The sequence below is a fragment of the Mya arenaria genome, chromosome 14 (assembly GCF_026914265.1).
Source record: "Mya arenaria isolate MELC-2E11 chromosome 14, ASM2691426v1".
Taxonomy (NCBI): Eukaryota; Metazoa; Mollusca; class Bivalvia; order Myida; family Myidae; genus Mya; species Mya arenaria.
In genome coordinates this window covers 34,977,243-35,210,256 of record NC_069135.1, presented here as the reverse complement: position 1 = coordinate 35,210,256, position 233,014 = coordinate 34,977,243, and the positions used below count along the sequence as shown (strand labels likewise).

Sequence of the window (233,014 nt, the reverse complement as noted above, 5' to 3'; positions counted from 1 at the left end):
GAAATCAGAAATACAAATCAACGGCCAGTAGAGTTAAATATAATATAACGTAATTTCACTGAGCTTAGGCGTTCAGAATGCTTAAGGAACGGTTCCTTTATATCTGTATTTTATATTTTTCTAAACTTCCCTTCGAGAGGGGACACTCCTGTCGCTACCAGCCGATATTTCATGTTGAAAAAAAAATAATGAAATACCTCTCATTGAAATCGTCCGAGTATACTTTTATATCAATATGGGAGAAAGTAATAGAATACGCTCACTATGAGCTATCTCCGACTTCAAATTGTTAAAATGTTCTTGAGGAAGTAACTCCAGATCAACATGCAAACAGTTTATGCCAAATATGTTCGGTCCTGGGGAGGGGCGCATGTCAAAAGGCTGCGACCATAATTTAAGCCCCCCTCTAACGTCAATTCCTGGATTTGCCCCTGGCAAGAAACACAGCGAACGGGGAAGATCTTTCATATATCTTACGACATCAAACCAACCGACAAGACGAGTCCCGGTTGTAAACAGCCCTAAGCCGATTGTACCCTGCAAAACATGGGGATTATGAAAAATCAAGTTAAAAGTAAACAGTGATATACGAGATGAGCAAACTTTTAAACAAACACGGTCCTGGTCAGGTCCTTATCTGAAGTACCCTGACACCGCGACCTCCTTGTCAACGCTGAGAGTCATCGCGCTGTTAGCCATCCTCGCGCATTTTACGAAGGACAGAGCTTGACGTAATTGACCTAACAGAGATCTTTGGGCGATTACGCAAAACTTTGTTAAAGTTGACAATGTTGTTTGCGGCATTGTTGTTGAATTTTAAACGTGAACTATTTAATGATGTGCTTATATGTTTGAATAAAGCAAGTACAGCTGAACCATTGTGTCAAATCCAGTCAGGGGTTCTGCAGATCACAAGTGTATCTTATAACAGACAGACAACATTAACCTCATTGTACACTTTGTTTTCATATTTGTATTTACTATGTGCCTGCATAAAGCCTCGTTATACTTAGCACTTATAATATCCGCATGTTTGTAAACTCTGTTTGCATTGAGTGTATGAATAAACTTTGAACTTTGAAAACTTATAAACTTCCAGAGCAGTAACGATTTGAAAGTTAACAACGACGACGTTAACAACGTTGTTAACTTCACCAAAGTTCTGAACAATCGGCCCAATAAGTAAAAGGTAAAAAATCGCGTCACATATTTGGGCTTGCAAGCGGGCTTCTATAGACACTCACAGAATAATATGAATGTATCAAATAAATATTAAAATATGATTGTTTCACTAATTTCCATTGTCAAGGTCATGTTCTAAAATCCCAACCATACTTATACGCCTAACTCGTGTTCATGATTTCCAAGAGTCAAAATTGCCGTGGCCCACGCCTATGATGAAGGGTATTATGTCCTAGATCTGTACAAACAAATACAGAGGGAGAGATTAAAATACCTCTTTTAAACTTTAACATCCATATACTTAGACAACGATAAACGTGGTCATGACAAAATTTTAAGTTTAAAACTGCCGTAAACATTGATTATTAGGGCCGATTGTAAGAAACTTGACAAATTGTTAAAGTTAACAACGTTGAAAACGTAATCGTTGTTAACTTTGAAATCGTTACTGCTCGGAAAGTTTACAATAGTGATATGCAGTATTTCTAACAGTATTTGAGACAATTGACTGTTTAGTTATACATTTTATCATCTATGAGCACATCGTAAAAATAGTTCACGTCTAGAAGTTAACAACGATGTCATTAATCATGTTGTTAACTTAGACTAAGTTCTGAACAATCGGCGCGTGTCTCATAATTATGTAATTTATGTAATTTTGTCATGGCATTAAGAAATAATTCTTGTAATTTTCGCAATGCACATTACTTGTGTTTGTCATAACTATAACAAACATCGAGACCGACATCACAGCATCCATGCAATGTATGGGAACTCCAATGACTATAAACAATGCAGCATGCAACATTGCGGGAACTCTTGAAAAAACCCTTATCATCGTGTTTGCAGAAACGTTCACTGTTTATTCCTAAGATTCCAAAACGAAGCTTTTAAAATCCTGGGTAATTGGCAAGTTTACTTTTTGGGAGCCCAGATAAAAAGACGAGAGTTTTTCGACGACAGAGTAATGCTTCTGTAATGGATGTCAAGAGGCCTTGATGACCCTGAGACGCCAGGATCCAACTTCTTTACCCGATCGCATACGTCCGTCGCCAGGGAAGTCATGGCAACACAAAGGCTTGTTTATACATATTGTAACCTGCTCAGTCTCTCCATGTTTCTCCATGTTACAGGTTGAAAATATAATGTTTTGCAAGTGTTTACAACGCGCGTAGATTCTGTAAAACACATAAAATATTATATACAGTCGAACCCCGTTGGCTCGAATTCCTCGTTGGCTCGAACTAGATGTAAAGGACCGATATCTTTATAATGAAGGTAAACAAACCCGCTTGAGTCGAATTTTCCGAGGCTCGAAATATTTTCGTGGGTCCCTGGGAGTTCGACCCAACGGGGTTCGACTGTATACATGTTTTGTCACTAAGTATACGTATTTTAAGATACTAGTATTCAAAACTCTAGTGTAATTTCGAATTCAATTTCCGTCGAATTCCGATAGCTCGTACTTTTAGGGACCGGCGAAAGTACCTCAAGCCTTGGAATAAGCGGGATTATTAACCTTCAGTATAAAGAAATCGGCCCTTTAAAACAAGCTCGAGCCAATAAGGAATTCGAGCCAAGCAAGTTCGAGCCAACGGACTTCGACTGAAATAAATTATGTAAGTTGGGCACAATTATTTTTTTTCATTTGAGCATGGTTCTCGAACAATATTTTTAGTGTGAAAATAATAATATATTGTTTTAGGAAATACTTCAACTGATGTACCAGCATACATCCGAGGTTGTTTTCCGTAAAAATGGCCGTGGAGTTCCGAATATCGATAAAAAAAATGGCTGAGGAATATCGAATGTCGATCAAAATGGCCGAGGAGATCCGAATGGCTTTACGAGGCCTTATGGGCTGATTCCAATCAATTTATATGTGAAACGCCAATATTGAAATCGAGTAGCCTGTATAATGTTACTTCTCAGCACTTGAGATTGGAAAATCAAATGCATTAAATTGAGAAAAAAAACTCTTCAAGTATATTTCCGAATCAATTATGGAAGCCGTTTTTTTTTATCTAGCACATATTTTTTAATTCCGGATCCCGCGCTGAGGGTCGGGGAACTGTGTCCCGGGCACATTCAAGTGGTCGGTAAATATTTAGAGAAAGTCGCTCATACGCTTTATACTTCCAACCGTCTGTTTTCTACCATGAATAAACAATGCCGGCTCATTTTTGTTCTAACTTGCGTGTTTTATTTCCTAGTTCAAGAACTATATCCTCTCAGAAATGTCATTAGTTAATTAGCAGCGGTTGCTGGTATTTGACATGCACTATGTCAAGTTTCTTTCGGGTACTTACAGGCTACCTTGGAAATGAAAATATTTGTTTAATCGCAAGTAATTTTACTCTAATAAATGCTTTTCTAAAGAAAAGCTGGCCGTCCCCAATAGTTCTGATGTTATCATATTCCTATCAAATCTTTTTTCTCGCTGTTCAATGTTAATCCTATCTCAGCACAAGCTATTGTGCGATTTATGCAAGTCAGAGAGGCGACAAGCAGATAACGATATATTACAGATATATGACTTTCTTTACAATGGAACCACCGAGCTGGAGGGGTGATCACATTTCAAAATAGCGAAGGTTTCGGACGTCCAGCAGCGAAAATAGGTCCAAATTATCAAACACTGTCTGTGGGCTGAATGGTCGGCACATACCGTGAAATAAATACTTCAACATTAGATCGGATAATCGTATACAATTTCTTTAATATTATGTTTCCATAAATCAAAACTGATCTTTGTAAATTAGAGAACTCTTTGATTGCTTTACAAACGGTTTAAAAATTTTGAAAGTACACACGACAATTATGTTATTCAATTCAAATAGTTCGTCCTTGTTACCATGCGTTTAAAGTGCACTCTCACAGATTTACAGTTTTGACTTTCTTTTCTTTTTGTCTCAGAATCAGATTATTTTGGCATCAATCCCTTTCAATTCAGTCATATAAGATAGCTCACAAAAGAACAGATCTCAATTGTTTGAAAAAAAACAAAACGAAATACTATTTATTTCTTAAAGCTTTAGTAACGCTTTTAGCCTCAACGCATCAATGTTCGAGCGTAAATATAAAAAAATGCGATCTGTCACCAGTCATATCACTGGTTTTCAGACATTTACGCAAAAATTGGCTATTTTCAAAACAAAACTAAAAAGTAAAATGTTGTCAAAATAGTCAATCTCTGAGAGTGCAGCTTTAAAACGACTACTTCACGTTTTACTGGGTCAGACATGGAAGTGTGTTTTTTTCGTGTGAAATGTAATCCAAACGATTGTCGCAATTATTGTGTTACATCATCAAAAGTTCTAATTTATTTTGTTGATATGTTTTTAAAGATGTGACAGAAAACGTTCTAGTCTGAAGTAAAACGTTAGTAATTCACCAGTCAATTGTAACCACGGCCCCCAGACACGGGGGTATACCGGGGGTAGCGGGAAAAATGGGCTGTATTTTTACCTTCTAGGTGGCTCCTCAGTGCCGAGTGAATGCGGTGGTTTTGTATTTGCGCTGAAAAGAGCGGGAATGGGCCTTACATAGGTATCCCGGGGTGCGGGGGCATTTGGATGGGATTTTACCAGCAGTGTGTCCGCGCAGGGCGGGGATTTTACCCGGGATTGGCTGGACCGAACGTCAAAGTCCCCGCTATTCCCCGAACCTGGGGACCGTGGTTACAATTTACTGGTACGCAAAACTATTGGGAATTCAATGATTTTTCATTTGGATTTACAAAATTCTGTTTCATTGATTATCACTCAATTTAGTATCCAACCTACATTTTCAGCCAATGAAATCGCAGATATAACTCATTAAGTACTAGACTTCATCATTAAGAATTTTAACTTACGCGCCCGTTGTTAAAAGGTCCGATTTCTGCTACCCATCCGATACACAACCCCTGCGTCTGATTTTGCGTCAGCTAATGAGGTTGTATTCTAAGTCAGTTAGATGACATGAATTAAAATCTTAATGATTAAGACGGGCTCGTTCACTACGCTCACTCCGCCGATTCATAATTATTGAAATTTTATTTCATGTCATCTAACAATTACTTAAACCAGGCAAAAACATCGTCGCCAACATAAGATATGTGAGTGAGTCCATTTAACGAGATCATGTCGTCTTTCATTAATGTCAAACTTAAATAAAATATTGGTATGTTAAAACTCTATCACAATAGACCTTAAGTGTCCTTGAATGCACGTTTACCAATCAACTTTTAATACTCATTTATAACTTCCACCATTTATTTGCACTATGTGTACAATACTGGTTAATTGTTGTCGTGTATTTTTTAGAAAAGATAAATAAACTATATATACTAATAATGTTCAGCAGCCTAGCTACAGGTGAAGGAATGCACCAGTGGATCTAAGGGACTGGCATACCCGGCGCCCAACCCACCCCCTAAAATCATCGAAGTTTACTGGTTATTTCAATATAGGAGAAAATGATTAATAAAGTTTGTCCAAAATGCACCATGTCGGACTATTTTTTTAATGGGACTATTCCGAAAGCCACTTGCCTACACTCAAAACCAAATAGATTTCGGTTTTGAGGGAGGGGTGTCAGTCGAAAGGATACGCCCCTGGAATGGACTAAAATGCTATATACAGGGCTCGTCCATAGTGTTTTTCGGGAGCATTCCATAATTATCAGAAAATAGTCATAAGAAAATCTTTGTTTCATGATTTGTTATATGACTACGTTTCTTGTGTTCGCTCGTCGTCAAACATTGGAGGACGGAGGTGAAAGGCAATTATCAGAAATGGTCATGTTAGAGTAGATTCGTGTTTCTGGAACCATTTTTCTCGTTTTAATGTTGCGATGGTCAATTAAAACAGCCGTCGTTTATTTGCAAAAGAAATTAAGAAAACGACCCGACCAAATTAACACACGATTGCTGTCATAAAATTTACTCATATAGCTGCAATTTCTAGCAATGTCCTGGAAATTGGCTAAATTACACATGTCACAAAATAAGCCAATAAACGGATCTCAGAAACTACATTCAGAACTGGGTTGCCAGCATTGAAAAGAAGAGAAAGAAGGAGAGGAAGAAACACCGCCATGGTCCATGTTACAAGTGTGGTAACGTCGCTCATCTGGTCACTTGCAGTGGTGTCGGTCACCTGTTTACATATAAGGATTTCGGTCACTTGTTTACATATAGTGGTGTCGGTCACCTGTTTACATATGATGGTTTCGGTCACTTGTTTACATATAGTGGTGTCGGTCGCCTGTTTACATACAGTGGTGTCGGTCGCCTGTTTACATACAGTGGTGTCGGTCGCCTGTTTACATATAGTGGTGTTGGTCATCTGTTTACATGAAGGGGTGTCGGCCACCTGTTAACATACAATTGTTTTGGTCACCTGTTTACATACAGTTATGTCAGTAACCTGTGAACATGTATTGTGGAGTAACTACCATATATACAAATATAGTGTCGTCAATCACATGTATACATATTATATAATGGCGTTGTTCACCTGTTTACATATAGTGGTGTCGGTCGCCTGTTTACATATCATGATGTCGGTCACCTGTTTACATATAGTGGTGTCGGTCACTTGTTAACATATAGTGGTGTCGGTCACCTGTTTACATATAATAGTGTCGGTCACCTGTTTACATATAATGGTGTTGGTCACTTGTTTACATATATTGGTGTCGGTCATCTATTTACGTATAGTGGTGTCGGTCATCTGTTTACATATATTGGTGTCGGTCACCTGTTTACATATAGTGGCGTTGGTCGCCTGTTTACATATCATGATGTTGGTCAACTATTTACATAAAGTGACGTCGGTTGCCTGTTTACCTATAATGGTGTTGGTCACCTGTTGGTCCACAGTTTATATATAATGGTGCCCAGCACCTGTTTGCATGTATAATGGCGTAGGTAACCTGTTTACAAACAGTTGTGTCGGTCACCTGTTGGTAACCTGTTAACATATAGTGGCGTCAGACAACTGTATACGTATACACTGGTGTCACTCACAGTCTACATATATAATGGCATCGCTCATCTGTACACATATAAAGTGGCACCAATGACGTGGCTCACTTGTAAACACAAATAGTGGCATCGCTCACCAGCATTCATACAGTGTGTCAGACACCTGTATACATATATAGTTGCGACACTCATATACTTACATATATAATGACGTCGCTCACATGTATTCGTAAAGTGTTGTCGGACACGAGTACACATAATTATATAGTGGCGTCACTCACATGTTCACACATATAATGGCGTCACTGACATGTATACATATATTGTGTCGTCGCTCACCTGCACGTATATACGTCGATGCCTGAAATTGTATAGTTTTGTTTGCAGAACATGTTAGCACGCAAGTAAATGAAGTATTTTCTGTCGGAATGTGGTCAACACATAGAAAAGCGGCTATCGGTTAATGGCTCCAATGTTTCAAACGGTAGCAAAAAGTCCAATGGAGAGAACAAATAACGAGCAATGATATGGCTGCAAATACAGGGTGTAATTCGCTGGCGTAAAATAGGAAAGGACGTCGTTATCTCGGGTATGCTTGGAGAAAACGGTGAAACCCTCAATGCTTGTAAAGAATCAAATACATCACCGATAAGGCATAGCAATGGTGAACGATAAAAAAGAATGGAATGGAGATGATTGATACACTTTTCTACAGTCAACGATTTTTGTAATCAAGCTCGCATGGGCGGCGCATGTGTACAAGTACTTGGCGGAGCCCATCATGCTGGCCTTTTGAACGACGATACAATGCTATTGACACTATAAATTAAAACAATATATATATTTAAAAATTTAAATAACGTTTGTTGGTAACATATGTTTGTTGGTTTGTATTTGTTTGTTGGTCTACATGTGTTTTAGTTGTTTAAACCTTTATATTTGTGTGTTGGTTTATATGTGTTTTTGTTGGTTTATTCGTTTTTGTTGGTTTATGCGTGTTTGTTTGTTTGAATGTGTATGTTTGTTTACATCGTTTTTGTTGGTTAATGTGTGTTTTAGTTTTTTTGATGTTGGTTTATGTGTTTTTGTTGGTTTATATAAGTTTGTAGGTTAATATGTGATTGTTGGTTGATATGTGTTTTTGTTGGTTGATATGTGTTTGTTGTTTTTATGTGTTTTTGTTTGAATATATGTGTCTGTTGATTTATATCTGTGTGTTGATTTATATCTGTTTGTCGGTTAATGTGTGTTTTTGTTGGTTTATATGTGTTTAATATTTTATATGTGTTTGTTGTTGTTTTTATATATGTGTGTGTTGTTTTATATTTGTGTGCTGGTTTATATATGTGTGTGTTGGTTTATATGTGTGTTGGTTCATTTGTGTTTGTTAGCTCATATATGTGTTTTTTTGGTTTATATATGTGTTTGTTGGTTTATATGTGTTCGTTATTTTATGTTTTTGATGTTGTTGTTTTTTGTTTTCGTTGGTTTATATTTGATTGTCGGTTTATATGTGTTTGTTGGTGAATATGTGTTTGTTGGTTTATGTTGTTTTGTTGGTTTATGTGTTTTTTGTTGGTTTATGCGTTTTTGTTGGTTTATAATTATGTGTTTGTTGGTTCATATGTGTGTGTTGGTGTATATGAAATAAAGTGAAACCATTGCATTGCTGAAAAACATGATGTAAACTAAATCAACAGTAACTTCTAAAAGGAAACACTTAGTTGAATCATAACTAACGTCCCTCTTTGATGTTCCACTTAGTTATTAATATGCTCGTGTTAATGACGTTAATGTTAACAAGCTCCTCAGCCATCCGACCATCGCCGCCCCTGCCTCGCATTATTCACTTCCGGCGCGCAGGTGGGGCGCGATGAAACACGTTCTAGACGCTCGTGCGTGACATGCCCGATTTGTCACACACGTCGAGATAACTTGCAGATACCTATCGCAAAAATCATCACATAACAAGCCAAGGGGCGAGAGGAAAATATCCGTGGTTCACCAATTAAAAAAAACACAATTTATACAAGCACGTCTGCATGTAAATTGAATTGCACGCGGGCGTTTTTGAAACTTCCAAAGATGAAATGGTTTATGCTCCAGGCATGTTTTGTAATAATACTAAACCTAGCATATTTCCGGGAGCTTTGCGAGACAGATATCTTCAGTTTTAATGAAGTGTTGTAAAACATTGAACAAGAGACAGACATCATGGTTTCGCCGAACAGCACCGACTTCACGTGCATTCCCCGCGTTCCTTACACTTAAAGTTACCAGGTTGAACATATCACCGCGGCTCCGGGCTTCCTTGGTCAGGAGCATTCTAAACAAACATGGCGCGTGCATATGTCAGCACTTGCGTTCCTTGCGCGCGGGAACCAGCGAGGGACGGGCGTCTGTGTTCTCTCAAGGCTAAACCGGGCTCAGTGTGGGTAATTTTGCTGTTTCGGGTAACAGAACAACATTATATTTAATAACTTATGGCAGGTTACTGTGCTGTTACTGTAAGCGACATGATGCCATCTCTCTGTGAAGTTATCCAGGAAATGCTTTCAAATTAAATACATTCCAGTCTTATTATGAGTCAAGCATGATCGAAAATGAACAAAAACTTGTTTCAATATTTGTATGAAAAACTACAGAAACAAGCTCAGTAGCCAAAAGTTTAAACATAAACCCCGCTTAATGGCACAGGGTAAACGCCAAAAACACAGAACACAAAAACAAAACATCACAAGCAAGAATCAGACTGGAAACAGCAGCTAGACATTTACATTTATTTTGTCTCTTTCGCGGTGTGTGTGCTCGCGTGCGTGCGCGCGGGCGTGCATGTGTCTGTGTGCGCGCGTGCGTGTGTTTTCGTGCGTGCGTACGTGCATGCGTGAGTGTGCGTGTGTGTTTTCTATGTTCTATGTTTTAATCCTGTTTTATGTGCATTACGTTTATTATGAGGGGGGGGGGGGGGGAGAGAGAGAGACAAACTCAGCTTGCTTGAAGGAAATCCGAGTAAGAATTCCTTGTGATTTTTAACAGACTTTAATGGAATCATAGTGATCAAAAGTTCATTTAATTTTATGGCGGATCATAAAAGACCAAGAGTTAATCAACCTAGGAAAATGCAAAGAAATAAGCCGTAAGGAAGAAACTAAAAGTTGGAATCTTAACGCACTCGCTTCTAAAGGCGATTTCGTTTAATCGTATTTCATTGCAAAACAAAACAGAACATAAAAGGCTTATAACTGCATCTCATCAAGCAGACCTATTCACGTTTGTTTCATAATCTGTTTCAATGTTTACAAGTTCTGATCACATCCAGAAAATGTTCTAATCAGATATGAATCAAACTGGCAAACAGGGGGATGATTTATTTCGTATTTTATCCCTGAAACTCTCATAAAATGGGCACTAATTCCTCAGAATGTATCTGAGCAATAAATCTTTAAAGCATAGTACATAGTTTTCATGGGATAAACGAGCTACAACGCCTATTCCTTTAAATCCAGTGCATTGATGGATAATCTGAAGAAAATAGGAAATGTTAATTTATTTAGTTCAAAAATTGCTAAAATTAACATAACTCCGATAAAAATCTTCATCGGAGTAAATATTTGTACCGAAGAGAATCAGATATACAATTTCTTTTTTTGATAATTCTCAATTCTGTGTAGTATCTAGAACTGTAATGTATTGCTCTTTATCATATTTGAATAAACGATATCTGTTTCCTTGTTAACCTGATTATTTGCTTATGTTTCATGCACAGTCAACCCCCATTGGCTCGAATTCGTTTGGCTCGAATTTCTCATTGGCTCGAACTAGATGTTAAGGACTAATTTCTTTAAACTGAAGGCACAATTTTTCGGTTGGCTCGAATTTTCCAAGGCTCGAGATATTTTCGCCGGTACCTGGGTGTTCGAGCCAGCGAGGTTCGACTGTACTTCGATCTGAAATAAGGACTGGCTAAACCAATGGTTTGTACTTAAATTTACATATAGAATAAATCACTGCCTTCATTTTGAAATAAATCATCGGCATAACTCCGTTTTCCCTTAAAACACAAGCCCAAACTCTCGCGTTAAATCGTGCCAACGCGAGTGATTAATATAATGTTGTAATACTTCTTTCACAAACGTTGTAAAATAAATAAGTTTAACTTAATCTGGACCTTAATTTTAACATTCCGAGAATGAATTTCAGGACACAAACATGCAAAGCTAGTTTGCATTATAAGATTGTTGCATCTGAGGCAATGATTGTGGAAAGTGCTATGAATGTTACATGTAAAAGAATTAATTTTATCATCTAAACTTTTTATGCATTTTAAATGATTAATTGTTCAATAGTCAATACTATAAATAATTCATAATGAGAGTCTCTAAAGTAAATTTAGTCCGTTGAACAGACGTCAGTAAATGAGGGGCCTTGATTAAACATCAGTAAATATGGCACCTGATCAACGTCAGTCAATAAGGGGCCTTGGTAAGACGTCAGTAAATATAGGCCGTTGGTCAGATGTCAGTAACTTTAGGCCCTTGGTCAGACATCAGTAAATCTGGCTCATGGAGAGATGTTATTAAATAAATTGGCTCATGGACAGATATCAGTAAATATGGGTCCTTGCTCAGACGTCAGTATATGGTCCTTTGATCAGATATCAGTAAATATGGGTCCTTGCTCAGACGTCAGTATATGGTCCTTTGATCAGATATCAGTAAATATGGGTTCTTGCTCAGACGTCAGTATATGGTCCTTCGATCAGATATCAGTAAATATGGGTCCTTGCTTAGATGTCAGTATATGGTCCTTTGATCAGACATCAGTAGATATGGGTGATTGCTCAGACGTCAGTACATGTATATGGTCCTTTGATCAGACATCAGTAATTATGGGTCCTTGCTCAGACGTCAGTATATGGTCCTTTGATCAGACATCAGTAAATATGGGTCCTTGCTCAGAAGTCAGTATATGGTCCTTTGATCAGATATCAGTAAATATGGGTCATTGGTCAGACGTCAGTATATATGGGCCCTTGGTCAGACGTCAGTAAATATAGGCCCTTGGTCAGATGTCAGTAAATTTAGGCCCTTGGTCAGACATCAGTAAATCTGGATCATGGAGAGATGTTATTAAATATTTGCCCATGGTCAGATATCAGTAAATATGGGCCCTTGCTCAGACGTCAGTATATGGTCCTTTGATCAGATATCAGTAGATATGGGTGATTGGTCAGACGTCAGTAAATATGGATCATGGTGGGATGTTATTAAATACTTTAAATGCTTTTGGACAGATTAAGTAAATACTGGTCCTTGGTCAGACATCAGTAATATGGGCCCTTGATAAGACATTTATGATTGGTTAACACAGTGAAAGCTATAAACGTCACCTACCATTGTTGGGATGAATGAATTTGTTTCAAAGATAAATGTGTAATAAAATGCTGATGTAAGACACATAAAAGCAAGAGCTGTAGCCTTCAGTAAATTGCTTTCATACAAAACATCACAGAACTTGCTTCAATATACAAATTATACATTCCCAGAAGCTTCAATTTGTAAAAAAAATATAATGATTATTATAATTTTATATAATTATTCCTATAGAAGTGGGGTCCACGAATAACCAAAGTACTAATCTTTCTCTTTAATAAATAATTTATTCTGCATTAGTATGGATCATACAGCAGACTTAAGCACTTCAATGCAGCCATTTTATATCTGGAACTACGTCTAGGGAGTCAACAATCAGTCGAGAAAGGGTTTTTTATCCAGTAGCATAAAAAATATACATGTACATCAAATTATAAACACTCTGAAAAAAAATCTATGCTGTACTAAATAATTTCAATTTAGTATTTTTTAAAAAAGAAAGAATTATAAGGCAACAACTAAACATTTAAAGCATATTAGCATGAAAGTTTGGACAGACATAGAGTCAGGAGTCAGAGAGCTTAAAGCACAATTGCTTTATGTAAGTAAACTCAATGCCCTTATATTGAGCATTTTTGTTTGAGCGTTTTTTAAAGAATAAATAATTCAAATTTTTAACAATCCTTTTTTATGTGACAAGCTGTCATATAGAGTACAAAACAATCATTCATATAAAAAAACAAAAAAAAACTTTTCTTCTTTCAAACTGCACTGAAAGTTTAGAATGAACAATAGCACTGTGTTCATATTTTTAAAAAGAGATGAACAATGGTTTATTAGAACTGTGTTTACTATTTTCTACATAAAATGTCTTTTCTCTCTCCAATTTTTAATGATTAAGTTGAGTCCTTATTTTTTTAAATAAATCAGAATTATCTCCCATTCTCTGCTGATTGTCTCCCTTCCTCAGATGATTGTCCCCCTTGTTAGTTCTTGTCCTTGTCTTCCTTCAGAGTGACTGTGCGGTTAAACACAACCTGAAAAGAGAAACATAATAACATCAGTTAAATCTGAAATTGCTGACATAGTGTTCTTTGTAGTATGTAAATTTTGAAATATACTAGATTTATGTTGCAGAAAAATGATCACTTCAAACTATGAGACATAAATTTTTCATTTTTTTTCAGAAACTTGTTTATTTGACATCTCTTTAACATAATGTTGATGTACAATAAGAAATTACATGTTTTAAGAGCGAGTGAAAAAAATGAATGATGACAAAACACTAAACAAGACTACTCAAGCAGTCATAAAAAATCAGGTGAATCTCTCAAACCACTGCAAATAAAACTTTTTTCGAGGACAACCTTACTTGAACATAAGATGGTTTTTGGCAAACATTGAATAATAAATGAGCGGTAAAACAGTATCACTTTTAAAAATCAGAACAAAATAATCCTTTTTCTCTTTACAAGATTACTTCCATGCTATTTTCAAAGCTACATAGTTTGGATGAATAAAATGGTACAGAAGTAAATGGTGCATTGTGCAATTGTTTGGTAGTTATGTTTAAAGCTGCACTCTCACATTTGCCGTTTTGACAACTTATTTTATTTTTTGTCTTGGATTGAGCCACTTTTTGCGTAAATATCAGTAAACCAGTGATATAAGACTGCTGACAAAAGATCAGATCGCAGATTTTCATATTTCCATTCAAAAATTAATGTTTTATGGCTAAAAGCGTTACTAACGGTTTAAGAAAAATGCATAAAATATAAAAAATTAACATAAATATGAAAATCTGCTATATGATTTTTTTGTCAGCAGTCTTATATCATTTGTTTCCATGGAATTTCGCATAATTTGGTTTGTTCAAAGACAAAAAATAAAAAAAAGTTGTCAAAAGGTTTATCTGTGAGAGTGCAGCTTTAAACATAACAGAATCAAGAGAAATTAATGATCTGCCTACATGAAAAATAGCAAACAGTTCACATAAATGACACAGTTTCCATATATAGTTACTACAGTAATCTATCATGCTAGTGAACTTTCAAAAAACACTCTGTGTCAAAATGACACATTGTATGTTAATTAGTTAAATTGCTGAAAATGTTTAAAATATAATGCAAAGTACATTAAACTATAAAACTACTAAGACATGACAGATTCTTTCACTCAATGCACAAAACCCTGTTATTATGCTGAACTTTCCCCTCAAGTGAAGGTTTTGACAAATTCAAACATCATTTCTGTGACAAATGCCCTTTTTCAGTGACAATTAACTGCTTTTGTTTTATACATGCAACCACTATAGCGTATGAGTCAAAAATGTTTTGTTTTGTTTTATAAAAATGCATCTCACATGACAAGTTTTTTTCGTGATGTTGACAAATGTTTCTTGGCAGTTTCTGCTCTTACATATTTTATTTTTGCCTCATGAATTATGAAAATGTCAGCCAAAAAGTAGCCAAAAAAATGTTGACATCTAATCTTGTAAGTACTTTCTATGACCCAGAAATGTACTAAAGGATTGCAATTAATGCAAAAACAACAACACCAAAAGCATACAATGTCAATGCCATAAGTTTGTTATGGCTGATATTGAAATTAGTGTCAAGTTTAAGACATATCAAGATAATTTCATCCACAAGATCATTGACCTAAAAGGGAAACAAATGACAGTATTATCACCAAGTGTTGACCATCATCCCCGCTATATGTCAGAGGGAGGTAGATAAGGGCTCCCAGCATGCCAGGGGAGGGGGCAGGGAGTATGGCGAGGAGGAATGTAAGTGGACAGTGTCAGAGGGCTGTATCACCCCACACAGGGGTGCACTGATCCCCACATCCTAGCAGCTTGAGAGATTGACCAGTATGTGGTCAATTGGTGACAGAATTGGCGATATTGGTAGCAGCTCTTTAGCAGAAAATTAAAAACATCAGTCAACATCTTTAATTTCCTTTAGTAAACAGCACAAAAAAATCATAATAGGTTTTATTAGTTCAGTATTAAAAGAGCTTTCTGACAGTAAGCTTATTGATTAATTCAGGTATTAAACATTTAAATAGTCCAGCATGAGAAAAATCTTCAAATCAAAATTCAAGCAGCGACATAAATTGTAACTGATTTGAATAAACCAGTCTTATCAAGTACGTGCATACTTTCATTATCTGTGGTAATAAATTATAAATATCATAAGTCTGAGACAAATCTAATTTCCATTGACAAAAATAAAAAACTATGTGCTACAAAATGAAAATATGTTTTTATCAGATCACTGACTGTGAAAAAATCTGATGCACGGGGCTTATCAGTCACAACCCTATTACAGATTACTCTATCATTATAATGAGTTTTAAATTGTGCACCAGACAGCATGAAATTATCAGATATGTTTACAGTATGACAATCATTTATTACAGATGTATTTTATTCTTGCCTCGTGCTTAGAGCTTATGTATAAAATTATGCTGTTTTCAGAGGCATCAATGTATCTTAGGAAAATCCAAAACAAACATTTGTAGAAAGGTATATAATTATGAAATGTTTTAAAACAAATAAAGTTGATGATTTTCTTGCTCGTTCAATGTAATTTTTACAAGCTTAAAAATAAATAAATTACAATGCAATATATCTAAGAAGTTTAACCATTAAGTTTAAGTAAGGTAGACATATACCTAAGCTTCAAGCAGCTGTAAATCTTTTTTTAATGGAACAAGAAATGTTAAATAATTTCTCCAATTATGTTGTTTATTATTTGAATTGGAACATACTTGAGAAAAATTAAAATAATTTGAGGTCGGAAATGTATTACAAGACACAAGAACACTGAGTAATGGGTCTTGTTCCACACACCCATACTGCCATTTAAGGAATGAATTGTGGGATGGATGTCATGATCAGGGTATGAATGCAGTTGGGCTGGTTAAAGTGTGTGGAGTAAGAAGGACCAATAGTTAATTATTTTGTTCAAGAATTGTTAAAAAAGTACTTCATTTCATTTAAGAAAAACCTTGCAGTAATTCATTTACACTCATTTTGAATAGAACAACACGACCATAACCGGAGACATTTAATAATATTTTGTCATAAATAATGCGGGAAAAAATAATCACTTCAAAAACTTTTAAACTTAAATTTGAAACACTAATGCCAAAAAAACATTTAACATACCATAAATTTATCCTTTCTAACATATTGATTTAAGTTTTTAGTGGCCTGTTGGAACAAACTGAACAATAACAAGATAAACGCTTTTCAATTTAAACCTATTTTAATATGTCATGATTTGCCATCCGAAGATGATGCGTTCATCGGAAAATATTCGCAATTGCCTAAGGCAGTACATTTAAATAATGGAAGTTGAGATGTAAAAATTTTAGGCTTGAATATGTACCAAGTTTCATGTGGATTTTTTGAACAGCGTATGTTTAAAGTTTAACATTAAAGTTTTACTGGCAAAGCAAACTTTACCAGGGCTATCACAATAGCTTTAAAAAAATAAACAGTAAACAAAAAACCAGTTACATTCTTTGGTTAATATATTGAGTTTATGAGCCAATAAAATTATATGTTGTTTTGATTGCTGACAAGAAAATAATTACACAAGACATTCTAATTATGCCAATCAGAGTTACAATGCTTGAGCATTCTGGATATTGCTTCCAGGTTTTAAACACAGTTCTGTTTATGAGTGGCACGAATTACACGAGCAGCAGTAAAGAGGAGGCATGTAATTAGAAGTTGATTTAGAATTATTAGCCAGTGGAACAAGACAAAATTGGCTCTGACATGTTTATGCACATCGTTAGGCTTGAGGAACATAGGGGAAGTTTGGTAGTTCACAGTAGTCACAGTAAGTCTGCAAACGTAGAGGTCTGCAGAGTTTCAAACGCTGTAATTACTGCTTTGAATTTTTAGGTGATAAATAACTGAAGGAATTTTCACTAGTTTGCTGCTGTTTGGATGGAAGATGGTATGGCTTTACCAAAAGGATGGTTCCAAGGGGCTATGCCATCTAGTCTTTGTTACATCTGGGAGAAATATTTCTAGGTTATAGTCCTGCGTTAATATTTAAAGATGGACTCTTTCTCCCAAATAAGCAGTACCACAATTGGTACAACAATTATTTTTATTTACTGAAAAGGATAAAATAAATCGAAATCAATGGTTCTTATGAAGGATACGGTGTTTATGGTAATTTGAAAGAAAGGTGCAGAAAACATGGTTTGGTCTCTCTCACATCCAGCAAGTCTGCAAGTAGTATCTTAAAAAATTGCATTTTTAAAAATCACATGTTATTAAATGATCAACTTTGAGTGACAGAAGGCTTTAACCCCCCCCCCCCAGCCACTAAAACTACGACATTTGATGACATAAATAAACATATGTAATTAAAACCCCATTAAACCCCCTTGATATTAAAGAAAGCTTTTGTAACTTAAAAAACCAATGCATAAACATTTTAAGCCCGATTTTATCACTGAGACAGATGGGTCCATTTTTACTGTCCTTAAGTTCGGAGCAATTACATCAATGTTCTACAAATTATACATAAAAGTAAAACAAACAATTTACTCCTCACGGCAATTACGAATATTTAAGAGGTTCTTAGCTCTCGTTGGAAACTCATCATAACGTAATTACGAAGATAATGGTAAATCCTTAACTGACGGCTTAAGGGCAAAACTACTCAACGATTATAAACAAAATATTAAAATCGGGGAAAAAAACATCCGGATGAGAATTTCCAGACACTTGTCCAAAGTATTGTAGATATATATTACAAGGCCGATGGAAGCGCTTTCAGCAAAGTTAGGAAATGTAGCACATTTAATCAAGTGTTATGAGTTTCGGAACATTTATACAAGCAGATATCAAAGTGAATATGCAACATTATTTCCCCATTAAAACAGGCTATAACCATGACATAACAATTTATGAACATTTATCTTGATCATTTGTTTCTATGAAAAGTCTAGGGTAGTATTTTTGCAGGAAACGAGAACTACCTGGTCATTTCAGTAAATGATTATTCAACATTTCATTCCAAAATAAATGTATAATGAATTAAGAGCAAAATCACATTAATGCAATAACTCAATATCTGCTCCTATTTCTATATGCAGTTATTGAGTTATTGCACTAAGAAAATGAAATATCAAACACCATTCTATTAAGCAGAATATTGGTGTCCGCTTTATTTAAACTTTCACAGGTGCACAAGTACACTATCAGAATCAAGCATCGTAATTTATCACATGAGAAAAAGAATCATTCCTTTAATGGCTATTTCAATATTTTTTACACTTTGATAATGTGATTCATAGAACGACCCCTTCAATGTAGCAATCTAAAATCCATTAAAAAGGAGCCTGGAAAAAATGAATCTGCCAATAGTATAAGACCAGGTAATTAAAGAATACATTCTGCACATATAAGAAAATTAAATCTTAGGATGAAATTATTATACCGGTATTTGAAAACACAATAATAGCATTAAGAAGCAAAAAAATTGTGAATAAAATCTCATTTTTTTATCATAACTTTTCCTCACTGAGTTTAATGGTTTAACTTCCTGTAGGACTTCCTTCATTAATATGCGAGAATCTGATTTTGTATTAACGCAGACACAGGTGTCAAGATATTGCTTGGTAAATTACTAAATAATATAGAATGTGTTTTATTTTCATTTCCGCGAATTCACGATAATGTTTTATCAGTTTTGATACTGTAATTCATCTCTTTAAGTTAGCCTTTTAACACATTTCCCTTGTTTTTCCCTGATTGATGACAGATTGATTCTATTTTTACAGTTCTAAGATTACTGTAATGGACATATCTGGAATTTTTAATGTATGTCAATCAGAAAAAGCGAATGTTAATGTTCTTGGTTATACATCATTGATATGTAAATCGTGCCATATTCTCCATGTAGAAAATCTGGTGCCATACTGATGTAACTCATAATCTAAAAGATACACCTACTGCATTAAGCCAAAGATGTTAGGTTTTCGCCAATCATTTATTGAACAATTATCAAGTCTCTGCAATGTTTCAGCCTTCCTTCAATATGACAAGGGTTTACATGCTCAGGTAAATATTATCATGTTTTATTCTGGTATGATGCAACAATGCAGGAGGGAAGATACTTGATGAAAGCCAGATATTGTGCATTCAGTTTACATTAATAGTTGCAATAAGGGTAATTACGTCTTAAATTATATGGCGAACTGGCAAATGAATAAACCTATTAAGTGAGTATGCAAGAGGCATTGCATAATAATGGTGATATTTGCCGGACAACTGCCAATCATATAATGTTGAAACAAAGTTAGTATTTTACATGATATGAAAGATGAAGGGGCAGCACGGCACATTTTCAGCAGTCAAAGGGGCAGCATGGTGTTGGCAGTTGCTCAAAACACCTAGCAGAAACACTACTACCATGACTATTGCACAATATTTCTCAATTATGACAGTGCATTACGGGGACGTTGATCTTTGGTGATGATTCTGATGATAAAAAGGGCACTAATGGGATAAAAGGTGTTAATAGAGCAAATGTGATAAAAGCACTACTTGAAAAGGGGGAAAAAGACAAACTTGAATATCATCTTTACTTTAAACTGATTTATTTTACCATTTGACACTCTTGAACTTGTCTGGTACACTGAAATTGTCTCTCTGAGAGGCCTAGAAAATGTGCCCCTGGTTGACCTCAAACTTATAAGCCTCAAATTTGTGGGCCTCAAACTCATATTCTCTTTGTGAATGTCCCCCTGGTAGGACTTGAACTCACTTCCTCTGTGTGAGAAGAAAGCCTAGAAAATGTGCCCCTGGAGGGCCTTAAACTCACATCCTCATTTTGAGATGAAAGCCTAGAAATGTGCCCAGGAGGGCTTTAAACTCACATCCTCATTCTGAGAAGAAAGCCTAGAAAATGTGCCCCTGGAGGGCCTTAAACTCACATCCTCTTTCTGAAAAGAAAACCTAGAAAATGTGCCCCTGGAGGGCCTTAAACTCACATCCTCTTTCTGAAAAGAAAACCTAGAAAATGTGCCCCTGGAAGGCCTTAAACTCACATCCTCTTTCTGAAAAGAAAACCTAGAAAATGTGCCCCTGGAAGGCATTAAACTCACATCCTCTTACTGAGAAAGCCTAGAAAATGTGCCCCTGGAAGGCATTTAACTCACATCCTCTTTCTGAGAAGAAGGCCTAGCAAATGTGCCCCTGGAGGGCCTTAACTCACATCCTCATTCTGAGAAGAAAGCCTAGAAAATGTGCCCCTGGAGGGCCTTAAACTCACATCCTCTTACTGAGAAAGCCTAGAAAATGTGTCCCTTGAGGGCCTTAAACTCACATCCTCTCTCTGAGAAAAAAGCCTAGAAAATGTGCCCCTTGAGAGCCTTAAACTTGCAGGCCACGAACTATTAGGTGCTAGGTGGACACATATACCATTAGACCACTCTCCTATGTACCTGTGTATGTAGGGATTTGTTTAAAGTACATGCTCCTAACATAATAACATATAAAAGTTATAATAGTTGTATGAATATAAATACATACATAATTATACAATGGAGTCATTACCTTTCCCGGCGTGGTGTCCTTGTCCACAGTGAAGAATCCTATCCTCTCAAATTGAAACCTGTCCAGACTCTTAGCGTTCTTCACTGACTGATCGGCATATGCGTTAGGTATCACTTGCAGTGAGTCCTGTGGAGTAATGTATTGTCACCTTATGTTCAGTATGCAAAACTTTGCTTGGTTTATTTTTGTTTTGAAGTAAAATGAGAACAGGGCTTATTGGCAAATAATAATAAGACTTACTCATTACAGAAATGATTTTAAGCTTTGTATATATAATGAATTTCTCTTCATATGAGTGGACATGATGCATACTATATTTTTATATGACAGGCTTTGATTATTAACCTACTTTGTTCAACGAAAGACAATGTTGATTTTTTTTTATTAAACCTCAACTTCATTCACTGTTAAAAGTTATCTCACCCTTTTGACATCATTCAGGAAACCTCCAGGTACTTCGTTGGAATCCTCTGGGTTTTTATGGTAGAAACTGGAAGTATAAAACATTACAACCTGGTACATAGAATCCGTAAATCATAGACAGGAGTGTACTTTACATAAAGTATAAGTGACAGCTGGCTGAAAGCCACATTGACAACAAAGAAATGGTAAATATCCCATCTACAGTGACAAATAGTCCTGTTAGCACCCTCACTTTTCACCAAAGTGTTCCTGACTCGATGCCAGGCCCCATTTTCTCGTAACTTCTTAAGCTTAAAAGGCTGAAGCTGCTTATTTCAATAAGCCAAAATACATAGTTATAGTGATTTTTTTTTAATGAAAATGGTTTATTGTGATAATCATAGCGATAATTTCTATCTCAAGTATTAAAACTTTTAAAGAAGTATATAAAGCGCAAAATATTGAAAGACAAAAATAGTGGGTTTAGCTTAATCCTGTTATAAGAGACTTAAGAAGTTTCGAGAAATTGGGGCCTGGCCCCAATTTCTCGAAACTTCTTAAGCTTAACAGGTTTAAGTCGCTTATTTCAATTAGACAAAATTTATACTAAAAATAGATTTTGATAAATGAAAAATGGTTTATTCTGATAATCATACAGATTATTCCTACATAATTTCTAAAAATTCTTGAAGAAGTTAATATAACACATATTATAGAACATCACAAATAGTGAGATTAGCTTAATTCTGTTATAAGGGACTTAAGAAGTTTCGAGAAATTGGGGCCAGGGTGTATATGACTTTGGTTTGTGATCACCAAATCAGACAAATGGGTTTTCTCCAATCCCCCCTCAACACCTTACAAAAGCACTTAATATTGTGCCATGGATAGTATGATGATATAATGTTTTAATTAAAAATTTCACTACCATTAGTATAAATAAGTCTAAACTAAATCTACAATAAGAAGGGTAAGCTGCTGTCAGTATAAAACTCATCCTTTCATCCTTTTTGCGACGATGAATAATAATAATGAAACCATAAAACCTGTCAGTGTTTTTCATGTGCACTGGCATTGTCAGCATTCACCAAGATTACCAGACCGTAGATATTGAATATACAACATAAGAATAGAGACTAGCAGCTTGAAATACCATTGTTATGGCACCAAGTATCGCTTTTACGATGTGAATGGGACCAGACCGTAAATTGTGAGTATACAATGTAAGAATAGAGACTAGCAGCTTAAATAAAACTGTAAAGGCACCAATTCTGCATTCACAATATAATTATTTATTTCCAGGTCCTGAGGGTATATGAAACAGCTCAACTTAGCGACTACAGCTAAATCTGGTGTGAGAGGGCAGTGCAGCATTGCGCCTTACATTACTGCCAATGTCTCAATTAAACAGGCTACACACCCATTGTATGAATCTCTTTGTTTCACAGTCAGACAATTTTAACCATGTAGTTACAAATTAGTACAAGATAGGGAATACGTCGTACTTCATCTTTTTCATAGAGTCTGACCTCACACACAAGGGGGTTACATGCCCACTTCATGAAGTTTTCAACAATCAGACAACTTTCTACATGTAGTTACAGCAAGGTAAGGATGTACTTACAGCTTGTCATAGAGTCTGACCTCACACACAAGTGGGTTACACGCCCCCTTTATGAAGTTTCCCACAATCAACCAACTTTCTACTTGTATTTACAAATAAGTACAAGGGAATATGTACTTACAGCTTGTCGTGGAGTCTGACCTCACACACGAGGGGGTTACACACCCACTGAATGAAGTTTCCTATAGTCAGACAACTTTCTACATGTACTAACAAATAAGCGAGGTAGGGAACATGTACTTACAGCTTGTCGTAGAGTCTGACCTCGCACACGATGGGGCTACACACCCACTGAATGAAGTTTCCTACAGTCAGACAACTTTCTACATGTACTTACAGCTTGTCGTAGAGTCTGACCTCACACACGAGGGGGTTACACACCCACTGAATGAAGCCCTTGGGTTTCTCACAATCAGAGGAGGGCTTACATGTGGCAAGGATCTCTGTGACATTTCCACTCCCATCCTAGAATGTAGTAAGTATTGAGATGAAAAAAAAATAATTGGCTTGACATTTTAGACAGAAACGATTATAAGTATAAGCCTTGTTATACAACTGAGGCAACATCTAATGTAATAGGGTAATATAAGTAATATAATATGTAAGGAAAGGTATTGTTTTCAAATGTATAGCAGATTTAAAATTGTTTTTCGAAATAATAGTATGAAGTGAGACAATATCTGCCAATGTGATTTCTTGTCCTCTTGTTTATAACACAGTTTTCTGCCACAGGAGAAAAATACACCATCTAAATCTAACCTTTTTAACAGACTCCACTGCAATGACATATCCAGCATGTCGTAAACCTACAGGCTGATCACAGGAAAACCTTTTGTAATTCTTATCAGCATTCTGAAACAAACAGTTATAATTTTACAATACAAAACATAACCTCAGTCTAGTAGAATTAATTTCTTCTTTTAAAACTTGTACATAGGCAAGCTGATATGGATCATTTGGAGTGTAACCTAGGTGCAAAACAGTACATGGGTCCAGAAATGAGATGCGACCCTATCATGGGTTGAATTTGAAACATCTTAGGTGGACACTGACAAGTGTACCATTAAGGTACCTTACATACCCATTTAAATTGATAAACAAGAGTGAAACCTGTAACATCTCAAATTTGACACCAACCCTTGTACTATAAAGCCACCTTACAAATCCTTTTCTTAATTAAATATCCAGGGTTGAATCTGTAACATCTTTGGTTAGAGACCAATGCCCGTACAGACGTACTATTAAGCCACATTAGAAATCCTTTTTTTAATTAACTATGCAGGGTTAAATATGAAACATCTATGGTTAGAGACCAATGCTTGTACTATGAAGGCGCCTTAAAAACTATTTTTTTAATCCAGGGATGAATCTGTAACATCTACAGTAGACGAAAATAGCACAAGCATGCAAGCCCTGTATTGGTAGATTTCTTTCTGGGCTTGCTAAAATTCTTGATATTATATAGCAGGGCTTGTTGAAGTTTGTTGACGGCAAGCATAAGGATTCCCACTTGATCATACAAAAGTCTGCTTAAGATTACTGCATCTTGGGTTAGAGACCAATGCTTTTACTATAACGCCAACTTACAGACCATTATTATATTATCTAATTAAAAACACATGTATACTTACTTCTCTAAAATCAGATCTCTCTATGTAGACGGTTTTGGTGAAGGGTATTTTATGTGATCCACGAGCCTCATCCGCAGGAAAGTCAGGCACAGTTATCTCCCCTGAGTGATCACCAGGGAAGTTTGATATGGTCACCTTCAGCGGGTCTAATACTGCCATACACCTGTATCAATTGTAATGGTTATTATCATAATGATGAGAAAAACACTTCATATACATGTATGTTGAGTGCTTTTTGAATGGAAAATATATAATCAGTAAATGATAGTGAAATAAATAGAAGATAATTCAGGGGATGTTAACCTTCTTTAGCAGAGGCCAAAATTCAGCTAATTTTTTTTTAAATTCCCCAAATCTATTGACACTTAAACAATTTTTATTTTGGTGTTGGTTTTTGATAATCATGGAATGGTTGTTTGAGCTGTTTATATTATAATAGTACGTGCAGTCTCCACGGATACATGTTTACACACAGAAATGGACATTGTATAGGTCACCAGAAAATCATAATATCCCCTATTTACAGAAGAGCTATCACCGTAAAAGCTATCAAAGAGCCTATATATTTAAAAAACCTTTCTTCAATCCGCATACATGCTCATGTTAATTTCCAATCACTTATTCACTAGCCGGACCACACAGTTCTTACCTAGGAGCCTTAATATTGAGCACATCCCTGACACAAGCCTCTAGCATACTTGGGTCTAGAACTGTCTGGGCCATTGTGACGCCAACCTTGGCACAGAACAGGTTGATTGCCTCTGGGGGAAATCCTCGTCGACGAAGGGCTGTCAGTGTGAACAGTCTAGGGTCATCCCAGTCTCTGTAAAAAGTTTGTAAATGAATTTCAAAGCCTTGCACAATGTGTTTATTGTTTTACATTCTACCGGTAAATTGTAGATTTTTCAATAGTCAATTTCCATCAGAAAAACATGTTACCGTTATATCACAAAAGTACAGTTTGAGTATACCACATGATAAATTAAATCATATATTTTGCTTAAAAATGAAGACTTCAAACAAAGACATTTTTCTTTTTCTACACTTTGACAAACCTGTTTCCAAATTATTTTTTTTTGTCAGAGCTCCCTCAGGCAGCGGTTTTGCAAAAAGGTTTGTCAAAGTCTTTTAAGGAACTTAACTCTCAATCAAACTCTGGGAAAAGGCCGAAGGCAGGCTCTATAAGTGGCGTAGACTGTGCTATGTTTCATTTAAAATGGTGAAAAAATAGTAAAGTTTTCTAATTTAAAAAGTAGTATACATACACTGACCTACAACTCTTCAGTGTAAAACATTCCAATACCAGCAATCTTTCATTACAAAGCTATTTTAGAATTATTTGTTTTCATCGCATTCAACTTTAAGGTTACACTTTTTTTTAGTGAAGAGACTTTTTAGACATTATAAAACTGGTTTGCAACATGGCACATATGTATGCATACCGAACACATCCATCAGTTATAAGCTTGCCAATCTTGCGCTTGGAGACGACAGTATAGCTGAGATTAAGGCGGCCATATTCCCACTGGACAGGGCAGTAAAGGTCAAGGACATTACACAGCCAGTAGTACGAGGATCGGCGCGACTGAAACTCCTTTGTGCACAGGGAGTGGGAGATGTTCTCTATAGAATCACACAGACAATGGGTGAAGTCGTAGGTTGGGTAGATACACCTGAAATGGTATAATAATGAAGGGTTCAATTAATGATGTATTGTTACTATCATGATAGAAATATGAGGACCATTTTCGACAAAATAAGTCACAATAATAGATAAAATAACAACTTGCCAAATCTTAAAGGGGCTAGACACCAGCTGAAAAAAAGTGGCAAATACAGTATTTCCTCAAAACAAGCATAATATTGCCAATAAGACCTAGTAGGAAGCCAATAATACATCACTTTACAAGGTTAAAATAATAAATTCAACAATGGTGTTGCTGTCTCATCTGTGTTTCCCTGTATAAAATAGTGCATAATGGTTTCCTAGTTCAGATCATATCTGTTTATGAGTGCAGATAAATATAACAACGCTCTTTTTAAACTTACTGGGATTTATGTGGTTAACAACTCTAGTAAAATTTGAATTGGAAAAATATGCAAAAAATGCATGTGTTGTAAGTAATGCATACATCAGTAAGTAGGATTCAATGCCTTGTACACAACGGTGTCAATTATATGCAAGTTTTTGACAAGTTTTTTCTTGCAGTTGTTTTATCTGGTGTCTAGTTCCTTTAACAAGAAGGAAGTGTCTGATTTTGTCCTTTTTGTTCTTTTGAGAGTGCTCAACTACCATCCTATATCTGATATAATGTTGTCATTCTTCTCCAGAAACTCACCACATATATTGTTTGGTGTTGAGAGGCAAACTTAAACTAGTAAACCTCAGGATGGTTCTCAACATAAACATGCATTATAATGATTCTACAATCCTTAATATTAAACATCATACTGGTTCTACAATTGTTAATATTAAACATTATATTCTAAGTATGTGTCAACCACACATCCTATAACTCAGTATAGTGTTGTTAAGCAAACTTTATTCAGATAGCCACAGGATTCTTATTGCTTTCCTCAACATTCACATGCACACGCACATACGCACACTACTTAATTCATTTGACATGTACATGAGAAACAAAAATCCACCATTTGTCACCAGTGCGATGGTGTGGAGCAAACTTTATCCGGTAGGCGACGGGATCCTTCTTGCCTTCCTCCAGCGTGGTCTTCATCCGGAGAGTTGCATCCCCTTCTTGGATCTTGCCGTTCTTCATGTCCTGTGGAAGGAATGAAAATATACATTGTGTTGCACATATGTCTTTGAGTTCTTCAATGAAATGGATTGCAAAGAGCAAAGAATATACATGGTATACTATAGAACAGGTGTGTTTTTTCCAGTAAATTATCAGTTATGAAAAGCATTAAAAGTGTTATGAACATTGCTTGCCTTGACTTTTTTAACCAATGGTTAGTAATTTTGTCCAATGGTTTTGCTTTTCAAACTTTAAAATATGAGACAATTTTGAAGTGATTTGGGGCGATTTTGTCATTAAATGCAACTTCTATATTTTTTCCAAAGTCAAGGTCAAAATTCTTGCAGAACACAAATGTACTACAGGGTTGGACACAAACCCATGTCCTAACAACATTGCCTATCATACAATGTCCAGGTTTCCAAAATATTATGACACTTTTAAAAGCCTGCTTAAATAAGAGTTTTTATCTGACAAAGAAATCACAGAGAGCTAAAAGTCAAGGAGAAGAAAGGGTCAAGAAGAATCAAAAGAAAAATAAAGTTTACCTCGTTGGTGTATCTGCTTCATTTACAATATTAGCCATCAGATTCACAAAATAGTCCTATTAAAGGCATAATTGGTCTTTTAAGAAGTTGGTCTAGTTGATATTTGGTCAGGTCTAGTAAATTCTAAGGCTAACTGGTCCACTGGTCTAGTGATCATGAAAGCTGGTGTCAAACCCTGTACTTGTTATAATATTTACTACAACAAACCTCAAACAGTTGTAGAGATTCCTCAATAGGCCTGTCCTTCCACGGGGAATCTGGAGGATTGAACCCCTTGATGTCCTCTGACCTCATGTGACACACATACGCATGACCTCGTCGAATCAACTCCACAGCATAGCCGTACAGCTTGTCAAAGTTGTCTGAGGCATGAGTTATCTTCCATGGCTTGTAGCCTGAAATTAAATAAACATTTAAAACAACAGCCAACTAAAAATAATTGATTTTTTTATTATGTAAATGTTTTAATAGCTAAAATTTAATAGACACCTGTGTAAGTCATTCAAGGCATACGTTACCTTTAACAGCTTTAAGCTTTGGAGAAATGAAGTGAAAGTATATAATTCTATATACGCCATCCAATTTCCAAGGGTGTAAAGAACAAATGTTGTCTATATTTCATACAAAACTTTGTGTATTAAAAAATGAATAGTTGATAAATTATAATACAACAAAAAAATGGCAGAAGGTGTGAGTAGCGTCCCTTTGAAGTGAAATGAAAACAAACATATTTCAGCATGAAATTGACTTTGGAAAAAACAACATCGAAAGCCTAATACTATATATAAGACACAGGCATTATATTTATAATAGGGATGGCAACGAGTACCCGAGTACTCAATCGAACGTCCGAGTACTCGAGTACCAAATCACTACTCCAGTACTCGGAAAAAAATAAAAAAATCTATAATAATCACACAATTTACAGACAAAATATCAGATCTGGTTAGTTGCCAAGAGGACAATTTACAGTCCCTCTAATCCCCACTGTGTACACAATTGACCTCAATCAATAAGTTGACAGTTGTTGTGATAGTTGCAAACTGTCAACAAAGGACCCCTATTTCAAATTAGCACTGATGTCAATTAGCGAAGTTTTGATAGCGGTACTTTCACCTACACAATTCTATTGTATACCAATTAGAGACCTTTCACCAAACAATGGACGCTAACAAACGAAAGAGTATCGACCGTTACGAGAATTGATTTCTTAATGGGCGGATTTTAACTATTTTTGAAATGATTATCACAATTGATTGGTTGATATTTTAAATCAAGGATTATGAATTTAATGTGGTAAACAACAATTACACAGTACGAAAAACTATCATTTAAAAAAAAAATGTAGAGTAAACAACTGAACAACTGAACTTCGTATTGAATAATGTTCACTATTTTTATGTATGCTATCAATTTTCGTTCATTGTAATTCTGATTGTTGTTCATTTCTGCAGTGCATACTTGTATAAAATGAAACGAATAAGACAAATTAAAAGCCTAAAACAACATTTGTTTTCTTTTTATATCATTTTTTGGTTAAAATACGTAATGAAAGTTTACTTAATAGGTGAAAATGACCAATAATACGACCAACGCACAATATACGTCATTAACGATACATGTATACACAATCTTGTCTTTGCGAACACTTTTTCAATTTTTCGGAGTGATCGAGTACCCGAGTACTCGATCGAACACTCGAGTATTAATTTTACTACTCGTTGCCATCCCTAATTTACAAGAATTCTAGGGGAAAAAGTGTGTCCTATAAACAATGACTTAAAGTATTTCATCCACTAAAGTGTATCATGGGGTTAAAACAACCTGATATATGACAGAGATTGACCATTGACAAAGGTGCACCATTCCCTACCTAGCCATTCCACCATGTCTTTGATTCCAGTGAAGAATTTCTCCTCCTCTTTCTCTGGGTTGGTGTCATCATACCTCAAGTAACAATTGCCGTTGTTAGCCTGCATGTAATGAGAAAAGTTATCAAAAGAATACTAACTTCAAGAATATGCAGTGTTTTTCAGAAAATTCAAACCTAGCGATACAATATGTATTACCGGTATGAAATGATGGGCAAAAAATGAAAAAAATAATTTGTGAAAAACTCAACTTTTTTATTTTTTGTCTTAGAATGAGCTAATATTTAATAAATATCTGGAAGCCAGCAATATAAGACTCCTGTAAAAAGATCAGATCGCAGTTTCACAAATAGGTTCGAAAATTGATGTTTTATAGCTAAAAGCTTTACTAACGCTATAAGGCAAATGAAGGTTTCTTAACAATTGTGATCTGTTCTATTGCGAGTTATCTTGTTTATCTGAATTGAAGGCATTAATACCAATATTAACTGATTCCGAGACAAAAACTAAAAAAATGTCAAAACAGCAAATCTGCTGCTTTATGTGTGGTAATAAAGTTATAGAGTACCTTAGCGTATCCAAAGTTGAAGTTGATGGCCTTAGCATGACCAATGTGGAGGATTCCATTTGGTTCTGGGGGAAATCTGCTGTACACCTGTAACAGGACAATGAACAATTTGTTACCTTATAGGTCTAATAATAATAATAATAATATCAGACTGAAATTCCAGATCTTACAACAAATCTTCATACGTTTGTTGAAATGACGTCCCAGAGGACCCAGATAATGTATTTGCAAAGACAAAATGATGCCAATGCATAATGGATGACAATATTTTGACAAGAACCCTTAAATTATAATTTCACAGATAGTTTTACTACCTTGCCCCCAGTTTCCTTCAGGTGTTGTTTTAGAATGTCCATGGTTTTAGGCGTGATAACATAGCCTGAGGTCTTGTAGTTTTCCCCGGGCTTGTGGAACTTGACCGCCTCACCCATCAGCTCCATGAAACTCATTACCTCACCATCTTTACCCAGGACTGGAGAAGTAGGGTAAGATTTGGTTAGATTTATTTCTGTGGCGCTAGTGAACAAGACATTTAACTTAAGAAGAGCTTTTCTTCCCATAGACTTTCACTGCATCAGTTTTAGCCAAGAACAGAGGCATTGGTAAGAAGAAACATGGGTAACATAACCTTTCTATGGACCAAAAATTTCATGGTATTCTAGAACATTCAAATTTTGAAATAAATTAAGGCACAGAAATTTTGCCTTGAGACTCAAAATAAATCCAAATAAGTTAGTGATTGTTTACAGTTTTCCACTGATGGCGCCTCTTTGATGGCATCTTTCTTTTTGGCATTTTCTGCATCTTTCGGTCCCTTTCCTCCCTAAAAAACACAGAGAGTTGGGAGTTTTATGAGTTGTTCATTAAGTTTAGTGAGATATAAAACTGCAAAAGCAAACAGATATATTCAGAAGCCTAAAACTTTTTTTTATAAAATGGAAATTGATATACAACTGATATCATTCAGTAATGGTACTGCAATAGCTCTTCACATTCATGTCTTACAATGTAAATAATGTCTTTAAATTTCGAAGTTTACCTTTTGCTTGGTGGGTTTTTCCAAGTCTGCAGCAGTCTTTGGTCCCAAGAGATCTAGAACCTACAAACACAAGACAAAAATACAGAAAAAATGGGGAGGGGTCTTTGGTATTAAAATCTAACAGAGATATTTAAAAATATCCATCTTTACACAACATAGCAAATAAAAACAATTTAATGCATAAATCCAGTGAAGTTGCATAAAAAAGAATTAAAATTAAAAACAACCTGTAAGATCCAATTTCAGTTACATTTTCCAATAAATGTTTTTACGACAACCAATAACCCTTGTTTACCTGCATATCAACCTCACTCTTCACTGCCTTTCCATCCGCCCATTTCAACTTGGCTCTCGCTTCAGCTGTCCAAATACAAAAAGCCCTTAAAAACACTCAACAACAGCACACATTTTTAGGAGAATAAATTTTGTAATAGATATGACCTTATTGCTTTGAAATCAGTCATCATCTTGTATTAAGAAACATTTACAGAACCAGTTATAACTTACATCATTTAATTTAGTAAACATTGTTATCTTTGTTATCTAACATACATGTATGTGGTTAAATGTTGTTACTATCTAAACTCTGATGCAATGTCAGGAAATGTACCCACGAACACTCTTTTTATCTTATATGATAAATATTTAAAGTAACTCTGAATTCATGTATTCATGTTCAAACAAAATGAAATCAACAGAACAAGACATACACATGATGAGTCCTATATTGTACTTGTATCTCTGGGTGGTGAGGCCATCGCGGTGTTTAGCGATCACCTCCTCCACAGCAGCCTCCACCATATCTGGCGTGATGACCACACCCACACCACACTCCCCCTCAAATTTTCCATAGTCCACTGGATCCAGGGGATTGTGCTTGAAGTAGTCCAGGGCAGCTGTAAAAGGGTTTAATTATACTGTACGGTGCAATGCTAGAAACGATAGTGAAAGGAAATGAAAAAATAAACTACTTTAATCATGAAATTATATGAGTGTTTCTTCTTAAAATAAGTTAATTTTGAAACCTCAATACATATGAAAATGTATCGAATGCAAATGAGTCATTCAGGAATTCCTTACTAAATTATGATCAACCAAACAACACAACAAGGTCAAAGTATTGGTACATGTACAGTATCTTAGGGTTTTAGCTTGAGTTATGGAAGGGGCTGCACCTTAGAATATTTTAGATAATCTAATTTTGTTTAAAAGCTTAGTACAGTCATGATGATTATAAATACATGCAAACTGAACATATCTGCCACCTGATTCCTTAAACAGAAAACATTTCTAACATTCTTTGTGAAACAAATAATCATTTTAATTCTTCACAGCCGGATACATGCTATTTTCACCGATAGCACATTGTTTTTTTCTGCAGTACCCTGTCCCTTTTCTGCAGCACCCTGCCCTTTTCAAAACCTAGTTAAAACCCTATGTGTCCATATAATTACCATTTAATTGAGCCTCTGATGTCAGTTTTTTCTTTGCCACATAGTCAACAATGATGCTCTGAAATTTTCTGGCCTTGAGCTTTGTTGCAGTGTGATAGAGAAGCTTGCCTATATCCTTGTCCTTCTGTAGACCAGGAGATAACTTTCCAACCTGAAAGATATCACCTGCTGTAAAAGATTTTTTGGTTATCAAACAAAATGTTGATTTTGAAAATTCTTAAAAGAGCGAAATTCTGTCTGTCAACAAAATTCCACAAAATTTGTTAAGATAGGTAGTAGAATATTAGACATGCTTTTCCCAATTTGGGATAAAAAAGTTCTATAATAAATTATATAAATGATGTGTTAATTAACTCACCATTTATCATTATGTTTCAAATGATGTGTAAACTGCACTTTTGGGGGCTATTACCATAATACTATATACACTAAATCTTGCTAAAAGTGTTATTAAATACAAAATAAAGTGTATGTTTTCATAACAAACATGTAAAATTCTGTATAAACAATGCACCAGTCAATTGTAACCACGCCCCCCCCCCCCCCAGGTCCGGGGAATAACGGGGACTTTGACTTTCGGTCCAGCCAACCCCGGCTAAAATCCCCGCCGTGTTGGAACGAACAGATGGTAAAATCCCAGCCAAATGCCCCCGCACCCCTGGGACCCTGGTAAGGCCAATTTCCCGCTATATTTAAAGCGAAGACAAAACCACCGCATTCAGCCAGCACTGCGGGGCTACCTGAAAGGTTAGTCCACCTAAACTGCCGTCAACCAGTCTTTTGACAATTTTTAGACTATGGCAGACTGGTGACATCCACCATCCCAGCAAAAAGTAGCAAACGGGCCTTGCGCAGAGGATCCTCGCGGCCACAATTTTTAAATTATCTTTGTTATAAATTCAAATTTCTACGAAAATATCATTGCCTACTATCAAACACACATTTATTTATGTCATTATGCCAAAAAAAACATGTTCAGATACCATAATGCACTTACATGCATCGATTGTATCCATTAATCTGTAAATCTAGGACAAATCTGACAGGTTGTGTACATGTATGAAACGGGGTAGAGGATTTCGAATATTTTGGTCGTTAATAGGCTCGGTTAAATAACACTATTAAAATGCAACCATTTCAATGCGCTGAACGCTAACGTGTTTGATGGGTCAAGTTGGGAGAAGTTGATGATGATGATGTTCGTGATGATGATGATGATGATGATGATGATGATGATTAGGTATCACCATTTTTGAACACTGTTGCGTTGCTCTGCATAATACATAGAAAAGGGAGGATAACTGTGACTGCGCACAGGGTTAACCATCATTGACGGATGGGTACAAATTTATTCGATAAAAATCAACATGTATAAAAAATGGTGGACTGCTACGCTCATTTCGTGACCCAGAGTATATTTATGTGAAAATAACGACTCTAACGACATCCAACCCAGTTAAGATCACTGTTAGGTACATTTGTAACAATTATATCATTATTAATCAACATCGATGCATAATATTACTATATATTCTTTCGCCCAGTGTTAAATAGTAGAGAGTTGTAGCGTTACTGAGATACACATGAAATGTCAAAATAATAAAAAAGTATCCCTGATCGCTCATTATTGTAGCTACCTGAAAGGTAAAAACACGGCCCATTTCCCCGGCTATCTCTGGTATACCCCCGAACCTGGGGGGCCATGGTTACAATTGACTGGTGCACAATAGTTAAAAAAACATCATTGTATTATTAACAAAACCTGCATGCAAGAACAGTTCGAGGGGGTGAAAGCGAAAAGGTTCTATCTGCTTCTTTATTTAATGCCACTTAGAACCTTTTCGCTTTCACCCCTTGAGTTAAACATTAAAAAACTTCAGATAAAAACATCAAAATACATGTAAAGAGAAAATTTCAGAAAGGTACACTGTCCATGATTAAGTAATAGCCCTTTCAGAATAAATAACACTTTGTACCAGAACGACACAAATCAACCATGTAGTTATTTTGTTAATATGTTGACAGCTGAGTTTTAAACTGGGTTGCATCAGCTGTCAAACTCAAAATAAGAGACTGATGCAGAAATAATGCATCATACGCTACTTTTGGAGGTGTATCTATTACAAAACAAACCTGGTCAAGAGCAGATTTTAGACTTTGCGATACAACTTCATTTTTCAAAGTTTCCTTTGCTTTCTGTTCACTCAAACCACTTCCAACAAACAACAACACGAGTTCATCCGCCATGTTGAAATGGTACGATTGATGAACGCCTGCCGGTGTAAACTAAACCGGCTCGAACAGATTAATCGAATAGATACGGCTACACACTACCAGAAATGCTAATGTTTGTTTCTTAAAGTTAATCATACCCGCACATTATGTTTACTATTTTATAAAAAAAACTTTTCAAATTAATAGTTAACTGTTGTTGTTGGTTTTTAAATAAATAAACTTCTTGTGAAATTGATATGGCTTATAAATTTTGAATGCAAACTGGCGATTTTTATGCAATCAATTAATTTAGAACATGTACTGTACAACGGGTACATCATGGTGATACAGGATCCAGTGGATTTCCACTCAAAACGTGAAATCCACGCACAACTTATTCATTTTGATTAATAAATAAAATGTATTGTATGCTTAATGGAATATGCCTCATAAATTTTTAATATTTTAAATTTTATTGAAATTGGTAAAAAAATAAAGAAATTAGAGGAATTTTTCGAAAATTTATCGGAAATCGAAGTGAAAACCAGTTTTCGAGAAGTGAAATCCACTCATAAATTATTCATTTTGATTAATAATTAAAATCTGTTGTAACCATATTGTTACTTGATTTCACTGGATTCCTGTATCACCCGCACCGGTTTCAGACGGTGGCATTTATAAACCAGACACGAGCCTCCTCAAAAAGTGTTCAAGTTTACTCTTTAAAGCTGCACTCTCACAGATATACCATGTTTACAACTTTTTCATCTACGAAAGAGCATTTTTTTGCGTAAATATCTGCAAACCAATGATATAAGATTGCTGGAAAAAAATCAGACCGTAGATTTTCATATTTCCGTTCAAAATGTGTCTGTTTTATTGCTAAAAGCGTTACTAACGGCTTAAGAAAAATGCATGATACATATCGTTAATTTTTTTATGACACTCGTGAAAAATCAGATTATAACGTGTTCGCTCGTCAAGAGGTGCCAATGTAATAAAATAATCAGTGTGGACATACCACGTGATTTTTTTTTATATAGTTTGTGCCTCATTTGTATGTATGAATACACCCTGACTGAGGATAGAATATGCATTCCGAGACCTCCGTTTAAAGGCAAATATGGTGAATATATATGTATAAACAATTTTTTGGACCAGAAACGTTTTGCTTTTCGTTATACGAACAATATTTTGTACATTCCAAGCATTTGCCACGATTTTTGAAAAAAATATAAATTGCTCAACATATCGCCCAGTAACCGAGTATAGTGTACATTTCCGCTTTGACTCCGCTATGTTTTATAAAAATTGATATGAAAATAACAAACTTACAGAGATAGTCCTTTCCGAATCGAGTTATCTTTTTTTAGTATTTTTCTATATTTGCTTGTTGGATATTCGAAATTGCCAGTTGGCTATTCGCGAATATCCTACTTCCGACAAGTCGGGAGTTGGGGATTCAGATGATGTCTACCACCTGCAATTATCAAAAATTCAACTGGTGAAAGTAGAAAACCACTCAATAAAACAGTGTTTCACACGAATATATCTCTGTGTAAATGCAATAAATACATTTGACTTGTGATTTCTTCTCATGTGAACCGTTCAACAATAAATAAGACAAAAAACTGAATTCCAAACTTCCAAATTATTGGTAGTTTGATATTCACAAAAAAAAACACATCTGAATATCATTATGTACCTACTTTGTAATTGATTATTCAAATCCCCAACTGCCAACTAGCAGGTAGTTGAATATTCGAATAATCAACTACAAACTAGTAGGTATAGTTGCATATTCGAATACCCAACTTACTACTAACTTACTCCGAACCTTTCCGCCATGTTTTTTCCCTTTATACCAGACTTAAAATAATATACTTTATCTAGTATCTAAAACAGTCCAGGTTCCAGGCATCTCAACTGCTTTCCTCCATAGCAAATGTTTTCGGCTCATTGAAACACAACCTAGATTGTATCAAATAAAAACCTGAAAACTGAAAGGACCCACTTGTTGTTATGCCTTTTTTGTATCGAAACGTCATTGTTTTGCTCCAGACATAGCCATACTCCACTAGTGGGTCAATTCGGCCTAGCCCATTTATGTATTATGGAGGGTAATACATGTTGATGGAAGGAATGACTTTGAGCTGAAATAATCTTTAATGGTGGCAATTGGCGATACATAATCTCCTGTTATAATAATAATAATAATAATAATAATAATAATAATAATAATAATAATAATATTAACACTTTCATTTCAACATCTATATATATATTTCATAACAAGCATATATATTGAAAAATTGTACCTAACTAAAATAATGAATTAGCACATGGTTAAGACATTAATACAGGCGTCATATACAGTATACACATTTAAAAACTGGGATGGTGGCGCTAATCTTGACTGTAGTCTAAAAACATGAACTTAATTAAAAAAAAACTGAAAGGAAAAGTAGCACAAGCGTGCATTTTTTAAAAGGATACTAAAACAACATATCAGCTCGATACAGATTTAAGATGACCTGATTAACACCAGCCTCTCAGTAAACATTTATGCAGTGAACATGCAAGCACATACACATGATGTAAAGCATATATGTAAAGGCAAGGGATACCTATAACACATGCAATGATTAAAAATAGATATGATTGATAGTTTGATACAATATAGGCTAGGGAAGCACTAAGCATAACTTAACTAAAAAGCAAAGGATGGCAGAATGACCACAAACCGCCAGGGATGAAACAAAAAAGGGAAGGTTTAACTATAAGAAGCGCAACAAGAACACCTACAACTCTGTCCGTTCCATGCGTTGACCAAACTCCGAAACTGACTCGTCACGAAAGTGCTGAGGTAGTGAGTTCAAGAGTTTGGGCGCCGCCGACCGAAATGAGTTGAGGCCATACTTTGTGGTCCTTACCTGGGGTACCTCTGTAGTGTTACTATACCTAAAAGAATAAAAAAAATATTTTAACTAAATCGTGAAGATAAACTGGTGTTTGTTTGTTTATGATCTTAAAGTTTTCTAAGGCAATAGTTCTTCTAACTTTTAGTGTTGGAAGATGTGACTTAATTAATAAAGAGCAATAGTTTGATGTATGGTCATTGTAGATAAATCGTAATGCTCTTTCTTGTTTCTTTTCCATCTTATTAGTATTTAGGTCTCAACAAAAATGCCAGGTCAATGGAGATAAATTAAAGTTTGACATAATAAAAGAGTATTAGATATTAAGTGTACCTAATTTGCAGAGATTTTTCCCAATGCGTTTTAATACATTTAATTGCCTTGATGCTTTCTTACAAGTGTTTGAGACATGGGTATTAAAACTTAATCAAAAATCTATTGTAACACCTAATAATTTTACTCTTCTTCACATGATATGATACTCTTATCTAGCTGGATGGTTAAATTACATTTTGTTTAAGTTTAAGACCTATAGCTATGGCCTGAAATTTATCTGGGTTTGCCTGTATTTTGTTATCTGAAAACTAGTTGATCAAAGAGAGCCTGTCCTGTTCTATAGTGTTTTTGACTTCATTTATAATGTAATCAGAATGTGACAGCGTGTTATCATCAGCATAATAATATAATTTACTTTTGTTGACAAAATGGAAAATATCATTTATGAAAATATTAACCAAGACAGGCCCCAGGATAGAGCCCTAAGGCACTCCCTTATAAATATGTTTAAAGTCACTTGTAATTTCACCTAGTTTAACGTATTGATTCCTATTGCTTAAATTACATTCGATTAAGTTAATTACATTTTCACTTACACCATAGTATTTCAATTTGAGGATAAACAAGTCTTGAGGAAGGCAGTCAAATGCTTTAGAAAGGTCCATCAATACTGATGCTCCATATTTGTTTTCATCAAGTGCCTGCTTCCAGTCTTCAATTATTTTTAAGAGTGTTGTTTGGCATCCAAATTTTGGTCTAATAGCAGACAAGAATATATTAAAATGTTGTTAAAAAAATCAACTATTTGAGTGTTCGTGGCGCGTTCATTTTTTTTTGACTGGACGATAGTTGCCCTTTTCGAGAGTACTGTTCTTTTTATGTAAAGGGGTAACTTTTAAACTATCAGTAAAGGTTAATGTTGAAAACGACTTGTTTACAATGTAAGTGATGTGATTGGCGATGAAAGGTTTAGCTAATTTTACAAGATTAGATGAAATACCGTCAGAGCCTGTTGCTTTTATTATGCATATTTTATCAATTTGTTCATCAATAAAGTTAGAATCTACATGTTTAAAATGAAGTTCGGTTTGTGTTGGGTTGGTTTTCAATGATACAATACTTGGATGTTTTTCATTTACATCGAGATAATGATTTTTTTTTATACTTTTGACAAAGCAATCATTAAAGACATACGATACTTCTTGTTGATATGTTACTAGTTTTGTGTTTTCAAGTACGATGGTATCTTTGTTCTTGATGTTCCCCTTATTTGTCAGAAAATATTTATCAGTTGGACAAAAAAAGTCAGCTTAAATATTTATTTAAGGATTTTCTACTTAAACTAGTAACTTGAAGTCTTTGTTTCCTGATATTTTAGTTTTGGGTTGATTTGTTCATATTAAATTTATTAAAAAAAAATGTTAATAAATATTTTTTTAAAGCTTATTCTTAAATGGGGCCGGTCTCTTGAGAATCTTCTTTTTAAGGGGGCATATGTTTGCAGTTTCAGTGAAAGTTTTGCTAAATTCCTTATCATGCCATTTGTTTACATCTGTTTGACAACTATCTACAGTTAAAATGTTTTTAGATAAATCATGGTTAAAATTTTCAATGTTAACATGCTTAAAACTTCTATAAGTGAAGAACCTGTTGTCCATCGTATTTATTTCCTGTTTAAATTGTACACCAATAAATTTGTGACAATCACTAAGTCCACAATCAAAATTAACTATGTTGCCGAGTAGGTTATTGCTTGTGGTTAAAAGAACATCTCATAATGTAGGGCTACTGTTCACAGGTAAACAAGTAGGGTCTACAGCTATATTTTCAAGGTCAAAAATATCACAGCAATTTCTAAGTCGTATACATTTATCACCAATAAGAATGTCAAAATTAAGGTCTCTAATGAAGTTGCCATATTTGTTTCAAGACTTTTCTAGGGTTGTGTCAGAGTTTTCTTCGAAAATATCATTGTTCAAAGATAGTGGTTTATAAGGTCCATAGATGATCCATTTAGAATTATTTAATTTTACCTCTACACATAAAGATTCTATGTCTTTAAACTCTAGTTCTGGTTTCCTTTCAACGGCAATGTCTGAGCGCAAGTATGCTATGATGTCTCCTCCATTCGAGCCTGTCCTGTCGGCTCGCCACATATGATAGTTGTCCACTGCAAATTGGGATTAGGGAAAGAATGATCAAGTTTAGTTTCTAGAATAAACAATAAATCAACTGTATTTTCTAATAAAATGTCCGGGGTACTATAAAATTTATTTCTTAAACTGTTTATATTTAAGCATGCGCAGATGAATATTCTAGGATGTTGTTGCCGTAGTTTGGTGAGAGATTCGAATTGTTGATTTTTCTCTGAAGATGTTGAACATAGGGAATCGTTTATAGAGTGATATGACTGATCAAAAAAGCTGTCTGTAAAATGAAAGTTTGAGCACTGGAAACACAGCCATGGGTCTTCACTGGTTGCAAGTTAATTATATATTCATCTGGAGTTACACGGGCACATTTTTATGTGCCACCAGAAATAGCAACTATCACAGTATATGGCTCGGTGCTTTTTAGCCACTGGCTTGGAGCAGTTTTCACATGGATACCGGACTGATCCGGGGTTTGTAGCAACATCACCTGATAGCAGGATCAAAAATAATTTGACACAGTATTTAAAATTAACTGGCCGAGATCTAACGCGCCTGGAATGGTTGTTGTTGTTGTTGATGATGATGATGATGATGATGATGATGATGATGATGATGATCCAGCAGAACCAAACTATTTCATCATGACGATCGTAACAAGACGACCATATGACGATCGATCGGATGGACAAGTCGATTCGGTAATTAAAATCTAGATCTGTTTGTAAACAAACCAGAAAATAACAACAACAACAACAACAACAACAACGTTTCAGTCAAACAGTTAAATCAAGTATCTACTTAAAGGTAAAACTATTAATTGTAAACTGATGAAATGTTTTATTGCTACAATAAAGATACACCTCTATTTACCTTCGTCTGATTGATTTTAAAGTTTAAAACGAAATTCCCGTGCATTCTAAGAAAATAGGTAGCCAGAAGCACAGGCGGCAGTTACTTTGATATGACACACCCTGTTTGCCACGCCCCCCCCCACCCCGGCAAAAAAAAATATATAAAAAAATTCAAGACCAAAAATGATTGGAAGATGATCAAATTCACAACACCTTAAAGGGACTGTACACCAGATTGCCACCAAAATAAGTTTGTTTTTTTTGTAACGAATCTCAGGACAATTAACTTATAGAATGTGTTACGCTTTGATATCATAATTGTAAAAAACAAGAGGCCCAAAAGGGCCTATGCTCTACTGGCACGGCTTTTGTGGTCATATCAATCCAGAGCATGTATGTATGGGTAAAAGGCAACCGACATATAGTTTATGTTTTGTGTTTGGGTTACCTGAAAACGTAGCACGTTCAACATCTGAGCCCAGAAAGTATTGTAAGCAGATTACCAGTAGTTGCATGAACTATTTTAATATGTGCCAAGTAAAAGTCATCTGACAAAAAAAAAAAATTGCTTTCAAAACTGTACTCATAGTAAAAAATTCTGTAGTTTTAAAAGTTAAAAAAAGTTGGTCAAAAGGTCAAAGTCAAGGGCATCCAAGGACAACATTGATCAATTTGAACAAACATTCACAATCAATTGTACTGAGATAGATGCAGGAACACACAAACAGATTTTCAAACCTTTCCAGATTTATGTTTACCAAACCTGTGAACCCTGGGTGTGGCCAGTAATGACACCAGGTGCATGACTTAAACATTCACAACCAATTTTGTTAAGATGAATGCGCAAACTACAGAACTTAAAGCTAAAAAATGGCCTTTGGGCTTTCAACAAGAACAAGGCAGAGTAATTCACAAAATCAGCTGCAGAAGCAAAAAGCAAATTGTCTCTCAAAATCCTAGACTTGCAAATTGTCTCCCTTAACTCTAGACTTGAATTTACATGTACATGTAAACTTGGCTAAAAATAGAATTCGCTCATGCAGACCTGGCTAAAAATAGAGAGCATTTCTTTAAAACTTTCATGACCCATAATCTAGGCATTCATGGGCGGATCTGGCTGGTTTTCGAAAGGAACCAAGCTCTAATGGATATCTAGATACTGTACAAGTTTCATTGAGATACAATAAAAACTGAAGACCGTATCGTGTTCACAACCAATTGTTTACACAATAGCATTTTTTTTTATACTATCAAGGGTCATAATATAGGCATGCATGGGCGGATCTGGCTGGTTTTCGAAAGGAACCCAGCTCTAATGGATATCTAGATACTGTACAAGTTTCATCAAGATACAATCAAAACTGAAGACTGTATCGTGTTCACAAGCAATTGTTTACAGACGCACGAACGCACGACCGCACGGATGCACATACTACGTACACATTACCATCGCATAAGCTCTTCTGGCCTTTGGCCAGTAAAGCTAAAAAGTACCAAAATGTTAAAAAAATAAATTGTGTCGGAGACCGGGTTCAAACCCGTGTCAATAAAATTGCAGTCCAGCCGACCGCAAGTTTCCCATCGCCTGCAGGGTTTGTTATTATAACCTTGTGGGACCCTGAAGCACGCTTATTTGTAATGGTGTATTTTTTTATATTACTTTTATGAAATAAGAAACAAAAATGATTGTCTGAAAGTCAAAATAGTTGTATCTCAGTTTTACACCCGGTAGAAAGGGGTTGGGAAGTAGTGAGTAACAAACTACTATATCCAGTTACAACTGAAACAGCACCAGTTCAGGCTCATATTATGAAAGTTCTACAGTGCGCTTGTAAAACTAAAACTGTCTGCCCTAATACAGTAACATGCACCTGCAAGAAGGTTGGATTTGATTGTGTAAGGCCTGCTCTGCATGCAAATGCTATAGGAATGCCATCAGCGTTTAAGGTTGTGAATATCTAATGCTACTACATTAAGGCACTGACATTGCTGCTCTAATCAACTAAAAACAGAGTTTAAAAATAACCAATTATACATATGTTACAAAATATCTACAAATTCACTTTAAGTATAAAACATGAAATATAAAAAGTGACATATTAATTCTTTGGGGCTGGTATTCATTGTTTGTGATCAAATTCAAGAAATCAACATTCTCGTTTTATGATTTCAGAACTTTGTATCTCAAAACCACGTCTTGTTCGATCTGATAGCATAAAGTTTTTCAATGTTATTTTCCACGAAATGTAGCTCATGTCAGTTCTGCTAAATAGTCTCTTTTTTGTGTGAAATAATTGTTATGTCGTTGATCAACATACAGGCAAATACCAGAAATTCGCAAATACATTTCTTTCTTTTTTTCCTTTATTTTTTGGTTAATATTTTACATCATATTCAGCCATTTAAGCTGTTTCTATACTTTAAAGTAAATTATTTTTCAATATATGGCAACATGTAAGTGATTGATTCCAAATAGTCCATGTTCTGTAATGTTTTACCCTAAAAATCGTACTGCTTACAACACGATGTTTCCATACTTGAATATAATAACTATTAAATACAGTAATTCTGTCAGATAATTTTGTTGCAAATTTGAGCAAGTTATTGACAAAATCCAGAAATTTTCCTTTTTATCTCATGTTTCAAACTTTTAACTGCAAAAATCACCTTTCACACAATACAATATTTCTATACTTAAGATTTGCTATACTGTAATATGATACCTATTAAATAATTAATTCTGGCAGTATTCTAACAAAATTTGGCTAAATCATTGGCAAATTCCAGTAATTCTCACTTTTATTTAATTTTTCAAACATTTTACCCCATAAATCTCCTTTCTCACTCTACAGTGTTTCTATACTTAAGGTTTGTTGTACTGTACTATAATATCTATTAGTTACAGTAATTATGGAAAACTGTTTTGCCACAATTGACACAATTCTTGGCAACTTCCAGAAAATCTCATTTTTATTGGATTTTTCAAACATTTTACACCAAAACTCACACTTCACACTAAACGTAGTTTTTAAACCTTAGGTATGTAATACTGTAGTATAATATCTATTAATTACAATAATTCTGATTATTTTATTGCAAAATTTGACAAAGAAATCGGCAAATTCCAGAATTTCTCATTTTCATTTAATTTTCCAAACATTTTACCCAAAAAATCCCATTTCACAAATTTACGTAGCTTCTATACTTAGGTATATTATAATATAATACGATATCTATTATATACAATAATTCTGGTGATTTTATTGCAAAATTTGACAAAGTTATTGGCAAATTCCAGAAATTCTCATTTTCATTTAATTTTTCAAACAATTTACCTAGAAAACCTATTTCACCAAATACTGTTGTTGTTTTTTTAATTTTCGGTAAATTAAACTGTATTTAAATATCTATTACATATATAGTAATGCTGGTTATTTCAATGCAAAATTGAATACAGTTATAAGCAAATTCAAGAAATTCCCATTTTCATTTAATTTTCCAAACATTTTACCCACTTATCACTTTTCTCAAAATTACGTAGTTTCTATACTCTAAGTATGTTTTACAGTAGTATAATCTCTATTTAATACAGTACTTCTGGTAATTTTATTGCGAAAATTGACAAAATTATTGGCAAATACCAGAAATCCTCCTTTTCGTTTAATTTTTCAAACATTTTACCCGAAAAATCATCTTTCTCAAAATACGGTATTTCTTAACTTTTGATATATTAAACTGTATAATAATATATATCTGATACAGTAATTCTGGTTATTTTGTTGCAAAATTGTACACAGTTATTGGCAAATCCCAGAAATTCTCACTTTTATTTAATTTTTCCAACATTTTACTCCAAAAATCACATTTTGCACAATGAGATTGTTCTATACTTTTAGTATGTTAAATGTGATGCCTGATTTGTTTGTTTCCTCACCCAGTGTAGGCACAAGCGTTCTTGGCCCTCGGCACACTTTTCACTTTTATCTATGTGCCCTTCACCCATTCCCATAGTTCAAATAAAATTTGCAACTCTCACATATTTGCCCGCAGATAGTCTTTCAGCGCCTCGCGCTTTGATTGTTATTACTTATAGTGTTTTTTATGCGTAACTTTATAAGTATACGCTACACATTGTGTTTTGTGTTTTCCGAATTTTAAGTGAGGGAAATGATTGTGTGATGCGGAATGAAATGGCGGTGTTCGAAGGGATTTTGGTGAAGGGATTCGGGAGGAAATTTTCACCTGGTATGCGAGTTATATAAATTCGCAATATAAATACGCCTACCCGGAGGCCACACGTGTAAGCTTTTCAGTTCTTTAACCTATGTTAACCAAGTGGGTTATAAAGTTATAAGTATGTATTCTTAAACAAAGGTGTATTGCAGAAAAACAATTAACAGCAGCTGGATTTTTCTTAACAAATGTGATTTTGCAGAAGGATGTATATTTATAGAGGAAAGCATTCATGATACTGATCCATATTTTGTACTGGTCTGACCTAGATTTTGACACGTGATGACCCATATTCACACTGATTCTAAATATGCATGTAATGTTGAAAATATTTTGACTTGAGTTTCTTGAATACAACATTTTCAATAAAAAAATCAAGCACTGAACTTTAAAATAAATGCCTTAAACGGTGTATCCATTCATCAGCATTCAGCTGGTATTTTTACTCCTACTGACTGAAGACAATGTAAACCTGATTTTTTTCATCGTTATAGGCATTTAAGTGTTTCGGTCTCATGCATTCCATCTATGTTTTTGGAAATGCATGTTGTTTGTATTGTTTCCAGTTAAAAGTTATCCAAAATCCGAAGTTCTATATGTTTATGTATAAATGAGGAAATAAATAAATTGATAACAAACCAGATGAATTTTTGGCATTTATTGCCATTAGTTCAGACCAATCTCCAATGTGATAGCTTTCACATATTACATGAACAAAAATCATTACAGTTGTTGAATTTCACACTGATAGTAAAAAATAGTCTACTGAACTCTTTAACCAAAACAGTCTAGCTCACTTTAATAAGCCATTTTGTATTCCATGCAAGGAAAACATGCACAAAAGTTTACTGTCAATACCAAAAAGTATAACAAGGATGTATTCCAATTATCATATACAATTTCTTAACAACGGTTACGACTATTTTTCTGTCATGGACTGCATTCATATACTGCATCAATACAACACTATCATGTAGGTCGACACAGCAGCATCTACTTCCAAATCATTTGTATTCGTTCAACATTTTCTCCATTATCTATTCAAATAGGAAGAATTATTTTAATATTAGAGTACACAGCAGCAAACGGCAGCTAGACATCTACCCTCTTTATTTAAGAGATTTCTGCAAACTTAAACAGCAAAGTGAATTATAACATATACATATATATATATATGAGCCAAGTCAAGCAAAAATGGGTCTTAAAGTCATGAGTTTTCAGTTTTGAAATCATATGAAATATATTTTACACAAAAAAGAAACCAAATTATAAGAAAAGCCTGACCTTAGGAACACATAACACTCTGTAAAGATGTATGTCATAATTATTTCTTGCTGATGTCATAGTTACAATAAGAACCATTTCTGTTTGTATCAGCTCACATATACTCTGAATTTTTCAGAAAAACCGACATTATACGGCCATATTCATTATCGTCTTGAGACCGAAATTCAGACCCATAATTCTTCTTCAAAGTGTTGAAAATTTGTTTAATTATAGATATTTTGAATCATCCAGAAATTCAGTTTTCTTAGCCCGAGTCCCAAAATTGGACACAAGAAATTAGCGAATGGAGACCATGCTGTACTTATATGAAATATCCATTTATTTCATTATGCTTAATTTTCAATTATAAATGTTAGCATGTCAACCCCATAACCAATAAATTAGTTTGAGTACATAAAAAAAACAGTGATGAAAAAAATACTGATTTTAAAGGCTTTTAAATGATTGACTAGTTCTAACATTAACCAGCATTTTAAAGCATAAATGAAATAGAAGCCAGTCATGAACTAAAGTGTGTTATTACCCAGAACCTTTGTATGATGGAAATGGATTTGACTGTAAAAGCATTGATGTTTCACAAGATTTAATACTACCACTAAATCTGACAGCTTAACATGCTTTTCAATTAGTAGAGATAATTGAATAAATATGTATTTTCAGGAGAAAACATTGATTTTAGCGAATACCACAAAGTTTATGCATATTTAATACAGCAGATTTTTTCAACAGAGTTTATATAATGGTTTAAGGTTATTTGTATAACATTTATTGTGGTAAATGCAGACCAATAACTTTAGCCAGTTTAGTGGTTGATATTATATTTTGTCTACCAGCTCGTCCTCTCTTTCAATCTACCGATACACCTGATTAAGATCAATAATGGTCGACTGCTAATTTAACATAATGATGTATGGCAGATATTAAAAATAATGCTTTTCAGTTGGAAAATATATTATTTTGACCAAATATAAGAGAGATTTGGTGAATATAGATGAAATATCTAACTTACACTGAACACAACTCAAACGAAAAACACTTTGGTTTTTACATCATAAATGAAAAAATAATAATATGGCTTTTTAAAATAATACTATGGCATTAAAAAAAGTTCAGTTAAAATACCAAAACTATATCAAAATTAAAATACCATAACTATATCAAAATTTACATTCCTTGTAACTTTAATCCAAACAAAATACATGTAACTCAATCTCAATGTTAGAGTGCCTTCCACTCAAAACTAATTTCAACTGTAACGTAAAAATTATCCAAGGTACCCTGTTTTAGAACTCTTTAACAAGTGAAACTGAAACCTTGTAATGCTATGTTATGTAAACAGCAATTAATAAGATAACAAGAGTTTGTAACACAATGCTGATTCATCACTCATCTTAAAGCTGCACTCTCTCAGATGGACCATTTTGACAACTGTTATATTTTTTGTCTTAGAATGGGCCAGTTTAAGCATAAAGGTCTGGAAATCAGTCATATAAGACTGCTGACAAAAATTCAGATCAGATTGTTTCATACTTACGTCCGCAAAATTGATGTTTGATGCCGAAAAACTAATTTTTCTTAAAGTGCTATTAACACTTTTAGGCATAATACTTCAATTTTCGAACATCTATGTTACAAACTTCGATCTGATAATACGTTAAATAAACTTGCAAAATTGATATATCTTGACTTACATAATAATTAAGTTGTAAATATGTACATAGTAACAAGTTATTGTTTTCAAATGAACTAGAACAGCCAAGTATTACCATTTAAATAGATAATCCATCAATATATAAATCCAAACCAAAATTTGAAACTCACATGTATAGACACTGAAGTCTCATTCTGTTAAGCTAACACAGTGGGTGATTTGTCAGACAAAAAAACCCTCAAATACGTTCTTATCAATTCGATATTCATTTATCAAGTATGCCTCACTTGTATGTAACTGTTCCATTAGTTAAATCTGTTCTTATATATAACAATATTCAAACCAGATATTTTCATCATGCATGTTATCTACAAACTAAAATTATTATTGTGTACATGGGTAACTTAAATTGATCTAGTTCATTTTGCAAATATTTAACAACATACTTTTGACTCATTATTAATAGCTACATTTGTGTTTGTAAATATTAATGACTTGTTCATTCTGTATTTTTATTGTATTCTGTATAAAAGCAATAACATTTTTATGTTTATGCTGATAAAACTTTGACTTGATATTACGCCACCAGTAACATATCACTGGTTTCCAGATATCTACTCCAAAATTAGTTCATTTCAAGACAAAAAATAAAAAGTTGTCAAAACAGACATTCTGTGAAATTGCAGCTTTATCATCTCCAAATAATCCCATAGGACAATGATATTAGCCAATGATATGTCATTTTCCATTTATCACTATCTGGTATCTTCAGTAACAGGGTTGTGTGATGCTGTTGCCGTGGTAATCAAGTGATAGTGTAGCCATGGTAACCAGATGTTTTACCACAGTGACTAGATGCGGGAGAGCTGCTGAAACAGGTTTGAGGGCAGAATGGCCTCCAGTTTCTCGAGAATGTAGCTCACTGGCATGTAGATCCACGTGAGAGCCTGAAACGGGAAAACAAACTTAACATTTTAAACATTTTTAAAAGGTTTGAAAACTGGGTAGTGGCCGAATCTAATCAACAATGGTACTGTACAATTGCTTTTTAGAATATATCTGTGTCGTTATAATACCTGTTCTGACATTTCTTTTATTTCGCAAAAAAATGTTAAATTTAAAAATGCTAAATCAATATCTGACCAAATGTTTATGTAATGGCCCCAGTTTGTATAACAAATTCATGGAAATAAATAAAAAGATCTCACTGAAATGTATACCTAACAATTTTGCATAAGTAACCAATCCTTTTTGCAAACAGTTTCTCAAACAATTTCTCATCATATCATATAACATTAAATTGGGCTATCAGTTAAATTCTGGTTCCCTGACCAATTGAACCAATTTTAATTTAAATTTTGTTTTAATCCTACATAGCTTGGATCATAAAAGGCTTCCCCACTGATAAAACAAGCCCCCCCCCCCCCCCATACTTGTGCCGTAATATCTTCAATGTAAGGTACCGTTTTAGCGATGATGCCCATGGGCTCTGGGTATTGATGTGTGAGGAGTGCGAGGAGCGCTGTGAAGGAGCACAAGCCCGCTGTGAAGAGGATGAAAAAAGGCAGCTCCTTCTTCGGGTAGACTGAAACCTCGTGAAACGCTAAAATAAAAGACACATTTTTAACTTGGTGTTGTTTTTTTAATTGACCATGAAATTCATAGCAGTTCATCATACAAGAGGTTTTTTACATGTCCAATAAACAAAAAAAGGGCACTAACTTTGGGTATAAAATATTGTTTTATTCATGTCATCCTTTGTTGTCGGTGTTTTTGGACTAGTTACATGGTCAATTTATCAGTCCTCTGAAATGGGCTCGCTTAAATATTAGTCAATGCCATGGCTATGCTTTTGGATAAAGCAACTATGTGCTGTCAAACTCCAATTGTTCATAAGCTAATTTTGTTATAGACAGCTTGCGACAGTTCAAATCAATTCTTTAAAATTAATTTTTCATATCAACTTTTGTAGAAATATTGTAATCAAGTTGGTAGTGCATATAATAATGTATATCTTACATTTTTCTCTTTATCTTTTGAATCATTGTACAATTTTTTTTTAATGTTAAATGATCAATGATTCAAAGTTTCTGTAAAAACATCACAAAATTCCTTCCAGTCATGCCAGTATCAAAAGAGGTCTATTTTCTCACTCCTAGATTACATTTAAAATAATCATTTTGCCAACTAACCTGGGAGTAGCTCTCTGTCAGCGTTCTCTGTACATGTGGGGTAGGGGTAGAACAAGTGACCCTTCTCCAAGGGGTATGGTATCATTCTGAAAGCTGCAAACACATCACACATTGTCATAAATGAACAAATCGTGTGATGAACTAACATAAAATATTTGAGTTTTTTAGCAAATATTACAAATTTCTTTATTCCATTTTCAATGACAAATTATGTTTGGTCAGAGATGTAATGTTCACAAAAAACAGCTAGAAATCAATTCATTTGTCAAACAAGAATTGAAAATGCTGATCAGCTTTCCTCCATTGTATATTCATGACACTTAAATTGTAAACTTAAGACTGATGGCTTTAATCTGTAAAGCCTCTGAGGTCATCTATGAACGATTGTACGACAAAATATTATGAGATCAAGAATTTCAGTTTAATATTAAATAAGATTCTCAATTTATATTGACAGGTATACTTGTGTAACACAATGTACACTTAGCACAGAATGACCAATAAAGCTTTATTTGTTTTACATAGATAGTATAATTTCTCACATATATTAATTTAAAAGTGATCTTACAATATGTGTGTTAATGAGATTTTTCCAGAATCATATGAAATTTGCTTAAATACTGCTATATAAATGCAGGCCTTACTTCCTTGTAGCCAAAAAGGTCAAGAATGCCATCCGACCAATTTTAGGTACTAGCGGCAAGGCAAGCATAAACCTATTGAGCATTGTTATTGATACAAGGCAAGGAATTAGGTACATTGCCTCTCCAATCACAGTCCAATACAGTTTACTTATTTCCTTTCCAAGTGCAGTGTAGGAGATCGGCCTATTTTCAGTACTAGCAGCAAGGCAAAGTATAAACCTATTGTGTATTGTCAATGGTAGTCAGCAAGGTATAAGAATACCAGTGAACTTACTTCCTTCCCAAGTGCAGTGTAGGAGATTGAGTGCGCCGTCCACTCGTTTCCAGTGCTGAAGGTGGAAGAACGCGTAGGCTAGCGCCTCACTGTCACCGCGCTTCAGAATGTGCTCCGGCGGCAACACCAAGCTCTTCATCTCTAACAAATACTGAAACACAGACAGACGAAAATACATGGTAACCATCCAAATTGGCATAATAGGCAAATAATCGTAGCTACTCGGAACAGGAGTATCGACTTTAAACAACAGTGTATGTAAACCACTAATAAATTACGTCACAAATTCTCCGTGGAAGACAACATTTTGCTTTAAATGATGACTTAAAACAAAGGTAACTTTTCTTTCTACTCACAATTTCAAATGAAACAAAGGGCAGTCTATGCTGCTTAAAGAGCCCCACCTTCATTTTATTCCCAGAGTTTGATTTGGTGATAAGTTTCCTCAAACACTTCGACAAACATCTTTCCTAAATAATGTTTTGACAGTGCTACATCAGGCGGCAGTTTTGTGAAAAGGTTTGTCGAAGTGTTTTAAGAAACTCAACTCTCAATCAAACTCTAGTAAAAGACCAAAGGCAGGGCTATGTAAACAGCTTAGACTGTGCGATGTTTCATTTAATATGATTAATAAATAGTTCAGTTATCTTTGTTTAAAGTCTTAATTTGGTATCACGTGGTATACACAGACTGAACAAGCTCTCAATGGTACATTATCACTCAGCTTTAAAAGTTGTAAGCCCTAAACCATTTATTCACAAGTTTGGCCTCAAAGGCTTGCTAAAATTTCTACAAATGTACCAATTTGTACATGGTCATAAAAGGAAATTTACATCATAGCTAATGCAACCTGAAAAGAGGTTTCTATGGATAGAGTTAAATGGAACCATGAAGAATACAATAGACCTTATATAGTTTTGCAGGAACCGTCCACAAATAAAAGAGGGTAATGGATGTACTGCCATAAAATTTGTTTGTGCCTTGAGGTAAAACCTCAAAATGTATTCAGGAATGGCAAGGGCAATAATGTATTTTTTTATATTTACAGACAAGAAATACTAAGACACAAATGCAGGAGTGGTGCTTTTAAGAAAAAAAATATGTAACTATGTGGATTATGTTTCTGTCTTAAAAAAATAACTAAAGTATCATGCCATTCCCCTATTCTATAGAGTTAGAGACTTATTGCATAAAGCAATTAGTCATAAATGTCATCTGTCAAAGTTGATCTAGCAAACAAATTCCTGAATTCAAATCAAATCGACTAGAAAAATGAATAAATCTTTATTTCAGACAGATTTCGTCTGCGATGTCTTCTTATCCCTGTTAGAGTCAGTAAAAAACAAATAATCCATAAAATATCTGCTGTAAAATAGCTGTTTTAGGTTCAATAATTGCGCTAGTCTTGATGTCTTAACTCTAGGTATCTCTTACGTGATTTGAGAAATATACAGAATGTCTTTCAGTTCAAAATGAAATCCTATGAGAAAACTGAAGATGTTATACATATTTCGTAATTTTTTATTTGTGAAATTCTGTACAGATGAGAAGAAACTTTGCTTTCTAACAATAAACAACTTATTATCTGTCTAGTGCTTATCATTTTAGAGAATTACAAGGGCCTTCGATATATAATGCCACTGGCTTTCACCATTCCATATCGAGAAGTTGACATGAGTTTAAAGAGTTCCCACAGCAAGTCTGTTAATATTTATCGTGTGTTTCCGGTTCAGATAGAAAAATCCGACCCGAGGGCACCTGTGTTGCCAGGTAACGAGATTGACCAAGTTACTCTCGTAAAGTTAATGTTTATAGAAATTATCCTTTGAAATATCATAATTACGCTTACATATTAAAAGGGTATAATAAAAGAAATGAAAAGTATTGCAATACAGCATGGGACTTATCTAGCATGGGGGTGCCACATAGAAGAAATGCCTATCTGGTGTTCTAGAATGGCTTTTGTTTCGCCTGTCCTGGAAATTCCATGTACCTATTAATAATTGACAGTTTTATGGATCTCGAATAAAAAATACCCAGAACAAAATGCATTAAATGATCTGTTAAACAGTGTCTCATGTTTGATCGCAAATTAAAGATACTGTGAAATCATTAATGTTCGTGGGGCATTAATGTTCGTGGTTTTCGTGGGTTGGGTGATCCACGAATTCAAGATCCCACGAAATATAAACCCTTTATTCACTTTTTCAATTGCCTTGTTACGTACATACTCTAGTATATTATTTACAGAGGTCGCAGTATACAGTGTTAAAACCTGTCTCACTGTATAACTTACGATCATTATTCTGTTAATATATTATAACTGCCTTTAACAAATAATGAACCAAATCAATCAAATGTGTTTTATGCAGCAAATGACAGTTATAAGCACGTGTTTAAACGTGTGCTGTTAATGAAAATCTCCAAGTTTACAAGATGTGCGTGATGAGTGTCTGTACTCGATTTTTTTATTTAATGAAATAATTAATCGATTACTAGTACATTGAAGGTTACTAAGCACCGAACGTGACAATATACGCACCTTTTCGGTGTTTTCACAGTTTGCAAAATTCTGAATTGGCATTCAATGGCTTCCCCTATCTGTATTTATGATCAGGGTACATCTTCTTTTATTACCTTTATTCCCAATTAAATCAATAAGTGACATGGGTATATGCACTAATTGGCATGTCGTACCACATTAGCGAGTGTCATAAACCCAGTGACGTAGAAGACGGAAATCACGGGCCAGCGCGTGGATATTATGCAGACGATCTAGGACGATCGCATCTTCGATTTTTTTTTCAAAAATGAAAATCCACGAATTCAAGTACCCACGAAATTGTTTTTTTTTTGGCAAACCACGAAATTTCATGCCCACGAACATTAATGATTTCACAGTAAGTTAAAACCAACGATCATTTATTTGAAATATATTGTATGATAAGCAAGTTCATTCTGTTCATCTTATCACAAAATTATTCTAATCTGCCATGTTATCTTACAACGAGAATTTCTTAAACATGGCAGACAAGTTGTATTAATTCAACATGACAGAATTTCATAAGAGCACCTAAAAGTCCATTTTACAGATAAAATATTTTACAGAAATTTCGATTGTGAATTTTGATATTGTCAACCTCCATTAAATGTTATATATATTTAAATTATTTATTGAGAGATATTTTTCATTTTGGCTGGCTTCAGCACCAATTTAAAGTTTTAAAAATGACAGTTTTTATAGTTGACAAATGTCAATTTTATAAAGAGTAAGGGAAACTTCGATTTATATAAAATAATAATTATGGAAAAAAAAATAGATACGGGATATCGAGGCCTATTGCCTGGAAATTTCGCAGCATAATTTTTCATACCCTTAAAAGGGGCATCATACCAAAATTATATAAAGGAATTATTGATGTATCAAAATGATTTTATATAGCTAAACATCAATATATATTTTGTGAATTGTAACCGAAGTGGAAATATGTACTGAACTCCCCTTGTATTTCAATTATTTTCTTTCAGTATTGAGAACATTTCCACATTAGAGCACAACAAGTGAATGCCAGCTAAGCTCATGTATTTTTGTCTCTGGAAAAATATATACTAGTACGTTCAATGTAAATATATTAAACTTATTGCTGTACCCTTCTGCCACTGAACCAAGGTTATGACTACCTAAATAAAACCTTTTGCAGAAGAAAAGCAAAGATCCAGCAACTATTCTGTTCTCATTCATCATTTTGCTTATGTATTTATTCTTTGAATATTCTGTTTAAATTCCCCTTAGGAGCAAGTTGGTTATGATCCAATGCTCCGAGTACATGCAGGTTTAGTTGATTTTCTTGGAAACATTTTTGTTAAATAATGCTTAGGTTGCATTGCTTAGGTTGGAAACATTTTGATTGAACATTGCTCTGTGTACTTGTAGGTTGAGTTACCTACCTTGGGAACATATTTGTTCAACTCCACTGCTCTGTGTACATGAAGATTGAGGCACTTACCTTGGGAACATGTGGGTTAAACTCCACTGCTCTGTGTACATGTAGATTGAGTTACTTACCTTGGGAACATGTGGGTTAAACTCCACTGCTCTGTGTATTGCCTCCACTGCCGACATCTCCGCAGTGCTAAGCCCTCGCTTGCTGGCAATGTCTGGTGAAAACCTAAAACAAAGAGGGACATGACTTGGTTATCTTCCCAGATAAGTGTTTCAAAAACTTATATGTAAAGCGATATATGTAAAGCGATATACCTAACCAGTGACTCCCATTACTGGGAGACATTTATTGGTGATGTCAGTAACATGCCTGGATGTAATCGAAAGTGTTCCAGCCACAATATTAGTCAAAAGAAATTACTGACTTATGATACTCATTTGCTGACAACACTATAACTTGACAAAAACAGACTTTTTTGGAGAAAATGTGCAATTGACATATAATAAGACTTCCAGTTCAATTCAGTTCATGACATTTTATAAAGCTCAATTAAGTCATTGATATGTCATATAATTTATGTTCAATTTTTTATTCAAGGTGCAACAGGGTATATTTTTTTTCAAAATGGATGCCAACACATCTAAGCTCATAATTTAATCCTCAAGTTTGTTCCAGTTGTTGATAGTTGTTAGAAAGAAATTTAAACTATGATAGCGATATAGGGAAACAGGTAGCACTTGATTGTTCTCGGCTAAACATCAAATAACATACTGTTTTGAAAAACAAGAGGCACATCAGTGCCTGTGCTCCACTGGCCAAAAGGTTCAAGCAAAGACCACCTAACGAACATTTTCGTCAAGTTTCAAAGAAATACAATCATCAATTTTTGAGGAGAAGTTATTTAAGAAATTTTTTTACTTTAATAGCTCTGGCTGCCATGTTGTGCAGTGGACCGAAATGATTTGGGCAATTTGAGTAAAGGAGCACCAAACAATCATTTCTGTCAAGTTTTATCGAAAAAAGGTCATCGGTTTCGACGACAAGTCGTATAAAGTTTTTTTTATTTTTTAGCTCTGGCAGCCATGGTGTGCAGTGGACTGGAACCATTTAACAAATTTTGGTTAATGACCATCCAAGGAACATTTCTGTTAAGTTTCATCAAAATCTGATCATCGGTGTCTGAGAAGATGTTCTTTAAAGGTTTTTCTATTTTTTTGCCCTGGCAGCCATGTTGTGCAGCGGACCGGAACCATTTGAGCAATTTTGGTTAAGGACCACCCAAGGAACAATTCTGTCAAGTTTCATCAAAATCTGCCTATCCGTTTCAGAGGAGATGTCGTTTAAAGATTTTGCTATTTTTAGCTGTGGCGGCCATATTGTGCAATGGACCAGAACCATTTGAGCAATTTTAATAAAGGACCACCCAAGGAACATTACTGTCAAGTTTCACCAAAATCTGCCGAACCGTTTCAGAGGAGATGTCGTTTAAAGATTTTGCTATTTTTAGCTCTGGCGGCCATATTGTGCAATGGACCGGAACCATTTGAGCAATTTTGGTAAAGGACCATCCAAGGAACATTTCTTTTAAGTTTCATCAAAATCTGATCATCGGTTTCTGAGAAGATGTTCTTTAAAGGTTTTTCTATTTTTTTGCCCTGGCAGCCATGTTGTGCAGCGGACCGGAACCATTTGAGCAATTTTGGTTAAGGACCACCCAAGGAACAATTCTGTCAAGTTTCATCAAAATCTGCCTATCCGTTTCAGAGGAGATGTCGTTTAAAGATTTTGCTATTTTTAGCTGTGGCGGCCATATTGTGCAATGGACCAGAACCATTTGAGCAATTTTAATAAAGGACCACCCAAGGAACATTACTGTCAAGTTTTATCAAAATCTGCCGAACCGTTTCAGAGGAGATGTCGTTTAAAGATTTTGCTATTTTTAGCTCTGGCGGCCATATTGTGCAATGGACCGGAACCATTTGAGCACTTTTGGTAAAGGACCACCAAAGGAACATTACTGTGAAGTTTTGTCAAAATCCGCTTATCAGTTTCAGAGGAGATGTCGTTTAAAGTAAAAGTTTACGCACGCACGCACGCACTCACGACGGACAATCTGTGACGACATAAGCTCCATGGCCTTCGGCCAGTGGAGCTAAAAACACCAAAATCAACGCCAAAGATCCTGAAGATAAAACTTTAAAATCTTGTTTGTAATAAAGCCATGAAATAAAAACCCTGAATGCAATGTTTTTAATGTTGACAAATTCTGAAGACTAGCCCATGTACATTCCCAGAAAACGAAGCATGTGTGTGTGCGTGCATGTGTTCACCTGTACAGATTTTTACAGAACAGACGTTGACCACTGAAGACAAAAAATCCCCGTCAATCTGACGAAAACAAAACCAAAGATATTTCACATTTTACCATGCCTTATCCTTGACTTAAGAAATTCTTACTTGTCTCTAACCTCAATACTCAGGGGACATCTATTACACAGCTGTGACCTTTTGTCACTGATTGTAAAAAAAATAAAATAACAATTCTGGATTTTTTCATCAGCCGAACTCCTGTTTATGCTTTTCAAGAATTCATGAAGCAGGTGTTGTGAAAGAAACATTCTATGCAGCTGTAAACAAACAATTAATACTAACAGCTGCGGTTATCTTCAAAGCATTCCTAACAGTGTTAATTATATATATATAGATATATATGTGACGTCGTCCCCGTAAATAAGTCTGGTGTTGAGACATGAAAATCAGGATTCTAATTTGTTTTGGTTCAGAAGAAAACACTGTATTTTTATCTTCATTTATTTATTGCAGATTCTTGATATATGAAGTACAGAAATCTTTTATTTCGGATACTTTTAAAATGAGAGCTTTCAGTCTTTATATGTGCAAAGCCTGTTATACCAAATACAATACCATTGTGTGGTATGACTTTCCTATACCTCACCAATGAAATGTGTGAAACACTGTTTGTGTGCGAGGAAATGTGTACAATTTGAACTCAGAGATTTATTCCATAGAAGGTGAGGTGACTTCATAATTAAAATACAATACATTGTGTGGAGTGAAAGTGAAGATGTTTCTAAAGGCATTTGATGGAAAAACATATTGAATAGTTTTGCCTCCACCCTTCATCATGAACAGTATGTGTATAACATGTGATAAAGTCAGAAGGCAACATGTTGCTTCGATAATTCAATATTTTACACTTCCGCTGAAATAGTTATAAAGCTGAACACTCACAGATTGAAGTTTTGAAAACTTCTTTATTTTTTTTGTCTTGGAACAAGCCAATTTTTGCGAAAATGCATGGAAACCTTATATAAGACGGCTGACAAAAAAATCAGATCCAATCATATCATATTTATTAATGTTTTATACATTTTTCTTAAAGTGTTAGAAAAAGCTTTTAGCAATAAAATATTAATTTTCATATGTAAATATGAAAAACTGCAATCTGATCTTTAGTTAGCAAAAAGGTAAATCTATGAGAGTGCAGCTTTAAATGTTCTTGAAAAGCTTTTGTATTACAGCCAAAATAGTAGTTTTCAACCCAGGAAAGGGACTTAAGTTGGACAGCACATTTTAAGGTAGCGTACCATTTAGCATAGACTGATGAACTTACTTGTCAGCGACAGCTCTTGCTTTGAGAAGTGCAGCAGTGTAGCATATAGCGGCTGACTTGGGTAAACTGATATCTGAAATGTAATACAATTAAATGGAAAACTGTAATGTTTTTAGCAAATGGAGGAACTGCAGCCACATTATTGATAGCCCCCCCCCCCCCCCTTTCCCCCTTAATTCTATGGTATTCCACATGTGACACAAAATGCAAAAAATGCAAATGTCACTTGCTCCTCAAAATGACTCATTTTTGCTGACAACATCTCATATAACTAAGGGTGGCATTAACAAATAATTTAGTCAGCACCTCAAGCATACATGTATACAGTTATTAATTTATTTCGGCAACAGTCAAAACTGTCCCAATGTCTAGCGGATGACATCTGAACTGTTGCCTGAGACCGAAAGGCTGAGGGCAACAGTCAAAACTGTCCCAATGTCGAGCAGATGACATCTGAACTGTTGCCCGAGACCGAAAGGCTGACGGCAACAGTCAAAACTGTCCCAATGTCTAGCGGATGACATCTGAACTGTTGCCTGACACCAGAAAGCTGAGAGCAACAGTTCAGAATGTCATCCCCCACGTGACATGGCTGTCTACTGCTTCAGGTTTCTCTTAAGCTTATATGAAATTGCAATGACGTCATAGTGTGAGAGGAACCTGGTAATAGTTCAATCCAAGACAAATTGATAGCTTTCAACGACAAAGAAGACATGCTTCCATAGACAAGCTTCAATAAAATAAACTTTGTGCACAATGGATACAACTTGTTTCTTAGTAGGAAAATGCTACGTCAAATGTGCACTATGATATTAAATCAATGTTACCATCGTATTTGGCTAGGACGACCTGGACATCTGCATACAACTGCAGTTCCAGTAAGGCCTCTATGAGATTTTCATGGATGTTAAACATTGTCAGGATGGGAAACTCCTTCATAATCTGAAAAACACAAATACTCAATGTAACTATGTTCAATTGCAAAAGCTAGATCGAATGTGATTACATAGGTCTTTTTTTTACTTGATTACATAAACTTTGTCTTAATAACTGACCTAATGACCTGGTTTATTGACAGACTCATTTTCAAACTGTTTTATATATCATGGAGACAAATTTTTTGACTGAGCTTCATCAACATTCTTCTTTTTATGAATGCAATGATTTTTTTTTACTTGAAATGACCTACATTCTTCTTTTTATGAATGCAATGATTTTTTTTACTTGAAATGACCTAACATCCTAGTTTTTGTCCAGAGATTACCCATATTCCAACTGATCCTAAATATCATGCCCATAAATATTCTAACAGAATTTCTTGAAAATTGGATGAACACTGATGCATTTGGGAAGGGAATAAGAGTCCCTTACACAATATTTTGTCTTAATAGTTGACCTAGTGACCTAGTTTTGGACAAGATAAATACAACTTTTCAACCAATCTTTGTCAGAAAATTTGTCAGCAGGCTTTTCAAACCAGTGTGAATATTGGTAATCCCTGGTCCACAACTAGGTCAAATATGGAGACATTGATATTAAAACTGTAGACAAACAGTGATTAAAGCGTACCTCTCTCATGAGTTTGACGGCCTCTCGTACCCTTCCCAGCTTCCTGGCACACATGGCCAGTCGGCGCTTTATATATACTACCACATTCGTGTCCCTTCCTGCAAACATGCAAAACACAGTGTGAGCATGGTTTGGGGGTAGTTAGCTCTTGATCTGCACCAGATGCACATAGCAGTGAGTGCAGTATATTACATACACAGTCACACATTTGTGTCGAGTCAAACCAACACTGAATATTAAGATGTAACAACAACAACACGAAAACCTTTGATATAGTACTGTTTGTATAAGCAATGTTTGCCTGCCTGCCTGTCCTTCCAGAAAACACATCCAGATAATAATGTGTAGTGGGTGGTTTAGTGGTAAAGTTTTACCTTGGTCTTGAGATTGTGCAATGCATGTGGTATTGTTTTTTCTCTTTGGAACTGCAATTACTCACAGTCCGTTTATTTCTTTAGAAGAATACAGACCTCTAATGAATATTGAGTAGAGAAGTGTTAAGTGGTTGGTCTGTCACATACAATTTCCAGGTTTGTTACATAAATGATTTTTATAGCCTTTGAAAATAAATGCCCCTACATTACGAATACGTAGGATTACGTATCTATGAAGCTATGGATAAAACGTTAAGATCCGTATCTATGAAGCTATGGATAGATAAGTAAAATTGCGTATCTATGAAGTAAAGGGTTAAGAGTAGGCAAAACTGGCTTCTAACAAGGAAAATGACTTTTTTTTATGCAATCAACTACTACAGTCAAACCCATTTGGCTTGACTGAGGCTCAAAGTATTTTCACCAGTCACTCAGAGTTGCAGCCAATGCGTTTCAACTGTTTAACTAAAAAAAATGAGGGCCCAATGTTGATCAAATTATCAAAACTCATAATGTCTGAAAATGGAAATAAGATTTATTTAAGGCACAGACTAATGATTTCACTTCAGGTTTCATTTTTTTTTTTTAATGGGCGCTCTTGAATCCATTTCCATGTCAATAAATAAATGCGAACATACTGTGTATTGATTCCTGAGTTTGTCCAAGATGCATTGTCTGTTGAGATTTCTTGTACAGAACTTCTGCATATTTGTACGCTTGTTTAAATAATTTCTCTGCGTCGAGAATTGACGACGCATCTTCTTCTGCCAACAGGATCAAAGCAGTAGCACATCTGGAATGTGAAAATGTTGTCATTTAATCATGCAATTCGTTTTTTGTGCTGGAAAACTCTTGAAATGATTGACATTAGAAACTGTGTCAGTTCATTTCTTAAAGTTACAAATACCCCTTTAAGGCCTTTATAAGTTTATAATTATGGTAATAACTTTCCGATTTGAATTAAACATGTGCATTTCAACATTCTAAGACTGGAATAATTGAAAAGCAATTCCTACAATAACTTGAAACCAAAGACTGGACTAAATGCATATCCAACATAAATGCATATCCAACATTAATTTGAAACAATGCTAGAATATTTCATAACATGTCGAACATTTAAATCTAACATAGGGCTGAGCTTAACAACTATTGTTGTTGTTTTCCCCTATGAAATGTAACATGTTACTTCTTTAAATGTCTAGACTCTATGGTTGTATCTTGTCATAAACAACTCTTCTCCTGGTAAGGAAACACTATATTAAAGGGACATAACACCGGATGGTCCCCTAATCGGCAAATAATATAGTATTTCCTCAAAACAAGCCTACAATTATCAAAATGAGCTAGAATGAAGCTTATAATACATCATAATTATGATTGAAAGAATATTCTGTTGCTGTCTCAGCTAAGTTGCATTTAATGATAGTGCATAATGGTTTCCCAGTTTAATATGTATATTTAGCATGTGAAAGTAAGGTGATAAGTACAGAATCAAATACCGATGCCATGTTTAAATTAACTCGGATTTACATGTTAGACAAACTCAGTAAATTTTGATTTGGAAAATAAACAAAAACTGAGAAAAGACGCATGTGTCTTTAGCCATGTGATACATCAGTAAGTAAGATTTAACTCAAAAGTTTACAACGATATAAATTGTATGTAAGTTTTTGACAATTTTCTATTTTCCATGCAATGGTATCATCTGGTGTCTAGTCCCTTTAAGTTAGCCATGAAATCAGCACCATATGCCTAGTAACAAAAACATTGCTGCACTTCAATATTGCTTTCCAATCTCAAAATGTTCTTCACCGAACAAATCAGTTTCTATTTCAAGGAATCAAATTGCATTCTCTTTCTATCCATCACATTTTTTCAGTTAATCCGTTTCAAGTGATTCCGTGAAAATGAAGCACATGACATTTTTTGTCATTATTCATTCTAGCAGAATTCATTTCTCTGCCGAGCTGCAATTGTGAGCGAGCTGCATTTAAAAGCCGTTAAATCTCCAGCATGATTCATGAAGCTCAAGGAAAGTCCTTGCGTATATTTAAATTATACTGACGTCGTCAGAAAGAATATGAAACTTTATCACAAATTTAAATTTTGTCTTAATATTTGACCCAGTGACCTGGTTTTGACCAAAATGACACATCGTCAACTTAGTGCAAGAACTCAAAATCTGGTTCTATTTCTATATGCAGTTATTGAGTTATTGCACTAAAGTAACGACATATTCACAGCGGTTTTAAAAGTCATGGTGACAAAAATTCCGACTGAGCGTTGCAAACACTATTGAATTCATGAATGATGTTGTTTTTTTAAAACGACTTAAGATCAGAGATTAAGTCTTCAGATTACCCATATTCAGACTGGTCCTAAAAATCATGCTGAGAAATATTCTGACTGAATTTCTTGAAGATTGGATAAACACTGATGAATAATGTGAAACAAATAAGAGAATTTAACACAACATAAATTGACCTAGTGACCTAGTTTTTGACCAGATAAATATAACTTTTGTCCTTTTGTCAGAAATTTGTTAGCATGATTATCAAGACAGTCCTTGAGTATATTTAAATTTATAGTGACATTGTCACCTAAAATGAGTCCTGTTAAGTAAAAAGTGACATTTAAAAAAAAAAAAATTTATCCTATGATTGATTAATTTTCCTTTTATGTCAATGAGGTGATTACCATCACAGGACCATTGTTTGCTGATGTTGTAATTGTTAAATATTACGATTTTATGAAAGTGAAAATAAAATGAGACCATGGTTTAAAATAGCACAAGCCCACATGCCCTGCACTAGTGAATTGCTCTCGGGGCTTGCTCAAGTTTTTGACTATATAAAGCAGGGCTTTTTCTCAGTCTGAAGATGACAACCATGCACTAAGGATTCAGACTTGTTCATCCAAGTCTAATTTTCGTTGACTGATGATACTCAAAACACATTTAAAAAATTGACCAGCTGCAGACATTCCAATCAAATGTTCTATTCTGACACAAATATAAAGCCCTTAAAAGTATTTTTTTTATAAAAGTTAATGTATCAAACCAAGATTCAAGTGCAGAAACAATGCGATTGTCTACCTCTTTGGCACTAAATGTTTCCCCACAAATATGTCTGTTACATTTGTAGAACTTCATAACACTTCTAGAAGGATTAGGGCAATATTTGTATAACATTCTAGACAGTGATAAACCAGGCCATAAAAGCCATCGACATCCCCGTAATGGAAGTGCCATGCACTTGTAAAATATGGCTGAGCGGATTCGTATTTGAATATCGTTTTCCTGATAGCATTGATACCTCTTAGCTAAAGAGCAACCTTAACAATGGAAAAGGAAATGTTAATTCTTTCTGCAGGCTTTGACATCATCTACCCAACTCTGTTTATCTATCCATGTGCTCCACAAAATGTTAATTCTTTCTGCAGGCTGTGACATCATCTACCCAACTCTGTTTATCTATCCATGTGCTCCACAAAATGTTAATTCTTTCTGCAGGCTGTGACATCATCTACCCAACTCTGTTTATCTATCCATGTGCTCCACAAAATGTTAATTCTTACGGCAGACTGTGACATAGTCTACCCAACTCTGTTTATCTATCCATGTGCTCCACAAAATGTTAATTCTTACGGCAGACTGTGACATAGTCTAACCCAGATGTGTTTATCAACCATGTGCTCCACCATCACTATTTGTGATTTAATTTTGTTGGCCAAGACTTCATGTAGATTTTTGCATTGATAGTAATGTTTTTGCTTCTACACAAAAAAATCAATAAAATGAATCAAGGTAACTGTGACGCTGACCTTAGACCTTAAACTATTTAAGGGTCATTTACTGACCATGACCTACTTGCATACCAAATTAAAAGACTACATCAAGTTGTTCAAAGGCTTCTGATCAACAAGGAAAGTGCCCATAATTGTTCTAGCACATGTCACGATGGCCTTTGACTAATTCAAAATAAAAACAGTCATCTATTGACCATAACCAAAGTGCATACCAAGCTTGAATACTCAAAACCAATGTTTAAAGTGATTATCACTCCGAAACAAAAGCTCCTGCATGGACACCATGACACTGACCTTTGAAATATCTCTACTACATATTCTTTGCAGACATTTTATTGATCTCATGTAAGAGGGCAGAAAATGAAAAAATTCTTCAATGTCTTTATTCAATGTCACTTAGAATTTTTTTCCATTCCCCCCCCCCCCAAAAAAAACAAATAAAGGTTTCACAATACAGGTCTCAATATATCAAAAACAATTAACTAAATACCCTTTCTTGTTAGAATAATAACTTACTCTGGGTTTTTCTCGAGGGCATCGTTTGCAGCCTTAATTCGTGCCTGGGGTTTTCTTTCACGCCATGCTGTCTGCATAACTGTAAATAAAGGCATCTCACATCATTACTGCATCAGCAAATGTAAGTGCTATATTTTAATTTCAAAGTTCTATTACTGCCATGTTACACCAAGCAGTCTTGTGGTAAAATTGTCTGCCTCTCACAATATATTTGTAGGGTTGAGCTATACATAAGGTGCACGCTATCCGAATGGACACCAGAATGGTTATCTTTGTGACAAATGGACTTCGGAATGATTTACTCTAGCAGGGATGTTATTGACCTGGCAGCTCAGAAGGGCTCAAACGTATTTGGCGCTTAGTTCTTAGAGCCCTTGCAGCCCCAAATAAGAGACAAGTAACCTACCGCACAAGCGAAACTGGCTTTTTAGAAGCCCTTTTAAGGCTCTCCTGACTTTCACATTTGAAACAAACTGGAGCGTCAATGCTAAAAACAACAGAGTAACAATCAAAACCAACCAAATAATAATTAAAAAACAACACATCTCTGACTAGCTTTCCACTGGCTTCCTTGTCTCAGTGATCAAACTTAGTAGAAGCCCTGCTATGGTCAATTCCTATACCCGCTTGCTAAAATTCTGAATTTTAATTAGCACAGCATTGTGATCTTTTTTATGCAGGATTTGGCCTTGTACAATGAAGATTCTAACTTTGATGACTGCAATCAAGCTTAATTTTCATTGGTGTTTGAGCTCATGCCTTGGCCAATGGGATAGCTGCATAGATTCACATTCTATCATTTAGAAATGCAAGGACAACCAAAAAGTGTTTAAGCAGATATTACAACTGATAATTTTCTGTTTTGTAATAAAAACAACTTCCAAATTCCCATTAAGCTATTAATTGGTCTTATTAAATGAGTTATTTAGGAGCTTGTGCACTGGGTTGTATAGAGGAATTTGACGCATTTTTCTATGGCATTTTCAACTTCATTCATAGTTGTGACTTTTCCATCAAGTTTAATGAAAATTGTCTGTATCTTTCATGTTCAATGTATAAGTATTTTGAAATTTTGACTGATAATTATCAATCATGGTTTTGTTTTAAAAAGGTCAGTTTTGGGCAAATTTATACAGTCAGTATTGGGCAGATATGTATGGTCAGTTTTGGGCAGATATGTATGGTCAGTCTTGGGCAGATATGTATGGTCAGTCTTGGGCAGATATATATGGTCAATCTGGGACAGATATATATTGTCAGTTTTGGGCATATATATACGGTCAATCTTGGGCAGATATATGTGGTCAGTCTTGGGCAGTCATTTATGGTCAGACTTGGGCAGATATATATGGTCAGTCTAGAGCAGATATAAATGGTCAGTCTTGGGCAGATATATATGGGCAGTCTTGGGCAGATATACATGGGCAGTCTTAGGCAGATATACATGTTCAGTCTAGAGCAGATATATATGGTCAGTCTAGAGCAGATTTACATGGGAAGTCTTGGGTACATGGCCAGTCTTGGGCAAATATACATGGTCAGTCTAGGGCAAATATACATGGTCAGTCTTGGGCAGATATACATGGTCAGTCTTGGGCAGATAAACATGGTCAGTCTTGGGCAGATATACATGGTCAGTCTTGGGCAGATACACATGGTCAGTCTTGGGCAGATACACATGGGCAGTCTTGGGCAGATATACATGGGCAGTCTTGAGCAGATATACATGGTCAGTCTAGAGCAGATATACATGGGCAGTTTTGGACAGATATATGTGGTCAGTCTTGGACAGATATATATGGTCATTCTAGAGCAGATATACATGGTCAGTCTAAAGCAGATATACATGGTCAGTCTTGGGCAGATATACATGGTCAGTCTTGGGCAGAAATACATGGTCAGTCTTGGGCAGATATACATGCGCAGTCTTGGGCAGATATACATGGGCAGTCTTGGGCAGATATACATGGACAGTCTTGGGCAGATATACATGGTCAGTCTTGCCCAGACATATATGGTCAGTCTTGGGCAGAAAAATTCAATGAGTAGAGTTAAACATCTTTATCATGTTCAATGACTCATCAGAGAACACTTCACGAATCTCACCAGCACTTTAAAGGAACTGAAAGGATTAACTCAGAGCACCAAGTAACAGCCAGGCAAAATGGCACATATTTCAAGCAAATTACAGTAATTTAACCAAATTTTTGAGGAAATCACACACTTTAAATTGCGAAACATTTTCAGCCAAGCGTTTTTTATAATGATCATTTATTCCCCACAGCAGGCTCCAGTATTGATTGAAACATTGCATCTTGACATTCTATTCCCAGGCAATGCAGATACAGATGTGTTTTTGGCCACTTGCGAAGACTTTAATATGTTTTATCTGCTAAAATCAATTTCCTTTATAATTTGTCATATTTTCTTTGCAGGCAGTGTATCAAAGTAGGAATTTAAATAAACAAGATTTCCCTGAATCGGATGTGTCATCTGACAGGAGCACTCATTATTTTCTAGTAAAGGTCACTGTGATGTTGACATTTGACCCCAAAATATAGATTAGGGTCATCTACAAAGTATGACCAATATGCATTCCAAGTTTGAAGACCACACCAAGTTGTTCAAAACTTATTGGTATGAAATGAAAGCACCCATAATTGTTCTACTACATGTCACCTTGACCTTTGGCCTTTTGTCCCCAAGGGTTCACCTACAGACCATGACCAATATGCAGACCAAGTTTGAAGAATACACAGTCTTTAAAACATAATTAATGTAAACCAACAAATGCCCATCATATTTCTAAAAAGACCTGACCTTGACTTTTGACCTTTTAATGCCAAAATCAATAGTGGTCTTTTGACTATGACCACTATGCATACCAAATTTGAAGACTATACATAAGAAGTTTAGAAAGTGTGATTGCCAACATGGACCAACAAAGCATTGCCACCAGGTGGCACAATTTTCATCCCAAATACTTACTTTCATATTCTGGTTTTCCTGCATCTGCGTCACAAGTGAAAAATGTCTGATGATCCTGAGCAGATAAATTCATGTCGTAATATGTGAGGGGATCTTTGTTGATTTTCCATGTGAATCGCAGGTACTCGGCCCCACGGAACAAGTTGAGAGGGTTTCGCCATACTTTGCATTCTAAAATTGAAGTTATTATATATACATCTATATATACATATAATTAAATATGGTCAGTTAATGTTCCCCTCATACAGAGATGCCAACAGGTTCAAAAAATTATTGTTAGGCCTAAAAAAAAAATACATTTGGTTCGGGTTACCCGACCCTACCTACGGAATAGGCGCCGACCCTACCGTTTTTATAGTCAGTTTGAAAAAAAAAAAAATTTTTTTTTTTTTTTAATTGCTTTTCAATATGTAGTTTAAACCTTAAATGCTAATTCAGAAGATAGCTTTAACACCATTTTCCAATGATGAAAATGATATTCTTATATAAAGCCTAATAAGAAAAAAAAATAAAAAGCCTACCTACCCTACCTATTTTTGAAAAGGATGTAACCCTAACCAAACAATTTTTTTTAAGGCCTTATGATCTCAAAATTAACATTACAACTTGTATACACAAGTATAAGCAATATGAGGTTGTCCAGTTAGTGCAGTGGTCAGCGCACTGGCTTCTCACCAAGGCGACCGGGGTTTGATTCCCAGCCAGGGCACATGTGAGTTTGGTTAGTGGTCACTAAGCCGGACAAGTGGGTTTTCTCCCAGTACACCGGTTTCCCCCACAACACAAGACCACACTCTTGCGCAACATTGTGCCAATTAGAATGACATAGTATAAGTTAGCATAACTTTCTTCACAATGTCAAATATATATAACGTTTAAACTAGGCAATATGAGTTTAAAGTTTGCTTTTTTTTCGAAATATTTCATGGAAAAAAAGCAATCATTCACAAAAAGATGAAAACAAAACCAAATGAAATTCAAGTACTTTTCAAAGGACGGAAAATGAAACACCAAATCATGCTTTGAAACAACTTCAAACATTTTGAAAAACCACACTGTATATCTTAATTGCTTTGAAAACAGATTAAATAGCTTGATTCATTATATACAAACTGTTGTTCATCACATGATACATATAAAGAAAAAAGAAGATTTATCAAAACAAATGTTCGAGACACGTGTTATTTAGTTACCTGTTCAATGTATGTTTACAGTGTGCTTTCTAACAGACTGGCAAAGGGCAAACTGAACTAATCTCATGCACAAACAGCTACATTAATAAACAGTATGAAATAAACATGTCAAATAATTATTAGCTCATAAGGTTTTCAAGTCTAATTATTGCAGCTGCAGATAAATAACTGGTCATATTTGGCCTCTTTTTGATTATTTTCCTGGGCCACATTGTCTTCTTTTATGAGAACTTTAAATTAATGACAAAACTATTCTGTTTTATTGACATAGTTAGCTCTTAGAAAATTGTTTTCATGACAATAGTGGTGATACACTGGGACCTTGAATGACCTGGTCCAGTGACGTTTTTGGAAATGCTTTAACTGCCTGTTCTGACTTTGGGAAAATACCAACTCTTGTTAAAATACATAATATAATGGAAAATATAAACATGTTTTGGCTTTTAAATGCATACATTATACTGTTTAAGAGCTTGTCTTACAAATATCTTGTTTATTTTTCAAAAGAAATGCATTGCTTTTTTATTCATTCACATAAACTGTGTTCACTGAATTGCGAAAATATTAGGTATTTTGAGGAAAAATGGACAATTTTTTCGCAAGGAGAAACAGCCTTTTGAAGGCAGTAAAATGTACCAAGAAAAGTCAGTATGGTTAGTAAAAAAAAGGTCAATTTCTTTATATGGACAAAGAACAATACGAAGTACAGAAAATGAGATTTTGGTCTGGCAAAAACTGTGTATCTTTTTGCGATTCCTGCTAGTAATGGTCAAAGCTTTATCATAATTGGTTATCAAAATTTATAGCTCGACTGGACCCTGTATACTTCCTATATGGATGAAAGTGAACGATGAACAATATTACAATAAAAGCATGCCCACACAACATTCAACTGCTAGCAATACCTCTAAATTCAAACAAAACATACATGGCACATACAAATTTTGCAATATTTTACAAAAGGAAAAGTCATTTATAATTTAGTAAAATAAAAGTTCCTTTTATGGTTAATGTGAAACAGTTATTACGCTTATAAAGTTCTATCGTCGAAGACTTCTTCATTTTTTTCCCCCGTCTCTGTCATTTGAATTTTTTACAGTTTATTCATCTTTTACATGAGGAGTTTCCTCAACAGTACCATTCAATTTGCCCATTTACCGGCCTCCCCATTCTACCTGGCATACTTTGTTGTCCATGGTTATTACTGCTGTTGTTGTTGCTGTTGCCATTTGTCGTGGTGCCATTAGTGATGGTGGTGTTGCCATTGTCGTTGTTGGCGACCGGTTCGCCCCCTAGGAGAGGAGAGATGTGGTTCAGCGACACCTGCTCGATGAACGACGTCCCATACTTTTTAAAGTACCACCACTCAAATATCTGAATAGAGAAAATAGTGATTCCATTTCAAAGATGCGCCAAAGAAGATTTACTACAAATATTATACAGTTGTATTGATATACCAAAAAGAATGAATAAATGTCGAAAAACAATCGTTCTTATGAAGGATGGCAAGTTAAATTTAAAAGAAAGGTGCAAAATACATGGTATTTCTACCTATGAGACTATAAAAGATCACAGTAAATCTTTTAGCACTCACCAATCATTTAATATTTTTGCATTTTCAGCTATTAAATACACAGTTACCATCTTGTTATCAGCAATTAATATTTTCCATAAATGCATTATTAACTTAGTAGTTAAAGGTGTATCACTCAAAATGTATGTTTGTTATACATGCGTATGTATTGATTTTGAATAAAAGTGTCACTTTCAAGCTTTTCTCCAACAGGAGTAAATAAGTGGAAAGAGGGTGCATATAACAGACTTAATTGGACAGTGAGTTATTACCCCTTCCCTGGAAACAGGATTTTAAAGACGCTTTGATACCACCCACTGGACCGAAGGCTTGGTCAAATTTAAAATCTGTAAAGGTCAAAACATAACAAAATGTAAGAAAGGTGCAAAATGGAATGCTGATAAATCCCAATGCTTGGCATTTTTTAGCCAACAGTCCTATGATTAGGTGCAGTCCCTATGAGCAGTAAAAAGGCAAGCTTAGATTAATAGCCAATCATTAATGGAACAGGGGGCAAGAAGCAAGCCAGTAATAAGTAATGATATATTAATGAAATAATTATACTGTAATTATTGCCAGACATTTGGCCAAAATATAGCAGGGCTTGTGGACTGACTTTTACCTTCATGTCATAGTTTTGACAAAAATGAATAGTAAAGCAACACTGTGGTAGTAATAGTTACAGCATCCACAAACTGAGTTATGTGAAATATCCACCAGCACTTAGCAATTAAATGACAATTACTTGTATGCAGTATAGAAGGGAATAGTGTTGTAATTTAACCCTACACTAGTTATTGAACAGTTAATGCCCACCTACTTGTTAAAGTGCTGACATGAGAGGTAATGTATAGACAAGAAACAATGGAAAGGTACACACAATATAACCAAATTAATTTCTTATCTATTTTCCTTTTAAATGTATACAACATTTTTTAATGAGAGGGATATAAGATCCATCTTACAGTCATCAAAATTAGACTTTTGGATGAACAAGCCTGAAATCTTATACAATTAAAACTAGCCACATCAAAGTCGTGGGACCTCGGGGAAATACTTTGAGAGCACAAACAAGCCCTGCTATATTTAATGCAGAGTTTGAAAAAGCACAGAAGACATTTTACCAGTGCAGGTCTTGCGGGCATGTGTTAATTTTGACCATTGATATTATGCTTCTTCTTACTGTCAAGAATTATATTCTGCAGCATGCAAATAACAAATAATGTTTTACTATTTGTAACCCCATATTCAATCCATACAGTACATGTACAGAGATTGACCAAGCAAGATTTAGCTGCATGCTGTGAGAGAGAATCCATCATGGCTGGATCAGTCCCAAGGCACTACTTTATAACAGACAGCTCAGTTATTGATTAGAATGGACCAAATTTCCACCACCTCTGTAGAAATCAGCCATCTGATGACAACAGTGTCATCGTAAAGAGAGATAGCTGCCACTATTTCAATTAATTATATTGAAAAGTGAACTTTGTATTTTTTTCCCAGCGAAACAGACACATTAAAGAAACAAGAGTTGGAACATGTCAGAGCATATTTTTTAATGCCACCTCTGAAAATATCAGTTAATGAAATCTCTGAAAATGTCAGAACTCAATTACCGGGGTATAACTGCCATCTTTTATATTCACATTCAATACGAACAATGCTTAAAGTAACCACAATATAATAACAAAAGAAACCACATTGCTCATATTTGTTTTTACATATTGAATGACAGATATTGAAATTCAGGGTTCATTTTGCGAGACTGGCAAAAAAAAAATCAATGAGATTCCAGGGACCTATATTCAATGTTCAAGGACTTTATGTGTACCTATGTGTACCTATATTCGATGGTCAAGGACTTCATGTAACCTATATTCAATGTTCAAGGACTTTGAGGACCTATATTCAATGTTCATGTACTTCAAGTAACCTATATTCGATGTCCAAGGACTTCAAGTAACCTATATTCAATGTTCAAGGACTTCAATGACATATATTTGATGTTCAAGGACTTCAATGACCTATATTTGATGTTCAAGAACTCTCTTTAATAACAAACTATGAAAATAACACATATTTTCTATAAGACTTAATTAATACCAAACTATGGAAGTAAGACATATCTGACATAGTAACTCTTCAAACATTTAATTGTGCTTTAAGGTTTTCAATGTATCGTCTTATTCCTCTGAAAGATTATTTAACCACAGCTCTTTTTTATTCCATCCTCCTCCTATAACAGTTTGAATGAAATTGTAAACATGCCTAAGAATAACTGATGATATTGGTAGGCAGATTGCATGGAATTTCAGGGCAGAATCGCCCATGGAACTGATGGCAATAACTTTTATACAATGTTTACACAAAGGTTTGTGTTTATTTTCGTGATCAACCAGAAAAGGATTATTAAAGCAGTGCCACTTTTTGTTGAAAACACAAGAAATTACAGCAAAATGAAATTGGAATTGGAAATAGACTGAACCAGCGCTCATGTTAATTGGTACCACTCAGGAGTCTTAAACCTTGAGTGTCTTGAGTGACACCAAAGCTATAACAATACCTATATTATATTTTTTTAACAATGACGAGTCAGTGATTTTTTTTCGTGAAATTTACCGCCGAATAACGGCTGTTTCCCCTAGCCGAAAATCGTCCAATTTTCCCAAAAAATAGTCATATTTTCCCAAAAAAAGGTAATCAATTCCCCCCAGAAATGAATAAAAAATACAAATATGAATTGTGCTTTTTGTTTTTATTTCGTAAAACAATGCATTTTAAACACGATGCGAACGCGCAACAATAGCAGGAACCGGTTCGATCCGGGATAAGGCCCGTGAAATACACCGTTTCTGATCATCATCACCGAGACGCAAGTAATTCATCTAATGACACTGATCAATTTGTTTACAATTTATGACGTTTTGACTTCAAATTTCCGGCAAATAATAACATATAATAAGTGATAGCATTACCTTATAGCAAAATGTAACATTCAACTTAAAAGTTTAATCATAAATATGTCACATAATAGCAAATACTATGTTAAAAGACTCAACAAAAATGTTTTTTGTTACTTATGTATGATTTCAGTGTAACTTTGTTTATTGTGTTTTTTTAAGATATTGCATTTAATTAACATATCACAAAACCAGAAAGCTGAAATTGCAATTTGTTTGGTGAGAAAGTGATAATGCTTCATATGGATCATTTGGCACAAAAATAATGTTTTACATGTTTTGATGATAGTAACTGTCATTAAAGAGAGTTGAAACAGTTTTAACAGGTGTCTTTGTTACTGCATGGTTATTTTAAATGACCATTTTAATGTTCATTGTATTTTCCCAATTTTGGGAATTAACGCGCTTATTTTCCCAATTGTAAAGCCACAGCTGGTTTTGAAAATTTAAATAAAAACTGCGAGTAAATAAAACAACATATTTGTTTTTGTTTTCAAAGTAACACTGGTTTGGCTATTGAATACACTCATTAAAATGACACTTTAGTTTGGTTTTTAAATTAAACTTTGTGTTGCTATTCTTGAAGCCATAAAAACCATACAAAACCCCACATTAACAGCCTGAAATCTTTTTTGCTTTCTATAAACATGAGCAATAAATCAAACAAAAGTATATATAGTTCAATAATACAGTCTCGGAAGTACCATACAAAATAATCTTAATGGAAGGACATCATACAGAAATGCATGGAAGCTGGTCAATAAGTAAACGGCTGTCAGTGACCAGGAGTAAATATGGTCATTAATGAGGAAGGCGGGAACAACAGGGAAATCAATAACCAGCAACTTACTTCAGGCCCAAATAAGTGCAAATAAATACTGAAGCTGTCACCAACAAATAGCTTAACATTCTTCTAGATTACATGATCTTCGTAAAAGCATAATTGAAAGTGTGTTATTTAAGGAGGTATTTTGCTAAACATGTATTTTTTTGCGTTGTTTTTTTATACACTCTATCAGAATGTCTTAGGTCAAAAATACTGTTTCTGTTTCATAAAAGCAAAGGAAACAAGAGCTGTCACAGTATGTGACGAATGCCCCCAAATGTGACATTGACCTACGAACAAGGTCAGTACATGAAAAGTTGATCTTGCCTTTACGTGTCAAATACATATGGCAAGTTATTTTAAATTGCCTCTGAACATAAAAAAATACCACCCATACTTGACAACCTACACTGTTATGTCCTTATATTCAGAATTCCCTTGTGAATAAACACTTGGTGTATCTTTCACCTTAGAGGTAGGGACATGGGTCTTGCACACGACACGTCGTCTTGGTATGTGGAACACATGTAGCAAGTGATTTTAAAATCTGTCCATACAAGGGAAAGTTACAGCCCAGACACGACAACCTATACTCTATGTCCTTATATGCAGCACTCCATTGTGAATAAACACTAAGTGTGACCTTGACCTTTGAGGCAGGGACACGGGTCTTGCACGCGACACATCGTCTTGGTATGTGGAACACATGTGGCAAGTTATTTTAAAATCTGTCCATACAAGGGAAAGTTACAGCCCGGACACGACAACCTATACTCTATGTCCTTATATGCAGCACTCCATTGTGAATAAACACTATGTGTGACCTTGACCTTTGAGGCAGGGACACGGGTCTTGCACACGACACGTCGCCTTGGTATGTGGAACACATGTGGCAAGTTATTTTAAAATCTGTCCATACAAGAGAAAGTTACAGCCTGGACACGACAACCTATACTCTATGTCCTTATATGCAGCACTCCATTGTGAATAACCACTAAGTGTGACCTTGACCTTTGAGGTAGGGACACGGGTCTTGCACGCGACACGTCGTCTTGGTATGTGGAACAAATGTGGCAAGTTATTTTAAAATCTTTCCATATAAGAGAAAGTTACAGCCCGGACACGACAACCTATACTCTATGTCCTTATATGCAGCACTCCATTGTGAATAAACACTAAGTGTGACCTTGACCTTTGAGGTAGGGACACGGGTTTTGCACGCCACACGTTGCCTTGGTATGTGGAACACGTTTGGCAAGTTATTTTAAAATCTGTCCATACAAGGGAAAGTTACAGCCCGGACACGACAACCTATACTCTATGTCCTTATATGCAGCACTCCAATGTCAATAAACACTAAGTGTGACCTTGACCTTTGAGGTAGGGACACGGGTTTTGCACGCGACACGTTGTCTTGGTATGTGGAACACATTTGGCAAGTTATTTTAAAATCTGTCCATACAAGGGAAAGTTACAGCCCGGACACGACAACCTATACTCTATGTCCTTATATGCAGCACTCCATTGTGAATAAACACTAAGTGTGACCTTGACCTTTGAGGTAGGGACACATGTCTTGAAGGCGACACGTCTTCTTGGTATGTGGAACACATGTGGCAAGTTATTTTAAAATCTGTCTATACAAGAGAAAGTTACAGCCCGGACACGACAACCTATACTCTATGTCCTTATATGCAGCACTCCATTGTGAATAAACACTAAGTGTGACCTTGACCTTTGAGGTAGGGACAAGGGTCTTGCACGCGACACGTCGTCTTGGTATGTGGAACACATGTGGCAAGTTATTTTAAAATCTGTCCATACAAGGGAAAGTTACAGAGCCGGACGGACGGACAGACGGTGCGATTTTAATATGCCCACCTTCGGGGGCATAAAAAATAAACATCACCTTGCTGTCAAATTTACTCGGACCTTTTAAAATAGAATTGTTATCATGTACAGTTTCTTTTTTCCACCAGCATATATATATATATATATTTTTAAAAGACTTCACCCAGAATTTGTACTCGTATATTATTATACCATAGGAGGTTTTCCGGAATATCTCAGACTTATCAATCTTTGAGAGTGTAGCTTTAAAATGATGCAAGTACTAATGGTATTATTTTATCTTCCACCTTTCCTTAAGATACATACACTACTAGAGGGACTCGGAGTCTCATTCCTTTAATGCATCTTTCATTTGTCAAATGTCTTTCCTCACAGACAATGCATTCATTTTCCGGACTTAAAATAGAAACACGACCATTCTTTTTCTTCCGTTTACATCCTTTGGGTTTCTTTTTTTCCATTTCCTTATTCAGCCGCACAGCAGCTGTAGAAGACTTTAGAAAGGATAACTAGATTACAGGACCCAAAACAGCTAGGTAATATCTCAGACAGGATCGATACACATAGACTTTAAAGAAATTTACATGTCTGATTCTAGAAGACGTCATAGCCATAAACATACTTTCACGAAGCCTTGATTATTACATTCATGAATATTCTTTGCAAAATTTAGTTTTCTTGAAATAAATGAAGTTCAATGCTTGACATCTGTCAAAACAAAAGAAAATGGTTATTACAACTTTTATAGGACAAAGGAATAATTGTAACTTCCAAACATTGCATAATTATGAAGAAAACAGCTAATCATATCATGTTTCTTGCTAAAATATTTCATTTTTATAAAAAAAATATAGAACCAAAAAAATTTAACCATACTATGAGATAGTGAACCCCATCCATTACATACAAGAGGTTTCACTGTTAATGGAAAGTGATAACCTACAAACGTATAACAAGGGACATGAGCTCATAAAGTCACCCTTTGGGCGAGAGACTATACTTTACAGCGAGCAGATGTTGATGGGTTGGGAAATCTATAATGGAAAATTAATGGCAATTTTACATTTCTTTACAATATGAATTAAACACTGTTGTCACCACACTTTATAGCAATTAATAAATTTTAGAAATACATAACACACTTAAAACAATTCATAGAATAATGTATATTACAGACTACACGACTCTTTTAAAGAGATGACAGTCCCTGAGGGATATATATTACACATATTTCCAGTGGGGTGCTGAAGAGATGTGGCAAGTTATAATGATGTCTGGATGGGCAATTAATTTCACATCTTAATTCTTCCTTAACGTGTAAAATACCATTTCAATGGACTCAATCTGGACAAACCCAGAGAAGGTTATGATTTTTTATGCAGCCCTCCATAGATGCTGACCTAAAAGCTATTGCCAATCTTTTAGTATACAAAAAAATATTGTCCTCGGTCAGATTTGGCCCAGCACTCTGCAGATGTTCTAATAGCTATTGCCAATCAAAGCATACAAAAAAATATTTCCTCGGTCAGATTTGGCCCAGCACTCTGCAGATGCTTTAATAGCTATTGGCAATCAAAAGGTGAAAATCCAAGGTGAGAAGGAGATTCTGCACAACAGAGCCTTCCAGGTGGATAAAGCTGAGCACCAGCTGAAGTGCCAATGACTGAAATTAGCACATTAGCCCGCAAGACATATGCAATGGTAAAATGCCTGCTTTCCAAATCCGGAATTTATTACAGCTGGGTTTGTTGAACAAAATCCAATAAAGCACTAGTGTAGGCAGTCATGGAAATTAAAGCAACTGTGCACCAGATGATCAATTTGCAAGAAAAAAATCAAAAAAATCGAAAACTGTCATAAACTTGGTATTAACATGTACAATGCATTGAAACTTACTGACTGAAGTACCACAAAGTTTACAATTTATTTAAGTTTAGCAGTTATTTCATATTTTTCCATTAAAAAAGATTACTGGGTATGTCTACCTAGTAGAATTCATTGCTTATGCATGATTGGCTAGTCGGTGTTACGTGATATTACCGAGTTAGGTGTTTAGCTTAATTATGCCACCGGAGTATAGTAAGCCGTCTTAGCTCAGTGGATACGACGCTGGACTGCAATTTTGGTGACACAGGTACGAACTCGGTCTCCGACATAATTATTTTTTACATTTTGGTACTTTTTTTTACAATTATGATATCAAAGCTAAAATAATTGTCCGGAGATTCGTTACAGAAAAAAAAACTTTTTTGGTGCCAATCTGGTGTACAGTCCCTTTTAAGACTTTTGGATAAACAAGCCCAAAAACTTATACTATTGCTTGGCATCAAATTTTTGAACAAGTCCTGCTATATAAAATTGCATAAGAATAAGGATATGGACTGGCAAGTTGTTCAACCTTAACAATAATTTCCATGACGGAAGTGCACTGTTAACATTTGTACTTTTCATAATGTAATATATTTCCTACCATACTTGTAAATGACCAGAAAATGAACTATACAACTTTTCCGTTGCCACCTTCAGCAGAAACTGTGGAAACAATCACCATTTTACAGTCAACTGTCATTGAAAAACATCTGACCAATAACTATTGATCTTCTTATGTAACAAGGTTGCACCTGGCTTCTGAATAATTGCAAATGATTGTGCAATGTACAATAGATATATCTGACTTGTGCAATTACGGCAAATCAATAGGATTCTTATTACTGTGCTGCTAAAGTACCGATTCTATGTGCAAACTGTTACAATGAGAAATGAAATTGCCGACTTTTGGAAATCAGAAAAGAACTGAATAGAAGTAATTGACCATGTGACTTTCACAATTATTGACAAAGAAGACATAGAAATATGGTGAAATTCATAAGGATCTTTCTATTTTAATGGTCAAAATGAGAAATCAATAATATGCAAAAATGCAATTCAAGGTAAAATATATTAACAGTTCCGCTCAACTAGTACTATAAAGGTTTTCACATTAACAAGTATTTAAGGCAGTTTTAGGAGTGTTTCAATTAACAGAACTGAGAGGTCAAATTGGATGCCTCTAAGTTTAACTTAAGTGTTACGCTGTGATGCCTTCAGCAATGAGATTGCCAGCAAGATTAAAATTTAATAATTTAGAAGGGCTCAAACAACCAACAATTCATTTAGCATATTAAGTGATACTAATATTTTTTATCAATATAATAAACATGAAATTTAAGTGATGAACGTTTAACTACTTCCTTCAAATAATGCATTTATGGAAAATATTAATTACTGATTACATGATTGTAACTGTGTAATTTAATAGCTGAAACCCACAAATATTAAATGACTGGTGAGTCCTTAAAGATTTACGGAGATCAACGATTGTCTCCTAAGGTGGAAATACTGCACCTTTCTTTCAAATTTGACACAGTATCCTTCATAAGAACCATTGTTTTTGATATTTATTCATCCTTTTCAGTAAATTAAAACAATTGCTTTAATTGTGGTACTGCTTATTTCGGAGTAAGAGTGCATCTTTAACAAATTTCTATAAAAAATCATTAATTGGTTTTATTATGACAAATTAGTAGTTATTTAGACACTTAGGCATGCACACTGGCTAAAAAAAAAGGCATTCGAATGCCATTTCTCACTGAACATTAAGTTAGTACTTAAAACATTTATTTTTGGCACAGCCCGGCCAACTTAACATTTAAAAGCCAAAAAGAATAAAAAAACACTTTTAACTTGGTTAGGGATAATTAAACCAATTTAAACAAAAAAATCTCCAGCTTTACCTTGAAAAGTCAATTTTATCAATTTTCCTGATTCAAATTCTTACCAAAATAAGGCCCGATATGAGGGATGACGTCCCCGTTAGTGCCACATAGAACTTGGGCGTCAGCGTGTTCAGGAACATGGTTGCTGAAAAGAGAAAATCCAGTCTTTATTTTATGTTTATACAAATGAACAACTAACATGAAACAGAGAAGTAAAAGTTCGTGTTTATTTTGGGTATTCTGAACAATTATGTCAGCAGTCCGGTGCTGACTTCAATGTTTCAAAGACCAAAACTAAAACCTTGGTGTTAAGCGCCAAATGCCTCTATACAGCCAGCACGCAAATGCAAACTTCTAAATAACCCACCTTATAAAACCAAATAATGTAAGCTTGGAAGTTGATTTCGTCAGAAGCTTTCTTTATGATTTATAACGAATCCTAATGTTGGTCCCATTGGCTGAGGCATGCGCGTAACACTTTATATACCCTTCTAAAAAAGTGTGTTAAATGCAGATTTTATCTGCATTAAAGGCAACAGTATTTGCACCATATCTTTATGCGTATTTTTCTGACAGAGTGAATCAAAAACTGGAAATTGGCATTTATTCTGAACTAAAATTATTCTTATTTCGGACTAGATGCGCATTAATGCACTTAAGCGCATTTTTTCAACCTTACAAGCACATTTTCTATGTTAAAAGAGCATTTATGCATTAAAGCAAATTTTTATGCGTAAAAAGATTATTTTTTCTGAATTTTAAGCACATTTTTTTTCTGAATTTTAAGCACATTTTTTTCTGAATTTTAAGCACATTTTTTTCTGAAATTTATGCACATTTTGGTTAAAATCATATATTTTTGAGGAAGTATATTGTATGCAATATAATGGTCATTATTATGTGAAAGGTCATGAACATCATAAACACTGTAATTCAAACATTTGTCACAATGTAATTTAATTGGGGTGCAATTCCGTCATAAATCATACTTTGTATGGAGATTGTATATGTGTGGCCATTGTTTTTCGGCTGTTTTGTTCGTGTAATTATTTATTACTTTCAGCCCTTCATAGCACAAAATAAATAAATATCCAATTTTGTTGTGGACTAAAATTGTCGCACAGAAGATAATTATTCATTGTGCATCAAATACCAGTGGAACGCATTGTCAGATTGCAATATAAGGCACAATTACAATTATTTATTCATGAATTATGGATGATTCAAATTGTTATATTGGTCAGACATTCTTTGATACAAATTGTTAAGCTAAATTATCTTTACAATATAGAAGCATGTTTCCAAACTCACCTGAAACAAAACATAATTTTTAATTTTAAAAAAACAAGAGATGTTTGTCAAACATTATGCCCCCTGAGCGCCAAGTTGCCAGAAATATTTGGACAATTGAATGAAATATGCATGGACTGAAATGACAGCTGATTTGTCATTGGATGCATATGAGGCAGGTCATCTACTGGTCATACCTAATCTTCATGTCAAGTTTGATGACCATAGGTCCGGGAATTGTTGAGTTATGACTCGGACAAGCTTTGGTCTTCCAACAGACCGACCGACATGTGCAAAGCAATTATATAACCCCTCTGCTTCGAAGGGGGGCATAATTAAACTAGATGTTCACTGAAAACTGATACTTCAACTCATGCATTTAGTGACATATAAACTTCTACTGTCTACTATATAAGAAAATAAAATATGGACAATCAGAAAACCTTTTTTCAGCTTACAGTCACACTGACCTTGACCTTTGACCCACTGACCTCAAAATCAATAGGGTTCATCTGCTGGTCATGACCAATAAGCCTACCTAGTATGAGGTCCCTGGGTCAAAGCGTTCTCAAGTTATTGATCGGAAACCGTTTTTCATGTTAAGGTCACACTGACCTTGACCTTTGACCCACTGACCTCAAAATCAATAGGGTTCATCTGCTGGTCATGACCAATACACCTACCAAGTATGAGGTTCCTGGGTCAAAGCGTTCTCAAGTTATTGATCGGAAACCGTTTTTCATGTAAAGGTCACACTGACCTTGACCTTTGACCCACTGACCTCAAAATCAATAGGGTTCATCTGCTGGTGATGACCAATACACATACCAAGTATGAGGTCCCTCGGTCAAAGCGTTCTCAAGTTATTGATCGGAAACCATTTGGTATTCCGACCGACCGACCGACAGACAGACAGACCGACCGACCGACCGACCGACCGACCGACATGTGCAAAACAATATACCCCACTTTTTTCAAAAGGGGGCATAATAAAAAATAATTTCTTTTGTGCGTGTTAAACATACTACAGAAACTATTTACTGTCAAAGGTTACATGTAACTTACAAAGAAACAAATTCAACATTTTGGTACTTCTGATGCTTTATCAATCGATGAAGACTTCCGAAGAATTTCACAATAATTCCAAATATCTTGTGAAATAAAATGTGTTCTTCCAACCACAGAAAGTTCACACAGCCATTCTGTAACTGCACATTCCCTAAATTTCTCCAGCACTTCAGTAGAATAACCACATCCAAAAAGATCCACAGCAATGTATACAAGGAGTGAGGAAACTGGAATAACTGTACACAATATGGGAACAGATTTCTAAGCACACTACATAAAGTGTACACTTAAGTATCTTCAGATGCGAACACGTGGACTGCTGTTTCCTCTGAAGAAATGTCTTTCCTAAGCTTAAGGTCTGCAAGTGAGAGAAAATTCCATTATTGATGAAATAGTGGTCTTCTAGGATCCTACCCCTCTTTGTTTGGGATTTCTAGCGTCTGCTCTCAGAAGCATTATTGACGTATTGACTAACACTCATGACCATACAGGAAGGTAATACTGGCTAAGTTTAATGCTTGTGCCCCTCACAGGGAGGTAATACTGGCTTGATTCAATGCTTGTGACTCTACGGGCAGGTAATACTTGGCTTGTGACCATACAGGGAGGTAATACTGGCTTGATTCAATGCTTGTGACTCTACAGGCAGGTAATACTTGGCTTGTGACCATACAGGGGGGTAACACTGGCTTGATACAATGCTTGTGCCCCTACAGGGAGGTAACACTGACTTGATTCAAGGCTTGTGACCATACAAAGAGGTAACACTGGCTTGATACAATGCTTGTGTCCATACAGGGAGGTAACACTGGCTTGATTCAAGGCTTGTGACCATACAGGGAGGTAACACTGGCTTGATTCAATGCTTGTGACCATACAGGGAGGTAACACTGGCTTGATTCAATGCTTGTGACTCTACAGGCAGGTAATACTTGGCTTGTGACCATACAGGGAGGTAACACTGGCTTGATACAATGCTTGTGCCCCTACAGGGAGGTAACACTGGCTTGATTCAAGGCTTGTGACCATACAAAGAGGTAACACTGGCTTGATACAATGCTTGTGTCCATACAGGGAGGTAACACTGGCTTGATTCAAGGCTTGTGACCATACAAAGAGGTAATACTGGCTTGATACAATGCTTGTGTCCATACAGGGAGGTAACACTGGCTTGATTCAATGCTTGTGACCATACAGGGAGGTAACACTGGCTTGATTCAAGGCTTGTGACCATACAGGGAGGTAACACTGGCTTGATTCAAGGCTTGTGACCATACAGGGAGGTAACACTGGCTTGATTCAAGGCTTGTGACCATACAGGGAGGTAACACTGGCTTGATTCAATGCTTGTGAACATACAGGGAGGTAATACTGGCTTGATTCAAGGCTTGTGACCATACAGGGAGGTAACACTGGCTTGATTCAATGCTTGTGACCATACAGGGAGGTAATACTGGCTTGATTCAAGGCTTGTGACCATACAGGGAGGTAACACTGGCTTGATTCAAGGCTTGTGACCATACAGGGAGGTAACACTGGCTTGATTCAATGCTTGTGTCCATACAGGGAGGTAACACTGGCTTGATTCAATGCTTGGGTCATAAATCATTCTTTACTAAATATGGAAAATATGATAATGTTATGGTTGAAATGATTTTTAAACCAATTGGACGGCACAATATTTTAAAAAATATTAGACTTTTAAATTCTTATTGATAGCTGGTTTATGTGCCATACTTATTTGATAAATCGCTATATTGGCCATATATATATTAGCTATTCATAATGAATTCGAAATGAAACTTCTAATATAGTGTTGTAAACATGATGTAGGTATTTGGTATATTGCAATTCTTGCATATAGATAACACAATATTTTAATATGCAAAAATAGTTTTAAACAGACTAAATTCTATGAATGAATTACCAAAAAACGAGCGTTGCATATAGGTGGCAATTCCCTTTCATACGTTAACATCTATTTAAGCTTAACAACTTATACGAAATAATGAAAATGATATTGTAAGTCTTGCTTGAAAGTCTTTTGTAATCAGTCATTCACTGTTTTTAATTAATATTCAACATCTTAACATGACAACACCACATCAAAGTTGCTGTCAAGCATGAAAGAGAAGCCATTGGAAAATTTTCTTGAAAAGAACAACAAACTATGACAACTCAATGTAAACGCAGTGAAGAAAATTTCAATTTCATAACCTTATTTCAAAGACAACTTTGTTCAGCTTAATAAACAAAGAATAAAACATGTCAACAATAGACTAATGCCAACTATCACAATATACATACGCCCTTATTATAGGGTAACAAGTTTGGTGATAAGTGGTTGTATGTTTAGCAACATTTAGAGAGCGGACACTGTTTACACATTTTTTGCCAATGCAAGGGTATTAACTCTGGATTGACTTATGGTGGTGATTTTTCCAATTTCATTTTTATTTCAATGAAATAAATACATTCATTAAACTTAATGTAAAATGTTTGGTATGTAACATATCCTGTGTTTAACATGTATGAAACATGTTCTGTTCAGTAGGTAACATATTCATAAATAATATTTTCTGTATGTCACATTTTCTGTATGTCAGATGTTATGTATGTCACATGTTCTGTATGTAACATGTTCTGTATGTAACATGTTCTGTATGTAACATGTTCTGTATGTAACATGTTCTGTATGTAACCTGTTCATATACAACATGTTCTGTATGTTACATGTTCATATACAACATGTTCTGTATATATCATATTTATGTATAACATATTCTGTATGCAACATGTTCATATACAACATGTTCTGTGTGTAACATGTTCTGTATGTAACATGTTCTGTATGTAACATGTTCTGTATGTAACATGTTCTGTATGTTACATGTTCTGTATGTTACATGTTCTGTATGTTACATGTTCTGTACGTAACATGTTCTGTATGTTACATGTTCTGTACGTAACATGTTCTGTATATAACCTGTTCATATACAACATGTTCTGTATATATCATATTTATGTAAAACATATTCTGTATGCCACATGTTCATATTCAACATGTTCTGTATGTAACATGTTCTGTGAGGCAACATGTTCATATATAAAAAAGCTCTGCAGTAACTTGCATGTTTCCCACATTTGTTGCATCTATCAGTTTAACTTCTCAAATGTTTAAGTATCAGTATACATGGTCATTAAACTTTAATCACTTGGCTCATGCTGTGAAATTATGCACAGGTAAAGCATATAAATGTGTTTGATGAAGTAATTCTTGCTTCTTCTCAACAAGTTGATCAACAGATATACACTCAAGTATTCACAAATCCATATTCCGATGAACATTAAAAACCACTATTATGCATATCCAATACAGAAAACTGCAAAAACAGCACTATCCGTTAGGTAAACGAGAAACACATACAGGCAGTGGCCGAATAAAACATCAACAGGTAAAATACATCGATAAACATGATGGCGACTCTTAATATATTAATTACGACGCTGTCTGTTGTATTTTGCCACATCAGCTAATTAGGCCTAAAATAAATGTTTGTTTCCAGTAAATAAAAAAAATCACAACTGATAAAAACGTCAGATTTAGTGATCTCTAGCCCCCCCACCCCAACCCTCCAAAAAATGGTTTGGTTAGCCGGGTTACATTCTTTTCAAAAACAGGTAGGGCAGAAAACACAAACTTCTTTTTTTCTTTTTTTGTAACAACTGACTATAAAAAAGTAGGGTGCCTTATTCATACTAAGGTAGGGTTAGGTTACCTGAACCAAATTATTTATTTAGGCCTAGCCTGTTCTGACAATGATACAGGAAACAGACACATTTATTTTTTAGGCCTTACAATGTACAGTACGTGTGTGTGATGAATGCTTAATTACCAACGTAATCACCACAATCACTTGTAGGTATATGAACAGCGTATGTAACCATATAAGCTGTATCTCTTGCCTAGAAATAAAAAAAATATATGCATCTTCAAGAACATTTCTTCATCAAGACCTAACTTTTCTTGATATTATAAATGAAAAATGCACATAGAACGTATATTTACGATGCTAGTCAGATTGATTTATCGTGCCACAATGTATTAACATACTTGTTGTTACGATAGTAAAATCACACCAAGGTCGGTTGATCACCTGACATATGTCACGTACAAGCCATTTAATTAGCATATATTCTGACAATATTCCTAATTAGACAACAACCGACCATCTCATATGGCGATATTGATATTAAATCAAGTGATTTTTTTGTCCAATTTACTGCCTTCTAAAGGCTATTTCCCTTTGCGTTAAAAATGTTCATTTTTTCCGAAATATTTCATGATATTTTCCCAATTAATTAATTACAGATTCTGTGAAAGAATAAAACAGCAATGAATTTCTTAAAAAATAAACAAAATCTTGATAAGACTAGTTCTTTTACAGCATAATGTATGCATAAAAAAGTAAAAACATGTATATTTGCTATTATATTTGCTATTTCAGCAAGACTGTTTTCTTCCCATAGTCGAAAAAAAACATCCCATTTTGGAAGGAACAGATGGTGAAAATAATTCCCCAAAAAATCATCACTGGAATCATTGGAACCATTTTGATCTCTAGTAGCTATATGATATATCACATTTTGTTTTAAATATCTGTTTATTAATATTGATGAATTCTTAACAACATTGTCTGTCTTTATCAGGGGCAGCTCCAGTATTCAGAGGGGGCCTAACTTAGCGGCGTAACCTTTTGACTTGCACCCCCCCTTCTAATAAGTGGTTTAAAGCATTGGCAAGGGGGTTTGGAGGTACTGCCTAAAAAAAAATTATAACAATATCTAGTCCGAAATGGGACGTTTTGGGCATATTTTATTACTCTTTTTTTTCCTATATTGAAATTAAACACTAAAAACTTAGATCCGGTAGATGTTATTTACTACCTGGTTTCTTTGGTCCAACATTTGCAGAGCACTTTTAGAGTCTGTGGAATTCTTTTGACTTTTATCATGAACCAACTATCAAAATTGTTGAAATCTTTATTCAAGCCTGCAGAGCCTGGGAACAATTACTGCAGCACCATGTACTCTTTATGCCCACAGATATATCTTCTATTTTAACAGATCTTTTACGCCAAGGCCAGGTGCAATTCATCATCAACAAACATTTTAATTAGTATAAAAAATCACTTGGATTATCTTGCAAATCGAATACATTTACTGTGGTATTTTCCATTCACTTGTTTTAAACGATGCACTTACCAGTTTGCACAAAATAATATATTGATTCATGCACATTTAGCAAATACGGCATTCTGTTTAGGTATAAGACACAGCCCAATATCTTTATAACTCATCAAATGTTATCATGGAAAAGGAAAGCAAAATGTTGTATAGATTTCTTAACAGATGCAGATAAAAAATATTTCAAAATCCATCCATTGAGGAAAATTATGGAGCAGACACATAGGCTAAATGACATTTGATCCCAAAATGTGCCCTTGACCTTAAAGGCATGAGGCTAGGACTCTGCTTGTTGAACTTGTGTGGTACATTTATATATCTGTGCCATTGAGATATTCTGAACCCTCAATTAGTTGGAGAATTATTGTGCAGACATGAAAAATAGCCCTTGACCGGTAAGTGTGGCCTTGTCCTTGAAGGCATGAGGCTAGGACATATGCTCTGGGAGTTGAGTGTGTGTGGTATATATCTGTGTCACTTGAGATATTCTGAAACCCTCAATTAGTTGGGGAATTATTGTGCAGAGATGAAAAAGGTACATGTGGCCTTGACATTGACAGTATCTTGACACATCTTCCAAATGTGGTTAACAAAAGTGTAGTTTAGTGTGGCCTTGACATTGAAACTATCTTTACACATCAGCCAATGTTGTGAACAAAAGTGAAAGATATATCAAAATCAAATTAAGGAGTAATGGACTGGAAAACACAACCGAGATGGATAGTTGGATGAAATGACGGCAGGACGAACCAAGGTTCATCTTTAATAACGTCACGAGACTAAAACTCAAGATGGCATATTTTAGTTTTGTTGTAACTAGAAATGTGTCCATAGGACACGGATGCCCCCACTTCGATTTTTTGTCACAGAAAATAAGCCATAATGATTATTCAGGATAATCTGCACATATAGGATAAGTTGAGTTGAGTTGGGTTTTACGGCATCGCAAGACTGTATAGGTTATATGGCGCCATTCAGGCAGGAAAAAACTTGTTGGATCCACATCTCATTTACATCGAGATGATATTTTTTAAGTATTGTTGGGAAATAAAGGGCCCTAACTCCTAAATGATTAAAGCGATTTCCATGGCTATCGAACTTGATCAAGATATTATGGTCACAATCATGTATGTAAAGTTTGGTGAGGATTGGACACATACTTTTCAAGAATTAGATTGGAAACATATATTTTTGAAGTATTTTTGGCAAAAAAGGGCTGTAACTCCTAAATGACTAAAGCGATTTCCAAGACTATCGAACTTGATCAAGATATTATGGTCACAAACATGTGTTTAAAGTTTGGTGAGGATTGGACAAACAGTTTTCAAGAATTAGATCGGAAACAATCTTCGGGACGTATTTTTCAAGTCTTTTTTTGCAAATAAAGGGCCGTAACTCCTAAATGACAAAAGCGATTTCCATGGCTAAGGAACTTGATCAAGATATTATGGTCACAAACATGTGTTTAAAGTTTGGTGAGGATTGGACAAACGGTTTTCAAGAATTAGATCGGAAACAATCTTCGGGACGTACGTACGTACAGACAGACAGACGTACGTACGGACAAGGGCAACCCTATATGCCGCCACTTTGTGGGGGCATAAAAAGCTCTCACAGGAGAATATAAGTATCTATCATGTGTCTCCGGTACGGATCGAAAAATCTGACCCGAGGGCACGTGCGTAAGCCGGTAACGAGGCTTGCCAAGTTACCGGCCACGCAGCTTGCCCGAGGGTCGGAATTTTCGATCTGGACTGGAAACACATGATTGATATTTTTTCTTGCATATCTAAATTTATCAATTTGTGGAAAAAATGACGTTGAAAACGAACTTTTGTACAATTACACCAAAAAGCGTGTGCGGCGTTGTTTACTGACATCATAGAGCGCAGTAGTTTTGAAAAACTAAAAATAGCGTTTTTTACAATTATGTGTTTTCAATTTTAATTAAAAGTCTTGCAAACATAAATATTTGATTGCGCTTTATTGAAATGACATAATATATTTTTCATAAACCATACAATAAATGAAACAAGAGCCGTCGTAAGACAGTGCGCTCGACTTTGCCGCTTTGACTTAGAAGTGAATACAATAACAATGTTATATTACCAAGTTTGGTCTATTTATGTCAAACCTAACTAAAATTATTCAATACATAAGGTGACTTTAATGCTGCCCTCCCACCACCTGAAAAATGACGCAAGTCATTAAATAACTTGATTTCAAATTATGAAAATGTGGTAAAGAATATACAAATATGCCTTTCAAAAGAAATTAAAATAAAATTTAAAAAAAATAATAATAAAAAAAATTCAATGGCCAAATAGAATAGCCCTCCTTGTTTTCCTTTGGTAAAAAACTGGTTAAGAATGTAAAAATGTGCCTGTCAAAAGAAATTTAAAAAAAAAATTATTCAATGGACATAATTTACATTTAGGGTTTAAATGGAGTTATGTTTCTTGTTGTAAGATGGTCGTAAATAATTTTGAATTTTATTAAGTGCATTAAATGAAAGGTATAGAAGTTTTTTTTATTAAATTCCCAACTTGCCCTTAACTTTTACTTGTCTAAAACTTTAACCTAAGTCAATCAGGGGCCATAACTTGTATTAAGGATATGGAGTTATGTAACCTCATTGGGTGATGGTCCTGAACAATTGTGTGAAGTATTAAGTCAATTGAATGAAGGGTATAGAAGTTATTAATAAATATCCCAACCTGCCCTAAAACTTTAACCTGAGTTTCATAGTCAATCAGGGGCCATAATCTGTGTAAAGAATAATATGGAGTTATCTAACCTCATTATGTGATGGCTCTGAACAACTGTGTGAAGTATTAAGTCAATTGAATGGATGGTATTGGAGTTTTAAGTGAAAATCCCAACCTACCCTAAAACTTTAACCTATGTCAATCAGGGGCCATAACTTGTATTAAGGATAATATGGAGTAATGTAACCTCATTGTGTGATGGTCCTGAACAACTGTGTGAAGTATTAAATCAATTGAACAAAGGGTATAGAAGTTATTTATAAATATCCCAACCTGCCCTAAAACTTTAACCTGAGTTTCATAGTCATTCAGGGGCCATAGTCTGTGTAAAGAATAATATGGAGTTATCTAACCTCATCACGTGATGACCCTGAACAACTGTGTGAAGTATTTACTCAATTGAATGAAAGGTATTGGAGTTTTAAGTGAAAATCCCAACTTGACCTAAAACTTTAACCTGCCCGAAAACTTTAACCTAAGACAATCAGGGGCCATAACTTGTATTAAGGATAATATGGAGTTATGTAACCTCATTGTGTGATGGTCCTGAACAACTGTGTGAAGTATTAAGTTAATTAAACAAAGGGTATAGAAGTTATTTATAAATATCCCAACCTGCCCTAAAACTTTAACCTGAGTTTCATAGTCAATCAGGGGGCCATAATCTGTGTAAAGAATAATAAGGAGTTATCTAACCTCATCATGTGATGGCCCTGAACAACTGTGTGAAGTATTAACTCAATTGAATGAAAGGTACTGGACTTATAAGTGAAAATCCCAACTTGCCCTAAAACTTTAACCGGACCCGACGCCGACGCTGGGGCGAGTAGTATAGCCCACCTATTCTTCGAATAGTCGAGCTAATAAAAAGTGGCACATTATTGCGCATGACTCATCTTACATGGGGTATGTAAGATGGGTTTATCCAGCACTGGTCACATGACCGGTAACACACATGCGGTATGCAAGAAATAATGGTAAAAGTTGCTGTTACAGTAACTATGATCTACAACCACGTACAAATCTTTTATAAAAAAGTCTTATTAAAAATATTCTTTTTTAAAGATTAAAATTCTTATTTCTCGACCCTGCAACTATATGCTTTGCAGACTTCACAATGAGCACACAAAAATTATCTAACCCCAAAAAGATAAATAAGTTGAAACCTAAAACATTGTTTGACATATTATACCAAGTCACAGGGTAAAGGCATTCAGATTTACGGTATAACTGAATTAAGGGCTGCAAAATGAAAGGGAAACAACTAATAGAATGAGTCTTTTTAGACATCAACAGTATACCATTATTCAACTGCACAGGATAACAATAAATACAATAAAAGGACAAATGATAATAAAGCATGTTATGGTTACTATGGAGAAAGGTATCAGGGTGTAATTTAAAATTGTGACAATAAGACAGGGGAAGTTATTGATGTGTAAAGATTGTTCCTTTATAGGAAAAACACTTATTTCAAGCAACATCTTTTTACCAGTACAAAATGCCATTGACATAATTATCCGTATCTTTTCAATAATAAAAAGGTCGCCTTGGTGAGAAGCGAGTGTGCTAACAGGGCTTTTTCTGCCCATTTTGGGAAAAAGACCCTAGACATTTTGGGAATTTTTTTTTTTTTTTTTTTTTTGATTGGGATTTTTTTCTGAAGATTGGGAAAAATATCTTATATTTTGCTTTGGGAATGGGTCCGATAGTCGGACCCGTGGGTACTATAGAAAAAGCCCTGTAACCACTGCCTTATCCAGACAACCAACAGGACAAGGTTCTTGGAATGCTTTACAACCATCCCAGATGATTTAAATCCCTCATACAGCTACATGTATATGGTAAGTGACCAAGCATTCCATAAGCACATTTCTGTTTTAATACCTTGGGTCACTTAAATGGCAACCAAGCAACTAAATGAGGACATAAAACAGACGTTCGGGACTCAATCACTTTACTAAATGACATATGATATTCCTATCATATTTTTGTATATCATATACTAGAACATCAATCATGGGCTATTTCAACCAGAAATGGGTCTTTTTAATAACAAGGTAATAACATTTAGATTGATCCCATTATTTTTTTACCTATAGTTTAAATGAAATTATTAAAGTAATGGTACAATTCAATCTTCGAACTGCATTTGCTGATGAAATCAAATCATTTGATATTTTATCATTGACACCATTTATTAGATTATTTAATTATCTGTATAAAATATATTCATATAAAAAGGTTTGGCCATTATTAATGTGAGTAATATCAGTCATCAAAATTCAACTTTTTGATGAACAAGCCAGAATTCATATACTTTTGCTTGGCAATACATTTTTGAACAAGCTCTGCTGTATAAAACCCTTAATTTGAGCAAGCCCAAAGGCATTTCACCAGAGCAGGGCTTGCAGGCTTGTGCAAGTTTCGACCACTGTAATATAATCTGAAGGTCATACATGTATAGAATTTGCACTGTTCCAACATCCTTAGTAAGAGCATATACAAATTAGGAGTCTTAGGACTGCTCATCAAGAAGTTGGCTATTTCCTGGGATGTCTCATCTGGCCTCTAGGGTTCATATATATATACCAAATGTTGCTGATCAGATGATATGAAAAGAAAGAAACACAGGACATGGCATCAATATTGGTATCAATAAAAATACCATATCGTTCCGCTGGTAACAGTATCAGATTGGTTCTTCCTGAACCATATCCAACCCCACGGTTTCATAGTCTTGTTTAAAATCTTAAAACCTTATGCATCTAAACACTAATTTGTTATTTAATTGCAAAAAGAGCAGGTAGTCAAGGAGCTTAGACTATGTTGTCAGCTTGAAATATAAATTGTTATACACTTAATGTCATTATACATTCATTTGCATTCCAAACTCCAAAGTTGACAATGATTTTATTCAGAAAAAATATGTGGCAAAATCAACTGGTACTGGATGTTTCATCACTTTTCAGTTCGTCTACCTTATCTTATAGTACAAAATGGGTAGTTGTTTCATCAACCTATTTTTACAGTGTGTTAACCTTATCATTATAATAAGCAATAAATGCAACTACTATGTCCAATCATGTATTAGGTGAAAGCAAACACAAATTTAAAAAGAAAGTAGATTATTTTATTAGTTAGTTTACCTGGTGCAGGGTATTTTGACCAGATGAGTGTGTGAAGTTGTTAATTACTCAAAACATTAGTGTTTCTGCATATCATTATTTACCATACCTTAGTAACACATGACTGTGCATAAATTATCAATGTAAATAAATGAAGTTATCTTCAATGGTCTTTAAAACTATTTAATAAGTATATTGTATACATTACTTACACAAAAAAAATATTATTTCAGTCAAAATACTTTTATTTACTTATGTGACATATATGATTGTGCACAACTTTTTCGGATCACATTCAAATTATAAAACTCATAGGACAAAGTCAATAAATAATGAATGTGCATGAGTAAGTTTCTGAGTTGATATTTCTTTGTAACATTTTTATATAGCAATAATTTTGTATCATGCGAGGCCAAAGACGCAACAGATCCCTTCAGAGAAAACCCCAACCCTGAGGTGGTCTTATACAGGGTTTCCGCGAGGAATTTCATAAAGCATGTCGGGAGGGGAGTGTGCAGGAGCGGTATCCTGTTGGAATTCTTATACAGAATGATTTCTTTTTTCATATAAACATAGTAAAAAATCAAGTTGACATGACATGTTTTGATAGGTATTATAGGTATTATCTTTTCTTCGACCATGCTTCTCAGTTACAATTTAATAATTGGTAAACAAAAGGACAATTAACAAACGGACTCGGGATCAATAAACAAAATAAAACTACACATAATTTATGTTACCGAAATCAATTAACACTTATTGTTTACTTTGCAATCATAGGTGATTATAGGGATGAAGGTCACAATCACGACAGTGGTGTTTTTCACACATTCCCATTTTGATAACGAATAGAAGGAGTTTGGTTAATAGCACTGTCGATCCTCACCGACATGCCTTCATGCTGTCGTTGATCCTGAATGGCTGATACAAATGCCGTAATAGTCCCGACACGCCTTCTGGCTGTCAGTCAACCGTTGCAACCGTTGCAATCGAAGCAAAACTGTGTATTGTCAAAACTGATCATTGTTTTGATAAGGCTAGTCGCTGCACGGTCGGCATAATCTGTGTGTTGGTCATAAGCCTTGCCAGCGGAAGGCACGTCGGGCCCGACAAGCCATAAAGCCCTGGCGGAAACACTGTTATATAAAGGCCATAAACCTCCACACGGAGAACTAGATATATGCCATATTACCAATTACATCAACTGCTATAAACATATTTCCACCTACATCAGAACATTACACTATAAACACACTTCCGCCTACAGCGGAACGTTACAATATGTTACATATATGGCAAGATTATTTAATTTGTCATCGTCATGTAGCTTGTGGGTCCCAGTTCGGCAATGTTGCTGGTCATCCAAAGTAGTTGTGTGTGGTAAACTCATCCTCCATGTAGTGGGTCCCGGCATTTAGGAGTCGTCAATGGGATGAAGCATACTTCTTACATTGGATGCGGGTGAGTAGATCCTAGCTGATTAATTGTCTCAATTCATTGCAGAGGAGGGGGACCAAGATGTCTACAGTCTAAAGTTGGCTCTACCATTATTGATGTTGATGTGACAATGCCATCCCATGAGTGGTTGATGTCATTGTTTGTTTTGATTTGTTCTCACTGATCCGCTTGCTTTACTGGACGACCTGATAGACAGGACCGCCTACTTCTTCTTCTGTCAGCTTCAATAGTTAACGCAGTGACAATGTGCTCGAACAGCAGGTACGGCAGGGACATCACCCAGCCAAGGAACTCAACTTGTCCACTTTCTGGATGTAAGTAGTCAGATTTTGCTGTATAACCATATACAAGCCAATGTCTCATTATCTTTACCACATTAACGCCTACACACATGCTGTCATGTGCAGTCAAAAGGGTAAGAGGTGAAGAAACAGCAGTCTTCCCGAAATGTGCCGAGACAGGCAAATATTTTTACAATTTCAGGAAGACTGAAAAAGCTAATAGGTGTGACGAAATATCTTGGTAATACACTATAAACAACTAGTGTCTCAAACTGGAGAGGCAACTAAACATCCATAATGCATAAAAACCGATCAGATAGTATCTCTCACGAAAAAGGGCTGTTAGTCAAAGAAGCTTGGACTATGTTGTCAACTTGAAATACAAATTGGTATATACTTAATGTCATTTCCATTCCAAACACAAGTCAACAATGAAAGTGTCGTGACAAAGCTATGTGGCAACAGAATTGTGTGTGGGTGGGGAAGGAATGCAAGGAAATTGGGAAGTATTTTGCAAGGAAACGCTTACCGTATGACATGTTTTCACTTAATTTCAGAGGTCCGCGGAGTATGTAGACTACAAACACAACAAGCATAAACCAAACAGCCCACAGATATGTCCAAGACCATTGAATCCAGCCCTTGATTTGGCCGCAAAATCTTGACAGGAAACCGGCCATTACGGCGGTGCGGAATAATTTGATATTGTAAAATTTGCTCACAAATGTAATAGCCGCGGGAACATAAAAATATACAAAACGAGTAATCACTTTTCATAGCGGTTATTTCCCTTTTTTGAATATTATGGCCAGTGATTATATCGTTACCATATAGATAATATTTATGTTACATATTCATGTAATACAACTATAAATGGTCATTGTTTTAATAATAACATAAGTGTTGTTTACACGTTAGCTTTGTCAGTCATACGGTAATATAACTTCAAATATAATAATAAAATACACGGGTCTATTAACCGTGTAGATCCGTTTAATTAATATATGAACTTAGTAAATTTGTCAATATGTAAACATGAAAATTCAAAAACCCGACCAGCAGTTATGAGTTGCAGTATCAGTGAGTCAACAATAAAACTGAACTCTCACAGATTGACCGTTTTCTTTTTTGTCCTGGAATGAACCATTTTTGCGTAAATGTCTGGAAACCAGTGATATAAGACTGCTGACAAAAGATCAGATCGCAGTTTTCATACTTTCGTTCGAAAATTGATATTTTGTGGTTTTAAGCATAAATTTAAAAACAATGTGTCGATGTGTGTTCGGGGGTAGTTATCACTTATGTGACTATTGTTTTCTATAAATCAAAATAGTCGCAGGTGGACATCGTAAGAATGTAAAGATCAGTGATAGACTGTTATTGGGAGGTGATAAACTTTCCCGTCTCTGAACGAATTAATAGAACTCTTATGTACGGACTGATGTAAACAACCATTGAATCTTACAATTTAAATCTCTTAAAAGTGTCGCTTATGTTTAGAATGGGTCCAAATGTGTTGAAATTTGATAAATGCGGTGTGATAAATGCTGATTAAAGTCATCTACAATGGCCTACTAATGGCTATAGTTAAAAGCTGCACTCTCACAGATTGAACGTTTTGACATTTTTTTTGTCTTGAAACGAGCCGAAAATTCATGGAAACCAGTTATATAAGACTGCTGACAAAAATTTAGTTCGCAGATTTTTTATCATGATTTAAGTTCAAAAATTATGTTTTATGCATTTTCCCTAAACCGTTCATAAAACATTCATTTTCGAACGGAAGTATGAAAAACTACGATTTTGTCAGCAATCTTATATCATTGGTTTAAATATGTTTACGCAAACATTTGCTCTTTCAAAAACAAAAAATAAAATAAAATAAAGTTGTAAAAATGGTAGATCTGTGAGAGAGCAGCTTTAAAGACACAACCATTTATTTCAGCCATGGTAGAATCGTCAGGATAGCCTTTCGTATTGCACATGCCGGATAGAAAGGACAAGAACAACGAAGGCATCAATTCAACATACAGCCTCTCTATTTTTACTGCACCCATAATCAGTGGCGTAGCTACATATAGGCCTTATAGGCCTACATTTTTTTGAAAAATGACTAAAAACTATATATTCAAAGACTTTAAACAACACAAAATCTGGTTTTATTTTGACCAAAGCAAGTTTGTTGTTTATTTAAACTACGCGCAGGGTATATTGCTTGATTTTATTGTAACCATTGCAAATATAATTGAGCGTGCGTTACGTGCATATAAAAGTCCCCAGACTCACATGAAATGATCGGGCCTACAAGTTTTTAGGCATTAGCTACGCCCCAGAATCCTTGATCAATATATCTACGACCATTGGTTGTCATAGTTGCCATCACTGCGGTCGACGTTCTCAAATTCATATTCATCATCAGTTTCTTCAATGTATTCTCTGTCAATATATTCATTTATCATTTAATTGCAAAAAGATATAGTTGGAGACAAGGTTTTTTGGACATGAATACCAGTCCGACGATAATTTTTGTGTCCTCCAATATCTAACACAATATAATCACTATATAGATATACACCGCATACAGTATAATATATTATTTTCAATGAAAACTCAAAACTGGGGATTGTTTTTGTATCTGTCCCACATTGTACAGCTGTTTCACCTTATAACCCTTTTCATCGGCTTAATACAATCATACCAACGTAGTAATCTACTTATTGGTTATTACATATTCAAAAAGCTGGCCTCAACAATGGTGAATATCAATTATGTATATAGACGCGTCAGAAAGCCGAGCCAATATTACATAAAGGTCCTGTTTATGATATATTCAAAGCTCTATTCATTTTTACGTAATTTAGATAATTTTGAAACATTTCAGGTTGTTATTGTTATTGCATAAAAGGAACAAAAGCTTTCATGTTTTGTTGTTCCTTAATCTAAAGATAATAGTCTGGTAAGAACAATGTATGCCTGAAGATATATCCAAAAAAATTCTAAAAATGGTACATATTGTCCCAGGCCTGGGAATGTAAAGTAAAACAGAGCGCACCAAGTGTCATTAGTCTAGCTTTTGTTTGTTGATACATTGATACTGGTTGGCATTCATTCCATGATTTATGCATATTGTGAATTATTAAAACATTCCCAAACGTCGGGCGTACGTTTTATGCACGGTGGTATAAGAAACGGTGGAACTTTATGGAACAACTTTATTTTGATCACATATAGACGGACACACAAACAAACAAATACAGAAGTTCTACCGCTTGCTTTTAAACTTATATCATTCCCTTTTGTGCACTATTTTACTGGCTTTAATTTAAAAAAAGAAACGGCGTAAAAGAAACATACACTGCTTGGACAACATACACTTAACGGCGAAGTGAATTATACCCGTGCACATTACGAAGATTTTCAGAGTATTAAACCCCACTGGGTTTATCCATCGGACTTAAGCGCCTATAAGATATAGTTAGCCAACAGACCTGGTCTGGCTACCGTGTGTTGTATTCTGGATATTATTTTTACAGTTGGATCGATTTGAAAGTTCGATAAGGCCTCAGAAATCCTGTGCTTAATTTGTACAAACATTGTGCTTAATGTGACATGCATTATAAGTAGGGGATAAAGAGTTTGTCTCCTTTCTGTTAATTTGTCAATAAACTTCTGGTTAGTTTGGCACTTTTATAAATTATAACAAGGAAATAACGCAAACATGACGGACTCCTACTTGGTACCAAGACCCAGGACTACAGAGTAAGTGGATATTGTTTCATTACAGTTGAGATATATCTATATACCATTTTATACCAAAAGTTTATGCAACTAATATTTGATTATTATATAAAAAGTTTTGGGTATTAAGAAAGAAAATACGAGTTTTACACCTGAATTGAATCTTGTTTGGCCACAGCTCAGATATTATTATATACCATTTATACCAACAGTTTATGCAACTATAATTTGATTATTATATATGAAAGTTTTGGATATCAAGAAAGAAAATACGATTTTTAAAAACTTTAATCGAATCTGTTTTATCACAGTTCAAATATATATATATTAAAGTTTTTAAAAATCGTATTTTCTTTCTTGATATATTTATATATACCAACAGATTATGCAACAATAATTTGATTATTAAAAGTTTTGGGTATTAAGAAAGTAAATGCGATTTTAACACCTGAATTTTAACCCACATTCTTGTATTTGTGATAAGGAAAGAGAAAGATATTTTTTGTTCATATTGTTGATTAAATGATTTTAAAAAGAAGGGCATGGGAGAGTTGTAACAGGGAAAGATCTGGTTGGCCATTTTTGCACTGAGCTTGGGATGAAGTTCAACGGCTACAACATGTGCATTTTTTACGTTGTGCAGGGTAATTGGATAATTGATTTTCGATTAGGAACATGGAATCTTATCGTTTCAAATACTGACATGTATTCCTCTAATTTCATTAGTTTCAAATTACTTTAAATTATGTTACGAACTACTTTCCATTTTAATCTAATAAAAAATCGACACTCGCAGAATGAAAAAAAAATATATTGCAGTTTGAATGATGTGTGCATTTTCTTGTTCTATTTTCCATTCGAATGCTATCAGATATCCTTACCTCCCGTAGATTGCAGTGCAAATATAGACTCTGGAACAAAAAGAAACTCTACCGAAGAATTACAGAGCACTTTTGAATTGTCGCGTAATCAAAAACCTGTAAGAGGAAAATCAACAAAACCTCCAATAACGCTTACTGTATAAGAGGCAACGTAAATACAAGTTATCATTGTTAAAGTTTTATTTAATCCCCTGTGGATCGAACATACAATCGTATATTGCCAAGATAAGTAGTGGAGATCTGTCAATAGAAATGAAATATTTAACCTCTGATCGTATTTATATGTCTGTACGAATGTTTTCATAGGATTAACGTTGACAACTGGACGACATACGACGACACGAAAACAAAACAATGATTGAAGTCTCTGATTCGGTATTATTGCGGGGTAATCACATATGCATGTCATATGAAATAAAATAAACACAAAGAAAATTAACCATGACTGTATATAATAGTGGTCAGGAATGGGTACTGTTCAGGATTAGATTTGTCTAGTGGTATAAGTGTCCTCACACCCTTTCTTCTCACGGTTTCTCCCCAGGAAGAGGACCCGAGAAAGATTTAAACCAGTATTCAACTATCTTCCCAAACGAGCTAAAACAAACTAGTATATACCATTTTGTTCATTTATTTTTGTTCATATATATATCTGCAGCTGCACTCTCACAGACTGACGATTTTGACACTTTTTTAGTTTTTGTCTCAGAAACAGCTAATTTTAGCATCATTTGTCATTTTAGACAACTCGTAATATAACAGATAACTCATACTTTAACAGATCTGAATTGTTTTGAAAACTTCGAAAAATGCACTTTTTTTAAACAGCTAGTAACGCTTTTAGCTATAAAGCATATTTTTTCTAAGACAAATATGAAGCACTGCGATCTAAACTTTTGTCAGCAGTCTTGTACCATTGGTTTCGAGGCAAATATGCAAAATTTGGCTCATTCCAAGACAAATAAATTAAAGAAAAATGTCAAAACGGGCAATCTTAGTGAGCGCAGCTTTAACAGTTTAGCGTTATTGCTGGTGAGAAAAATCAAAGTAATCTAACTTTTATATCACATATTTGCTCTGGAAATGAGTATGTATCTTTCCATTTATTAATTCATATAATACTTTAACGATGTTTGCTAAAATATTCTAAAGTTAAGCCATTTCTTAGATGCGATTGTATGTTAACTACTTAATGGGCGTCAAAAGGGTATTTTTCAATTTGTCTAACCATTTAACTCTCATATTATCACAGCAAAAGCATATAGGCATTTTACAGGATGTAATTATAAAAAGATACAAATGCTTTTAATCGTCATTGTGGGAAACGTTAATATGAAATTGCACACTATTATAGCTTTCATTGGTAGTTGTTAACCCCATGTAAATATTTTATCATCGAACATAAGCACATCTAATTTGGTGGTACATAAGTAAATAGGAATCATTACCAGGGGCGCATCCAAGAATTGACGTTAGAGATCGAAAGTATATGTCATAAACTGTTTTCATGGGGGATTCGGGTTTTCACTCTCAAAATTTAAGAAAATTTTAACAATAACATTATCTAGTCGGAAATTGTGCATTTTGAGTGTATATTTTTTTCTCCCATATTGAAATATAAAGTAAACTTGGACGGTTTTAGGGGGAGGGGGGAGGGTGGCTGGCCCTCTCTCCACATCCGCTTGTGATTACGTTGTAATGTGTAATAACATCAATGGCAAGCATAATCGTTATTTTAAGTATATTCCTAAATGCACTTTTTACAATGTTTGCTGTATACACTGGTGCACGTTAAAGGACCAGGCCTTTTTTTCTCGAAACTTCTTAAGTTTAACAGACTTAAGTAGCTTATTTCAATTACTCAAAATACATACTTGAATGGAATTTTGATAAATGAAAAATGGTTTAATTTAACTAACATATAGATAATTCCTATCTAAAGTATAAAAACTCTTAAAGAAGTAAATTTTATCCAAATTATTGAAAACCAAAAATAGTGAGTTTAGCTTAATCCTGTTATAAGGGACTTAAGAAGTTTCGAGAAATTGAGGCCAGGGTAGCTCTAAACACGGTTATATTATGTCTGTGCACAATGCTTCAAAAACATAAAATGACTAAGTTAACAACCTTATCGGAGCACTCGCAGAATGCATGGAATGGGCCAGACCCGAGCGCGGGTATAAATAAGTGTTCACACCACTAGGTCAAAGAAGTTCTCTATTTCCACTTACACCGCCAAAATAAATGAATAAATAATAATATAAATAAAGAGTAGGTAGGCAGCATAACTTTTTTATTTTTTAAACCGGGATTCTGTACCAAACCGCCCTATATCAGCGTATATTACTATTGTTGAAACTATTGCGTTCGCTCGAATTCGCTTAGCTCGAACTGGATATCAAGGACCGATTTCTCTATACTGAATGTAAGCATTCCCGCTTTGCTCGAACTTTTTGAGGCTCGATGTATTTTCGCTTGTCCCCAAGAGTTCGAGCCAACGGGGTTCGACTGTAAATATAAAATGGTCAAATTTTAACATGTTCACTCAGACAATGCACACATTATGTACAGTGGTTACAAAAAAATAACGGCTCAAAAAGTGTAGGGACGGGAGGAATAAATAGGGTCGGCAACAGGCAATTTTCTAACGATGAAAAAGTTGTTGATGTTTTTGCTATTATACTGATTTGATTGAAGAAAAGAAATAACGCATTTTTACCTCAAGTGTATATTTGAGGATCTGAAATGTCTTAAACATATTGCTTTATAGCATTACCACAGCAAGTCTTGCTTTGGCCGGATAATTTCAAATACACATTAATTATAATAGCAGCATGTATGTTTGATCAAAGCTCTACTATAATTACAATCTAATCGTAAACTCGGTTATTATAGTTTAAAACATGAGCACTTTCATCGCAGACTAAACAAACATCGCGAACAATGGATTAAGGACACTAGATTAAAGATTATTTCAGCAAGTTATGGCCGATATCCATTCTAACATACAGATATTTAAATCCCAAACATAAAGGTGACATTAATCTCCGGTGACATATAATAGATATATTGAATTTATTGAATTTAATTGATACCGGGTTACGACTTCTACAACTCTCACTATTCCTTTTTATTTATCAAAAAAACTTCTCTTTGATAGCTTGCCAAATGTTATAAGCGCAGCGATTGTGGAATTTATCCTATAGGGGTAACCTTTCAAAATGTATGTATTGTCCTATTTCATATATACAAATTGAAACTAAAGACCCAGTCTTATTATTCATTTAATACAACCGACGAAGATCTTATTTAAAGTTTGCTTAACAAGCAGATATCTGACTACCCCCATAATATCAATTATCTTAAATCAAAAGGTGTTAAAATGTTAAGGTTTAATTAGTCCTTCTATGAAACATGGCGCTTATAGTTTAATGAAGCTTTAAGCTAAGTTACATCAATTTATTATTTTGTAAATTAAGTGCAATATTTACGTAAAATTTCTTGGCTTATTTAGTTTGGAGTTATATAAGCATTGAAAGACAAAATGACTCTTACATACGAGGACATGAAAAGGCAAGTTATGTGTGTTGCTATGTATAAGTTATCTGATAAAGTGCTTGGCATCTGTACTGCCTGGTATAATTGTTGGACATGCCATTTTTTAAGAATTTGAGTGTATACTAATTTATTTTATAGAATCACTTATAGTCCAAATAGTCCTGGCCAGAACCGAGTACTGGTGCGCTTTTTGAGAGGTAATGAGAAAGTACCCCTAGTGGGGATCGAACCCACGACCTCTTTGGGTGAGAGGCGGGCACCAATACCACTTGGCCACTCTCATCCGTTACCCCCCCCCCCCAAAAAAAAAAAAAAAAAAAAAAAAAAAAAACACACACACACACAAAAAAACAAAAAACAAAAAACTAGTCGATTAAAAAAAAGCTAATGCACTTCGCAATCTGAAACCTTTTTTTAACAAAAAACCTTTTTTATAAGTAAATTAAAATTAAAACTATTCTTCAAGATTCATATTTTATTTACAAAGTTGGCTTTCAAAATAACCGTTTTGTTTTTGCTTCGAATTGACGTCAAGTAATCAATGACGTTATATATTCAGTGACGTCACCATTGTTATTGTCAAGGCAACTTCTTCTAAGTCTGTTCAGTTATTATTATTGACCTACATTTTGACTGCCAGTTCTCTGCTGTATATAAGACTCTTTAAGTTGCAAGTCAAGTTCTTTTAAGGTGGGTATTTAATCTTTCATTTCAGAAAAATCGTTTACAAATACTTCTAAACGTTATTAAAAAAACAGCAGTTTATAAATCATATCGATATTATATGGTATATGATATAAATAAGAGAAAAAAAATGTTTATTTTTATAGTTTTATCCGAAAAAAGAACTTCATATTTTAATTATATTTCAATTATTGCAAAATAAGTACATAAGATACAAATAAGTACTTTTTTTCAGAATGAGGATACATGTATCATCCATGTAGTTATACTAGTAGAAAATACCCATAATGAACACCTTATTTTATACCTATTATATTCATGATACGAACACTTAGCATTGTCTCTATAACTGGCAGATAACACTATCGCGTCGATCGAATTGATCAAACCAGTTCTTTAATGCGCATGTAGATCCGATATATGCTCTCCAAAAACGTATTTGTATATAGAGAAATTATTCTCCAGGTTTTAAATAAATTTGCTGTCATTGCCGGTAATTGAAATCAATTTCCATTCACATAGTTCAATAAAAATTGTGTTCTATCTTTATGCACATTTTTTTTTCTTTCATTCTATAATTATTTTTCCATGGTGCATATTGCAAATTGCTTGTGCGAAATCTGGTTGGATTTTGTGCCCAGGATGAAAGTCTCCATTTATGAACAAGTTTGATCTTCCTCAAACCACTTTCAAGAGAAGTAATTACACAATGTAATGCGGAATTTGAATCTATTTTCTGTTTGCAGAATGACCTTCTGGTCCCGCTATGACCCTGTCGCCCAGCCTCGGCGAAGCACTGACCACTGGACTAAGATGAAACAGAGGGTATATACTGCTAGTTCTTGCATATGAGTTTCCTTAAATAACCATTTTATCACTATCATTGAGAAAAAAACAAACTTGTTTTATAAACTAACACACAGCATATTACTGTACAACACTTTTTATTAAGTTAAAAGAAATACAAGTCAGGCCTACTTTTACTGGAATCTGCAGATAACCATTGGCTTTATAAAAGCCAACGCAAACTCTACCATAAATACTTGCCGCGGTGTCCGTTTTTCCAAAATGATCAGGCGCTGGTCGAACAACGGGATGAACAACGTGGCCTTCCAAAGTGGACAACTTTACACCAAAGCAAATAACACAAGCGACCAATTCCAAGGTGAACACCGTAAACAAGTGACCAATTCCAAGGTGAACACCGTACACAAGCGACCAATTCTAAGATAGATACCATGACATCGGGACAACGCGGTCAATTCACCGATGGACTACGGAATCACACAAAGAATTCAAAGATTGGCACCGGGACAAGGCGATCAGTTCTAAGGTGGACACGGGGACAACAAGTCCAATTCCAAGATGGACTCAGTGACATCGCTAACTATTCCAAAGTGGACAAAGCGACCAATTGAAAGGCGGGCGCCGTGAAATCGCTGCCATTTCCAAGGTGGACACCGTAGATTCGACGACCAATTCTAACAACGGGGCCACTTACATTGTAGTCACCGTGACGACGCGGCCAATTCAAAGGTGGTCAGCGTATCAATTCCAAAGTTGACACCGCAACACTGCTAACAATTCCAATTTGGCCACAGTGACAGCGTGGACAATTTCAAGATGGACACCGGGACAATGCTAACAATTCCAAGGTTGTGCCCGTGACAACACTCCCAAGGTGTGGACTCCGTGACAACAAGGGACCAATTCCAAGTTTGACACCGTGACAAAGCGGCAAGTTCGCAGGGTTCAACCACTTAAAAACGAATCTTCATTATTTCTATAACAATGTTACATAATAATTGTACTGCAGTATGTATTAAGGTGTTTAACGAAGCGTTTATTTTCAGGCTATCCAGTACCGATCCCTGGACAACCCGGACGGCATTGGAGCTCCTATGTCCATGGGTAACAATACAGTCGATGGTTACGATGGTTTCTTCACATTAATCTAAACCATATTTTGCGTTACTCGTGCTTGTGCAAATGTATAACCTTTTACGAAAAAGTTACTTTAAAAATCGAAATACAATCATCACACAAATGTCTATCATTCACTCACCAGCTCAACGTTTTGTGCTTAATTAACTATTTGCTTTACTGTTCACGAAAACGTTTCACTGATTAAGGAACTGCCACATTGTAAAAGTAAGTTTGAACCAACACACACACACACACACACACACACACACACACACACACACACACACACGTTTGAAGGTTCAGTCTTGAGCAAGCATGATGTACATGTATATGCATCCGTTCAGCTTAGCAAGTTTTACGATTCAAGCCTTTAAAGTATTTAGTTAAAAAAGCCTTTGTATTCCAACGCGAAAGTTCTAAGAACAGAAATGGTTTCAGGGGGCAACAATCAACAATGCTCGCCACTACCCACAAATCAACATCTTGTGACTTTGTTGTCATTAATTCCGTTTTTAGAAGTCTATTTACAATTTTATAACCATAAAGTGAATTAATGTCACCATTCATTCATTTTTCCCAATTTTTTTTCATGACAATATATCATAACGACAACGCAATACATTGTTAATTGAATAGTCAGGAAATTTTGTACAAACACATTTTCATATTCAAAAAGCATTTCAACTTAACTCTTGAATAGTCCAACGCATATGGCAAATGACATATATGTATTACCCTTGCACAAAACTAAATGAAAACTGAAATTTGGAAACTGTCGAATGTTTGCCTTCCACAGCCAGTTTACAAGCATTGCACGTTTTGGATACTTGGTTAACTATAAATGGCGTGCAAAAACTTGAAACACAGTCATAACTTAAAGCATTTATGATATTTAAATGAAACTTCGTATACAAATCACAATTACAATACACGCATGTGCAGAAAAGTCAATAACTCTGTCTTTGATAGTGATTGAGTTATGCCCCCTTTCAGATGAGCATTGGGTTCCGCTTGTGATGCTCTCATATACGTTTAAAGTGTTTTTGTTGCATTAATAAGTTCCATTATTTGCTTGTGTGTCAATATCATGATAAATACCTTTATATCGTTTAGAAACAATTTTATTACGTATCTATTTGGACAGTTGCACTTTCATCGATTTTGAATCGCCATCTACTAATGTGCTCGCATCAATGATGTCTTTCTTCGCTTGTCTTCCGTCCGTTCGTTCTTCCGTCCGTATCATCAGTGTGCAGTGTGAAAGTGTTGTTTTCGGTATAGCTGGTTGCAATGGTGGAGGTCCTTATTGGTTGACCAAATCTTCACCGCGGATGACCCGGTCATTGCAGATCGCCAAAATTATGCACGAGGCGGATACGGACGGACGAGCGAACTGAGCGACAAAACATTCGATGATCTGATTGCAGACGCGCTTCAGGGAGCCATGCCTGGCAGTTACATGTACACACGTCCCCGGAACTCGGTGAGTAGGGAGTCGACCAGAAGCGCTTTCAACCAGAGGGCGAGGGATGGATTCAGATACTGGCTTATTGAAAGACCCAAACCTACCAGCTGTAAGTATCTCTTTTTTTAATTATTTTCTTGTGATCATATTGTGTTTGTTTTAAGCACTGTTCTCGAATCCATGGATTCAAATAAACTGTTTCACGTTTTATATTAAGATTAGATTCAGTTAAAAGGTTGGTGTGAATGGCAACAAAACAAAATTTAAAAAAGCAAAATATTGTGCCTCAAAACTAGATGGAAAAAAATCAACCACTTGTGCGTTGTGGAAGAAAACGTGATATGGTGACATAAAAATTCTAAGGCTGCTTTAAAGTCCATCTTTCATTCAACCTATTTTTTTCAAAAAATGCAAAAAAAACACACATAAGAACATTTATGTAAGCGACAGCTAGGACTATTTTTTACCATGTGTTTAAAGAACATTTTCAATGTATCTTAATCGCTCAAATATTTTGGTGTGGCCTTAAGATTCAGCGATTTCTTCAAGTAAATGCACACTTTCTAGTTTTACCGCGAGTCAAATCTTTGATAATGTGACTGATGTTTGTGGTTTGCTAGCTTCATAAAACACACAACTGTTTCATAATAGTGTGTTTTCTTTGGCTTTTAGATTAAACACACACCTGACCCCAGTTTCTTGGAATATCTTAAGTGCCTTATAACAGGATCAAACTCAGCACGCTTGATTGTGTAATTTTCTCTTTTTAAAGAGTTTTAAGGCTTTAAAAGGAAATAATATTTGAGATAAAAAAGATTAAATACTTTTTGTTTTATGAAATCGTGTTAAAGTAAGTAATTATGCTAAATGAAATAAGATACTTAAGTGAGTTACGCTTAAGAATTGCTGAGAAATTCGGGCCCGGTCTCGATTTCTCGAAACTTCTTAAGTCTCTTATATCATGATTAAGCAAAGCTCACTAGTTTTCATTTTCAATATTTTGCGTAATATTTACTTCTTTAAGAGTTTTTATACTTTAGATGGGAATTAGCTTTATGATAATCACAATAAACCATTTTTCATTTATCAAAATTCAATTTAAGTATGTACTTTGGCTAATTGAAATAAGATACTTAAGCCTGTTAAGCTTAAGAAGTTTCCGAGAAATTGGGGCCCGCTTTTAAAGTTTCCACCCTTTCCTTCCTGTACACGTTTGAATGTGCAATGTTTTCAGTTTGGAAATATTCTTTTGCCGACCCACGCCTAATGCCCCGGGCCCGAAGATTTATGCCGAAATAGGTAGCTTTATATGTGCAAAATGAGCCAGCGTAGAAAGGGTGCCTTTTGTCTAGATGTTGTTTTACGTACCAGAAAGTTACATGCTGTTTGATTTGTCGGACAGATTTTTGAGTCAGCTTTATATACTTAAACATTAACCGGAAGTAGATATATTTTATTCCTCCAAATAGGAGAGCAAAAATTCTAAATCGTCCGACTTTTCAAAACAAAGTGAGTCATTGTAGATCTTTTCAGTAGATGCCTGTCTTTAATGCAAAGAGCCATGTTTTAATTTTTTCATGTTGCAGTAACTAACATGCGGCCAACGGATTTCAAACGTTAAATGTTGTTGTTTGTTTATTCGATTCGCAAAAATGCATTTATAACCATTAAATCAAGGGTATCGATGCTAACAGTTCTGTTTCTATTGGACAATGGTTAATACATTCAATGAAAAGTTTGACACAGGAAAGTGTTTTTTTCAGTGGCTTGGCGTACGTCCACGGATGTCTTTTGTGTCAAAGCTATATTTCATTTCAATAACATTGCGTTTTCGTTTTTGTTTTAAACAGATTTGCTTTTGTAGTTTTGGTATCGTTTTCTAACATTTTATATCGTAATACGTCTATAGCATAAACCGCTTCACATGCATGTGAAAAAAGAAATATATTTAGCTATCATATAACCATGCTCTTTCAGTTTAGATATTAGAAGTACTTATATATAAATAAGTAACGCGTTGGTAACTTTTTATAGGAAGCTATGCTCAGTATACTTATGATTCTATAAAATCATAAAATTAAACTTTGATATATAAAAAATATTCGCACGAATATCTATTGAGTATTGTTAGTATGGGTTTGTCTTCCAAATCAATTTATAAGTCACTATTCCTATCATCACTTTCTTAAAAAATATAAAGATATATTTGATGCACGTGTATCTATTTTCAGTCGGGAAATACGGCATCGGGTCGTACAAGACAGTCCTTGGCGTGGGCAACGCACCCAGAAGTTAAGCGTCAACGCAACACAGACAATCGTTTTAGCAGTATTATAGATTTAAATATCATGACTCTTATTCTACAAAAAACTATGTTATAAATTGATTTTTTGATTTTAATGCCAAAGCATATATGTTTTGTTGTTGTTGTTGTTGTTGTTTAGTCTTCTGTTCTAATGTGTATGTAAATAAAACGTGTTTTTTTTTTTAAATTAAATTAAATTCATGGTTTTAAAGGAAGGGTAACGGGACTTTCAGAAAAGCTCCTTGGCCAAATGTAATCAGTATTTGTTTTTTAATAAACGACAACTATTAACATGTTTTATTTTGATATCTTTGTGTCTGGTCCAAAAAGCTTATTACTGATAGCATTCCTCATAAAGATAAGAAGTATAGACATTTACTATTTTCGACTGCAATAAAAAAGGTGTATTTGACATAACAAACCCTGAATAAAATTGCAAAATTAAAAATGAAATGGTTCCAAAGAACTCAGAAAGTCGATTTGACGATTCCACAACTTCCTTTATGAAGGACAACATCTGAGACCAGTTGCCGTCTGCTTTTGTGGTGTTGTTAGTAGTACCCCATTCCCCGCACTCGCATTGTTGCTGTTGTTTTAATTTGGAGGTATTTGTGTGAAGAAGAGGTGGCAAAGTGGTAAACAACGACTAAGCTGCTTGCAGGATGAAAAACCATTACTCGTGTTTCGAATGGTTCCCATGTTTTAACGTGTCCGATGTGAAGCATATATAGACGGGAGAGAAAAGTAGTACTGGATTTTCAAAGTTTCCGGTATTGCTCTCTGAAAGTTAAGGGACCACTAATTCACGTTTATATTGCCTCATGTGCTAAAAAAATAATTTCGGCAGGCTATTTCCAGGCCGACAGAGCGAGTATTGACCATTTTAAGCCATACATAGTCTTAAAATAAAGCCGTTAACACTTAAGAAATGTAAAAGTCTAGGTATGATCACATTGAAAGTTAGAAACCCCTGAACTTTTGAACTTCACATTAGGAATCGTTGCTGTATAAATACCATTACCCCTTTTGGGAACACAGGGGTCATAATTGCTTTGCCAATAAGGGGGTTAACCGCTGCGTATAATTTTGAAGCGTTTGTGAAATGTCCGGATTGATGGGTCCCTAGACTTACCGAAATACGATTATTTACCGAAAGACGGATAAAATTACCGAACTACGCATGAAAGTTACCGAAAGACGCCTTCTAATGCATTTATTTTTAAATACTCTTGTATATATAATGATTATACGCATTGTAGCCAAAATTATAAAAAAAATATTCAAAAATAATGACTTTATTGACAAAAGAATTTCCCTTTTTTAGTCAAATAGAGTTATCTCCCGTCATCAACCGAAATACGATTTATGGATATGGTTAAACTGGAGTAAACATGATAGAAATTTACCGAAAGACGCTTGCTATTGTATTTATTTTTAATATTCATATATATTTGATGATTTTACACATTATTGCCAAAAACTATAAATTATATCTAGAAATAATGAGTTTTTTGACAAAAGAATTTCCTTTAAATATTTAGCCAATAAGAGTATTCTCCTGTTCTCAACCGAAATACGATTTATTGATATGTTTAAGGTGAAGTAAGAACATGACAAATATGTACAGTTAACTTAATACTATATTTTTATTTTATTTTTCATCATTTCTCTACATACATGACATATACATTTGATTAACATCGAACATGGAAGGCTGCACAAAACATAAGTCATACACATAATAAAAATACATGAAATATTGAACGCTGCAAATACAAAATAAAATGATTACAACTTACAATATGTATTTGAATCATTGACAAAGACATATACATGTTAATGACAAAAGCTATGGTAAATGTACATTGAAAATTCACCTTGTGTTACAAACAAATGTGTCAGACATACAAACAATAAAATTGAGATTGAGTTATAAGAATATACTAATAATTACCTTCGAATGCACCATGCGTATATATGACCATGAAGAAAAGAAAGTTGTTGTTTCCTAAGTTCATATGTGCATGGCAAAAATGTTGCCCGAATTGAATTATGTTTCATTATTATGTGCAATATTTATTATTAACTATGTAGATATCTTCATCGTTGAAATCAAACAGTTAAAGTTAAAATACTTTATTTTTTATGGTTTTGCATGGTGCATTAGAAATAATAGCCTGCATTTCCAGTGTCTGCAATGTGTTTGGACTAGTCTGAGTCTTCTGACGTACGTGGGCGCTTAATGCTGGTTGTGCGGACATTAACCGGGCGTTTGCGTTGTCCCGGTTTTCGGCCGTTGGTCCTTGGTAAAACCACAGAGGACAGACCGTCAGTGGATGTTACTACGGACCGATCTGTCTACTCCTTCAATATAACAGGTACTTACCTTGCAAGTGCAGCTCCGGCATCATATGATAATCCACTATATGCACACTATTTACAAACAAATTTGAGGTTTTTGGCATTCCATGACTTAAGGTCTTGCTCGGACAATTCAGAACATTTAGCATGAACCCAATTCCTACAATTAGAGCAATGTATGCATTGATCACTACTACAGTCAACAGCACATATAGCACAAGGAAACTCACCCATCATTAATGATATCAGAGTGTAAAGTTCTATTAATTTGGACTTCTTTAATACTTACAGCAATAACTTACCTTTTTACTCGCGATTGTTATTTATGAATCTTCAAATGAAGCCGTCAATTTGAGTGTCTATCAAAAGCCCCCCCTATCAAAAGCCCCCCGTTCAAAAGCCCCCCCTATCAAAAGCCCCCCCGTTCAAAAGCCCCCCCTATCAAAAGCCCCCCCGTTCAAAAGCCCCCCCTCAATATAATTTTGTTCCATAAGTTTAAACCAATTGAAGAATGTTGTCATATTTTATTGAGTAGATCCAGATCAGACATTTTAACCCTATTTTACGTTAATTTCCTGCACTAATTCGATAAATTAGGCTACTTTAGTGCTTTAGTGCTTTCGGGTCAATTTTTTGTTGGAAATCTTATTCCTGACGAAACACCAAGTAGCTTGGAGTTTCATTTGGATAGAATATTAGCATATTGATAGAATATTAGCATATTGACTTGGTAATCAGCAAGTGAACGGTGTGTTTGATCTGGCTCAACTCAAACTAAAAAAAGTGACCATTGAAAAAAACATATATATATATTAATGGTTATATTAAATTTCATCATAATATTTAAAAAAAATGTTATAAAAATATATATATATGTATTTATTTTTTTAGTGGGGGGGCTTTTGAACCACTTGCCCATTTTGAGGGGGGGCTTTTGAACGGGGGGCTTTTGATAGGGGGGGCTTTTGAACGGGGGGCTTTTGATAGGGGGGGCTTTTGAGTGTACCCCGTCAATTTGTCTGAAAATCACCACTCAACACGCATCACAGAGCCGAAAAGGGTTTACCCAAATTAACACACTTTCAATAATACCAAACTGTCCCCCAAAAAACGTGCCGCTACTTTGTGGGGTGTCATATACCGGGTGATAATTATGTTGTTTTAAACATCGCCTGATTTTGTGTATTTGGTGTGGTCTGGTTATTATTGTCCATAAGTAAGCTAATTTATCTGAAGATGAAAACTTCGCTGTTTAAAAACTTCTTTTTTTCAATTTTCATATAAACAAAAAATAAAATTTGAAAGCCCTGAACTATACTGTAGATCTAAGTTAGTTTAAAAGAAAATGATTTTAGCGACATTTTGTGAATGCCGTTATAACTAACTATGCTTGGTGGCCACTTCCGGTGTAAACAGTAAAGTATTTCGGACACAATTTAATTTTCTAATATGGGAGGTTCTCAGAGTAGTGCAAACACAAGGACAGTTGAGGTTGATGAAAGTGGAAACCCAATTGTATTTGTAAGTATTTGGAATAGTTTTATCTGTCTTAATTTGTCTTAATTTACTTGAAAAAATGAAGGTCACTTAGAAATATTTGCGGGTGGGGCAAGTAAAAATACCGGTAAGACAGAAGTGGTACCACAATGGATCCAATTAAATGATACAAGTGACGAAGAAATGTGTTGTGACCATACTCAAATTCCTTTTTTCACCATTTCAACAACATTTATAATAATAATTAATGATGCAATATCAACTTCAGAAAATTTCCGATACTGCAGCACATTCAAGACTGCTTGTTAAACTTCGATCCTATAGTATAAATTGACATTTACTTAGTAGGATTGTAGTGCAAGTACACTATTTGACCAGTTTACAAATAATCTGTGAGCAGATCTCTTGAGAGTTTGAGACCAGCTGTTGGCGAAGCAAGACGCGCTAATTAACTGCTTAATAAAAGATCACACATGTTTATTCCTAAGACTAAATGGTAAGCTAGGTTTGGTCTGTATAAATAATGGGGAATACTTTACCGTTGGCAGTGGTAAATGGCAGGAGTGCCTCCGTCGGCCTAAAAGGTTAATTGGGAGAGGCATGTAGTGTGTGTGGGCTGGAACCAGCCCCCAGTTAGCTCAGTTGGTTAGAGCTTCGTGCGAGTGTTCCGACAGTCGTGGGTTCGAGCCCCACACCAGGCACACTTTTCCTCCAAGGTTTACTTTAGGATTAAAGCCTTCTTTATCGATCATAAATAGTTTATATTGGTCAACTCAAGGTCGGTGATTCTTTGAAGAATCTATACTGAGCATAATATGTCTCTTTCCTGATCATCAGAATTGACCATTCCATAAAGCTTAGTATCATCAGCTGATGATACTAAGCTTTATGGAATGGTCAACTCTGAATCAGAGATTAGTCAAACACAAGCTGGCACAAACATTTTATCAATATGCCAAAAAAGAATGAGATCTTGGAATGACTTTAAATTTTTTAACAACTAAAAAATCCTTTCACAAGCTTTGCAAGACAGTTCTACAATCACATCTAGAATATGGAATTATTTTATGGCACCCAATATTCATAAAAGACATTGAAAAAAAACATTGAAGCAATAGAAAGAGTTCAGAAAAGGGCAATCAAGCTGGTGTATTTTAAAAGAAACATATCATATACTGAAAGATTAAAAGCTTTGAAACTTCCACCGCTTTCATGCAGAAGAGGTTTGATCGTTCCTGTACATATTTTTTGACTACTGAATTTGGCACAAAATACTTATATACAAACAAGAATTAGATACCCATATCTCGTAATCCAAAAATTATTTATTCTCACGATGGCACAACAATTATTAATGTCCGTTCATCTAATCATTCAATATGTAAATAAATGTTTTCACAATGCTTGCAAAAACATATGTAGAAATGACTTCCATAAATCTTTTCGACCATTTACACTGCGTCACCTGATGGACACCTGCATTCAATATTTTTCTCAGCACATGCCAGGATCCAAGTTAAGTACACAAACCACTGAGTAAAAAAGCGAATGCGCGGGTCCATCACGTAACTTAATGTAAACATTCGAAAAAGGGTCTGTTTTGGGTTGAAATTTGGCCTTTACTGGCTTATAATTACATTCATCATGAAGCATGTATTATCTCCAAAAAGTTGAAGAAAACAATCCTCACTTTTTTAAGAAGAAAGATTTTAACACAATCTTGATTTCAAACTCTTTTTTCCAGTTGACAGGGAATGTACACAGGAGATTGCAAGGGTTACCTGAATCACAAGAAAAGGATGTTCAGCAAGGTTAGATGACATTTGCCCATTTATATTATTATTTTCAGGAGCAATAGACATTATTTTGAGCTTCAAATTATTTGGTTTTCCATTCATCATTTATGCACAAAAGTCCATTCAGTGAGGCTGTAGGAAGTAATACAGTTTTGTTGTCAAAGAATATTTAAACAAATTTCTTACAGACATTGCCTTAAGAGTTAAACTTACATGAATGAAGGATATGTTAATAAATAAAGAAGTAATAACATAAAGCCTGCAAATAAATGACCACATATATCTTGCATAGACTTATAAATTTACATAATTATATAATAAAGAATACTTATAAATAAGTTAAAAGTAATACGTAATAAAACAATACATAAATAATAATATAATTAAAAATACCAGCAGCAAAATATTCTCTTGTGAGAATATTGAAGTGTATTTTTGAAAATACTTTATTTGTCTGCTGGTAGAGAAGTCGGAACGAGAGTGAAATGCCAGGAAAGTTAGCATGGGTATATTGATGGTTAGTAAAAGTGCCCTCTGTAAAACTATAACACGCTCACATAGGTGGTCAGACAACTTATATATGTTACACATAAAAACAAAAAATAAAAGTACAGTAAACAGAACAGACAATACATTAACTATGATGTGTTTTAATTGATGAAAATGACAGACCGTTACACAAATTATGTGTCAGTGATTTTTTTTGGTGCAATTTACTACTGCCATCTAAAGGCTGTTTTCCCTTGAGAAAAACTGTCCATTTTTCCAAATATTTTATAATTTTCCCCAATTTGATAAATGCAGATTACGTTAATGAATAAAAAAGCAATGATTTTCTTGAAATATAAACAAAATCTTGACAAGAATTACTCTTTCACAGCATAATGAATGCATAAAAAGTTAAAACATGTAATTTGCCATTGTATTAGCTGTTTTGGCCTGATTTTGTATTTTTCCCAAAGTCAACTTTTTTTCTCAATTTGCAAAGCACAGGCAGTAAAAATTCCAAAAAAGTCACTGTGGGTATTCCTGGTTACATCTATTGATTGCATAAGTTGCTTGTAGAGCTACTTGACTGACTTTCTTGACCCTTTTTCAGGTGTCCCAGAAGGTATGGCATTATCAAGGGAGCAGGTTGAAGCTATGAGGAGACAGATAGAGAATGAGTACCGACAGAGGATCATAGACACTGTGAGTGGTAACTGGTTTAGATATGAGCATAGCCCCACAAGCCCTGCACTGGTAAAATATTTTGTGGCTTGCTTAACATCTGGGTTCTATAAAGCAGGTCTCAAAATTTGATGCCAAAAACGAAAATCCTGTTTTCGATGTCTGAAACTAGGGTCGGGAATAGGGAAGCACCAACTGCAATGTTATGTCATCTTACAAATCATCAAAATACGACTTATTAAAATAAGACTAAAGAATGAACAAGCTTATATGTTTACACTAGTGCTCGGCATCAAAATTGTTCACAAAACCCTGCTGTATTAAATCCTGTACTGAGCAAGTATGGAAAGCATTTCACAAGTGCAGGCCGTGATGGCATGTGCTTATTTCAACCACTTCAAGACTTACATTAACTGTACAGTTAACTGTATTAAAGAGAAATTTTCATTGTTAGAAATTTTGCCTGAACTATTGAATCCAATCATAAACTGTTTTAAGACAGTCCTAAATTAAATGGCAAACAGATTTTACTGGAGTTCTGTCTGAATAAGAGATTTCTTTGGCATGCATACCTATGGCATTGCAAGTTTTATTTATGATTATTGTAAGATTTGAAATACTAGGTATAAGTGTATTCCAGCACTCTGAGAACCACAAAATCAAGGCTGAAGAATTTGCAAGAGCTGTGGAGGAAGTAGAAGCAAAATTTATGTGAGTTGTTTCCCTTAGAACATTTGATCTCTCAAATACAGATGTAGTGATACATTTACTGTGGGAATGTTTAACAATACTTCTTGTAGATGTTCTTTTTGGGTGTGTAAATGTATCTTTTTATTCCATTAACAGTGTTACTATAGTTGAACTTATGGTTTTGGAATATTGTCTGTGTTAGTGGAACTGAATACTCATTACTTAAACAGACAAAACTGGCTGTGTCGAAGTTGTTGGTACGTTGAAAAATACTTTGAGAAAAAGAACATTTGATATAACTGAAAAACAAAATATATCTAACTAAATCCAAAATTTTCGAAAAGAAGTTAGCATTACCTGAACATCAAAGTAACAGAGGTCACCATAGCTAGTTTCTACTGTATGTAAAATAAATGAACATATATACATAACTGATTAAAATTTTACTGCAGATGCAGTTCTTATTTAAAATGAAATTGAAGATGAATGTTTATAGGTCAAAATGCAATACCGGTATTTGTATTGGTATAATATTCTTATATTATATGATACCTATATAATATGGTATCATGAGGCATCAGAGGTGCACATTATTGTACATCGACAGTCAATTGTATAAAACTTATTTATTTGGATTGGTTTAAGTTAGATTATATATTTATTGATTGGTCAATATTAATCAAATACCAAATGATGACCAATCACAAAAAATATTTTGTGCAAACTAGACCTTTGAATAACAGTTTAATACAATTCGCTGCAAATTCTCTGAGTTGTCTATTTGGAACTCATTGGCCATTTTTTTTCGAAAACAACCTCAGATATGTATTAACAGTTTACAGTATCAGAAATCTTTACATTTTAACTGCAAGTAGATCGTGTAGTAATTTGAATTTGAATTTAGCAGATAAACTTAATGTCTTTAGTCTTTGGAATCTTTATTAATTATGCAATAATACACTTCACTGGCAATCAATTTAGATATAATAAATACACATTTAAAAAATACAATTAATTAATACTATTATTATTTTATTTATGAACTGCTACTCCTAATATACCGGCATACATCTGGGGTTGATTTCGATGGAAAATGGCTGAGGGGTATTGAATGTGATTTGTTTAGATATGTTTTGTATGAATGATGCGCCTATGATGTTCTGGTGTGCAAAAATGTAAGACCAGTGGCCATGAGTATGAATAGTTTCAAGAAAGAGTTCAGACTCAAGTGGCAAAATAAATCTTCATTTCATTGTAACTTAGGGCTATTCCAGTATAAAACATATAACCCAAGGGGGGGGGGGGGTGAAGGTAATTATTTAAGTAGTATATAGGTGGGTGCTGTTTTTCGCTAATTTGGACCCAAATTTACTTCTGTAGGGTGTGGCATAATTTAAAAGGGGGTTATATGTTTAAATGGAATTGCCCTTACCTTTTAGTCGAGTTTTGTTGATGAACATTTCTGAAATTTATTACTGTCAAAATTGTACAATTATTCACATTTATTTTGTAAAACAAATGGAATAAAGATGATTCTTAGTAATTTAATAAAAGTGCTTTTCTAAAACTAGGTTTGAGCTTGAACCCTGGCATTTCCCATCCTGACAAACAAACAAAAAGCCATTATATCTTGAACATTAAATTACTTTTGTCATTTTGTCAATAATGAAAGGATAGGAAAACAATCAAAAAATATTTACGCATTATATTACCTAAAGCATAAAGATATCTTTTCTAACTGCAGGCAATTTCATGCATTGTGGTGCATGACAACATGTTGCAGATTTAGATATGCAGTTCTGTAATCATTGTTACGCAATGAGGCATTGTCACTATCATCTGTGCTGTATTGTCGTTAAGATTAATGAGATATACAATATGCGACCATCACTGCTGTCGCCACTTCCCAGGTTCAATTTAATAAACTTTTACAGTATGAGAAAAATAAATGGATCTGATGAAACATTGTTTCAAGAAAGTTTTAAACATAATATATCGTAAAAGATAATGTCCAGATTATGGCTGATTGGAAATTTCCTCTATCAATTAAAATGGGTGAAAATGCCTTCGTCTGGTTGGAGGGCATAGCTTATTCGATATCTGACAAATATTCTTGGCGTCTAATGAATTTGTCACTTAACTTACTTTTGTCAAAATTTCATGCTCTTACAGTATCTTACAAATCAATTTACCAGTGGTCGAAATTAACATGAGCCCACAAGCCCTGCACTGGTAAAATGTCTTCCAGGTTTGATAACATTCTGCATTTTATAATATTTAGCAGGACTTTTTCAATTTTTTTATGCCAAGCAAAAGTATAAGAATTGAGGCTTGTTCAGCCCCTGAAACCTTTGGGCCCTGCCTTTTCAGCCACTAATAAATATTAAATGGAGTCATTTCGGCCCCTTACTGATTTTCAACAGTGACATTTTTACATCTTATTGGGGCTGATATGTCAAACTGTGTTATCTGTTTCAGTAAGCAGCCTTGTTCCCCTGTGTCTCAGGAACTATCTGTACAGCTATTATCAAGAGCACTTCATGTTGCAATTGTTGTGATATAACTATTTAGAATTTGTTGTCTGTTTCAGTAAGCAGACTGGTTCCCCTGTGTGTCAGGACCTACAACAGGAAGTGTACAACTGTTACCAGGAGCACTACAAGGAGTCACTACGGTGCTCCACCCAGGTCAAGGCCTTTACTCAAGCCGTTGAGAGAGAAAGAAGGGTAGGTCAAAATTTAACTACTGAATTCCATTTATTTATTTATTTATTTATTTATTTAGGTTGTACAGTAAGCGTGGTGGTTAGCGCACTTGGTTCGTGATCACCAAGCCAGACAAGTGGATTTTCTCTGGGTTCTCCAGTTTCCTCTACAGCACAAAACCACACTCTGGTGCAACACCGTACCAACAAGAGTGACTTAATATAAGTTGTCATAACTGCTTAATAATCGTTGCAAAATAAATGATGTTTAAACTCAGTCTTTTCTCCCTTAACCAGTTTATGACTGTGTCCCACCCACTAACCAATTATCTTGATCGAAGGTCTTGGTTGTAATTTGTGTAAGCAAATGTCTACTTATTTCTGTGTCCTGACCTATTTGTGTATGCACAAAGTATGTCTCGACTAGAATATATTATCCTTGAAGTATTTCTTCATTACTAGACACAACTTGATTATATTGAGACAAAGTGCTATTGCAGAACAAAGGCTCCTATCTTAGGTCATGGCTGAAAACTTGAGCGAATAAGCCCACAAAAATTGTATGGTTTACATGTATGTCTGCCTCTTATTTGGAAGATCTCAAGCTCATATATTCATCACAAATAGACAATGCACCAGCATGATGGAAAACCATCTAGCCCTTACTTTACGTGAAACGTAGAAACCAATTTAAATTATTCAGGTGGTCATGCATTATCATATTTTCAAGACATATTTCTGATATTGTGAAGTAATTCATGTAAATATTTACAGCAAGAGAGACATGCGTTTGATTTTCTCTTTTCAGAATGCCTTCATCTCGTCAAAACAATCGTGATGGATGACCCTGGCTTCTGTATTTGAACCATAGGACGTTTTATATTTGGTGCATCAAAGACTTATTATCTTAGAAAACTTACTTTGATGTCATTGTATTTCAAGTATGTGTAGGAATGAAAAAAGTGTCTACATGTATTTTACAAGTTCTCTTTTTTTCTATCATAATGTTATGTTATATTTGAAATGTCAGAGAATTATCAGAATATAAATGATTATGACTCAAGACCACATAGTGGTCACTTTTTAAAAAATATGTCAATGGGTTTTGTGTGCTTGTGACATGAACATTGCAAATAAGGATTATTTACTTTAGTCATGGCAGCTGTATCTGCCAAAGTACTTATATATAATATAGGATTCTCTTTATTTGTTAATGTGGAGGGATTAAAAGAGGCAGAAAATGATTGAATGTTTTGTGGATTCTTTTTTCTTCTGGTTTCTTCATTGAGAAATGAGAGCTTAAACATAGGAATGCCAATCTTCTCTAAACAATACACTTAAACTGGTGTTAAAGTTAAAATTGCAAGCTGTGTTGTAATTTCCATGGTAATTCACCAGTCAAATTACGTGAACTTTATGGAATGTCATTTATGAATAATTTATCAAAAGTTAAGATCATGGCTATGTTTTAAAGTGATTTCTATATAACATGGGTCCCCTAAAACATTTTATCTGTACTATAGTCCGCTAAAACATCTATTGACTCGGGTCCACTTAAACCTCTCATCTGTTCGCGGGTCCCCTAAAATATCTCATCTTTACTCAAGTTCTCCTCTGTACTAGGGTCCTCTAAAACTTCTCATCTGCACCCAGGTCCCCTCATCTGAGGTCAGGTCCCCTAAAACATCTCCTCTGTACACAGGTCCCCTAAAACATCTCATCTTCACCCAGGTCCCCTAAAACATCTCACCTGCACCCAGGTCCCCTAAAACATCTCATCTTTACTCAAGTTTTCCTCTGAACTAGGGTCCCCTAAAACTTCTCATCTGCACCTAGGTCCCCTCATCTGAGGTCAGGTCCCCTAAAACATCTCTGTACACAGGTCCCCTAAAACATCTCATTTGCATCCAGGTCCCTTAAAACATCTCACCTGCACCCAGGTCCCCTAAAACATCTCATCTGCACCAAGGTCCCCTAAAACATCTCATCTGCACCCAGGTCCCCTAAAACATCTCATCTGCACCCAGGTCCCGTAAAACATCTCATCTGTACTCAGGTCCCCTAAAACATCTCATCTGCACCCAGGTCCCCTAAAACATCTCATCTGCACTCAGGTCCCCTAAAACATCTCATCTGTACTCTGGTCCCCTAAAACATCTCATCTGTACTCAAGTCCCCTAAAACATCTCATCTGCACCCAGGTCCCCTAAAACATCTCACCTGCACTCAGGTCCCCTAAAACATCTCATCTGTACTCGGGTCCCCTAAAACATCTCACCTGCATTCAGGTCCCCTAAATCATCTCATCAGTACTGGGGTCCTCTAAAACATCTCATCTGTACTCGGGTCCCCTAAAACATCTCACCTGCATTCAGGTCCCCTAAATCATCTCATCTCTACTGGTGTCCCCTAAAACATCTCATCTCTACTTGTGTCCCCTTAAACATCTCATCTCTACTTGTGTCCCCTAAATTATAATATCTGTACTCTGGTCCCCTATAACATCTCATCTCTACTTGTGTCCCCTAAAACATCTCATCTGTTCTCGGATCCCCTAAAACATCTTATCTCTACTGGTGTCCCCTAAAACATCTCATCTCTACTTGTGTCCCCTTAAACATCTCATCTCTACTTGTGTCCCCTAAATTATAATATCTGTACTCTGGTCCCCTATAACATCTCATCTCTACTTGTGTCCCCTAAAACATCTCATCTGTTCTCGGATCCCCTAAAACATCTAATCTGTACTCGGGTCCCCTAAAACATCTCATCAGCACCCAGGTCCCCTAAAACATCTCATCTGCACACAGGTCCCCTATAACATCTCATCAGCACCCAGGTCCCCTAAAACATCTCATCAGCACCCAGGTCCCATAAATTATCTCATCAGCACCTAGGTCCCCTAAAACATCTCATCTGTACTCAGGTCCCCTAAAACATCTCATCAGCACCCAGGTCCCCTAAAACATCTCATCAGCACCCAGGTCCCCTAAAACATCTCATCAGCACCCAGGTCCCCTAAAACATCTCATCAGCACCCAGGTCCCCTAAAACATCTCATCAGCCCCTAGGTCCCCTAAAACATCTCATCTGTACTGGGGTCCCCTAAAACATCTCATTAGCACTCGGGTCCCCTAAAACATCTCATCTGCACCCAGGTCCCCTAAAACATCTCATCAGCACCTAGGTCCCCTAAAACATCTCATCTGTACTGGGGTCCCCTAAAACATCTCATCTGCGCCCAGGTCCTCTAAAACATCTCATCTGCACCCAGGTCCCCTAAAACATCTCATCTGCACCCAGGTCTTATGTATGATTTAAACAATGTGTAAATATCTTTTGAAACAAAAAAAAATGATAATTGATGACTATGAGTACTATATATAAACTGTACATATATAATAAGTGGGTTTTAATAAGTATTTAATTGGTGTACAGTGCGACTGGGATTGAAGACATTGACATGTGTAATATAAGTGAACATGCTGTTACCAGGTGAATATTTAGCTACCATATGGATCAATTAACATGTGTGGTCTTGTGAAAGTACATGTGAATCAATAGCTTTTTTATTATTTTATTTCCAGTGATTTACAGAGATTTATAACAATTTGATATTCATCACTGTTTTGAAATTTTAGCCCTCGCTAACCTTTAATTTAAATGTTCGTGCACACAGGGATTGACACAATTTCAACAACGTCATTTCCAAAATAGAATTAAACTGGCATTCAATTTACTGTTATTATCTGTTTTAGGTATATAATAAACAGAAAATTTGTTTGTTTCAGTGTAAGTTCGGAATACATTACACCTCATGAACACCAAAAGTAAATATTTTTACTTGTGGGTACAATTATCCTCTTTAAATATTTTTTATGTCCCCAATTAGAGGCATATGGTAATTGGACTGTCCATCCCTACATCTGTCCTCACAGTTTCCGCTCAATATCTAAAAAAAAGGCTTAGGCCCAGGAACCTCAAACTTGGTAGGCAGCTTGGTTCATGACCAGCAAATAAACCCTTTTGATTTTGAACTCAGTGGGTCAAGGTCAATGTCGTGGTGACCAGTTCTGGTCAATAACTTATTAACACTTAATTACGCCCAGAGACTCCAAACTTGGTAGGTGGGTTTGTCAGGACAAGCAGATGAACTCTATTGGTTTTGTGGTCAGTTGGTCTAAAGAAAGCTTAGAGATAAGGACCTCAAACTTGGTAGGCAGGTTTGTCAGACCAGCAGATGAAGCTGAAAATCAGTTTCCGATTAATAACTGAATTAACTTAGGCCCAGGGACCTTTGTCATGACCAGAAGGTGAACCCTGTTGATTTTAAAGTCAGTAAAAAGTGAGTCAAAAGTCAAGCTCATGTTGAAGCTTCAACTTGAAATCTGCAGTTTCAGATTATTTATGATTAGTTATTGGTTTGTTACTTGTACTGAGTAATTTGCAGTATTTCAATTAAGATATTGAATCATATTGTCAGCATTTTTTTGCATAATTTCAAATATTGATTATTGAATATTGAATCAATGTTTATTATTTGATTGATAAAACTGACTAAGACTATGTATTTTTATTCAATAAAGATTCCAGTTGGGGGAGGTTTGAATGATACAAACAAAGACAAACTTATTCGGAAGTCCTCGGCCATTTTATGGAAAACAACCTCGGATGTATTTGGACGGTTTACATACTCAAAAAGTGGTACGTTTAAGTCCGCTGCAAATAGATCGCGTAGTAATCTTAATTAGTTGTTAAACTTTAGGACTTATCTCTTGGGAATCTTAATTTTATTTGTAATAATACACTTCACTGGCAATCAATTTAAAGTGAGAGCAATAAATACAACTCTTAAACACTACATTTAATTAATGATATTATTCAAAAATTTACGGACTACTTCAACTGATGTAACGGCATACATCCGAGGTTGTTTTTTGGGAAAAAATGGCCGAGGAGCTCCGAATGAGACAACCAATTACACATGCATATTGAATTTCGCTTTAAGTTTTAGTTGAGTAGGGATTTTTACTCATAATGTTTATATGATCTTAGGTACAAATTATGACCCTTGATTGAGTTATAAATATTTACAAACGTCATGGGAAGGTAGGATAGGTCACCATGAAAATATATGTTAGATACTGAAGGCTACCGTATCTGTACAGACTGGTCAAAATACTATTTGCTATCTGTCCAACAAGGCCATCCGAGGGCATTTGCCACGTTTCTTGTTTATTTAAAAAAAAAAAAAATATTAAAATGTTCAGAAGACATTAAAATAATGTTAAAAATATATTGCTTCATAAATATGAATGCAAGCAAATCACCGACCTTCATTAATATTCACACAAGAAATTTAATAACCAACATGCTCAGCCAAGTATAATGACAACGCACTGCAGTATATAATATGCGTAAATTTGAGTGCCTGTAAAAGGTTAATGTCAAGTCTCAGGAGACGTCATATAAATTTGCACACAAGAAATTTAATTTGGAACATGCTCAGCCAAGAATAACGACAACACACTGCAGTATATATGCCAACATAAATATGCCAACGTAAATTCAAGTGCCTGCAATATGTTAACGTCAAGCCTAAGGTGGCATTGATTGTCGTCAAGTCCCAATAATACAGAAAATAAGATGCCCGTGTTGAAATGTTCCTGGATTTATTTGTTAAATTATGCTAATTTGTACAATATAGTCGACAGTAGCTATGTCGAAGTCGTTGGGACGCCAGTAAATACTTCTATGTAACCAAAATACAAATCATGTCTAACTTAATCCAACATAGCTGAAAAAATCGACATACCGGTAACCAGAACACCGAGATAACCGAGTTTGACCTAGCCAGTTTCGACTATATAACAAAGTCAACCCTGAGTTGTATGTTAAAGTTTCATGTTCAAAGTAAATCTTAAATACAGGCCCGAATTTCTTGACAATTCTTAAGTATCACTCACCTAAGTAATTTTATCTTTTTTCATTTAGCAATTTTACTTACATAATATAGTTTTATGAAACTACAAGTATTTTTACTTATTTATCTTAAATATTTTTTCCTTTTTAAAAAAACCTTCAAACTCTTTAAAAAGAGAATATTTTATACATTTATACAATTTATACCAAATCCTAAATGGCGTGCTAAGCTTGATCCTGTTTGAAGGGATTAGGGTTGTTGTTTCGAGAAATTGAGGCTAGTTCCGAGACTTCTTAGTCTGGGTTTGATAATACATCTTTGGCATTAGGCTTATGGATATTATTATTATTTTTCTATGAAAGTATGAGTTCGATGATTCATTGTCAGAGAGAAGATTATTTCCAGTCCTTTGGGCCCATTGCTTGTACATGGGTTAGACATATGTTTAAGCTTAACCCCATGTAATCCCTTCTTCAGCCTAATTATGTGGCCTTTGTGAACCAAGAAGCTTGATACACTAAGGCCTTCCTTAAAAAATATGTCTGTTTGCAATAACAACAGGGGCGTTTTTTCTACAAAGGGGCATAAGTAACCAAAAGTGCTTACTTCAGGGCCCATTTTTAATAAGCTATCTTAGTCGTAAAGCTTATGCCACTTATGAGTGCTCAGCGACATCCTTAAAGTAATGGGCAAAATCTATGTGTAACGGACCGCTGTAGACAGCGGATGTGCGTCTTATAGCATAAATGATAATGCCTCGTTAAGCGTATATGACAATGCATCTTAGAGCATAAATGACAATGCCTCGTTAAGCATATTTGACAATGCATCTTAGAGCATAAATGACAATGCCTTGTTAAGCATATATGACAATGCATCTTAGAGCATAAATGACAATGCATCTTAGAGCATAAATGACAATGCCTCGTTAAGCATATATGACAATGCATCTTAGAGCATAAATGAGAATGCCTCGTTAAGCATATATGACAATGTAACATTCCGTTATAGACGGAAGTACATTCATAGTATGTATGTTTACTTTGTTGGTAATATGCAAATTAGCAAAGCCCGGGCTCTGTGTGGATTGAGAATTTACTGTATCAACCCAGTCGACCCCTTTAGAGTTGAGCATGCTTTTCTATGAACGCACATCCACCATATGTTTTTATTAAAAGCAGTTAACGGCAAAGACAGGAATATGCTTAGGTTTGGATTCTTAAGCTTTTCACTTTTTATTGGAATTGGGCTCAGGAAATAATGATTATAAAGAAAATTCTACGTACATACCAACTCTCAAAACACTCATTAAATTGTAGCCAAAGTACAGGAACTCATTTTTGACCAACTGTAACCAAATAGTCTAGGCAAAATGTCGTTTTCTGTTGCTCAGAATCATTGTGACCAAGAAATGGGTAATAGGTGAATGGTAGAACATTCCTAGAAGCTTGCCATTTAGCAAGCAAACATCAATATGTTTAGTATATTTTAGGATAATAATAATTTCATTTGCCCATGGACTGTAACCACTTAAACCATAAACTAGAGTGCTGTCTGTCGCGGCAATACAAGGTGTTACTGTAGTTCTTGTAAAAAACAGCTGTTTGGAATACTTCTAGTGACAATAACACGAGTGATTTGTAAATAGAGACACATGTCACATTATTTGTAAACAAATCATGTTAAAGCCATAAAGTTACAGTCATGCCATTCCCCGGCCTATTTGGACAGCAACAGGTCTGTTTTGAACTTGATAGTCTTCGAACAAAAGCTCTTTTCATACATTTTAATTTCAAATATGTCCATCCTGTTTAAGATACATGTCACACCTCCAAAGGGAGAGGGAATACTTAATTTAAATAAAACAAAACATTGTTTAAAGTGCAAATGTACTTTCATCTGCACATGCAAGTACAGATGAAAATTTTTTCATACATTTTTATAAGAATAATTGTCCTGTAAATTTGATAACTTTGATTTCAGAAATATTTTTTTTAAATTCATGCATTATTATATTATGTTTTTTGGCTGAAAATCTATTAATATTTTACATTAGCACTTTGCTGTGAAAATCCCTGACCAAAAAAAAAAATCTCATTCCTATTCCCAAAACACCGCAGAAATGTTTCCATTTACCAATAACCACTGTCATTATAAATACATTTATTACAGCTTGGAATCTGACGACTTTCTCTGCTTGTACAGTCCAAGTTTCATACCAGCCTTGAACCTGTTTTCGTTCCAATGCTGGACCGGAAAAGGGTTCATTATTTTATGTGTATTGTCATCTATATATGCACTTAGTCCTAGGTCCGCACTGAGATGGCGTTTCTTTGTGTAAAAGTGATGGTAAATATTTGCTTTAATTTCTGGATTTACTTTCAGGCCAGTTTTTCTAAGTGTTGATTCCAAATTGGCGGACATAGATCTCTGCAGTCTTTTCGGCAATGGAAATTTACCATTGTATAAAAGTCTGCCGCTTGGTTTCTGTTTGCACATAGAACCATCATTTATAGCTTCAATACCACTGAAAACTGAGCTGGTCGTGTTCTTAGTTTCATCCTGCTCTGTATTCACCCTCCCATCAGGTTTCTGTTCTGCCATTACATGTTTTTCAATTGAATCATTTGCATTACACACATTGTCAACTTCAGTGTTTATATTAGAAGGATTTCCATTTATTTCCTCTGTCTTTGCACTTATGTTTTCTGACTTTATTGTATGTTCTTCAGCGGCTTTATCTTTACTGCTAGGTATATCAGACAAGGACAAAGATTTGAGTGTTAATTGGCAAGTCTTTCCATATGTTACACCACTTGAATTATCCACACTGGTTTTCCTCTCATCAGAAACCTTGGCATCCTCACTGTATTCATTTTCTTCTTTTATTGCAGACGGTACAGAGAGCGACCTTCCTCTTACCTTCCTTGATGAAGCCATTTCCAGTTTTAGATTCCTCAACAAACCTTCATAATCTGTGTGAGTCGGTTCTGTTGTGTTCCCGCCATGTGTTTCATGATGTTTGTGCTTCTTACGGTCCTTGTGTTTGGCTTGTTGGACCAATATGCATTTGGTGTCTCCTACAACCTGCAATTGGTGTTATTTTAACCTTCAAATATATCAATAATGCACTTAATACTAACTACAGAGTCAGGGGCGTAGCTAGGCCTCTATTTATGTGGATTCATAATTGTGCTAGGGGGGTTGGAATTTTTTAAAACCATGGAGCAATCTTGTGCTTTATTTAGTACTGGAAAATGGACAGTTTAAGGATCATGTAGCATACTGCAACTTTGGCTGATTTTTAAAAAGAATATTTTTTTGTCAAAATCATGTGGATTCAGCCGTGTACTGGCATATAAGCAGCTGCGCGCCTGAGAGTGAAAGCCCCGTAGCTCAAAGCTACCATGCATGATCGTGTTTCATGGCATGAAAGGGTAAACAAGTCCCATGATAAATATCATATTCAGTAGATCATTGATCTATAAGTGTTAGGTTTATGGCCATAGCATTGTGCCTTTAGACAGGGTTTATTTATGGACTTGTCCCTGTAGCTCCCATTTTATTATTGAAAGGGCCAGCCAAAACATGGTGGAAATTGCTGTGAGTTACAATGGACAGAAGTTGTTTATGCAACTATACATTACTGTAAAAACATCAGACACCCACAGTACTCAATAATGCCCTGCATCATTGTTTACGCGTAGTGTTAACAGAGAGAGCACCTTTGCTGTGGCTGATGGTATGTCTTTGATAAGTTTAAAAGTGCTATTGTGCAGATTTATTTTTTTGCCGAGAATTACCTGCGGTGTGATGGAGTCGAGAAAGGCATTTGAAGAAGTTCCTGTATCCATGGAAATGGTTGCTATGGTTATTGGGTCAATGATAGTTTTAACCTCAGTCTTTGTTGCCAAGGGAGATGAGGCAAGCTGATTGGTGAGCATAGAGCTTTCCTTAACATCTTTGACAGACTCTGGAATGCAGTCGAAAGTTCAAATTGAATTAAACATAATAACAATGTACAATGATATTCTATACATAAATTTAATGATAAACAATAAGCAAAATATTAATATACTATTGTAATCATAAGACATTATTCATTTCAAGTTATGGTCATACAAGCGCTTTTTAAACTCTCGTATGTTAAACTTTAGAATTGATGGATTCTTTTGGTCAAAACGCAATTATTTTCATACTAGACAGATAATAAATCTTTCAAAAAAAACCCCTCAAAATCCATAATTAAAGGATCCTTTAAATACCAGAAGAACTCTTAAACATTTTGAAAGATAATTATAGAAAACCATGAGCTGTGTTCTAGACAGTCTTAAGCAATTTGCTTTACTGCCTCTGGGTAATGACGGAAATATTTCAGATTTTTTTCTTTTTTGCGTTTTTAAATCTTTAAAGGGGCTAGGCACCAGATGATACAAGTGCAAGAAAAATAGAAAATTGTCAAAAACTTACATAAATTTGATATCTTTATGCATAACACATTGAATCTTACCTACTGATATATCACAGTGCTTACGATGCATGTATCTTTCGCAGTTTTTTGCACATTTTCCAATTCGAAATTTACTAGGGTTGTCTACCACGTAAATCCCAGTAAATTGCACTGGATATTTATCTGTACTCATAAACAGATATGATATAAACTAGAAAACCATTATTCACCATTGTAAACGGGGAACACAGATCAGACAGCAACATGATTGTTTCGTTCATTATTTTAACCATGTAAAGTGATGTGTTATCAGCCTCCTACTACCTCGCATTGGGAATTCAAGGGTAAATGTTTTCAGGAAATACTGTATTTGCCAATTTTTGAACCATCTCATGTCTAGCCCTTTTTGAATAATTACATATGGTTTTATATAAACAGATTTTAAACACAGACTTATTTTGTCCAATGAGATGGCATTATTTTTGTTTAAAATCTGCCATACATTTATTTTTAATCAGCAGTTACCTATTTTTTATAAAATTTGATCAGGTGAATCGGTAGATTTAAACAGAGGATGGGCAAATACACAAAATATTATTTTGAACACTAAGTTGATTAAATAATAGTAAGTAGATATGAAGTGAATTCTTATTTTTGAACCAATAAGACTTCATAATTATAAGCATCTGAAAGAATGTTAATAAAACAATGAGCAAGACAATAAGTCATCATGTTTTCAAGGGCAGAAACTATAACAGGCAGAAATGTGAAGGAAGCAGAAACCATAACAGGCAGAAATGTGAAGGAGGCAGAAACCATAACAGGCAGAAATGTGAAGGAGGCAGAAACCATAACAGGCAGAAATGTGAAGGGGGCAGAAACTATAACAGGCAGAAATGTGAAAGGGCAGAAACTATAACAGGCAGAAATGTGAAGGGGCAGAAACCATAACAGGCAGAAATGTGAAGGGGGCAGAAACTATAACGGGCAGAAATGTGAAGGAAGCAGAAACCATAACAGGCAGAAATGTGAAGGAGGCAGAAACCATAACAGGCAGAAATGTGAAGGAGGCAGAAACCATAACAGGCAGAAATGTGAAGGGGCAGAAACTATAACAGGCAGAAATGTGAAGGGGCAGAAACTATAACCGGCAGATATTGTAAGGTTCACACATATTCTGAATAGGTAGAGCTTGAAATACCCACTGAACTTTAGAATTTTTTACTAGTTCAACATTGAACAGTACTATATTATATGAAATAAGAAAACAGCTTTAAATCTAGATGTGAATGTTCACTTCCACAAAATCTTGCACAAAACAGTTTTGAATATAATGAACAAATGTGCCAAACCTAAGGTAATTGATGTGCAATATACCGACTTCAAAGGTACTTTGTTGATATTTGCACCAACAAAGTACTTTCATATTAGATATAGTTGAACATATTGCTCAAAAAACTTTAGTTTTGCACATTTTCATTGTAAAATTCACAACTACATTATGCAAACTCTTGAGAAAGTGAACATTGCTTTTCTAGATTTAATAACAGAAAAAAACAAGAAGCATAGTCTATTCCTATTTTCCCTGTTTTAGTTCATAATGAACTTGATCTTTGTATGAATTATAGCTTTAACTGACCTCTGATAATGACTTGTGTGTGCTTTTTCTGCTTCTTCCGCAAACTGGCATACTGCCGCTGGAGGGCATGCAAGTCCATCGTCATCTTGACACTGCAAAAGCAGTTGACAAAGTTGGTAAGAGGAAACCAAAGGACTTGTACTTCTGCGACCATTACTCATCTCAGTTATTCATTCTTTATTTAATTCTTTGTCGTCTATAATAATTTGTATTATTTTTGTATATTAAATTAAAATAATCATTTAGTGTTTCTTTGCTATAAAAATGTTTTCATTAAACAAAGTTAAGTGTTTGTTTTAAGCTTTACTTAAATTTTAAGTTTTACTTAAACTATTAAGTATGCTTATAGCTGATGCAGAATTGAAATAATTTGTACTTAAAGAATCTATTTTGGAAATATCATGCGCTGCATGAATGTTTTTACGGAACAATATTATTCATGTTATCTCATTGTCTGAAGTTAAAGCAGAATCATTCAAACAATCATGGACAAACAAGTAAGTTTTACTTTGTACATATATGATAAGCTTTAATGTGCGCTTATATATATATATATATATATATATATATATATATATATATATATATATATATATATATATATATATATATATATATATATATATATATATATATATATACATACATTCCCACCAGCAACATTGGATAGGTCAAAGGGTTATACTCTATGGAATAAAACACTTCCAATTCCCATCCCCACATTACGTGTTCTTTTAGAGTGAGGCCCAAAATACAGTCCAGTAAGTAATTACATTTGTAAATCTCAGTACACTTGTAAGTCTTAGGTGCATATAATAAGCCTGAAAATGGGCTTTTTGGAAGACACTTTACTCAGTGGCAGACTAAAAAAAGGGTTGGATGTATACTCCAAGATTCAATAAGTTGTAGGTAAAAGTGCATCTGTCCATTTTATGGATTTTGGACATAAAGGGAAAGCAGGCGCAATAATGGGTTGGGACATAAAGTAATGCAAACGCTAAATGGTCTTTGAAATCAGTGCAATAATGGATTTAGGCATTAAGTTAATCCAATGGAAAATGTTTGAGAGTGAAATTATGGGTTTGGACTTTAAAGTTAAGCCAATGGTAAATGGTCTTTGATACAGGTGCAATAATGGGTTTGGACTTTAAAGTTAAGCCAATGGTAAATGTTCTTTGATACAGGTGCAATAATGGGTTTGGACATAAAGTTAAGCCAATGGTAAATGGTCTTTGATACAGGTGCAATAATGGGTTTGGACATTAAGTTAAGCCAATGGTAAATGTTCTTTGATACAGGTGCAATAATGGGTTTGGACATTAAATTAAGCCAATGGAAAATGTTCTTTGATACAGGTGCAATAATGGGTTTGGACATTAAGTTAAGCCAGTGGTAAATGGTCTTTGATACAGGTGCAATAATGGGTTTGGACATTAAGTTAAGCCAATGGAAAATGTTCTTTGATACAGGTGCAATAATGGGTTTGGACATTAAGTTAAGCCAATGGTAAATGTTCTTTGATACAGGTGCAATTATGGGTTTGGACATTAAGTTAAGCCAATGGTAAATGTTCTTTGATACAGGTGCAATAATGGGTTTGGACATTAAGTTAAGCCAATGGTAAATGTTCTTTGATACAGTTGCAATAATGGGTTTGGACATTAAGTTAAGCCAATGGTAAATGTTCTTTGATACAGGTGCAATAATGGGTTTGGACATTAAGTTAAGCCAATGGTAAATGTTCTTTGATACAGGTGCAATAATGGGTTTGGACATTAAGTTAAGCCAATGGTAAATGTTCTTTGATACAGGTGCAATAATGGGTTTGGACATTAAGTTAAGCCAGTGGTAAATGTTCTTTGATACAGTTGCAATAATGGGTTTGGACTTTAAAGTTAAGCCAATGGTAAATGTTCTTTGATACAGGTGCAATAATGGGTTTGGACATTAAGTTAAGCCAGTGGTAAATGTTCTTTGATACAGGTGCAATAATGGGTTTGGACATTAAGTTAAGCCAATGGTAAATGTTCTTTGATACAAGTGCAATAATGGGTTTGGACATTAAATTAAGCCAGTGGTAAATGTTCTTTGATACAGGTGCAATAATGGGTTTGGACATTAAATTAAGCCAATGGTAAATGTTCTTTGATACAGGTGCAATAATGGGTTTGGACATTAAATTAAGCCAATGGTAAATGTTCTTTGATACAGGTGCAATAATGGGTTTGGACATTAAGTTAAGCCAATGGAAAATGTTCTTTGATACAAGTGCAATAATGGGTTTGGACATTAAGTTAATCCAATGGTAAATGTTCTTTGATACAGGTGCAATAATGGGTTTGGACATTAAATTAAGCCAGTGGTAAATGTTCTTTGATACAGGTGCAATAATGGGTTTGGACATTAAGTTAAGCCAATGGTAAATGTTCTTTGATACAGGTGCAATAATGGGTTTGGACATTAAGTTAAGCCAATGGTAAATGTTCTTTGATACAGGTGCAATAATGGGTTTGGACATTAAGTTAAGCCAGTGGTAAATGTTCTTTGATACAGGTGCAATAATGGGTTTGGACATTAAGTTAAGCCAATGGTAAATGGTCTTTGATACAGGTGCAATAATGGGTTTGGACATTAAGTTAAGCCAATGGTAAATGGTCTTTAATACAGGTGCAATAATGGGTTTGGACATTAAGTTAAGCCAATGGAAAATGTTCTTTGATACAAGAGCAATAATGGGTTTGGACATTAAGTTAAGCCAATGGTAAATGGTCTTTGATACAGGTGCAATAATGGGTTTGGACATTAAGTTAAGCCAATGGTAAATGGTCTTTGATACAGGTGCAATAATGGGTTTGGACATTAAGTTAAGCCAATGGAAAATGTTCTTTGATACAAGAGCAATAATGGGTTTGGACATTAAGTTAAGCCAATGGAAAATGTTCTTTGATACAGGTGCAATAATGGGTTTGGACATTAAGTTAAGCCAATGGTAAATGGTCTTTGATACAGGTGCAATAATGGGTTTGGACATTAAGTTAAGCCAATGGTAAATGGTCTTTGATACAGGTGCAATAATGGGTTTGGACATTAAGTTAAGCCAATGGAAAATGTTCTTTGATACAAGTGCAATAATGGGTTTGGACATTAAGTTAAGCCAATGGTAAATGTTCTTTGATACAGGTGCAATAATGGGTTTGGACATTAAATTAAGCCAATGGTAAATGTTCTTTGATACAGGTGCAATAATGGGTTTGGACATTAAATTAAGCCAATGGTAAATGTTCTTTGATACAGTTGCAATAATGGATTTGGACATTAAGTTAAGCCAATGGTAAATGTTCTTTGATACAGGTGCAATAATGGGTTTGGACATTAAGTTAAGCCAATGGTAAATGTTCTTTGATACAGGTGCAATAATGGGTTTGGACATTAAATTAAGCCAATGGTAAATGTTCTTTGATACAGGTGCAATAATGGATTTGGACATTAAGTTAAGCCAATGGTAAATGTTCTTTGATACAGGTGCAATAATGGGTTTGGACATTAAGTTAAGCCAATGGTAAATGTTCTTTGATACAGGTGCAATAATGGGTTTGGACATTAAGTTAAGCCAATGGTAAATGTTCTTTGATACAGGTGCAATAATGGGTTTGGACATTAAATTAAGCCAGTGGTAAATGTTCTTTGATACAGGTGCAATAATGGGTTTGGACATTAAGTTAAGCCAATGGAAAATGTTCTTTGATACAAGTGCAATAATGGGTTTGGACATTAAATTAAGCCAATGGTAAATGTTCTTTGATACAGGTGCAATAATGGGTTTGGACATTAAATTAAGCCAGTGGTAAATGTTCTTTGATACAGTTGCAATAATGGGTTTGGACATTAAGTTAAGCCAGTGGTAAATGGTCTTTGATACAGGTGCAATAATGGGTTTGGACATTAAGTTAAGCCAGTGGTAAATGTTCTTTGATACAGTTGCAATAATGGGTTTGGACATTAAGTTAAGCCAGTGGTAAATGGTCTTTGATACAAGTGCAATAATGGGTTTGGCCATTAAGTTAAGCCAGTGGTAAATGTTCTTTGATACAGGTGCAATAATGGGTTTGGACATTAAGTTAAGCCAATGGTAAATGTTCTTTGATACAGGTGCAATAATGGGTTTGGACATTAAGTTAAGCCAATGGAAAATGTTCTTTGATACAGGTGCAATAATGGGTTTGGACATTAAGTTAAGCCAATGGTAAATGTTCTTTGATACAAGTGCAATAATGGGTTTGGACATTAAGTTATTCCAATGGTAAATGTCGTGTAAGCGCATGTGCAACTGTGACTGAGAATTAAGCAAAACCATTATGGTAAATGGTCTGTTGGTGGATGTGAAAATATGGATTGGTTTTGGACATTTAAGGCGAGCAATGGTAAATTGTCTGTTAGTGAATGTGAAGTTGTCGCTTGAGCAATGGTAAATGATCTGTCAGTGAACTTGCGCATTAGGAAATAAATGGTAAATGAACTGTAAGTGAAACTGGTTTTGACATTCAGGGCAAGCAATTGTAAATTGTCTGTAAGTGCATGTGAACATGCGGATTTGAACATAAATTTAGGTAAACAGGGTTGGATCCAGGATGCAAGTTAGCCGGGTTTTACTTAGTGGTGAAACCTTTTGACTTACCCCCCTCCCCCCCCCCCCCCTCAGAACCAAATTTTATTTGGTTTAAAGGTATGGCAGGGGGTTTTGTGGATAAACCTACAATAATTTTTTTATCAATTTCTAGTCTGAAAAAGTGCATTTTGGGCATAATTGATTACCTTTTCCCCTTATATTGAATTAAAAAGTAAACTTGGATCAATTTATTTTATTTATTTATTTTTTTGTTGGGGGGGGGGGTGGGGGTGAGGGAGATCGCTAGGTGGGCATTTCCAGTGATGAAACCTTTGCAATACTTCTAGGATGAATGGCAAACTTTTCCTGGGATTAATTTTTAACTTTTACAACTAATTCAAATTACAACTTCGCTTTTGGAGGTAATGTATTTCAATTAGGTTTAAACAAATTTTGAACTTGTCATACCAAAATGGTTTGACCCAATAAATGCAGTATATTTTCTTCCTACAGTTTTTATCAAAACTCAGACAGGTTTTGACCATTAAAATATTATAGTTGGAATAATCACAAAATATCCAGAAAGGGATAGGTCTGACATTTTCTAAATTAGAAATCTCTTCAAATCTCCTCGTTTAGTACAGAATAATGAGATGAATCCAACAATAAAAAGCTCACAAAGATTTACGAAAATCAATAAAGCGACACTTGCTTTAATAGAAAAATAGATAATTGTCAACATGGGAACTGCGGAAAGCCCATTTTTTTCCTTCCTGGTAAAACGAAGCTTAGGAACTAATTATTTAGTTTATGGCGTCAATTCAGTTTTACTTTCTTTTTTTGTTTTTGCAAATTTTGAAAAGAAAAAAGAAGAACTCTTCATGTTAATGACTTATGTATATTGAATAAATCCTAAGTCAAGAATAAATACTATCGATAACTATTTTTAATATCCCATTATAATGCTTTCCAATCAATGCTCTTTTGCGACCAAATCTGATATTGAGGTTTATTTTCATGAGATCAAATTTCAGTGACATTAGCATTGATATAACTGGTATTTATTTATCTTTGATGAATTGTCAGGAGACTGAATAAATGGACCAATTGCTTGAAACAATATTGCATCAACTAAACAATTCAACAGCACAAATGTATCTTTGAGTGCAAGTATTATTTCTTAAGCAATTTAGAGTATTATCGTGTGAAACTTTTGGTCCCGATACTTCTACACAGTGTATAAATTCACTTCATAACATAATTCTGTTTTATTTCTTTTAGAGCAACTTTGTGTCACGATATACTGAATATTCTGTATGATCTGTCCTTACTATGTTATAATAAGATGACATGAAGTAACATTTTAATGATTAAGAATGGGCAGAGCTAGCATAGCGAAGGACCCCTTCTTATTCATTAAAATGTTACTTCAGGTCGACTAACTGACTTAGAGTACTACCTCATTGGCTTACAAATTGTCAACGTAAAATCTGATGTAGGAAGAGTGTATCAGATGAGTGGCAGTAGGCGGACCTTTAAACACCCACGAAAGTTGAAATTCTAAATGATTCAGCCTACAGTAGTGCTTAATGATTGCCTATCTGCAAGTTCATTGGCTAAAAATGTAGGTTGTATTCTAAATGCTATTAGTTATCATCTGTTATTCTTTGGATGCATTTGGTTAAACCAGTATTTTTTTCATAATAAAATAAATTCTCAATATTCATTAAATAACAAGTAGACAGAGTTATCATAGGATAGCCCATTATAAGTATAAAATATTATAAAATAGCAAGTCAAAGTGCTACTAGCAATTCAAGTACACATTTACATAATTGTGAAGTAAGCATAATAAAATACTTTTTTTATAAGTCTCCCTTCTCCTTATCATTAGAAGAATTAACATGGGGTGTTCACTATCAGAATTGACGTCACATGTTCATGGATGGTTCTCAATAATAAACAAAAAGAATTTTATTTTTTTATACTTTTCACAATGGATGGCATAATCAAGGGGGTAAATATGTATGCATGTATGCATTTATTAAGGCAAAAAAAACAACAACAACTTTTTTTTCAATACATAAAAAGGATAATTATTGTCATCATTGAAGAATTGTGTTAGAATACGGTAATATTACGGTAATATTCTCTAATATGTTTTAAAGGTTTTAAACTACATATTAAAGCTGCACTCTCACAGATATACCATTTTTACAACTTTTTATTTTTTTGTCTTGGAAAGAGCAAATTTTTGCATAAATATCAGCAAACCAATGATATAAGATTGCTGACAAAAAATCAAATCGTAGATTTTCATATTTCTGTTCGAAAATTAATGTTTTATGGCTAAAACCGTTACTAACGGTTTAAGAAAAATGCATAAAACATCAATTTTTGAACTTAAATATAATAATCTGCGATCTAATTTTTTGTCAGCAGTCTTATATAGCTGCTTTCCATGGATTGTTGCAAAAATTGACTCGTTCCAAGACAAACAATTAAAAAGTTGTAAAAAGCTTCATCTGTGAGAGTGCAGCTTTAAAACACATACTTAAGAATTATCATTTTTTATTTTTTTATTTTATTATTTATATTGTAGGTAGGGTCGGGTAACCCAAACCAAATGTTGTTTTTTTAGGTCCAATCACCAGAAACTGTATACTGTTGTTTATGTGAATAAAAAACTGTTCTGTTCTGTTCTACAAAGAAAGTGTGCAATTTTTTTTATTAATCAAACTTTGAGTTTCACCTTTTTTTAGATTCTCCCTCAAATTATATCATATTTTAAATTAAAATGTACATTTTTGTTTAATTTCATAGTTTGAAAGTGCCCTTAATTAATTTCCAAGGTTAAAAATCCTTTACTAATTGAAATATAAGAACAAAATTATAGTGCACTGTCTTTCATTCACTTCATAATGATAAACACCTCACATAAGCTTTGAAAAGCTTTAACCACGAAGATATGTTCAGTTATACAATTTGCTATAATGGCTTTGCAAATGTGACTTAGAAATATTTAACTATTCCCAGGTGACAAACAACTCTTATCTTTGATGATAGCCCGAGTGGGGATTGAAACACGAATGTTCAGATCAAGAGACCGATATGCTTACCACTCGGCAATCGCCACAGATTGCTGTCTGCACCAAATTGTATTTGTTCTTATATTCATTCCCATTCCTATTCCGTATTGTTAAAACAAGAAACAAATACTTTATCATTATTCAAACACAGCTGTATTCTTATTTTTAAAGACTACTGTACGTGTAAAAGAGAAAAGTCCAACAATAAAAGATTTGGGAAGAAATGGTTTCCATTAAATATGCTACTATTCTTTCTAGTGATAATCCAGTCATTTTTCCGAGGCCAGCTGATGATGATGTCAATTAAAAAGCAACAGCTAAATTCGTGAATCATTTGACTTAAATTTAATAGTGACTTCTTGCAAGAAGAATTTTGTCACTGATATATTTAGTTAACTGAACATGTGACCACTTCAGGTTGCTCAATAAGTGAATGCAAGAAGTCACTGTATATAAAAATGCATTTTAACAAAAAGAGATGCTGTCGTTTTGTGGTTTCAATGACAGCTTGTGCTTTTACACAAATAATATCATTATCACATACAGATATTGAGTTATTTTAATGAAATCATCTTATTAAAGCAAAAATGACATTTATAACAACTAAACATGCAATTGAATAAGTCACATTCTTATCTCTTAATAAGAGAGTATTTTAACTTACCAGTATCAAAATCAGCAAGTATTAACCATTTTTCATAGACACAGACCCCACACAACACGACAGTTAAACAAATGACATCCGATTTCCTATCCAGCAGCTGGTACGGAGAGTCAGACTGCAGCCATTTGCGCAGACTGTGAACACAGTTTCCAATACAATATTGTGGAAGGCAACTTAATAATTTAACGTTACTTAATTTACTTCATTAAATTTTCTCCATAATATAACCTTGACACTCACTTAAAGAAATGTTGACACTCTTTAAACTCACCATTCAGTTCTCATTTAACATCCTTATACTGAGGGTTAAACAGCCTCCCATTTTTGTACCAAATAATATTGAGCTAAGATATTAGGGGTTCAGCGTACCCAATAATGCCAAATATAGAATTTCTGCGTACTGCATACAACCCTCCACATTTCAAGGGGGGATGGGAGAGGGGGGATGAGGGGGGGGGGGGATGAGGGGGTTATGCTTTAATAATGTGTGTGTTACTTTTTGAGTAACAGGGTAAATATTACCCCACTTAAAATCCTTAAACATTAATATTTTCACCACATTATTAGAATTGCGTCTTTACAAATTTAAATATTGACCATGACCTTTAAATTTGAACTTATGATCTCAAAGTCATACCAGCCATCTTCCGAAACCTAGAGACCAAAGTCCATGAGCCTTTAGCTAGTAATTGCAGACAAGTTTGGCAAAAAGTTAACCTAAATTCCTGATCAAACAATAAATTCAATTTTTCCCTGTGTTACCTTTCAGTGTTCCAAAGACCGTTGAAGTTGACCTTTAACCTTGAGGAGTTATATGTGTAACCACATGTATACCGTAGTAGGAAAGTCAAGGCTTGATTTCCCAAGATGCTGGATTCAGTCAGCGACACTTTAAGCTCTTGTTGAACCCGAGTCGATGGAGCAAGACAGAAACTGACATCTCTGGACTAAAACCGGATTACAACAAGAATGAACTGTTTAATTGCCCTTTAGGGAATGGATTTATTTCTATTTTTATTACCCAACGAAGACGATTCTCTTACTTTTCACTAAAATACAGCGTATAAGTACGGGAAAGGTTGATTAAAGTGAGAAAATATAGAGAAATGGAACAATAGCATCAAAAATACCAATAATATTTCATATTCATTTATTGAACAGTTATATAACCAGTTACACTAAACAGCGTCAGTAATCAGACTTTCTAAATTTTTCAATTTCTGAATAATTAATTATCCAGATGTTTTGTAATAGAAGTAAGGACAAATATTAATAATGATATTCTTAATATTTGACAAAAAAGTGAACATCGTTAAACATCATTAACAATTATAACAAACAATAAATACCCATGCAATAAAATTTAATTCGTAAAATAAAATCAGTATGCTTATACTGTACAACAACATTCAACATTTCCAACCCACTGCAGGACTGCGGTAAAGCCTTCTGTTATAAATACCAATGTAATACATGTGGTATTCAGTTCGTAAAATAAATTCAGTATGCTTATACTGTACATTTTCAACATTTCAAGCTTATCGCAGAACTGTTGTAAAGCCTTCAATTTCTATATTGAGCAGCCATTGTTTTGCACTTAGCCCATGATTCGCCCATTCTCCTCAAAGTTCAAACCAACATGTAAATTCTTTGAAATATTAATTCAGTTTCATACAGGATTGAGTATGGAGTCGCCAGGGCATGACCATTTCTGTTGAATATTAAAGAAAACATAGCAGATATAGATGCTAGAATGTGTTTGCCAATGTTGTTCAATGACAAACTCAGCAACTACTTCAAAACCTGCTGCCTTAGATACAGTCACAAACTCTAATGATGCCTTTTCCCGACAGTAATGGCTCAGAAATCGACATTTTTCACGTTCTGTCAATAGAAATTTGAGAGCAAATTCAATACATATTTTTCACATGTTTATTGATTCTGCTACCAATCTGCAGCTGCTGCTACTTAGTGGGCAGGTAAAGGTCAATAACAAAACCAGTCTGCAGTATCCCGGGTCAACAACCAATAGAAATTCACACAAATATAACACAATTATGTATAACAAAAACATTTGCAATAGAAGCATACATCTTAAAATAAATGCTGTTCTCAGATCTCTATATAAAAACGCAGATCAAAGGGAAAAAGTTAATTGCACATATATTGAGTTGACAAAAATGTAGAAAGAAAATATGAATACAACGAAAACAACAGTCAGCATTTCTTATGCCAATGACATGGTAAGGTTGAACAAGTTTGAACTGAGTGACTGGTTATAAGGTGAATGATCAAGTGAAATATATATGTTTATAAATTATATAGAGATATTCAAGAAGACTATATATCTAAATGAAAAGGGTGGATATATACTAACCATCTAATAAAATGTGATCTGTTTTGATTCTATAATTCAACAAACAGATTGCATAATTACACACAACTTTCTTTCTCAGACCATTTTTTAGCTCAAATATATTTTTAAGGGTTTAAGCCTGATTTTAAAAATGACAGGATGTTGCAGAAAAGGGACAAAAGGGGCTTAGGAGAAAAAGGGCATATTGTATCAAGCTGCAAAGAACTAGAACATTACCCGGTATGAATTTGAAAAAAGTGAGGTATTGTGTTTAATTGAAATCATATTAGATTTAAAACAGCCAAATATGTCAAGTTTGTATGTATTTATATTCATATAATAAATTTTAATAAGAAAAAAAATATTTGACAGTTTGAAGTATCTAATTCTATGAAGGCCTCGTTGGTCTCCATTAGGGAGCTTGCAAAAAAGGACAGGGTACAGAACATTTCAATAACTTTTTAGCTAAACCCATACTATTTTAGTTGTACCAATTTCATTCATCAAAAGTTTGATCATTATAAATCTAGTGTGGTACGCATAGCATCATCACTCTGGTGAACTAAATGAAAATGTACAAGTGCCTGGTATTAATAAGCATCATATATTCATAATGAGTCATAGAATTAAAGCATGATATATATATATATACAATACGATCGAATGGTAGGGAGGATAAGCTCATCTTAACAAGATGACGTACACTGCATGGTTTGTGTTACATTGCGTAGGTCTCCGCTGTCAATACTGGAAAATTTATACTGTAACAGATGTTATAAGATTTGAATCATTCATGCAATTGCGTAATTTGGCTTGCAGAATAGTATTAAACTATTATTAAAGTACTAACAATATAATATCTGGCTAGAATTACTTCCAGAATTTTTTTAAACAAAATCATTGAAGTAGCAGGGGTCAAGTTTATGTGACATTTGCAGACTAATTAAAAAGATATTGACCTTTAGTTTTAGATCTTGAGCGAAATAAAATTAAAAAAATTCAGAAAAATTGCAAACCTTACATTTGTGGACAAATGAGGACAAACTTTGAGAATTATAATTTTTCTATATTCAATGCTTAAATACTTATGTCCATCTGTCCATCTAGTCATCAGTCGAACTTAAAATCTATTGAGTTGTGGCCCTTTAAGCAGCCATACATGCCATATGCCCAAATGTGTATGTGGGGGAGGGGTGGGGGCGGGGGGTTGGGGGGTTGGATCCCCCGCAATTTCAGCTGTTATATGCAAATGTATCATTGAGTAGCTGTTAATAACAGTTTCATTTGTTTAAGCTTAAAGAAATTTACAGGTAAAAATACTATATATGTCTGAAACATTTATATAGTGAAATGAAAGATATAAGAAATAAGAAATTATGCCAAGCAAATAATGAGAAAAGGGACTTATTATTTCAAATAACTAAATTAACAGAACCATGGGGACCGAGGGTAAACATGTACATGTATATGGGAAAATAAAGGGGACTTCATTTTCAAATAGAAAAGAAAAATTCATCTGCATTTCAATACCGGTAGTCATAGTAAAGTGCAAAATAAATAAATAACAAGGACAATATTTGAAAAATAACAACAGACATAACTGAAGTTATAATTTCAAGTGAGATGAATGTAAAAAGATTATTATGCAAATGATGTGTCAGCTGATAGGCTTATTAGTATACAACAATTTTAAGATAATGGGAAATAAAAGTTTACCTGATAAAAGCAGAATTGTGTGGAATGCCATTAATTTTTTTTATGAACAAAGTAAACCAACAAAAATAACTCACACAAGCACTGTGTTTCAGAAAACTAGAATTCTAAACAATACCTTCAGGCTTTCCAGCAAATTATGGCCATAAATGGCTAATTTCAGAGCTAAAACTAGGAAACCATTATAACAAACCAGTGCTTTGGCATTGGCTGTGAACTCATAAATCAAATATTTATACAAAATTTCACAGCAAATCCCAAGCCACTGGTAAAAGAATGAAAAGCCATTTTGTTGATATGGTTTAGATATACAAACAAGGGGAGAATATATGAAAATGCATGCATGTGCAGGTCAAGATTAGACTTCAGAGAGGGTGCAACTTGGGGGCTACCAATCCTTAAAAAAGAACAATAAAAAGCTTTGGCCTACAACTGTTGTGTGTGTGTGTGTGCGTGCGTGCGTGCGTGCGCGTGTGTGTGAGGGGTTGGTGGGGTAAATTCGGGCTAATTTCAGTCTAAAATGGTGCATTCTGGTGTATGCTTAATTTTACTGTTTTTTGTTACAAAATGTGAAAATTAGGAATTTCAAAGAAGACATAGGCTTTACGAGATTTTTTTTACACTTTTCATAGCGATTTAAGCAATTTTATTGCTTGAAATCCTAAACCTACAAACACATGGGTAGCTGTGTTTGTTTCTATGTTTACATCTATTCTATTATAAATAAGGAAAAAAATGTTTTGGAGTATAAAAATAAAATACATCACCATGTTAAGTTGAACTCATTTCAAGGTATTTCCTACTGTTTTTGCTGCAATAAGTCAGAGCAAAAAAACAAGAACTTAATGCACCAGTCAATTGTAAACACGGCCCCCACAGGCACGGGGAATAGCGGGGACTTTGACTTTCGGTCCAGCTAAACCCCAGCTAAAATCCCCGCCCTACACAGCCCATTTCCCCGGCTATCCCTGGTATACCCCCGGACCTGGGGGGGGGGGGGGGGGCGTGGTTCAATTGACTGGTTCATAACAACTGTAGAATCTTACTGTAAGTTTACTGCTCTCAATCCTGCAGTGCGTTCAGTAAGGCGAACACTTACAAAACGCTAGCAAACGCTTTGCTGTTGCAACGCCGCCATACAATGCAGTCAGGGAACCAAACAGCAAACTTTTGCCGCAAACAGGTTTACTGAACGCATGGCAGATTTCAGGATTAATTCTGCACTTGATAAGTAAATATTATTAGTTCCCCCAAACCATTTATTTTAACCCATTATATTATAGCTACTACCCAGGTTCAAATTCAAATAAATGAGACATATATAGCATATGATTACAACGATGTCGGGTAACTTGACATGACACACGCATGCAAGACTATCAAATTAACCAAATAGTATACAGAAAATAATATTATCAACAAAATAGTAGCCTAAAAAAGATACCTGTGTTTAGAGCAACCCGATCTAATGTAAACTATTTTTCGACCGTAGATAAAAAAATATCTGATTTTCTGATTTTCAGTTGTCGTTGACTGTAAAGACCATTTGTGATAACCATTTGATACACAAAGTATCGAAATATAATGGTAAGCATGACTGTTTTCACTTGCCCTGAAAAAAACCTTTGTCCCTACCCTTCCTAACATTTTTGAGACCGTTGCCCTAAACTCAGATAACTTAACAAGAACAATTATCACAGGTAAATAAACAGACAACCAAAAGAGCAGAATCCAAATTAAACATTAACTACTTTCCAATAATAGACTGTCCCTTAAGATTGCGTTCAAACTGATCCAAGGTGGATTGTTTATACAGTCCAAGTTTTAAACCAGTCTTAGCCCTGTTTTGGTTCACGTGCTTAGTTGGAAAGGGATTGAAGGATTTCTTTGGCATTTTCACTGTTTTCATCTGTGGCTCGATGGAGTGTAGATTGCTTGGTCCGAGGGATCTTTTGGTCATATAATACTGCTGGAACGTTAGGTCCGCCTTGCTTGCTGGGTTGAACACTTCAGGTATACGCAGAGAGTCATCCGGAGGAGTGGATAAATATGGGTTCTGTAATATTGTTGATCCTAATGTTAAGTCTGAACTTAAGGTTACAGGACACACTGAACAAATCTCTCCTCCATTGGAATCTGCAGTTACCCTTATTTCCTGGTTTACAATTACATCACTATTTTCAGAAAGAGATTCTGATTTGGCAGCAATGTCTGATATTACATCAGCAGGTGAATGTTCACACTTTACATCGTCATCCTTTCTTAAGGTAGCATATGTCATGGCACGTTCTTCATCAGTTCTCTCATGGATTTCACCTTTGTCACTTGCACAATGTTCACTAAACTCCAAGGAACCATCTAGGCTTATATCAGTTTCATCAAACATCAAGTTTTCAATTGCAACTTCATCTGTCTCACTTATTTCAAAAGCACCAACATTGTCATCAGCACCATCAACCACTTTATTATTACATTCAGCATTTTCTCCATGGGATGAAAGATTTTTCACAATATTATCACTCCTTGCATCAGCATCTGTTAAATTTCCAGGTATAGTCTTTGCATCTGCACCCCAGCTATGTGAGATATCCTCACAAAATGATAATGTTTCTTCAGACACTGATTTAAGTTCAACCTCTAGATCCACACTCTTCCCCCTTTCCACACACACATGTTGGGGGGAAGTCTCTGCTGAAGAGGCTGATAATGAAGATGAGTAAATGGAAGTTCCCAGCCCGGAATCACTGTGTCTGAATGGACTAGCTGTTCCCTTAAAATTGTATCTAGATATTTCATCCAGCTCAACGTCTGATTCACCAATCTCTTTAAAGTCACTTTTAATATCAAGATTTACTCCAACAGCAGTAGTGAGACTTATTTCATCATGAGATTCATCCTCCTCATTATGAGCACCTTTGGTATCATTTGGTTCAACATTTGTAGCACTGTTATTGTTCACATTTTCTTCATCAAGGTTAGGTATATCCTTGACATTAGCTTTATCAGTGTTATCTTCCGAAGCATTTGAATCACATTCTTTGGTGTCATTTGTTCCTGATTCATGAGTTTTTTTTTTTATTGCATCTTCATCGGGATTGTTAGTGCTCACATCTGCAGACACTTTTTCAATGTCAAGCTCATCTTTACCAGCTTTATCTGTGTCTGTGTCCGCTGCAGAAGCTGTTGGCGATGGCGTCCCTCTGTCAATCTTTTGCCTGATTGGAGATTTCTGGGCCCATTTGGCAGGCTGAAAGTTGAATTTCACGGGATAAACCTTTTATAGTTCAAAATTGTATGCATATTAACATTCATTGTAACTCTATTTTTCTTTTTAAACAAAGCCACACTTTTTTTTATAAACAAGGCTAAAACATTATCTTTCGACCACCATAAACAACAAACATAATCAAACCCTGCGGGGTATTTTTATGTTAATATTTCAAACCTACCTGTACATTTTTCTTGGCAAGCCCTGGGATCAGTGCTAGTGGTGTAAGATTAGGGTAGACACTGGCAATCCTGGGTCCGGCGGCAACACAGCGGTTGCGGCCTTTCCGGTCTTGCTTTGTCACAAACAGGTGGTTCATGGCTACGGGTGTCTCTATCATGGGCATCATGGGTTTTGCACGCGTGGCCTGCTGTCTCGCGGTGGCTGCTGTAAGGTGTCAACAATTATGTGTAGTTCAGTTATTATTACAAAGCACTTAAGAATTACCATACTCTATCGCCTACAATGCCAATATGATTACTTGAAAATTACTAAGAAGTAAAGCCGCAAACTAGCACAATATGAATGGCATACTTGATGAAGGGAAGTTATCAAAAAAAACTACTATCTATTGACATTAAGAGTTATCTCTCTTGTACAATTTTGTCAAACAGATGAAAATCACAGAGCAAACACCTATGGTTATTTTCAGTACCAAAATGGAGCATTACACAAAAATTATTATGGCTGGAGTTATGTGCCTTGCTTGTGAAAATTGTCTCTGGAAACAAGTGTACCAAGTTTCATTTGAATATTATTGAGAACAGTCTTGAAGACGCTGATGGCACCAGAAACCTTTAACAAAACCTGACTTTTCGTCTTTAATCTTATATGAATCATAAAGTGGTAGATTAAGATAAGATTTATACATACAGAATAAATCGATCAGCACAAATGACATATTGTTCAATAGTAAAATAAACAAATTCAATTCAACAATTTCTCTATAAACTCCAACTTACAGTAAGATGAATCAGAAAGTGGTAGATTAAGATAAGGTTATATCGATCAGCACAAATGATATAATTGTTCAATAGTACAACAAACAAATTCAATTCAACAATTTCTCTAGAAACTCCAACTTACAGTAAGATGAATCAGAAAGTGGTAGATTAAGGTAAGGTTATATCCATCTGCACAAATAACATAATTGTTCAATAGTACAACAAACAAATTCAATTCAACAATTTCTTCACAAGCTCCAACTTACTGTTCAGTATGACATGAGCCTGGTTCTGTCGCTGTGTAAGCTTGGAGTACTGCTTCTTGAGGGCGCTGATGTCAGTGCTCATACGCTCCATGTACGCAGGCACACTAGCAGAACCGTCTGATGGTCCGTACGCCCCTGGGCCCAGGGAGGAAATGTCTGGGATGCTTGAGGTACGCTGGTCACCATCCAAACCTGCTTGGCGTACATGATATACATAATTGTTAATAGTACATCGCTTCTTGCAAGAACATTAACTTTATACAAATGTTTCACAGCTCTAGGAAAAGTTACTTCCCTTTGATTCAATAGGCAACACAGCAATCCTAATTCTTATATATTTTTAATGTACAACTAGTGTTTAACTTTTGTTGTGAAGTTATAAATGTATAGCGTTGAAAAAGTGTTATATTTCTAGCACAATAAATCAAGTGTATATGACATAAATAAAAAAAAATCATTTGTGGCTATTCCATATGATATTTATTAATCTCAATTTCCAAAAAGAGATAAAAAAAATCACTAAGGCTCAATGTTATCAATATTAGAAAACTTGTTCAATAAATTCCATATAGTTTGGCCATTCATGTAGTGTCTTCCAGATATTAAAGATTGTTGTATCTTTTTTTATTCAAAATCATCATATTACAAGAGATGTTTGTCAAACATTATGCCCCCTGAGCGCCAAGTTGCCAGAAATATTTGGACAATTGAATGAAATATGCATGGACTGAAATGACAGCTGATTTGTCATTGGATGCATATGAGGCAGGTCATCTACTGGTCATACCTAATCTTCATGTCAAGTTTGATGACCATAGGTCCGGGAATTGTTGAGTTATCACTCGGACAAGCTTTGGTCTTCCAACAGACCGACCGACATGTGCAAAGCAATTATATAACCCCTCTGCTTCGAAGGGGGGCATAATTAAACTAGATGTTCACTGAAAACTGATACTTCAACTCATGCATTTAGTGACATATAAATTTCTACTGTCTACTATATAAGAAAATAAAATATGGACAATCAGAAAACCTTTTTTCAGCTTACAGTCACACTGACCTTGACCTTTGACCCACTGACCTCAAAATCAATAGGGTTCATCTGCTGGTCATGACCAATAAGCCTACCTAGTATGAGGTCCCTGGGTCAAAGCGTTCTCAAGTTATTGATCGGAAACCGTTTTTCATGTTAAGGTCACACTGACCTTGACCTTTGACCCACTGACCTCAAAATCAATAGGGTTCATCTGCTGGTCATGACCAATACACCTACCAAGTATGAGGTTCCTGGGTCAAAGCGTTCTCAAGTTATTGATCGGAAACCGTTTTTCATGTAAAGGTCACACTGACCTTGACCTTTGACCCACTGACCTCAAAATCAATAGGGTTCATCTGCTGGTGATGACCAATACACATACCAAGTATGAGGTTCCTGGGTCAAAGCGTTCTCAAGTTATTGATCGGAAACCGTTTTTCATGTAAAGGTCACACTGACCTTGACCTTTGACCCACTGACCTCAAAATCAATAGGGTTCATCTGCTGGTGATGACCAATACACATACCAAGTATGAGGTCCCTCGGTCAAAGCGTTCTCAAGTTATTGATCGGAAACCATTTGGTATTCCGACCGACCGACAGACAGACAGACAGACAGACAGACAGACCGACCGACATGTGCAAAACAATATACCCCACTTTTTTCAAAAGGGGGCATAATAAGGCGACTTGCATTTCTTTAAACATATCAACGTGTTTATATAATAAAGTTACAGTGATTGTTTTTGGAATTATTTTTAGTGCCTGTGCCTTGCAAATAAGGAAAAAGTTGACTTTGAAAAAATACAAAATCAGGCCATAAAAGCTAATGTAGTGGTAAATATACCAGTTTTCACTTTTTTGTTTATTCATTATTCTGTGAAAGAGTTAATCTTGTTAAGATTTGTTTATTTTTCAAGAAATTCATTGCTTTTTAATTCATTTACATCATCTGCAATTATCAAATAGGGAAAAAATGATAAATTTTTGGGAAAAATGGAAATTTTTTCACAAGGGAAAACAGCCTTTAAATGGCAGAATTGCATCCAAAAAAATCACTGAGATATAGTTGAAGACAGGCAAACTCACACTAAATTTATTTTACTTGGCAAAACCAAGTGTAGATAACAAGTAACACACCTCTATGTCGCCCCCCGCTGGACACCCCAGTTGGGATAAACCCAGTGAAACAGGTTATTTTTTCAATGTCCTCTTCATCAAGGTCATCCTCGTCGCTAGGCAACACCACACCCTCTGCACCTGTGGTTGACCTTGCCTTGGTTGCCGGGGTAAAAGGTCGGATGTTGTAGGTGTACTTCTCCCTCAGCTCTGTCAGTTGTTGAAGTGGGAAAGGGGCAATCAGGTACACACTCTGAAACAATATTTTTTTATGAACTTTCAAACAAATGTTGTCTTCTAAGATGTACTCATACTCCCAAAAAAGCAGTACAACAATTCATACAATTGTTTAAATTTACTGAAGATTATGAATAGATATCAAAAACAAGGGTTCTTGGAGGGATACTGTGTTTAATTTGAAAGAAAGGTGCACAAAACACAGTAATTCTACCTTATGAGGTGACGAGACCCACTAGTCAGTTAATATTTGTGCATTTTCAGCTATTAAATACAAGGATAAAATCTTGTTATCAGTAATTAATATTTTCCATAAATGCATAATTAGTAAGTGGTTAAAGGTTATCATTCAAAATTTATGTTTGCTATATATGCTTATGTTTTGATTAAAAATATGAGTTCAGCTTTAAAATAAATTAGGTAGTTAAAACATAACTAACAAAACTTGAGCAAAGATGGCCAGAGAGACTAACAATGAATGCAGAAAGAACTGAGATGAATAACATTTACAGATGTTTGCCAAATATCATCCAATGATTTAACTGAATATTGAAAATGCCTTCTGCATCATCTGATATGTTCCTGCATGGAATCTGACCTTTGCCATGACAAAAGTTATCATAACCTATCTTAAGTATCCAAATTCAATATCATTCAAACAGTGTTTGCAATCATTGAAAATCCTTTAAGCTCACCTTGATCATGGCGTCGGCATCGAGCAGATTACCCTCCACCATTTCCTGGGTGATGTCTCCCATCAGTGTGTAAAACTCATCTGCTGATCCCACTTGTAAGATACGACTGAAAAATGGAGGGCAGCCAGTTAGTTAAACATGTTGTTGACCCGGTTAGCCCTGTGGATAGCGCACACGCTTCTCACCTAGGCAACACAGGTTCAATTCCCGGACAGGGCCCATGTGTGTTTGGTTTGTGGTCACCAAGCCGGACAAGTGGGTTTCCTCGAGGTACTCCGGTTCCCCCCACAACACAAGACCACACTCTCGTGTAAAATCATTGTGCTAATGAGAGTGATTTATATAAATAAATGTTGTAATAACTTGTTGTAAAATAATTAAGCTTAAACTTTCATAGTCTAACATGAATAGGGTTGCTACTTCATGTCGCTATGATTTGTACAAGCAATCCAAATCTATGAGAAAATATGCCTTAAAATCTGAGATTTATAAGGGATGTTTCTGATAAAAAGTTTTGCAAATAAAGATTATGTACTGATTTTATTAAAACAAGCATTACCTATACTTTTTATATAATGTATCTTGTATAGCTGAGTGGCTGACGGCAAAAACTTTACAAACAAATTAAGAAATGAAAACTTCAGAATTCCATAAAAATTCAATCAGATTATGCCTCATTCAACAAAGTTTCAAATAAACTTGTTTAAGAAGAAAATCCCCCTACCTCGAGAGTTTACCCCAGATAACGAGGGCTGTGCGAAGGAGAATCTCAGAGCCGTCCAGCAGCACACAATCCCAAACGCGCAGGACAGTCGACTTGGGCAGGCATGTTGCAAACAACGTCAGGAACCACTGCATCGTGAACACGTTGGTCAGCGGAGGCTCGTAACATCCTCCTAGTAAATAGTTTTTACAATCTCAAATTAGTTTAAAAATGAATGAGTCATGATTACTAAACTATCAGCATGGATTTTCAAATACAGTCGAACCCCGTGGACTCGACCTCCCAGGGACCTACGGAAATACCTCGAACCTCAAAATTTTTCAAGCCAAGCGGGATTTTTTACCTGCAGTATAAAGAAATCTGTCCTTAACATCCAGTTCAATACCAATGAGGAATCTGAGCCAAGGGAGTTCGATCCAACAGGGTTTGACTGTATATCTAAAACTAGTGACTTTGGATAACTAATGTTAAAGTTGTGACCTGAAGGGCTGTCTAATAAGAATTGGACTGTTCTTAAGCCAATGACTTTCTTAAGATTTGGCTAACATGAGTGGAATATGGTTTGGGAGCCCTACAAAACATTGATTTTTGAAAACGATTTAATAGAACAGTAAAAAGACATGATGTTGTTTATTTTCACATGTTGTTCATTTTAAGCATAACCAACTCCATCGTCAGCAACCACGGTACTTTCTTCTGTTACACTTCATACATACCTTGGGACAATTGGCTGACAAAATCTGGTTTTAATGAATATGCATGGGGCAGGAGAGACAACTCTTCTTCCAATGAATTCGCATGTTACACTCAAATATTGTTCAATAACTTAACAGTGTCAGAAACCTCCATGGCCATGAGGTCTTGACTACTGCCACAGATCATAGGCAGACCCGGTTCAACTCCGGCAATTGCCAGAATATTTTTTAACCATAAAGCATCTGGTACTTTGCGGAACCAATGAAACTGCCTCATTAATTATTCATGAATATGAGATTTTTCTAGCCAAATTGCCCACAGTACACAACGAAGCATAGCGTAGTGTTATCAGGGTATATGACGATGAACCACCTCAAGTGTTGACTTAAATTTCTATCTGAGTCACATAATATAATTCATCAGCAATACCACTCAAATTCACCCTCACCGGTAGACTGGTCCTGCGCGTGCTGGAGGTAGTCAAGGTGACGGGAGAGTTTTGGGAAGATCTTGAGCAGGTCCCTGAATACGGCCATGTCCACGGAGAGTGCACGCAGGTTGTGGGCAAAGTAGCCCTCTGGCAATACCTTGTCTATCAAGAATATCATCACCTGAAACATGGAAAAAGGATTGATTTCAAACCATTTTGTTTGATTCTTAGTGCTATAAAATAAGATTTATTTGGCCTAATGAGAGCATGTTTCCTACTCTGAACAAAAATGAAATGAAAATGTGCTTTACAATATTGCACAATGAGTGGGATAAAACATCTCCAAACAGGCAATGCCCCATTGTCCCAAAAATACTTCAGACAACTCATTCTTTGAGAAAATAAGCTTTAAAATGATTTTTTTTTATAGTGAAATGACTTCAGATTTCATTTAATTATTAAATTTTTACCTGAGTATTTTTGTGATATTGGAGCAATTAAATAAGATCAATCTTAAATTTAAGAGTAGAATCTGAGTGTTTTGATTGGACAGTGAAATGAATTGACCAATCGTCTGATTGGAATCACTTAGGCATGTATAAGGATAAAAACTACCCCAAAATGCCACCCCGATCTTGGGTTAAGCCACAAATTTGCAAAGTATCCGCTGATGAACATTCTGTTAATTGCTTTGAAAATTCATTCAGTTAAAATTTTCAGAGTCCTTGAATAATAAGTTTGAGCATGTGTTTATCTTTTATGAGACCATTTTGCATGCAACTTGGTCTTGACTTGTAAGGTAATATGTCTTGACTCCATGGCAACTACCAAACCCCACAAGCTAAGACAAAGAATAGGGTGAAATAATTATTTTCACTGAACATAATACTGAAAGAATATCTATTATCATAGTAATCATCTAAGAAATCGTCCATAACAAGTCTACGAGATATTTTTGGTTTGCCTTTCTCTTGCAGGCCTGTCTGACATATAAACAAATATTCCAACAGAAAAGGGAATAAGGTATTACATTCGACACTTTATAACTTGATAACGAGATACAAGGAAAACTTCGCCAGCCAATACAAATCGATACACTTAGCAACTTCAGCGCCAGTCCCATAAGAAAATACCAACGAAATAACATGATTAGATGTGCTTGATGTTTCGTGTATATGAAATAACTACTGAAATATTCTTTGTCTGTATATGTGAGTCTAGACACTTTGAGTGCCTTTGAGTGCCTATGAGCAAAACCAACTGTCAGTTCCTAATCTACAAACTGGTAAATATTTTGTTCATATTCAACACATGTGATGTATTCTTGTATAACCTAACAGTGACAAATAAAAGCTGTTTTTTAACTTCGACAAACATGGTTTATATGAGATGCATAAAATATATGATGCATACATATTATTTGCCCACCATAACAACATAATAAATCTAATACATTTTTTCTCTCTTCATATCCCTGGCTATCTTAGGGGTGAAAGCTAATAGCATTGAAAGCCAAATTCATTTTACCTCAATTCAAAATCGGGCCAATCTTAAGGTGCATAAAATTACTCTCCTAGAATCTTGATACCATTTCTTTGTGAAATTGAGAAGAGATCTTTCTCTGTTATTTGGTGAAATTTGGTTTTGGGATAGAACTAACAAAAATATGTTCCTTATATTTCTTGAGTCAATAATACAATAGAGTGCAATTCATATAGCATATTTTATACCTTATTGACATAAACATTTCAGAGATTAATAAACATGTAACCTTGTCATTTCATCAAGTCTTTGGTATTCATGTAAAATTTGATACCTAGCCACCCCATGTTATTTGGGTACCACAGGAAAGTGTATTCCTTACTGATCACTTATAATATGCCAAATAATTAACTGAAAATGTATCACAGATAAATTAAGTTATGACAGATGTAATTTTCTTTTCTTTTTCTTATGTGGTATACAGTCGAGTTGGCTTGACATCATCGGTACCAGCCAAAGTACTTTGAGCCTTGCAAATAACAAGCTAAGTGGGAATAGTTACATAGAGATCGGTCCTAAAAAATTAACATCAAGTTCAAGGGAACAAGAAAATCGAGCCAAGCCATATTGAGCCATCGTGTTTGGAATGTATTAAATTGACATATTCTTCCTCATCAATTTTGACCCTAAAAGAGTTATACTCTAATACTACAGGGTCACCAGATGTCAAAGGAAAGGAAAAAAGATACCCAATTTATTATGTTGCAGAAGTCTGCCACTAAAATTGCCAGGGTTTTGCGGCGAGAGAAATTTACTTTGTTTAACAATCTTTTAGACAATAACCAAGCTTTTTCGGAGAGAAAATTTAATACACTGCCCTAGTTTTCAATACATTCAATTAAAGGCATTCACTGAGAAGCAGCCTGTTGAAATACATTAGATGAAGATCATAATTTCTCGAAAACAAAGTAAGGCAACTCATAAAATTTAGTTATTGTCAGTTTTAATTAGTTGGACATAATTCATGAGCTGTACTAGACACAATATAAAGTGTCAAAAAGCTTAGACATCAGCTGTATTCATGTCAAGTTCTTGTAATGAAAACAAACATGAAAAGAAACACTGTGTTTTCTAAACATTTCTTTCAAAATTGACATGACATCCCTCATATAAACCATTGTTTTTCAATATTTATTCATCCTTTTAGGTAAATTAAAACAATTGCATTAATTGGGGTACATCTGGAAGTAAGAGTTCAACTTTAAGACTAAAATTACAATGCAATACTACTGGTATATAATATGCAACTGATAAATACTATAATTTTATGATTTTTTTTCAAATCTTCATACTGCCTTCTATGCTTAAATAAACAAATCAAAAGCTTTTAATGACTTTTTAGATGACGTGTAAATCATCCCAGACACATGTTGTTGTTTTTTCATTCCATTTTCTTTGGAAAATTACACTTTATGACAAATAAACCCTTCCAACTCATCCAACTTAGAATGTTTATGGCACCTTCCAAAGAGGTTGTCAATACATCTTATAAAACTGGTCTGGGTTTATAACATGCTATACCGTAAATATAAGCTTTAGTTCTCTCAGACAAACGAGTGTCAGACCACCATCTCATTACAAAATAGTTTGATGTTCAACAGTGAGAAAATCCATACAGTTGTGGCAGATCCATGGTCTAGTGGTAACACACTTGACTTTCAATCCAGAGGTCGCAGGTTCTTTCCCCGCCGCACCACTAAAAAAAACTACTCGTCAAATGGGGATCCTGTGTGACAATGCTATACACTGGTGCATGTTGAAGAACCAGGGTAGCTCTAACTAGAGTAATATTCTGTCTGTGCACAAAGGTTCAAAAGCCTAAAATGACTAACAATCTTATCGGAGCACTTGCTGAATGGGCAATGCCTCAGTGTATGTATATGTAATCTGTTATTGTTGTACAGTGACGTTTTGTCTCTCAACGAGTCTGTAATTTGGTCAAAGCCTTGTGCCCCTAAATATGGGTAATCATTCAGTTTTGCCTACTGGGCCACCATTAGACTACAATCAAATCACTTAAAGGGTTGAAAGGCTTTCGGCCTGCTACATTTTGTGAGTATAGTCATGTAATAATCATACAAATTAACATAAACATCTAAAGATAGAATGTGCATGCTCACGAATTCCTTCACAAATACTTTAATATTTTTTGCTGATACTCCATTAAATCAAAACCATTGAGTATCAGTCACTTGAAATACTCCTTTGATATGTGGCGTACCCAATTGCTTATGAAACAAACCTTATCTGGAACTTGGTTTCATAAACAATGCATTACCATGGATAAAGCATTTAGACCATTTTTAGTAATATGTACTCTACACTTCAAACATGACTGAGTCATATTTAATTTACTACCAGGGTATGACCACAACCAAATGCGTCCATCAAAATGCATTGGACATGTTAATTTAGTTTATGTTTGAGGTTTCTTGTTACAATGACAGGATCCTCTTGCAAAATTGCTCTGGATCATATCACCCACATACAATTCCCTGTATGTATTGATGTATCTTAATATTCAGCCCTCAACCTGCCTTGCCTTGTCACTCATAGACAAAATGAACAGATTTTTATCAGTGGTTCATAAATATGCATATGCAACAAGCAACACCCCAACGATTACTGATCCTAACTGAGAAATCTTCCACTTTCTGTTCCATTCGGCACTCACAAATTGTAGCAGGTCAAAAGCCTGTCAACGCTTTAAGCGCTTTGATTTTAATTGTAAAATTGTATAATATGCATTCAGTTATGGTTAAAGGTTGTTGGTACAAAATTAAATGGTTTTATGCGACACAGTACGTACATTCAAACAACCTTAATAAAAAAATGGTCAGTTAAGAGCCGATTCAGGCTATTTTAAACATAGAAAATATCCTAATGAATGACTTCAAACACCAAAAAAACTGATTATAGGATAAAATGAAATATTATTATTTCTTTTAAAACATTTTGGCTTGATACCTTACATCAAATGAGCATTTAATTGCATCTTCAATATGATCCATGTTTTTTGTGGGTTAAATTCCCGGGAATAAACATGTACAAATCCAAAGACCCAGATTCTATTTTTAACCAATAGTATTTAGTTCCCCTGCCGCAGCAGAAATATCTACATGTATTAATTTTGATTCAGTACTCATTCATTTTGAAAAAAATGCCTATTCTGCTTTTAATATTGCATTTTGTTAATGGCGTTATTAAAATAATTGTATTTCCTATGATTTTAATTGGTCAATTTCGCAAAAACGCAGTTTAATTGCACTATATTAACCGCATATCATATTATGGATACACACTACAGCTCTATGGTTGTCAAGCTTCTTAATATGCATAGTGCAGCTCCATAGCTATAGCAGCAGATTGGTAACTTAGGTAATATAGATGTAAATGTAAATTAGGTCATTGACCACGGCAGTTCTGGGCATTAATTCATCAAATGTTAAAAATGTTGTTCTGCTGATTAGATTCCAATTTAATGTTATAAAAGTCTTCAGGCTAAGTGGCCTACAGCCTAAAAAAAGATAATATTTTTTCAGAATCTTGGTTTTGAATGATTAAGCTAATACAATATTTAATTAAATAGTCTTAGAGCTAACTTTTTTGAAGGGTAATATTTTAAGCAAAATATATTTCACTAGTAATCAAATATAGCTCTTAACTTCCTACCGAGCTAGTCGAGTCCATAAAAGCCATTTCATAATGAACGAAATAAGCTCTTGCCAGGAACTCATTTGCCTGGTTTCCTAAGGCGATTGGCCAATTTATTACATTGACAGGACATTTCATTTTCTGTCCCCATCAATCTTCATTTAATGCCTTAGATGGCAAAGAAATCGGCCAGTTTCCCTCCTTTACTAGGAATTTTTGCTACTCAAGTCCTCTTGAAAATTCAATTTATGCTTCCTTCTAGAAATTTATTGGCACTTGAAAGACTTGCTTCGAGATTAAACAAGCCAGTTTTGTTCAAAACACAAACAAATTGTTTTATGCCAGTAACAGAATCATTTAATATACATACTTCAGAAAAAATCAGGTCTATAAAGATATCTGGCTGATTTATACAAAGACTGTAATACATTTTGTATGTTTGCAGAAAAATCGAAATATATTTATGTTCTTAAAAACACACAAACAATTTATCATATTTAAGAAGCTATAATTCGCTTAATTACAGAGAGCTGCCTGAAGAATAATCCACTTACAGAGACAGGAGATATTTCTTGACAAGGACTCCCCTACGACAACACTCCCAAGTCAATTACGTCAATGTGCGTCATACAACCATTTGTCAGGCACACACTTTACCGTTCACAATAGCCATTAATGAATGCCTTTGCGTCCTTTCAGAAGCGTAACTGTTATAACTATTGTACAACAAACCCTTCGGAGTTGAGGGAATAGTGACAAACATCTGAATAATGATGTTATTATGTCAAAGAATGCTTTTAATCATACACACATTCCATATAAAGAAACGGAAGACAGCAAAATATAACAATTGGTGCACAACACATTGTATAAAAATGCTCATGTCTTCTTATTAGAAAAACATTATATACAACTGTGTTCCTGTAAACCAACTGATAAGTCTCATAATCATACACATGAATATAGGTGCCAATAACCACTTATTGTATTGTTGATACAGAGGCCATTAATCCCTTGGAGTATTGTTGGTATAGGCGCCATTAACCTCAGGGGATGTTGTTAAATCGGATGCCATAACCTCTTGGGGTGTTGTTATTATGGATGCCATAACCTCTTGGGGTGTTGTTAATATGGATGCCATTAACCTCTTGGGGTGTTGTTAATACGGATGCCATAACCTCTTGGGGTGTTGTTAATACGGATGCCATAACCTCTTGGGGTGTTGTTAATACGGATGCCATTAACCTCTTGGGGTGTTGTTAATACGGATGCCATAACCTCTTGGGGTGTTGTTAATACGGATGCCATAACCTCTTGGGGTGTTGTTAATACGGATGCCATAACCTCTTGGGGTGTTGTTAATTTGGATGCCATAACCTCTTGGGGTGTTGTTAATACGGATGCCATAACCTCTTGGGGTGTTGTTAATACGGATGCCATAACCTCTTGGTTTTTTTTAATACGGATGCCATTAACCTCTTGGGGTGTTGTTAATATGGATGCCATAACCTCTTGAGATGTTGTTAATACGGATGCCATAACCTCTTGGGGTGTTGTTAATACGGATGCCATAACCTCTTGGGGTGTTGTTAATACGGATGCCATTAACCTCTTGTGGTGTTGTTAATACGGATGCCATAACCTCTTGGGGTGTTGTTAATACGGATGCCATTAACCTCTTGGGGTGTTGTTAATACGGATGCCATAACCTCTTGAGATGTTGTTAATACGGATGCCATAACCTCTTGGGGTGTTGTTAATACGGATGCCATAACCTCTTGGGGTGTTGTTAATACGGATGCCATTAACCTCTTGTGGTGTTGTTAATACGGATGCCATAACCTCTTGGGGTGTTGTTAATACGGATGCCATTAACCTCTTGGGGTGTTGTTAATACGGATGCCATAACCTCTTGAGATGTTGTTAATACGGATGCCATAACCTCTTGGGGTGTTGTTAATACGGATGCCATTAACCTCTTGGGGTGTTGTTAATACGGATGCCATAACCTCTTGAGATGTTGTTAATACGGATGCCATAACCTCTTGGGGTGTTGTTAATACGGATGCCATAACCTCTTGGGGTGTTGTTAATACGGATGCCATTAACCTCTTGTGGTGTTGTTAATACGGATGCCATAACCTCTTGAGATGTTGTTAATACGGATGCCATAACCTCTTGGGGTGTTGTTAATACGGATGCCATTAACCTCTTGTGGTGTTGTTAATATGGATGCCATAACCTCTTGAGATGTTGTTAATACGGATGCCATAACCTCTTGAGATGTTGTTAATACGGATGCCATAACCTCTTGGGGTGTTGTTAATACGGATGCCATTAACCTCTTGTGGTGTTGTTAATATGGATGCCATAACCTCTTGAGATGTTGTTAATACAGATGCCATTAACCTCTTGGGGTGTTGTTAATACGGATGCCATTAACCTCTTGTGGTGTTGTTAATATGGATGCCATAACCTCTTGAGATGTTGTTAATACAGATGCCATAACCTCTTGGGGTGTTGTTAATACGGATGCCATTAACCTCTTGTGGTGTTGTTAATATGGATGCCATAACCTCTTGAGATGTTGTTAATATGGATGCCATAACCTCTTGGGGTGTTGTTAATACGGATGCCATTAACCTCTTGTGGTGTTGTTAATATGGATGCCATTAACCTCTTGTAGTGTTGTTAATAAGGATGCCATTAACCTCTTGGGGTGTTGTTAATACGGATGCCATAACCTCTTGAGATGTTGTTAATACAGATGCCATAACCTCTTGGGGTGTTGTTAATACGGATGCCATTAACCTCTTGGGGTGTTGTTAATACGGATGCCATAAACTCTTGAGATGTTGTTAATACGGATGCCATAACCTCTTGGGGTGTTGTTAATACGGATGCCATAACCTCTTAGGGTGTTGTTAATACGGATGCCATTAACCTCTTGTGGTGTTGTTAATATGGATGCCATAACCTCTTGAGATGTTGTTAATACGGATGCCATAACCTCTTGGGGTGTTGTTAATACGGATGCCATTAACCTCTTGTGGTGTTGTTAATATGGATGCCATAACCTCTTGAGATGTTGTTAATACGGATGCCATAACCTCTTGAGATGTTGTTAATACGGATGCCATAACCTCTTGGGGTGTTGTTAATACGGATGCCATTAACCTCTTGTGGTGTTGTTAATATGGATGCCATAACCTCTTGAGATGTTGTTAATACAGATGCCATTAACCTCTTGGGGTGTTGTTAATACGGATGCCATTAACCTCTTGTGGTGTTGTTAATATGGATGCCATAACCTCTTGAGATGTTGTTAATGCAGATGCCATAACCTCTTGGGGTGTTGTTAATACGGATGCCATTAACCTCTTGTGGTGTTGTTAATATGGATGCCATAACCTCTTGAGATGTTGTTAATACGGATGCCATAACCTCTTGAGATGTTGTTAATACGGATGCCATAACCTCTTGGGGTGTTGTTAATACGGATGCCATTAACCTCTTGTGGTGTTGTTAATATGGATGCCATAACCTCTTGAGATGTTGTTAATACAGATGCCATTAACCTCTTGGGGTGTTGTTAATACGGATGCCATTAACCTCTTGTGGTGTTGTTAATATGGATGCCATAACCTCTTGAGATGTTGTTAATGCAGATGCCATAACCTCTTGGGGTGTTGCTAATACGGATGCCATTAACCTCTTGTGGTGTTGTTAATATGGATGCCATAACCTCTTGAGATGTTGTTAATATGGATGCCATAACCTCTTGGGGTGTTGTTAATACGGATGCCATTAACCTCTTGTGGTGTTGTTAATATGGATGCCATTAACCTCTTGTGGTGTTGTTAATACGGATGCCATTAACCTCTTGTGGTGTTGTTAATATGGATGCCATAACCTCTTGAGATGTTGTTAATACGGATGCCATAACCTCTTGAGATGTTGTTAATACAGATGCCATTCAACACTTAGGGTAGTTTAATAAGGATGCAATTAAACCCTTGGAGTGGGCCATGTGCCAATAAAAAACTGTAAGGCTAAAGATTCTACATCTCTCATTGCAATATATCTATATACTAATTTTTACTTCAATGCCAACAGCAGTTTTAAAGTCACTATCAGGACAAGGGTATGATGGACAGACAGAAAGACAGACGGACAAATCAGCGACTAAATGCTTATATGCTCCTCTCTATCCTCCATGTTTTAAGAAACCTTGATACATTCTGCTGAATCAAAATAATTTTCAGATAATTAAGTCAGGCTTTGCACAGAAATGGATTGTTCTCATGAATGTAATTAAAAACCTTGTTCTAAGAACACATTATTTGATTTCATGTTGAAAGGGATTAATTGAAAAGAAATAAGATCTTACTTGATAAATCCAGCCAGTTTAATGAGCTTTCTACGCAACTTTCTAAGAAAATGTAAAGGCTGAATATTTCTATAGATGTTCTGCAGGAAGAATTGTAAAATAATTAACCCGTGTAAACAAAAAATCACGTTTCTGACAGTATGTCACATTATCTGACAGTATGTCACATTATCTGACAGTATGTCACATTTTCTGACAGTGTGTCACATTTTCTGACAGTATGCCATATTTTCCGACAGTGTGTCACATTTTCTGACAGTGTGTCACATTTTCTGACAGTATGCCATATTTTCTGACAGTATGTCACATTAACTGTATGTCACATTAACTGACAGTATGTCACATTTTCTGACAGTATGTCACATTTTCTGACAAAATATATAAAACCATTCTTGAAAGAAAATTACACAGATTTTCAGTGATTTTTTTGGTGCAATTTACTGCCTTTTAAAGGCTGTTTCCCCTTGTGAAAAACTGTCCATTTTTCCCAAAATTTTATATATTTTTCCCAATTTGATAAATGTCCATTACATTAATGAATAAAAAGGCAATGAATATCATGAAATATAAACAAAATCTTGACAATACTTACTCCTTCACAGCATAATGTATGCATAAAAAAGTTGAAACATGTAAATTTGCCATCATTTAAGCTATTTTGGCCTGATTTTGTGTTTTTCCCAAAGGCGACATTTTTTCCCAATTTGTAAGGCACAGGCGGAAAAATAATTCCTAAAAAAATCACTGATTTTATTCTTTTTTTACATAGCTATAACCTAGATATTCACCTAGATATTCATAAATATGGGATTTACATGCATTATTTGTAAAGAAAAACTAGAGATTGCTTTATGGAAAAAGTGCTTGTCTCTTCTTTTGTGTGGTCACAACTCAGAAATAATCAATGATGGACATGATGTTTGTACTTTTGGACTGGAGACGAACTAACAGTGACCTTGGCCTTTTAACCCTTATTGAGTGTAAACTGTTTTTTCACCTTAAGGTCACAACAACCTTGACATTTAACCTCAAAATCAATATAAGTATCTATCATGTGTTTCTGGTACGGATAGAAAAATCCGACCCGAGGGCACGTGCGTAAGCCGGTAACGAGGCTTGCCAAGTTACCGGCTACGCAGTGTGCCCGAGGATCGGATTTTCTATCCGTACCGGAAACACATGATTGATATTTTTTCTTGCATATCTTAATTTATCAACTTGTGGAAAAAAAGACGTCGAAAACGAACTTTTGTACAATTACACCAAAAAGCGCGTGCGACGTTGTTTACTGACGTCATAGAGTGCAGAAATTTTAAATAACTAAAAATTACGACTATTTATTTTCAATTTTAATTAAAAGTATTGCAAACATACATATTTGATTGCGCTTTATTGAAATGGCATAATATTTTTTTTTATAAACCATGGAATAAAAGAAATAAGAAGTGGCGCGTTGTTGCGCGTGACTCATCTTACATGGGGTATGTAAGATGGGTTTTTCCAGCACTGGTCACATGACTGGAAACACACGTCCGGTATGCAAGAATAAGGACTATCATATAGTCATGACCAACTCGCATACCAAGTATGAAGTTTCTGCACCCAAAGAATCTTCAATCATTGAGTAGAAAACATATTTTCACCTAAAGGTCACTGTGACCATGACCTTTGACCGTCTGTTCTTTAAATCAAAAGGTGTCATTTAACGGCCATGAACAACATGCATACTAAGTATGAATATGCTGGGTCCAAGCGTTCTGTAGTTATTGACCACAAACTAAGTGGTGACATACAGACAGTCATATTGACAGACAGGGCAGTAAAAATGTTTTCCCGATGAATGGGGAAGACACAATAAACTCAAGCAAACCTGGAATTATCTGATAAACTACTTCAAGAGCAGACAAGTGGAATATTATCTGTTGGCATCTTTGTGAAATTAATATTTGAAAATCCTGATCCTGAAGCAAGTTTATTCCCCATTTTCGTGTCCCAGTAACAGGAATCAACATCTGAACTCTCCGAGTGTTGATGAGTTCTGACATGGAAAGTTTGGAATTACATTTTCAATCAAAAAATTTCAATTAATTAGGAAACACAAATATCAGGGAGGGTTTCTCCTTCTTTGAAAATGTTTTGTGAGTACATTAAGAAAGACTTTAACATGAACTATAAATTTAATAAGAAGGATAAGAATAATTTTCAGCCAATGAAATTGCAGATTGTTGTAATTTAATCATTTAGGATGCCAATATTGTGCGGGTTCGCCTGCTACCGGAATGTTGACAATGTATATGCCAATGAGGTTTTAAGTCAGTTTACTTCGATGACCTGAAGTAATATCTTAATGTTTAAGAAGGGCTTGTTCTCTCAGCTCACTTTGCCCTTTCTTAATCATTAAGAATTTACTTCATGTCATCTATTACATTGTAAAAAAGTTTCCATGCTCTTCAATAAAGAAAGTCCTTAATATATCATCATCTAGATCGTTGCTTTTGAAAAACACTTTTGTTTAACTAAGAAGGGCAGAGAACCAGTAACAAACATTTTTTCTATCCATCCCTTTGAAAAAGCAAGATAAATTGCAGCTTTTTATTGTGAATCAATATGAGACAAAAGAGGAATAAAACTCTGTTGACCTTCAATTCTTTGAACATTGACATTTTATGAAATGAATCTCACTTATCTAGCTCTATTGGAAGGCATTTGCATGTGATACATTTGAGGGAAAAAATGAAGCACAAAGTTGATGATCAGAGGAATTTTTTGAAGTTGATATTCAATTGCTGATGAATTTTACAAAAAAAATCCATTTGTGTCATTCATTTTGGTAAATGGAATAGATTTAGACTGTGAACAGAATAATTCCATGCTTTACATTTGCTTTGTCCACAGGAACTCACACTTGGACTGGTGGAAACATAAAATTTCTATGGAAGAGAGTGGTCTAGTGGTATAGGTTTCCGCCTCTCACCCAAGAGGTTGTGGGTTCGATCCCCACTAGGGGTAATTCCTCATGGCCTCTCAAAATAACACAGTACTGGTTTCTGCCCAGGATACATACTGGAGAGTGATTCTATAAGCTATCAGCTTTCGTCAAAATCAAGCTTATATAAATTAGTACATAATTATTAAGGGTTCTAGGTGAAGTTGCATAAAGAAGCAAGCAGTTAGAACATTTTCACTTTCACACCGTAACTACAAAATATATTATCCATAATCCACAAACCTTCAACGCATCAGCCTCCTTCCTGTCCATAACGTCCAGCAGCAGAGCAGCAATGACGTTGAAGCCCTGACAGTATCCGACGGCCTTGTTCCAGCGTGCGTAAGCAAGCAGTATACGCTTGAGAACTGCACGTTCAGCCTCGTTGTCTTCACCGCTGAAACCACTGCACCCCGTCCTGTGTAAGTCCTGGTAAGGTTCAGATAAGACAAGATTGGTTGTATGTAACAGACACAATTATGATATTCATGAATTTGAACAGAGAACCGTACATATTTGACAAGCAACATCTTTAGCTTAATTTTTTCAGCATAACTCATCGTATTTAAAATCAGTACATACACATGTATAACAAACATAAATTTTGAGTGATAAACCTAATACTTCTTACTAAATAATGCATTTATGGAAAATATTATAAATTGCTGATAACCAGATTGTAACTGTGTATTTAATAGCTGAAAACACATAAATATTAAATGACTGGTTGGTCCTAAAAGATTTACAGTAATAAATTATCTTCTCATAATACTGTTTCCTTGATAAGAACTATTGTTCTCAATATTTATTACCATATTCCTTTTCAGTAAATTAAAACAATTGTTTTAATCATGGTAATTCTTATTAAGTGGGAGTGTTTTTGTTTTATTTACACCTCATTAAGAGAAACGAATATAAAACCAACAGAAAATGAAATAAACCACTTTATTTGAATTTTTGACATATTTCATCTAAGGGCTATTCCAGTCAAACATATAACCCCCGTGGGGAAGGCAATGATTTTAATAGTAATGGGTGGGTGTCTTTTTCCACTTATTTGGATCCCAAAAGGGTAAATCTGCTTCTGTAGTGAGGTTGAATAATTCAAAAGTGCCTTCCTCCCGGGGGGTAAATGTTTAAATGGAATAGCCCTAATTTGAAAGTATCTTATTTAAAAAAAAGGGTTCAATATTCAAAAAGTAACCATTTCAATAAAACAAGAGCTGCCACAGAGACAGCGCGCTCGACTATTCCGCCGCTTTTCAGTGTAAGGATTGAAAAGTTTTGGCGAAACATGGATCACTGTAAACGTAGATAAGATTTTAATGCAATACATGATGTTTTTGCTGAGATATTATCATTAATGTGCTTACATGCAAAATTTAAACCAAAATTTCTAAGTCCAATAATAAAGGGCCATTATTTGCAAAATACAGTTATCTAACTTGGATATTCAAGTAGGTTGGGTTTGAGTACCATTGTATAAAGTCTCAATGAAATACATGAAGTAGTTGCCAAGATATTAACCTATGTTTGCTTACATGCAAAACTTTAACCATAATTTCTAAGTGGCATAATAAAGGGGCAAAAATTATATAATAGGCAAGATAGAGTTATCTTTCCTGATTAATTAAGAAGGTTGAATGGTTGGGAGCCTGTGTATGAAGTTTCAATGCAATACATGATGTATTTGAATTTCAATGTCAAATAAAAAAGGGCCATCATTTGAATTAAATGCAAACTAGAGATACCTTACTTGGTTATTTAAGTAGATTGGATGGTTAAGTACCATTGTATAAAGTCTAAATGCAATACATGAAGTAGTTGCTGAGATATTAACCTATGTGTGCTTACATGCAAAACCTTAACCAGAATTTCTAAGTCAAATAATAAAGGCCCATAATTTGCATTATATTAAATTAGTAGGTAAGATAGTTGGGAATACATATCAAGTTTCAATGAAATACATGATGTATTTGCTGAGATATTGACTTAAATGTGTTTACATGCAACACCTTAACCAGAATTTTTAAGTCGAATAATAAAGGGCAATTACTTGCATTAAATGCAATCAAGAGTTATTTAAGTAGGTTAGATGGTCGAGTACAATTGTCTAAAGTCTCAATGCAAAAAATCAAGTAGTTGCTGAGAAATTAACCTACATTTGTATGTGTGCTTACATGCAAACCCTTAACCAGAATTTCTAAGTCAAATAATAAAGGCCCATTATTTGCATTCAATGCAAACTAGAGTTATCTTACTTCTTTAATTTAGTAGGTTAGATAGTTGGGAATACATAGCTAAAGTTTCAATGCAATACATGATGTATTTACTGAGATAATGACTTAAAGTTGCTTACATACAAAACCTTAACCAAGGTGTGACGCCGACGCCAACGCCGATGCTGACATTGACGCTTGGGTGAGTAGTATAGCTCTCCATATTCTTCGAATAGTCGAGCTAATAAAAACAGTGACCCACACAATGTTCATATCAAACCTTGACAATCTGCATGCCGAGTGTGTTGTCATCCGGGTTGCTCCTCTCGTTGAAGGCAAACTTCACTGTTCTATCCCAGTTAATCTTCAGCTCAGAGATGTACTGGTCTGCTAGGCTCAGCCATACCTGAAACAGACAGCAACATTATTAGGTTTTTGTGATTTTGAACAAATCAGTAGTGATTCATACTTAAGCCTTCTGGTTCCAGTTAATCTTCAGCTCAGAGATGTACAGGGGCCAATTTCTCGAAACTTATTAAGCTTAACAGGCTTAAGTAGCTAATTTCAATTAGCCAAAATACATTCATAAATTTGATTTTGATCAATGGAAAATGGTTTATTGAAAATATCATAAAGAGTTTTACTATCTAAAGTCTAAAAACTCTTAAAGCAGTAAATATAACACAAATTATAGAACAAAAACGTGAGCTTAGCTTAATCCTGTTATAAGAGACTTAAGAAGTGTCGAGAAATTGGGGCCTGATCTGCTAGGCTAAGCCAAACCTTTTACAGAGAGCAACCAGGGCTCTCACTAGGCTAAAAATTTTGGGAGAAGTGACTTCTCCCTTCAGTCAATTTAGGGAGAAGTGGGGAGACGGGGAGACTTTAGGGAGAAGTGATACTTTTTGTAACACCTGATACAAAAACTATGCCATACCACACACCTGGTTTTATTCACATTCAAACTGATTGCTATAACAATATAAAATGTTCATAAAAAATGAAACAAAAAACCAAGACAGCTAAGGATTTGAAACAATCAAAATGATTAATAAGGTAGGGTACGAATGTCACATTCAGCTATGCTGTTATTTACTTGTCTCTGGCTAAATAATTTTAAATATGCTGACATTTAAGAACCAAATGACATTTAAATCACAGTCCTAAGTGATGAAAACTTTACCAATACATAATGGGAGGTTGAGAAATTAACTCGGAAAATTGTTCTGACAAAATGGCGATCTCGCTGCTTTTTTGACATCGTAAACAGGAGAAAAATACTGTAAGTATTAAAACTCTACATAAAGCAATAAAAAAAATGTGTTTACAAATCAATTTTTTATCGTAAACATTTCACTAAAACCAATCAAATATTTGGTGATACGTCATGTTATTGATTTTCTTAGCCCCACCTTGCCGATGGCCCGAGATGGCTATGACCGTCTGCTTCATACACAACAATGTTTAAAATGTCTTGCATTGTTTGTTCAATACATATATCAATTACTTTTTAATTTCATTAATGCTTGACACAATTGTTCATAATTATGTCGCCTTTTCTATCTCATTTTAACGAACATATATCATTTGATCAGGGTCTTCTCAATGTACATTCTGATTGGTTAACTTTCAATAGCTCCGCCTACCGGCGATGTTTTGGTAATTGGATGACACGGTCCAATTATCGGATTAGGAGATTACCAAATTTTATGATTGGCTAATTTCGATGTTTTGACTAATGAGACAGTGGCCAAATAATCACTGATTGACAGATTTACAATGTGTTAAAATTTTCGGCGAAGTCAATGTCGCTTTGATGACACAAATAGGCGAAGTCTGGGAATTTTAGGCGACCACTTCGCCCAAGTCGCCCCCTCGCAAGAGCCCTGGAGCAACAATTATCAGATTTTTTTTGTGGTATTAAACAGACAAGTAATGGTTCAAGCTAATCTTTCTGGTTCCAGTTAATCTTAAGGTCTGAGGTGAATTCTGTCAGCAAAACTTAATTACGCCATAAGAATCAGGCGGTAAAACTGTCTGGAAAGTAAAGTGCTATGCAATATCATGGCCTACTGCAAAGTTCAATGAGGAATTAGAAGAGCTTTAATACACATAACAGAATTACTACAGAAAAAACTGTTTAAAATCCTTATGTTTAAGACATTTATAAATAATCAACATACTGAATTTCTAGTAAACTTTAAAGCTGCCCTCTTACAGATCGACCGTTTTGACAACTTTTTTATTATTTTGTTTTGAAATGAGCCAATTTTTGCGTAAATGTCTGGAAAACAGTGATACAAGAATGCTGACAAAAGATCAGATCACACTGTTTCATATTTACACTTGAAAATTGATGTTTTATGGCTAAAAGCGTTAGTCGCTATAAGTGTTACCAACGCTTTAAGAAAAATGAGCATTTCGACAGTTTACCAAACAATTGGGATCTGTTCTTTTGTGAGTTATCTTATATGACTGCATTGTAATTGCTTTGGTTCAAAAATCAGCTGATTCTGAGGAAAAAATAAAATAAAAGTCAAAACTGTCAATCTGTGAGAGTGCAGCTTTAAAATATGTCTGCCAATTTTATACTATTTACTTTATCAGAATAAAACTAAACTACAATATTTCGTTGGACTTCAGTTGTTACATATAGTTACTGGCAGCAATTCCATCAGGATTAAAATTCTTAAATGTTTAAAGTCGAAAAATAGGTCTCAAGAGCCTTTCATTGAAGAGATCAGACTTCAGACTTCCAATTTCCAAACATCAAACTTGAAAATTTTGCTTGTAAACAAATTCCAATCAATGCTCAGGAGAGTTCCAAATATGTGAGATACAAATTATTCTAAGCTATCACAAATAAACTTAAATCGATACATTTTTTGGGAGACAGCTTAAGAACCATAATTTGGGGCTTAGAGAATTTGAATGTAACGTTTAAGTGATACTCATATTCAAAATAAATACATACACATGTATAACAAACATAAATTTTGAGTGATAAACCTTTAACTACATTCTTATAATAATGCATTCATGGAAAATATTAAATTCTGACAAGATTGTAACCGCGAATTTAATAGCTAAAAACGCAAAATATTAAATGACTGGTGAGTGCTAAAAGATTAACATGGATTAAGCATCATCTCATAAGATATAAATACCATGTTTTCTGCACCTTTCTCTCAAATTAAACATGGTATCCTTTTAGAGAAACTTTGTTTTCGATATTTATTCATCCTTTTCAGTAAATTAAAACAACTGTATTAATTGTGGTACATCTTATTTGGTAGTAAGAGTGCATCTTTAAGTGAAAATATTAATATTTTGAGAATGCAGTTTAATCAATCTAATTTAGACAGCTTATTTGTTCTTTTACTAATCAGCCAATGACGAGATGGAACTGTTATGTTATGTCTACTAACAGTGCATGCACAACTCTTATATTTGGTAATCTCAGCAATTTTTGTAGCAGATTGCAAAGGTTGACATTGAAGAACACGCAGAAATTTGCAAAATTGGATAGTCATTCAGAATATTCAAAATTCACTCCCATTTTGTGAGTATACCAGCCCAATTTCAAACCCTATTACAAACAACCTTTTTTCTTCAATAAGATTATATACTAGATTGAAATAAACATTCATTACATTTAACTACTGAACCAATTTAGAATGCCTGTCACAAACAATACTTAAACAGACTTGTGAAAGTAAAATTGTGTCTTCTTCCAGGAAATAACCTTACAATGACTTTTTTCAAATGAATAATCATGACTAGTATTAATGATCACTGATCACATAAAGATCAATGTTATTTGAATTTGCAAGTGACCCTAATCTAAATTAAATTTGTGACACTAATGTAATGCTTAACTGACATTACTGGTCTTAAAATATTTTGTTGTTCACACGTTGATAAGAAGCCCTACCGGTAATGTTATTCTAACTTTCATTCTAACAACTTCAAGTTACCTTCCTCCTGAACTCTACAGGTATTCCGAGGGGCAGCCTGGCAACAGCTCTCATAGCATCCTTCCATTGGTCAAACGCACTATCCCCAGCCTGGGGCGACAACGAGAAACGCATCCTTGTATCTATTCCTGAAATATGTAATATTCATATAATTTTCTTGTGCCTCATAATTTTATACAGACCTGATAGTTCAGAGATTCAAACAGCTGTTAATTGTAAACTTTAAAAAATAGCCCCGAGTATGTTTGTGTAGGCTTAAATCCCTTTTGAAAGTTATTTATATCCATTTCAAGGTTTCTCTTACTTATTTTGATGCAAATGTCCAAGCAAGGAACACTTTTTACAACAATATAATAGTCTGAAGTTACCAAAAAAGCTTAACAAGAGCTGTCACAGAGACAGCGCGCTCGACTATTCCGCCGCTTTTCGGTGTATGGATTGAAATTTTTTGGCAAAACATGCATGGATCACTGTTAGATTAGATTTCAATGCAATACATGATGTGCTGAGATATTTACATAAATTGAATTGGAAAATATTTGAGGTGGTACGCAAACTTTAACGTAAATTCTAAGTCGAAAAAGGGGCATAATTCTATCAAAATGCTTGATACAGTGACCTCCTCCTGAGTACAGGTTGGGGGCATTATGTTGAACTAGCGTGCAAAGTTTCAAAGCCAGATGTCAATTGACTTTGAAAATATTTGAGGTGGTACGCAAACTTTAACGTAAATTCTAAGTCGAAAAAGGGGCATAATTCTGTCAAAATGTTTGATACAGTGACCTCCTCCTGTGTAAAGGTTGGGGGCATGATGGTGAACAAGTGTGCAAAGTTTCAAAGCCATATGTCAATGGACTTTGAAAATATTTGAGGTGGTACGCAAACTTTTATGTAAATTCTAAGTCTTAGTAAATTCTATGTCGAAAAAGGGGCATAATTTTGTCAAAATACTTGATAGGGTTACCTCCTCATGTGTACATATTGGGGGCATGATGGTGAACAAGTGTGCAAAGTTTCAAAGCCATATGTCAATGGACTTTGAAAATATTTGACTTGGTACTCAAACTTTAACATAAGTGGTTACGCCTACGCTCGTGTGACTAGGATAGCTCTCCTTATTTTTCGAATAGTCGAGCTAAAAATGGTAAAGACGCCTTTTGAAAGTTATTTATATCCATTTCAAGGTCTCTCTTACTTATTTTGGTGCAAATGTCAGAGGAAAGAACCATCTTTACAACAATACAATAGTCTGAAGTTAAGACGCCTTTTAAAATTTATTTCTATCCATTTCAATGTCTTTCATACTTATTTTGATGCAAATGTCTGAGCAAAGAACAATCTTGACAACTGTACAATAGTCTGAAGTTAAAAGCTTTCAACCCTGATTTCTAGATTAATCCTGATTGACAGAACCACTGAGAGTAACAAGAACCAATAAAGAAAAGAAAAAAACTGTTCAACATAAATAGATTAAAACAATGTTGATAATCTTCCACAATTTCATACATGTGAACTCTACCAGCGGTAGGTAAAATATAATGCTTTAGAGACACCGCTACCAATATACTGCTCTCACATCGAAATCTACCGCTATTGAAAGGTCTTCAAAAAATTTCCCTCAAATTTCTTACAAATTGGCCTTAAATTTTCTTTTAAAAACCTCAACATTCTATCAACCAGGCTAAAATAACCCCAATGACCTGTCAGTTTTAAAGAACATGGTGCAATAAACATTTGTCAAATAAGCCGAACTGTAAGTTACCAGTAAGGTAGTCATTAAAAGACCACTAATCAGCATTCTTTGCTAACTGGCATCCTACTAATTAGCATTTTTGTAAATCTCAAAGACATTACAAGAAAAAAGTTGATGCATAGCATCAAGTCGGCGCATTGAAATTAGAAGAAAAACGTGCATGCATATATTCAAAAATGGTTATTTTTCAATGATAATATTTTTGTTTATGTTGGGTGTACATATGCTCGAAGGGCATTATGGTTAATAATATTGTTACAATAGTTTAAGCCCGGAATTATAGATATTCTGTTGTTTTTTTCCAAGCTAATCCTCCGGTTGAAACTAAATTATAACAAAAATATACATTCGTTTCTTCGGAAGAAATCGAGTCAATGGTCTAATACATAGATTTCAAAAGCCTGAAATTCACCTTTTATTTGTACCGGCATGTTATGTGAATTCCTTGCTTTATATTTTGTATAAGTGTTTGTAACACATTTCACTCATATGAGTAAATAGAACGGGGATACAAATACTATACATCAAGAGGGAATTATCTGGAGTTCATGGCATTTTCAAAACAAACAATTAAGCTCAAGGTTAATTTTTCAAAACTCGGCATTTTTGCTGTCACCAAGGGAGAGTACTGCGTAGGAGGTTTACAAACATAAAGGATATTGTAATAGTACCGTGTAGCCTTGGGCGGAAGTTGATATCAATCTGAACACCTCGGCCTGTATCTCTCGCAGATGGCCGAGTTGTTATGATTGAGTTGGTATTTAAAATCAAAATTTTCAAAATGATAAGCAGGGCTATTTTAATTCAAGGTTTCATTATCAATTAAAGTGTAAAGTTTTATAAAACATACTAAATGTCATATTTTATCATGCAACGTAGAAACTATTGAAAGCATTGTTCTGTAATTTATGAACTAGTCCCTAAGTTGGAATATTTCTAAAGTAATATCAAATATAGTCGGCGCCCTTCTGGGCGCCGACTAATAAAACTGCCGAAACATCATAGAAAACAACATTCCCAGTGTGATATAAATTATCTACAGTGTATAAAAATTTATGACATTTTGGCGGGAAAATTGACATACACAATTCTGCAGTCGTCTGCACTAACACTCGGACCTGTTTGGGCAGTTTGATTTGATTTATTAGCAGCTCCACTGAATATAAAGTAGATTTTACAAGTCAAAGGTAATATTCCTACTGTTTTTCAATCAAAAACACTGACAATTGACTACACTCTGAACCATGACAAATTTTATGCGTATTTTCAACAAATCTAAAAATAGTAACAAATATCAAGTTTTTGTTTCCATTGTTTAATTCCATCATTGTTTTTGACTGAAAATAAAAGGAATAAGACATTCTACTGCTATTGAACCCAATCTACTGCTTTGGAGACCTAAATCTACCTCTCTATCATTGCCAGAGGTTCACATGTCAGCAATTTTATTATTTATATTACAATGCTCACACTAATATGTAAACCACTAGGTAGTCCAATGTGATGACCTGTCACAAATCCATTATAGATTATCCAGTAACTATATGATAGCCACTCCTCAAGGATCGCCTTCCAGAGAATAGACACTCTATAAGGTGAATCAATGATTCCCCATCACAGAGAACTAATCAATGCTAATCACAGCTAAATCAACCATGTTTCATTTGTGAGCAGGAACCATACAACAAATTAGTTTGTATCACAGTATAAATCAAATAGTTCATCAATTAAAAAAAAAAATGAATGCAAAATTTTAATCATGCTTATTATATCCATTTTCCTTGACACAATTAAAAGTTTCAGCGCATATTTTTCAATGTGTTCATTTCAATGTTTTCAACTGTCTATGTAATAGTTAGATGACATGAAGTAAGATCTTAATCATTAAGAATGGGCAGAGTGAAGGTATTATGGGCAAAAAATCAAATGAAGTTCTTTTTTCCCCCTCTTAAACCATCTAATTACATTTTGAAGCCATTATTAAGGAGAAAAAACCTATTGATCCAATGATTAATTATTTGTGGGATGTTTTTCCATATTTAGAAGTAATTAACCTTTTAGTCGTTCTTATGAGACGCTGCCGGCTATATTAGAAATAAATAAGGCATAGAGCAACCACAGATTTCTTATCAATAATAACTCCATGGATGTTCTTAGTGGGCAAGGGAAAATAATTTTTATATTTTTTTTTTTTTAAATGAGATATATATATAGTGCGAGGCTATGACATTGTTCTTACTTCAATAAATATATGTGTTTTAAATACATTCGTACACCTCATTTTCATAATATAGTATGTTACAGACCTTTTTTCGGCTATGTTCTGCACAAAAACTAATATAATTCATTTTCTAAAAATTTGGATGATTTTTTTTATCCAATTTAGTCAGAAACGACAAAATATCAATTTTTGACAATTGCCTGACTAAACGCGTAAAACAGAACTTATTTTTCTGTATTAGCTGAAGAATCTTTCTGAAAAGTTTCTTTTGCGAACAATTTTGAAACTAAGAATTCCAGTATACAATCTTTTTTTAATTGACAGTGAAGTTTCAAACAAAAAGCTCCGGTGACTTTTAAAACTGTTGTGATACAATAACTTCATGAATTAAATATAGTAGACCAAAATAGCTTTGTTAATTAATTAATATGTCTGAAAATAGCTCATTGAGCTAATGTTTCATCTTAGCGTATAAAAGATTTGAAGGGGGCTAGACACCAGATGGTTAAACATTCTGCAAAAACAGTATTTCTCAAAACAAGCCAGGAATTGTCAATGCCAGTTAGTAGGAGGCCGATAATACATCACTTTACATGGTAAAAATAATGAACGGAAAAATCATGTTGCTGTCTGAGCAACCATGTTTCCCCATTTAAAAATAGCCCATATTGGTTTCTGAGTTCAAATCTTACCTGTTTATGAGTACAGATAAACATACAAGTACAGATGAATATACGATGCTATTTTTAGACGTACTCTGGGGATTAACGTGGAAGACAACCTCAGTAAGATTTGAATTGGAACAAGAGGCCCAAAAGGGCCTATGCTCTACTGGCATGGCTTTTGTGGTCATATCAATCCAGAGCATGCATGTATGGGTAAAAGGCAACAGACATATAGTTTATGTTTTGTGTTTGGGTTACCTGAAAATGTTGCACGTTCAACATCTGAGCCCAGAAAGTATTGTAAGCAGATTAGTTGCATGAACTATTTTAATATGTGCCAAGTAAAAGTCATCTGACAAAAAAAAAATAGTACTCATAGTAAAAAAATTTGTAGTTTTAAAAATTAAATAAAGTTGGTCAAAAGGTCAAAGTCAAGGGCATCCTAGGACAACATTGATCAATTTGAACAAACATTCACAATCAATTGTGCTGAGATGGATGCACGAACACACAAAAAGATTTTCAAACCTTTCTCGATTTAAGTTTACCAAACCTATGAACCCTGGGCGTGGCCAGTAATGTCACCAGGTGCATAACTTGAACAAACATTCACAACCAATTTTGTTAAGATGAATGCGCAAACTACAGAACTTATAGCTAAAAAATGGCCTTTGGGCTTTCAACAAGAACAAGGCAGTGTAATTCACAAAATCAACTGCAGAAGCAACAAGAGCTGTCACAGTATGTGACGAATGCCCCCGAATGTGACATTGACCTACGAACAAGGTCAGTACATGAAAAGTTGATCTTGCCTTTAAGTGTCAAATAAATATGGCAAGTTATTTTAAATTGCCTCTGAACATCAAAAAATACCACCCATACTTGAAAACCTACACTGTTATGTCCTTACATTCAGAATTCCCTTGTGAATAAACACAGTGTATCTTTCACCTTAGAGGTAGGGACATGGGTCTTGCACACGACGAGTTGTCTTCGTATGTGGAACACATATAGCAAGTGATTTTAAAATCTGTCCATACAAGGGAAAGAAACAGCCCGGACACGACAACCTATACTCTATGTCCTTATATGCAGCTCTCCATTGTGAATAAACACTAAGTATGACCTTGACCTTTGAGGCAGGGACACGGGTCTTGCACGCGACACGTCGCCTTGGTATGTGGAACACATGTGGCAAGTTATTTTAAAATCTGTCCATACAAGGGAAAGTTACAGCCCGGACATGACGACCTATACTCTATGTCCTTATATGCAGCACTCCATTGTGAATAAACACTATGTGTGACCTTGACCTTTGAGGCAGGGACACGAGTCTTGAACGCGACACGTCGTCTTGGTATGTGGAACACATGTGGCAAGTTATTTTAAAATCTGTCCATACAAGGGAAAGTTACAGCTCGGACACGACAACCTATACTCTATGTCCTTATATGCAGCACTCCATTGTGAATAAAAACTATGTGTGACCTTGACCTTTGAGGCAGGGACACGGGTCTTGCACGCGACACGTCGTCTTGGTATGTGGAACACATGTGGCAAGTTATTTTAAAATCTGTCCATACAAGAGAAAGTTACAGCCCGGACACAACAACCTATACTCTATGTCCTTATATGCAGCACTCCATTGTGAATAACCACTAAGTGTGACCTTGACCTTTGAGGTAGGGACACGGGTCTTGAACGCGACACATTGTCTTGGTATGTGGAACACATGTGGCAAATTATTTTAAAATCTGTCCATACAAGGGAAAGTTACAGCTCGGACATGACAACCTATAATCTATGTCCTTATATGCAGCACTCCATTGTGAATAAACACTAAGTGTGACCTTGACCTTTGAGGCAGGGACACGGGTCTTGCACGCGACACGTCATCTTGGTATGTGGAACACATGTGGCAAGTTATTTTAAAATCTGTCCATACAAGGGAAAGTTACAGCTCGGACACGACAACCTATACTCTATGTCCTTATATGCAGCACTCCATTGTGAATAAAAACTATGTGTGACCTTGACCTTTGAGGCAGGGACACGGGTCTTGCACGCGACACGTCGTCTTGGTATGTGGAACACATGTGGCAAGTTATTTTAAAATCTGTCCATACAAGAGAAAGTTACAGCCCGGACACGACAACCTATACTCTATGTCCTTATATGCAGCACTCCATTGTGAATAACCACTAAGTGTGACCTTGACCTTTGAGGTAGGGACACGGGTCTTGAACGTGACACATTGTCTTGGTATGTGGAACACATGTGGCAAATTATTTTAAAATCTGTCCATACAAGGGAAAGTTACAGCTCGGACACGACAACCTATACTCTATGTCCTTATATGCAGCACTCCATTGTGAATAAACACTAAGTGTGACCTTGACCTTTGAGGCAGGGACACGGGTCTTGCACGCGACACATCGTCTTGGTATGTGGAACACATGTAGCAAGTTATTTTAAAATCTGTCCATACAAGGGAAAGTTACAGCCCGGACACGACAACCTATACTCTATGTCCTTATATGCAGCACTCTATTGTGAATAAACACTAAGTGTGACCTTGACCTTTGAGGTAGGAACACGGGTTTTGCACGCAACACGTCGTCTTGGTATGTGGAACACATTTGGCAAGTTATTTTAAAATCTGTCCATACAAGGGAAAGTTACAGCCCCGACACGACAACCTATACTTTATGTTCTTATATGCAGCACTCCATTGTGAATAAACACTATGTGTGACCTTGACCTTGGAGGTAAGGAAACAGGTATTGCAGGCAACATGTCGTCTTGGTACGTGGAACACATGTGGCAAGTTATTTCAAAATCTGTCCATACAAGAGAAAGTTACAGCCCGGACACGACAACCCATACTCTATGTCCTTATATGCAGCACTCCATTGTGAATAAACACTAAGTGTGGCCTTGACCTTTGAGGTAGGGACACGGGTCTTGCACGCGACACATCGTCTTGGTATGTGGAACACATGTGGCAAGTTATTTTAAAATCTGTCCATACAAGGAAAAGTTACAGCCCTGACACGACAACCTATACTCTATGTTCTTATATGCAGCACTCCATTGTGAATAAACACTAAGTGTGACCTTGACCTTAGAGGTAGGGACACGGGTCTTGCACGCGACACGTCGTCTTGGTATGTGGAACACATGTGGCAAGTTATTTTAAAATCTGTCCATACAAGGGAAAGGTACAGAGCCGGACGGCCGGACGGCCGGATGGACGGACGGTGCGATTTTAATATGCCCACCTTCGGGCAAATTGTCTCTCTTAATCCTAGACTTGCAAATTGTCTCCCTTAATTCTAGACTTGAATTTACATGTACATGTAAACTTGGCTAAAAATAGAATTCGATCATGCAGATCTGGCTAAAAATAGAAAGCATTTCTTTAAAACTTTCAAGGCCCATAATCTAGCCATTCATGGGCAGATATGGCTGGTTTTCGAAAGGAACCAAGCTCAAATTGATATCTAAATACTGTACAAGTTTCATCGAGATCCAATCAAAACTGAAGACTGTATCGTGTTAACAAAAAATTGTTTACAGATGCACGGACGCACAGATGCACAGACGCACATACTATGTACACATTACCATCGCATAAGCTCTTCTGGCCTTTGGCCAGTAGAGCTAAAAAATGAGCAAAAACTGTGAAAGATGCATGTGTCGTAGGCAATGTAATACACCATAAAGTAAGATTTAATGCGTTGTACACAACGGTGACAATTTTATGTAAGTTTTTGACAATTTTCTTTTTTCCTCTAAATTGTATCATCTGGTCCCTTTAAATAACAATTATTTTATCCTCCTGTATAGAGTATATTTAGCTTCAGTTCTGATATAAAGATCAAAACAAGAACTAATTCTATCCTGTGGGTTGATACAAATGTCATAGAAAAGTGTGGGAGTCAGGAGTCCGGAGTATCAATGAACAATACATTTATGCTTGATAATATTTATCGATCACGCTGGAAAAATAGGAATTTAATCTCAAAAAATGTCAGATGTCAAATTATCATTTTAACCCCAATGACTTGTAGCATAAATTGAATTAAAAAACATTATGCCATGAATAATTCAATAGCTACCAACCTGTTCAATCTTCCAGTGGAATAGTCAACTAATAAAAAGAGAAATTCAAACAGAAAATCAAAATCAAACAGAATCTTCTCCAGAAAATCTCTGTCCAATTATATTGTCCAAGGGATATTCCATAAATGCACTGACTTTCATTATAACTTATGGAGTAATTATCACAGATTCAGAGCAACTTATCATATCATTATAACTCTAAAGACTATTCCAGAAAAAAACATATAACCCCCGGGGGGAGGAGGCAATTATTTTCATAGTATATGGTTGGTGTCTTTTATACTTATTTGGACACCGAAAGGGTAAATTTGCTTCTGTAGGTGGGTGGTATAATTAAGAAGTGCCTTTACCCCTCGGGTTATATGTTTAAATGGAATAGCCATCGGCCAAGACCTCCAACACCATAAGAAAAAAGGGGATTGATCAATGTCAACCCATACTGGTGCCAAGTTATCTACAAACATTCAATTTTGTTTATTGATACATGTTCATCGTTCAAGGGTCAACATCACCATGTAGCCGCTTTCACCAAGCTCCCTAAAGAGTAATAAATTGTTGTCTATGAGCCGGATCAATTCTTACAGATTAACCATTCAAAGTAATGACATCACTCACAAGGGACAAAAGAGTGATTACACTTCTTTGAGGCTATGTGGGCAAACAGAATAGCTACTACATTTTTCATGCGAAAAAAAATTGTTATACAACATAACTCATTAATATTAATAATTTTCTCAGTGCAGAGAAATTAAAACCAGTGAGTTTCTGGCATGGATGATAATTGTTCAATTGATGGATAGAAACAATAACATTTACAAAGCATCCATTTCTCATCGGATAAAAAATGCTACTGACGTTTGATTATAATTGACACCACGCCGATAGCGATACGGCACCCCTGCAATGTCATGTGACTCCTTAGTAAGAGCCGGCTGACAAAGAAGCAGAAGCAGACAATAATAATACAAAATTTGTTTTTTGACAATAAAAAAAAGCATGGAACTTGGTAAAACATTGCAATAAAAGCAAGTATAACATAAAATAAGTTCAATGTATAAATTAGGTAGAAATGATTTAATGTCGAAAGTTTAATAAATTTATTTCTAAATGACATCAGTATTTTGTTATACAAAAAGTATCTTTTTAAAACTCAAATCTGCGGAAACAAAAGGAAACAAAACATGTATTAATTTCCATCACAAAAGTCAACAAAAAACAATGTTTGTTTTTATCAAATGCCAAAACATGGTGGATTTTGCTGTTTTTCTTCCTTTCTCCATTACGAATCACCTGTTATATAAAAGATGAATGATATACTATATATATCTAAGCATTGATATAATTACCTTGTTTCTTTCAATGTATTTAAATTTCAGTTTCAGTTTCAGTTATTAGGCAATATCAGAAAATTCATTCTTTTGGTCAAAATTAACATCAAATTTCACAAATATCCATATTAAATTAAATGCAAAACTGTTCTAACAAGCACCAAAGAAATTAGAAATGAACATAGTCATTATCATAAGTTTATACTTGTATAAATTTGCATCATTTACAAAGATGATTTTGTTTTTATCTATACATAATTATATACTTTTAGTGACATTTAGTTATATGTTATCATGGGCCTATAAGCTTATGGTCATCTCTCAGTTTATATGACAAATAGTAATAACACTACTGCTCATCAGTGTAGATGGTCGGTGTCAAAGATCATGGTGGATAGCAACTGGCAACTGATAAGCCTCGCCTTATCTAGATGTTGATTGGTCAGTCGTGTATCGACTGGCTAGTTTGACTGACAGGCCGTGTCAATTGTTACTTCATTCTCATATCAAATATAGTGTACGACTACTTAAAAATAATTTTACCAGAAACAAAAACAACAACAACAACAACCTAATTCCTGTATTGTTACATGTCTTTACATATTTTTTAAGAGATGATATTGAAATGTAGGTAGCAGTTTGTGAGAAAAGTGTTATCCAGATAAGGATTTATTTACAACATTTCTGAACTTATTAATACCACCCAAAAGAACAAATCACAAATGATAAAGAATACCAGCTATTTTAAAAAGACTGAAGAGCTTTAAAAGTACAGACAAACATTAAAAATCATTTGTTCAGTAAAAAATGCTTAAAAGGGTACCTTTCGAATCCTTCCTAGCCTGATCTGGCTCCTGTAAAGGAGAAGTGAGGGGGCGTCCCAGATTGATGTAGTTTAAAAATCCAAACATCCTTACCCAGATATCACTGGGCTACAAATGTCCACTGGGATCCTGAGATAACTTAACGGAATGTCCAAACATCAAGCACCTTGTAACTGTATACAGATTTCATTCATATTTGGCTTTCTCTTGGCCCATTTATCTTATATGAGGAATACGACTGATTAATCTATTAAATGTTCACTGCCTGACATCATTATATCCTTGTTTAAATATACCTTCCCGTTTTAGCCTAAGAGTTATATTTCTACTTGATTAAATCCAGCATAATAAACTTTGATCAAATATTCTCTCATTACAATAAAAAAAAGTTTCAAGAAGTTTAAACAACATATATTTATAACATATTTAATGTTAATGTATCAAGTCTTCAAAACTCCAGTCCATATAATCACTGTTATCCACTAGGCTACGAAGATAAAATCAATCCCTCAGTCATATAAAGAAAGCGATCATGAAAGACTAACTATAGTGCACTCAGTACCAGATCATGGAATACAGCATGGTTAGTATATATCATGGAGAATGACAATTTTCTGGTAAAATCAATACCCCTCTGCCCACAGTTTTTCTGGCAGTAACCAATATTCCAATACCGACCATGGGATAACAGAACGCAAGGAAAACCGTGCCATCCACATCCAAAACTGATACAAAACAATCACTGATGTCAAGATTTCACAGATCTATGCCAACCAAATAAGGATCCACCTACTCATTTTTGCCTTCAGAGTTTCTGCTGATAAAAAAGATATTTTAAGACAGCTTAAAAGGGAACCATTGGTTTTACTTTAATCTAGTTAAAGCTGTGTGTTATTTTGGCAATAAATTAACAAATCATTGGCAGATCCAAAAATTGACATTAGAGGGGGCTTAAATTAGGGTTGCAATTCTTTTACATGCACTCCTCCCTCAAAAGTTAAGTAATATGATATGAAAGTTGGCAGGGGGTTTGGGGTATTCCCGCTTAGAAATTACAAACAATTCAAGTCTGAAAGGGTGCATGTTTAACCTTTCATTCTCAGATATTGTCATAAAAAGTAAACTTTGATGATTTTATTGTGTTCATGAGAAATGAACATAGATTACTTAAATATTGCAGTTTAAAATGTTGTCATGTAATTTTCAATTATATGAACTATCAAACATGCTAAAATAGTAATTTAAATTGTGAGAAGGGTGGCAATGACTACTTAAAGCTGCACTCTTACAGATTGATCATTTTTAACACCTTTTTTTTGTCTTGGAATGAGGAAATTTGGCGTAAATGTCTGGAAAATGGTGATACAAGACTGCTGACAAAAAGGTCAGATTGCAGTTTTTCATATTTACGTTTGATGTTGAAATTTATGTTTCATAGTTAAAAGCGTTACTAACGCTTTAAGTAAAATGAAATGTTCGGCAGTTTTGTAAATAATTGAGAAGGCATTGGAACTGAAAATAGCTGATTCTGAGACAAAACTATAAAAAAAAGGTCAAAATAGTCAAGACTGCAGCTTTAAAAATCTATTTTTAAGGATACCTAACATTATGGAGTAATGAATATTAATGAATATAATACTTATGTCTTACTTGAAGCTTATAATGGTCCACAGGGTAGTCGATGGAGCCACTCATGATATTGGCAACTATTTAAAAGTATTAATTGACCACAAAGACATAAGAGGTTTTCTGTTCCTAGGATCCTACAACCCAAATTATTGCTATTTTGGAAACAAATATAACAAGAGATGTTTGTCAAACATTATGCCCCCCCTGAGCGCCATGTTGTCAGGATTATATGGACAATTGAATGAAATATGCATGGACCGAAATGACAGCTGATTTGTTGCCATTAAGGCAGTTTTCAGATTATGACCATTAAAGTGTGAGGAAAGAGTGTGTTATGACCATGACCTTTGACTCTATGAACTCAAAATCCAGAGTCATCAGCTGGTCACCAGAAACCTAAATGTCAAGTTCGAGGGCCATGGGTGCAGGCATTGTCAAGTTATCACACAGACAAGTTTTTTTCGTTCAAGGTCACTGTGACCTTGACCTTTGACCCAATGACCCCTTAAATCATAAGGGGTCATCTACAAGTCAGATGCAACTCCAAGTCAAGTTTGAAGGCCATGGGTTCAGGCATTGTTGAGTTATCACTCTGACAACCTTTTACCATTCAAGATCACTGTGACCTTGACCTTTGGCTCTATGAATCCTAAAATCAAAAAGGGTGATCTACTGGTCAGGCTTAACATCCATGTCAAGTTTAATGATCATAGGTTCAGGCATTGTTGAGATATCAGTGGGAGAAGATTTGTTAACTTTTTTGCGTTACAGGTTACTGTGACATTGACCTTGGCCTGATGACCCCCAAAGTCGATAGGGGTCATCTACTGGGCAGGCCCAACCTTCATGTCAAGTTTAATGACCATAGGTCCAGGAAATGTCGAGGTCGCTTTCAAGGTCACTGTGCCCTTGACCTTTGACCCCTAAAATCAATAGGGGTCATCTACTGGTCAGGCCCAACCTCAATGTCAAGTTTGAGGGCCATGGGTGCAGGCATTGTTGAGTTATCACTCGGACAACCTTTTATCATTCAAGGTCACTGTGACCTTGACCTTTGGCCCAATGACCCCTAAAATCAATAGGGACCGTCTTCTGGCCAGGCCCAACCTCCAAGTCAACCTTGAGGGCTATGGGTGCAGGCATTGTCGAGTTATCACTCGGATAACCTTTTACCATTCCAGGTCACTGTGACCTTGAGCTTTAGCCCAATTACCCCTAAAATCATTAGGGACCATCTTCTGGCCAGGCTCAACCTCCAAGTCAAGTTTGAGGGCCATGGGTGCAGGCATTGTCGAGTTATCACTCGGACAACCTTTTACCATTCCAGGTCACTGTGAACTTGACCTTTGGCCAGATGACCCCCAAAAACCATAGGGGTCATCTCCTGGTCGGGCCAATTCTCCAAGTCAAGTTTGAGGGCCATGGGTGCAGGCATTGTCGAGTTATCACTCGGACAACCTTTTACCATTCAAGGTGACTGTGACCTTGACCTTTGGCCAGATGACCCCCAAAAACAAAAGGGGTCATGTACTGGTCAGGCCCAATTCCAAGTCAAGTTTGAGGGCCATGGGTGCAGGCATTGTCATGTTATCACAAGGAAAACCTTTAACCATTCAAGGTGACTGTGACCTTGACCTTTGGCCCGATGACACCCAAAAACAATAGGGGTCTTCTACTGGTCAGGCCCAACCTCCAATTCAATTATGAGGGCCATGGGTGCAGGCATTGTCGAATTATCACTCGGACAACCTTTTACCATTCAAGGTCACTGTGACCTTGACCTTTGGCCCGATGACCCCCAAAAACAATAGGGGTCATCTCCTGGTCAGGCCCAACCTCCAATTCAATTATGAGGGCCATGGGTGCCGGCATTGTTGAGTTATCACTCGGACAACCTTTTACCATTCAAGGTCACTGTGAACTTGACCTTTGACCTGATGAGCCCCAAAAACAATAGGGGTCAGCTACTGGTCAGGCCCAACCGCCAAGTCAAGTTTGAGGGCCATGGGTGCAGGCATTGTCAAGTTATCACTCGGACGACCTTTTACCATTCAAGGTCACTGTGACCTTGACCTTTGGTCTGATGACCCCCCAAAACAATAGGGGTCATCTACTGGTCAGGCCCAACCTCCATGTCAAGTTTGAGGGCCATTGGTGCAGGCATTGTTGAGTTATCACTCGGACAAGCTTTAAAATTATTTTACCATTAAAGGTCACTGTGACCTTGACCTTTGACCCGATGACCCCCAAAATCAATAGGGGTCATCTACTGGTCAGGCCCAACCTTCATGTGAAGTTTGATGACCATACGTCCAGGAATTGTTGAGTTATCACTCGGACAAGCTTTGGTCTACCGACCGACCGACCGACCGACATGCCTGTGCAAAGCAATATACCCCTCTTCTTCGAAGGGGGGCATAAAAAATATATCCAACTTGAAATTGCCGTCCCTGATGCTTGACAATGCTGCACAACAGTTAGATAACTTAAATTTGCATTTAATTGTCTATACTTAAAGCTCAGCATATTCCAAAACAATTTAAGTTAGAAAATATAAAATGCATAAAACAGGAGACTGTTTTGACAAGAAGATATTAAAACAACCTGATTGATGTAAAAATAATTATCAGAAACAAAAAAAAAGATTTACAAGTCACATTTGAAAAACCAACGTTCATAAAGTACTTACAACTTAAAAATCCAATTTAAACCAACAGTTATGAAGTAGTGACTACATTAACGTAACATTTAAAACCAACAGTCATAATGTAGTGTGTACTTAAATGTCGCATTTAAAACCAACAGTCATAATGTAGTGTGTACTTAAATGTCGCATTTAAAACCAACAGTCATAATGTAGTGTGTACTTAAATGTCGCATTTAAAACCAACAGTCATAATGTAGTGTGTACTTAAATGTCGCATTTAAAACCAACAGTCATAATGTAGTGTGTACTTAAATTAATGTCGCATTTAAAACCAACAGTCATAAAAAAGTTTTTCCTAAAATACACATTTGAAACCAACAGTCACAAAGTAGTGATTACTTAAGTCACATTCGAAACAAATAGCCATAAAGTAGTGACTACTGAAAACTCACATTCGAAAACAACAGTCCTAAAGAAGTGACTACTGAAAAGTCACATTTAAACCCAACAGTCATAAAGTAGTGACTACTGAAAAGTCATATTTAAAACCAACAGTCATAAAGTAGTGACTACTGAAAAGTCACATTGATACCCAACAGTCATAAAGTAGTGACTACTGAAAAGTCACATTGATACCCAACAGTCATAAAGTAGTGACTACTGAAAAATCACATATGAAACCCAACAGTCATAAAGTAGTGACTACTGAAAAGTCACATTTGATACCCCAACCATCCTTAAGTAGTGACTACTGAAAAGTCACATTTGATACCCCAACCATCCTTAAGTAGTGACTACTGAAAAGTCACATTTGATACCCCAACCATCCTTAAGTAGTGACTACTGAAAAGTCACATTTGATACCCCAACCACCCTTAAGTAGTGACTACTGAAAAGTCACATTTGATACCCAACAGTCATAAAGTAGTGACTACTGAAAAGTCGCATCTGAAACCAACAGTCATAAAGTAGTGACTACTGAAAAGTCGCATCTGAAACCAACAGTCATAAAGTAGTGGCTACTGGAAAGTCACATTTGGAACAAACAGTCCTAAAGTAGTGACTATTGAAAAGACACATTTGAAACCAACAGTCATAAAGTAGTGACTACTGAAAAGTCACATCTGAAACCAACAGTCATAAAGCAATGACTACTGAAAAGTCACATCTGAAACCAACAGCCATAAACATCATTATTTTCTTACAATCACCAGGGCCATGACAAACTTTGTCTCATTTCAATGAAATTAATAACCAGGAAAGAACCAGGAAAATATAGTGACTACTTAAAGGTCTTGATTGTGAGAGCAGCGGACATTTTAATATCTCAAAATTTCATGAAATTACCCTGCCGCCTGAAAATTAGACGGAAATCTAACAGATTGGCAATAAATAAAAAAAAATCCAAGATATTCCTGGCTTAACCATAAGCATTTCAAATTTATTTCCATGAATTACCAGTGTCTCTGGAATTGAAAAAACAACAGCAGGAAATTATATAAAACACAAATGGAAACCAATTTGAAATGAAGTAAAATCAAGCAGCAGTAAAAACTGATGTGCATGACATTGAGCAGATGGCAAATTTCACATAAAGACTAATATTTTGACAGACTCGAGCATTCTTGGCAGATCTCAACGACAAAGACAGCGAAAAAAATCCAATATACCAATACTTTTAACAAATTCTTCCCACTTGATAACAAGCCTGGATACTGACGTCATTCGATAATGCTGTTGACAGAGGCAAATATGGAAATAACAACAATAGGTATGATTATTTTATATTGTTATATCGCTTTAAATTATTCATAATGGTACATACTTTTCATCTCATGTTTTTGTAAAGACTTTCCTTAGAACCATATTTTTTGTTCTTTAGTAATCACACAATTCTGATTGCTTAATAAATGTAGCTGGGTATTTTCTATAAAAACAGATGAAGTTATCTTTGTTTAATTTTGTGTAACTTTTAACTTAGAGCAAATCTGTTAAAATGTTTGTTAAAACTGCACTCTCACAGATTGACCATTTTGACAACTTTTTTTATTTTTTGTCTTGGAATGAATCAATTTTTGCTTACAAATATCGGGAAACTAGTGATCAAATTCTGGTGACATAATATCAGTTCACAGTTTTTAAAATTCAGGTTCGAAAGTTACGAACCCTCATAGAATAATGAGCTTTAGGGTCTTAAACATCAAACGTAAATATGGGAAAATGGTTTTTCAGCTAGGACTCTTGTTTCTATTCACTACGGTGGCTAGCCGACCTTGACTCTTGTCAGCTTCGAATTGTGGTCTGCTGTTTTCCTTAATAAATCATCCAGCTGTAGACAAATGTCTTTCTTCACTTTGTAAGAGTATGAGATATTCCAATTTACCATATAGCGCCACTGGTGAATAATTTTCAGATTGATGCAAAACTTAACAATTATTCGTAATGCTATGTTGCTTCCAGTTACTGACCAAAAGAAGTGATGATTTGGAAAACAGACATTTACTTGTTACTGGTAAAGATATAATGTCTTTAAATTTTGAGGGAATAACATTTTTCAAACATTTTCTACAAAACTCCCCAGCAACCCTCATATTGAAACAAGACTCTCCCCAGCAACCCTCATATTGAAACAAGACTCTCCCCAGCAACCCTCATATTCAAACAAGACTTTTCCCAGGAACCCTCATATTCAAACAAGACTTTTCCCAGCAACCCTCATATTCAAACAAGACTCTCCCCAGCAACCCTCATATTCAAACAAGACTCTCCCCAGCAACCCTCATATTCAAACAAGACTCTCCCCAGCAACCCTCATATTCAAACAAGACTCTCCCCAGCAACCCTCATATTAAAACAAGACTTAGTGTTTCCTAAAAAAGAATAAATATGTTTGAATGTGATATTTTACTGTTATGTAAAAATAAGGAGACATTGGGCCGATATTCAGAACATTGCTAATTTAATAGCGTTGTGTACAACATTGTTGATATATTTCAAATCTGTATTGGTCTGGAAGATTCTCAAGGACACATATTTGAGCTGCAGTATTTCGAACAAGAATCAAGACAAGTGTTTCAGGTGTACATGTTTTGTTTAAATATATAAATATCTCAAAACCTTTAAAGTAAGCAATGATGCCATTAACAACGTTGCAAACTTTAACAAAGTTCTACAGGCCCAATATTATGTATCAGACTGCTATTATTTTCCTCTGCATTAGAATCACTTACATACATATGCATTTATCTTGAAACAAAAAATGAAATTTTATTCAACTCAATGATTAGACTCTATTGATGATATCAATTCATGGAGGATAAGTTACTAAGCAACATAGGAGTATACAGTGATTTGGTACTTCTAGTATCAACACACTGTTTTCTAGTGCATGAATGAATAAATTTGTGACTTAATAGATTTATCTAAAATTTTGAAGAGCCATGATAAACTAAATAGGGGTTGGTGGGCGAATATCCTTAAGAAGGTCAATATTAAGTTAATCCATATCTGTTGACTAAGATAATCCATAATTAAACACAAGTACTTAAGTGATATCTTACAGGTCTCCATTCAAAGATATCACCTCAGCCTTTATCTAAGTTTGGAACAGTAGAATATCGTTTTTACTTTCCTTGAAACAAGTGGGACTTTACGGGCAAAGCAGGAATGTAAGCGTAAACAAACAGATCATTTTGCATTATGATAGAAACGTATAGCTAGCCATTAAACCCATATGGATCATCTGCACATGGCATTAGTTTTTGGCAATTGAATTTGGGATGAATTAACGACATGCAAAATTTGGTATTTGCTAGACCTACCTTAATGACGGATCAATGTTTCTATTTGAAAAATATGATTCTTTGAACTTAATGATTATTTTTTACAGGAAAAGAGAGATTGGATACTATGAACGCAAAGAATAAAAAATACCCACTGTTCCAAACAAGAACTGCTAGACATTGGAGGCACGGGAAAAAAGTTTGGATGTATATGTACTAACTTCTCTTTGGTGACGAAGCCTGGATGAAGGCTGTTACGATGTCGCAGTTATTCTGGAGTTTGGACATTCGCCTCTCTCGTCGCTTTAACTGCCGAACCAGTTTGGCGGATATCTGGTTAACCTGGCGTGTCATGTCCGATATCAGCTTGCGAAGCTGGACCGCACCTGAGGTTTGAAACAAATGTGTTTTATTGATGTTGTGTAATATATATATTCCAGTGTGCAAACATTGCAATTAAGTTTCATTAAACACTATCTAAATGTAGAAAACAACCTACATTTTCAGCCAATGAAATTGCAGATAGAATTTCAACTTTCGCCGATGTTTAAAGGTCCACAAACTGACACTTATCCTATACACCCTCTGTATGTCAGAGTTTTTATTGACAATGTTCCAGCCAATGAGGATGTGTTCTAAGTCAGTTCAATGACCTAAAGTAGAATCTAAATGATAAAGAAGGTCTATTTTGCTATGTTTATTATGCCCATTCTTAATCATTAAGAGTTGGCTTCACATTATCTAACTATTACATGTTATATTATTGTTTTATAAGTTAAAATTATATTTCACAGTATCTGACATATTCCAATGAACTTCATGTAAATAAATCAAGTTACTTCTGTCACAACAAAGTTGTACGACCTGCATGGTATTCTGATTTCTTAACCATCGCATTTACTGCAGGGGAGGTAAGAAAAACAATACTGTTTTTTTTAAATTCAGCATTATCCTTCCTGCTACAAATGTATATAGATTTTATAGAGGATGATTTTTTCAGAGCAAGATAGCATTTTATTTTCTGTGTGAGCATCAAATTTCAGCATGTATTTCACAACTGGTTTTAACAAGAGTGAAATGTTTACCTTTGGTTTCACAAGACGAAATATATTGCAATCTTACACTGAAAGTAACATTTTTTCTTATTATTTCAAGAGTGCAGTAGAGAAAATGTTAAACCCTTGTGTTTTCTTACTTTGTTAAAAAAATGTGTATAACTCAAAAACTACTACTGTGAAAGTTATGGGACTTCCTCTACATAAACATAATGACTATGGTAACATTTCTGGCAAGTTTATCATAGACAAAGGGCTGAAATGTCCGAACATTGAAATCATATTTTGATAAATAGAAAGTTTACCCTTTTTAAATTCACCATTGTCTTTCAATAAATCACTATGGATGACTGACTCTCAATAAATAAATCGTTACAATTAAAAGCATCTACTTGGTATTTCTTATTTTTCTTCAGTAACATATAGAATAAAATTTCTTCAAGCAATAATTATTTCATAGATTTGGTGATGTTTTACTACCATAATCTTTCAGGTTAGCCCTATTCAGGCTCCCTAGAAGTCGACCCCCAATCTCCACGCTGCCCGACGCTCTCCGCCATGAGGCAAATTCTGCCGTACTCGAGTACTCTGTGAACGTGTCACTGTCAAAACTGTCGTGTCGATGGTCATGCCAGCGGTCGTAGATCTCAGATAGCAGTCCGTCAACTATGGATGATTGACTCTCAAACGGAGGTCTGAAAGGCAAGCATTTGAAATATAGATATATATTCAAATATATTTTTGATATCACAGTATAAATTCAAATATATTTTTGATATCACAGTCTTTATATAAGTATACAGTTGTAAATTAATAATTTCTATGATATAACAAACGTATTTCAGGTAATGGCCACATACTTTCCGAGCAAAAAACAAGCTCTAGAAATGTGAGCAATTTTTCACTTTAATTTTACAAATTTAATCATTTAGTTAATAGGATTATTTTTTAGTTTTTAAAAATTTCATATAAGGCAAGTAATTTGCTTAAAAACACCTTAGCAAACGATAAGTAAAAATAGTTATTATATATAAACAAATTGTCATGCATGGATACTTTCATTTTAATGTTATCAAGGACATTTTCAGTCATTTCATAATGGTAAATATAAGCTAAGTACTGTACATGTAAATAATTGTTTACACCTCAATAGATGAAGGAATACTAAAATACTGTAGATGTATGCCCTACTAAATAATTATTTTCAATGTATTATGTATAGAGCCACTAGTGATGAAATGCTTATCGAGTACAATCGATAAATTGTTGTTGACAATGTAATGTCAGCGACAATCGATAGTGGTTGTCCAAAATCAATGTCGCTTTTATTGATTTCGGTAATAACCTGTTTTGTAATGCGGTAATTTAATTGTACTTGATACGGTGTGCATCATTTTGCATCTGATATATGTGTTTTGTTGTTATGTTCATTTGTGGAAGTATTAAAGTCACTACAAGTTTTTGGAAATTTGTTAACTGTTCCAATAAGCATGACTATAGTATCACACTAATTGACCCCAGGTTAAACATTTAAATGATCATGATAATACTACGTATTAAGAATGTATTCCCAAATTATATTTTTAACTTTCTATTATGGTCCGATAGTAAATCGAAATGCTTGGTCCGATTCCATTTGATTATCGATAGCAAATTGAGTCCGATTTTCAAACACTAAGTTTTTTTCAGCTGAAAAGAAGAGTCCCATGAACTGACCGACCCAAAATCTAGAAAGACTCCAACGATGGGGCCAATAAAAGCCTTTGATTTGAAGTCTTGTGTCAACAATAGCCCCATCATCATCATACTCATCATCAACATCATCATACCACCCAATTCAACTTATTTTCATCTTCATAAACTATATTATAATTAAAATAACACTTAAGCAACACCATTTGCAGAAGCAGGGGACCAAAAATAATAAGATCATATTAATCATTTAACATGATGATGATGATGATGACGATTTAATATATCTTTTTCTAATTTTGTTACTGTGTTAACAATTGAAAAACAGAAAACAAAACAGCTTTTCTATTTTTATCTATGTTTTGTTGTATTAGAAAAACAAAACAATAGTAATTGGACTCATATGTCCACATATTTACACATTAATGAATCCTTTTTTTTTACTATTTGGTACCCAGGATTCAGACAAAAATGTGATAATTGTCCAGTTTGTAATGATTTGTAATGATTAAAAAGCTCTGCAAACATGTTTATTTATCTTGCCTTGCCTTTTTAAAATAAATGATATCTTTTCTCTGAGGCATTTGTTTGTAATTTGTTTTGAAAGGCTTTAACAAAACGAAAAGTGGTTCCCATGTTTTTCTTCCATCAAGCAGTCATCTTTGACTGTTTATTTTAATGTTTACTGCAAAATAGAAATTGAATAAGCCATGCTGGACACACTGTGAGTTTAGACCATGATGAAGCTAATGGTAACCAACTAGCCACATGTAATCTAATCTAATATCTAATACATCTAATATCATGTATGTATAATGTTATTTACTATGCATGTTGTTTATTTTAAATGTCTATGTATGTGCATTCCTTATTGAAATAAATAAATAAATAAATAAATAAATAAGTCCGTCCGTCCGTCCGTCCATCCATCCATCCATCGAGACTTTGCCAAAAAATAAAAAGACCCTGAAGCGCCTGTTTATATGGACTGCATTGTAGGTACTGTAACGGTCCGCTGTATGCGGCGGATGTGCGTTCATAGTCTCCACTTCTATGCACTTGCTAGAAAGCTCAGCTGTCCTGTGAGGCATAGTAAGTTGGAACTTCAACAATCTTTAATGCTCTAATTTCCTGATGGTTGAAGTGTAACGGTCCCCTGTAGGCGGCAGAGGTCTACAGCGGCGGAGGTGCATTCATAATAATATTCCGTATAAAACGGAAGTACGTTCATACCGGATGTAAACTTGGTTGGTAATATGCAAATTAGCAAATACTGGGCTATGTGAGAATAGAAAAGTTAGTGTATATAAAGACCAGTGGACCCCTTCAGGGTCGAGCATTCTTTTCCCTGAAGGGATCTGTTGGTGTTTGTTTCATTACGCCAGAAAGCTCGGCTATCTGGTGTTTGTTTGTTTGGCTCGCATATACACACATAACTTTATATACTCGATAAGTAATTAAAACTTTGCAATGACATACAAGACTAATGAAGACCGTAGGTACTAAAGATTATGTGGGGACAACTGCAATTTACCAGTATGTGTTTATTGTTGAACAAGCTTTGGTGACTCAATTTATGTTAGATGTACGCTAGCTGGTAGTAGGATTACTGTATTATTGGTCCTAGACGCTAGCTTAAGCGAAAAATATGGATTAGTACAGTAAAACATGAACTTGTTAACAGAACATTTGAGCTTGTCGTGCAATTGAACTAAAGAATGCAAGGATTTTTCACAAGCCTTTCTCGAGAAATAATCATTACCTTTCTCCTGGCAATGCCAATGGAGGTTTGTTTTGATGGAACAGAATCTGTGGACTTTCTATAGGGAACAGATGGCTTAAAATGGGCTCTTCAGACATGACAGCGTATCTGATGCATCTATAAACTTAATTGAATATACTCGTTGGACAGTTAACAAATGGCATTTAAAATACGGATTAAAACAGCAATAAAACTTTGACAAATGTTGAAACTTGCATCTGCCATCTTGCCATGTTTACATTTTTTCGGATGATCTTTGTGTTTTTCGAAGATTTTCGCGTGTTCGGGAACAAACATAGGGAACCAGTACCCCGGGCGGAAGTTAGAAATCAAGTTTCACCATGGCCAGCTACCTTTTACCACATTTACAATCCAAACAAGATGTTGACAACGTTATTCGTCATACCGAAGAACTCGTTTTAGTGTTGAGATTTGGAAAAGATGAAGATCCAGTGTGCTTACAACTTGATCACATTGTAAACACTTATTACTATTTTATGTCATATATTTTCGTGACCTAAATCAATCACAAGCTATTTGGCATTAGGCACGTAATTCAGAGTTGCGTTGCTTAATCTGTCCACTTTCTATTGCCTGGCAACCAAATACTATCCAAAGCTATGTAGAAGAGCGCCACCTCGATCCATGGTCTAGTGGTAACACACTTGACTGTCAAACCAGGGGTCGTAGGTTCCACTAAAAATAATAATCGTCTACCCGGAAGGATGTACAATGGGGGTCCCATGTGACAGTGCCATACACTGGTTCATGTTAAAGAACTAGGGTTGCTCTAACCAGGGTTACATTCTGTCTGTGCACTTAGCCACATTAATGCACTTATAGTCAATGTCGATGTTTCCTAATCTGTCACAGATCAGTGCGTGCTAAGGCACATGACCGTCATCACCGCGGGTCTGATTAACAGTAATTCACACTTATAATCAGGGTGCTAATTGCTGTTCATTATGACACATTATTCCTTGTCTGAGACATTGAAGTTGTACCTCTAAATGTCGATATTTGATGACGATGTTGTTACAAATTTAATTAATTTAGCCATTTATAATCGGTAATCTCCTAATCACATAATTGGGTCGTCTATCATCCAATTATCGAAACGTCCCATTTTAACCAATCAGAGAAGACACTGGTCAAATGATTAAAAGTTTGTTAAATTGCGATAGAAAAAGCAAAGAATTGATGAAAAATGTTGTCAAGCATTAGTAAACAATTGATACTTGCAGTGTAAAAACAAGGCACACCATTTAAAACATTGTTTCGTTTGAAGGAGACGTTCATTGAAAAACAGACGGTGGCGCTAAGAAAATCAAATGCTTGACTTCATGACCAATATCTGATAGTTTTTGTGTAGAATGTTCATAATGAAAATTTGTTTTGTAATCTCAAAACTTTTTTATTTGCTTTTATAGCGTTTACTTACGTAGAAGTAGAAGATTCGGCGAGTCACCGCCATTTTGTCATAACATTTTTCGGAGTTTATTTCTCGATTTTCAAGTTCTATTATTAAGTATTAGTGAGTTTTTCATGAAGGATAGAGATTTTAAATGTCATTTTGTTTTAAAATGTCAGCATATTGAAATTTATATAACCAAAGACAAGTAAACAACAGCAAAGCTGAATGAGACATTCATACCCTGTCCTGATCGTACCAAAATAAGATTCGCCCCTTGCACTTAAATGTTTTTAACAGCTCATATATAAGGCCATTCTGATTGTTTCAAATGGTATTTTTTTTATATGTCTTTGTTTTTATTTTAGACGCTTTTTGGAGGTAAACTTTACATTGCAAAAAGGAGACTCTAGACAAGTACACTTTTGATAGAACACTTTTTTTAACATTCCGTCTAGTAACAGCAATCGAAGTAAATGTGAATTTAAAGTTTTGTGGCATGGCACAATATTTATCTCAGGTTTTGACATAAGTATCTCTTCTCCTTATAAAGTCTCCCCACTTCTCCCTAATTTGACTGGTGGGAGAAGTGACTTCTCCCGAAAAAATCAGCCTTGTAAGAGCCCTGTTGACACGAACCTGAGATGATTAAGAAAGTGTCTGAAGTGAAAATGAACAAGGAAGAAGAATTAAGAGTATTCTGTAGGGATATTACTATAATGTGTGCATGAATATGCATGTACTTTGATAAGGTACATGGTCGTTTTACAACAATACAAAGCTAATATTGTGCGCATTGTTTTCTCATTTAAGAAAGCATCATGCCCCTATTTTGGCCCACCCTGCCCTTTTTTTGGCCCACCCAGCCCTTTTAATTCCTGGCTAAAACACTAGTTTATATGATATCGGAGCACTCAGCCAATGGGCAAGGCTGGAGTGCGAGTATAAATAAGCTTACTAGCAGTAACCTAGCAATCTATGACGTACAATGTTTCGATAGATTAACACAGCCACTGGGCTAGGGAATCGGGCACGTAACCAATAAATTATTTGCCATTGTTGCAGTTTTATTGCTCAGATATTAAACAACACACACTCAAAAATAAATATAAAACCTTGCAGTACTGACCAGCAATTCCTTCTCTACAATACTGATCTCTTAAGCAGACTTACATGGCCTAGTGTGACGCCATAGACTTTATAAAATTGGTTTGCATTTTTTGGTATTTTTAATGATTATCTAACATGTAAGAAAATTTTCATGACTTAATATAAGTTTATATATATAAATGGCTTTTTATTATGTACATACATAAATAAAAAAACTTTTAAAATATTTTTTTTAATCTAATTTCTTTAGCATTGGTTATGAAACATCAAATATCATTTTGAACTTAGCATATCAGAAGTTAAGAACGTGTCAATTGGGCTGGTCAAAGTACGCGTGGAGTCCTTCGGACTCCACACACTTAGACCAGCCCAATTGCTTTCATACCCCGATAATGAAATCAACCCCACAATTCATTCCTTATATTTACACCAATAGTTCATTTTTTTATTAAAAAAACATTCATTTCATTTCGGATTACCTTTCAGTAATCCTTTTTTACCCATTCTGTAAATAGGACGACCCGACTGTTAATTTGTTTTTTTCAAATGACGTCACAATAACGCGGGAAAAGATCAACCACTTGAAATCACTTCTAAACGTAAAATTGAAACACTTTTGGCAACAAAACGTTTAAAATATAATAACTTAGCACTTTCTAAAATGTTGATTTATATTTTACGGGACCTGCTGACGCAATACAAACAATAACAAGATAAATAGTTTTCATGTATATTGTTATGCGATGAATTGCGATCCGAACATATCCGAAATGTTGCGTTCTTCGACTAATGAACGCAATTGCCGAAAGGCAGTTCATTTAAGGAATGGAAGTTGAGGTGTAAATATTAAGATAAAGACAAAAGTTGTTTCATATGGGTTGGCTTAAGTTTTTTAGCTCCACTGGCCGAAGGCCATGGAGCTTATGTCGTCACAGATTGTCCGTCGTGAGTGCGTGCGTGCGTGCGTGCGTGCGTGCGTAAACTTTTACTTTAAACGACATCTCCTCTGAAACTGTTAAGCGGATTTTGACAAAACTTCACAGGAATGTTCCTTTGGTGGTCCTTTACCAAAATTGCTCAAATGGTTCCGGTCCATTGCACAATATGGCCGCCAGGGCAAAAAAATAGAAAAACCTTTAAAGAACATCTTCTCAGAAACCGATGATCAGATTTTGATGAAACTTAATAGAAATGTTCCTTGGATGGTCCTTTACCAAAATTGCTCAAATGGTTCCGGTCCATTGCACAATATGGCCGCCAGAGCTAAAAATAGCAAAATCTTTAAACGACATCTCCTCTGAAACGGTTTGGCAGATTTTGATGAAACTTGACAGTAATGTTCCTTGGGTGGTCCTTTATTAAAATTGCTCAAATGGTTCTGGTCCATTGCACAATATGGCCGCCACAGCTAAAAATAGCAAAATCTTTAAACGACATCTCCTCTGAAACGGATAGGCAGATTTTGATGAAACTTGACAGAATTGTTCCTTGGATGGTCCTTAACCAAAATTGCTCAAATGGTTCCGGTCCGCTGCACAACATGGCTGCCAGGGCAAAAAAATAGAAAAACCTTTAAAGAACATCTTCTCAGAAACCGATGATCAGATTTTGATGAAACTTAACAGAAATGTTCCTTGGATGGTCCTTTACCAAAATTGCTCAAATGGTTCAGGTCCATTGCACAATATGGCCGCCAGAGCTAAAAATAGCAAAATCTTTAAACGACATCTCCTCTGAAACGGTTCGGCAGATTTTGATGAAACTTGACAGTAATGTTCCTTGGGTGGTCCTTTATTAATATTGCTCAAATGGTTCTGGTCCATTGCACAATATGGCCGCCACAGCTAAAAATAGCAAAATCTTTAAACGACATCTCCTCTGAAACGGATAGGCAGATTTTGATGAAACTTGACAGAATTGTTCCTTGGGTGGTCCTTAACCAAAATTGCTCAAATGGTTCCGGTCCGCTGCAAAACATGGCTGCCAGGGAAAAAAAATAGAAAAACCTTTAAAGAACATCTTCTCAGAAACCGATGATCAGATTTTGATGAAACTTAACAGAAATGTTCCTTGGATGGTCATTAACCAAAATTTGTTAAATGGTTCCAGTCCACTGCACACCATGGCTGCCAGAGCTAAAAAATAAAAAAAACTTTATACGACTTGTCGTCGAAACCGATGACCTTTTTTCGATAAAACTTGACAGAAATGTTTGTTTGGTGCTCCTTTACTCAAATTGCCCAAATCATTTCGGTCCACTGCACAACATGGCAGCCAGAGCTATTAAAGTAAAAAAATTTTTTAAATAACTTCTCCTCAAAAATTGATGATTGTATTTCTATGAAACTTGACGAAAATGTTCGTTAAGTGGTCTTTGCTTGAACCTTTTGGCCAGTGGAGCACAGGCACTGATATGCCTCTTGTTTGAGGTATGATTTAATCAAATTTAGCATTGCAAATTAAGGGAGCATTTACATTTCTTTGAGGTAACAGTGGTCACCTAAGCAACTGGCTTTCTCACATGCTGGATTTTATATAGCTAAAATTGTTGATTTTTTGTTGTTCATTCAAGTTAGATTTTGAGCTCTATTGAAGTGTATCAGGGGAGATCACTGAGTAGGAGATTATAAATGTTTTAGAAACCTGTTACATACCAGGTTATCCATCTTAGAAATGAAACCCTTCATCTCATTGAAATGTTTTGAGTCAGTAAAAACTTGCAAAAAGGAAATAATACTCTTTGGGGGAATAACTCAAGGCATGGACAGTTAATTTAATCATAAAATCTATTTCAGCTGGCAAAGTCTGTGGACGATCTTGGAAAGATGGCAAAGATTTATACGGTGGATGTGGACAAAGTGCCTGTGTACACAAGATACTTTGACATCACACTTTTACCTGCAACTATATTCTTCTTCAATGCTCAACACATCAAAGTTGATTGGGGGTAAGTTGCTACACAGGTGGAGAGTAGTAGAATATTGTAACGTCTTAGGATTTTAAGAAATGAAGATTCAACACACTAAACGACTATATCTTTTGATACTTCCAAAATTTAATGTTTTCTATGACGCTATCTGTATAAACGGAGAAGTTAATAGCTAGTCGTGCTTGACAGGTTGACATTTAAATAAAAGTAAATATGACAAATTTAGAAATAAGGAATCTCCAAACGTAAAGCCCGTGTTGAATCATAGGATAAAAGCAAAAGTTTGATCCGCTTTTAAGCATTGCCTGCATTCATCTTTCATCAATGGCTTCACTGCTGAGGTCATTATTGACCATACCCCAGGGGTCCCTTGTTTAACATAGAGATATACAGGGAAATTTTTGAAGATCTTCTTGGCTGAAACAGCTGACCCCAGACTGTTGATATTTGATGGAAAGCATCATATGGTGGTTATTTACCAAGATTGTTAAAATTATGACCCTGGGATCAAAATTGGCCTCAAACTGGGGTCACCTGTTCTTCATAGAAATATAAAGAAATGAAACTTCTTGTCTGAAACAGAAAGGCATAGAGCTTAGATATTTGCTGTAAAGTTTAATGTAGTGGTCCTCTACTAAAATTGTTAAAAATATACCCATAGTGTTATTAGTGTATAGGCTCCGTTGCTGGGGTCACCTATTTTTACATACAGATAGATAGAAAAAATAAAACAAAAAGGCCCAAAGGTTAGATATTTGGTGTGTAACATTGTCTAGTGGTATATAAGTAATCACTTATGTCCTTAGCAAATTCTTTCTTCTGTTCGACCCATTGACTTTTTTAGCAACCATTTACTTCCTTAGCAACTACAGACATTCATAGTAACCAATGACTTTCTAAGCAATAAGTGACTTTAGTAGCAACTGCATATATTCTTCCTTATTTTTGTAGAGTAATTTGATTCGGACCATAAACTCTAAACTTTCTCATATGAGTCATAAAGGACCATCATGGTCCTCTTAGGACCATCATGGTCCTCTTAGGACCATCATGGTCCTCTTATTTATTTAATGTCACTTCAAGGTCTTGAAGTGCTGTACTGTGTCAATAGTTTTTAAAATGTGTATACCTGGTAAACAATGTGGATCAAATGTTTGAAGCAATTAAATTATAATAGAAATAGTTCTTGAACTTATAAAATGTCATCTTTTGTTCACTTTATTTGTAAAATAAATATTTACTGCACAATTTAGCCTGTGTTTGGCATGGAATATTGAGCAGAAGAACACTTGTTTTGTTTTTCTTTCTTTCTTTTCCAGAACTGCAGACCACACAAAATTCATTGGTACATTCCAATCAAAGCAAGATTTGATTGATGTTGTGGAGGTGATATTCCGAGGAGCCATGAAAGGCAAAGTGATGGTCCGGAGTCCCCTCGATCCGACAACATTACAGAAATATGACCTGGTTTATAAGGACTTTTGATGCAGCTGTATCAAGAATTCAACATTTTTATCATTGTCAATTTTACCATGGCTGGTGAAAAGTGTAAAACTGAAACTGTTGGTGTCAGACTGTCTATTAATGTCAAAGACGTCTGTTGTTTAAAGTTTAACAGTGATCTACACTTTCTACTAATAGAGATTCTTGACTTCTTCCTTCATTATTTTTAAGTTAAATGATTTCAGATATCCTTGAATGTTTTATGTCGGCTTTTCTGCTCACTTAAGTTCCAAGTAAAAGAACTCCTTTTTTATAACACAATGTATTAGTTTTGAACATTAGGATAACGCTGACAATGTTTTTTTGTTACTCAATTTTTTTATTTTTTATTAATGAAATGACATTGTTTATTTTTCATTTAGAGGGGTAAAAAAAGGTGTTCACCTTCCTTGGGGTTGCATTTGAGGTCTCTAGGGTCAAGGTCAAAGTAACTGTTTCAATAAATAAATAAAAACAATTCAAATTGAATCTCACAACACAAGCTGACATTCTTCTGTCAAACATGGTTTTGTCGCATTTCTGCATTCCTTATTATTAAGAATCTAAACATCTGTTACAAAGAATTCAGCCTTGTGTTCAGTCCTGTAGTATTGTTTATTTAGATGGTGGGGCTATTCATTTTTCAGAGATTACTAAAATGTAATGATTTTTATATGCATGGATTTTTTTTAAAGATACCTTTACCAGTAAAGCATGTGTCAGATATAATAAATAAAGAAAAGGATAAAAGAAGATTTATTCTTTTTATTAACTGTTGTTAGTACATATATTATGACCAAGTCTGTGATGACAGCCATGTAAACGATAAAGGTGCAATAACTATTGTAATAAATATATAAAAGTATAAATGTACATGTTAAAAGTATTAATAAAATGGTTCGATGGATGTTTGGTAAATGAACAATTATTGTAAGTATTTGCACAATGTAAATTATATGTATTTATTTATGTTTGTTGTTTATTATACTGCTTTTGCCTTGGTATTGATTGTTGTTGCCTTGATTGCTGTTAATTGTAATTATGTATTCTTATCTTAATGTTTCAGATTACAATTGTGAAGAAGAAAAAAAAGATAATAAAATGAAGAATGAAGATAAAAAAGATCTTATTATTCTGATAAAGCCAATGAATTAACCATATTGTGAAAAGAAGAAAAAAACAGACATAAATGATGCATGTGTTGGAGGGTTGTTGGTTTATTTAAAATACATTTATATTAAAATATGGTTATCTGATTTTATTAGCATATGAACTAGAATCACTGTATTATGTGAAGTTAGAAAACCACGTTAAATCTAGAAAAGCGATGTTCACTTCCACAAAACTTTGTATAACAAAGTTGGGGATTACGAGGTACAGATAATATCCCCCCCGGATGATTGCCCCCCAGACATTAGCCCCTAGGACCATAGCCCTTCCGGAAGATATCCCCCCCGTCTTAGTGAAAAAACGGACGATATCCCCCCCCCCCCCCCAATATTAAAATGCATATTATAACATAGCCAAAATGTGCAAAACCAAAGGCACTTTGTTGCCTTATTTTCAACTGTATCAAATATAAAAGTGCTTAATCACAGTGTTAAGATACGCTGCCACTCGGATGTGTCCCCTGCTGGGAGGACCCACAATTGTTCCAGTAAAGGTCACCATGACCTGGGAGTTTGTTATTGGTTCCAGCCATGACTTATAATGGGGTGATCAATTGACCATGATCAATGTGCACACAAAGTTATAGTCTACACCAAGTATTTCACAAGGTATTGATAGGAAACGAAAATGCCAATATATCTATATGAAGATCAATAACACCTGGACTTTTGACATGTCGACCACTGACCATGACCAAGGTGCATACCAAGTTTGAAGACTGTACACCAATTTTCTCAAAAGTGATTGCTCGGAAACGAGTGATGCAGACGATGCTCGACAAAAGAAACGTTTGACTGAATGAGCTCTGCTTCATGTTTGTTTCCAAAAACATCTCGAAAAAAATGTATCTGAAAGAATCCTTGACACCGTACACAGTGTAATTAGCTTCATTTAACCACATGCGCATCTGTTCTAAGACACTTAAAAAGGTGTCCAGCGTCTGTTATGACTTCAGAGGGGCGAAAAAAAACTGCCTAACCATTTTTTCCACTTGTTTGACTTGACACCTCATTCACACCATATTCACTACCTAGACGTCGTGGTAAGGTTAACAGTTTTACCAAGTAATTAAAGTTATCATGAGAGGGCGTGTACGAGGATGAGAACGAAGGCTGGCCGGATCGCACACGGATGGTACAAAACATCTTGAGTATATTTATAAAATGATATATTGCTAGAAGCCATAATGCAAACAATTCAACAACAACAAGCTAGAAACATTTTAATTTACTATTGTTTATCGAAAGGAATGTCAAGCACGAAGTGGTCGTAGCACCATAAACGCGGTAGCGTGCACGTTATATCCGCGAGTGGTTAAGTACAGCACGTTTCACGCGGCCCGGAAAAACTTCACCTTCACAATGGAGTTGGGAGTGCTTGGAGAGTGCTGGGCAATCTGCAGCTTTTTGAATTCCGCCAGGGGATCTGAAATTAGTAATAGCATATATGTCACGGTAACATTAAATTGACGAAAGAATCCTAAATCATATCAACAAATGTTAACTAGTAATCAAAATTTCGAAACCATGCAGTGAGCAGATGGAAACGAGATCACATGTAGCCGCACGTACTCTAGTGTAAAAGCCCACCTTGATGAACTCATTCAGAACAAGCCTTATCATGAATATATTTATTTACAGTTAAATAACATAAAACACAACAAGAGATCTCCTCACGGGGTCATTTTTATGAACAATTAGTAAATTCCAAAAAATAATATTCACTTTGTATTAATGTAGATTTAAACAAGAGGTCCATGATGACCCCAAATCGCTCACCTGAGTGAAAGTATTAAGCCATTGTTACAACTTGGCGATGTTACTCCCAAATATCTTAGCTTTCGGTTTCAGACAAAGTTTTTTTCTGCTAAATATCTCTTTGTAACACAGATGACCGTGGGACGATGCAAATTTTGAGCCAAGGGGATGATCAGTTTTGAACAATAATGGTACGTAAAGGGTCATTAGACAAAGCTTCACACAAAATATCTAAGCTTGATATTTTTGTCGGAATTTTATTGCTGCAGCTTCAAAAATAAGAAAATAGGTCAAAAGGTCACAGTCAATCGATATGGTTATTTGTTTGCAAAGCTGTACTCATGGTCCATAGTCATTGCAGTTGCCTCAAAATAAGGAAGTAGGTCAAGATATCACAGTCAAGGTCAACCAAAGACAACATTTATAATTATTTTTAAAACTGTATACATTGTTCATATTTTGTTAGTGTCGCTTCAAAAATAAAAAAAAGTATGTCAAAAGGTCACAGTCAAGGTCATCCGAGGAAAGAATTAATATTTGTGTTTTGGTCTAGGGCTTGTGGTTTGAGATCTGAAGATTTTCAAAGTTTTGCTTATATAAGTCTGTAGGAAACTCGTGAACCTAATGGCTTGGCCAGCTTTGACCCCAGGGGCACACTTTTAACAAACTCGGTAGAGAGCCATCATATGATCCTACATACCAAATATCAAGGATCTTGGTTTAGCGGTTGCAGACGAGAATATTTCCCTTTATAGCGTTATGTGAAACAGGTGGCTCCAGAGCGTGGTCAATTTTGACCAGAGGGGTTTAATTTTAACACTATTGGTAGAGGACCTAGGCTCTAAGCCTTATGATGTTTGTAAAAAAAAGTTTTATTTTCCTTTGGTTGCTATGGCAACCAGGGGTCTGCATGGAATTCATTTCTTTAAACAAAATAAAAAGGCACCACCATTCCTTGTGCAGTTTCATCAAATTTGTACAAGCGGTTTTCGGAGGAAACGTATGTTCAACAATTTTCACCACCAACGCTCGCTCCATTAGACGGAATGGTCGCTGTGTTGATTTTTTATTTAAATTTCAACTTATTAAAATTCTGGAAAAAGTTCCACTCACACACATATATGCCAAGATAAAGATATGATCTAAAGATAATTTCAACTTACACCTAACATCTTTAATGAAGCGGGACCCAGGTCTAAGATTTTCGAGCGTAAACATGGGCTCTTTGACTTGCCTTGAATGTTCTCGGGCGGCCCCTGTATAAGTGTGTACCCAGTACGCTGGACCATGTGCTCGAAACAGCCGAAAATAAACCTCCCCGGACCGTAGGGAGTACGTCCGATCAGGAAGTTGGCAAAGATCTGATTGTAGCTGGCCAGAGTCAGTGGGTATCGCCCGTACTGTCAATGGAACATTGTATATAAGGCAATTATTACTGAAATAATAATACTGATATATCTATTTTGTAAAAAAAAGTCCGTCATTCAGTATGTACTGAATAAGATTATCACTACCTCTTCACTTATTGATAAATAAAATCGACAATTCACGAATGGGTCTCAGATCGCTAACACAGCAATGCAACGGCTTACTAACGTGGACTGACGTCACTTACGTCTGTCATCTGCTCCATGGCGTAATCGACGAGGTCATCGACGTTCCCTTGCGCGATGCCGACAAACTGGACGTAGAAGTTAGCCAGCTCTTTGTGATCGATCTTGCCATCCTCTGAAATACAGCTGTTTTAGTTGTTTGTTTCATAGTTAAAACTTATTTATTTTACAACGATTGTGAAAGTTATTACAACAGTATATAAATCACTCTCGTTGTCACGATGTTACGCGAGAGCGTGGTCTTGTCTTGTGGGGGAAACCGGAGTACCCGGAGGAACCCCACATGTACGGCTTGGTGACCACAAACCAAGCTCACGTGCGACCAGGCCGGGAATCGAACCCGGGTCGCCTTGGTGAGAAGCGAGTGCGCAAACCGGGATAAAAATAACGAGATATCGATATTCAACCGTGCGTGAATTTTTCGTATTATTAAAGTTAAACATTGGACAAAAGAATTTCAGCCTGGTTCATTTTGCATTTGGTATATTTCTCTTATTTCTATACTTACAATTGTCAATACCTTGTCTTTTGTATTAGCATTATTAAATGCTTTTCCGAGTCTAGACTTGGACCTGAGGCTGTTAGCAATCATGGCCCCTGGTTCTTACCATTCTTGTCAATGATACGGAAGAGTGACTTGGGAAGGAGAATGAGCCAGATGGGAAAGTTGGACATGGTAGTACATCCGGGGATCAGCTGCTCCCACAGCCGGTACCACTTATTCAGGTTGATATGATCTGATAGGAAAAAGACGGAGAATGAAGCTATGTGGTAAAGTTGATAACAATTATTCCATGCAGGTATTATACTTAACATTAAATTCTTGTCCGACAAATACATTTGTATACACTTGATTTGTACAGGTTCTCATAATTTAAAAACAGGAGAGAAACAATGTCGCACACAATGTTATTAATGGCTGACAAATATGACCAAAGACTAGAAATGTGTCCATAGGACACGGATGCCCCCACTTCGGTTTTTTGTCACAGAAAATAAGCCATAATGATTTTTGAAGTATTTTTGGCAAAAAAGGGCCGTAACTCCTAAATGACTAAAGCGATTTCCATGACTATCGAACTTGATCAAGATATTATGGTCACAAACATGTGTTTAAAGTTTGGTGAGGATTGGACAAACAGTTTTCAAGAAATTAGATCGGAAACAATCTTCGGGACGTATTTTTCAAGTCTTTTTTTGCAAATAAAGGGCCGTAACTCCTAAATGACAAAAGCGATTTCCATGGCTATCGAACTTGATCAAGATATTATGGTCACAATCATGTATGTAAAGTTTGGTGAGGATTGGACACATACTTTTCAAGAATTAGATTGGAAACATATATTTTTGAAGTATTTTTGGCAAAAAAGGGCCGTAACTCCTAAATGACTAAAGCGATTTCCATGACTATCGAACTTGATCAAGATATTATGGTCACACACATGTGTTTAAAGTTTGGTGAGGATTGGACAAACGGTTTTCAAGAATTAGATCGGAAACAATCTTCGGGACGTACGTACGTACGTACGTACGTACGGACAGACGTACGTACGGACAAGGGCAACCCTATATGCCGCCACTTTGTGGGGGCATAAAAATGCCCTCCCGTGAAGACCCGTTAACAAGACTACTCTCTTATTCCATCACAAATATATAATACAGTTAAACCTCGCTGGCTCGAACTCCCAGGGACCGGCCAAAATACGTCAAGCCTCGAAAAAAATCGAGCCAAGCGGAAATGCTTTCATTGAGGTTAAAGATATCGGACCTTTACATCCAGTTCGAGCCAACAAGGAATTCGAGCCAAGCGAGTTCGAGCCAACGGGGTTTAAATGTACATTGTTTGTTTTCTTACTTACTGGCTCCCTTGTCGGCCTTCTCCATGAGCGTGGCGAAGAAACACTCGTGCACCTCGTAACATTCGCGGGCCTTCTGCGAGTCCGGATCCCAACCAGTGAACGAGTACACTTTCTGTGGATTGTGAAAACGGAAATTGATATAGTTGAACAACTTTAATTAGAGATGTGTTGTTACACAAACACCTAGGCCCGATATGCTGAATTTATGCCAATTATTCTACACCAATGATTGTTACGCTCGCTTTGGTAGAGTTTCCGCGCAAAACTAGAGCCTGCATATTTTCGCTGAGATGCTAAATACATTTACATTAAAGCTTCAGAAGTATATGTCAAACGGGTAATGAATTTCCGCATGCCACAAAATGTCCCGACGGACGGGCATGCACCACCACCCACCCGAGGGAACCCTTAAACACTGACAGAACGAAGGAATGGTGCATCTTTATACATAGGCCTGCTATCAGCCAAGAACCACATAGCATCAAGACTCGCCTGTGAAATGTACATAACTTTCTTTGATACTCCTGAACCATTAAGCTTCAATGGGGTACAAGATACAAGATACAAGATACGAGAATCTTTGTTTAAAGTCGGGTATGTGTTAACAAGAAACATTAGCTCAAAGAGCTATTTTTCGACATGTTTGTGTCTGTTAGTGTAACGACGCCTGATTATGCTCTTTATAAAATCATAGTTTTTAAAAATAGATTGTTCTGCTTGACTTGATAGGAGCACAATTATAGGCTAAGTATGAAAATAACCATATATATCAAATACTTCTTGATACCAAAACAAAGACAAAAACTTTCCTGCATGAACCCGTTCAGATCGCTCAGTTCCAGCGAGCCATTACCATCAGAATCTGAAAATAACAATTGAACAAATACCCATGCTTAAGTATGAAATCAAAAATAAAATGTAGAGGAAGCTAGACTATAGCAAATAGCGGGTTTAGGAGGGGGCGAACCTCCCCCCTCCCACCCAAGGAGAAGAAAAGTAACACAAAACGCTAAAAATGCACCATTTCGGACTAGATTTGTTATTGTTTAAGGGGCAGTACCTCATAACCCTATGTCAACATCTTAAATTATTCAAATTTCTGTCAAAATTTCGGCAAATGTCAAAAGATCAGTGTGCCCCTAAGTAACGCCCACCCTTACGCTAATTCCTAGATCCGCCCCTGATAGATGAGGCATAAGAACACCATGTTAGTTTGACAAAGCAATATGGCAATATCATATTCTGAAGTTTTTATAAAAAAACAAAGACTTCATGGCTTTTTCAATTCAATGCAAGTCTTAAATCTCTAAAACAAATACTTACCAAAGAAGTTGAAGTAATACTGGAGTTTTTCTTTCTGGAACGGGCTCAGCTCCATTGAAGACATTCTTGTGTCGGTACTACAATTCTCTGGGAGAAGATCCGGTTACATAAGAAGTATAGACAATGTTTGATAATCTACAGAATCTTGCAATAAATTTGGAAAAGTGCGCACGATCTACTAGAAATGAAAGTTAAAATAAACTAGCAAACTTGCACCAGCTCTCCTAGATTCCGAAAATTGTGTTCATCAAAGTTTTTTTGAGCACGTCATTACATGCACATAATATAATATACATGCACAGTTAAAACTTACCTACTGTGTTCCGACGTTTTACAGTCTGTACTGGTTATATTATCCAAATGTCAATGGTTGTGTATACATGTTTGGTGCACGAAATTTCCGTGCATCAACGACGGCTTTATGTTGCCCAATCTGTCGGGGTGGAGTTACAGTGTGTTACATTATCAAGTTCTGTATCCACTTGGTCAGTTATGTAGATAGCATTGACAGTTTCATTCTGATTGTTATTATATAACCATTAGGTGTATATTCTTTATAATATGTAGAGCTATTTTTAAACTTATTATCTTGTTCAATTTCAATCTCTCCAAAATCTGGGATTATGATTTAATAATTGTCATTGGTCCAAGCCAAAACGCTTAATAATCTGATTTACGAAAAATTGCATAAAATGGAAAAATATGTCACAATATCGAAATATAAAAAAAGACAACAAAGGACTATTAACTGGTAAATGTTTGATTTCATATTAATAAATTAATTATATTTTATAAGTATATATGGTTCATCGTACTAGTTAGCAATATTCGTAGCTGACAGCGATTTCCTGATTCGTGTTATTAAATAGTAGTACTTACTAGTTCTTACTAATAGAGTCTTATCATAAATTTAGTTTTTGGCATCCTGTGTTTTTCAGGTAATTATTGTTATCATTTTATTTCCCAATAAAAAAGTGAAAGTTTTTTCTGTTATTCAAATATGTCTATATAATTAGTATTGCTTTCAGATTCCGTTCTCGCAATGTTTTATATTTCGTACTCAGTTTGATTCGTACCTGAAAATGAAAGGAACTTTGTATTTTACATCTAGGGCTTTATTAAGCCAGGACATTATAAAAGGGAACGTGTTGATAAACAGTGATAAGTTGCTAAAAGAGAACATGAGATATTGTATCCGCCAGTGAAGAATTTGAACATTATGAATTTGACAGAAAATGTTGGGTTTCAACTGTCTAAAAATGTACTACTTGGATGTATTTACTGCGATTAAGATTTGTTATTGCTCTGAGGTATTTATTATTATATAACATGTGTAAACTGAATCAAAAGAAACATTTCACAGTCAAAAGCATTTCATTTTATAAAGGCAAAACAGTGCCAATGCGAATTAGGCAGAATGTTGCTACCAAAACAGGGTGTTGCACTCTTTAGCTGAAAAATAGTAATAGGTTAAGCATAAAAATTGATGCATTTATGTATGTATTAATTTGCTGAAAAACATTTATTGATTTTGAGCAAGATTAAAGATATCAAATGCACTGGATTATTGATTATTTTAATTGACTTATACTATTAAATATATTTTTTTACAATTTTCTTTTTTTTTGGTGCGGCAGTGAGATGGGTCTAGCAGCTTCCCGCCAGGAAGAGTTTTGGGAGGCATGTGGATTTGGACATGTGGGCCGAGCAAAACAGCTGCTGGCTGAGGGAGACATAGATGTAAACTGGGTCTCATACACAGTATGTAAATGATGATTTCCCTTTATCTTATTTTTTTTCAAAGTTATATACAATAATATCTTACATTTTTGCATCTTTTTCCTGGTCCATTATTTAAGTGTTGTCATAGGTTTGGTGCCTTTCAAATTTGTCAATTACCTGTGTCATTTAAATCTAAATCATTGCTCTCAAGCGGGTCACTTGAATTTAATACAATTTACATAACAATTGGAAATGCTCATAAATGTAGCTAAGCCAATAAATCTGATTTAAATAATGATTTTATGCCCCTTAACTGAACTGAGAAAAATGATTGAGGATGGAGCTTTACCGTGACCATGTTGATTAGTTTTGTTTGTATTATATTTTTGTGGTAGGAGTAGATGTTGGATAAATGAGTTGAATAACTATTGTTTTTCAAATAGATCATTGTTATTTGTGTTGGCATAGAGTAAAGTTTTTATCTATTTTGTTTGTTAAAGCTGCACTCTCACAGATTAACAGTTTTGACATTATAATATAAAATTGTCTCAGAATTAGTTTATTTTGGCATCAAAGCCTTGATATCAGTCACGTAAGATAACTCACAATAAAACAGATCTCATTTGTTAGGAATACTGCCCAAAAATTTCAGTTTTCTTAAAGTGTTAAAAGTTACTCTTTTAGGCATAAAACATGATTTTTTTAATGTAAATATGAATAACTGCGATCTGATCTTTTGTCAGCAGTCAAATATCACTTGTTTCCATACATTTATGCAAAAAAAAATCTTATTCAAAGACAAAAAATTAAAAAGATGTCAAAATGGTCTATCTGTAAGAGTGCAGCTTTAAATTCTTATAAAAACTTATTCACTATTTTAAATTTGTTTGCAGAACGATTGCTCCCCAATCCATGTAGCATCCCAGGGCAAGCCAGATATTGTGCAGCTCCTACTTGAAAACAAATGTGATGTCAATGTCAAGGATGCTGTAAGTAATCAGTACAGGATTTGTTGACACATTGGCACTCTAAAGATTTGAAGAAAATTTTGTTATATCCTGCTGAAGTGTTAAAGTTGTCGCTGCTCAGGCATGCTATTACATACCTGCATTGGCATTGCGTACCATACACAGGTAAAGGAATAGGCAGTCAGACTGAGGATGCTATATGGACCAAAGGTTTGCGTTGATCCATATAGCAATGCTCAGTCCAACTGCTCAGTGCGTTAATTTGCGTATGGCCCTTAAATGAATGCTTTGTTTTATTTGTTAAATATAAAATTTCAGAGAGGAAATCTAGCCATCCACCATGCTGCCATGAAGGGCCATGGAGATATTGTCAAGACTCTAATTGACGCTGGCTCAGAGATTGATGCACAAGAAAAGGTTTGTTTTTGTTCATGTTCACTTTAGGTATAACACAAAAATAAGCTCATAATCATAGCTACATGTTCAAAGTTCTCATTACTACTGTTAAGTTTTAAAAACGCTCATAAATTACTTATAAACTCTTTCTTTTATTTCAAACATCTTTCCTAACTCAAGATAGATAAATTTATATAGCTGTACATGACAGTCACATTATATAAAGTATTAAATATTGTTAACTACATCATACTTAAAGATGCACTATTATTTCAAAATAAGATTTACCACAATTAATACAATTGTTTTAATATACCAAAAAGGATGAATAAATATCTAAAACAGTGGTTCTTATGATGGATACAGAGTTTAATTTGAAAGAAAGATGCAGAAAACACAGTATTTCTACCTTATAAGATGAAAGTAGATCACAGTAGATCTTTAAGCACTCACCAATCATTTAATATTTTTGTGTTTTCAGCTATTAAATATACTGTTACAATCTTGTTATCATAGTAATATTTTCCATAAATGCATTATTTAGTAAGCAGTTAAAGGTTTATCACTCAAAATCTATGTTTGTTATACATGTGTATGTATTGATTTTGAATAAGACTGTCACTTTAACAATGTATGATATTGTTTTCAGAATGGTTGGACTGCCCTGCACAACGCAGCATATTGGTGTCACCCAGATGTTGTTAATGTCCTGATCAAAAATGGCTGTGATGTACACAAACAAAACAAGGTATAAAATGAAACATGGTTCTGTTTCATTGACTTAACAACTTTGCTATACAAATGTTGTGGTGGTTTTAGAGTTCATTAATACTCACACTCGGGCAAGGCCCATGCAGCAAGTGGCTTGATAAGATTGTTAGTCATATTTGTTGTTTTAGAGTACATTTATACTCACACTCGGGCAAGGCCCATGCAGCAAGTAGCTTGATAAGATTGTTAGTCATATTTGTTGTTTTAGAGTACATTTATACTCACACTCGGGCAAGGCCCATGCAGCAAGTGGCTTGATAAGATTGTTAGTCATATTTGTTGTTTTAGAGTACATTTATACTCACACTCGGGCAAGGCCCATGCAGCAAGTGGCTTGATAAGATTGTTAGTCATATTTGTTGTTTGGAGCATAGATCACAGACAGAATGTAGCTCTGGTAAGAGCTGCCCTGGTTCTTTAATGTGCACCAGTGTATAGTACCTTCTTACAGGATCCCCTGAAGAACAAATTTAAATTTGCGCTCCAATTGGATTAGAGCCAAATCATATAAACAACAATATACAACGCTACAAGATAAGCTATTCTTTTATCCAAACATATGTTGTCGGTTTCATTTGTCTAAGAACTAATACTCAATTGCTGAAGATACTGCTAATTTTTAATCGGAATGAATTATTTTTTTAAAATGTAGGCCAAGCGAGCAAATGACCAATAAGCTGTGTGCTTTATGGAGTTTGCTCGGGTGCCCTACTGCGTTCTTACGACATTAATGCAAGAAAAAATGTGATAAATCCTAATTATCTATAATCCTTTTATTGGACAATTGAATTGTTGAAAGACAACAAGTGTCGTGTTTATTGAAAAAAAAATCAATTGGTGACTGTTATGAATCTGTCTATTCACATCAACCATGTTAAAAATGATTATTCGACTGTATGACAGAGCCATTGTTGCTTCAGGATGAGCGTACAGCCCTGCATGAGTGTGCGAGGTCACAACAGAAGAATGCCGTCCAACTGGGAGAGATAGCACGCTCTCTGATCAAGGCCGGGTGTAATGTGAACAGCAAGAGCAGTGACTGGGGGGAGGTAAGTGATCAGAGTTAGATTGCTCTCTTGCTTTCTTGTTTGTCTCCCTTTCATCATGTTTCCTCGTATGACAATTAGCACCGTTAAATGCGTTAAAGCTGCACTGGAACAGATTGACAGTTTGGACATTTATTTTTTGTCTCAAAACCAGCTGATTTTGGCATCAATGCCTTCAATTCAGAATTTTAAGATGACTCATTAAAGAAAAGATCTCAATTGGTTGGAACACTGCCAAAAAATAATTTTTCTTATTAAGTGTTAGTAACTCTTTTAGCCATTAAACACAAATCGTCGAAGGTAACTATGAAAATCGGCGATCTGATGTTTTGTCAGCAGTCTTTTACTAGTATCACTGGTGTCCAGACATTAATGCAAAAAATGGCTAATTCCAAGACCAAAATTATTATTTTTTTGTTAAAACAGACAATCTGTTAGAGTGCATCTGTTAGAGTGCAGCTTTAAGGTAGCCTAGGTTATGTGTGTAAAAAGTGTTGGCTGGACATGCTACTTCCTGAACTGACCTTTAATACCTGTACGGTTGTACCTGTCCAGATTCAATGCGAGTCCTTCATATGCACTGTTAAATCAGTGAGCTCATAATCAATAAAACAATAAATGTACACTCAAATTCCTCTCAGAAATATGAAAAAGGATGTCAACCTAGAAAAAATCGTAGTTTGGTGAACCTTTTAAACAATATTTACCATTATTGTATATATGTAATAATAATTATGAATATTAAACAGAAAAATATTTCATTTGGTTCAAAAGTAAACTGCAAAGTTAAGTTTATTTTATAATATAATAAAGACATACATACTAACATTTAAACATTGTTGAAGAACTCCTTCTTTTAATCACATTGCTTATTGCCTTTTCAGACAATAATTGTATTTGTGTAGGATGTTAAATGTCTATAAAATAAATTTTAATTGTCCCCCTTTTAAAACATTTCCCTTGGGTACAGTTTTTGTGGTGTAAAAACAAGTCAACAAAACTCTCACACCATGTATTTGAAAAATATAAAATTGATCGTAATGGAGATTTCATTTATTATTGAAAATAGAAATTTTGTATGGTGCTTGAATTCTGAATGTCTCACTCTGATGTTTGCAGGCCGACCTGACAGGGCTGATGTATGCTGCGTTCCATAATCATCCTGAAGTTGCCATGGCCCTCATTGATGCTGGCTGTGAACTCAACGCTGTTGGCGGTGTGAGTGGAAAGTCTTTTGATAGTGTGTTGTATGACACATTGAAGTGATTTTTGTAGTAAAACTTTTATTTCTTCCCTAAAATGACCTCACTGTTACGTTATTAAAAATAAATAAATTGTTATCCTGACCATTAAATCAGGCCTGTTTTGCGTATGGCTTCAGCTTTACGTATAATAATCCTGATACAAATATATTAAGCAAGTAATTTCACTTAATGTTAAAGCAGTGAAGAAAGTTACATTAACTTAAACCATGTTGCGCGAGTGTGGTCATGTGTTATGGGGTAATCTGGAGAACCCAAAGAAAACCCACTTGTTGCCTTGGTGGGCTAACTGGACAACTGAATTAATGATATAATGATAATTATTTATTCAGACGTTCTGGACAGCACTCCACTGGGCGGCTGACAGAGACAATGATGAGCTTGTGTACATTCTCCTGGATGCAGGGATAAACCCAACTATCAGGGATATGGTGAGGCTGGTTCTCATTTACTTATATTCTTTTGACAATCGCAGTATGGTGTGAAAACTATGAAAAACTTGAGTTTGAAACGAGGGTTGATGAATAGATGTGAAATACCAAATCGGGATTGTTATTTTTACTTCAAAATAGTGATTTGGGATTATTGATAAAATAAATAATTATCACCAGAAGGACTAAAATTGAGACTGAAAAATAAATTCGAAAGAGAGATAATTTCAGATACTGTGAAATCATTAATGTTCGTGGGGCATTAATGTTCGTGGTTTTCGTGGGTTAGGTGATCCACGAATTCAAGATCCCACGAAATATAAACCCTTTATTCACTTTTCCAATTGCCTTGTTACGTACATACTCTAGTATATTATTTACAGAGGTCGCAGTATACAGTGTTAAAACCTGTCTCACTGTATAACTTACGATCATTATTTTGTTAATATATTATAACTGCCTTTAACAAATAATGAACCAAATCAATTAAATGTGTTTTATGCAGCAAATGACAGTTATAAGCACGTGTTTAAACGTGTGCTGTTAATGAAAATCTCCAAGTTTACTAGATGTGCGTGATGAGTGTCTGTACTCTATTTTTTTATTTAATGAAATAATTCATCGATTACTAGTACATTGAAGGTTACTTAGCACCGAACGTGACAATATACGCACCTTTTCGGTGTTTTCACAGTTTGCAAAATTCTTAATTGGCATTAAATGGCTTCCCCTATCTGTATTTATGATCAGGGTACATCTTCTTTTATTACCTTTATTCCCAATTAAATCGATAAGTGACATGGGTATATGCACTAATTGGCATGTCGTACCACATTAGCGAGTGTCATAAACCGAGTGATGTAGAAGACGGAAATCACGGGCCAGCGCGTGGATATTATGCAGACGATCTAGGACGATCGCATTTTCGAATTTTTTTTTCAAAAATGAAAATCCACGAATTTAAGTACCCACGAAATTGTTTTTTTTCGGCAAACCACGAAATTTCATGCCCACGAACATTAATGATTTCACAGTAAATGGTGTTCAGAATAACGATGTTTAAATGTAGTTGTTAACTTGACTTGATTCATTATTTGAACACCGATTTAAAGTCATTCATACATGTAAAGCAAAATTAGACGTGAAGTTCCTCCCATATTTTATTTATGACAATGTGTCTGGTAATCTATATTTTCTGGTCTGATAATGTTACCGTATTATACTGCGTATAGGACGCTAGCATACAGACGCAGGAAAAACAAACAAACCCTTAATACCAAAGATAAAACGCAGTGGAAATTTGCCAAAATCGGTGCTGAAAAATCGGCAACAAGCCTAATTTTTTTGAGGATTTATTTTTGTAATCTGCAAAAGGAGTCACAGTCTAAACCATCAGTCCTTCTGGTTGTAAGTTAGACTCGTATTATTTTCTGTTTCAGAGAGGTGAGACAGCTCTGGAGAGGGCCAGGTCTGACCAGATGAAAGATATACTCAAGACAGCCATCGACATTCACAAAGAGATGAATGTGGTCAACACCACCCCTATACTACAGACACTCAAAGCTGTCTCCAAGCCAGCGTCAACCTACAAACCTGCCTGTGATGCCAACTTTAAGGTATTGATCACAAAAAACTCATATTTTGTGTCCTTCATTGGATAATTATGTAATAAAATGATTTTGATTAAATGATTTTGTATGGTTCATTTCAACATAAACTGGTTTGATAGTCAGTACTGGTATTTCAAATTCTAAACAGTTCCTCTTTTGTTTCGATTCCTTCAAATAGTGCATATTGAAATGGTCAAATATGGAGACTTGAATATCGAAGATTTTACATATTTTTTTTCCATAATTCTTTTACCTGGATAATTCAATTTAAAGTTGCAATCTAACAGATGGACTATTTTCCTGAACTTTTTATTTCTTGTCTAAGAATTAGCCAATTTTTGCATTAATGTCGGAGAACGAGTAAGACTGCTGACAAAGGTATTACTGTACTCATTTCTTACATTTCAGTCCAAATCTTTCTTGCCTGCTGACTGGAAACCAGTGAGCAATGCAAATGTGAAAAATCTGATCAATGAAAAGAAGTCGAAGCTAGCAGCCATGACTTCCCAGAAATATCGGACTGAACTAGCCCGGAGAACGGGAACCAATGTCATAGAGGATCAGAAAATATCTGACAAAAGTGGGGATAGTATCGGAAAAAGTGGAGACTCAGGTACTAATGTTATAGAGGACAAGCAACAAGCTGACGGAACTGGAGATAAGAAAGGGGTTGATGACGTTGTAAAGAATATTGAGGGCACAGATGTAAATGATGATTTGGAGAAAGATCTAAAAGTGGAAAGGTCTGAAGACGAGAAAGGGGTTGATGACATTGTATTGGAAAGGGCTGGTGAAAATGATGGTGAATCTGATACACAAAGTAATGAAGCAAGTGAAGATACCGCAACTAGATCTGATGGTAAAGAAAGGACAAATGATGCTCAGCAAGATAATGTTGAGGTTTATGTTACTACTAAAACACTTTATAGTGAAACGGGAACAGCAGAAAATGATGAGACAGAGTTTACAGAACAAAAAATAGACACTGGTCTTGCCTCAAATCATATTTGTTCAAGTGATGAAACAAAACCTGAAGTGGAAACAGACGTTACAACGCTTGAGGGCAACGTAACTGATCTTGTAGAATCTGATAGTGTTTGTAATGGGAAAGATGTGCTTGGTGGTTCAAACTCTTGATGATGCATTGTGCCTTATTACCGATACTATTTTGCAGTATGAAAAAATGGTGACATTTCTAAAATAATTTTTTGAGTTATTTTTCGCAATTGAGCTTGAAGGACTATTTGCTTTTATGTGATATTTTATCTTATTAAGTGAGTTAAGTAAAGTTATAAAATACACATGTTTTAACCTAAATTATTTTTTACATGTATGCTGATGTTTTGACATTTTGAAACAAAAGGTTTTCACGTTTAAATGTTAATTAACACTGAAAGGAAACCATATAATGTTTGCTGTCAATCTGGATATAAAGCAAAAGTCATCAAGGCAATAAAATGAGAAATTAACAGCATGCTACGTTAATGTATTTGAATATTACAATGGCTTTAACATTTAGATATCCAGATAAGGCCTCAAAAAATACATTTGGTTCGGGTTACCAGACCCTACCTTCGAAACAGGCACAGACCCTACCGTTTTTAGTCAGTTGGTAGTCAAGTCAGTTTTTTTAAAGTGTATGTTTGAATATGGAGTTTTAAACCTTTATACAGAAGAATTTAACACCAATTATGACAATAAAGTTCTTATATAAAGCCTAATGCCTACCTACCCTACATGTTTTTAAAAAGGATGTAACCATAACCAAACCTATTTTTTTGGCTGAACCACAATGCTGCTTGAAAGTCCAACATGATAAAATCCTTTTAAGGTCGCCATTTACTTAAGATAAGACTTCATTTTTTTACATCAATGTAATCCTTGTTTCAGGATATTAAATATACTAAACCATTGTGCAATATTATATTTAAACTCATACAGAAAGTGTTCTTTCATGACATAGCTTGAAATTTATATACATGTGAATATTGGATTGAAGAGGAACTCGACTCTAAAAAAACAATACTGGAATATTTCTTTACATTTCTAATCTAAATTTGTGTTAATGTATGGTGCTTTTATAACTCATGACCAGAATGAGTCATTTTGGGAAATATGATTCTTTGGAAAGCTTCTGTGACCAAGTAGAAACACACATGTTGTTATTGCCCTATACAAATGATTTATAAACTGGCTGCTTATTATGGCTTTTATTTTGCAATCATGTAGGCCTAGAGTAGAGTTGTAGAGATTTCAAACATTTTTAGTTCACATTAATTATGTTCTAAATTATAATAATTTATTTTTAAAGGGATACAAAGATTATTTGCATTCTATTAAATCTGTGCAGTTAATTTATTTTCCATACATACATACGTGTACTTTTTATCAATCTCCTGCAAACAGCTTGCAGATATTCATATTAAAAGAAATGTGTTGATCCTAGCGTAACTATGCTTTACAGCAAGACGAAGCATCTTCTGTAATATTTTATTTGTATTATTAATTTTTATAGCTACCAAAAAAAGCTCTTATTTAATTTTGATGATATTTCATCATTGTTACAAGCATTATGTTTGCCTTTCAAATGAAATATGTTTTTGGAATGACTGAACCTATGAAATGTGAACAAACAGATTCTGTTACATTTTTTGAATTTTTTACGTGTTTTCTACTCTTTCTTATTTTGCTGCATTGTTGATGTGTGCCTTTTGAACTTTCATCACATGCCTGGAAACTGTAATTTATAAAATCACTATTTGGAATAAAACTATGATATGGTGTGAAGTTGTGAATTACTTTGAAATAAAATACTGAGTAAATGGAATGGGGCTGATAGTGATTACCAGTGCTCCTACATTTCCTTCTTTTTCCTACTTGAAAGGTCTCTTATTTTTTCCTACCTAGACAGGCGACACATAGGGGTTACTTTTGTTGGCGGCGGCGGTGGTGGCGGTTGCGTCCCGTTTTCACTTGTCCGCGGCATATCTCGTGAACTATTAGTAGTATCGACTTGAAATTCCATATGTAGATAGATCTCATTGAGGGCAAGTGCAGTGCACAAGATTTGTTACTCATGCTTCCATATTTTCAGAATTATTGCCCTTTGTTAATTTTCAAGCTTAAAGTTTTGTCCGGGGCATATCTTAAAGAATACAAGCGGTATCAACTTGAAACTTCATAGCTAGATAGATCTCATTGAGGGCAAGTGCAATGCACAAGAACCGTAACCATTGCTTCCATATTTTTTAGAGTTATCGCCCTTTGTTGGCGTCCACGTCCCGTTTTCACTTGTCCAGGGCATATCTCGTAAACTATTAGTGGTATCAACTTGAAATTTCATATGTAGTTAGATCTCATAGAGGGAAACTGCAGGGCACAAGAACTGTTACTCATGCTTCCACATTTTCAGAGTCATTGCCCTTTGTAAATTTTCATGCTTAAAGTTTTGTCCGGGGGATATCTTGTAGAATATAAGAGTTATCAACTTGAAACTTCATAGCTAGATAGATCTCATGAAGGTCAAGCAGAGTGCACAGTAACAGTAACTCTTGCTTTCTTATTTTTAGAGTAATTGCACTGCATTAATTTTCATGCTTAAAGTTTTGTTCGGGGCATATCTTGTAGAACATAGAGTTATCAACTTGAAACTTCATAGCTAAATAGATCTCTTTGAGGGCAAGGGCAATGAACAATAACAGTAACTCTTGCATTTAAATGTTTAAAGTTATTGCCCTTTGTTAATTTTCAAGCTTAAATTTTGTCAGGGGCATAAAAATCATAAACTAAGAGGTATCAACCTGAAACTTATTAGGAAGATAGATCTCATTGAGGGCAAGTGCGGTGCACAAGAACCGTAACTCTTGCTTCCATATTTTTTTGGAGTTATTGCCCTTTTTAATTTTTGTTGTTAATTTTTGTCCTGCTTAAGGTTGTTACCTTCAGTTCAAAGGCCACCTACACTTGAAAGTTAAATGGCAACATCATTGTCTATAAATGAATAAAATGCCAATCTAACAGCTATAATGTCAACAGTAAATAATTGGTCAGGCGACACATCCGACTTGCGGAGTTCTAGTTGATAATTTTTTCAAAAAATTCGTCATAGCAGTGAAAATACATCAAAATCATAGAAAATGGTAATAGCAAGTTCTTAAATTGATGAAAACCCCTATTTTCCATACCTTTTAAGCTGGATTTGTTTCTGAAGTAATTCATATAAATATTTATACTAACTGTATATAATACTCCAAAATATGTTTCCCAAGTGAAATGGGTTTAAGTTGTTTATAACATATCCGACATCTACTAAATTAATCAGACACAAGCAATACAAATCTATAATGCAATAGGAACACAGATATCTCTTGTTTCTAACCATTTGCCAAAGTTTTTGAAAACAAGATTTTGTTAAAGTTCGAAGTTTCTGAAATCATGAGAAGAAATCGAAACTTGCGTTCGACGTTAAAGTGAAGTGATCACTCCGATTTGAAAAAAACAACAAAAGTTTTCATGTTTAAACTTTTTTTCACTCGATCCTTGGATAACAATTGATGATTTCTCATATACATGTACAACTACTTCCAGTTTCAGATTTATTTAAAAGAAGGCAACAGATGACAAAGTACAAATATGCATGAACAATAGAAACATAACAACATAAATTTGTATAAGAAACTGGATTCATGAAACACAGAGGCCAAAGAATACAAGAGCTGAAAATGATAAAAGTTAATAAATATTATGACTTATGAAGTGTTTTTTTGCCATGAAATGTGGTCACTCCCTGTTTTTTCAACCAGACTTGTGACTGGCTTAGGTCAGGTTACCCACTTGACAAAGGAGGAGAAGGAATGGTTACTTTGCTCTCATAACCTATCTCCAAAAGTGTTACACACCACTACTCTGCCAGCACCCTTAAGAGCCCTCCCAGGCGGGTAATCTACTGTAGAAGTCCTAGCGAGGAGTAGTACTGGGCCTCTCAGAACATTTCTACGGGGCCACACTGGCATTTCATGGGGAATAACGCCAAACTAATGATTAAGATACATGAAGGGATATACTAATGCAAGTATCGAGTGCATTAGCCGCATAGTCCGATCAGTAATAAAGGGATGTCTGCAATCAACATCATGCACTTAAACCACCAGTCAGGCTTGAAAACTCTGTAGACTTATTTCGCATTTTATCTATGGAAAGCTACTGAGTTCACCTTCAAACATGCACCATATTATGAGTATGATGCAATTGTTTGGCCACAGACTCACTTTGTCCATTCAAAAGCAGGTAGGAAATGGTAACTAGTATCGCAGATACCTATTTCCGTTTTATAAATTTTTGTACCGCACCCAGAAGAAGGGGAGCGATGGAATGGTACCGCACCCAGAAGCAGGGGAGCGATGGTTTGGTACCGCACCCAGAAGCAGGGGAGCGATTGAATGGTACCGCACCAAGAAGCTGGGGAGCGATGGAATGGTACCGCACCCACAAGCAGAAGCTGGGGAGCGATGGCCTGGTACCGCACCCGGAAGCAGGGGAGCGATGAAATGGTACCGCACCCACACCCAGAAGCTGGGGAGCGATGGCCTGGTACCGCACCCGGAAGCAGGGGAGCGATGGAATGGTACCGCACCCACACCCAGAAGCTGGGGAGCGATGGCCTGGTACCACACCCAGAAGCAGGGGAGCGATGAAATGGTACCGCACCCAGAAGCAGGGGAGCGATGGAATGGTACCGCACCCAGAAGCAGGGGAGCGATGGAATGGTACCGCACCCAGAAGCTGGGGAGCGATGGCCTGGTACCACACCCAGAAGCAGGGGAGCGATGGCCTGGTACCGCACCCAGAAGCAGGGGAGCGATAGCCTGGTACCGCACCCAGAAGCAGGGGAGCGATGGAATGGTACCGACCCAGAAGCAGGGGAGCGATGGCCTGGTACCGCACCCAGAAGCTGGGGAGCGATGGCCTGGTACCGCACCCAGAAGCAGGGGAGCGATGGAATGGTACCGCACCCAGAAGCAGGGGAGCGATGGAATGGTACCGCACCCAGAAGCTGGGGAGCGATGGAATGGTACCGCACCCAGAAGCTGGGGAGCGATGGCCTGGTACCGCACCCAGAAGCAGGGGAGCGATGGAATGGTACCGCACCCAGAAGCAGGGGAGCGATGGAATGGTACCGCACACAGAAGCTGGGGAGCGATGGAATGTTAGCGCACCAAGTAGCAGGGGAGCGATGGAATGGTACCGCACCCAGAAGCAGGGGAGCGATGAAATGGTAGCGCACCCAGAAGCATGGGAGCGATGGAATGGTACCGCACCCAGAAGCAGGGGAGCGATGGCCTGGTACCGCACCCAGAGGCTGGGGAGCGATGGCCTGGTACCGAACCCAGAAGCTAGGGAGCGATGGCCTGGTACCGCACCCAGAAGCTGGGGAGCGATGGAATGGTACCGCACCCAGAAGCAGGCGAGCGATGGAATGGTACCGCACCCAGAAGCTGGGGAGCGATGGAATGGTACCGCACCAAGTAGCAGGGGAGCGATGGAATGGTATCACACCCAGAAGCAGGGGAGCGATGGAATGGTACCGCACCCAGAAGCAGGGGAGCGATGGAATGGTACCGCACGCAGAAGCTGGGGAGCGATGGAATGGTACTGACCCAGAAGCAGGCGAGCGATGGAATGGTACCGCACCCAGAAGCAGGGGAGCGATGGAATGGTACCGCACCCAGAAGCTGGGGAGCGATGGAATGGTAGCGCACCAAGTAGCAGGGGAGCGATGGAATGGTACCGCACCCAGAAGCAGGGGAGCGATGAAATGGTAGCGCACCCAGAAGCAGGGGAGCGATGGAATGGTACCGCACCCAGAAGCAGGGGAGCGATGGCCTGGTACCGCACCCAGAGGCTGGGGAGCGATGGCCTGGTACCGCACCCAGAAGCTGGGGAGCGATGGAATGGTACCGCACCAAGTAGCAGGGGAGCGATGGAATGGTACCGCACCCAGAAGCTGGGGAGCGATGGAATGGTACCGCACCAAGTAGCAGGGGAGCGATGAAATGGTATCACACCCAGAAGCAGGGGAGCGATGGAATGGTACCGCACCCAGAAGCAGGGGAGCGATGGAATGGTACCGCACCCAGAAGCAGGGGAGCGATGGAATGGTACCGCACCCAGAAGCAGGGGAGCGATGGAATGGTACCGCACACAGAAGCTGGGGAGCGATGGAATGGTAGCGCACCAAGTAGCAGGAGAGCGATGGAATGGTACCGCACCCAGAAGCAGGGGAGCGATGAAATGGTAGCGCACCCAGAAGCATGGGAGCGATGGAATGGTACCGCACCCAGAAGCAGGGGAGCGATGGCCTGGTACCGCACCCAGAGGCTGGGGAGCGATGGCCTGGTACCGCACCCAGAAGCTAGGGAGCGATGGCCTAGTACCGCACCCAGAAGCTGGGGAGCGATGGAATGGTACCGCACCCAGAAGCAGGGGAGCGATGGAATGGTACCGCACCCAGAAGCTGGGGAGCGATGGAATGGTACCGCACCAAGTAGCAGGGGAGCGATGGAATGGTATCACACCCAGAAGCAGGGAAGCGATGGAATGGTACCGCACCCAGAAGCAGGGGAGCGATGGAATGGTACCGCACGCAGAAGCTGGGGAGCGATGAAATGGTATCACACCCAGAAGCAGGCGAGCGATGGAATGGTACCGCACCCAGAAGCAGGGGAGCGATGGAATGGTACCGCACCCAGAAGCTGGGGAGCGATGGAATGGTAGCGCACCAAGTAGCAGGGGAGCGATGGAATGGTACCGCACCCAGAAGCAGGGGAGCGATGAAATGGTAGCGCACCCAGAAGCAGGGGAGCGATGGAATGGTACCGCACCCAGAAGCAGGGGAGCGATGAAATGGTAGCGCACCCAGAAGCTAGGGAGCGATGGCCTGGTACCGCACCCAGAAGCTAGGGAGCGATGGCCTGGTACCGCACCCAGAAGCAGGGGAGCGATGGAATGGTACCGCACCCAGAAGCAGGGGAGCGATGGAATGGTACCGCACCCAGAAGCTGGGGAGCGATGGAATGGTACCGCACCAAGTAGCAGGGGAGCGATGGAATGGTATCACACCCAGAAGCAGGGGAGCGATGGAATGGTACCGCACCCAGAAGCAGGGGAGCGATGAAATGGTACCGCACGCAGAAGCTGGGGAGCGATGGAATGGTACCGACCCAGAAGCAGGCGAGCGATGGAATGCTACCGCACCCAGAAGCAGGGGAGCGATGGAATGGTACTGCGCCCAGAAGCAGGGGAGCGATGGAATGGTACCGCACCCAGAAGCAGGGGAGCAATGGAATGGTACCGCACCCAGAAGCTGGGGAGTGATGGCCTGGTACCGCACCCAGAAGCAGGGGAGCGATGGAATGGTACCGCACCCAGAAGCAGGTGAGCGATGGCCTGGTACCGCACCCAGAAGCTGGGGAGCGATGGAATGGTAGCGCACCAAGTAGCAGGGGAGCGATGGAATGGTACCGCACCCAGAAGCAGGGGAGCGATGGAATGGTAGCGCACCCAGAAGCTGGGGAGCGATGGAATGGTACCGCACCCAGAAGCAGGGGAGCGATGGAATGGTATCGCACCCAGAAGCAGGGGAGCGATGGAATGGTACCGCACCCAGAAGCAGGGGAGCGATAGAATGGTACCGCACCCAGAAGCAGGGGAGCGATGGCCTGGTACCGCACCCAGAAGCTAGGGAGCGATGGCCTGGTACCGCACCCAGAAGCAGGGGAGCGATGGAATGGTACCGCACCCAGAAGCAGGGGAGCAATGGAATGGTACCGCACCCAGAAGCTGGGGAGCGATGGAATGGTACCGCACCAAGTAGCAGGGGAGCGATGGAATGGTATCACACCCAGAAGCAGGGGAGCGATGGAATGGTACCGCACCCAGAAGCAGGGGAGCGATGGAATGGTACCGCACCCAGAAGCTGGGGAGCAATGGAATGGTACCGACCCAGAAGCAGGCGAGCGATGGAATGTTACCGCACCCAGAAGCAGGGGAGCGATGGAATGGTACTGCGCCCAGAAGCAGGGGAGCGATGGAATGGTACCGCACCCAGAAGCAGGGGAGCAATGGAATGGTACCGCACCCAGAAGCTGGGGAGTGATGGCCTGGTACCGCACCCAGAAGCAGGGGAGCGATGGAATGTTACCGCACCCATAAGCAGGTGAGCGATGGCCTGGTACCGCACCCAGAAGCTGGGGAGTGATGGCCTGGTACCGCACCCAGAAGCTGGGGAGTGATGGAATGGTACCGCACCCAGAAGCAGGGGAGCAATGGAATGGTACCGCACCCAGAAGCTGGGGAGCGATGGAATGGTACCGCACCAAGTAGCAGGGGAGCGATGGAATGGTATCACACCCAGAAGCAGGAGAGCGATGGAATGGTACCGCACCCAGAAGCAGGGGAGCGATGGAATGGTACCGCACCCAGAAGCAGGGGAGCAATTGCCTGGTACCACACCCAGAAGTCATCTTCGTTCATGGTCCTCATAAGTTGATGGCAATGTCCATGAAACAAACAATAAAATAGTGTAACAAAAGGCTCAATTATTGTTTACATCAGACTGGTATTCTTCAACACTTGACTTAAATTATTCAACAAGCAAATTCGTTGAATTGATATCCCCCGCCTGATTGGGCTAAAGTCAAGGAATGGAAATCAATTGTTGATGAAATATATTATATGAGTAAGAGTTTGATTGCAACTGTTTGAAAAAAAAAAAAAATATTATATATAATGTAAGATTTAGAATTGACCAAGAAACCTAGTTTATGAGTCCATGTTACCCAATTCCAAACTAATCTAAGATTTCATCAAGACAAACATTCTGATCAAGTTTCATGAAGATTGGTCCAGATATATGGCAAAAAATATAGCCTCTAGAGTGTCCACAAGGTTTTTTTAAGATTTGACTCAGTGACCTCATTTTTGATCCCACATGACCTACTAGTTTCAAACTTTTCCAAGATTTCATTGAGGAAAGTTCATTAAGTTTCATGGAAATTAGAGCAGATGTATTGCCTCTAGAGTGTTCCCAAGATTTCTGTAAGATATGAGCTAGTGACCTAGTTTTTGACGCATATGAATGATATGACCCACTTTTAAAACGCAGTCGAAATTTAACCCAAGAGAACATTCTGACCATGTTTAAACTTAATTAGACCAATCACCACCATAAAATAGTTTCGGACAAGATTTTTGAAAGATTTGACCTATTTTTTTATCACATGTGACCCAGTTTAAAATATGTCTCTTTATAAAGAGTTTATCAAGGAAAACATTCTGATCAAGTTTAATGAATATAAGACCATACATATTGCCTCTAATGTGTTTCAAAGATTTTTCTAAGATTTGACCTAGTGACCTAATTTTTGACCCCATGTATATATTCAAGAACAGGGTAACATGTTGCTGGTTTAGATTTGGGACCTTTCATGTTTTAGTATTTAAGGACACGGTAATGTGTTCCTGCTTTTGGTTTTGGACCTTAGATGTTTTAATAATTAAGAACATAACAAGTAGATGGTTTGGATTGGAACCTTTGATGTCCAAATATTTAAGGAAAGGGTAATGTGTTGATTGTTTATATTTGGGACATTTGATGTTTATATATTTAAGGGCAGGGAAACGTGCTGGTGGTGTACATTTGGAACCTTTAATGTTTTTATATTAAAGGACCAGGTAACGTGCTCGTGGTTAAGATTGCAACCTTTGATGTATAAAAATTTAAGGACGGGTAATATGTTGTTGGTTTAAATTTGGAACATTTAGTATTCATATTTTTAAGGACAGGAAAAAGTGAAGATGGTTAGATATTTAAGGACTGGGTAAGGTGTTGGTGGTTTAGATTAAGACTTTTGTTGTTTATGTATTTAAGAACTGGGTAAGGTGTTGGTGGTCTAGATTAGGACCTTTGATATATATATTAAAGGACCAGGTAAGGTGTTGGTGGTTTAGACTAGGACCGTTGATGTTTATATATTTAAGGACCGGGTAATGTGTTGGTGGTTAGATTAGGACCTTTCCTGTTTATAAATTTAAATTTAAGGACCGGGTAAGGTGTTGGTAGTTTAGATTTGGTGGTTTAGTTTGGTACCTTTGATGTTTATATATTTAAGGATCGGGTAAGGTGTCGGTGGTTTTGATTAGGACCTTTTATTATTACATATTTAAGGACTGGGCTAGGTGTTGGTGGTTTAGATTAGGACCTTTGATGTTTATATATTGAAGGACCAGGTAAGGTGTTGGTGGTTAGATTAGGACCTTTGATGTTTATATATTGAAGGACCGGGTAAGGTGTTGGTGGTTAGATTAGGACCTTTGATGTTTATATATTTAAGAACCGGGTAGGATGTTGGTGGTTTAGATTAGGACCTTTGTTGTTTGTATATTTAAGGACCGGGTAGGATGTTGGTGGTTTACTTTAGGACCTTTGATGTTTTTATATTTAAGGACTGGGTAAGGAGTTGGTGGTTTTGATTAGGACCTTTGTTGTTTATATATTTAAGGACCGGGTAAGGTGTTGGTGGTTTTAATTAGGACCTTTGTTGTTTATATATTTAAGGACCGGGTAAGGTGTTGGTGGTTTACTTTAGGACCTTTGATGTTTTTATATTAAAGGACTGGGTAAGGAGTTGGTGGTTTTGATTAGGACCTTTGATTTTTATATATTTAAGGACCGTTAGGTTGTTGGATGTTTTGAATAGGACCTTTTATGTTTATATATTTAAGGACCGGGTAAGGTGTTGGTGGTTTAGATTAGGACCTTTGATGTTTATATATTTAAGGACTGGGTAAGGTGTTGGTGGTTTAGACTAGGACATTTGTTATTTATATATTTAAGGACATGGTAAGGTGTTGGTGGTTTAGATTAAAATCTTTGATGTTGATATATATATATAAGGACAGGGAAACGTGTTAGTGGTTTAGATTTGAAACCTTAATGTTTTTTATATTTTAGGACTGGGTAAAATGTTTGTGGTTAAGATTGCGACCATTGATGTTTATATATTTAAGGACAGGGTAAGGTGTTGGTTGTTTAGATAAAGACCTTTGATGTTTATATATTTAAGGACCAGGTCAGGTGTTGGTGGTTAAGATTAGGACTTTTGATGTTTATATATTTAAGGATCGGGTAAGGTGTCGGTGGTTAAGATTAGGGCCTTTGATGTTTATATATTTAAGGACAGGGTAAGGTGTTGGTTGTTTAGATAAAGACCTTTGATGTTTATATCTTTAAGGACCAGGTCAGGTGTTGGAAGTTAAGATTAGGACTTTTGATGTTTATATATTTAAGGACCGGGTAAGGTGTTGGTGGTTAAGATTAGGGCCTTTGATGTTTATATATTTAAGGACAGGGCAAGGTGTTGGTGGTTTTGATTGCGACCTTTTATGTTTATATATTTAAGGACCGGGTAAGGTGTTGGTGGTTTTGATTACAACCTTTTATGTTTATATATTTAAGGACCGGTAGGGTGCTGGATCCTTTGAATAGGACCTTTTATGTTTATATATTTAAGCACTGGGTAAGGTGTTGGTGGTTTTGATTAGGACCTTTGATTTTTATATATTTAAAGACCGTTAGGGTGTTGGATGTTTTGAATAGGACCTTTTATGTTTATATATTTAAGGACTGGGTAAGGTGTTGGTGGTTTTGATTGCGACCTTTTATGTTTATATATTTAAGGACCGGGTAAGGTGTTGGTGGTTTTGATTGCGACCTTTTATGTTTATATATTTAAGGACCGGGTAAGGTGTTGGTGGTTTTGATTACAACCTTTTATGTTTATATATTTAAGGACTGGGTAAGGTGTTGGTGGTTTTGATTACGACCTTTTATGTTTATATATTTAAGGACTGGGTAAGGTGTTGGTGGTTTTGATTACGACCTTTTATGTTTATATATTTAAGGACTGGGTAAGGTGTTGGTGCTTTTGATTGCGACCTTTTATGTTTATATATTTAAGGACCGTTAGGGTGTTGGTGGTTTTGATTACGACCTTTTATGTTTATATATTTAAGGACTGGGTAAGGTGTTGGTGGTTTTGATTACGACCTTTTATGTTTATATATTTAAGGACAGTTAGGGTGTTGGTGGTTTTGATTACGACCTTTTATGTTTATATATTTAAGGACTGGGTAAGGTGTTGGTGGTTTTGATTACGACCTTTTATGTTTACATATTTAAGGACTGGGTAAGGTGTTGGTGGTTTTGATTACGACCTTTTATGTTTACATATTTAAGGGCCGTTAGGGTGTTGGTGGTTTTGATTACGACCTT

At 35.6% G+C, this 233,014-nt stretch overlaps 9 protein-coding genes across 20 annotated transcripts; 4 read left to right on the top strand and 5 right to left on the bottom strand.

Moving 5' to 3' along the window:
• Positions 1-12,792: 12,792 nt before the first annotated feature.
• On the bottom strand, positions 12,793-35,262 carry LOC128217694 (glutamine--tRNA ligase-like). Its single transcript, XM_052925015.1, has 19 exons — positions 35,148-35,262; positions 33,015-33,165; positions 32,271-32,456; positions 31,856-31,920; positions 31,561-31,620; positions 31,269-31,344; positions 30,836-30,993; positions 30,522-30,608; positions 29,956-30,055; positions 28,290-28,477; positions 27,428-27,558; positions 26,218-26,448; positions 25,425-25,598; positions 24,776-24,938; positions 23,904-23,996; positions 23,482-23,609; positions 21,542-21,608; positions 21,119-21,244; positions 12,793-13,562 (listed from the first exon to the last, which is right to left on the bottom strand). Exons 1-19 carry the CDS (start codon positions 35,259-35,261, stop codon positions 13,512-13,514), a joined length of 2,349 nt encoding a protein of 782 aa, XP_052780975.1. The 5' UTR covers position 35,262; the 3' UTR covers positions 12,793-13,511.
• An 11,040-nt stretch (positions 35,263-46,302) lies between these two features.
• LOC128217541 (suppressor of tumorigenicity 7 protein homolog) lies at positions 46,303-96,651 on the bottom strand. Of its 4 annotated transcripts, XM_052924741.1 has the most exons (15): positions 86,489-86,521; positions 83,059-83,419; positions 80,766-80,848; positions 70,911-71,109; positions 68,543-68,713; positions 65,555-65,633; positions 61,867-62,021; positions 60,855-60,952; positions 60,113-60,227; positions 59,286-59,358; positions 55,774-55,876; positions 51,708-51,858; positions 50,790-50,882; positions 50,061-50,200; positions 46,303-49,544 (listed from the first exon to the last, which is right to left on the bottom strand). In XM_052924741.1, the coding sequence occupies exons 2-15, from the start codon at positions 83,075-83,077 to the stop codon at positions 49,449-49,451; spliced, it is 1,575 nt and encodes a 524-aa protein (XP_052780701.1). In that variant the 5' UTR covers positions 83,078-83,419; positions 86,489-86,521; the 3' UTR covers positions 46,303-49,448. The 4 variants fall into 4 exon arrangements, with proteins under 4 accessions (XP_052780701.1, XP_052780699.1, XP_052780700.1 ...); XM_052924739.1 differs by lacking the exons at positions 83,059-83,419; positions 86,489-86,521 and adding an exon at positions 96,473-96,651; XM_052924740.1 differs by lacking the exons at positions 83,059-83,419; positions 86,489-86,521 and adding an exon at positions 96,473-96,651 and having other exon boundaries at positions 70,920-71,109.
• A 2,378-nt stretch (positions 96,652-99,029) lies between these two features.
• Positions 99,030-110,819, top strand: LOC128217787 (uncharacterized). Of its 5 annotated transcripts, none has more exons than XM_052925172.1 (6): positions 99,034-99,702; positions 105,551-105,629; positions 106,658-106,715; positions 108,080-108,304; positions 109,430-109,494; positions 110,427-110,810. In XM_052925172.1, exons 1-5 carry the CDS (start codon positions 99,662-99,664, stop codon positions 109,492-109,494), a joined length of 468 nt encoding a protein of 155 aa, XP_052781132.1. In that variant the 5' UTR covers positions 99,034-99,661; the 3' UTR covers positions 110,427-110,810. The 5 variants fall into 5 exon arrangements, with proteins under 5 accessions (XP_052781133.1, XP_052781132.1, XP_052781131.1 ...); XM_052925170.1 differs by having other exon boundaries at positions 99,042-99,702; positions 108,158-108,304; positions 110,427-110,809; XM_052925174.1 differs by lacking the exon at positions 99,034-99,702 and adding an exon at positions 103,987-104,135 and having other exon boundaries at positions 110,427-110,815.
• Positions 110,820-114,250: 3,431 nt separating this feature from the next.
• Positions 114,251-121,962, top strand: LOC128218208 (MICOS complex subunit Mic19-like). The gene is made up of 6 exons (XM_052925807.1): positions 114,251-114,382; positions 116,103-116,169; positions 117,254-117,345; positions 117,965-118,035; positions 120,605-120,740; positions 121,527-121,962. Exons 1-6 carry the CDS (start codon positions 114,311-114,313, stop codon positions 121,554-121,556), a joined length of 468 nt encoding a protein of 155 aa, XP_052781767.1. The 5' UTR covers positions 114,251-114,310; the 3' UTR covers positions 121,557-121,962.
• A 6,458-nt stretch (positions 121,963-128,420) lies between these two features.
• On the bottom strand, positions 128,421-141,210 carry LOC128218041 (uncharacterized). The gene is made up of 4 exons (XM_052925556.1): positions 141,090-141,210; positions 132,731-132,822; positions 130,445-130,614; positions 128,421-129,728 (listed from the first exon to the last, which is right to left on the bottom strand). The coding sequence occupies exons 2-4, from the start codon at positions 132,813-132,815 to the stop codon at positions 128,808-128,810; spliced, it is 1,176 nt and encodes a 391-aa protein (XP_052781516.1). The 5' UTR covers positions 132,816-132,822; positions 141,090-141,210; the 3' UTR covers positions 128,421-128,807.
• A 1,024-nt stretch (positions 141,211-142,234) lies between these two features.
• Positions 142,235-197,053, bottom strand: LOC128217575 (TBC1 domain family member 30-like). 5 transcript variants are annotated; one of them, XM_052924798.1, is made up of 13 exons: positions 196,825-197,053; positions 193,851-194,065; positions 192,537-192,701; positions 173,342-173,469; positions 169,645-169,770; positions 167,389-167,574; positions 154,592-154,754; positions 153,448-153,619; positions 152,724-152,829; positions 151,813-152,044; positions 149,637-149,828; positions 148,608-148,813; positions 142,235-148,405 (listed from the first exon to the last, which is right to left on the bottom strand). In XM_052924798.1, the coding sequence occupies exons 1-13, from the start codon at positions 196,920-196,922 to the stop codon at positions 146,906-146,908; spliced, it is 3,489 nt and encodes a 1,162-aa protein (XP_052780758.1). In that variant the 5' UTR covers positions 196,923-197,053; the 3' UTR covers positions 142,235-146,905. The 5 variants fall into 5 exon arrangements, with proteins under 5 accessions (XP_052780758.1, XP_052780761.1, XP_052780759.1 ...); XM_052924801.1 differs by lacking the exons at positions 192,537-192,701; positions 193,851-194,065; positions 196,825-197,053 and adding exons at positions 176,565-176,682; positions 182,106-182,779; XM_052924799.1 differs by lacking the exons at positions 192,537-192,701; positions 193,851-194,065; positions 196,825-197,053 and adding an exon at positions 184,257-184,460.
• Positions 197,054-197,058: 5 nt separating this feature from the next.
• Positions 197,059-204,857, top strand: LOC128217577 (thioredoxin-like protein 4B). Its single transcript, XM_052924804.1, has 3 exons — positions 197,059-197,300; positions 202,141-202,292; positions 203,594-204,857. Exons 1-3 carry the CDS (start codon positions 197,166-197,168, stop codon positions 203,757-203,759), a joined length of 453 nt encoding a protein of 150 aa, XP_052780764.1. The 5' UTR covers positions 197,059-197,165; the 3' UTR covers positions 203,760-204,857.
• A 1,316-nt stretch (positions 204,858-206,173) lies between these two features.
• LOC128216493 (sarcoplasmic calcium-binding proteins II, V, VI, and VII-like) lies at positions 206,174-211,542 on the bottom strand. The gene is made up of 7 exons (XM_052923072.1): positions 211,479-211,542; positions 210,961-211,026; positions 210,156-210,263; positions 208,905-209,033; positions 208,299-208,411; positions 207,918-208,083; positions 206,174-206,351 (listed from the first exon to the last, which is right to left on the bottom strand). Exons 1-7 carry the CDS (start codon positions 211,540-211,542, stop codon positions 206,257-206,259), a joined length of 741 nt encoding a protein of 246 aa, XP_052779032.1. The 3' UTR covers positions 206,174-206,256.
• An 810-nt stretch (positions 211,543-212,352) lies between these two features.
• Positions 212,353-222,467, top strand: LOC128216737 (poly [ADP-ribose] polymerase tankyrase-2-like). The gene is made up of 10 exons (XM_052923394.1): positions 212,353-212,416; positions 213,116-213,239; positions 214,094-214,189; positions 214,487-214,585; positions 215,214-215,312; positions 216,256-216,384; positions 217,501-217,599; positions 217,976-218,074; positions 219,514-219,690; positions 220,093-222,467. Exons 2-10 carry the CDS (start codon positions 213,120-213,122, stop codon positions 220,819-220,821), a joined length of 1,647 nt encoding a protein of 548 aa, XP_052779354.1. The 5' UTR covers positions 212,353-212,416; positions 213,116-213,119; the 3' UTR covers positions 220,822-222,467.
• Positions 222,468-233,014: the final 10,547 nt, after the last annotated feature.

Excerpts from the sequence above, each read along its gene's own strand:
- LOC128218041 (XM_052925556.1), bottom strand. The coding sequence starts at position 132,815 with ATGACGATGGACTTGCATGCCCTCCAGCGGCAGTATGCCAGTTTGCGG. Across the intron at positions 130,615-132,730 it reads CACACAAGTCATTATCAGAG|AGTCTGTCAAAGATGTTAAG; the intron begins GTCAGTTAAAGC and ends ACTGCATTCCAG. Across the intron at positions 129,729-130,444 it reads TCGACTCCATCACACCGCAG|GTTGTAGGAGACACCAAATG; the intron begins GTAATTCTCGGC and ends CACCAATTGCAG.
- LOC128217575 (XM_052924798.1), bottom strand. The coding sequence starts at position 196,922 with ATGTCTGAAGAGCCCATTTTAAGCCATCTGTTCCCTATAGAAAGTCCA. Across the intron at positions 169,771-173,341 it reads CTGTAGAGTTCAGGAGGAAG|GTATGGCTGAGCCTAGCAGA; the intron begins GTAACTTGAAGT and ends TGTCTGTTTCAG. Across the intron at positions 154,755-167,388 it reads AGGAGGCTGATGCGTTGAAG|GTGATGATATTCTTGATAGA; the intron begins GTTTGTGGATTA and ends TCCATGTTTCAG.
- LOC128216737 (XM_052923394.1), top strand. The coding sequence starts at position 213,120 with ATGGGTCTAGCAGCTTCCCGCCAGGAAGAGTTTTGGGAGGCATGTGGA. Across the intron at positions 215,313-216,255 it reads ATGTACACAAACAAAACAAG|GATGAGCGTACAGCCCTGCA; the intron begins GTATAAAATGAA and ends TTGTTGCTTCAG. Across the intron at positions 217,600-217,975 it reads AACTCAACGCTGTTGGCGGT|ACGTTCTGGACAGCACTCCA; the intron begins GTGAGTGGAAAG and ends TTATTTATTCAG.
- LOC128217577 (XM_052924804.1), top strand. The coding sequence starts at position 197,166 with ATGGCCAGCTACCTTTTACCACATTTACAATCCAAACAAGATGTTGAC. Across the intron at positions 197,301-202,140 it reads GCTTACAACTTGATCACATT|CTGGCAAAGTCTGTGGACGA; the intron begins GTAAACACTTAT and ends AATCTATTTCAG. Across the intron at positions 202,293-203,593 it reads CACATCAAAGTTGATTGGGG|AACTGCAGACCACACAAAAT; the intron begins GTAAGTTGCTAC and ends TTTCTTTTCCAG.
- LOC128217541 (XM_052924739.1), bottom strand. The coding sequence starts at position 96,623 with ATGGCCGGTTTCCTGTCAAGATTTTGCGGCCAAATCAAGGGCTGGATT. Across the intron at positions 51,859-55,773 it reads TTAACCCACATGTTCCCAAG|TATTTGTTAGAGATGAAGAG; the intron begins GTAAGTAACTCA and ends TCTGTGTTTCAG. Across the intron at positions 49,545-50,060 it reads TGGGCATCATCGCTAAAACG|GCTCTCACGTGGATCTACAT; the intron begins GTACCTTACATT and ends TTCCCGTTTCAG.
- LOC128218208 (XM_052925807.1), top strand. The coding sequence starts at position 114,311 with ATGGGAGGTTCTCAGAGTAGTGCAAACACAAGGACAGTTGAGGTTGAT. Across the intron at positions 116,170-117,253 it reads AGAAAAGGATGTTCAGCAAG|GTGTCCCAGAAGGTATGGCA; the intron begins GTTAGATGACAT and ends ACCCTTTTTCAG. Across the intron at positions 117,346-117,964 it reads GACAGAGGATCATAGACACT|CACTCTGAGAACCACAAAAT; the intron begins GTGAGTGGTAAC and ends AGTGTATTCCAG.
- LOC128217787 (XM_052925173.1), top strand. The coding sequence starts at position 99,662 with ATGACGGACTCCTACTTGGTACCAAGACCCAGGACTACAGA. Across the intron at positions 99,703-105,550 it reads CCAAGACCCAGGACTACAGA|AATGACCTTCTGGTCCCGCT; the intron begins GTAAGTGGATAT and ends TTCTGTTTGCAG. Across the intron at positions 108,305-110,426 it reads AAGACCCAAACCTACCAGCT|TCGGGAAATACGGCATCGGG; the intron begins GTAAGTATCTCT and ends ATCTATTTTCAG.
- LOC128217694 (XM_052925015.1), bottom strand. The coding sequence starts at position 35,261 with ATGGCGGATGAACTCGTGTTGTTGTTTGTTGGAAGTGGTTTGAGTGAA. Across the intron at positions 30,609-30,835 it reads TGAAGGAAACTGGGGGCAAG|GTGTACAGCAGATTTCCCCC; the intron begins GTAGTAAAACTA and ends GTCCTGTTACAG. Across the intron at positions 24,939-25,424 it reads CTCAATATTAAGGCTCCTAG|GTGTATGGCAGTATTAGACC; the intron begins GTAAGAACTGTG and ends CAATTGATACAG.
- LOC128216493 (XM_052923072.1), bottom strand. The coding sequence starts at position 211,542 with ATGTCTTCAATGGAGCTGAGCCCGTTCCAGAAAGAAAAACTCCAGTAT. Across the intron at positions 208,084-208,298 it reads CCATGGAGCAGATGACAGAC|TACGGGCGATACCCACTGAC; the intron begins GTAAGTGACGTC and ends TTCCATTGACAG. Across the intron at positions 206,352-207,917 it reads GCCGCCCGAGAACATTCAAG|ATCCCCTGGCGGAATTCAAA; the intron begins GCAAGTCAAAGA and ends TACTAATTTCAG.